At 42.3% G+C, this 288358-nt stretch overlaps 3 protein-coding genes, 1 long non-coding RNA gene, 2 other non-coding genes and 3 pseudogenes across 13 annotated transcripts; 3 read left to right on the forward strand and 6 right to left on the reverse strand.

Annotated features, from left to right (window-relative positions):
• Nucleotides 1–2321: 2321 nt before the first annotated feature.
• GCM1 (glial cells missing transcription factor 1) lies at nt 2322–24189 on the reverse strand. The gene is made up of 6 exons (XM_004044212.5): nt 24102–24189; nt 20902–21112; nt 9411–9663; nt 7365–7477; nt 6161–6289; nt 2322–4305 (listed from the first exon to the last, which is right to left on the reverse strand). The coding sequence occupies exons 2-6, from the start codon at nt 20974–20976 to the stop codon at nt 3565–3567; spliced, it is 1311 nt and encodes a 436-aa protein (XP_004044260.1). The 5' UTR covers nt 20977–21112; nt 24102–24189; the 3' UTR covers nt 2322–3564.
• Nucleotides 23176–23276, reverse strand: LOC115935048 (uncharacterized; annotated as a pseudogene).
• Nucleotides 24190–29152: 4963 nt separating the features above from the next.
• LOC115935094 (U6 spliceosomal RNA) lies at nt 29153–29256 on the reverse strand. The gene has a single exon (XR_004070805.1). It is a non-coding gene; the product is annotated as a U6 spliceosomal RNA (small nuclear RNA).
• A 54578-nt stretch (nt 29257–83834) lies between these two features.
• Nucleotides 83835–138319, reverse strand: LOC129534350 (uncharacterized). 3 transcript variants are annotated; one of them, XR_010134268.1, is made up of 6 exons: nt 136727–138319; nt 120663–120734; nt 119400–119560; nt 106915–107162; nt 105776–105825; nt 83835–84211 (listed from the first exon to the last, which is right to left on the reverse strand). It is a non-coding gene; the product is annotated as an uncharacterized lncRNA (long non-coding RNA). The 3 variants fall into 3 exon arrangements; XR_010134266.1 differs by lacking the exon at nt 106915–107162; XR_010134267.1 differs by lacking the exons at nt 106915–107162; nt 120663–120734.
• On the forward strand, nt 94358–94521 carry LOC115935204 (U1 spliceosomal RNA). The gene has a single exon (XR_004070895.1). It is a non-coding gene; the product is annotated as a U1 spliceosomal RNA (small nuclear RNA).
• LOC101127259 (high mobility group protein B1-like) lies at nt 110727–111350 on the reverse strand (annotated as a pseudogene).
• Nucleotides 138320–142439: 4120 nt separating the features above from the next.
• Nucleotides 142440–223095, reverse strand: ELOVL5 (ELOVL fatty acid elongase 5). 6 transcript variants are annotated; one of them, XM_004044216.5, is made up of 9 exons: nt 222288–222628; nt 171007–171072; nt 167136–167323; nt 163221–163301; nt 151555–151632; nt 150466–150637; nt 148292–148416; nt 145637–145771; nt 142440–144304 (listed from the first exon to the last, which is right to left on the reverse strand). In XM_004044216.5, exons 2-9 carry the CDS (start codon nt 171062–171064, stop codon nt 144161–144163), a joined length of 981 nt encoding a protein of 326 aa, XP_004044264.1. In that variant the 5' UTR covers nt 171065–171072; nt 222288–222628; the 3' UTR covers nt 142440–144160. The 6 variants fall into 6 exon arrangements, with proteins under 6 accessions (XP_004044264.1, XP_055247087.1, XP_055247086.1 ...); XM_055391112.2 differs by lacking the exon at nt 222288–222628 and adding an exon at nt 221809–222185; XM_055391111.2 differs by lacking the exon at nt 222288–222628 and adding an exon at nt 206780–206960.
• LOC101127632 (large ribosomal subunit protein eL31-like) lies at nt 222278–228547 on the forward strand. The gene is made up of 2 exons (XM_055391593.2): nt 222278–222564; nt 228136–228547. Exons 1-2 carry the CDS (start codon nt 222278–222280, stop codon nt 228545–228547), a joined length of 699 nt encoding a protein of 232 aa, XP_055247568.1.
• Nucleotides 228548–251990: 23443 nt separating this feature from the next.
• On the forward strand, nt 251991–252396 carry LOC101127990 (replication protein A 14 kDa subunit-like; annotated as a pseudogene).
• The last annotated feature ends 35962 nt before the right edge of the window (nt 252397–288358 follow it).

The raw sequence follows: 288358 nt of genomic DNA on the forward strand, positions 1-288358 counted from the left end.
CCCAGCCTGGAGCGCAATGGCGCAATCTCGGCTCACCGCAACCTCCACCTCCCCTGTTCAAGTGATTCTCCTGCCTCAGCCTCCTGAGTAGCTGGGATTACAGGCATGTGCCAGCACGTCCAGCTAATTTTGTATTTTTAGTAGAGACGGGGTTTCTCCATGTTGGTCAGGCTGGTCTCAAACTGCCAACCTCAGGTGATCCGCCCATCTCAGCCTCCCAAAGTGCTGGGATTACAGGCATAAGCCACTGTGCCTGGCCGAGTTGAGTTTTATTGTATGTAAGCTGTACTTCAATACAACTGATCTTTGTAATTTGCTGGAAGAATGCATGATCTAGGCGGAGAGTGGTGCATATGTCCTAAATCCTAATCTATAGTCAGAAAACAATAGACATATAAAACTAAAAGATGTGTAAGCACATTCTCTAGTAATACAGAGGTAACTACTAGAAATAACTCAAGGAGTTAAAAAGCGGAAACCTCTTGGAGGGGTGGGAATAGGACTTGGGAGCAGAGACAGCTGTTGTTCATAGTAAGCTTTGTGATGTCAGCTGACCTTTAAGCTACGTACATGTTCTTACTTTGATAAATAGCAATATAATAGTTTTTTGGATTTTATTTAATTATTTTTATTTTTTTGAGACAGGATCTGGCTCTGTCACGCAGACTGGAGTGCAGTGGCACAATCATGGCTCACTGCAGCCTCGACCTCTTGGGCTATAGCAATCCTCTTGCTTCAGCCTCCCGAGTAGCTGGGACTACAGGTGCACACCACCACACCCAGCTAATTTTTAAAATATTTTTTAGAGTCTTGCTATGTTACCCAGGCTGGTCTCAAACTCCTAGGCTCAAGCGATCCTCACACCTTGGCCTCCCAAGGTGCTGGAATTACAGGCATGAGCCATCATGCCTGGCTAAGATTATAGTTTTTGAAAGTGAGAAAAGGTTTGGAATAACAGGATGCCTAGTCTGGTGGAGGTAAAATGTTTGCAATACCCAGAAAGCTTTGGACCAACAGAAGCTAAAGTTTCGTTCAGACAGTTACTGTTTATTTAGCTCTTTCATTTCATTTAGAGTGAGAATAAAGAAATGTATTAGAGCAATGAAAATAACAAATTACAGCTACCCTCTTATGGATACAATGTTGAGCAGAAAAGGCAAGATCATAAAAAAATGTACACTAACTAGATGATAGCTAGACTGGTGTGTTCTTATGACAATTGAGCTCTATGCTATGAGCTGTGCACTCTTCTATATGTACATTACACTTCAATTAATTCTTTAAAGTATACCATATGATTCTATTTGTTAGGCTCCCCAAAAAGACCAAATGAAACTATAGTTTAGGGATACACACAAAGGTAGTAAAAATGTAAAGAGCCAGTCTAGTGATCACCTTTGGGATACAGGGAGAGGGTTGTGGATGGGATTGAAATCCACAGTAAGGGGAACTTCTGCAGTGCCAGTAGATCCTATTTCTTGGTCCAGATAGTGTTTACACAAGTATTCACTTTACAATTCTGCTAAACTGAATATATAAGGTTTTTATTGATTGATTGATTGAGACTCTGTCATCCAGGCTGGAATGCAGTGGCACAATCATGACTCACTGATTTGATAAGCATCGACCTCCCTGACTCAAGTGATCCTCCTGCCTCCCAAGTAGCTGAGACTACAGGTATGCATGATGACATCCAGCTAATTTTTAATTTTTGATAGAGACGGGGTCCCGCTATGTTGCCCAGGCTGGTCTCGAACTCCTGGGCTCAAGCGATCCACCCGCCTTTGCCTCCAAAAGTGCTGGGGTTACACGTGTGAGCCACCATGCCTGGCCAATATATAAGTTTTATATATAGTCTTGTCACTTAGACAAATGAATTTAGAAGATTTGAACAAATCTAAATGTTTATCAATAGGGACTATTTAATTATAATAGTCATGTAATGCATAATGCATCATTAAAAATGAAGCAGCTGTGATCCTATATGCTTATAAGAACTTAATGCTCAAATTGGCTCCTAAAACGACAAAAACCATGTTAGAAATGAATCTGATATGATACCACTTATGTCGTCTCTCTCTTATATATATATATAAATATATTTTATATATAAAAGATATGTGTGTATTTTATGTAATGTATTTCATACACATTACATATAATTATATATATGCAGAGAACATCTCTAATATCTGGAATAATAGACAAGAAACTAGTCAGTGTTGCAGAGGGGAGACTAGAACTAGGAGACTTCTTTTTTTTCAGTTTTGAATTTTGTATCATGTGCATCTGTTACTATTCTAATAAAGGAGAAGGAATAATTTATTTCAAAAATACTTGTTTATTGCATGGTTCTCTCCAGATTTTATGTCTAGGCTTACTTTTATCATAAAGTACTTCAGCAAAGAAGAGAAACTGGCATTCAAACATGGCCGGCCAATCATTGCCAGGCTAATTGCACAAGAGCTTCTCCAAGCAAATATTTCTCACCTATTACAAACCCCACATTGATATAGGTGCCACAAATAATAAATGGGACAAAACAGAAGCCCCTGTGCAAGGGGAAGTCAGTGAGGAAGAGGGAAGGAAACGAGAGGCAAGGAGACCACGCACATCACTGGTATTTCTCTTCATATGGCAATTTAACATTGCTGTTCTTTGTCTTTATGAAAAATGGGGTTAGGTCAGGTTCCTTGTCATCACAAGTCTTAGAAATCATCTAGAAAACATATATTTTACACACTAATCTCACAACTAGACAACATATTCAGTACTTCAGCGGTAGAATCTTCAGCTTTTCACAGCTTAGGCAGTTCTTCCACCATCTATTTCTGTTTCTTCATTCTCAGTTCCCAAGAAGGCATAGATCAGGTCCTAGATAGGTTAGCATTTCACATGTCTACTCCATTTCATTTGCAACAATGACAATGAAAACCCAGCATGCAATGTGGCTGAGGTGCTGGGAACCCCAAACAATGTGGGGGAAAAAGCAGAGGGCATTTCACATCCCAGACGGGACAGGTTTCCATTCCTTACTAAGGGTGGAAATACTAGAGTGGAGGAGAAGAAGCCAAAAAAATTACTCATGTGAAGAAAAAAGCCTTGTCAGCCGGGCGCAATGGCTCACGCCTGTAATCCCAGCACTTTGGGATGGTGAGGTGGGCAGATCACTTGAGATCAGGAGTTCGAGAGCAGCCTGACCAACATGGCAAAACCCTGTCTCTACTAAAAATAGAAAAATTAGCCAGGCGCCGTGGCAGGTGCCTGTAATCCCAGCTACTCAGGAGGCTGAGGCAGGAGAATCACTCAAACCCGGGAGGCAGAGGTTGCAGTGAGCCGAGATGGCGCCACTGCATTCCCGTCTGGGCAAAAGAGCAAGACTCTGTCTCAAAAAAAAAAAAAAAAAAAAAAAGGAGGAAAAAAGAAAAAGAAAAAAGCCTTGTCTACTGCTTATCATGATTCTCATTTATCTGTGGTTATGTTTTAAAAATTATTTCCTAAGGAAATTCTTTCAGCCCTTTCCCATTTTTGAGGGGCTGGGGTGCACATAGTGAAAGATTTGGGTCATCTCAAAGGACACAGGTTCAGAAGCATATCATTGTTGCAGTGATCCAAACCCAAGTATGTCATTTCTTCCTCAAAATCCCATTTGCTGCTCTTGCTTGGCAGTGAATATTGCTGATGAGGATGAGAGGCGTAGGTGAAGAGAAACGGGTCTTCTTGAGGTGAATGGTATGCAGGAGACTGGACGTAGCTGTTAAAATCCACATGTACTTTCTCTTCATAAAGATTACCCGCTGGATTTGGCCATAATGGGGGACAGCCAGTTTTGGCTGCAGGTGGCTCCAATGGAAGCTGCTGGTAAAAGGGTTCTGAAGAGTTTTGGGAAGGAGAGAAGCTGCAAGGCCAGCTGGTCAGAGGAAAAGGATAATTGGAATAACAGTTGTCAGTAAGATGATTTCTCCCCAAAGCAGCATTTTTACTCCACGCTTGTAGATCGCCATGATCAGAGTAGACTCCGGAGGCAGAAGGAGGAAGCAGGTCTCCACTACTGTAGGTTCTGCTACTGGACAATTTGCGCTTTTCATAGAGCTTCGTGGGGTCCACAGTGGAAGTCTGGTCAGTCAGATCTGTGATTCCTCCCAGACCATAACTCTTGGAGAAGGAAAAGCAATCATTTAGTGAGTTCTGCTGAGGAGTGTTAGCTATTAAATGTCCACTGTAACTACCAGGCAATTGGACGCCTTCCTGGAAAGACCAAGTTAAAGGTAAACTCCCCTGACTTTGTGTTTCACCTGGAAGAGACTGGAAAGGAAAGTGAAATGCTCGTGTTAATAAGTTAAGCAAATCAAAACCACTGCCATAGGCACCCATGAGTTACTCTGTACAAATAAGAGCTCCATCAGATTTTCCTCGTTCCTTACACATTAATACTTGACGCACAAACACATGCAGCGGCTTGACCACAACCACGAAACACTTGAAAAAAGCAAAGGCTGCCTCTGTTTCCATGTTAAAGCTTGCTAACCAGTAAGAGCCAAATTTCCCTACATTCAGTAGAGACATGAGTGTGTTTAAGATGTTTCACACTCAAACACAAATCTGATATCCTAATTGCTTTTTATTTATTCTTTTTTTTTTTTTTTGAGATGGAGTCTCGCTCTGTTGCCCAGCCAGGCTGGAGCGCAGTGGCACGATCTTGGCTCACTGCAACCTCTGCCTCCCGGGTTCAAGCAATTCTCATGTCTCAGCCTCTCAATAGCTGGGATTACAGGCGCCTGCCACCACGCCCAGCTAATTTTAGTATTTTCAGTAGAGATGGGGTTTCGCCATGTTGGCCAGGCTGGTCTTGAACTCCTGACCTCAAGTGACCCACCTGCCTTGGCCTCCCAAAGTGCTGGGATTAGAGGCATAAGCCACAGTGGCTGGCCTCTAATTGCCTTTTTGAGAAACTTATAAGGAACTATTTACAAAATATCAAAGTATAACTTCAAAGATTTATATTATACTCAGCACAACTCCCAGGGTCTCTGTCTCTCAACATTTCCTCCCTTGACTATTCTATTTCTTAGTGCTGGTTGGAGTGTGAGAGACCATGGTTGCTATTGTTTTTTAGTTTTTCCTTTCCTCAAGAGATTTTTCTCTGAATTCGTGGGAATTTTGTTGAACCATAAATCAGACCTCCAGAACACGAGTGGTACATTCATTTATTTTTCTAAATGGAGGAGGTATATTGTTCTTTAGTTAATCATTAAAAAAAGGATCTGGTTGAGAATTAAGTTATGCTCTTGTTTAGGTAAAACTACTAGCTGTTAAGGGGATACTTTCAGGGGGTAGAGAAAAAGGGCTGTGACCAGGTAGATTGGATGAGAGACTGAAATGCCACTTGACTTGTCCCATGGCTGGGAGAAAGGATGAGGAAATAGCCATTTGGGTTTGGGGGGCTTGCATTTCCCTACAACAGATCCACATTACAATTTTTTTAAATAAAGTACATTTACAGCCTCTAGGGATGGACCAGCTCCATCTCTGTTCTCCCAAAAAGAAATGTGCACCTTTGAACAGTAGAAAAAGTATAGGAACTACTATCAATATTAAACAGACAAATGCAAAAAAACCTATGATCTGCTGCCCATAAAGCAGTGGACTTCACATCACAGTTTGTCTATAGGGAGTAGCCTCCACTCCACTATTGCCACCCTGGGACAGCTATCATTTTCGGAAACTGCTTGCTTATTTCATCTTGGTAGAGTGTGCTAAGAAAACAATCTGTTTGGGGACGTATGGAAATTCAGGAGGGCGGGGAGGGGGCAGGCGGTGAAATGCATAAGGCTACTATTTTGTGGAGATTGTTTCAATTGTTTTTGGTTCTTGCCAAATATAAGTTAAGTGCTAATTCAAGTTTCTCTTTGTAATTGTAGTAGGGAAGATGATTCTCCAATTACATGGACTTTATGGTTCCCAGCATGCTACAAAGATGGTAGAAAGTAAGAGTAAAGCCTCAGATTTAATTTCTTTAGCAGATGCTTGTTTGTAGATGAGTCTGATAATCCATGATTTCTGGCTTTCCTGCGTCAGCAAGGGACCCAGGAAATCTACCGCCCCCAGCACAGGCGTGGCAAGCTACTGCATGTATTGAACATACATAATGAAGGATTACCCTGGTCTCTGTGCTCCCCTTCAGGCTCAATGAGACGGAGGAAGGTGCTGTGTTCACTTTCTTCATGGCTCTTCTTGCCTCAGCTTCTAACTTGGTTTCTGGTTTTGGATGATCATGCTCTCCCTTTGACTGAAATGAGACAAGGAAGTAGAAAGGAAATGATATAACACTAACTAGACTGTGCTTCATGGTGTATCAGTTTTTATTTACTGTGTGTCCTGCCCCGGGGGTGGTGTTGCAGTTGCCTGTGGTAACCAGACTGGATGAACCTCTGAAGGCGCTCCCAAGCCCACCATGCTCCTGCCTGCCTGCCTGTCACCCACCCAGCAAAGCCATAATCACAGTGCTAAGTAACACTTACTAAATGCTTCCTGTGGTATGTGCCAGACACAAATACACACCCTGTGTGCCTTATATCTCATTTCATCTTCAGCACAACCATTGAGGTACACACCATTATTATCACCCCCAGTTTACAGAACAGGAAACTGAGGCATGGAGTGATTACGCCAGCTGGGTAACCTCCTCTAGAAGTGAGGAACCTAGGATTCCCCTACCTGGAGCTGGCCAAAGCTGAGAGTCAATAGTTAAACATTCAGGAATTTTGTAGGCTGATTGTTAAAAATGACTGTTGGCTTGAAATCAGCCACGGTCAGAATATTTCCATTACAGAAGTTGGCAAATGCTACAAATCAGGACATTTTCTTTTTGGAGAGCTGGTTTACCAGCATCCCACTAATTCAAACCCAGGCAGTCTGAGTCAGGGTCCATTCTTCACCACTGTTGGTGCCACTGCCCCATTAGTACTCTTACACATTCTACAGAAAACTGGGACGTGGAAGAGGAAAGTCACCTGCTCAGGTTTAAAGAGCGAGTAAAAAGTCAGAGCTGGTGTTCAAACTCAGATTTGCTGAAGGCTACCAGCAGCATGCAGCATGCGGCATGCTTAGAAGCACTGTGCTAACCTCAGTGTGACTAGATTAGCTGCCACTTCTCCTGAGGAGTAGAAGCAGAGACAGGCAGCTCCCCTTCTAGAGCTCCCCAGCACTTCAAACATCTATTAGAAGTGCAGGGGACAGATACTTGCTCTCTTAGAGTGTGAGCCCTCGGGGATGGTGCAGGATCTCATTCACAGGTGCATCTCTAGCCTCTGGTGAAACTCCTCAGTAATGAAACTCTCATGTAACTAACTCAAAAATCCAACCTGGAAAAATATAAAGCGTCCGTCGTGCCTCCAGAAGTTGGTGACCGGGAAGCCCCCATGACCTCGGCAAGGGATGAGCTTCAGAGGCCCGTCACAGTTGGGACAGCGTTTCCCTACAAAAGAGCAGAGGGAAATGACCACACCTGGCTGAACCATGTCGGTTGTTGACTCCTGTGCAGTCTTGAAGATTTTAGCCCTGACTCAAGGACGGCAGAGGATAAATCTGGGCAGAGTTTCATGGGCTGAAATCCACTAGATATTACCCCTGACCCTCAGAAGCTTGGCCACGAAAATGGCCCAGATGGGTCTCACACATGGATAGGGGAAGTGGTTGCCTACCAAGTAGGATATTTCACAGGTCAAGGCAGAGCTTTTCTGAGCAGAAAACCCCTCCCTACTTATTTAGTGATATTTGAAATTCTGACCAGGCACAGTGGCTCACACCCATAATCCCAGCACTTTGGGAAGCCAAGGCAGGCGGATCCACTTGAGGCTAGAAGCTCGAGACTAGCCTGGCCAATATGGTGAAATCCCATCTCTACTAAAAATACAAAAATTAGCTGGGCGTGGTGGTGCACACCTGTAGTCCCAGCTACTAGGGAGGCTGAGGCAGGAGAATCGCTTGAACCTGGGAGGTGGAGGTTGCAGTGAGCCGAGATGGCACCAATGCACGCCAGCTTGGGTGACAGAGTGAGAGTCTGTCTCAAAAATAAAAAAGAGAAGTTCTTTCACCTCACAATTAGAACAAAGGGTCAAGGGGCCAAGCTACATGGGAGAGTGAATGCAGCTACTACATTTTCACAGAGGTGTAAATGACTGATACCAGGTCCTGACCTAAGAGCAAGTTTTTAAAACAAACTACTGGGAAAAATATAAAGTAACTTGAGGTTTGAAGTGGGCAAGGTACAGGGCATGCTGAATGTATCTATTTCATAATCCAGTGAATGTGTTTTAGAAAATGAACAAATATCTCAGCACGTGATTATGATGTGAACCTAAATGAATGGAATTGAGTCTAACCTTTCACAGCTGCCACTCCACGTTAATGCACACATTGAGATCACTTAGGGACCCATAAGAGGTCCAGTGGCAAGTCCAATAAACTACTTTCTTCTAAATTTTACATGGGTCATTGATGAATTAACATTAACCCCTTAAGGGATACATTTTTCCTTTTATTTTTGGATGGAGTCTGTCACCCAGGCTGGAGTGCAGTGGCACAACATTGGCCCACTGCAACCTCCACCTTCTGGGTTCGAGTGATTCTCCTGCCTCAGCCTCCCAAGTAGCTGGGATTACAGGCACATGCCACCACACCCGGCAAATGTGTGTGTGTGTGTGTTTTAGTAGAGATGGGTCTTCACCGTGTTGGGCAGGCTGGTCTTGAACTCCTGACCTCAGGTGATCTGCCTACCTCAGCCTCCCAAAGTGCTGGGATTGTAGGCATGAGCCACAGTGCCCGGCCATTTTTCCTTTTTTTTTTGGAGACAGGATCTCACTCTATTGTGCAGCCTGGAGTGCAGTGGCTCCATTATGGCTCACTGCAGCCTTGACTTTCCAGGCTGAAGCAATCCTTCTGCCTCAGCCTCTGGAGTAGCTGTGACCACAGGCATGTGCAACCACACCCGACTAATTTTTAAATTTTTTTGTAGGGGTTGGGGTCTTCTTATGTTGCCCCGGCTGGTCTGGAACACCTGGGCTCAATTTATCCTCTCATCTTGGCCTCCCAAAGTGCTGAGATTACAGGTGTGAGCCACCACACCTGCCATCTTCCCTTTAACAGGAGCCTTCAGTCCAGTGCCTTAACCCAAGGAGGCATTTTTGATGGTGGGTGCTCTGGGTATGGCAGATATGTGAGGTCCTTGCTGGAGCACAAGGGGTCTGGTTGGTTCCCCTCCATATGCTCCATGTCAGAACAGCCTTGGCTGCCACTACACTCCAGGGTGACGGTTTTGCCCTTGGGCGGTGCTGGGACACAGTGACCCATCTGGCAGGGGCATCTGAGGGATGCCAGCTTTTTTGCTGGTGCCACTGAGCTCTACTCACGCTGCTGCTTCTGCCGGGCCTTGTCACAGATGGCAGGTCTCAGGTAGATCTTGCGCCCCTCCTCTGCGAGACAGTCGCGGCCGCACACCACCACACCCAGGCAGGACTTCTTGAGGATGCGGGAGTTGTGGTTGTTGGTATTGCGCATGGCCCAGCTGCTCAGGTGCCGCTGCGCATTCTTGTCCTCCGAGCTGTAGATGTGTTTGGCATAGGAATCTGGCCACTCCTGGAACCAGTCGGTTTTTTTCACGTTCTGATAGAAACACGAAAGATACGACTATAGTTTAAGCTAGAAAACACAGCTGTCACCCACTGTGGAGTGAGTAGATGGGAAGGATGTTTCGGCATTCAGGAGCTGGGCAAGAAATCTTTGGCAAAAGCCTCCCTACATTTAATTCTGACAGTGGGATCAGCGAGCCCAGCACAACAGTGGCAACTGAGTGCTGTGTCTGTCAGGCATTCAGCCGCTGGACCAAAATAAATGATAGCCCCTGTGAGTTCCATCTGACTGACACTTCCCTAGCCCTCAGTGACACAAGAAATGACCATTTCTCAGTAGGAATTTTTGAAGGTTAAGTAATGCTATGCTCTTACACAATAACTATAGAAAACAGGGCCCAGTGTGGTGGGGTGTGCCTGCAGTCCTAGCAACTCAGGAGGCTGAGGTGGGAGGATGGCTTGAGGCCAGGGGTTCAAGACCAGCCTGGGAAACACAGCAAGACCCCTTCTCTAAAAACTCAAAATAAACTCTGGAAAACATTGTGGCGGGATAGTGAGATAATGTCTCATACCACGCTGTGGTTACCTTACTGGGAGTCACACAGGTTTATGCAATGTCGCCAGAGATAAGCAGTGGGAGGGGTGAAAAGCCCTGGTTCACAGAGATCAAAGAGCCACTTTCTTCCCCAGAGATTTTCTTCTTTTATCTTTAACCCTACATTCACGTGCCTCAAACATGACAAGGGAGTAAGAAAGAGCTTGTTTTGACTGAAAGTGTCTCTGTTATTGCCCAGGATTGGCGCTATGCCCTGTGTATGAACATTTGACTAAACTCTCCTTTAAAACATCACAGACAAGGAGAGTTGTCATTCAACGGACAAAGTTTCCATTTGCAAGATGAAAAGGTTCTAGAGCTCCTTTGCACTACAGTGTACATATAGTTACCACGACTGTACTATGCACTTAAGCATGGTTAAGATGGTAAATTTTAAGTTGTGTTTTTGACCAAAATAAAATAATAATTAAAGAAAGGCCGGGGACACTGGACACTCAGTCCTTATAGCATACATTATTTTGCTCTCTGTGCCTCTGTTTCTTCATCTGTAATGTAGGGATAATGAGACCTGCCTACCTGAAGAGTTGTTATGAAGATTAAATATGATTATATATATTAAATACTTAGCACAGCACCTAGCATGCTGTAAGCTCTAAATGATTGTTAGTCACTGATGCTGTGGCTCATATTCCTAGGCCCTACATTGGTGCACAGATGCTGCATTTGACAGACCCTTCCTTGTTCTTAGAATGAGAAACAGCAAGCAGTGTCAGCACTCAAACTTAGGCTGTGCCCATGCCCTACAGCTTTCAGAGACTTAGCATGGTGTAAGAACATTTTTCACCTAGACGGTTCTAGAAGGTCAAAATAGAAGATTCTAGAAGGTCCAGAAGAAGAGACTAGGCTGCTTCTTCTTTGCTTTCCCAACCAGAAAGCACAGCCCACAGCATTAAAAAAAGACAAATTTTGGAAGAAAAAAGTAAATGTCAGTGTCAGGATTGACGGGCATTTACTGAGTTAGAATTCAAATTTAGAACGTGCCAAAGAACTTTGTAACTTGAGACTCTGGGCAAGTAACTTTGTCTTTAAAGCCTGTTTTGCTCTTCTCTAAAACTGAAACATTGATTAAAACTGCCTCACAAAAGTGCTGTGAAGAGCAGATGTGTTGTAAACTATAGATTCCATGTAACGATACTTGTTGAATGGAATGTCATGGGGCCTGAGGTGGTCTGAAGAAATATAAATGAGAGGTTTTAGGTACATGCAGGGTAGTACTGTTTAGTGGTTAAGAGCTGCAGTGTGCAAACTAGGGCCCATGGGCCAAATCCTGCCCATTGCCTGCTTTTGTAAATAAAGTTTTATAGGAACACATCTATGTTCATTAACTTAAGTGTTGTCTATGGATGTTTTTACACCACCGCAGCAGAGACTGTATGGCCCACAAAGACTACAATATTTACTATCTGACTCTTCACAAAGAGTCTGAGATTCCTGGCTGCAAGCTTGGACTCTGGAGGTACACTGTCTTTCTGGATATGAGTCTTGAGGAAGTTCTTTTCTTCTCAGTACCTCTGTTTCCTGCTCTGTAAAATGGGGTAACAGGAGTACCCCACAGGGAGGTTTTGAGGACTTACTGAATTAACATACACAATGCACTTAAAATAGTGCCTCACACGCAGCAGGTTCCACCTCAATGTTAACTGTTATTCTACCAGATCTGGAACTGCCCTCAGCCAATGTGGTTGTAAGAGTCACTGGCTTTTGGGAGAGAGAAGACCCAGTAGAGGTCACTTCATGCTTCATACCTTGCCAAGCCAAATGCAAGATAAGAGTCCAAGTCCCAGCTGGGCACTGGGGCTCACACCTGTAATCCCAGCACGTTGGGAGGCTGAGGCAGGTGGATCAACTGAGGTCAGGAGTTCAAGACCAGCCTGCCCAACATGGTGAAACCCCGTCTTTACTGAAAATACAAAAAATTATCCAGGTGTGGTGGCGGGCGCCAGTAATCCTTGCTTCTTGGGAGGCCGAGACAGGAGAATCTCTTGAACCTGGGAGGTGGAGGTTGCAGTGAGCCAAGATCATGCCACTGCACTCCAGCCTGGGCAACAAGAGTGAAACTCTGTTTCAATTAAAAAAAAAAAGAAAAAAGAGTCCAAGTCCCTATAAAATAAAAGCTTAATTGGTGCACCTCTTGTTCCACAACCTTCCTTCTCAGGGCATGACAGTGGCTAGCCCTTTGTGTGCTATGCTGTAACTACTGTGGTTTGGGAAGGGGGAAGGGTATAAATAATAGGAGGGTGGCATCTGGAAAAGTTCCCTGTGGTCCATCAGGCAGCTGCAGCAGAGATTCCCGGATGGCCAGGCCAGGATGCTGGTTGGACCATTTGCTTTTTCCAGACTGTCCCCTCTCCTCCCCAATTCTCTGGTAATTTTGGGCTTGCTGAGACTCAATGCCCGGGGTGAGAGCAGCTCCCCAGGCAGCATGCCTCCTGCTCTCTCCACCCACCTTCTCTTCCCTTCCTTCCTTCCTTCTTCTGACCCAAAGCTGCAAACAATGCTGTCTTGTTTTCTGTCACAGAAATGCCATAGAAAGCATAATAGAGTATTTTATCTTTTGAAATAATAATGTAGGTTAAAACATTAAAATGTCTACTTTTGGCCAGGAATAGTGGCTCACACCTGTAATCCCAGCACTTTGGGAGGCCAAGGCTGGAGGACTGCTTGAGCCCAGGAGTTCAAGACCAGCCTGGGCAACACAGTGAGACCACGTCTCTACTAAAAAAACAAAACAAAACAAAATTTGAGTGTACTTTCCTCTAATATTGGACTGTAAAAAACTACTGGTGCCCTTGAATTATTCCAATATAAAACACAGTTGTCAGGATAGCAGAGATTAGGGCAAGGTGGACTTAGAGGAGAGCTGAGATTTTCATGCTTTAAAGGTGAGTGGCCACTTTAGGCTGGTCAGAGCCATAGATCCCATGAACCAGAAGGAGTGGAATGTATTTGTGAGAACATCTCAGATGTTCTGATTAAAGCAAAGACTCCTTGCCTGTAGAGGAAGAAATGATCTTTATCATCCTTTAAGCTTTTTTCTGACAGTCCCTCCACTGGTACCTTAGTTTTCCAGTTCTATTAATAATGCAGTAATGGCCAGGTGCAGTGGCTCACCCCTGTAATCCCAGCACTTTGGGAGGCCAAGGTGGGTGGATCACTTGAAGCCAGGAGTTCAAGACCAGACTAGCTAACATGGCGAAACCCCATCTCTATCAAAAATACAAAAATTAGCCAGGCATGGTGGCACATGCCTGTTATCCCAGTTACTCAGGAGGCTGAGGCAAAAGAATCACTTGAACCTGGGAGGCAGAGATTGCAGTGAGCCGAGATCATGCCACTGCACTCCAGCTTGGGTGACAGAGTGCTTTGTCTCAAAAAAAAAAAAAAAAAAAAAAAAAAAAGTAATAATTTGGACAACGTTTGGACTGAGAACATTACTAGGAGTAAATATACTCACATCAAGCTAGTCTCTGGGCCATTTATTCATGCCTAGTCTTTGACCTGGACATTTAGTGGGGTCTTTGATGTCTTTTTACACTGAAATTAAGAGAAAACCCAGATCTCAATAATGCAGAGGAACCCAAGTGTCAGATGGATGACTGTGATTTCTGAAACCTGTTAAACCAAGACCTCAGAGAAGTAAAATTTAATAAGAAACAATAATCATTTCTTCATCATGTTTAGCGAATCCCCACAAAATACTTTCTTCTTTTTAGATCTTTTGTTTGTTTTAATTTCTAACTTTTCATGAGTAACTCTTTGTTTTTCCTCTTAGTTAAGAAGTTTATAATTGAAAGGGAATATTTCTGAGGTTTCCAACATGTAGACCTAGCTAATTTGTATTTTATTATCTCCTGGGTAACATCACTGGGGGGTTAACTGATATTTCTATGACTTCTGGGTATAATTTTTTACTAACGGATTTAATCCTCTAACTCAATCAAAATCTTTGTAGCTCTATGCACTTCTAGAACGCACTTCATACTCACCTCATTCTAACTTATTCAACTACTTGAAGTTTTCAGAGGGTATCTGAAGAAATGAAGTATGTATTGTTATATAAAACTAATCAATTAAAATACAAATTCTGAAATAAAGTATCAAAAATATCTACATTATCATATGATCATATTATGAAATTGATTTTCTTTTGGAATATAGTCTGCTCTTGCATAAAGTAAATATCTTCCAGGTTTTCATTAATTATATAAATAGCTTATTCATTACTTATAAATAAATATTTCTAAATAGAACAGGAATATCAAACAAACATACTTTAAAGCATATTATATAGAGGTACAAAAATCAGATATGGAAAACAGGAAAAAAAACCTTCAACCAATGTTTTGATTTACATACAACTTTTCAGGAACTTATCTCTTCTGGGCCAACTGGAAATAAAACTCCAAGTGTTACCAAGGAAAAAAATTGAATTCAACAAAATGCTTTTGTGTTTGTTCAAGAATTACTCCTTGGGGCAGGCATGGTGGGGAATGTCTGTAATCCCAGCTACCCAGTAGGCTAAGGCAGAAGGTTGCTTGAGCTCAGGAGTTCAAGACCAGCCTAGGCAAGATAGTAAGACCCCCATCTCAACAACAAAAAAAAAAAAAAAAAAAAAAAAAAAAAAAAAGAGGAATTACTGATTACTCTTCAGACTAATCCTGGTATTTCTTAGTCAAGAGATCAAGACTCAGGACAGGCCAGGCGCAGTGCCTCAGGCCTGTAATCCCGGCACTTTGGGAAGCTGAGGTGGGCAGATCATGAGGTCAGGAGATCAAGAACATCCTGATCTTGAAACCCCATCTCTACTAAAAATACCAAAAATTAGCCAGGCATGGTGGCACATGCCTGTAGTCCCAGCTACATGGGAGGCTGAGGCAGGAGAATCGCTTGAACCCGGGAGGCAGAGGTTGCAGTGAGCTGGGATCACACCATTGCACTCCAGCCTGGGCAACAGAGTGAGACTCCGTATAAAAAAAAAAATAAATAAATAAAATAAGACTCAGGACAAAGTTCCTTATTTACTCTGAAAACACTAAGTTATGCCAAGTTACCCCAGCTTTCAAACCCCATCTGTCTTCTCTTTTCGCTTCCCTTTTCCCTCCACCCAGCTAAGCAAGGGATCTGCTGCAGGGTACCAGCAGATGCAATAATGCTCCTATCTGTATCACACCAGAAGCACAGAGTGGCAGAAGAATTCTGTTCCAAATAGCAGAGGCCCCAGTGATCATGGGAGCCCATATAGGTAGAGCTCTCAGGGAAGTTCAAATGACCCTTGAGGTCAAGGAGAATGTCTGGCAAAGGGCGCAAAGTCACAGGAATCCCCATCAGAACAATGACAACGTGACCTGCTCATACAGGGGATAATAATTGACAAGAAATCCACAATCTGGTTTACCTGTTAGCTCCCTAGCACCAAGACACATCTGAGTACTACAACTGGCTTGTTCTGATTACATGTGGCCACATGGATTCACAGAGAGAGCTCAAATATTCATGTTTGATCACAATTTGGGGCTTATCTTTTGCAGAGACAAAGGAAGTTTGGCTGGCTAAAATCATAGTCCAGGAATGAACTAATCAGAACTGTGGCCCCTTTGCAGTTGACTTTACTATTCTATACTAGAGAATGTTCTCTCTACAAAAAAAAAAAAAAAAAAAGTACTTAAACCTTGTAATTTTGTGAGTTAATGGCTTGGGGTGGCTTTGGCCATGGGTTTAATTTGCAAACTGCTCAGTGTGTAGGAACAAAATGATCCAGGGTGTTTGCTGGCTGTGGTGCTATTGGCACAACCTGCACTGAGAGAAACTGGCTGGTATTTGAAACAGTGGATGTTCTTCTCTCGCTAGTGAAATGGGTACTATTTAAGAGAAAAAGGAACTGAATTTCTTCCCAATTTTCAACCAGAAGAAAATAATTCTTAGAGATTCAAAGTTCTCTCAAGTATTACAAACAGTACTAATGAGAGTGTGACACTCTCCAGGACCATGTAATCCACATTTTAAATCAAGACTAAATCAACACCAGACATTTGCTGCTTGGATCAAGCAAACCTTAAAGCAATTAGATTTGACCTTTCTAGGTACAAATAATGACATAAATAATAGATGATTGATCTAATTTTTTTTTCCTCTAACCTTACACAAACTCTTCTGGCCTTGCTCCCCATGCCAGAGTCATGTTGAATTACACACTCCTTCTTTCAAACTCCTCTAGCATTTTTCTACATGGCATTGATTCTCTATTTAAGCAGTAATCTTGTTCCACTAGCCCAGAAGATCATGAGCATTTCCACAGAAGTTAACATAGCTTAATGGCCCCAGTATCCCTGAGCCTACTACAGTGTCTCCTGCATTTCAGTTTCTCAAAAATGTCTGATATCTTAGTAAGGACATCACTGCTCACTGTTGTCAAAATTAACCCATAAACCTTAATGTATCTGAACTATTTAAAGACACATGGAGTTTCTCAGACCAGAAGATGCAACTGGTATTTGGGTAATCATTTTGAAACTTGAAGGGCCGGGCACGGTGGCTTACACCTGTAATCCCAGCACTTTGGGAGGCCAAGCCGGGTGGATCACGAGGTCAGGAGATCGAGACCATCCTGGCTAACATGGTGAAACCCTGTCTCTACTAAAAATACAAAAAATTAGCTGGACACGGTGGCGGGTGCAAGTAGTCCCAGCTACTCAGGAGGCTGAGGCAGGAGAACGGTGTGAACCCGGGAGGTGGAGCTTGCAGTGAGCCGAGATAGTGCTACTGCACTCCAGCCTGGGCAACAGAGCGAGACTCTGTCTGAAAAAAAAAAAAAAGAAGAAAGAAAGAAACTTGAAGCCCGGGTGCAATGGTTCATGCCTGTGATCCTAGTATTTTGGGAGGCCAAGGTGGGCAGAACTCTTGAGTCCTGGGGTTCGAGACCAGCCTGGGCAACATGGCAAAACCCCATCTCTACTAAAAAGACAAATAATTAGTTGGGTGTGGGGTGCACGCCTGTAGTCCCCACTATTCTAGAGGCTGGGTTGGGAGAATCACCTAAGCCCGGGAATTCAAGGCTGTGGTGAGCTATGATTGCACCACTGCGCTCCAGCTTGGGTAATGAGAGTGAGACCCTGAAAAAAAAAAAACAAAACAGAAAGAAAAAGAAAGAAAGAAGGAAGGAAGGAAAGAGAGAGAAAGAAACTTGAAACTTGAAGCATGTGAAAGGATAAACAGAAAAGGAATTTTCGTACGTGTTGTATAACTAATAATTCTGGCAAGAATATAAAATTATGAAATATAAATGATAAATGATCTAGATCGACGGGACAGAGAGTGAAATTACAGAAATTTATAATCATAACAAGCCATTGCATTTGATCCTTTAAACCACATTTGTTAAATGCCAAAAAGGTAGTCTGGGGAACATCAACCCCTGAAGGGCTTCAGGAAAAAAGTTTCATGGTCAAAAATAAGTTGGGGTAATACTGCCTAATACAGCCCCTTCAGAGAACCACCAATGCACAGGATGGTGAAAAAGACTCCAAGCCTGCAGTCAAGAAATCTGTTTAACCTTGTTGAACTTCGTATTGCTTTTTTTCTTTCTTCACAGTACCTATTAAAATTCCACGTAACTTGTACTCCACAGAATATATTTAGGGAACACTATTCTAAACATCTTAGAGACTGAGGCAGGATATGTGGAGAATTCCTATTTTCATTCTACAGGAGGTAACTAAGACTTAAGAAAATCAATTTCTCCAGGCTCACACAGATTCTAAACAATGGAGCCATTCATTAATGAATTCCATATTCAACATTTGTTGTTTCATACACGTCAGGCACTGTGCTAGGCACAAGGCTGACATTTCTAGAATTCTAGACTATTAGAACTAATAGGTACATACCAGACCATTTGGCGCAACCCCCTCATTTTCAGAGAGGAAAGGAAGTTTCAGAAAAGGTAAACAACTCAAGGCTCTCCGAAAAAAAAAAAAAAAAAAAAAAAAGGAGATGGAACTAGAATTCAAATCTAGGGCATTTTTCTCCAAGTCCTGTACTTTTCATAATACACCCCTCTGTCTCTGGATATGCTCACACAATATAAACAATATAAAATCTAATGTCTGGAAATCTTTCCAAGAGCTCAAGTATTTCTTGGTCTGATGACAAAGCTAGCATTAAACCCAGACGAGGATGGTATTCTCTCTACTCAGAAAATACTAAGGAATATTTGCATTTTAAATCATTTCCCCGACATATTTAACAAATTGGAAGACAGCTATTTCCGTGAGCAATCTTAGTACTTTTTAATGAACTATAAATACTTTTCTAAAACCAAATGTGCATTTTTTGGTATACATTTCTCAGTTTAATGTCATGGGCAGCTGCAAACACTTTCATTTTTGGAAATTCATGTTGGAACATGAACTTTTATGAGCCTCAAGTTTCCCTATAGGAAAGAGGTCTTCACCTCTTGTTTATGGATCTGATGAAGAATCCTGTCCCAGAAAAAAATGCCTGTTAAGACACAGTGTCACCCACCATTTCATGGGGTTCTCAAACTCACTAAAACTCTTGCTCTAGAATGTGACATTGTAAAGTCTTCTACATATCTGTTTACTTCAACTCTTGATTTCGTGTCTGTCCAACTTCTATTTGGGTGTTGCAATCATGAAGTTAGAAAAAGGTGAAAATATGGGTCCTGGAGCCAAGAGAAATTAAAGTTTACTTTAAAGTTTCCCTACAACAGTGACAATAATTGTAATACTAATTAAGAGCAACAACAAACACAAATCCCTAAAATCGATATTTGCATGATTTAACCGTGGTTTCTAGAACCATTTGGAAATGGGTGGAAAGTGGGGCACACTTTCTGTTCTCCAGCTCTGTCCCAAGATCTACGAAGAGAGGATACAGATGTGGGGTCGGGGGTGGTGGGAGGGGTAGACGGGGTGGGGTTGGAAGTTAAGGAAAAGCATAAAGAGAAACAAAAGGAAGTCTTCGTTAGAAATTCTGGAACAGTTACAAAGATAGAGGAATCTCTATTCCCTCTCCCCTGCTTCTGATAACTCAAATTCCTTATTACCCAGAATCAGGCAGACTGGATTGACTTTTTCATGACTTGGTACTGGTGGTGTCCAGTCCTAGCCTTCTAGTCACCTTTTCAAACAACTTCTAGTGAGAGCATCTTAAATGTTAACAAAGGAAGTCAAGGAAGTAAACAGTGATACATGTCGAAAATCAGTATTCAACAACCAATGTGTGCCTATAATTCCAGCTACTTGAGAAGGTGAGACGGAAGGGTTGTTCGAGGCCAGTAGTTTGAGACCAACTTGGGCAACATTGTAAGACCCTCCTCTCAAAAACATTTTTTTTTTCAATTAGCCAGGAGTGGTGGCACATGCCTGTGGTCTCAGCTTCTAAGGAGGCTGAGGCAGGAGGATCACTTGAGCCCAGGTAATTGAAACTGCAGTGAGCTATGATGGTATCACTGCACTCTGGCCCAGGAGACCAGGCAAACCCCATCTTAAAAAAAAAAAAAAAAAAAAAAAAGTCAATTGCCAAAGAAAATGTGAAATGAAGTCACTATTTCAGTGCATGTATGGTATTTCCAAAATAGGAGGAGAAGAGGCCAGGCTGTTTATGCCTGTAATCCCAGCACTTTGGGAGGCAGAAGCGAGTGGATTGCTTGAGCCCAGGAGTTCAGGACCAGCCTGGGCAACATAGCAAAGCCCTGACTCTACACACACACACACAAGTACAAAAATTAGCTGGGTGTGCCTGTGGTCCCAGGTAGGCAGGGAGATCACTTGAGCCCAGGAGTTCAAGACCAGCCCGGGCAACATGGCAAAACCCCATCTCTACAAAAAATACAAAAATTAGCTGGGCGTGTTGGCATGTGCCTATGGTCCCAGCTACTTGGGAGGTTGAGGTGAGAGAATCACTTGAACTCGGGAGGCTGAGGCTGTAGTGAGCTGAGATAGCACTACTGCACTCCAACCTAGTTGACAGAGCCAGACCCTACCTCAAAAAAAAAAAAACAAAAAGTAGAGGAAGAAGAAAGAAAAGAAAAGAAAGAAAGAAAAGAAAAGAGAGAGAGAAAGAAAGAAAAAAAGAAAGAAAGAAAGAAAAAGAAAGAAAGAAAAAAGGAAGAAGGCAGGAAGGCAAGGCAAGGCGAAGGAAAGGGAAGAAAGAAAGAAGAGGAAAAAGGAAAAAGAGCATGCTGTATTCCACAAGAGAACAATATCATCTGGATTCCAGCACATTCCAGTTAGACATGAATCTGAGTTAAAACTATCACTACAGCAAATAAGGTTGTATGAGGACTTGTGCATAACAAAGAGTCAATTTATGGCCAAATAAATCATCACGGATTTTATCATACTGTCTAGCCAGAGTGAGTGCAACCTGAGTTACGCCAACTTTGAAAGAGAAGGGAAGTAGAAATTTCTTTGCATCAGTCTCTAAGTGTGGGAGTCTGGTAAATAAAGACACACTCAAATCATAGGTCTTGCCATCTCTTCTTAAAATCCCTCAGTCGGCTGTCTAGCTGAAACTCTAGGGGAGAGGAATTTACCCAGCTGGAATCCTCACCAATTTCCTTCCAGGTCTCCGCATGTTAATAGTCAAGACTTCACAGCCCAATGTTGAAGGCAGATTTTTATAGCAAGTACATACCTGTGGCAGTTTCACATCATTAATATCCCAGCTTAATATCTCTTTGTCTTCAGAATCAAAGTCGTCAGGTTCCATGATAAGGTCAGGCCAGCCAAGGTTTTCACCTATTCGACTCCCCTCAGAAATGCTTGAGAATTTTGTTCTCAAAGGTTCTTGATATAGCTGGATCGGCCCACTCAAGCACCTTGGACCAAGAGATTGTTTTCTAGGGCTAAAAAATAAGTTATACTAGTATTGGCCATTAAAGAGATTTTTTAAAAAACCCAATGCTCCTCTGCCAGAAAAACCTGTTTCACTGACATTTTTGCAAGTACCAACATACTAGTAAAAAACAAAACGTAGGAGCCATAAGTAATTTTACTTAAAACTAAACTTGGCCATCGGGAATTAGAAGCGTGTGATCACTGCTTTCACCCTTGGATTTGGGCTTGCTTTCTCATTGCAAGATCCAGGTTGTGAAGGCCTTAGCAGAGACAGTTGTCATCTGTAACCAATGGCTAGGACTTTTCCTGCTAGGGCAGGAGGATACTGGCTTGGAGTTGTTTCCATAGAAATGCCTTTATAAATTAGCTGATGTGTGGTTGAAGCTGCAAGAGGGGAACATCACACTGAATTTATCTAGGAAAATACATATATGTTTTATATATATATATATATATATATATATATATTTTTTTTTTTTTTTTTTTTGAGACGGAGTCTCACTTCTTCACCCAGGCTGGAGTGCAATGGCGTGATCTTGGCTCACTGCAACCTCTGCCTCTTGGGTTCAAGCAACTCTCCTGCCTCAGCCTCCCCAGTAGCTGGGATTACAGGCATGTGCCACCACGCACAGCTGATTTTTGTATTTTTAGTAGAGATGGGGTTTCACTCTGTTGGCCAGCCTGGTCTTGAACTCCTGACCTCAAGTGATCTACCCGCCTCGGACTCCCAAAGTGTTGGGATTACAAGCGTGAGCCACCGCACCCGGCCAGAAAAAAAATACATTTGAAAATCCAAATCACTGTAAGGATTAGGTTTGGTCTCTGGAATAAATCCTGTGTGCACGATATATCTTCAAATATTATCAACTAATATGCTTATATCTGATTCATCTGAAACTGGGTTTCTTAACTTTGGCACTATTGACATTTTGGACCAGATAATTCTTTGTTGTGGGGAGCTTTTTCCAGGTTGTAGACTGTTTGGCAGCATCCCTGGTCTCTACCCATTAGGTGCTAGCAGCCCGTAATCCCAATACTTGGGGAGGCCAAGACAGATGTATCACTTAAGTCTATGAGTTCAAGACCAGCCTGGGAAACATGCAGAAACCGTGTTTATACAAGAAGTACAAAACACTAGCTGGGCATGGTGGTGCACGCCTGTAGTCCCAGCTACTTTGGGAGGCTGAGGTGGGAGGATTACCCGAGCCCAGGAGGTTGAGGCTGCAGTGAGCCAAGATTGTGTCACTGCACGCCAGCCTGGGTGACAGAGTGAGACCTTGTCTCGAAAAATAAATAAATGAATGAATGAATGAATAAATAAATGAATGAATAAATAAAAGTTTGTTCAAATGGCATTTCTTCCCTCATGATTAATACTGCTCTAATTTCTAACTATAATTGGTTAAAGGAGGTTTACCAACAAAAAAAGAAAGAAAATTTGATCTACCCTGAGGAAAAAAATGAATAATTTTGCAGGTGAAAGCTACTTGTTAGTACGATATGAAGTGAAACATGTTCACATGTATAACATTTCATTTATTGGTACTCTTATAAAAACAAGAGACATAATGATGTTATGTAGAGCTATTTAATAGTGAACTCAAACTATAAGGTAGATTAATAGTCTAAGCTTTGGCGAGACCCATGAACTCTTTTCTTTAGTTTTTATTTTTACTTATTTGTTTTTTTAAATGGAGTCTTACTCTTATCACCCAGGCTGGAGTGCAGTGGCGCGATCTCAGCTCACCATAGCCTCCACCTCTGGGGCCCCAGTGATTCTTTTATCTCAGCCTCCCAAGTAGCTGGGATTACAGGCGTGCACCACCACACCCAGCTAATTTTTGTATTTTTAGTAGAGATGGGGTTTCACCATGTCGACCAGGCCGGTCTTGAACTCCTTTCCTCAGGTGATCCACACGTCTCTGTCTCCCAAAGTGCTGGGATTACAGGCATGAGCCACCATGCCCGGCCTGTTTTTTAGTTATTTAGTGTTATATAATCCTAATACTTGTCAATCACTGAACTCTACCAAGGGAAATTGTATGTATATAAAAGACAGTTGACCTGAACGTAAGAATGAGGTTCCTTTTTTCTTTTTTGTGTGTGCTATAGATGTCCAGAGAAATTTCTCTAGTAACAAACTATAGAAATGATCCCTGAAAGTATAGTCTTTATAAATAAAGTTCTTGACCATTAAATGACAAGCTAATGAGAGTCTCTTCCTGTCTGTTCCACATACCCATACTGAGCTACAACCTAGTGGTTGCAGAGCACGAAGTTTCTGTTCCCCAACTGAATGTTGATTTTCAAGACTAAATCCTCATGGATTTTAAGTAAAATTCTATGTTTAGGAAACAAACATTGTGTTACTGAAGAAATGATGCCGCAAATTGACTCTAATTCAAAGGACTTAAATAACAGGTATAGAAGATGCAGATACAAAGCAGCAGTTCCGTGTACTTACCCCGAACAGTAACGATATCGTCTCTGATGGTGCAAATTTTGTTATAACTAATTGGAATAGATCTACTTTTTAAAAACCTTGGCAAATAAGATTCATATTTTCAAAAATCAAAAACATTGTTATAAAGCCTAGGCAATATAGACATAATTATTTTGTTTTTAAATTAAGGGAAGAATAATAAAGAAAATTTTATTACAGAACAACTATGTTACATTTTAGATTTTTCTCTCGATATTAACATTTGCTAAGCGAATGAGCATTAATTTAATATTTCCCTAAAAGTTAAGAACAAAACATAGAAAAGAAGAAAAAACCATTTTACAGCCCTTAAGTAAACTCTGTTTTCCTCTTCTAGGATTGAAAAACTACACTTGTCAAGACTCCTTTTTTTTAAAGCAACTTGCGCAAAGTATATTCAATTTTCATCATTTCTACAGAAAAATGAACTAGAACAAATGAAACCCTGTAGGAATAGAGTGGTCGTTGCCGCATCCCTTACATTTGCCTCTCCACGGGATTTCTGGCTTTCTTACCTTCTAACTTCTTACGGAGAAGCAGACAGCACTGTGTCGTGAAAATCTTACTGCTGGTTCAAGTCCCAGCAGGCTCTGGTCATTTTCTGAGCAGACGCTGTTCCCTATTCCAGGTCAGGGTACACTATGCTAATGAGTTCTGGCAATGGTCCAATCAAAATCTAGATGCTTTAGGCTCTGGATAGGTAAGAGTAGCCTGGGAGTCACTTAACTAGCCTGATTCTTCCCAGAATGCCAGCAATGTGATGAATATTCTATGATGTGTCTCTGAACTTCCTCCTCCCTTTATGTTATGAGGACATTTGAACTAAAATGGACATTGAAAAGAACCTCATAAGGAAGTACAGATGTTTTTCTTCTTGTGATGTTACAGGTTGGGCCCCACCCAGGCAGACGATTCACAGTAGGTCCTAATTCTCCCACTATTTACCCGGCAGGTAATAGTTCTCTCTCGTGTGTGCAAGAGAGAGAATACAGACAGACAGAGATAGAGAGATATTATGGTGAGGAAATTTACTGGAATAGACAGTGGATAGCCAACATCCTCTATACCAGAAATACTGAAATGCTATCTTAACCCTAGCAATAATGTCCCACTAATTCTAAGTGTTCTGATCCCCTAAAAATATACAATTCTTGGCCGGGCGTGGTGGCTCACGCCTGTAATCCTAGCACTTTGGGAGGCCGATGTGGGCGGATCACAAGGTTAGGAGTTCAAAACCAGCCTGGCCAAGATGGTGAAACCCCGTCTCTACTAGAAATACAAAAATTAGCCGGGTGTGGTGGCGAGCACCTGTAATCCCAGCTATTTGGGAGACTGAGGCAGAGAATTGCTTGAACCCGGGAAGCAGAGTTTGCGTGAGCTGAGATTGCGTCACTGCACTCAAGCCTGGGTGACAGAGCGAGGCTCCATCTCAAAAAAACAAAAACAAAACAAAACAAAACAACAAAAAAACGAACAAACAAAAACCAATTATTTCTTCTAGAGATACCCTCAGTGCTATTCTTCCTTTTACAGACATCCGCAGTACAGCCTAAAGCAGTTCAGTTCATATGTTTTGTTCTAGGTAGTCTGCCAGGCCTTGGCAACACAAGAGAGAATGAAAGCCATTAAGAAGTTCATTCTAGTAGAAAAGATGATTAAAGCTACTAAATAAGGCCGATTTAATTTGATATGTAGAATAAAAGTAATATAAATGAGAAGGCTATTAAGCTGGAGGGAGGAGAACCAAAGGAAACCCACTAAAATAATGCTCGATGAGCCTTTTGAAGGACAAATAGATATTTATCAAGGCGTGAAGGACTGGAAGAGGGTGTTTCGGGGAGTGACAATATCCTGGACAACATGACGAGGGATCAGTACCTGTCAGGAAGGTCCAGACTTTCAAGGATGAGGCTTAGGAGGCAGAGATGAGAAGGCTAGAAGGCAAAAGGCTTGGAAAGCCTCATAGTTGCATTCGGCAGCCCCTAATAGATTTCTCATTCGTCTTTCAGTTCATGAACAAATTCCTTTCCTGCCTGAAGTTTAAGACCCTGCTTCATCTTTTTTTTTTTTTTGAAACGGAGTTTTGCTCTTGTTGCCCAGGCTGGAGTGTAATTGCACTATCTCGGCTCACCACAACCTCTGCCTCCCGAGTTCAGGTGATTCTCCTGCCTCAGCCTCCTGAGTAGCTGGGATTACAGGCGCACACCACCACGCTCGGCTAATTTTGTATTTTTAGTAGAGATGGGGTTTCTCCATGTTGGTCAGGCTAGTCTTGAATTCCCGAACTCAGGTGATCCACCCGCCTCGGCCTCCCAAAGTGCTGGGATTACAGGCGTTAGCCACCACGCCTGGCCAACCCTGCTTGATCTTATTGTACTTTATCTGGCCAGTCTTGGTCTCCTCTCTGTAATCCCTTTGTTGGTCAGGAGGACATTTCTCCATCCATCAGATACATTGTATCAGGACAAAGCCTAAAATTATGCCAGCTGGTGAAAGAGGATGTCTACAGGGTCTAGCTCCAGAATCACAAAGCGGAGTAAAGAGTGGATTTAGTGTCGACAGGCAATAAGTCAATCACTGGCACACCTGTCATGCTTATTCACTTACTTAGGTCTATTCTCTAGTGTATTTTTCACATCCATATATCTGAACCCTGTCTACCCTTCAGGATCCCCAAAATGCCACCTCCTTATGAGAGCTTCCCACACTATTCAAGAACACATGATTCCTCATTTCTGTGATGCTCTTTTGTTTCTTCTTTGAAACAAGGTCTCACTCTGTCACCCAGGCTGGAGTGCAGTGGTGTGATTATGGCTCACTATGGTCTCGCTTTCCTGGGCTCAAGTGATCCTCCTGCCTCAGCATCCCAAGTAGCTGGGGCTACAGGTGCTCACCACCACGTCCTGCTAATTTTTGTATTTTTTGTAAAGATGGGACTTCACCATGTTGTCTAGGCTGGTCTTGAATTCCTGGGCTCAAGAAATCGCCTGCCTTGGCCTCCCAAAGTGCCGGAACTACAGGTATAAGCCACGGTGCCTGGCCATGTTGAACTCTTAACTGTGAATTATATGCTGTCTTGTATCACTTGGATCTAACAGTGTTTTTAAATTACAAAATAAATTCATGATTTTTAAAAAAGTCATATTCTCATCTCCCATAGGTTTCCACTGTTAACATGTCAGGCGTGTCCTTTCAAACTTTTGTTTTCCCATATCTTTTTGTTCCCATATAGAACAAAAAGATATTATTTTTATTTGCAATCCTATTTTACGTGCTATTGCCTTTAGTTGTTTTGTTTTGTTTGTTTGGTTGATTGGTTTTGTTTTGCTTTTTTTGGAGATAGGGTTTCCCTGTGTGGTCCAGGGTAGACTCAAACTCCTAGGTTCAAGTCATTCTCCCCACTGAGCCTCCCAAGCAGCTGGGACTCCAGGTGCCCGCCACCACATCAGGCTATTGCTTTTCATCGTTGATGAGTGTTGGTTCTGGCTCCCCAGTGAGGCTGCTAGTTCTTTCACGGCCAAGTTGGGATCTTCTACTTTCCCTCTCCTCATAGAAAGACTTGCTGAGTTTCCAGCTGCAGCATCACAGCCATCCTTGTCCCAAGCACCAACCCTACTCGGACACAGGAGGGCGCTGAGAAGCTCTGCCTCCACACTCTGATAGAGGTGTGACATGATGTCCAGACTAGTAAGGGTATTTTTGCTTTCTTAAGGCCAAGGTCCCAACTTATTACCCAAATTCTCCTAATTGTTTTTGTTTTGTTTTGTTTTTTGACACAGGGTATTGCTCTGTCGCCCAGACTGGAGTGCAGTGGCGCAATCTCAGCTCACTGCAGCCTCCTCCTCCCAGGCTCAACCTATCCTCCCACCTCAGCCTCCCAAGTAGCTGGGACCACAGGCACATGCTACCACACTCAGCTAATTTTAAAAACTTTTTGTAGAGACAGGGTCTCACTGTGTTGCCAGGCTGGGCTCGAACTCCTGGGATCCAGTGATCCACTGCCTCAGCCTCCCAAAGTGCTGAGATTATAGGCGTGAGCCACCTTGCCTGGCCAAACTCTCCTAATTGGATCTCTGTCATTGTTATTAATAACAATAATCATAGTAGCTTCCCTTGACTGCACACTTACAATGAATCAGGCGCCATGCTTAATCACCTGTCTGTATTATCACCCTTGATCCATACAGCATCCCTATCAGATAGGTACTATTTTTATTATGCTTCCTTTGTGGAGAAGGAGATCAAGGCTCAGACAAATAGCTTTACACAGAAATGTAAGTAGCAGAGCTGGGGTAGAACTCAGAGACATGCCTGTTGACCACGGTACTGCATGAAGAGCCCTATGTGTTCGGCATCTGGAGTCTTTGTCTCCACTCCTATAAAATCTGAGTTCTACGTCACTCTTTCCACCCTGTGCCTCCTCCCCTAGAGACAGGAATCCTGCCTTAAGCCAGGTGGCTAGAGGCCCTATTACTTGGTAACTGACCTCAACCACTAATGATTGGATTTCTCAGTATCTCTACTCTTGCATTCCCTGACACTCTGAGGCCTGCCTATTGAGATCATTCTGGTTTTTTTTTCATCAATAGTGATGCTTTAGGCATTTTAAGCAGGATAATTATTTGGGTCAGACTGTCCCATGCACAGAATTCCCAGACGCAAGATGCCAGCAACATCCCAGTCACAATATCAACCATAACCCACACCTTCATATTTCTACATGTTCGGGAACCAGGGAGGGAGCAGTATTGTGCTGCCTTTGGTTTGGGGTGACCATGCCAGACTCTCAGGGCTGACAAGTTTGCCTAGACTATTGCCTGCGGTTTCCAATTCACAGCCTACAAGATACCTTGTTCTACCTAATGGATGAACTTCTACACTTACAGTTCTATCCTTCTAGTATCTACCCTATCTAGTTTCAGCCATTTGCCCAGTCCTTCTACTGTGGACTTTTTTTTTTTTTTTTTTTTCAAGACAGAGTCTTGCTCTGTCACTCAGGCTGGAGTGCAGTGGCGCAATCTCGGCTCACTGCAACCTCCGTCTCCTGGGTTCAAGCGATTCTTGTGCCTCAGCCTCCTGAGTAGCTGGGGCTACAGGCGCACGCCACCACGCCCAGCTAATTTTTGTATGTTTAGTAGAGATGGGGATTCGTCATGTTGTCCAGGCTGGTCTCGAACTCCTGACCTCAGGTGATCCACCCACCTCAGCCTCCCAAAGTGCTGGGATTACAAGCGTGAGCCACTGTGCCTAGCCGTTCTATTGTGGACTTTTATTTATTATTTATTGTGTATCCGGCATTTTCCCAAACATTTAGTTCTCACAGCCACTTCATGAAATTAATATAAATTTTTAGTTGTTGTACATATTTGTTGGGTACATATGATATTTTGGCTACATGCATAGAATGTGTAATGATCAAGTCAGAGAATTTGGGGCGTCCCTCACCTTGAGTATTTACTGTTTCACATGTTGGGAGTATTTCAAGTCCTCTCTTCTAGCTATTTTGCAACATACAATACATTGTTATTAACTGTAGTCATCATACTCTGCTACTGAATATATTAAGAAATATATGGAATGCTTCACTGACTCGCATGCCATCCTTGTACAGAAGCCATGCTAACCTTCTCCATATGATTCCAATTTTAGCGTATGTGCTAAAGGGAGTACTGGTATTATTAAGCTATATAAGTATGAAATTAGTATAAGGAAACCGAGGCACAGAGAGGTAAAGTAGCTTGATGTTTACAAGGTGGTGTAACCAAACTTTTGGCATCAGCAAATTGACATAGGTCAAAGGAAAAATATGAACTGGAGAAGAATGATGTTAAAAGTCATTTCCTTCGTGGGAGAGTATGTCTATCTAACATTCTGATCCCTTCTGGTATCAACATTCCCCTGCCTCCTTACCTCACCATTTTTTAGGAAATTGCCTTTCCCCCAAGGCTGTCCATTAGAACGTTCTGTCCCTTCTGACATAGAGCCTGACCTATTCAGTCTTTCCCTGGAATTTTCCAAATTAGAGGTGGAGGAATTGCTCTTTCATCTCAGATGCCAAATTGTAAGCCTGACCTCAGTCTTGCTGATGGTCATCTCTGCTGCACATGGCAGAATCTGAGAGAATGGCAACAAGAGATGAGCGATGGAAAAAGGAAGGAAGGAGGGAGCACTGAACATAGCCAAGCCCGAGGCCAGCTCCAATCCTCTCTGTTCCAGTTATGTGACCCAACAAATATCTTTTATGCTTTCATTCCTTGGAATTGGGTATCTCCAACTTACCCCTATGAGAGATCTACTAACACACTTCCCACCCTCCTAATCTAGGTAAGCCTGCATCTCGCCCAGATTTCAAAGTAAAACACTCTCCTTTTCATTGATACTTCAATGAAAGTGAAGTGGGCATCAAAAGTGACTTCTCTGACACTGCTTAAAATTGGAAAATTTTCTGTCGTGTCTCACTGGAATCAATGTGCAGGACACAGGGAATAGTCATTGTAGGCCTCAGTTTACACCTACCCAGCATGCGCAGTTGCTAAAGCAGGTAATCAAATCACTTTTCTGTGTTGTGTAAAACTGAACTTTGAATTTTTCCTTTAGGGTTTCTCAATTTGGAAGCCATTCGTGGCTCTCATGTGGAGTTTCTACAAGTTCTGTATAATTTACTTCAGTGCTCAAGACCAAATTGCATCATCTTAAATTGGATTCGGAGCTGTATCTGTTCTGAGAAACAAGAAGTGTTCTCTTTCTAAATCTCTGGGCAGACAAGACAAGCCTGGATGACTGTTAAAATCCCTAGATGATTGTGGGAATGTTCCTGGATGTCATGGTCCTCTTTGGAAAATATTGTGAAACTTTAAAATACGTAATTATAAGACTTGAAAACTGTTTTACCAATAGAAACTATGACTAACATATGTATATGCAATATCAGAATCATGAACCATGAACCCAAGAGTCAACCCCAAAAAAGGAAAACATAAAAAACAAGCTCCCAAATTCACAGCGGTAGATTATTTCCAATTTCTTGTAAATACTTGGCTGTCCTTTTGTTTTGTGCTAAAAGGCAAAAAATGGGGTGTCCTATAAGTTAATAAAAATGCAGCTAAAAGCAGAATTGATTCCATTTCTTAAATAATTTTACAAACTGGGAAATCAACAACAACTTTTTAAAACTTAAAAACCATGACCAAAGAAAGCTGGAATGTGATCCTACCATTTCCATGAGGCAGTAAGCTACCCCACCCTGGCTATTTTTCATACAAATATTATTTATGCTAAAATATAATGGGTTGAGCTGGGCGCAGTGGCTCACACCTATAATCCCAGCACTTTGGGAGGCCAAGGTGGGTGGATCACCTGAGGTTGGCAGTTCGAGACCAGCCTGACCAACATGGAGAAACCCCATCTCTACTAAAAATACAAAATTAGCTGAGCATGGTGGCACGTGCCTGTAATATCAGCTACTCGGGAAGCTGAGGCAGGAGAATCGCTTAAGCCCAGGCGGCGGAGTTTGCAGTGAGCCGAGATTGCGCCATTGCACTCCAGCCTGTGCAATAAGAGTGAAACTCCATCTCAAAAAACAAAACAAAACAAAACAAAACAAAAGCAATATATATACATATATGCATATATATATATAATGGGTTGTTACTCTTACTTCAGGTAAATTAATATTTCAAATTATTTTTTTCTAATTTCTAACATGCTAAACATAGAGATAGCCATATAAGTAAAAGCCTTTTGAGGTCCACATGAATTTTTAATAGTAAAAACTGGTCCTGAGACCAAAAAAGGAAAAGTTTGAGAACTGGTGCTATAAAGTACTAAGTACTAAATTTTTTTTTTTTTAGACAGAATCTCACTCTGTTGCCGAGGCTGGAGTGCAGTGGTGCGATCTTGGCTCACTGCAACCTCTACCTCCTGGGTTCAAACAATTCTCCTGCCTCAGCCTCCCAAGTAGCTGGGATTACAGGCAACTGCCACCATGTCCAGCTAATTTTTTTTTAATTTTTAGTAGAGATGAGGTTTCACCATGTTGGCCAGGCTGGTTTCAAACTCCTGACCTCAAATGATCAGGTCACCCTTGTCGGCCACCCAAAGTGCCAGGATTACAGACGTGAGCCACTGCACCCAGCTCTAAGTACTAAAATATTAAGCCCTGATCATCAAAGGAGAGGGCTGTTTCTGATGATATTCAGTGCTCTGAGTGCAAACTGCCCCATCTCCTGCCTTCCATGGGCTCCTATCTCCGGACTAGAAAGACACAAGAATCAAAGGGAGGAAGACAAGGAAATAGAGATGTTTTCAGTGAAACTGCACACTATCAATACCTATATGACAAAACTTCTATCAATGGGAGGGAGGCCCTGCCCACAGCAAGGCTTTGGGACACCCAAGACTGATTCCAATAGACATAGCACCCCATCATTCCCATAGTCCAAGCTCCTACCTATCATCAGTGGAGGTGCCCAGCACAGCCCATAGGAGATGGCATCACCAAGGGCAACCGAGGTATCTCCTTTGGCAGGCCATTGAGACCTTAGCAACCAACATCACCAAAGAGGGCTACAACAGTAGAAGAAAAGGGTGGATGCTATGTGGTAACTGAGAAGGCTCATTGACGAGCACATAGGAGATATCCACTGAAGACAAAATTTAAAATACATGGAACAGAGATGAGGTCCTGAAGGTAGATCCTAGAGCCAGCAAAATACAGTCTAAAACTCCTAATGTCACCCCAATTTAAACTCTGAAGCCTGGTTAAATTACAGGTTAGGTGTTTACAATTAAAGAATACTAAGAAAAATGCTTTAAAAATGGCATATTGGCCGGGCATGGTGGCTCATGCCTATAATCTCAGCACTTTGGGAGGCCAACGTGGGCAGATCACTTGAGGTCAGGAGTTCGAGACCAGCCTGGCCAACACAGCAAAACCCTGTCTCTACTAAAAATACAAAATTAGCTGGGTGTGGTGACATGCACCTGTAATCCCAGCTACTTGGGAAGCCTAGGGAAGAGAATTGCTTGAACCCAGGAGGCAGAGGTTGCAGTGAACCGAGATCACACCACTGCACTCCAGCCTGGGCAACAGAGTAAGACTCCATCTAAAAAAAAACAAAAACAAAAGTATCTTGTTATTTGCATGATGGGATTACAGATAAAAATGTTTATTTCCTTTTTTATATTTCTCTGTAATTTTCTAAATTTTCTATAAGAAGCATGCACCCTTTTTAATAATGTGATACTTTTTAAAAAATCAATGGTACAAAGTAAAAATATGTACTACTTATATGGTACCTTATAGCAGCAGTGCTTAATTTTTTTGGTCTCAAGATCAGTTTACACTCTTAAAAGGCTTTGAGAGCCTCAAAGAACTTTGCCTATGTGGTTATATCTGACAATATGTACCATATCAAAAATTAGAATTAAAAAAAGTTTTAGGCCGGGTGCAGTGGCTCACGCCTGTAATCCCAGCACTCTGGGAGGCAGAGATGGGTGGATCACCTAAGGAAAGGAGTTCAAGACCAGCCTGACTGACATGGTGAAACCCTGTCTCTACTAAAAATACAAAAATTAGCCAGGCGTGGGTGGTGTACGCCTGTAATTCCAGCTACTTCGGAGGCTGAGGCAGAGAATTGCTTGAACCCTGGGAGGTAGAGTTTGCAGTGAGCTGAGATTGCACCACTGCACTCCAGCCTGGGTGACAGAGTGAGACTCTGTCTCAAAAAAAAAAAAAAAAAAAAAAAAAAAGAAAAGAAAAGAAAAGAAAAAAGAAAAGAAAAAATTTTAACAGATTTTAGATTATTAATTAATTAAAACAATAGTAACAACACATTACATTTTAACATAGATAACATTTTTCTGGAAAATATTTTATCTCCAAAAGAATTAATGAGAAGAGTAACAATGTTTAACATATTTGCAAAATCTCTTGAATGTCTGACCTATTAGAAGACAGTTGGATATCTTCCATCTCCTTCTGCATTCAATCTGTTACAAATATCACATGTCCCATAGCTTCTGGAAACTCCATTGCATACTTGTGAAGAAAGGCAAATAGGCCAGGTGTGGTGGCTCACACCTATAATCCCAGCACTTCAGGAGGCTGAGGCAGGAAGATCACTTGAGTCCAGCAGTTGAGACCAGACTGGGCAACATAGCAAGACCCCATCTCTATAAAAACTACAAAAAGTTAGCTGGGTGTGGTGGCACGTGCCTGTGGTACCAGCTACTTGGGAGGCTGAGGTGGGAGGATCACATGAGCCTAGGAGGTTGGGGCTGCAAGGAGCCATGATCATGCTATTGCACACCGGTTTAGGCAACAGAGTGAGACTCTGTCTCAAAAAATAATAATAATAAAATAAAAAGAAAGGAAAATAACATCTTAATATGATCATAAAAGTAGTTTTGATCTTGTGGCCAGGTGCAGTGGCTTACACCTGTAATCCCAGCACTTGAAGGCCCAGGCAGGATTGCTTGAGCCCAGGAGTTCAAGACCAGCCTAGGCAACATGACAAGACCCTGTCTCTGCAAAACATACAAAAGTTAGCCGAGTCTGGTGGTGCACACCTGTAGTCCCAGCTACTTAGGAGGCTGAGATGGGAGAATCACCTGAGCCTGGGAAAGTCAAGGCTGCAGTGAGTTGTGATCACACCACTGTACTCCAGCTGGGGTGACAGAGAGAGACCCTGTCTCCAAAAAGAAAAAAAAAAATAGCCAGGCATGGTGGCTCATGCCTGTAATCCCAGCACTTTAGGAGGCCAAGACGGGTGGATCACTTGAGGTCAGGAGTTCAAGACCAGCCTGGCCAACATGGTGAAACCCCGACTCTACTAAAAATACAAAAAATTAGCCAGGCATGGTGGCGCATGCCTGTAACCTCAGCTACTTGGGAGGCTGAGGCAGGAGAATCCCTTGAACCCGGGAGGTGGAGGTTGCTGTGAGCCGAGATTGCGCCACTGCACTCCAGCCTGGGCGACAGAGCGAGATTCCATCTTAAAAAAAAAAAAAAAAAAAGTTTTGATCTCGGAAACCTCCTGCAAGGGTCTGGGGAGCCCCAAGACTCCCTGGACCACACCACTGCTTTATGCTTTACAAAATACAAATACATTCACAAATTTCATTCAACGCTCCCAAAAATATTTTAGTTGGGCATGTTTTGAAACAGATGAAGAACCTGAGATTTAGAAAGATTAACCAGTTCATCCAGATCACATGCTCAGATTTCTGTGTTTATACTCTGAATCTAGGACTGGATTCCAGATAACTACGACATCTCCCCTGTAAAAGCTTTTTGATCACTCACCTTTACCTAGATAAGCAACTGCCTGGGACACTCAAAGAATTTTTACACAATGATTAGAATAGCTAATATTTTAACTCTAGAATGTGGTAGAAAAATAGAGATCCAAAGAAGTTACATAAAACAGAGCATGACAACAGAAAAAAAGCACAAGTCTTGGGAGGCAGTAGCCCTGAAGTCTGGATGCCAGTCCCTCACTTGCTGTGTGACTTGAGACAGGTGGCTTTACCTCTCTGGGCACTAGGATTGCTTAATCTGAAAAATGAGCTGATGATCTCTTACCAGCCTGAAGGCATGGGCTGGATCGGATGATTGCCCAAGATCCCTCCTAGTGGAAGGGCTGTCATTTACGAAAAAATCCCAGTCATTTAGAAGGCTAGGAATATAATTCAACTGAGATGGACTCTCCTCTTGAAAGTGTAGTCCCTATGATTTTGCCATTTTCTCTAATGTAATATTTGGAATTTAGGATTTATTGAAAGAAATTTTAGTCACCTTTTCTTTAACTCCTTCAAATTTTGTCCAGAAAACTCAGGCTTGAGAATAATTTCAGCCTTGAAATCACTTGAAAAACTGGTATGTAGGAATCCAGTGCAATTCAACACATCCCACAAGTGTACTGAGTGTTTACTGTTGTGTAGCAGATGTCATGCACACTTCATTTTCTTTCCTTCTCTTTCTTTCCTTCTTTCTTTCTTTCTTTTCTTTTTTTTTTTTTTTCTGGAGCCTCGCTCTGTTGCCCAGACAAATACACTGGCGTGATCTTGGCTCACTGCAACCTCCGTCTCCTGGGTTCAAGCAATTCTCCTACCTCAGCCTCATGAGTAGCTGGGATTACAGGCGCATGACACCACACCCAGATAATTTTTGTATTTTTAGTAGAGACGGGGTTTCGCCATGTTGGCCAGGCTGGTCTCAAACTCCTGACCTCAGATGATGCACCCACCTCGGCCTCCCAAAGTGTTAGGATTACAGTCATGAGCCACTGCGTCCAGCCACTTGATTTTATTTCTAAGCTTTTTCTTCATTTTTTTATTATGGTAAAATATACACAACATAAAATTTACTCTTTTAAACGTTTCTAAGTGGCAGTTCAGTGGCGGTAATTACACTCACATTGATGTACAACCATCATCACCATCCATCTCCAGAACTTTTTTATCAGCCCAAACTGAAACTCTGTACGCATTAATAATAACTCTCAATCTCTCACTTCCCCCTTGTCCCCAGCCCCTGGGAACCACTATTCTACTTGCTGTCTCTATGAATTTGCCTATTCTAGGTATCTCGTATAAGTGGATTATATAATATGTGATCTTTTGCGTCTGGCTTATTTCACTGAGCAGAATATATTTAAAGCTCACCCATGTTGTAGCATGTATCAGTACTTCATTCTTTTTTTTTAAGTGGCAAAATAAAAATCACATAAAACTTACTATGTTAAACATTTTTAAGTTCGGTAACAATGAGCACATTCACACTGCTGTGCAACTATCAACACCGTCTATCTCCAGAACTCTTTTCATCTGTAAAACTGAAATTCTGTCCACTAAATATTAACTCCCCTTTCCTCCCAGCCCCTGACAACCATCATTCTACTTTATGTCTGTAGGTACCTCATATAATCGGAATCATATAGTATTTGTGTTTTTGTGACTGGCTTATTTCACTTAACATAATGCCCTTGAGGTCCATCCATGCTTGTAGCATGTATCGGAATTTTCTTCCTTATTAAGGTCGAATAACATCCCGTTGTAGGTATATACCACACTTAGTTTATCCAGTCACCCATGGATGAACATTTGGGTTGTTTGTACTGCATTTCATTTTTTTAAGCCTTCATTTGCAGATTAGAGCAACTCCTGAAAACTGTTGGAAGTACAATCTAGTACTAACATAATGTGCTGTACAGAGGTAAAGGAAGTACAATCTAGTACTAATATAATGTGCTGTACACAGGTAAAGAAAAAAACAAAATAGAGTTAATGGCAGTAGGCATGAATCAGAGAAGTATGCACTGAGTTATTTCAAGTTTGAAAAGGAAATTCCAGCGTTAAAAAAAAAATGAAGCCAGATTTTTGTCTGTTGTTTTTCTCTCTAAAGGGATGTTACTAAATTGTAAGTTTCATAAGGTCAGAGACTGTACAACTTTTAACTGCGCATTCCATATTACACCTTGCAAAGTTCCTGGAAAACACCATTAACTTATCTATAAATACACCAGCATAGCGTACAATTAAGAAATATCTTCATCTAAATTACCACATTTGATTTTACGACAACCTGACAAAATGGGCAGGGCAAGTATTTGTGCAATCTTATGGACAAAGAAGCTGAGGATCTCAGCCATTAGCTCATTTCCAGGCAATGTGAGAGCAGGGACACCAACAGAAGTTTGTAATGCCATTCCCAGCTCTGTCCCTCTGTTTTCCCATCTCTCAGCAGTGGTGAATGAGCATGTGAAGTCACTTCCTAAGTATAATTTCATTTTAAGACACAGAAATATAAGCTAGACAACATCTTAAGGTCCTTCTGATCATGAAATTTTTTTGTGTGTGTGACAGAGTCTCACTCTGTTACCCAGGCTGGAGTGTAGTGGTGTGATCTCGGCTCACTGCAACCACTGCCTCCTGGGTTCAAGCGATTCTCCTGCCTCAGCCTCCTGAGTAGCTGGGATTACAGGCATGTGCCACCACGCCCAGCTAATTTTTGTATTTTCAGTAGAGATGGTGTTTCATCATTGTTGGCCAGGCTGGTCTTGAACTCCCGACCTCAAGTGATCCACCCACCTTGGCCTCCCAAAGTGCTGGAATTACAGAGGTGAGCCTCTGCACGCAGTGATCATACAATTTTATGTGACAGTTTCCTTGAGAGCAAATACTTATTTTTGAATATGAAGGTATGTCTATGTGAGATCAGGCCTACTAACATATATTTAGAAAATAATAAAGTGACCTCAACTTCTGTGAAAGACCCTGCAAAATGAGAGAAAACCAACAAAAAGGGACAAGGAAAGGAGGGGGTTATATAGGTTTGATAGGAAGAACATTGATTGCTCTTTGATTCTTGTGCTTAGTTTAGAAAAGGTAGGTATTAAATTGATTATAGGAACGATGATTGGTTCAAGCAGGATTACCTAGAACAAAATTACGAGTGCTCCTTGAGTGCTCCAGCCTTCTTGGGTTTCCTCTCTGCAGATCCTTGGAAGGCACCTTTCTCAGCTCTACCCAGGGGCTCTATAGTTTCAAGCTGCCCAGCATGCCCAGCCCTCTGATGCACCATCTGAGCCCTCTTCCCAGATAAAGCCCCACCCTCTGTTTCCTCATGAAAACTTGCCTACTTAGAACTTCTGGTTAAAAATGACAGATTGTTCACACACCTTTATTTCCCCTCCTTCCCAAAACCCTGCTAGAGTAACTGTAAAACAGTGTAAAATAGTGTTAGGCATCACACTGATCAGGCAAAAGTTAGAGGTACTCCCCCTAAGAACTGGAACAAGATAAGGATGCCCACTGTCACCATTCCTATTCAACATAGTACTTGAAGTCCTAGCCAGAGCAGTCAGGCAAGAGAAAAAAATAAAAGGAATCCACATTGGAAAAGAGGAAGTCAAACTATCTCTCTCCACTGGTTATATAATTTGATACCCAGAAAGCCCTAAAGACTCCGCCAAAAGACTCCTAGACATGAAAAACAACTTTAGTAAAGCCTCAGAATACAAAATTAACATACAAAAATCAGCAGCATTTCTATACACCAATAACATTCAAGCTGAGAACCAAATCAAGAAAGCAATCCCTTTTACAATAGCAACAATAAAATAAAATAAAATAAAATAAAATAAAATAAAATAAACACTTCAGGATACATCTAACCAAGGAGGTGAAAGATCTCTACAAGAACTAGAAAACATTGCTGAAAGAAATCAGAGACAACACAAATGAATGGAAAAACCATTCCATGTTCATGGATTGGAAGAATCAATATTGTTAAAATGTCCATATCCCCAAAGCAATCTACAGATTCAACATTATTCCAATCACATTACCAACATAAGTTTTTTTGAGACAGACTTGCTCTGTTGCCCAGACCAGAGTGCAGTAGCGTGATCATAACTCACTGCAGCCTCGACCTCCCTTGCTCAAGCAATCTTCTCTCCTCAGCCTCCTGAGTAGCTAGGACTAAGGTGCATGCCACCGCACCCAACTAATTTAACAATTTTTTTTTTTTTGAGATGGAGTCTTGGTTTGTTGCCCAGGCTGGAGTGCAATGGCACGATCTCGGCTCACTGTAACCTCTGCCTCCTGGGTTCAAGCAATTCTCCTGTCTCAGCCTCCCAAGTAGCTGGGATTACAGGCATCTGCCACTACACCCGGCTAATTTTGGTATTTTTAGTAGAAATGGGGTTTCCATGTTGGCCAGGCTGGTCTCGAACTCCTGACCTTGTGATCCGCCCACCTCGGCCTCCCAAAGTGCTGGGATTACAGGCGTGAGCCATCGCACCTGGCCAACAGTTTTTTTTTGTTGTTGTTGTTGTAGAGACGAAGTCTCTACAAAATGTTGCCCAGCTGGTCTTGTACTCTTAGGGTCAAGTGGTTCTTTCACCCCAGCCACTCAAAGTGCTGGGATTACAGGTGTTTGCCACCAGGGTCAACCACGGCTTTTCACAGAATTAGAAAAAAAATAATAAAACTCATATGGAACTAAAAAAAGAACATGAATAGTCAAAGCCATCCAAAGCAAAAAGAGCAAAGCTGGAGGCATCACATTACTTGACTTCAAACTATGCTACAAGGCCATAGTAACCAAAACTGCATGGTACAAAAATAGACACACAAACCAATGGAACAGAAAAGAGAACACAGAAAAAAAGCCACACACCCACAACCAATCGATCTTTGATGAAGTCAACAAAAATAATCACTAAGGGAAAGGATACCCTATTCAATAAATGGTGCTGGGAAAACTGGCTAACCATAGGAAGAAGAATGAAACTGAACTTTTACCTATCACCATATACACAAATTAACTCAAGATGGATTAAAGACTTAAATGCAAGACCTCAAACTATAAAAATCCCAGAATAAAACCTAGGAAATACTCTTCTGGAGATTGGCCTAGACAAAGAATTTATGACTAAGCTCTCAACAGCAAATGCAATAAAAACAAAAATTGATAATTATGACCTAATTAAACTTCTGCACAGAAAAAAAAATTAACAGAGCAAACAGATAACCTACAGAATGGGAGAAAATATTTGCAAACTATTCATCTAATGACAAATATCCAGAATCTAGGAACTTAAACCAATAAGAGAAAACCAAAATAACCCCATTAAAGAGTGGGCAAAGAACATAAACAGACACTTCTCAAAAGAAGACATACAGGCCGGGCATGGTGGCTCATGCCTGTAACCTCAGCACTTTGGGAGGCTGAAGTGGTGGATCACTTGAGGTTAGGAGTTCAAGACCAGCCCGGCCAACATGGTGAAACCCCGTCTCTACTAAAAATACAAAAATTAGCCAGGCGTGGTGGCACATGCCTGTAATGCCAGCTACTTGGGAAGCTGAGGCAGGAGAATTGCTTGAACCTGGGAGGTGGAGGTTGCAGTGAGCCGATATCACTCCAGCCTGGGTGACAGAGCAAGACTCCATCTGAAAAAAAAAAAAAAAAAAAAAAAGACATACAAGTGGCCAACAAACATGAAAAAATGCTTGACATCTTTCACTAATCGAGAGTTACAAATCAAAACCACAATGAGGCCTGGCACGGTGGCTCACGCCTGCAGTCCCAGCACTTTGGGAGGCCGAGGCGGGTCGATCACTTGAGGCCAGGAGTTCGAGACCAGCCTGGTCAACATAGTGAAATCCAATCTCTACAAAGCAAAAGTCAACAAAGAAAACCCACAATGAGATACCATCTCACACCAGTCAGAATGGCTATTATTAAAATGTCAGAAAATAACAGATGTTGGCAAGGTTGCAGAGAAAAGGGAATGTTTATATACGGTTGAGAGGAATGTAAATTAGTTTAGCCCTTGTAGAAAGCAGTTTGGAGACTTCTTAAAGAACTAAAAATAGAATTACCATTTGACTCAGCAGCCTCATTACTGGGTATATAACCAAAGGAAAATAAATTGTTCTACCAAAAAGGAACCTGCACTCATATGTTTATGGCAGCACTATTCACAGTAGCAAAGACATGGCATCAACCCAAGTGCCCATCAATGGTGGGTTGTATTTTTTAAAAAGTGGTACATATACACCATAGAATAATACACAGCCATAAAAAACAATGAAATTATATTCTTTGCAGCCACATGGATGCAGCTGGAGGCTATTATTATAAATGAATTAATGCAGAAACAGAAACCAAATACTGCATATTCTCACTTATAAGTGGAAGCTAAACATTGAGTACACATGGACACCAAGATGACAGCAATAGGCTGGTGCAGTGGCTCACTCCTATAATCCCAGCACTTTGGGAGGCCAAGGCAGGTGGATCACCTGAGATTAGGAGTTCAAGACCAGCCTGACCAATATGGGGAAATCCCACCTCTACTAAAAAAACAAAAATTAGCCAGAAATCACTTGAACCCGGGAGGCGGAGGTTGTAGTGAGCCGAGATCGCACCACTGCACTCCAGCCTGGGTGACAGAGTGAGACTCCATCTCAAAAAAAAAAAAAAAAAAAATGACAGCAATAGATACTGAGGACTCCAAAAGAGGGGAGGGTGGGAGGAGAGAAAGGGCTGAAAAACTACCTATCAGGTACTATGTTCACTACCTGGGTGATGGGATCAACAGAGGCCCAAACTGCAGCATCATGCAATGTAACTGCACATGTAACAAACCTGCACATGTGCCCCTTGAATCTAATTTCTAAAAAAATAGTGTTAAGCACCCCCCCAAAAGAGGCTAGAGGATCACAGTGGAAGAAAGATTTCAATGAATTTTTGAAAGACAAAGTAGACACCAGAGGAACCAACTTAACAAGGGAGAATGTTACAACATAAACAGAGGTAGATATGGAAGAGAAGAAAGCCAGTTGGCTCACAGACTTAGTGCCTGGATTTCCCAAGTACCACGAAGGAAAGACTTACATGAAACTAAAGCACTGGCTGAATGTTGAACGGCTGAGCAGTTGGGTCATTCTCCTGTATCCACTCATAAGGCAATAGCCCTCCCTGACCCGTAAGAGATCTGAGGATTGTTCTCTTGGGAAACTGAATAACCAAAGCTTTGGATTTGGAAAAGTTCTGAATTTAGGGACATAAAGAACAGGGAAGGCCAGGCATGGTGGCTCATGCGTGTAATCCCAGCACTTTGGGAGGCCAAGGCAGGCAGATCATGAGGTCAGGAGTTCGAGACCAGCCTGGCCAACTTAGTGAAACCCTGTCTTTACTAAAAATTTACAAAAATTAACTGGGCATGGTGGCGGGTGCCTGTAATCCCAGCTACTCGGGAGGCTGAGGCAGGAGAATCGTTTGAACCCGGGAGGCGGAGATTGCAGTGAGCCGAGATCGCGCCACTGCACTCCAGCCCAGGCAACAGAGCGAGATGCCATCCCCACCCCACTCCCATAAAAGAGAAGGTTGGGAAGAGCACCAGACTGAATTCAGCGTGATGAAAGTCTCCTAATAAACTGTGGGGACCACAGTTCTTTTCCCCATCCCGTCCTCAGAAGATCAGAGGTAAAGCCTGCCCTGGACACCACTGCTGGCTGTAGGAAATGAATGATCCTTCTTTTCTGCAAAAATGGAATGGCCTTAGAAATAAGAAGTACAAATAGCTTAGGGCTCCCCCACGAAAAGGGTGGCTCACAGATTGATTCCCTAATAGGGAACCCACTAACTCGTCAGTAAGTCCCACATAGAACTTCAAATCTGCTTATTAAAAGATGACCTCACTGTCTTAAACAGGAACAGACAGTCAAGGAAGACTACACATTGGGGAAAAGTCTCCAACATAAAAGAGATTTAAAATCAACCAACTAACTAAGCCTTGGAAGAAAGAGAAATATTGCAAGAAGATGCAGCAACGATGCCATTAAGGTCCTTGAGAATGGAGCAACTGAGATACAACAGGGGAAAAAAACCCACAAAACATCAGAAACCAAGAAAGGGTTCTGGGAAACTGAAACTGTAAATATAACAGTGTAAATAAAAAATTCATAGAAAGTAGGAAAATTAAATCAGGGAATTCCACCAACCAGAAGATTAAATAAAAAGTCAAAGGGGGCTGGGCGCGGTGGCTCACGCCTGTAATCCCAGCACTTTGGGAGGCCAAGGCAGGCAGATCATGAGGTCAGGAGCTCGAGACCAGCCTGGCCATCATGGTGAAACCCCATCTCTAATAAAAACACAAAAATTAGCTAGGCATGGTGGCAGGAGCCTGTAATCCCAGCTACTTGGGATGCTGAGGGAGGAGAACTGCTTGAACCCAGGAGGTGGAGATTGCAGTGAGCCGAAATCACACCACTGCACTCCAGCCTGGGAGACAGAGCAAGATTCCATCTCAAAAAAAAAAAAAAAAAAAAAAGTCAGAGGGAAGAAACACAGAAAACAAATTTAGAGGATCAAGGCAGAAAGTCCACTCAGCTAAAATTAAAAGCTGCCAGAAAACGAAATCATTGAAAGTGGAAAAAAGAAATGAATGAAGTGATACAAGACATTTTCTTGATGGACATGAGACTCCAGAATGAAAGTTCTACTGAGTGCTCAACACAGTAAGTGAAAAAAGACCTGCCCTGGACATGCCACTGTGAAAGTTCAGGACACTGGGAATCAAGAGAAAACATTCTTAAACTCCCAGAGAGAAAAAGGAAATTATAAGCAAAAGGTGGGAAATCAGAATTTCACTGGATTGTTCAAAAGCATCAACTTCAGAAAATGAGAAGAAAATGACGTAATACTTCCAAAATTCCAAGGGAAAAGTATGTTCAACCCAGAGCTGCTAGAGTGAGCCACGATTCTGGAGTGACCCATGTCAGTTAAGTGTGAGGGAAGAATAAAAACATTTTGAAACATACAATGGCTTTGAAAATTCACTTTCTGTGCACTGGAAGCTACTGGAGGATATGTTCCACCAAAATGGGGGCAAGTGAATGAAAAGAAAGCATTCCAGAGAGCAAGGAAGAAAAGCTCAGGATGTTCCAGCAGGGCAGGAATGCAGAAGGCCATATTCATGAACAAAGAATCTGGGAGAGAGGTCATGATGGTTAATTTTTTTTAAGCTATGATGATTAATTTTATGTGTCAACTTGGCTAGGCCATGATACCTAGATATTTGGTCAAACACCAGTCTAGACATTGCTGTGAAGGTATTTTTAGATGAGAGTAACATTTAAATCAGTAGACCATCACGTGGTCTCATTCAATCAGTTGAAGGCCCTAAGAGCCTTCAGAGACTGACGACCCTCAAAGAAACAGAAATTCTGCCTCTAGACTGCCTTTGGAATGAAGCTGCAGCAGCCACTCTTCCCTGGGTCTCCAGCCTGCTAGGCTGCCCTGCAGATTTTGGACTTGCCAGTCTGCACAATCGTGTGAGCCAATTCTTCAAACTGAATTCCCCTCTCTCTCCACCACCCCCACACACCCTCACACTGCTCCCCCTTCCCACAACACATACTCCCTTAGTTCTGTTTCCCTGGAGAACTCTGACCAGTACAGAAGTACTTATAGGAAAAAAATGGAAAGCAAAGCTTTGTGAATATAGAAAATATTATTGCTGGGCATTGTGGCTCATGCCTGTAATCATAGCACTGTGGGAGGGTGCGGCTGGTGGATTGCTTGACCCCAGGAGTTTGAGACCAGCCTGTGCAACATAGTGACACCCTGTCTCTACAAAAAATACAAAACTTGGCTAGGTGCAGTGGCTCATGCCTGTAATCCCAGCACTTTGGGAGGCCGAGGCGGGTGGATCACCTGAGATGAGGAGTTCGAGACCAGCATGGACAACATGGAAAAACTCCGTCTCTACTAAAAATACAAAAATTAGCTGGGCATGGTGGTGCATGCCTGTAATCCCAGCACTTCGGGAGGCCGAGGCTGGTGGATCACCTGAGGTCAGTTCAAGACCAGTGTGGCCAACATGGCAAAACCCTGTCTCTACTAAAAAATACAAAAGTTAGCCGGGTGTGGAGGCGGATGCCTGTAATCCCAGCTACTCGGGAGGCTGAGGCAGGAAGAATTGCTTGAACCCACAAGGCGGAGGTTGCAGTGAGCTGAGATTGCACCACTGCACTCCAGCCTAGGCAACAGAGTGAGACTCCATTAAAAAAAAACAAAAACAAAAACAGAAAAAGATACAAAACAGTGTAGGGCATGGTGATGCACGCCTGTAGTCCCAGCTACTTGGGAGACTGGGGTGGGAGGATCACCTGAGCCTAGGATGTTGTGCCTGGGCAACAGAGTAAGACTCTATCTCACAAAAAAAAAAAAAAAAAAAAAAAAAAAAAGAGAGAGAAAGAAGAAAAGAAAGGAAGGAGGGAAGGAAGATCATTGCTCAATGTGTGTCAGAGAGTCACAAAATTAAATTAATTATGGATACATTGAAAAGCAGGTAAATGAAAAAATGAGGCAATTATTAATTCCAGGAAAAACAAAGAATCATATCTTAGCAATGAACAATATTTGTCAAAGTAGTGTAAATGCCAACCACTAACTAAAGAAAATATTTATGTAATTACCTTGGGAGGGGCAAATGAATCAGTAAAGTCTAAAACTAACAAATTGAGAAACACAACATGAGCATATTATTCAGAAACACGGAGATAAATGCTTAGGGAAATTCCTAAAAGAGATAAGGATAATTTTCTGTGGGTGTAGGGCTATGAGATAAGAAAAGGCAGTTAGCTGGCCAGGCATGGTGGCTTATGCCTGTAATCCCAGCACTTTGGGAGGCCGAGGCGGGAGGATCACCTGAGGTCAGGAGTTCGAGACCAGCCTGGTCAACATGGTGAAACCTCATCTCTACTAAAAATACAAAAAATAGCTGGGCGTGGTGGTGCATGCCTGTAATCCCAGCTACTCGGGAGGCTGAGGCAAGAGAATCACTTGAGCCTGGGAGGCAGAGATTGCAGTGAGCCAAGATCACACCATTGTACTCCAGCCTGGGCAAGAAGAGTGAAACTCCATCTCAAAAAAAAAAAAAAAAAAAAAGAAAAAGAAAAAAAAAGAAAAGGCAGTTAGCTATCTGCAGTTTTTCATGACAAGCCTTTTTCACTACTCGAATTTACATGCAGGTATTGCTTTGATAAAAGTAAAAAATAACTGAAAAATATTTGCCCACTTGCAGCTCTGTCTCTTTTGGGCTGTAGTGTCAGGTAACTAATTTGATATATTAGCAAAATAAAGCCTGATATATTGTCTAGCCCTATCAGATAATTTACTTAATTTTTCTTTTCTTTTTCTTTTTTCTTTTTGAAACGGAGTCTCACTCTGTCGCCCAGGCTGGAGTGCAAAGGCACGATCTCGGCACACTGCAACCTCTGCCTCCCGAGTTCAAGCAACTCTCCTGCCTCAGCCTCCTGAGTAGCTGGGATTACAGGGGCCTCCTACTATGCCTGGCTAAGTTTTGTATTTTTGGTAGAGACAGGGTTTTACCATGTTAGTCAGGCTGGTCTCGAACTCCTGACCTCAGGTGATCCGCCCACCTCCGCTTCCTAAAGTGCTGGGATTACAGGCGTGAGCCACTGCGCCCGGCCAATTTACTTAATTTTTCAAGGGCTCCAATACTTCTATGCTAAAACGACTAATAGTAAAAATTTTAATCAACACAGGAAATTAGTGTGAAGAGTGGGGAATATTTGACGTTTCCGAAACCAAATCACTGGGCAATGCATACATTATCCAGAGCCTAGAGCATCATGGATTCTCAATTAACATCTAATGGGATGTGTGACAGAAGAGCACAAAACTCATTACCCTGAGTGTGGTACCCTATCTACGGGGTAGGATATTGGGGGCAGTGTGGACCCTTGCATCTAAAATATTTCCTGCATTTGTATTCCACAGATGCTTGAAATTCAATGATAATTTCATTTCATTGGTTCTCAAGGGTTTTTTGATATTTAGAGTTGTCTGCTAAGATGGGAAATTTCTCAGGAAAGGAACACCCCTTAGTAGGGGGTAATTTGCTTGTTACTGAGAATAAGAAGGGAACCAGGTATGGCAGCTGTGCCCATAATCCAAGTCACTTGGGAAACTGAAGCGGGAGGATAGCTTGAGCTCAAGAGTTTAAGTCCAGCCTAGGCAACATGGCAAGGCCCCCGTCTCTAAAAAAATAAAATAAGAGAAAAGAAATTTCTATTAAAAACTTATTTTAAAAATAAGTAAAATAGAATAAGAATGGAAAAGTGAAGGGTAGGCAAGGGCAGAGGTAATGGCCACACAGGACTAGCCTTCGGCTGGGTCATCTTTTCTACCAGTCACCAATCCAGGGCACTGAGAAAGTCCAGCAGCGCCTGTGAGCCTGCTGTACTTGCAGTAGCAGGGACTGGCCGGAAGATGACAGCCCTGTCCCAGGTCGGGTGGTGCCTCAGCCGCAGTTCCTGTCACGGCCATCGGGAGGCAGTGCAGGAACACGCACTGATGTGCAGCAACTCAGCCTAAAAAGCAGTTTTACATTGCTGCTGTGATAAGCACTCAGCAAATATTTGTTTGAGTGAGTTGACTCTATGTCAGTCATTAAGATCACTCTCTTGAATGCACCCTCAACACCTTTGCAGGTACCACAATCCTGGGTCATCACTTTAAACCCATGTCCGTGAAATGTTACCCTGTATCCCCGCCGTCCGTTCATTCTCACACTGTTTCACACTTGCAACTCACTCAGCTAAGCTCCGACACCTCACTCTGCTCATGGCCTTGCTTTCCAGTTCACTGAGAAAACGAAGCAGACAGACGGAACTTCACAGTGCCCTACCACGACCACAGGTCGGCCTTCCTGCCAGCGAAGGTAGGTGAACTGTCCTGGCTCCTAAGGGCAACCCTTCCCGTGCCCTAGGTAAAATCCCTTCTCACTTCCACGGAAACATGACTCCAGAAAATTTTCACGACCTTTTCCCCCACGTCATCAATTTTCCTTTCTCTACTAGATTATTCCTATTAGCACAGAAACCTGCTGTTATCTATCCCATCATTATTTATCATTCCTCTTGGGCCCCAATTTTCTATCAGCTATGACCCTATTTCTGTTCTTTTTTCCAGTAATTCCTGGGGTTTTCCATACTTACTGATATTCACCAACTCCAAAGCCTTCCCTGCTATTCTCGGCTACACCCACTGTAATCAGCTTTTGCTCAGACCGTTCCAAAGGAACTTCTCTTGACCTCTGCATCACTTACATCCATTAGTCAACCCTGTCCTCATCTTCACTTTATCTATAAACAGCACTTGATTGCTAGCTCCTCACTTCATCGATCCTCAGGGCACCATCAACTGGCTTCTCCTCCCCTCTTAGTTCTTTGTGCAGTCTGCCTTTTCTCCCCAATCTATCCTTACCAAGTTGTCTAAGGCATGGTCCTTGCACTTATTTATACCTCTAGCTCAGACTTCTCCCCTGAGCTCCATACTCTGACACCTAACTGTTCAACTTCTCTACATGACCATTTAATCGGCCCCCATACTGTTATCTTCATATTCCCCTGCTCTGCCCACAGTCTTCCTGTCTCAGTTAATGGCTACCCATCCTTCCATGCTGTCAGGCCAAAATCACTGCAGGCATCAGTGACCACTTTATTTCTCTCACACTCCGTATCAGCTCCCTCAGGAAATCCTGCTGGCTGTACCTTTAAAATATATTGGGATTCAAGCCGGGTGTGGTGGCTCACGCCTGTAATCCCAGCACTTTGGGAGGCTGAAACAGGTGGATCACTTGAGGTCAGGAGTTTGAGACCTGCCTGACCAATATGGTGAATCCCTGTCTCTGCTAAAAATACAAAAATTAGGCCGGGCATCGTGGCTCATGCCTGTAATCCCAGCATTTGGGGAGGGTGAGGTGGGTGGATCACCTGAGGTCAGGAGTTTGAGACCAGCTCGACCAATATGATGAAACCCCGTCTCTACTAAAAATACAAAAATTAGCCAGGTGTGGTGGCATGCACTTGTAGTCTCAGCTACTCAGGAGGCCGAGACAGGAGAATTGCTTGAACCCAGGATGCAGAGGTTGCAGTGAGCTGAGATCACGCTTCTGCACTCCAGCCTGGGTGACAGAGCGAGATTCCATCTCAAAAAAAAAAAAAAAAAAAAAAAAGAAAAGAAAAGAAAAGAAAAAAAATATATATATATATATGGATTCTTACCATGTCTCACCACCTCCACCCACTACCACTCTGAGATAAGCCATCAATATGTCTCCCCTGGATTACTCAATAGCCTCCTAGGTGGTCTTCCTACATCTCCTCCAATTTGTTGTCAATTGAGCACCCAGAGTGACCTCTTTTAAAAAGGCCAGACCATGTCACTCCTTTGCTCAAGACTATCTATGGGCTCCCCACATTAGTCAGAATAAAAGCCAAAATCCTTGAAAGGCATGCAAGATTCTAGACCAACAAAGTCCAATCAAAACAGGGCATTTTACATTTCCCAGGAGTCACAATGGAAAAGTAAAAATAAACAGATGAAATGAATTTTAATAATATATTCATTTAACCCAATATCACTAAAACATTATTTTGACATGGAATCAAAATTAAAATTGAGAAAAATTACAACTAATTATCATTCAAAGTCTTTGAAACATGCTGTATTATTTAATCATGCAGCCAGGCTAGGCGCAGTGGCTCACACCTGTAATCTTAGCACTTTGGGAGGCGGATGTGGGTGGATCACCTGAGGTCAGGAGTTCGATACCAGCCTGGCCAACATGGTGAAACCCCATCTCTATTAAAAATACAAAAATTAGCTGGGTGTGGTGACATGTGCCTGTAGTCCCAGCTACTTGGGAGGCCAAGGCAGGAGAACTGCTTTAACCTGGGAGGTGGAGGTTGCAATGAGCCGAGATCATGCCACTACTGCACTCCAGCCTGGGTGACAGAGAGAGACTCCATCTCAAAAAAAAAACAAAAAGCCATGCAGCCCATGTCAATTTGGACTAGCCACATTTCAAGTGCTGAGAGCCATCTGTGGCCAGAGATGACCATATCGGGCTATACAGCCAGAGACCACATTTCTCAGATCATCTGTCTGATCATGCCTTCAGCTACCCTCTGCCTGGCTCACTCTGCTCCAGCCAGGGGGCATGCCTGACACTCTGCACTGCCTGTTCCCTCTGTCTCCACTGCTCTTTCCCCCAATATCCATAGAGCTGCCTTCTTCACATCTTGTCATCTTTGCTCACATGGTCAACCTGTTTAAAGGATAGCCACCACACGTCCCCTTCTGACACTCCTAATTCCTCTTACACACCCTATTTCTCCCTCTAGCATTTAGTACCTTCTAAAAGACTGTATATTCATGACGTGATCTCTGTTTTCTCACACTAGAAGATAAGCTCTGCAAGGGAAGGTGTCTATTTTGTTTGGCAATATGGGCCCGACACTTACAACAGTGCCTGGTACATAGTTGGGCACTCAATAAACACTTCTTGACTGAACAAAGTAATGAGAGACTAAATCAATCTTCCCAGAGGGTTTTCAGGTCAGGGCTCAGAGCCAGCATCTCACATAGCACAATAGCAGCAGTGACCTTGGCGTGATTGAAATGGAAGCTATTTTGTTTGTTAGTAATCACTGCAAGAAAGGGCAAAGCTAGATTCGATGCAGCAAGCATTTTCTGAGTGTCCACTGTGTGCAAGGCTGTAACTTTCATACATGTCTGCAGGAGCCATCACTAGGACATAGCCTCACCTTCGGGCTGGTACTAGGTTTCCTCTGTGCAGCTCCGGAGAGCAGCCCCAGTGTCAAAAGCATGAAATTGATAGAAACTGATTTCAATTTTTTTGGAAAGAAGAACTTTTGAGTAACCAGCTCCATTCAAAATGAATTGGACTGTCTTAAGAGGTGCAACTATTGTCCCAAATCTAGAAATAAATATTACTTAGAAGATATGGGCACTGAGAGGGAGGTTAAATTAAACCTCATAAGCCAACTCTAACTTTAATATTCTAAGATATTAGCCTACATTTTGATATAGTAGAAATAGTATGTGTTTTAGTATCAGGCAGTCTGGGTTTGAAATCCTCTTCCATCCATCACTTAGCCTGCTTCTGGTTAGCCTTTTCTTTTTCTTTTTTTCTTTTTTTAGACAGAGTCTTGCTCTGTCACCAGGCTGGAGTGCAGTGGCATGATCTCGGCTTACTGCAACTTCCACCTCCCGGGTTCAAGTGATTGTTGTGCCTCAGCCTCCCGAGTAGCTGGGACTACAGGCACATGCCACCACGCTCGGCTAATTTTAGTATTTTTAGTAGAGACAGGGTTTCACCATGTTGGCCAGGATGGTCTCGATCTCCTGACCTCATGATCCTCCTGCCTCGGCCTCACAAAGTGCTGGGATTACAGGCATGAGCCACCGCGCCTGGCCCTGGTTAGCCTTTTGCATATGTTACATTTTTTTAGAATGGTGCCTATCCCCAAGGATTTTTTTCTAATATCAGATGAGATAATGTTATAAAACTGGCTTCCATATGAGTTGACATATAATAGAAAATAAATAATAAACTTTACTTGGAAAATTTTCTCCTAGGTTCCAAGATTTCCAAAATTTTTCAAGGTTTTCCTTTAAAAAAAAAAAAATTCTGATTTCCAATGGCAGGACCTGGGGAACGGGTGATAGGTGCCATGTCCGGCCTCGAAGGCGGGAAGAAGAAGCCCCTGAAACAACCAAAGAAGCAAGCCAAGGAGATGGACGAGGAACAAGAGGCCTCCAAACGGGAAAAAAAAGGAGAAGCAGAAGAAACCCAGGAGGTAAAAGTGAAGGCCAAGGCTGTAGGGAAGGGCCCTCTCCCTGAACATGGGTGAAATCTGGCAATCTCCATCTCTTTTCCTATCAGTAACAAGAACAATCACTACTCATAAGTGTTAGGTGCTGTGTCATTTAATCTTTGCAAAAGGCCAAGAGATGTTGGCCCAAATTAGTCTCATTCACATGAGGAAACTGAGGTTCAGAGATGCTAATTAACTTGCCCAAGGCCAATATCTGGGTAAATGGCCAAAGCTAGCCTAGGAGATTCCTAAGGTAGTCTTTCACGATTTTGTACTAATTAATTCACTCAAAAAGTGTTTATTAGCCAGGCATGGTGGCTCATGCCTGTAATCCCAGCACTTTGAGAGGCAGAGGTGAGAGGATTGCTGAAGCCCAGGAGTTTGAGACCAGCCTGGACAACATAGGGAGGGCCCTATATCTATAAAGATTTAAAGATTAGCTAGGGCATGGGGGTGTGCTCCTGTAGTCCCAGCTACTTGGGAGGCTGAGTCAGGTGGATCACTTAAGCCCAGAAGGTCAAGGCTGCAGTGAGCTGAGATCATGCCACTGCACTCCTGCTTGGATGACAAAGTGAGACCCTGTCTCAAAAAAAAAAAAAAAAAAAAATATATATATATATATATACACACACACATACATATATATATACACACATACATATATATATATAAAACATATATTACATATAGATAGATAGCCCTCCTAACTGTGCCAGGAGCTCTGTGCAATTGAAGACACAGTTGTGCACAAACGTCTTCTCTGCCCTCTGGGAACTTAGTCCCTAGGGTTAGGCTGGAGAGTTCTTGACAGTCACTTGTTCCCTTTCAAGAAGGCTTTGCTTCCCCTCCAGTCTCCATAAGAATGTCTGTAGATACTTTGGTTTTCTGCTCCTCTGGTAAGTCTGTAGCATTTTCCTGAAATTATTTTATCGTATAATTATGCAAATAACTTATGGAAATAAGTTGGAAAGATAATTTTCCATTTGTGATTGGATGCCAATGGATATTACTTTTTCCTTTTTTTCAGATAGAGTCTTGCTTTGTTGCCCAGGCTGGAGTGCAATGGAGCAATCTTGGCTCACTGCAACCTCTGCCTCCCTAGTTCAAGCGATTCTCTTGCCTCAGACTCCGGAGTAGCTGGGATTACAGGCACGCATCACGCCTGGCTAATTTTTGTATTTTCAGTAGAGTGTTTCATCATTTTGGCCAGGCTGGTCTCGAACTCCTGACCTCAGATGATCCGCCCGCCTCAGCTGCCCAAAGGGCTGGGATTACAGGCATGAGCCACCGTGCCCGGCCTACTTTTTCTTTTTTTGTTTTTTCTTTTTCTTTTCTTTTTTTTTTTTGAGACAGAGTCTCTCTCTGTTGCCCAAGCTGGAGTGCAGTGGTGTGATCTTGGCTCACTGCAAGCTCCGCCTCCCGGGTTCACGCCATTCTCCTGCCTCAGCCTCCCGAGTAGCTGGCACTACAGGCGCCCGCCACCACGCCTGGCTAATTTTTTTGTATTTTTAGTAAAGACGGGGTTTACTAAATTTTAGTAAAGACGGGATTTACCTGTGTTAGCCAGGATGGTCTCAATCTCCTGACCTGGTGATCCACCTACCTCGGCCTCCCAAAGTGCTGGGATTACAGGTGTGAGCCACCGCGCCCGGCCCTACTTTTTCTTAAGTGGCCGCACATCACAGCCTAACATCTTGCAGAGCAAACTGTAATTTGGAAACCTAACTTCTCTAAAGCCCCCTCCATGTCCTCCCTTGACTTCCAGTTTGTTTCAAAATCCCAGTCACATCCTGTATATACGATGTGGAAGGGGAACGTGTGCACACTTCAGCAGTGCAGAGTTCTTAATTAGTAAAAAATGTTGGCTTGCTCCTTCCGTCTCCTGAGGGGCCTGAACCTACACCTCTCCCTGTTCAGGTCACTGACCAAGGGCTTGCTGACCTATCCCTCAGCCCTCCTTAGAACAACCTTACAGTACCAACCACACCTATCCAATGCATATTTTAAGGGCTCAACCTTCCCCTTTTCATTCAGTCTGATTTTACTCATTTGTTTTAGAAACAAGCAAAAAAGCCTGGGCGTGGTGGCTCATACCTGTAATCCCAACACTTTGGAAGGCCAAGGTGGGAGGATAACAGGAGTTGAAGACCAGCCTGGGCAACACAGTGAGACGCAGTCTCTACAAATAATTTTTTTTTTTAATTAGCTGGGTGTGGTGGCGTGTACCCGTGGTCACAGCTATGCTAGGGAGGCTGAGGCAGGAGGATCGCTTGAGTATCAGGAGGTCAAGGCTGCAGTGAGCTGTGATGTGTCACTCACTGCACTCCAGTCTGAGTGACAGTTTGAGACCCTGTCTCGATAAATAAATAAATAGGAGGAAAAGCAGAAAACACGTCCTATTTTCTTAAAAAAAATTAAAAAGCAACCAGAAGACTAAGAAGGCCTGGAAAAAAACTCACTGCAATTTTTCTAATCCCAATTCATATGATTCTATAACACACATAAAACAGAGATACAGTTAATGCTCCAAACCCCTGTAGCTACATTACACGGCAATAAAACCACGAACCATGCACTTGGAATGTCTTACTTTTAACTTTGGAATAAAAAGGCTCAGGGACTAAGAGAAATGTGTTTTAAGTATTTAAAACACTCATATTCAGGTATGCCAAATGAGATGGAGATGTACTGATTTAATTGATTTTGCTATTTTCTTTACAGGAAGAGGGGGGCGCTATTAAACTAGTGGTACTAAATTTCTTAGCATAGCGTTCAAAGGCCTCCCTAATCTAGAGGACTTTGCCAGCCTCTGTGGGTCCATAGATCACCCTAGATTGGAATACTCTTGATAATAATCTTTATTTTGTGTTCCTACACAGTCCTGGTCATATGATAAGCATGCAGTTATTTCAGTCATTTTATGGTATTATCAATACACTATCCATGTAGACGAACCTCTGAACCCTCAGTTCCTTAAATTCCTTACCTCCAATGATCTTGTCCACCGCCCAATGCCTCACACTCACCCCCATGGTTGGAACCTAAACCTTATCAAGACCAGTAACTGCAACTGGTCATAATCTCAAAGTCAAGCGTTCGATCCATGCCTCCCACCTTCTATCATTTCAGATCAGCCTTTCCAGTAGCCTGGTAGCCCTCTTCAAAAATCTTTCCCCAACTAGAACCTCAAATCTATTGATCCTCTAACTCGTAACACTCCCTCACCTGCTTCATGTTCTTTCCCTTCTAACCATGGGACACTAATTTTTATACCAAAAAATTATTGTTTGTCTGAAATTCACATTTAAGTAAGCATTATGTTGTGTTTTGTTTTGAGAGACAGGGTCTATGATGCCCAGGCTGAACTTGAACTCATGGGCTCAAGCAATCCTCCTGCCTCAGCCTCCTGAATAGTTAGGGCTACAGGTGCATGCCACCGTGAGCAACTAGTCTGTATTTTTATCTGCTACATCTGGCAACCCTGCAATCATTATAATCACTCCCTTACATTAACCCCCAGCCTCCTTGGCTCCCTCTGACTTGAAACTCCCTCAGCAAAAGCACAGCTGAGGTTAAAGCCCAGCTTCCTGATCACTCTGTGTCCCCCTCATTGCGGCAGACTGTGGCTGGGGGAAAGCACAACCCCGCTGGGCAGGTCTCACTTTAAATTTACAGCAGCAGCCCTTGAATAGGGCCTTCCTGCTGCCTGGTGAATCGTCCTACTTAGATTCTCCTACTCCATTTACACTGTATTTCATGCCTGTGCCAATTTCCTCAAATCTTCTGTTTATTCTCCCTCGTCCCCATCCTCGGGGTCCTACTTCACTGAAAAAACCGAAGCACTCAGGAGAATTTCCTGATTCCCCTCACCACATCCGTCCAACTTGTTTGTACCCATCTATGTTAACTTCTTGTCCATGACATAGATCAGGGTAGGCAAACTATTGGCCCTGAGCCAAATCCAGCCCATTGCCTGTGTTTGTACAGCTGGCTAGCTAAGGATGGTTTTTACATTTTTAAATAGAGGAGAATTTTATTTTTTCTTTTTGAGACAGGTTCTCAGCCTGTCTCCCAAACTGGAGTGCGGCGGTGCAATCTTGGCTCACTGCAACCTCCACCTCCCAGGCTCAAGCCATTCTCCTGCCTCAGCCTCCCGGGTAGCTGGGATTACAGGCATGCACCACTACCACCCAGGTAATTTTTTAATTTTTGGTAGAGACGGGGTCTCACCATGTTGGCCAAGCTGGTCTCGAACTCCTGACCTCAAATTCAAATGATCCACCTGCCTCGGCCTCTCAAGGTGCTGGGATTATAGGTGTGAGCTACCACACCCAGCCTGAGGCGAATATATTTTATGACATGTGAAAATTATAAGAAATTAAAATTTCAGCAATCCTAAATAAACTTTTATTGGAACACAGCCATGTCCATTCATTTTGTATTGCCTATGTATTGCTTTAGAGCTGGGACAGTAAAGTGGTTTCAATAGAAACTGTATGACTCACAAATACTAAATCATTTACTATTTGGTTCTTTATAGAAAAAGTTAGTGGGCATGGAGGCGCATGCCTATAATCCCAGCACTTTGGAAGGCCTAGGCAGGAGGCTGTCTTGAGCCCAGGAGTTTGAGACTAGCCTGGGAACATAGGGAGACCCCATCTCTATAAAAAATTTAAAAATTAGCTGGGCATGGTGGTGCATACCTGTAGTCCCAGCTACTCAGGAAGCTGAGATGAGGATCGCTTGAGCCCCAGAGGTTGAGGCTCTAGTGAGCCTTGATTGTCATGCCACTGCACTCCAACCTGGGCAACAGAGCAAGATCCTGTCTAAAAAAGAAAAATGGAAAAGTTTGCTGATCCTGCCATAGACTATATGCTCCAATCCAAGGCCAATAATTCGCATCCCTCTCCACTATTCAAGGATATTGCCCTACTAATTCTACCTTATCCTGTGTCATCATTTTTCATTAGCAAACCAAAAGGCTGTTATTTCTCCAGTCTTTTTTTTTTTTTTTGAGACAGAGTCTTGCTTTGTTGCCCAGGCTGGAGGGCAGTGGTGCAATCTCAGCTCACTGCAACCTCCACCTCCTGGGTTCAAGCGATTCTCCCACCTCAGCTTCCCAAGTAGCTGGGACAACAGGTGTGCACCACCATGTCTGGCTAATTTTTGGATTTTTAGTAGAGACAGGGTTTCACCATGTTGGCCAATCTGGTCTCGAACTCCTGACCTGAAGTGATCCAGCCGCCTCGGCCTCCCAAAGTGCTGGGATTACAGGCGTGAGCCACTACGCCCGACCTATTTCTCCAATCTTTAAACAAAACAAACTCTTCCTTGGCTTGCCCCTGCCACCATCAGTGAGTGCCCTTTTTGGCAGCAAAAAAATCCCTAAAGAATAAACTGTACTCGAGGTCCACAATTCTCCAAATTTCTCTGAAAACATCCTCCATCACTACCGAAACTGCTCACTAAGTTACCAATGACCCCCACATGCTAAATCCCGCAGCCATTCTTGGTCTCCTCTCATCTTACCTGATCGTTGGGCAGGCAGCGTGTGACACGGTGGCTCACTCTTTGTGCTTCCAAGCACTTTCTTCGTGCTGCTTCCGAGACACCACACCCTCTTGATTTTTCTCCTTGCTCCTGGATGCTTCCTTGTCGTCTCCTTTCCTTGTTCCTCTTTTTCCGCTCTTATCACGGGAGGGCTCCAGGACCTCTTGCCAGACTCTTCTTGCTTTCCCCTTCATAGACTCTTTCTGTCTCACCCTTTAAATTATCTCTGTCATGCTGATGACTCCCAAATATATGCCTGCAGCCCAGACCTCACTCCTGAGCTCCCTGCTTCACTGTTGAGCCCCCTACCTGTCGTCAACACATGAGCATCTGTGTTGCTCATGTGTTGAGCCCGTGTGTTGACAACTCAAAATCGCCATTCCAGGAACAACCGGGGCATCTGCACTTGATTACCACTCTCTACTTTCACCCCCGACACTGTAGCCCCTGTCCCCTCAAAGGATCACTGCCCCTAAGGAAAGTATTTCAACACTGTGATGTGATTTTTTTTTTTTTTTTTTGAGATGGAGTCTCACTCTGTCGCCCAGGCTGGAGTGCAGCGGCGTGATCTTGGCTCACTGCAACCTCTGCCTCCTGGGTTCAAACGATTCTCCTGCCTCAGCCTCCTGAATAGCTGGTATTACAGGCACCCTCCACCAAGCCCAGCTAATTTTTGTATTTTTGGTAGAGACGGGGTTTCACCATGTTGGCCAGGCTGGTCTCAAACTCCTGACCTCAGGTGATCCATCTGCCTCGGCCTCTCAAAGTGCTGGGATTACAGGCTTGAGCCACTGCGCCCGGCCTGTGATGTGATTTTTAAGATTTCCTTTCATAGGCAATTTCCAAGCAAAGCTTAATTGGACCATCACACGAGAGATCACACTGCAGATTTTCCATGTTAACATTGTGGATGATTTTTAATCAATAAACGCTGGAGATTTCTTCTCACCTGTCTCACCACTTGCCCAAGCTGCCAAAAACCTGTGGTTCTGTGTGCCAGGCCTTCACTTTGCAGTAAAGGATGGAGTAAGGGAACTCTGTGGGCCTCAGAAGGTGGGTGCCAGAGAGGGGGCTGCAGGGCTTACCAGTAGACAGCCCCACCTGGTCCAGGGGAGCTGGAGGCAGAAGCAGGGTCTCTGTCCTCATGACTCTCCGGCTGACTTCAGGCCCTGAGGGGCGTGTGCAGAGCTCAGGGCTCCTGTGTGAGGGAGGACATTCTTGACTCTGAGCCAGGTGAAGCCAGTGTGGGGGTGCTTACAAATTCGAGCAGTAAGAGAGGAGGTTCTGGGAGCTTCCAGCCCAGGATAGAAGCCTCCGTGGCTTCTGGCAACTGGGTGTCCAGACCCAGGTAGTAGGGTAATTTTGGTGACAACAGTGTGCCCGTCCCATTGAGTGTTACACCCCTGAATGGGTGAAAGACTCAGGGCTAAATCTATGTGACCTGATGTGAAATTTCTGTCAAATAACAAAATTTTTAAATGGTTTGCTAGGATTATTTCTATATTGAAAATTTCTGGCTGGGCGAGGGGGCTCTCGCCTATAATCCCAGCACTTTGGGAGTCCAAGGCCAGTGGATCATTTGAGCCCAGGAATTCAAGACCAGCCTGGACAACATAGTAAGACCCTGTCTCTACAAGAAATAAAAAAATTAGCCGGGTGTGGTGGTGTGTGCCTGTAGTTCCAGCTACTCAGGAGGCTGAGGTGGGGGGATCACCTAAGGTTGAGGCTGCAGTGAGCTGAGATCACGCCACTGCACTGCAACTTGGGTGACAGAGTGAGACCCTGTCTCAAAAAAAAAAAACAACCTTCTAATTATACTTTAAAAACTACTAAAGGTTCAAATTGCCCCCCAAAAGACAAAACAATATTCTAGTCCAACATTGAAGTCCACCTTCCTCTCATCCCCAACCTGTCTTCCTTCCCTCAAATACTGGCAACCTGTCCTTCCTTCCTCACAGTCCTACATCCTTGCAATCATCTTTGGTCACTCTTTCTCTCAAGCTCCACCTAGCATCTGTGAGGACATTGTGTTGACTTTGCATTCACAATGAATCCAGCACCTGACATTTCTCACCCAATCTTGCCTCACCTCATCAGTCTGAGCTAGATGACTACAATCCTTCCTAATAGTTCTCCCTGCCCCCTCCCTTGTCTGATAGTCTCCTCCCCACCAGAATAATCCTTTCAAAAGGACATCAGATCCACACCCTGCAGTGGCTCCCCATTTCCCTCAGAGCCAACGCCCAAGTCCCTTAGACCGCTTCCAAAGCCCTGCTTGATCTGGCAGGCAGCCCCACCAGCCCTCACCTCTTCTGCCCTGTCTCCTGTCATTCTCCCTAACTCACTCAGCACAACACATTGGCCTCCCTGCTGCCCAGGAGACAGGCCTGTCTCCACCTGGAGACCTTTGTGCTGGCTGTTCCATCTACCTGGAATGCTTTTCCCTAGATAGCTGCTAGGCTCACCTCTTCATCACCTTACAGTCTACTCAGATGTCACATATCAGTGTGACCTACCCTAGCCTTCTGACCCCTCAGCCATACCCACTGTCTGACATCACTCTATCAACTTGCAATATATTATACAGCATACTTACTTATTATGCAGTTTAATAGAGCATTATCTTTACAAGGCAACATGTTTTTATCTATTTTGTTCATTTTGATTATTTTGATCCAAGTGCTTGGAACTAAAAAGCATTCAATAAATATTTGTGGAATGAATGAATTGAATATCTACTTGTTAAACGACTTCACCTTCATGTTTTTACTTAATTTTTCAGTCACCTTGAGAGTTATGTGTTACTCCATTTTACCTATAAAGACAGCAACCTTTAAAAAGTTTAAGTAACTTACACAAATCACAAGTTACTAAGTTGAAAAGTGAAATTGGGGACCAAGATGTTCTTTTTCACCTCATAACTAGTGTCGTTTCCAGGCTCTCCATGTGGCTGCGTCCCACTTTGGTATTTGTGAGAATCAAAGGAAAGTCAAGTTCATTCACACCAAATTTCTTTCTTTTTTTTTTTTTGAGATGGAGTCTCCGTCTGTTGCCCAGGCTGGAGTGCAGTGACAGAATCTGTGCTAACTGCAAGCTCCACCTCCCAGGTTCACACCATTCTCCTGCCTCAACCTCCCAAATAGCTGGGACTACAGGTGCCCACCACCATGCCCAGCTAATTTTTTGTATTTTTTAGTAGAGACAGGGTTTCACCGTGTTAGCCAGGATGGTCTCGATCTCCTGACCTCGTGATCCGCCCGCCTCGGCCTCCCAAAGTGCTGGGATTATAGGCGTGAGCCACCGCGCCTGGACGTTTCACACCAAATTTCTGTAAATCAAGGCTGAACTTCCCAAGATAACCACGAAGGAAAAGTTAGAAGTGGGCACTTACTCATAATTATAAATGCATTTGTTGTTAAAATAATTCACACATTTAAATAACAGAAATTTAAAAGTATTTAAATAGGTAGAAATCATTAAAAAATATATAAAGAAGTAAACATATAACAAATCACTTGCTTTTATCAGGTTTAAATATATCCTTGATGGAGTTGTGGTTAAAAAGAATCAAGATGAACTTCATGGGCTTGGCGCGGTGGCTCACTCCTGTAATCCCAGCACTTTGGGAGGCCGAGGCAGGTGGGATCACCTTAGGTCAGGAGTTCGAGACTAGCCTGACCAATATGATGAAACCCCGTCTCTACTAAAAATACAAAAATTAGCCAGGCATGGTGGCAGGTGTCTATAGTCCCAGCTACTTGGGAGGCTGAGACAGGAGAATTGCTTGAACCTGGGAGGCAGAGGTTACAATGAGCTGAGATCGCACCACTGCACTCTATAGAGCCTGGGTGACAGAGCGAGACTCTAACAACAACAACAAAAAACAACAACTTAATGAAGTCTGATTGGAGGTTTTGGGCCAGGAAAAGTGATGGGTTTTTTTGTTTTTCTTTTTTTTTGTTTTTTTTTTTTTTAAGAGTGAAGGAAGATGAGAAGAATAAACCAAAAAAAGTCATCTAAATAATTTGGACAGATGACATTCCCTAGTCTGCTAGAGGCTGCTGATCTCAGAGAATCGTCCTTTGTTTTAAAAAATCTAAAGACTATTGCCGGGCGTGGTGGCTCACACCTGTAATCCCAGCACTTTGGGAGGCCGAAGTGGGCAGATCACCTGAGGTCAGGAGTTCGAGACCAGTCTGGCCAACATGGTGAAACCCCATCTCTACTAAAAATACAAAAAAATAGCTGGGCGTGGTGGTGGGCACCTGTAATCCCAGCTACTTGAGAGGCTGAGGCAGGGGAATTGCTTGAACCAGGGAGGCAGAGGTTGCAGTGAGCCAAGATCATGCCACTGCCCTCCAGCCTGGGCAACAGAGTGAGACTGTCTCAAAAAAAAAAAAAAAAAAAAAATCTAATGACTATTTAGCCTTTGTCTTTGGGACAACTAAAGGCTATATAGTCCAAATAGAGAATATCTTTACCTAGAATAGAAAACCGGAACAAAATCAGTAGAAAAGCTATTATCTCCTCATCCCAGGGCCTGTCAACCTAAAACCCAAGCTCCTCCCATTCCTGTGCCTGGAAAGCCCTCAGATTTGCATCAGAAACTTTGGAGAAGTTTTCCTTTGGTTCACCTGGCAAACTGAAAAGTGGCTGTGCTAAAGGGTACACTCATCCCACCAATCTGTAGCTATGGCTTTAATTAATTTGCCCCAAGATTAATGGGAAGAGAGGAAGGAGAGAGTTTTTTTGTTTTTCTGTTTTCTTTTCTTTTTTTTTTTTTTTTTGAGACGGAGCCTTGCTCTGTGGCCCAGGCTGGAATGCAGTGGCGCAATCTCAGCTCACTGCAACCGCCACCTCCCAGGTTCAAGCAATTCTCCTGCCTCAGCCTCCCAAGTAGCTAGGATTACAGAAGCCTAGTGCCATGCCTGGCTAATTTTCATATTTTTAGTAGAGACAGGGTTTCACCATGTTGGCCAGGCTGGTCTTGAACTCCTGACCTCAGGAGATCCACCTGCTTGGCCTCCTGGAGTGCTGGGATTACAGGTGTGAGTCACCACACCTGGCCTGAAAAGGACAGTTTTATGTGTCACCATGACTTCCCATTTAAAATCAATATAAAAACTGTAGCATCTCTGCTGGTTAATAATTAAATACAAGAAGCATTACTGGTATAGCAATATTGGTATGATGCATTTTTAAATCACATGCTGCAGATAACTGATTAAGTGCTGTCATTGCTCTAACAATGCAATGTACAAAAGGATAGCCAGGACACTTCGCAGGGCCTCAAGAGCCTCCACCTGTATTTCTTCCTCATTCCTCCCAAGTTTACTTGTTGCAGGTAGAAAAAACAAGAGGTGGCCGAGGGCGGTGGCTCACGCCTGTAATCCCAGCACTTTGGGAGGCCGAGGCAGACAGATCACCTGAGGTCAAGAGTTCAAGACCAGCCTGGCCAACATGGCGAAATCCCGTCTCTACTAAAAATACAAATATTAGCCAGTTGTGGTGGCTCACGCCCGTAATCACAGCTACTTGGGAGGCAGAGGCAGGAGAATCACTTGAACCCGGGAGGTGGAGGTGGCAGTGAGCCGAGATCACGCCATTGCACTCCAGCCTGGGCAACAAGAGTGAAACCCCATCTCAAAAAGAAAAAAAGAAAAAGAAAAAACAAGAGGCAACCACCTAAATAACCCAATGGAATAGGAGGGTGTGGGGTCAGGGCCATTAAGCCTGAACTGCCCCACCTGCCTAAGATAATTGCATTTGAAGGGATCCTTGAAATGGTTAAACACACAAATTTTGAAGAAGAATTTAAGTGATTTCCAACCTGGAACTCTGTAATCCCAGCTACAGGCAGGAGAATCGCTTGAACCCGAGAGGCGGAGGATTCAGTAAGCCAAGATCGCGCCACTGCACTCCAGCCTAGGCGACAAAGCGAGACTCCGTCTAAAAAAAATTAAAAAAATAAGCCGGCCGGGCGCCATGACTCACGCCTGTAATCCCAGCACTTTGGGAGGCTGAGGCGGGCTGATCACGAGGTCAGGAGTTGGAGACTAGCCTGGATAACATGGTGAAACCCCTTCTCTACTCAAAATACAAAAATCAGCCGGGCGTGGTGGCAGGCGCCTGTAATCCCAGCTACCCGGGAGGCTGAGGCTGGAGAATCACTTGAACCCGGGAGGCAGAGGTTGCAGTGAGCTGAGATTGCGCCACTGCACTCCAGCCTGGATGACAGAACAAGACTCTGTCTCGAAAAAAAAAAAAAAAAAAAAAAAAAGCTAAAGAGAAGCCGGAAGTGCTTCCTCTGAATGAAAAGGTGAAAGTTCTCAGCTTAAAAGAAGAGGAAACCATCGTATTTTGAGGTTGCTAAGATCTGCAGTAAGAAGGAATCTTGTATCCCTGAGATCGTGAAGAAAGAAAAAGAAATTCATGCTAGTTTCGTTGTTGCATCTCAAACTGCAAAGCTCACAACAGTGTGTGATAAGTGCTTAGTTAAGGAAAAAAAAAACATTAAAATGTGTGGGTGGAGGTCATAAACAGAACTGTGTTCCACTTGATGGCGATCAGGTTCAGTGCTATGGGCAGTTTCAGGCTCTGAACTTATCCCCTGTGGATAAGGGAGCGGGAGGGCTACTGTCATCCCTGTTCAGGAATCAGTTGCAGAAGAGATGTCTCTAGAACTCCTCCCACCAAGGTGAAGCTCCACCAAAAGCACCAAGAACCATAATACTGTTATGTCTGATCTGGTTTTGTTTTTGTTTTTGTTTTAGAGACAGAATCTCACCTGTGACCCAGGCTGGAGTGCAGTAGCTCACTGCAGCCTGAAACTCCTGGGCTCAAGAGACCCTTCCAGATCTCTTGGGACCGTAGGGTCCCAAGTAGGACCACAGGCATGCACCACCACACCCAGCTAATTTTTTGTATTTTTTGTAGAGACAGGGTCTTGCTTTTGTTACCCAGGCTGTGATCTGTTTATTAAAATATGTCACTAGAGGTTAGAGCTACATCTCCTACTATTCTGCCTTAGTAAGCATAATTAAGTAAAATATTCACTAAGTATAATTAAGTAAGTATTCATTTAGTGAAATAACTGAGTAGGAATCTAAGAACTAGGTTCCAGCCTAATCTATATCCAATGTGTAAGATACTACATGGGATCAGATCCTTAGCAAATGTCTTTATATTGATCCACAGTAGATCAACAGAATATATTTTTTAAAGACCTGTTCAAAGTTTTAGACAACTAGGGCCAGGCGTGGTGGCTCATGCCTGTAATCCCAGCACTTTGGGGGGCCGAGGTCGGTGGATCACAAGGTCAGAAGCTTGAGACCAGCCTGACCAATATGGTGAAACCCCGTCTCTACTAAAAATACAAAAAAAATTAGCCGGGCATGGTGGCACATGCCGGTAATCCCAGCTACTCAAGAGGCTGAGGCAGGAGAATTGCTTGAACCCAGGAGGCAGAAGTTGCGGTGAGCCAAGATAGTGCCACTGCACTCCAGCCTGGGCGACAGAGGGAGACTCTGTCTCCAAAAAAAAAAAAAAAAACAAAACACAAAACTAGATCATACAAAGTTAAAATATAACTTTCTTGAGAGTCATGATTGTATTTAGCAACTTAAATCATTGCCACTGAAAAGCTTGGCTTCAGTTTTAAGCAACTAATCTAAAAGCTATGGCACAGAGCTTGCAAGATGTGGGCTCTAAAGGGTTACATTCCATAGCTAAATCATATAGTTGCTTGGCTGCCTTTATGCTAGACATCAAGTCAGGCAACTGGAATTCAACTCCTGGCAACCCCACTTACTACTTAGCTCTTGGACGAGTCACTTAATCTCCTTGCATTTCATCTGTAAAATAAAAATGATAATACATTCCTGCCTCATTCCACCACTAATGTAGGTGGAATAACATAAGTATGCAATAACTCTAAGACTCTAAGGCTCTGTGAAAATGTTAGTTATTTTTAACATAAACTACAATAATGGTCAAAATGGCCAATATTGGCCAAAGCCACACAGGATCCTTCCCAATCCCTTGAAATCACCTTCTGATAACATTGTATATTATTATATTTTATGTATTTCTAGTAGATGGACACCCATCTTCCACCCTCAAGTATACCCCAGAGCCTGTTGTTCACCTCCTAGTGTCCATGTGTTCTTGATGTGTAGCTCTGGCTTATAACTGAGAACATGCAGTATTTAATTTCCTGTTCCTGTATTAGTTTGCTTACAATAATGATCTCGTTCTTTTTTTTTTTTTTTGAGATGGAGTCTGGCTCCGTTGCCCAGGCTGGAGTGCAGTGGCACGATCTTGGCTCACTGCAAGCTCTGCCTCCCAGGTTCACGCCATTCTCCTGCCTCAGCCTCCCGCGTAGCTGGGACTGCAGGCGCCCATCACCACGCCCGGCTAATTTTTTTTTGTATTTTTAGTAGAGACGGGGTTTCACTGTGTTAGCCAGGATGGTCTCGATCTCCTGACCTCGTGATCCACCCGCCTCAGCCTCCCAAAGTGCTGGGATTACAGGCGTGAGTCACCGCGCCCAGCCAATCTTGTTCTTTTTTATTGGCTGCATAGTATTCCATGGTATATATGTAACCACATTTTCTATCTTTTTTTTTTTTTTTTTTTTTTTTTGGAGACAGAGTCTCACTCTGTTGCCCAGGCCTGGGCGACAAGAGTGAAATATGTCTCAAAAAAAAAAAAATTAGCCAGACATGGTGGAACATGCCTGTAGTTGCAGCTACTAGGGAGGCTGAGGCACAAGAATCATCAGAACCCAGAAGGCAGAAGTTGCAGTGAGCCAAGATGGTGCCACTATACTCCAGCCTGGGCAACAGAGCGAGACTCTGTCTCAAAAAAAAAAAATAGAAAATGTGATTACATATGTACCATGGAATACTATGCTGCCATAAAAAAGAACGAGATCATGTCTTTCACAGCAACATGGATAGAGCCAGGGCCATTATCCTAAGCAAACTAATGCAGGAACAGAAAATTAAATACTGCATGTTCTCAGTTATAAGTGGGAGCTATGCACAAGAACACATGGACACTGGGAGGTGAACAACAGGTGCGCTAGGGCATACTTCAGGGTGGAAGGTGGGAGCAGAGAGGGGATCAGAAAAAATACCTATTGGGTACTATGTTCGTTGCCTGGGGACAAAATTTTCTGTACACCAAACCCCTGTGACACACAATTTACCTATTTAACAAACCTGCACATGTACCATGAACCTAAAATAAAAGTCAAAAAAATGGGATAAAGAGAGAGAAAAGAATCTGGTAAAGCTTTCTTTTTTTTTTTTTTTTTTTTTTTTGAGACAGAGTTTCTCTCGTCGGCCAGGCTGGAGTGCAATGGCACCATCTCAGCTCACTGCAACCTCTGCCTCCTGGGTTCAAGCAATTCTCCCACCTCAGCCTCCTGAGTAGCTGGGATTATAGGCGCCTGCCACCACCATGCCCAGCTAATTTTTTTTTTTTTTTTTTTTGTATTTTTAGTAGAGATGGGGTTTTGCCATGTTGGCCAGGCTGGTCTCAAACTCCTGCCCTCAGCCTCCCAAAGTGCTGGGATTACAGGCGTGAGCCACTGCACCTGGCCTCTAGGTGTATATACTTCGGTAAATAAATATTGATATTCATATGCATTAAAATCCTTGGAAGAATAAAAAAGAAACTTGTTTTAGGAAGGGAATGCTGGGTAGATGGGGGACAAGTGTAGAAAGAAACTTCACTTTGTAATTTTCTCCTAGTTTTTTAGACATAGGAATGAATTACACATTCAAACATTTTTAAAAATAAACAATTTGGCTGGGCGCGGTGGCTCACGCCTGTAATCCCAGAATTTTGGGAGGTCGAGGTGGGTGGATCACCTGATGTTAGGAGTTTGAGACCAGCCTGACTAACATGGTGAAACCCTGTCTCTACTAAAAATACAAAAAAAATTAGCCAGGCATGGTGGCGCATGCTTATAACCCCTGCTACTTGGGAGGCTGAGGTAGGAGAATCAGTTGAACCTGGGAGGTGGAGGTTGCAATGAGCCGAGATCGCGCCACTGCACTCCAGCCTGGGCAACAAGAGTGAAACTCCGTCTCAAAAAAAAAAAAAAACAAAAAACAAAAAAATAATTTAAATATGAAATGAAAGTAACCCTCTTCTAAAATTCTTATAGTGTGGTTTCTTGGTGGCCACCAAAACCCTTGTCACAACTAGCTCTGGGAGTTGAAGATGTATAGGAAGATAAGTGGTTTATTTTGCTATTTAATCAACTTTAAGTCTTTAACAAGTATACTTTGATTTAATGAAAATGGCAACTCAGCAAAGGATTTAGGGCTGTAATTCAGGATGAAACAAACAGGTTGTGATGAGGAAACTCCCCTGCCTGAGGGGTGTCCTGAGAGGGTCAGAGGCTCCAGTCTAGTGAGATAGGAAATGCATTTGCCAAAACGGAATTTAAATTTTTTTTTAACTTTTATTTTAGATTCAGGGGATACATGTAGATTTGTTACATGGGTATATTGTGTGATGCTGAGGATTGGGATACGGATGATCCCATCACCCAAGTAGTGAGCATAATTTTTCAAACCTTGTCCCCTTTCCTGCCTGCATCCAAAATAGAAATTTGAAAATAATTCTCCACACACTGCAGTGGATGCTGGCAAGGGAACACCATTGTTTCCTACTTAACCCTTGCTGGATGTTTTTAAGAGTTCTTACCAGATTGCTGGCAGCAAAAACACTAATGTATTCATTCATTTACTTAGATCAATACAGTCCGATTCTTTGCCAAAACCCCTGTGTTACTGCTTGTCCTGTCTCTTGAACAGGGTGTTCTGGTCAAATCAAGAGGAGATCAAATGTCTAGGCCTTCACTTTCAGCAGTTGGAACTGAGTTGAAAAAGAGAGACTGCCCTCTGAAGCGAAATCACAAAACAAAGGTGAAGGGAGAGGGCCATCAACAAAAGAAAAAGAGAAGCTGAATTTATTATCTTTTTGTTTTTCTCCCTGAGGCAATGGAAACAGATAGCAGAGGCGTGGCTCTCCAGGCGACTTCTGTGCTTGCCTGGTCAGCGCATACAGGGCATTCTTCCTAGCTTCCAGCCTGCTCTGCAGAGTCCTCCCCTCCTTCCTTCCTCCCAACCTCCCTCCCTTGCTCTCTTCCTTAACTCTTGGCTTCATTCTGGTTTTTTTTGTTTGTTTGTTCTAAATTCTGTTTGTTCTTCGTTCTGTTTTTTCGTTTGTCCTAAAAGTCAGATTTATTAAAATATAACTTACATAGAGTGAAATTCACCCTTTTTAGGTGTACAGTTCTATAGTTTTATAACCACCCAGATATAGAGTATTTCCATCAAGACATAGACCATTTCCAACTGGGTATGGTGGCACACATCTGTAGTCCCAGCTACTCGGGAGCCTGAGGTGGGAGGATGGCTTGAGTCCAGGAGTTTGAGGCCTCAGTAAGCTACGATCATGCCACTGCACTCCAGCCTGGGCAACACAGTGAGGCCTCATCTCTCAAAAAAAAAATTTATAATAAAAATAAAATATAACCAATTAAACTTGGCTACAAATAGTTTCGAAACCGCTCTCTGGGAAACAGTTCTCCACCTTTGACATTTAATTTTATAATAAAAAAACATTTCCATCACCCCTCAAAACTCCCTGTGCCTCTTTGTAGTCAGTTTCAACAGATGGTCTCTGTTCAAAGTCATCTCTGCTGCTTATTGATTTTGTACTGTGGACAAATGACTTGGCTTCCCTGTGCCTCCGTTTCTATATTTTTTAAGTGGGGATAATGATACAAACTAGTTCATAGGGCTGTTGTGAAGAGTAAACACTCAAAAATGACTTGTCATCATCGTTATTGTGTGCATAGTTGGTGCTCTATAAACAACAGTTTGTCATGTGGGCAGGCACATGCTGAAACATTGGTATGTTGCATACTTGCTTCATGTTCAAGAGTCTGGCACCAGCATACAGTTGGTTTTCTCTAATTCATAGGATTTTATGATCCCGGAACTGATGGGTACAAGAAATTAACTAGTCCAGTCCCCTGCCTTCCATGACAGGATAAAATATTGTTGTTCTCATCTTAAAGAGGAGCTCACTGGGCCGTCAAAGGCAAATCTGTTCACCTAAGGGGTAGAAAATGGAAGATTTAATGGAAAATGAGAACGATCAGGCAAGGGATACATTGCTCAAGGTAATCATAACAGCTAAGAAGTGCTAAAGGAGGAACAGATTTCAGATTTCCTGCTTCCAAATCTAGAGCTCTTTTGACTACATCGTAGCATTAATAGATGTATCCTTTATAGATCTTTGGTTGTAGTTAGTGACAGTAACTGTAACATTGAGCAAAGACTAACATTAATAGATGTATCTTCTCTAGATCTTTGGTTGTAGTTAGGGACAGGAACTGTAGCATGGAGCAAAGACTAAATTAACATTAATAGATGTATCTTCTCTAGATCTTTGGTTGTAGTTAGTGACAGTAACTGTAACATTGAGCAAAGACTAACATTAATAGGTGTATCTTCTCTAGATCTTTGGTTGTAGTTAATGACAGTAACTGTAGCATGGAGCAAAGACTAAATTAACATTAATAGATGTATCTTCTATAGATCTTTGGTTGTAGTTAGTGACAGTAACTGTAGCAATGAACAAAGACTAAATTAGAAGGGGAAAACTTGCAAGGCCAGTTTGGACAGTTCACTTCTGCAGCAGTTCATTTGCTGTCAGTTTTGTTGTAGTCTTTTTTCCTGCCTTTCCCTAGTAAATATTTCCAGTAGAAAGAGAGAAAATACAGCTTGAGCAACATGGCAAACACTGTCTCTACTAAATATATAAGAAATTAGCTAGGCACAGTGGCGCATGCCTGTAGTCCCAGCTACTTGGGATACAGAGGTGGAAGAATCACTGAGCCCAGGAGGTCGAGGCTGAAGTGAGCCGAGATCATGCTATGGCACTCCAGCCTGGGAAACAGATGTAAGATCCAGAAAGAAAAGAAAGAAAGGGGAAAAAAAAAGAAAGAAAAGAAGGAGGAAGCAAGGAAGGAATATGAGAAAGAAAGGAAAATAAAAGAAAAGAAAGAAGAGAAAAGGAAAACAAATGCAGGAGGTAGGAAGGAAAGGGGAGGAGCAGAGAGGACAGGAGGGGAGGGGAGGGAAAGGAAGGGGAGGGGAGGGGAGGGGAGAGGAGGGGAGGGGAGGGGAGAGGAGGGGAGGGGAGGGGAGGGGTGGCCAGGCGTGGTAGCTCACGCCTGTAATCCTATCACTTTGGAAGGCTGAAGCAGGAGGATCCCTCGAGTCCTGGAGTTCAAGACCAGCCTGGGCAATAGGGAGACCCTGTCTCTATTAAGGAAAAAAGAAAGAGAAAGCATACTTTTTCCTGCTTGAATATCTGTATGAGTAGCTATGGGGCTGTGTTCAGGCCTGGGAATGAGTAGTCTATCACCCACATACCTGAATCTCTACCTGTGGGGCCAGACACTTGAGGATACCGTAGGATGTATTATCTTCAGGAAAACACCACCTGATCACCCAGACCTAACCCTAAGGCATGCGCGCCTTACCTTTCCTGCCCCCACCAGCCCTAGCATCTGAAAAACAACTTTGAGAGAGTTTTTTCCCTTCAGCCAAGCACCCAAATGCTTCATTAAAGTGCAAACAGACCCTAAAAGAGGTATGACAATAATTGTACTAAGTAACAATGACTCAGTGTTCCTCCAGTCATTCTGATTAAATTTAGGAGAAGATCCCTAACACTTGTTAATTATCCTTTTAACAAAAGATCCCACCCTTCAGCAGGCAAAGGTATTAAACTAGATTTAAGAATACTGTTTTATTTCTGTGGTATTTATTTTAAAGTTACTTTCTATTTGTGGCAAATACTTTTCATTTTACGATGTCATATAAATTTTCCTTTTTTTCTTAATTTTTGAGACGGAGTCTCACTGTGTTGCCCAGGCTGGAGTGCAGTGGTGCGATCTTGGCTCACTGGAGCCTCCACCTCCCGGGTTCCAGTGATTCCCCTGCCTCAGCCTCCCCAGTAGCTGGGATTAGAGTCACACGCCACCACACCCAGCTAATTTTCGTATTTTTAGTAGAGATGGGGTTTTACCATGTTGGCCAGGTTGGTCTCGAACTCCTGACCTGAAGTGATCTGCCTGCCTCGGCCTCCCAAAGTGTTGGGATTACAGGCGTGTGCCACTGCGCCGGGCCTGAATTACTCTTTGTCTATTGCAATTCCTCTGTCTTGATGAATCAGCTGTGTCTAGGCAGCAGGCAAGGTGAACCACTTGGGCAGTTACAAGTACAGTATTTAATATTTATCATGTTACATTTTCTTTTTCTCTTTTTTTGAGATGGAGTCTCATTCTGTCACCCAGGCTGGAGTGCAGTGGCTCGATCTCGGCTCACTGCAACCTCTGCCTCGCGGGTTCAAGCGATTCTCCTGCCTCAGCCTCCTGAGTAGCTAGGATTACAGGCTCACGCCACCATGCCTGGCTAATTTTTGTATTTTTAGTAGAGATGGGGTTTCACCGTTTCGGTCGGGCTGGTCTTGAACTCCTGACCTCGTTATCTGCCCACCTTGGCCTCCCAAAGTGCTGGGATTACAGGCGTGAGCCACCGTGCCCAGCCTCACTTTACATTTTCATAGCTAGCAGGATAATGGTGGAGTTATTGGCACTCAGGTCACATTCTAGGGAATGTTTATTGGGCAATCTCAATGACACCACAAGCTAAATGACTTCCAGTGTTTCTCGTCTTTGTGCTTTCTTCATTGCCACCTTTGCCCAAGACATCTGTTTCTTCTGGATCACCCTTGTACAGCCAATGATGGAATGATCTTCTGAAATTGAATCTTCAGTAGACACATTGGCCACACCATCTTTGCCAGCCATCACATTGCCCAGGTCTCCGACATGCCTCTCTTGATCCTTTGGGCCACCGTGTTTTTTGGTTAGAGGATTAAAGTGCAGATCAGCCTTGTGTATTAGCTCCAAACTGATGGACATGGAATCTATGCTGAACTTTAGTCAATCCTATAATGCGTCCCGATACCACAGCTCGCCCATTTTCCTTCTGTTTAAAGTGGATGGTGCCAGCATGAGGCCTTAGGCCTCCAACATGCACACGGCCCTTGTTGTCATGGCTTTTGTGGGGTATGCTCTGGTCCAGGCTCTGAAGGCTGTGATGGAATTTTGGCTTAACTTAAAAAAAATACTTTCTTTCTTTATTTATTTAGAGATGGACTTTCACTCTGTTGCCCAGGCTGGAGTGCAGTGGTGTGATCTCAGCTCACTGCAACCTCTGCCTCCCGGGTTCAAGCCATTCTCCTGCCTCAGCTTCCCAAGTAGCTGGGATTACAGGCACCCCCCCCCCCCCCCCCCCCACCACGTCTGGCTAATTTTTTTGTATTTTTAGTAGAGACAATGTTTCACTGTGTTGGCCAGGCTGGTTTCACACTCCTGACCTCAAGTGATTTGCCCATCTTGGCCTCCCAAAGTGCTAGGATTACAGGTGTGAGCCACCGTACTCGGCTAAAAATCAACTTTAAATTATAAAATAATGTAAGCAATTTACAGAAAGTTTGGGAAAGAGAGAAAGAGAAGGAAGGAAGGAAGGAAAAGAAGGGAAGGAATGAGGGAGGGAGAGAGGGAGCGAGGGAAGGATGGAAGAAAGGAAGGAAGGAAGGTTTGTTACATGGGTATATCATGTGATGCTGAAGTCTGGGATACTAAAGGAAGGAAGGAGGAAGGGAAGGAAGGAAGGGAAGGAAGGAAGAAAGGAAGGAAGGAAAGAAAGAAGGAGGGAAAGAAGCAGAGATGGAGGGAAGGAAGAAAGGAGGGAGGGAAGGAAGGAAGGAAGGAAGGAAGGCAGGCAGGCAGGCAGGAAGGAAGCCATACACCTTCCATACATTCATATCATCTATGATCCTATTCGCATTTGAGGAGAGTTCACTGGGAAGGGTCTTTAAAAGTAAGGCCCCTGGGATATAAGAGCCATGGCAGGTATATCTTATAAGGTAAGAGGGGATAAAACTAGGAGAGAGACATCCTGGAACAGGTCTGCATTGGAAGATGGGAGGAGGAGAGAGAAGTGTAGGAAGGTTGTGATAAGAGGAAAAGAGAGACTGGGGAGGCAGATGGGAGATTGTTAAGGGCACCATTCCCTAAATTAGCCAAACACAGTCATGTCTGGGTGATCCTGGAAGGAATTATTTGAAGAAACATCTGTCATCTAAGTGCCTAATGGCCAGATATGATCTTTCATTTTCAAGGACCAGGGACACTTTCTGGGGAAGATGAGGACTAACCACAATTCATAAGTGGGCAACAGAAATGCTGATTTATGAACTTCCAGTGGAAAACGTAACTCTCAGGTTAAGGCATCATTAGATATCATGCTGCGGTCAATGCCTTCGAAGTCACATCTTAAGCAGAATAATTATTTGTTGGCCTCCTGCAAGAATCCACCCTATACAGGGACCAAAAGTTTTCATAAGTTGCAAATCTCTCCCAATAGATGAAATTAAAATAGAGTTTGAAAGCTCCCCAGTAAATGTAGTATCAGAACACAGAGTTAGAATGTATTGAACATCTATGATGTGGCTAGGCATGGTGGCTCACGTCTGTAATCTCAGCACTTTGGGAGGCTGAGGTGGGTGGATCACCTGAGGTACGGAGTTCAAGACCAGCCTGGCCAACTTAGTGAAACCCCATCTTTACTAAAAATACAAAAATTAGCTGGGTGTGGTGGAGCACCCCTATAATCCTAGCTACTCGGGAGTCTGAGGCACAAGAATTGCTCGAACCAGGGAGGCAGAGGTTGCAGTGAGTGGAGATCACACCGTTGCACTCCAGCCTGGGCGACAGAGTGAGACTCTGACTCAAAAAAATAAAATAAAATAAAATAAAAAATAATAAAATAATAATATATTGAACATCTACAATGTGTCAGGCATTGTAGAAACTAATTATAATGTGGTAAAAGATGGACAAAGTCAAGTAGTTGCAATCTGACGGAAGACAATAAAATAGATGAATAAATAAGACTATTTCAAATCTTCAAATAGACATGACTTCTATAAAAACAGAATGTTGAATAGGATGAGGAGAGAGTCAGAGAAAGTGTGTGTATGCTTGTGTGTGTTTTGCACGCACCTGTGTTATTTCTTTCAATTGGGTGATCAATGAAGGCTTCTTTAAGGAGGTGAAATTTGAGTTAAGACCTGAAGAATCAAAAAGATCCAGAAAAAGGTCTGATGGGTGTGGCAGGAAGCATTCAAAGTACTGGGCAGTGCGGAAGCAGAGGCAGATGGAAGTGAGAGTTTGAGAGGAACCGAGAGAAGGCCTGTGGGTTGGAGGGTAAGAATGCAGGGGAGAGGGAGACTACAGTTAAATGTTTAACGGAAGGTGTTCAGCACGACATTAGACTCTTTCAGTTCAAATCCCCACCCAACCACAAACTAGTTGTGTGACCTTGGACAAGCTAGTTAACTTCTTTATGGATCGATTTCTTCATCTGTAAAGGGGTGAAATCAGAGGTAACTACTTCATGGAGCTCCTCTGAAGATGACGTGAGATAGTCTAAGTTAAAGTGCGGAGCTTAGGCATATGGTTGGTCCTGAATAAGCATTAGATGTTGGCATTAATGTGTCCATCTCCACAACAGACTCTTGTCCACTGAGTAGGATTCCCTCCCCCCAGAAACGTACTTGGATGGGTGCTGCCAGTTTGGCGTCTTTGACTACTTAGTCAAACTTGAGACGTGTCAGAGGTCTGCAAACTATAGCTCCCTGGGCAATTCTGTAAACCTTCAAGTGAAGAAAAATGATTACATATGTAAAGGATTGGAAAAAATCAAAATAAGAATACATGTATTTTCTGCTTTTATTTAAGGTGCAGGGGGTACATGTGCAGGTTTGTTACGTGGGTATATCACGTGATGCTGAAGTTTGGGATACAAATGGTCCCATCACCCAGGTAGTGAGCATAGCACCCAATAGGTAGCTATTCACCCCATGCCCCCTCCCTCCCCCTTTCTTCTAATAGTCCCCAGTGTCTATGGTTCCCATCTTTGAGTATGTGTACCTATAAGTGAGAACATGTGGTATTTGGTTTTCTGTTCCTGCATTAATTTGCTTAGGATAACGGTCTCCAGCTACATCCATGTTGCTGCAAAGGACACAGTTTCATTCTTTTTATGGCTGTGTAATATTCCGTGGTGTATATGTATCACACAAAATCAGAATATTTTGTGTGTGTGACACAAGAAAAATGTATGAAACTCAAACTTCAGTGTCTATAAAGTTTTATCAGAACACAGCCACAGCCTTCACTTATGTCTGTGTATGGCTTCTTTCTTGCTCCAACAGCAGAGGTGGGAAGTTTCAGCAAAGATCTCATGACCCACAAAACCTAACGTATTTACCATCCGACGCTTTACGGAAAAAGTTTGCCATCGTGGTTAGGAGGACAACGGAGTTACCTGGAGCCTGAATTTTCTTCTAAGAAAATGGGTGTAATAACAACGCCCTCAACAGGTTGCTATGCGAATTAAGAACATTTGTCCCGGCCGGGCGCGGTGGCTCACGCCTGTAATCCTAGCACTTTGGAAGGCTGAGGCGGGCGGATCACGAGGTCAGGAGATTGAGACCATCCTGGCTAACACGATGAAACCCTGTCTCTACTAAAAATACAAAAAATTAGCTGGGTGTGGTGGCGGGCACCTGTAGTCCCAGCTACTTGGGAGGCTGAGGCAGGAGAATGGCGTGAACCTGGGAGGCGGAGCTTGCGGTGAGCAGAGATCGTACCACTGCACTCCAGCCTGGGCGACAGAGAGACTCCATCTCAAAAAACAAAACAAAACAAAACATAAAAAAGAACATTTGTCCCATAATCTGAGTTCAACAAATAGTACCCATTGTTTTGTTGTTGTTGTTGTTGTTGCTGTTTGTTTGTTTTTGAGACAGTCTCTGTCTGTTGCCCAGGCTGGCCTGCAGTGCTGTGATCTCAGCTCACTGCAACCTCCACCTCCCCAGTTCAAGCTCAAGTGATTCTCCTGCCTCAGCCTCCTAAGTAGCTGGGATTACAGGCGTGTGCCACCACACCCAGCTAACTTTTGTATTTTTAGTAGAGACAGGGTTTTGCCAGGTTGGCCAGGCTGGTCTCAAATTCTTGGCCTCAAGTGATTTACCTGCCTTGGCCTCTCAATGTGCTTGGATTACAGGTGTGAGCCCTCGCACCTGGTGTAGTACCCGTTGTTTTGAAAATGAAGAAGAGAGTGATGATGATAATCCTATTTCCCTACCTGACAGTCCACTGTCTGGTTGATAGCTTTCATTTTTATGTAGATTTTTCCTATGGAAATGTTGAGGCTTAGAAAGTGATACCTCAAAATGAGACCTCAAAAGCAGCCTGAAGCAAAAGTTTCTCTCTGACCTTCTCCTGCCCCGCTGTCTCTGGCCCTTCATTCTCCCCTGAGGCCAGCCATAGAAACTAGAATCCCTCTTCCCCAAGGCCATAGAAACCAGAACTTCTTTTCCCCCAAACCAGCCACAAAACCTAAAAATACTACTCTAACTTTCCTCCTGCCCCTTCTGTATAAGAACTGGCTATAAAGAAATTATCTGACCCACCTTACATGATTGTAGGTCATAAGACCCCCATTCCAGAGAGGGTCCTGCCCTACACCCAGAAGGAAGGAATGCTGCTCAGAGAGGCCAAGAGGAATCTAAACAGAAGGGCCTTGCTGGGTTTCCCCGCTCAGCCTGTTAGCTTTAGAGCACACCCTTTTTCTCCAGTTATATTTCTACAAGGCTGTTGATACTTTGTTGAACCTAACCATAAGAACGAACAGTTTCCCTTGTATCTTTGTGCCTTCATTCTGAAGGGTCTTGTGTCATATAAAAGTATGAAAAAGTAAATTTGTATGCCTTCTCGCCTATTAATCTGCCTTTAAAAAAACAGAGATGGGGGTCTCCTTATGTTGCCCCGGTTGGAGTGTGCTGGCTATTCACAGGCATGATCACAGTGCATTACAGCCTCAAACTCCTGGCCCCAAGGGATCCTCCCTCCTCAACCTCCTGAGTAGCTGGGACTACAGGTGCATACCACTGTACCTGGCTGTAATCTGCCTTTTGCCAGTTGATTTTCAGTGAACCTTCAGAAGGTGAAGGGGGAGCTTTCCCTTGCCCTGCGGGAAAATAATCTTTCCAATCTGGAAGCCAGTCTTTCTTTTTCAGCTCACTTTGCATATATGTATGCATACTACTAGCTTAACTCCACAAGGGCAATCTTTTCCCTTCACTTATAAGTTCCTTTTTTCGTTGTGTTCATTTTTCAAGAGTCACTGCCATCCAAGAAGAATCCTCCTGGTGCTAATAAACCTTTCCAGTTCCATTGTTCATTGTAAATTTCTACGAGGATGGACATATTCTATATTTGCATGTTCTATATATTTCATTTTTCTTTTCTTTTCTTTTTTTTTTTTTTTTTTGAGATGGAGTTTCACTCTTGTTGCCCAGGCTGGAGTGCAATGGCAAGATCTCGGCTTACCACAACCTCCACTTCCCGGGTTCAAGTGATTCTTCTGTCTCAGCCTCCTGAGTAGCTGGGATTACAGGTGCGTGCCACCACACCCAGCTAACTTTTGTATTTTTAGTAGAGATGGAGTTTCACCACATTGGTCAGTCTAGTCTTGAACTCCTTACTTCAGGTGATCCACCTGTGTTGGCCTCCCAAAGTGTTGGGATTACAGGCATGAACCACCGTGCCCAGCCTTGTTTTTTATATATATATAATTTTTTTTGAGTCAGAGTCTTGCTCTGTTGCCCAGGCTGGAGTGCAATGATGCAGTCTCAGCTCACTGCAACCTCTGCCTCCCGGGTTCAAGTGATTCTCCTGCCTCAGCCTCCTAAGTAGCTGGGATTACAGGCACCTGCCACCATGCCCGGCTAATTTTTGTATTTTGAGTAGAGATGGGGTTTCAACATCTTGGCCAGGCTGGTCTTGAACTCCTGACCTTGTGATCAACCCACCTTGGCCTCCCAAACTGCTGGGATTACAGGTGTGAGCCACTGCGCCCGGCCTTGTTCTATATATTTCTATATTTGTACGGTCCAATACCATGGGCCCTGGTCATATGTGACCACTGAGTACTTGAAATGTGGCTCGTTCAACCAAGGAAGTTTAATTATTAAATAAGTTTAGTTAATTTAAATGTAAATAGCCATGTGCAGCTAGTGACCACTATATTGGACAGGTCAGTCCTATATGATTAGGTTACTTGAGTGCTTATGAAAATTAATATACATAATATACATTAATATACACTAATATACATAAGCTGTCTTCAGAGTTATTGTGCAATTAATCATGTTTATACAAGGATGACAGCTGTTGAAAAGGCAGCTCAGTAAGCCTTTCTAGAGATGTGCTACTTAAAAATCTTGTTTTGGGATTAAGATAGTAAAAGATCCATTTCATTTCTCTTCAATGATGCAACATCACTTTATTTTAAATCCAATGATTCCTGAAACATAAATACCCAAACATAACTTAATCAACTCTTCTCTCCTTCTTGGATTTGTACGGATTTGAAAAGCCCTTTGAACTAGCCACACAGGCACTTTGGGCCTTAACATCACTTACATCATCACCGGACTCCAGGTTCTCAGGCATGGCTTTACTCTGCCCTTCCCCACAGTGCCTGGCAGACAGCAGGTGTTCCCTTAAGCAAGCAGGAAGTGTGAAGAAAACAAACGGCTTGTTTTACAGAGCTCTGAATTTATTCAAAGTATTAAAAGATTTTGCTCTACCCTCCAAAATATTTTACAATTAATAATAATCAAAACTAGGCCAGGCACGGTGGCTCACACCTGTAATCCCAGCACTTTTGGAGGCTGAGGCGGGTGGCTCACCTGAGGTCAGGAGTTGGAGACCAGCCTGACCAACATGGTGAAACCCTGTCTCTACTAAAAAATACAAAAATTAGCCAGGCATGGTGGCGGGTGCCTGTAATCCCAGCTACTTGGGAGGCTGAGACAGGAGAATCGCTGGAACTCAGGAGGCAGAGGTTGCAGTGAGCCGAGATCACGCCATTGCACTCCAGCCTGGGTGACAGAGCAAGACTTTGTCTCAAAATAAAATACAATAGTAAAATAAAATAATCAAAACTGTTGTGTATTTTGTCAGCCACTGTATGAGTTGCCACTTCCTTTTCTCACTCAGCACCAGCCCCTGCCTCTCCAACTCTTTCCCCCCTCTCTCTGCTCTCAGTATTGCTATAAGATTGTTTATAAAACCCTCCTCTTCTCTCTCCGCAAGCCCTGCCCAGAGTGGCTTCTCCTCTAGTTCTAGGCCCAGGGCTGCAGGTGAGGCTGACTGGTGAGATGGATGCCTTAGGGGCAGAGAATGCTTTGACTTCTGGGGGATCGGCTCACTAGCTTTTTTATTGGTTGAGTGGAGAATTATTGTCCTTTTTGTCCTATGGACACCTGCCCAGAGTCAAATATTTGGTTTGGGGTTGTTGGTACTCAGAAAATGATACCCCAAAATATGGAACTAAAGAGGAAGCCTCAGGCTGGGCTTCGTGTCTCGTGCATGTAATCCCAGCACTTTGGGAGGCTGAAACAGGAGGATCACTTTAGGCCAGGAGTTAGAGACCAGCCTGGGCAACATAGTGAGACCCTATATCTACTATTAAAAGAATAAAAAGGCTGGGCGTGGTGGCTCCACGCCTGTAATCCCAGCACTTTGGGAGGCCGAGGCGGGCGGATCACGAGGTCAGGAGACCGAGACCATCCTGCCTAACACGGTGAAACCCCGCCTCTACTAAAAATACAAAAAATTAGCCAGGTGCGGTGGCGGGCGCCTGTAGTCCCAGCTACTCGGGAGGCTGAGGCAGAAGAATGGAGCGAACACGGGAGGCGGAGCTTGCAGTAAGCCGAGATCGCGCCACTGCAACCCGGCCTGGGCGAAAGAGCGAGACTCCGTCTCAAAAAAAAAAAAAAAAAAAAAAAAAAAAGAGTAAAAAAAGAAGCAGCCTCAACATCTCTCTGACCTGCCCCCTTCCTATCTCTCTGATCTTCTGTCTCTCCTCCTAAAGTGCAGGATGAGACCATTCTCTGAAGTTCCCTTATCGTAGAAATTGGGCCCCTGAAGAGGAACATAATTATCTTCAATCCCTTCCCTGAAATTTCTTTTTCTTTTGTTCTTTTTTTTTTTTTTTTTTTTTTTTTGAGACAGGGTCTTGCTCTGACACCCAGGCTAGAGTGCAGTGCTGTGATCACTGCCCACTGCAGCCCCAGCCTCCCAGGCTCAAGTAATCCTCTCACCTTAGCCTCCTGAGTAGCTGGTACTATGGGCACATGCCACCACACCTGGCTAATTTTTAAATTTTTTGTAGAGGCAGGGTTTCACCATGTTCCCCAGGCTGGTCTCAAACTCCTGAGCTCAAGCGATCTGCCCACCTCAGCCTCCCAAAGTGCTGGGATTTCAGGTGTGAGCCACCGCACCTGGTTTGAAATTTCATTAATCAAAGAAGATTAAAACTCATATCACAGAGGAAGAGACTGTGCCACACCTAGAGCCTAGAAAAATTGTCCTAAACTATTGTTTTTTCTCCAGTCCCATTCAATCCCCAAAGAAAACTATTTACTCACCATTCTCTGAGCACTGGGTCCATTCTTTTCCCCTGAAAATCATTTTCTCCTGCACCTCCCATCTCCCCTTCCCCTATGAAGAAGGGCCTATAAGCACCTGCACCCTGTTGGGTCACTGGGCAATCATTCTCTTGTGATTCCCCCATGCTATGCATGTTAAAATAAATTTTGTATGCATTTTTCTCTTATTAATCTGCCTATTGCCAGTTCATTTTCAGCAAACCTTCAGAGGATGAAGTAGGGGCTTTTTCTCTTTTTCACTACAGGGTTGCTCTGCCTCTTCTCTGGTTTCCCTAGGCATGGGTTCATGACAGCTGAGTCTGATGACTGTACCAGGTATCTGCTTGTGGATGTTAGGGACAGCACAAATGGCACACGACTAGAGTGCGGCTTGATCGAGCCCCAGCTCCTCAGAGCATGGACAACAGACCCCCAGGGGTGAAGTAAACTTTTTTTTTTTTTTTTTTTGAGATGGAGTTGAGTCACTCTGCCGCCCAGGCTGGAGTGCAGTGGAGTTATCTTGGCTCTGGTCTCAAACTACTGACCTCAAGTGATCTGCTCACCTCGGTCTCCCAATGTGCTGGGATTACAGGCATGAGACACTGTGCCTGGCCATATTTTGATTTTTTGATAGGCAAAGCCAGAATCAGCCAGGGCCATGAAAGATAGGGACATGGGAGGAAAGGTCTAACCACTTAGCTCTGGGGTGAGCAATGCTCCTTCTGACATCCCCTCTTTCATCCCCTACTTCATCCTACAGGTCCCAGGATGATTCCAGAAAGGAGGAAGACAAAGAAGAAAAGGATTCTGTCATGCTGATGGGAAAAAGACACATGGCAGAGTGCTCAGGGCTAGGGGAGGCCCGCTAGAATTTGTAGCTGTCACTGCTTCCCTGTTCTGTGTGGAAGGGTCCTGGGGCCGTGAACCAGTCGCTCAGAGGCTTCATCAGCTCCACTCCTTGCCCTTGACTAATAGAGGACCACATGGTTCTCCAGCTCTTTGCCTGTCATCTCCAAGCTCCAGGCATCCTCATTCCGCTCTGAGCCTGGCTGGTAGTTGCTGTCCATGTCCCAGGCAAAAACACGTCCATCACTGATCACACTTTACCCTACAGAGGCCCAAAGCCACTGAGGAGAATGAGAAGATGGCACCAGCCTGGAGATGAGGGTGGGCATGTTCTTCTCCTTAGCACCCATGAAGGCCCACCGTCTATATTCAGCCTGGCCCAGGCTGCATGCTTTTCCTTCTGAATCCCCGAAGACTGTATGGTGCTGGCCACCAGAGAAGCCTACCTGGACTTGGTAGAGTTCTTTTTTTTTTTCTTTTTCTTTTTTTTTTTTAGACGGAATCTTGCTCTGTCACCCAAGCTGGAGTGCAGTGGCATGATCTCGGCTCACTGCAAGCTCCGTCTCCCGGGTTAACGCCATTCTCCTGCCTCAGCCTCCCAAGTAGCTGGGACTACAGGTGCCCACCACAACGCCCAGCTAATTTTTTTTTGCATTTTTAGTAGAGACGGGGTTTCACCTTGTTAGCCAGGATGGTCTCAATCTCCTGACCTTGTGATCTGCCCGCCTCAGCCTCCCAAAGTGCTGAGATTACAAGCGTGAGCCACTGTGCCTGGCCTGGACTTGGTAGAGTTCTTGAAGGATCCCAGGTTCTGGGGTATGAAGCAAGATTCTGTGCCTGGGGTTCCAAGCTGATGGTTGTTGAAGAGGCCAAAGCCATATTCTGTGTATGTGCCCTTTATAGGGGATGGAACGGTGAGGCAGGTGCTACAGAAGGGCATCAGGTCCCAGCTTCCCCTGAATTTCAGCATCATATCTGGGGGACCAGGAATCATGCCCTGTCGGCCATCATGGTTGGAACATAATTCAAGCACAAGGCCCAGATGGCCTTGCTCCCACAGCACAAGGTATCTAGGTCACTGTCAGCTGTCAGCATCACCAAGTGGCCATTTCCTGGGGCCACCTTCACCGTGCGCATGTCCAGCTGCACTTGCACAATCATCATGCTCTTCTTTGTGGGATCTAACAGCCTGATCACACTGTAATTGTTCTGGAAGCAGCCTCAGAGGAAGACACAGCCATCTTCTGTGAGGACCACTATGTGACTGTCTCCTGCTGACACCTGTATCAACTTCTCTTGCAGTTCCACTTTCCCGGGGACCATCTCTGAGACCTCCACTGATGCGTCCCTTCCCACGGCACCCTCCTCATTGCAGCCGAAGCACTAGACCTGGCCATTTTGCTTAGACATATTATGGTGTGTCTGTCCCCAGCCTCAGCCTACACAGCATCCTCTTGAACCAGCACCAGCGCTGCCTACTTTTTCTTTTGAATGTTTATTATGCAAATTGGGTCATTCTTGTGATACCCAACTAGATCAAAGAAGAAAGGACAGGTTGGAAAAGCATCAGGGCACATAGCACTGATCCAATAACTGAATTCTCCACAAGCCCAGCTGCTGCAATGGCCTGCTATAGGTAAGATCAGTTTTACCCAGTAGCTGCTGAAATGCCCTGCTGTCACTCTAAGACTAGCTTTACTGACCACTGTCACTCACCAATCAGAGCTTGCCAGCTCCCAAAATCTTCTCCAGTGCCAACGAGCTTTCTTTCAAAACCATATGTAATATTTCCCTTTCTAATAAAACTCCTAACCTTCTCTTTGTCCTTTGGACACACTGAAGACCACCCCATCTGTGTGTGTGTGCACCAAATTGCAATTCTGTGATTCCTAAGGAGAAACGTTACATTTAGAGATTTGTCTTTATATTTTTATTTTGACTTTGACGCTCCCTGTCACACTCTCACCCAGCTCCAGTGAGCCTACATTGCCCTGGCCCACTGTCAGCACCAAGCCTGGTTCAGTTTTATGGGACCTCTGTGAGACTGAGGGATGAAGAAGGCGGCCCCGTCAGGTTTTCTGGTCAGGAGGGCTCAGCAGTGGGGGGAGCTAAAAGCATGGCAGGAGGCAGTGGATCTCACTGTCTGGGTACAAGTGTCCTTCACCTTCTTGCTTTTGGGGATGAAATCTTCTGGGAGTGATCTTCTCTTAGTTATGTACTTGGGTGAAATATTCCTGTCCTCAGCACAGGTTGACCTCAAGGAACACCAGTGCTCACCAGCAGGCCACCAAATACCCAGAACACATCCTCTGCAGGCCTCGTCCCAACCCTGGATGAGATGAGAAAGGGCATTTATAAGTTCTTAAATGTTTTCTTTTCTTTCTTTCTTTTTTTTTTTTTTTTTTTTTTTTTTGAGAGGGAGTCTCATTCTATTGCCCAGGCTGGACTGAAGTGCCACGATCTTGGCTCACTGCAACCTCTGCCTCCCAGGTTCAAGCAATTCTCCTGTCTCAGCCTCCCTAGTAGCTGGGACTACAGGTACCTGCCACCACACCTGGCTAATTTTTGTATTTTTAGTAGAGATGGGATTTCACCTTGCTGGTCAGGCTGGTCTCAAACTCCTGACCTCAGGTGATCCACCTCCCTCAGCCTCCCAAAGTGCTGGGATAACAGGCGTGAGCCACCGTGCCTGGCCTCTTTTCTTTTTTTTTTTTTTTGAGACAGAGTCTTGCTCTGTCACCCAGGCTGGAGTGCAGTGGTGCGATCTTGGCTCACTGCAAGCTCTGCCTCCTGGGTTCACGCCATTCTCCTGCCACAGCCTCCCAAGTAGCTGGGACTACAGGTGCCTGCCCCAACTCCTGGCTAATTTTTTTTTGTATTTTTAGTAGAGTCAGGGTTTCACCATGTTAGCCAGGATGGTCTCGATCTCCTGACCTCGTGATCCACCCACCTCGGCCTCCCAAAGTGCTGGGATTACAGGCGTGAGCCACCACGCCCGGCCCTTTTCTTTCTTTCTTTTTTTTAAATTGAGACAGGGTCTTGCTCTGTCACCCAGGAGAGAGTGCAGTGGCACGAACATGGCTCACTGCAGCCTCAGTCTTCCTGGCTCAAGCAATCCTCCCACCTCAGCCTCCTGAGTAGCTGGAACTACAGACATGCACCACCACACCTGGCTAATTTTTGTATTTTTTGTAAAGATGGGGTCTTACCATGTTGCCCAGGCTGGTCTTGGACTCCTGGGCTCAAAGGATCCTCCTGCCTCAGCCTCCTAAAGTGCTGGGATCACAAGTGGGAGCCACTGTGCCCAGTTCTTAAAGGTTTTCCTACTCAAGCTTTCCAAGTCTTAAAAATGCCTGCGACTACTGAGTACTCTCCCTCTCCTATCCATGCCCAGCTTGGCAAAAGTTAGTTCTACTTAAATAAACACATTTACACTGTTACAGTTTCTTTTTATTTGCTTTTTGAACAAGTTTGGATTGTTGTATGCTATCTGGAGACAAGCTGGCAATATATATCATCAGGGGTCAAATGTTCTCCTAAATTCACTGACTTCTTTTTCCTTTTATTCTTTTCTTAAAGTTAAATTTCTTTTTATTTTCTAAAATTAATTTTTCTAGAGACAGGGTCTCACTGTGTTGCCCTCTTCCCTGACAAGAGGTATCAATAAACAAAGTAGATACAAATCCCTGTCTTCAAGGAGCTTACATTCTAATGCCTCTAAGGGTAACATATATAAGGTCAAGCCTCTCATATGACACCTCATGCTAGTAAGGTTTTGAATTTAAAAACGTTTGACTGCAGAATGCACTGAAACGTAGGGAGAGCTTGAAAGCTTCTCAGGGGTGTTTAGTGCAACCTAGATACCAATGTGAACCACAAGAAACATTGAAGTGGAAGCTGTTACTTTGTGTATAACACGCTATTTTCACCATAAGTGTTTTCTAGAGTTTAAGTTTTTGTTTTTTTTTTTAAAGCATCTTTACGATGATATTATAGGAAGTATATGAGAACAATAGGAATGGCCACCTCTACCCACTGCCCACACACCTCAATCCAATGTGGTTTTTTTGTTTTTGTTTTTTTTTTGAGACAGAGTCTCGCTCTGTGCCCAGGCTGCAGTGCAGTGGTGCAATCTCAGCTCACTGCAACCTCTGCCTCCTGGGCTGAAGCTATTCTCCTGCCTTAGCCTCCTAAGTAGCTGTAACTACAGGTACACGCCACCATGCCTGGCTACTTTTTGTATTTTTAGTGGAGATGGGGTTTCACCATGTTGGCCAGGCTGGTCTTGAATTCCTGACCTCAGGTGATCTGCCCACCTCTGCCTCCCAAAGTGCTGGGATTATAAGCATGAGCCACGGCGCTCGGCCTCAATCCAATTTGGAATCAGGGAAATAGGACTTACTGCCCTGAAGAGTCAAACTCTGTACTGAATAAGGGAGATATGAAAAGTCAGTAGATGCTGCTAAGTAGGCTTTTTAATTGCATGGACACAACTAAAGAATGAATGTGTGAATCAGAAGGAAAGGGACTTTGATCAGCAATGGCAGTGAGGGAAAGAAAAGTGAAAGAAGTAAATGTTTGCTGTTCAGTGGAAGGAGAGGTGCCAGGCACAGTTTCAATCCTCAAGGCAGGTGTTGCCAAGGAAGTTTTAGAACATCCTTTGTGGATTGGCTTTTGGAAATGGTTCAGTACTGAAAAATATTTGCTGCTATTGAAAGATAAACTTAGGTACATTAAAATTTTAGAGAGTTTAGAGTATAAAGTTATAGTTAGTAGGAGGAAGAACAAGTTCTGGGTTCTATTGCACAGTAGGGTAACTACAGTCAATGACAATATACTTCAAAATAGTTGGAAGATGGTCAGGTGCAGTGGCTCACACTTGAAATCCCAGCACTTTGAGAGGCCGAGGTGAGCAGATCACTTGAGGTCAGGAGTTCGAGACCAGCCTGGCCAACATGGTGAAACCTGTCTCTACTAAAAATACAAAAATTAGCTGGGTGTGGTGGCACATGTCTGTAGTCCCAGCTACTCAGGAGGCTGAGACAGGAGAATCGCTTGAGTAGCTGGGACTACAGACAGGGTTTCACCATGTTGGCCAGGCTGGTCTCAAACTCCTGGCCTCAAATGATCCACCCTCCTTGGCCTCCCAAAGTGCTGGGATTACAGGTGTGAGTTATAGTGCCTAGCCAGCTATTTTAAAATATACAAAAAATTATTATTGACTGTAGTTACCCTGCTGTGCTATCAAATACTAGATCTTAGTAATTCTATTATTTTGTACCCATTAATCATCCCCACTTTATCCACCCTTCTCCCCACTACTCTTCCCAGCCTCCAGTAACCATTATTCTACTCTCTCACTCAATGAGTTTGTTTTAATTTTTAACTCCCACATATGTAAAATTTGTCTTTGTGTGCCTGGTTTACTTCACTTAACATGTTGTTGCAAATTACATGATCTCTTTTTTATGGCTGAATAATATTTCATTATGTATATGTACCACATTTTTTTTATCCATTCATCCACTCATGGACACTGAGGCTGATTCATGGGAGTGCAGGTATCTCTTTGATATACTGGTTTTTTTTCTTTGGGATATATACCTAGCAGTGGGATTTCTGGGTCATATGGTAGCTCCATCTTCAGTTTTTTGAGGAAGCTTCATACTGTCCTCCACAGTGGCTGTCCTAATTTCCATTCCCACCAACAGTGTACAAGGGTTCCCTTTTCTCCACATCCTTACCAGCATTTATTATTGCCTGCCTTTTGGATAAGAGCTGTTTCAACTGAAGTGAGATGATACCTCATTGTACTTTTGACTTGCATTTCTCTGATGATAAATGATGAGCATTTTTTATATACCCACTGACTATTTGTAATGTCTTTTGAGAAAGGTCTATTCAGATCTTTTGCTCATTTTAAAATAAGATTATTAGATTTTTTCTGTTGAGTTGTCTGAGCTCCTTATATATTTTGGTTATTAATCCTTTGTCAGACGTGTAGTTTGCAAATATTTTCTCTCATTTGGTGGGTTGTTTAGAAGAGAAGGTTTTGAATATTCTCACCGCAAATGAATGACAAGTGTTTGAAGTAATGAATATGTTATTTATCCTGATTTGATCATTACACAATGTATATATGTATCAAAACATTGCACTGTACCCTATAAATATGTACAATAAAGTGCCAATTAAAAACATTTTTTTTTTTTTTTTTGAGACAGAGTTTCGCTCTTGTCGCCCAGGCTGGAGTGCAATGGCGCAATCTTGGCTCACTGCAGCATCCGCCTCCTGGGTTCAAGCAATTCTCCTGCTTCAGCCTCCCGAATAGCTGGGATTATAGGCGCCCATCACCATGTCTAGCTAATTTTTGTATTTTTAGTGGAGATGGGTTTCACCATGTTGGCCAGGTTGGTCTCGAACTCCTGACCTCAAGTGATCTGCCCACCTTAGCCTCCCAAAGTGCTGGGATTACAGGTGTGAGCCACTGTGCCCAGCCAAAATAAAACTTGTTAAAATTGTTTTTTTGTTTTTTTTTTTATTTTTGAGACAGAATCTCGCTCTGTTGCCCAGGCTGGAGTGCTGTGGCATGATCTTGGCTCACTGCAACCTCCACTCCCAGGTTCACGCCATTCTCCTGCCTCAGCCTCCCAGGTAGCTGGGACTACAGGCACCTGCCACCACGCCCAGCTAATTTTTTTTGTATTTTTAGTAGAGACGGGGTTTCACCATGTTAGCCAGGATGGTCTCAATCTCCTGACCTCGTGATCCACCCACCTTAGCCTCCCAAAGTGGTGGGATTACAGGCGTGAGCCACCACGCCCAGCCCTAAAATTGTTTGAAGATTTTATTTGAGCAGATAGCAATGCATGAATTGGGTAGCACCAGATTGCATGTGGTTCAAAGGTGCCACCAAAGTGGGATCAGGGAGGAAGACTTTTATGAGGTGAAGGCAGAAGCAAGGCAGATAAAACATTTGATTGGCTGAAGTGAACAAGCCTTATTTGGATCATTCTGATGGAAAGTTCCTAAGCTAAAGGCTAGTTGGTAGTTTCTGATTGGTTAAGCTTAAGTTTCATTTTACTATTTATACTGATCAGGATTTCAGTTTGTTTCGTAGGAACCCAGGGTGCTTGAGCCACCTCAGCCTAATGGCCTCCAATTAATAGTTTTAACACCTCCTGTGTGAATAGTCACCAAAATGTCCACCCACAGGGAAGGCTCTTAGTAATGAGGTTGAAAAGATGCCAGACACTGGATTCTAATCCAGATTCTACATTTACCAGCTGTGTGGTCTTGGGCAAATGGATTTAGTAACTCTGTGCTTATGCATCTAAAATGCAGACAATATTAATACCTTCTCATAAGGTGTTAGTGAGGATTATATGAGGAAATAAATATAAAGCCCTTAGAACAGCATCCAATACATGGTTAGTGCTATAAGTATTTGCTATTATTAATAGTAATGTATGTCAGGTACTGTTTAGTGGAGCTTACACTCTCACTGTGAGGGGATGTTGGGAGACAGCCAACAAACAATCATAGTGATTAAATTGTATAGTATGTAAGACTATACATACTTGTATATGTAAAGTATGTAAGGGGACTGGTAAAGGTAAAGGAGACTGGAGTGAGAACTGCTCACAGTTTCCCATCTACATTAACATTCTCTTATCACTGGGCTGTCTTCACTAACATAGCTTTTCTATTCTGTCTTCATCATTATAATTTTACTACTCCAGGAAACTCTTGCCCAAGAGATACAATTGCATGTAACCTTATCATTTCTTCCAGGAACTTCCCAAAATACCCACTTAAATGAATGGTTTGATCAAAGACTGTTGACTCATCTCAAATGCTGGTTCATCTCAAACCTTCAGCTTGCTCTGTCTACGAACTCTAAATTATATCATAATTTTATGCAACCCTAAGCAAGCCCCCACAATGAAAGATCTGCCTTAAACCTGACTCACATACCTCATAAACATCCCAACTTCACCCCCTGTGGGCTCCAAGACTGTCAAGGTAGTGCACCCTCTTTCTGTCTTATTGTAGTATGAATGTAGTCAGCTTTGTCTTATCAATAGGTTGTTTCTGTGATAGTTTTTGAAAGCCAGCATTTGACAGGGATACTTTGCAGTTTTAAATATAATCATCAAAGAAGGCCTTGACAGGGTTCAGGACATGCTACCCCGAAGTTTGACACTTTGGCATTTGAGAAAATAACAGAAGCAGAAAGGTCCCTTTGCCCTCCTCCCACTGTTCTCCCCTGAAACAGTCCATAGAAGAACTGTTTGATCTTCCTCTAAAGCAGGTCATAAGGCCCTCATTCTAGAAGGGTCCTCCCTATACCCAGAGGAAATGAATGAAGACAGAGAGAAAAATCTGAACAAATAGGCCTTGCTAAGTTCCTCCCAGTTAATTACCATATCCCTTTGCTCTCCAATCATACTTCTGCATGACCCTCTGCAAAAATACAGTTTTCCCTGTTTCCCTAAGTCTTTATTTCTGAAGTCTCCCATGCCATGTTAAACTTACATTAAGTATATTTGTATGCTTCCCCTGTTGGTCTGCTTTTGTTATAGGGGTCTTTGTGATGGGAGAACTTTGTGATGGGTGAGAAAATGTTACTTTTTCTCCCTTACAGCCTCCTTAAGAACGTGGTATTTGGACAAAGACTCAAAGATAGTGAATTCACCCTAGGTATTTGTAGGGGAGGGTGTTCCAGGAAGAGAGAATAGCCAGAGCAAAGGCTCAAATGGGGCCAAGGCCTGTCTTGATTGTAGCAGAGTGAACAACGCAAGAGTCATGAGACGAGGTCTGAGCTTCTGTGTGAGCCTGGATGTGTGTATATGTGGAGAAGCTATTCATGTAGGGTCTTGCAGCCAAGAATATGTTTATATATGTTTCCCTAAAATTATGCCTGATAACAATTTTCTCTTTCAGGAGATTACTTAGATCCAAACCATCCTAGTTTTCATTTCTCTTGGCATTTTGTCCAGCTTCCTGCAAGCTGCAGCTCCTGAGAATTTCCCCACCACTACTACTACCTTATTTTCTTCGCACATTTAGCTCAGTCCTGTCTCCAAGAGCATCACAGCTCTGTCATTTGAAAAGCACTTAGTAAGTTTGGTGGAAAACTAGGAATTAATACTATCACAGAAGCTGAAAAGTAGTTTCAATACAAAGAAAATGGTTACAGTCAAGTCCCTTGTAGGGCTGTGTCAGGCAAGCATAGTGTCCTTTGGTTATAGAAGAACTAACAAGTTACATTTCTATTTGACAGGGAGCATTTCATTAACTTTAAAGAAATGAGGGCCTGTGGAGCAAAAGATGGAAACCAGCAAGCCATATTGTCTAGAATTAAATGGTTAGAACAGAGAAAATAACCACGAAATGAAAGAAGACTGGGCATCAATTGAAAAGACAGAAAGTCTAAAGGTTTTTTTAAATAGGTAACTTAAATGTATTTAAATATGGTTAAATATTACATATTAAATATGGAACAGAACAACACTGATGACTGACAGTTTGGCTGGTTCTAATAAAAAGATCTTAGTCTAGTTTAATAATTAAAATCTTATTTTGACTGATATGTTCATTACTGGTTCAGTGAAATTTTAAAAGGGTCACTTTCATCTCCAAATACGCTGACCTGGAACATATCTGATCTGGGTAATATAAGACTCATCCCAGAAAGTTCAATGGTAAGAAGGTTAAAAAACATTCTAGCAATTAACTGTCAGAAAGTTTCACAAAGGCCTCTGGGCAGAAAATCTAATTATATCAGATAAAAATGAAATGCTATCAAGAAGAAAAAAACAATTTTGATGATATAGACTGAATATTTGTCTCCCACCAACGTTCATATGTTGAATTCTAATCCTCAATGTGATGGTACTAGGAGGTGGGGTCTTTGGGAGGTTATGAGGTCATGAGCAGAGTCCTCATGAATGAGATCCTTGTTCTTATTAAAGATACACAAGAGAGATCCCTGCCCCTTCTGCCATGTGAGGACACAGCAAGAAGATGTTTATCTAGAAACCAGGAAGTGGGCCTCACCAGACACCGAATCTGCCAATGCCTTGATCTTAGACTTTCCAGACTCCAGAAATAAATTTCTGTTGTTTAGAAGTCACTCAATCTATGGCACTCTGTTACAGCAGTCCATGTGGACTAAGACACTTGATATATATATCATATCATATGTATCATATAATCTTTGGAAATATAACTAAAGAAATTCCTCTTGTTTCAAAAGAACAGAAAGCAGACAGGTGGTTTATAAATACTGTATAAAACACAAGAACACCGTGAGGAAATGTGATACATCTTAGTAGGGGCCAAACACGGAGGTGGTCTCCTCGAGAAAATATCCCCTGCATGTTCCAGACAGACCGAATGGCCAACCCTGTGTCTCATGGGTGGCCCTCTGGCAGCACAGTCCACATTACACTGACATTACCTATTTATGTGCTTGTGTCCCTAGTCAGAGTGTAAAGTCGAGGTCAGAGCCTGTGTCTTACTCATTTCCCAGCATCTAGCCCAGTGCCGGACCCATGATAGGTATCCTGCAATGGGAGGGGAGCTGAAGTGAGTGATACTGACAGAGGTTAGTTAGGGGAGGTCTTGTACTTCTCTTGAATCTTTAACCTACCTTCTTATTGACCACAAATTAGAAGCATTTATGTAAAAAAGAAACTTCCAACCATTATATTCATGTTTTTCTTTCAGCTCACTTGTGGGCAAGTATTTCTAACGTAGAAACCTAAAAAACTTGAGGCATTCTAATACCTGTTAAACATACAACTACAGACCAACTGATTTGCTATATATTTTTTTGCAGTCTAGTTGAGGTGTCTACATAATGAGCAGAATGGGCTCCCGAACACTGGACAGTAAAATAATTAAGAGCTGGTCTATGGTATGTATATATGTATGTATGTATTTATTCTGAGACAGAGTCTCGCTCTGTCACCCAGGGTGGACAGCAGTGGTGTGGTCTTGGCTCACTGCAACCTCCAACTCCCAGGCTCAAGTAATTTTCACACCTCAGCCTCCCGAATAGCTGGGCCTACAGGTGTGCACTACCACATCCGGTTATTTTTGTAATTTTTGGTAGAGATGGGAGTTTCGCTATGTTGGGCAGGCTGGTCCCGAACTCCTGGCTGCAAGTGATCTGCCCACCTCAGGCTCCCAAGTGCTGGGATTAAGGCATGAGCCATTGCACCCGGCCTATGAGTCTTTACTGAGGGCCTGCTCTGTGCGGTTTTCAGTACTAGGTATAATATGACAAGATAAAGTCCCTGACCTTCATGAACTCACACTCCAGAAAATAAATGAAGAAAATTTCAGATAATACGAGCTGTGAAGAGAAAAAGGAGTGACTTGAAGGAAGAGGTATGACAGGGAAAAACTCTTGAGGAGTTGATGTTTGGCTGCGACCCAAGTGAAGAGGAGGCAGCCACGTGATGACTCGCAGGAAGACCATTCTAAGAAGAAGGCCCAACAATTTGAAAGCTCCTGGAGAATTTGACAGATAGAAGGAGGCCAGTGTTGCTGGAGCCTGGTGGATGAGCAGAAGAGTGTGGGTGAGGACTGAGCAAAGAAGGCAGGGTCAAACCATAAATCATGCTAGGGGCTGGGTTATTACCCAACACATAATTGGAAGCTTTTGGAGGAATAGCAATGTGATTAAGTAAAATTTTTGTTTGTTTCTTTTGAGACAGGGTCTTGCTCTGTCACCCAGGCTGGAGTGCAGTGGCGCGATCATGGCTCACTGCAGTCTCGACCTCCTGGGCTCAAGCAATCCTCCCACCTTGCCCTCCCAAAGTGCTGGGATTATAGGTGTGAGCCACTGTGCCTGGCCTAGCAAATGTTTTTAAAATATCACTCAGACTGCCATCTGAAAAGGGGCTGCTGGGATGGCAAGAATGAAAGCAGGAAGAGAGGACTCCAGGAGGGTGGGTTCCCTGAAGCCTAGAGAAGAAAGGGCTTCCAGAAGGATGGAGTGGTCAACTTGCCAAATCCCACAGAGAGGTAAGGTAAGGACAGAGAATGGACCATTGGCTTTGGCAAGATATAGGTAGGTCACTGATGACCTCAGTAGGAGCTGTTTAGTAGAGGGATGCCATGGAAAGCCTCGTAAGAGTGGACTGAGGATGTGAATAAATCAACTATAGTCAACTCTTTTGAGATGGAGTCCAGTTTCATGCCTAGACTGAAATTCAAGATTCATAATGAAGAATTCACTTTTATCAAGCATTGACAGGAGTTAGACACATCTCAAACCATATTTTAAAATACAGCCAGATTACAATGTTACCTGATTCTGAGACTGCCTGTAACTTGATTCATAATAGTGACAGACAGCACTTGGACTAGGACACTAGAGCTGCTGAGAAGGAAAATTGCACCCAGCTTCTTTGCTTCCTGCAAAGATGCACCAGGATCAGAGAAGAAAAGACCAAGTTCTATACTTACCCGGCAGGGGAGATACCATGAACACGAAGGTGGTTTTCCCAGGGTGAGTCTCATCCATTGCCCTCCGGATGTGCTGACCCCTGTGATTTCCCCAAATGTGGGAAAGTCAACTGCATAATTTGTGTTAATGGGGGACTGTGTTCACGCTTTCCACCGGAAAAAAAAAAGAAGAAAAGAAAAAAAAAAAAAGACAAGACAAGACAAGACCAAGTTCTGAGAGTGCCTGAAGAAGCTGTACTAGGAGAAGACTGCACTGCCCTAAAACCTTTGACCAGAGATTCTGGGAAGGCTTGGACAGTGACAGGCATGCTGGACCCTGCAGCTGTTGACAAGGGAGAAATCTTAATTATATTGGGTGAAATTCTCCTATAGAGAAAAGAAGATAAAACTATATGTTTTTGACCAGAAATGCCCAAGAGAGCTCTGCTACCCTCAAGAATCTATTCTTCCTGAAAATGTGAAGATAATGGCTTAGATCTGGAAACCAAAGATAGTCTCAGATGTGGCTGTGAATTTTAGTGGGTGGGCAATGTGGGGTGGAGTGGGGATAGAGGGCTGTTGTGGAAAAGGCAGCCCAGCCTGCTCAGAGGTGTGTATATAGACCCACATTGCTGGCAAGCAACTCATCTCACTACCACACAATGTTTTTTTGTTTTTTTTAAGACAGAGTCCACTCTGTTGCCCAGGTTGGAGTGCAGTGGCATGATCTCAGCTCAATGCAACCTCTGCCTCCCAGCTTCAAGCAATTCTCATGCCTGAGCCACCTGAGTAGCTGGGATTATAGGTGTGGAGCACCACACCTGGCTAATTTATTTTTTTTGTATTTTTAGTAGAGATGAGGTTTCACCATGTTGGCCAGGCTGGTCTTGAACTCCTGACCTCAAGTAATCCGCCCACCTCAGCCTCCCAAAGTGCTGGGATTACAGGCGTGAGCCACTGTGGCCAGCCACAAGCAATGTTTTTTTGTTTTTGTTTTTGTTTTTCTTTGGAACAGCGTCTCTCTGTTGCTCAGACTGGAGTACAGTGGTGCAAACATGGCTCCCTATAGCCTGAACCTCCTGCACTCAAGTGCTTCACCTGCCTCAGCCTCCTGTGTAGCTGGGACCACAGATATACGCCACCATGCCTGGCTAGCTTTTGATTTTTTTGTAGAGATGAGTTTTCACTTCATTGCCCAGTCTAGTCTTGAACTTTTGGGCTCAAGCAATCCTCCCACTTTGGTCTCCCAAAGTGCTGAGATTACAGGTGGGAGCCATTGTGCCCAGCCTTTCTGCAGCTGGAAAAAGAAGACCAATGAGCTGTAGAGGGAGAAATTCCACAAGGCATAAAAATATACCAGGCTTGTATCATCCAGGGCTGCAGATGAGCCACAGTTGAGGAACCAGGCCATGGAACACAGTGAGGGAATTCGTCCTGCTAAATTAAAGCATCCTTCCTCCAGGATTGTCACCATGAGGGCATGGCCTGGCCAGAGTTGAGACTGTCAAATGGCTCTCAAGATAGTTCTGAGGTCTAATATAGAAGAGGCTAATGAAAGGGAAGTTGCTCATGAATGCTCACCCACTTACTTTAAAGAGGTAAGTCAACAAGAACACTAGGTGGGATGGAGTGGGGGATGGGATAATTGTTGCTGAATAAAAAAAATTTGCAAAATTGTTAAAATAAAGGCTGGAAAATAATCACCTACAATGGATGTATGACTGCTTATTTAGGTATTCCTCTATTGTCAGACACATAGAATGCTTCCAAACCTTGTTGATGCAGCCATTAGCATGGTTATCATGCTGCTACGGCACAGAGAAGCGGATGTCAGGCAGGACCACCTGGACATGCACTCCAATTGCAGAATGTGAAAATCTCATGCAAATCGAGAAAGATCAGAAAGGGACATTGAAAAATGAAAATATTTTCATTAGGATTGTGGGCTTATGTGTATTTTGAAAAGTTTAAATTAAAGTTATTATCTATTTAAATGTTCAGTAAATTTTTTAGGCAACTGTTTTGTTTGTTTGTTTGAGACGAAATGTTGCCCTGTTGCCCAGGCTGGAGTGCAGTGGTGTGATCTCAGCTCACCGCAACCTCTGCCTCCAGGGTTCAAGTGATTCTCCTGCCTCTGCCTCCCTGGTAGCTGGGATTACAGGTACCCAACCCCATTCCCAGCTAATTTTTGTGTTTTTAGTAGAGACGGTATTTGGCCATGTTGACCAGGCTCGTCTTGAACTCCTGACCTCAGGTGATCCGCCTGCCTTGGCCTCCCAAAGTGCTGGGATTACAGGTGTGAGCCAAGGCACCCGGCCCCAGGCAACTGTTTTAATAATAGTTTTGGTAATGGCAATAGATGAAGTTGTGAGCCGCTGGGCACATGGCAGCGTTAACTCATACTGGTTGCCTTTGTCCACATCTCCAATCCAAACACTGCGCTTTTCCTGAGCCCAGAGAATGGTGGGGCCTGGGACCCTCCTCCACAGGAGAAAGCAGGCACAGTTACCTTTCTTACTTGAGTCTGCTGAGGACTGAAGATCAGCCACGGAGAAGCCCTGGGGTGAGAATCAGACCAAACTCTAGATGCTTGAGGTGGGAAGCCCTGTTGATCCCTGGGGGAGGAGCTATGCTTGTCCACTCAATAATTCCTTAGAGGTTGCTCTCCCATGCCAAGGAGTGAGGGAGCTGAGCTCTTTCTACCCGCAAGGCCTACAGCCAGTCAGCTGAGGAGACTGGGAAGAGAGAGGCTTCCTCCTTGTGCTCAGGTGGGCTCTGTCAGCTGGGCAGTGGGTGCACAGATGAACCATGTGGGGAGATAGTAGTGTTCCTTCCACCACTCATGGTACTGTTGCCTGCTATGGTCTGAATGTTTGTATCCCTCCCTGACAAATTTATATGTTGAAACCTAATCCCCAATGCAATTGTTTTAAGAAGTGGGACCTTGGGAGGTGATGGAGCCCTCATGCATGGAATTAGTGCCCTTATAAAAGACGCCAAAGGGAGCTCATTCACCCCTTCTGCCATGTGAAGACACAGATAGAAAATGCCCTCTATTAAGCAGAGAGTGAGCCCTCACCAAACACTGAATCTGTTGACATCTTGATCTTGGAATTCCCAGCCTCTAGAACTATAAGAAATAAACTGTTATAAGCCATCTAGTTTAGGAGAATTTTTTTTTTTTTTTTTTTGAGACGGAGTCTTGCTCTGTCGCCTAGGCTGGAGTGCAGTGGTACAATCGCTACAATCACCTCTCACTGCAGCCCCGACCTCCTAGGCTCAAGTGATCCTCCCACCTCAGCTTCCTGACTAGCTGGGTCTATAGGCATGCTTCACCACGTTTGGCTAATTTTTGTATTTTTTGTAGAGATGGAGTTTTTGCCATGTTGTCCAGGCTGGTCTCCAACTCCTGGGCTCAAGCCATCATCTCACCTTGGCCTCCCAAAGTGCTGGGATTACAGGTGTGAGTCACCATGTCCTGCCAGGATTTTTGTTACAGTAGCCCAAATGGACTAAGATGCTACCACTGTTAAGTTCTCCCCAGGCCTCAGTGAGCCACTGAGGGAAAATAGCAAAGAATACCTAAGGGACCCAATAGCCAGAGAAATGGCAAACTAGCAGAAAGTCGGCAGTCCCCACAAAAGTGGAACTGTTAGAGAAAATAAATGACAACCTGAACCAAAAAATGATAAGAGCATTTACAGGAACTCTAGCAGCCCCCATGTGGGGACAAGACTGACTTTATTTTAACTGCTAATCTGCCTGACTAAGCCTGAGTCCAGGAATGCCTCCAAAATATGTAGTTGATGTATTACTCCTTACGTAGGAACACCTATTCATTGTACATTTCTTCCAAAATAAACTTCATTGCAGAAATCATATGCTGTGACCCCCAAAGTCACCTACATGTTCTTTCCAGGGTACTTATGCTTTTTTCCCATGATATAAGCCCTGGGTCTGAGGCCCTGTGGGGTAGAGCTCTACCTGTTTCTTGGCTGCCCAAGACCACACTTCTCTCTGTAAGTTCCCTTCATAAATCACCCAATGCTGAGAAACTGAATTTGTCTGCCTCATCCTTTGGTTTCTTGGCTCCTTCAACATTGGGGTTCACTTCACATATATGGCCCCTTTCATGGAATACCCCCGATCCCCACACAAAAATTTCTGGGAACAAAAATCTTGATTTGTGAGCTAGAAGCATTAGTAAATAATCTAAAAGGGAGGATGATCATTGTTGAGATCTGAAATGGTGGCCTGGAAGTCTAAAAGTGGTAGAAATATATCACAACCCAGAGCAAAAATATAAAAAAAATAAAAATCATGAAGAAAATGATAAAGGACTCAGATCTAAGAAACTTCCCATGCAAATAATAGGAGTTGCAGAAAAATCAAAAAGAAATATCAAGAAGGGGAAAGAAGACACACTGAGTTCCAGGCAGATTGATTAAAAATAATTTCTGAACTGGAAAAATAAAGAGGAAATCTTACATATTTCTAGGCAGAAAGAAAAAGAAGCAAATGGTTGGATGCAGTGGCTCATGCCTATAATCTTAGCACTTTGGGAGGTCAAGGCGAGTGGATTGCCCGAGCTCAGGAGTTCAAGACCAGCCTGGGCAACACAGTGAAACCCCGTCTCTACTAAAATACAAAAACTTAGGCCGGGCGTGGTGGCTCATGCCTGTAATCCCAGCACTTTGGGAGGCCGAGGCGGGCGGATCACAAAGTCAGGAGATCAAGACCATCCTGGCAAACACGGTGAAACCCTGTCTCTACTAAAAATACAAAAACAAAATTAGCCAGTGTGATGGCAGGTGCCTGTAGTCCCAGCTACTCAGGAGGCTGAGGCAGGAGAATGGCGTGAACCCGTGAGGCAGAGCTTGCAGTGAGCCGAGATCGTGCCACTGCACTCCAGCCTGGGCAACAGAGCAAGATTCTGTCTCAAAAAATAAAATAAAATAAAATTAGCCAGGTGTGGTGGTGTGCGCCTGTAATCCCAGCTACTTGGGAGACTGACACAGGAGAATCCCTTGAACCCAGGAGGCAGAGGTTGCAGTGAGCAGAGACTGCACCATTGCACTCCAGACTGGGCAACAGAGCGAGACTCCATCTCAAACAAACAAACAAACAAAAAACAAAAGAAACAAACTAGTATGTGACTGCAATACTGGAAGGAAAAATACCTTCATGTAACATCCTCAGACTACTGAGAGAAAGTGACTGCAACTCAAGGCTTTAACATTCAACCAAAATATTATTCACCTGCCAGGGTAAAAGAAAGATATTTGCCGACAAACAAGAATTCATAGACTCTCTCACTTGCATATGCCACTAAGAGCTCTTGCCAAACAACAAGGTTATTGGAACAGAGATTTAATATGTGGCAGAAGACTTATTTCACATTGACATGTGGTTAAAAGGATAATGATAGAGTACCTAGGAAAGTATAATTTAAACATTAAATAAAATGTCTTGAAAAACAAAAGATGCAATTCATTAGAGGGAAAACCTGCTAATGGCCAGGAACACAAAGGACTAAACTATCTCTTCAAAATGGAGGAGCTGGCCTGGCATGGTGGCACACTCCTGTAATCCCAGCACTTTGGGAGGCTGAGGCAGGCAGATCACCTGAGGTCAGGAGTTCAAGACCAGCCTGGCCAACACAGCAAAACTCCATCTCTACTAAAAGTACAAACATTAGCCAGAGGTGGTGGTGCATGCCTGTAATCCCAGCTATTCGGGAGGCTGAGATAGGAGAATCGCTTGAACCCAGGAGGTGGAAGTTGCAGTGAGCCAAGATTTCACCACTGCACTCCAGCCTGGGCGACAGAGCGAGACTCTGTCACACACACACACACAAAACAACAACAACCTAGGAGTTGAGGTATGTTGGATAGATGGGGGAAAGTAAAAGTGATCTAATATTTGCACTTAAGTGGGGAGCTAAGAGGATTCTGAGGGTCTTTAGGGAAAGAGAATAAACAGTGGGAGAATTAAGCATTTTCCATAAGAGAAAAAGGGTGCTCTCTTGCTCTCTTGTTTCCATATAACATTATACTAAAGAAATATATAACTGTAGGGAAAATAAAAGGTAATCAATGGTGGAATAAAAAATTACAATAAAACCTTCAAGTTAGTGAAGGGAGAAAAGAGAATGAAGAGCAACTTGTCAAAACCATAAAAGCAAAGACAAAGAAAAGAGAAAAATTAAATAAATAGTAAATATGATGACAAAAAGAATAAAACTAAAAGGTCAATTTTACTAAAAATGAGGTAAATTAATTTTTCTATTAACAAATTCTAAAATATTATAACAGAAAACAACCCCCATCTCTATATTATTTATGAGAAAGACATTTAAAATGGGGTAAAAAAGTTTTAAAAACAAAGTGATACACTGAAGTAATACAAATAAAACAACAGAAAGATGGACATTATGTTAGTGTATGACTTACAACATATAAAGGTATTACTACATCATAAACCTGTATGTACCAAACAACATGGAGCTAAATTTAAGGAAAGGAAAGGTGATAAAATATAATGACTTTTAAAATTGTTATCGGGAGATTTTATTTTATGGAAGATTTTCATATACATCTTTCAGAATCAGAGAAACTTAATAGTCTAAAAGTAATTAAAGGCTGGGCATGGTGGCGCATGCCTATAATCCCAACACTTTGGTACGCAAAGGCAGTTGAATCACTTGAGGTCAGGAGTTCCAGACCAGTCTGGTCAACATGGTAAAACCTTGTCTCTACTAAAAATACAAAAATTAGCTGGCATAGTGGCACAGGCCTTTAATCCCAGCTGCTCGGGAGGTTGAGGCAGGAAAATCGATTGAACCCAGGAGACAGAGGTTGCACTCAGCTGAGATCAAGCCACTGCACTCCAGCCTGGACTACAAAGCAAGACTCCATCTTAAAAGAAAATAAAAGTAAGTAAAGACACTGGGAAATTGAATGATATAGTCAAAAATTTCAAGTTAGTAGATATGGTCTTTGTATCTTTTAAGTAAGGATATGTGTGTGTGTGTGTGTGTGTGTGTGTATTATATATTTTTTATATATATTATATATCATATATATTATATATCTTATATCTTATATATTATATCTTATATCTTATATATATTATATATTATATGTATTATATATATTATATATTTTATATATATGTATATTTCTTCCCATATGTCCATGGATTATTTATAAAAATTGTTTGGTAATTGGTCTTAAAGAAAAACTTCTAACAAAATTTTAAAATTTTCACAAAGTTTGCAGGACTTAAAGAAAATCTCATGCCAAATGTTTAAAAAGCTTAGAGTATAACACAATAAAATTAGAAATAAGTGTAAAAAAGATACACAAAAAGACTCAATTACCTGTAAATTAACACATTTCTAGGCCAGATGTGATGGCTCATGCCTGTAATTCCAGCATTTCGCCAGGCTGTAGCAGGTGAATTGCTTGAGGCTGGGAGTTTTTAATCAGCCTGAGCAACATAGTGAGACCCTGTCTCTATAAATTTTTTTTTTTTTTAATTAGCCAGGCATGGTGGTGCCTCCCTGTAGTCCTAGCTACTTGGGAGGCTGAGATGGGAGGATCACTTGAGAACAGGAGTTCAAGGTTACAGTGAGCTATAATCATGCCAGCTTGGGTGACAGAGCAAGACTTTTTCTCAAAAAAAAATAAAATAAAATAAAACAAAGAAGAAAAGAAAAAAGGAAACATTTCTAAAAATCTTGGATTAGTGAGAAAATCAAAACAGATTAGACACATGGAATGCAATAAAAAGGAAAATATGCAAAATGGAGGGAATGGAATACAGTAAAAGCTGCATTCTGAAGGAATTCTATTAGTCTTTTTTTTTTTTTTTTTGAGACGGAGTTTTGCTCTTATTGCCCAGGCTAGAGTGCAGTGGCGCAATCTTGGCTCACTGCAACCTCTGCCTTCCAGTTTCAAGTGATTCTCCCGCCTCAGCCCCCCAAGTCACTGGGGTTACAGGTGCCTGCCAACCACGCCCAGCTAATTTTTTTGTATTTTTAGTAGAGACGAGGTTTCACCACGTTGGTCAGGCTGGTCTCGAACTGCTGGCCTTGTGATCCACCTACCTCAGCCTCCCAAAGTGCTGGGATTACAGGCATGAGCCACCGCGCCTGGCTGGAATTCTATTAATATTATTAATATTATCAATTCTCATTAATTTCCAAAGAAGAAAGACTATAATAAAAAACAAACCTGATAGTAATCTTAATAAATTAGAAAAATTCATAAGATATTCTTTTAAAAAGTATGAAGGGGGAATAATAAAAATAAAAGCTGAAAATAATGACATGTAAGTAGAAAAAATAATAAAAAGAAAAATTTTAAAGTTGATTCTTTGAAAAAATAGTAAGAGAGATAAACTTTTCCCAAGCCAGATTAATTTTTTTAAAAAGGAGAGAAGGAAACAAAAATACAGAATTAAGATGAAAAAGGAGATAATCACAGACTCTTCACTGATGAATGAAATTATAAGCAACTGTAACATTTAATATCATAGAAACTAATGAGAAAACCTAAAGGAAATCACCAGTTAGAAAAATATGTTTCAAATTTGTCCCAAGGAAACATAAAATAACTCGAATAAACTGTCAGAGAAGAGACTGAAAAGGTATTCAGAGATCTATCATGTAATAAACTTTTAGGCCAAGCACAGTGGCTTATACCTGTAATCCCAGCACTTTGGGAAGCTGAGGCCAGAAGACTGCGTGAGCCCAGGAATTTGAGACCAGCCTGGGCAACATAGCCAGACCCCATCTCTACCAAAAAATTAGCTGGTTGTGGTAATGTGCGCCTGTAGCCCCAGCTACTCAGGAGGCTGAGGTGGGAGGATTGCTTGAGCCCAGGAGGTCAAGGCTACAGTAAGCCATGGTCATGCCACTGCACTCCAACTTTGGGTGAGAGAGAGATACCCTGTCTCAAAAAATAAAAGGCACTTGGTAAATGCAGCTGGCAGATATAAAAAAAAAAAAAAAAAAGTAAACCAGAACATGCTTGGGGAATCCTCCTTGGCACTCTTGGAGCTAGGGTACAGGTACCAACCCTGTGATATTCATCCCACTTGGGTAAGATATAATTCACAAAAGCAGGGGCCCAAGGGGGATTTCCTAGTAGGACAATATAAGGGCACTACTTTGATAAATTTCAAGGATAGCAGTAGGAAAAAAAAAGTCAAGGTTTTAGATATAGGCAGAAATTTCAAGGCAGTATTTTTCTGGAGAAGCACTTTTAAGACAGGCAGTGCCAGCTTCTAAAACATACAATCTGTGCACTCACACAGGGACCTGCGTTTTCATTTTGTACTCAGCTCTGCATGAGATTGATCCTGAGTATAGGTTAGCACTCATCTTCAAGGCGGGTGTTTTGCTGCCACATACAGATCAATTTTGACACACTTTAAATGTCCTCAGGTGAATTAAAGAAGCTAATACAAATATGTTGGTGGTCATATTCAAGAATGAGGCTACCTAGTGTGGATGGGTAGACAGGTTTAATGTTTCTAGGCATTGTCATTCTTAGGTATCCTTAGAATAGATGCCCTTAATTTCACAATTAAAAATTTAAAAATAGTTTAAAAATATAGTTACTTCTGAATATTATTTAACCTTAAAAAGAAAGGAAATCTTGTGACATGCTATAACATGCATGAACCTTGAAGACATTATGCTAAGTCAAATAAGCCAGTCACACACAAAGTACTGTATTATTCCACTTAAATGGCATATTGAAAGTGAGCAAATTTATAAACAAAAAGTAGAATGGTGGTTGCCAGGTACTGGGGAGAGGGGATAATAGGAAGTTATTGTTCAATGTTACAGACCTTCAGTTTTGTGAGATGAAATAGTTCTGAAGATTGGTTGCACGGCAATGTAAACGTACTTAACACTACCAAACTGCACATTTAAAAACGGTTAAGAGGCCAGGTGTGGTGGCTTATGCCTGTAATCCCAACACCTTGGGAGGCTGAGGCGGGTGGATTGCTTGAGGCTAGGAGTTTGAGACCAGCTTGGGCAACATGGCAAAACGTCTCTACAAAAAACAAAAAAATTAGCTGGCTGTGGTGTGGTGCATGCCTGTAGTTCCAGCTACTCAGGAGGCTGAGGTAGGAGGATCACTTGAGCCCAGGAGGCCAAGGTGGCAGTGAGCTGAGATGGTGCCACTGACTGCACTTCAGCCTGGGAGACAGAATGAGACACTGTCTCAAAAACAAACAAACAAACAAACAAACAAAACACACACCCACAAAATGGTTAAGATGGTAAATTCATGTTATGTGTATTATACCACAATTAAAAAACGGACAGATAGAAACTTCTGAACAGTATAGTGGGGTGCTTAGGCAGAACATATGAGGTGCTTTCCTCCATAGTAGACGAGACAGAAAGTATGAGATTTCCAGATGCTTAATGAGAGATTTGGTATCAAGAAAGATTATTTATTTACTTATTTTGAGACGAGTCTCACTCTGTGGCCCAGGCTGGAGTGCAGTAGCGCAATCTTGGCTCACTGCAACCTCTGCCTCCTGGGTTCAAGCAATTCTCCTGCCTCAGCCTCCCAAGTAGCTGGGATTACAGGCGCCTGCTACCATGCCTGGCTAATTTTTAAATTTTCAGTAGAGACAGGTTTCACCATGTTGGCCAGGCTGGTCTGGAACTCCTGACCTCAAGTCGTCTGTCCGCCTCAGCCTCCCAAAGTGCTGGGATTATAGGTGTGAGCCACCAGGCCTGGCCTCAAGAATGATTTCAAAGGTTTGGTTTACTATCCCATCTTTTCACCTCCAAAGAACTATACAATGTGAACTATGTTATTCTGACTCCCCCTGAGTGAGAATGGGACTGGACTTCCCCCAGTCCTCTGATTATCCTAGTCCCAAACATTTTTTTCCAGAGCCTACAACGCCCGAGGCACTGGCCTAGGCACTGGGGACACAGTGTCAAATCTCAATAGATTCACCTCATTCCCTGACCTCATTGGAGATAAGGTTCTTGTGAGGAAGACAGCTTATCACACAACTAACTCGTGATAAATGTTGTGAAGCAGACATTAAAGAGGCAACGAGAGAAGTGATCTTCAGCTGAAGTAGAGGTGATATTGAGCTTTAGTGATCTTCAGCTGAAGTGGAGGTGATATTGAGCTTTAGTGATCTTCAGCTGAAGTGGAGGTGATATTGAGCTTTAGTGATCTTCAGCTGAAGTGGAGGTGATATTGAGCTTTAGCATGTGAACAAGGTTCCCAACATTGCGTCATGGCAGTGGTTTTCAAGTTGTACTTTCTAGAAGCATTTTTTGGACCTCTAAGGAAGAGTGGGGAAAGGGGAAGAGGCCTGACAGCTCAAAGTAGGGTAGGGTTGAGAGGCAATAGATTTAGTTACCCAAGCAATGGAGACTTACTTTCTCTGAGTATCATAGCTGCAGCGGGAGGTGGGATGAATTTGCAACATCTGAAAGCAAAAAGATTTGAGAGTTGCTCATAAGGGAATAAATAAATACAACCCGATATTCCCTGGTTTCATGTCACCAGCTTATCTATAAACTTACAAACGTCTTATGATTCCTGGAACCTCTCCTGGTCTCTGGCACCCACAGCTTCAACTCCAATTTCCCGGGGTTGCTGGGTGCTTACCCCCAAAAGCCCAGCTGCATCAGGACACTCTGTCGTATCGAAATGGAAGAATGTCCTGGTAGAGCTGAAGCTCTGCTTCTACTGTCTCATGCCGCAACAGCTGCAAGTCCTGCTCCCTCCAGAGAGCCATGCTTGCTAGTTAGGTCTTCTTTCTCCACCTCTCTCAGGAAGGGGGTTTAAAACAAGAGGAGATGCTAGACAGTCTCTTTGTTAATAACAACCACTGCTATTTATTGCATGCTTACTGTGTCCCAGTATTTTATTTTTAATATCACAACAATCCCATGAGGAAAGGAATATTAGCTCTGGGTCCTAGATGTGAAACCCGAGGTTCAGAAAAGTTATGAATCTTGCCCAAATTTATACTGCTCGTAAGTGACAGTGCCAGGTGTGAGCCCTTTGTGTGTGCTCCAAACCATTCAGTGAAAAAAGCAAGAAGTCAGCCGGGCGTGGTGGCTTACACCTCTAATCCCAGCACTTTGAGAGGCTGTGGCGGGCAGATCATGAGGTCAGGAGTTCGAGACCAGCCTGGTCAACATAGCGAAACCCTGCCTCTATTAAAAATACAAAAATTAGCCAGGCATGGTGGCACATGACTGCAGTCCCAGCTACTCAGGAGGCTGAGGCAGGAGAATCGCTTGAACCTGGGAGGCAGAGGTTGCAGTGAGCCGAGATCATGCCACTGCACTCCAGCCTGGGTGACAGAGCAAGACTCCATCTCAAAAAAAAAAAAAAAAAAAAGGCAAGAAGTCTTAGATCACCTCTCTAGTGGTAGGCACAGAGTCATTCAGATAAGGCCATTCAAAAAGAAGGTGGAAGGGGAAGATGAGTTAGTACTTGAAATTCTGCTGTCTTGACACAAATAGCCTATCCCGAAATGATACATGTATTTGTTAATGGAATTTACCCATTTTATACATCGCACATGTTTTGTATGTGGTGTTGAGCATAGAGGTCTTCATTATGAGTCAGGAAATGTAAGTTCCACTTCCAATATGAGCTGCGTCTCTGTCACAAATGGCTTTATTATTCAAAATTTTCAGACCAGTTTCTGTCTTCACTTGACTGAGAATAATTCAACGACAGAGAATGTTCTAGTCTCCTTTGTGTCTCCAGTATCTAGTACAGGCCCCAAAATGTTTCAGGGTGGAATGACTAGGGAAGGAGGAGAATAAAGGAGGAAGAGATTTATCTTGTAACATCTGTCCTGGTGTTAGCAATATTAATTAAAACAGTTTGCAGGTTTTGTTGAAAAGGTCTGTTGTCCATCTTGGTGGCAAACTAGGAGGAAATGGTATCTAGCAAGGGCCTCTTTGGCGTAAAGGGCACAGAATGTGAAACTGACATGTACACACAATGGAATGCCTTCCTTTGGCCACCTTTCGTTTCCCCTTGTTCTTTCCGAAGCAACTGACACCACAAAATGAGAAAAGGTGGAACGGGAGAATGGCTCGCAACAATGACTTACCTGGCTGCTTCCTTTTCAGTTACCTTTGTGGACAGACACAAGAATGCAGAGGTCAGAGTTGCCCTAACACAATGTGGAATTGTGAGCTAGTTTTGTGCCACTAAACTCACCTGATATATATTCTTCAGTGTCCTCAATTCTTTTTACCTTTGCAGAGCTAACTCTTATTTTAGGGTTGTGCCAGGATTTAAACTGGGAGCATCAGCTGCAGAGGGCAAAGGAGTCAAGCTAATAAGCTCTCCAATTCTGCTTCTTGCAGACTGCTTCAGTTTTGAAGGAGAAGTCGTTATTTTTAGAATTCTTACTTGTGTTCACCCTGCACCCTGAATGATTAACTCCTAGTGTGTCCCTCAAGTTTAACCCATATTCCCCCTCTGCTCCTAGGAATGTGAGCACGCTTTCCACTCAGTGACCGGGATTTTAAAAAACTATTTTCAATCTGCCTCCTCTTCCTCTACCCATTTCCCCAATTGCAGCCCTTACCCTCCACCCCTCTCCTATTAAACTCATGTCCATTCAATCTCCAGACTTGTTGGGGGAAGTGGCAGCATTGTAAGATAAACCTTAAGTAATTATTATTATTTATTTATTTATTTTGAGACTGAGTCTCTCTGTCGCTCAGGCTGGAGTGCAGTGGCGTGATCTTGGCTCACTGCAAGCTCCGCCTCCCGGGTTCAAACGATTTTTCTGCCTCAGCCTCCCAAGTAGCTAGGACTACAGGCGCACGCCACCATGCCTAGCTAATTTTTGTAGTTTTAGTAGAGATGGGATTTCATCATATTGGCCAGGCTGGTCTCGAACTCCTGACCTCATGATCTGCCCACCTCGGCCTCCCAAGGTGCTGGGATTACAAGCGTGAGCCACTGCACCCGGCCTATTTTTTTCTTTATCTTAAGTTCCAGGGTACATGTGCAGGATGTGCAGGTTTGTTACATAGGTACACATATGCTATGGTGGTTTGCTGCACCTATCAACCCATCGCCTAGGTATTAAGCCCCACATGCACTAGCTATTTTTCCTGGTGCTCTCCCTCCTCCGACACCCCAGCCTGAAGTTATTATTAAAGTTCAGTTTAACTCTTGTGGTGTCTACAAAGCGTGACTTTGTCGAGTCTTCAACAGATCGTAGCATTACTCACCTCATGTCATTAAACTGGAGAGGCTGGGGTGATAGGATAAGGGAAGCACACAGCTCAGCATGTGGGGAGTTTATTTAAAACTTGTGGTCTTTCATTGACTAGGCAGATGAAGTCATTGCTGACATATAAATCAACAAAATACTTTTAAAATGTAACTTTCTTTTGTGGTTTGTTATAATAAATTACCCTTGACTACTCTTTAAAAAAATCACAAAGAGAAAATTATAATTTTCCTTCATCGAGTTCAATACTTGTGAGCGTCTTTCAGGTAAATTAAGATGAAAAATACATACAAATAGTTACATTTTGGAAATATTTGCACCTAAAACAACAGAATATGTTCTATGGGAGTAATAAGTAGTTCCTAATGTTGATTTATCTAAATGTATTATTTCTTTTTTTTTATAATGTGACTATGATGACCAGGAAAGGAGCCAAAAAAAAAAAAAAAAGGTTTGAAAATAAATGCAAAACCTTAAGTGGTGCACACCTGTAATCCCAGCAATTGGGGGCGGGGGAGGTGGGGCAGTGGCCGAGGCTGGAGAATGGCTTGAGCCTAGGAGTTTGAGACCAACCTGAGCAACATAGTAAGATCCTGTCTCTTTAAAAAAGAAATAAATCGGCCAGACATGGTGGTTCATACCTGTAATTCCAGCACTTTGGGAGGCCAAGGTGGGCAGACCACCTGAGGTCAGGAGTTTAAGACCAGCCTGGCCAACATGGTGAAATCCTGTGTCTACTAAAAATACCAAAATTAGCTGGGCGTGGTGGCGGGCACCTGTATTCCCAGCTACTGGGGAGGCTGAGGCAGGAGAATCGCTTGAACCCAGGAGGCAGAGGTTGCAGTGAGCTGAAATCACACCACTGCACTCCAGCCTGGGTGACAGAGCAAGACTCCATCTCAAACAAACAAAAATAAAAGAGAAATAAATAAATAAGGAAAAAAGGAAAAAGAAGAACTTGTGAACTTGCAAAGAAAAATGGGTGCATTTGGTAACACTGCCCAAATTGGGTGATTTTTTTTTAATTTTATTTTTTAACTTTTTACCAGCAAGAGAGATTCTCTGGCATGAACTGAAGGTGCCCTCTCTTCTGGGTGATGTGTATTAACATCGTACTGAGTCTGGTTAGGGTGGCTCTTGACAGGATAATACTTCCTTTTTTATTAAAAATAATTGTATTTAGGCCGAGTGCGGTGTCTCACGCCTGTAATCCCAGCACTTTGGGAGGCTGAGACAGATGGATCACCTGAGTTCAGGAGTTCAAGACCAGCCTGACCAATATGGAGAAACCCTGTCTCTACTAAAAATACAAAATTAGCTGGGTGTGGTGGTGCATGCCTGTAATCCCAGCTACTGAGGAGGCTGAGGCAGGAGAATCACTTGAAACTGGGAGGCAGAGGTTGTGGTGAGCCGAGATCGCACCATTGCACTCCAGCCTGGGCAACAAGAGCAAACCTCAGTCTCAAAAAAAAAAAAAAGGAAAAAAATTTGTATTTATTTAGAAGCATTCAGAATGTCAACAAAATGTCAACAAAACAGCTGCAACTTTTTTTTTTCAATTATAGAGTGGTATTCAGTTAATGGAACAACAATTATTTGGTATAAGCTGCATCAGAGACAACTGAAGATGAAAAAAACTACCATCACCATGTATAACTAATTTGTGCTGTGCACCAAAAAGAACCTGTTTGAAATTTCCATGCCAATTTACAACCCCCATACTTTATCAGGCAAGGTTAGTGGTTATTGAAAATACTAGCAGGGCATGGTGGCGTGCGCCTGTAATCCCAGCTACTCAGGAGGCCGAAGCAGGGAAATCGCTTGAACCAAGGAGGCAGAGGGTGGAGTGAGCCAAGATGGTGCCATTGCACTCCAGCCTGGGTGACAGAGGAGACTCAGTCTCAAAATATAAAAAGAAAAAAATACCACCAAGACATCGCTATCTAAAGAAACATTTCGGTAATGTGTTAATTATACAAAAAAATACAATGTATGGTTTAAAAACAAATTTTACACAGCCTTACATTTCATTTTTTTTCTTTAAAAGGAGTGAGTTGTGTACAGGCGGGCTAAATGCTTTACAGACAAGAAAAAAAAAAACTAGAACCAACTTATTCATTATCATTGTCTTCTTCATCTTCATCTCTTCATCTTCCCCCTCCTTACCCTCTTCATTTTCCTCAGCTTCCTCCTCTTTTTCTTGCTTTTTTTCAGCCTTGACAACTCCCTTTTTTTGCTGCGTCAGGCTTTCCTTTAGCTCGATATGCAGCAAGACCCTTTTCGCATTTTTCCTTCAGCTTTGCAGCCTTCTTCTCCTAAGGCTGCTTGTCACCTGCAGCAGTGTCATTCCACATCTCTCCCAGTTTCTTCGCAGCATCACCAATGGACAGGCCAGGATGTTTTGGGCAATACTCAGAACAGAATAGAAAAAAAGGCTGAAGGAGGCCTCTTGGGTGCCTCGGGATCCTTGAACTTCTTTCTTGTCTCCCCTTTAGAAGGGATATAGGTTTTCATTTCTCTTTCATTATGGGCCTTGTCCGCCTTTGCCGTATCTTCAAATTTTCCTTTCTCTTTAGCAGACATGGTCTTCCACCTCTCTGAGCACTTCTTAGAAAACTCTGAGAAGTTGATCTAAGCATCTGGATGCTTCTTCTTATGCTCCTCCTGAGAAATTTGCACAAAAATGCGTATGGTGACATTTCGCCTCTTGGCTTCTTAGGATCTCCTTTGCTCATGTTGAGTAATTTTTCCTCAGTGAGGCACAGAGTCGCCCAGTGCCTGTCTGGCTCTCACTTGCCCTGGTGCTGTCTCTATCGAGAGGATAATAATTTAAAAGTTTTAAATAAACGTGTCTTATCCTTCAGTTCTCTAAAGCAGGTTTTGTATGAAATCTGAATCTGACTGAGAATGTTCACTGTTCATTCTTTTCAAAGTTCCAAGTAGACAAGCCACAAAAGCAATTTCTCAGTTTCTTTGGTATGGCTCATGCAAATAAAAACTGGTGGCTAAGACCTAAAGAACACAGTTTTAATCTCTGAAATACCGATGACTTCAGGCAGAAGAACAGATGGGTAGGAAGAGGGAGGCAAGGGGAGAGATTTCTCTCCCATGATCACGTTGTCCCAAAAAGGGTCCTTGTGTACAGTTTATAAGGTCACATGTTGACACAACGGTTGTTAAGACCTTGATGAAAAGAGTCAGAGGAAGCCAGTGTGAAATACTCAATGACATATCAGTGGTGAGGCCTTGAGGCATATAAAGAAGGTCATCAAAGTTTGCCATCTCTTTTATCTGCTCTTGCCCACCTCTGCCTAGATGTTACAAATGAAGGAAATATTTGTTGAGAATATATTTATCTGAATGCACTACATGAATAATGAGAATGTCGGAAGAATGTATGACAGTATATATTGGCTCTTTCAATATTAAGGACCTCGTATAGTCCTTCACTAAGCTTAAGGCTTGTCCAAAAAAGATTAAACAAATACACAAAAACAGCCTCCTCCCTCCTACAGTAAACCCAAATAAATCTGATCAGCTTGAAATGATTTCTACAATAGCTCTCACGGCTATCAGGATTTAGTCTGATCTCCTGGCAAAGCCAACCCAGCCCCGCATGAGCCCCCGACCTTCTGCCTCCATCCTTCTCACTCCCTAACTCCCCGCTGACCCCACCCCCGCCACCCGCCATGTTAACTGTGAGGTCCTTGACATGCACGCTCCCTCCTCACACCTCCAAGCCTTTCTTTCTCCTGTTCCCTTTACCTCCATGTCTGTCTACTCTCACCTGTCCTTCCACATTTAGTTCCGACATCACCTCCTCCTGAAGGCTTTCCTGCACTGTCTCCTTGCTCACACCAAGACTGGTGCCTCGCCAGTGTGTGCCCATGCATGCTGTCCAGGCCTCCACCACAGGGTTCTACTGAATGGAAACCTTTTTTCTTTTCCTGTTTACTGTTTCTTGTTGTTGTTGTTGTTGAGACAGAGTCTCACTCTGTCACCCGGGCTGGAGTGCAGTGGTGCGATCTCAGCTCACTGCAGCCTCCATCTCCCTGGTTCAACCGATTCTCCTGCCTCAGCCTCCCAAGTAGCTGGGATTACAGGCATGTGCCACCACACCCGGCTAATTTTTGTATTTTTAGTAGAGATAGGGTTTCACCATGTTGGTCAGGCTGGTCTCGAACTCCTGACCTTAGGTGATCCACCCACCTTGGCCTCCCAAAGTACTGGGATTACAGGTGCGAGTGACTGCACCCAGCCTCCTGTTTACTGTTTCTTTTCTCATAATACAAAACCTGTCGGATAGTAAGTGTTTAATGTACATTTGATGAATGAATGGTTTAATCAGAGTTTGTTTCTAATCTTGTTTCCAGCCCACATCAGCTTATTCACCTGTGTGCAAAAGTGGATGAGGACAAATAATTGTTAAATCGTTTGCTTGACTAAGAATGTTTTACTGATAGCAAGTTGGCAATCTGAAAATTAGTGGGAGAAGTAGTGATGGGTACTGAACAGACCGCCAACTTAGATTATGATTATCTGCTGTGAATCATTTCTTTAACCTTTGAAAGCTTTTAAAATTATTTTTCTGGGTATAATAATAATGTGGCTAACTAAAAATAATGAAGATCATGTTTATTGTAGATGTGTGCTAAACATTCATGTTTTCATCCAAGTGCTACAATTGCAACCCCCACATTACCTCCTTTCCCCACTCTGCCTACTCCTAGCATACATGCGGGCATGCGTGCATGCACACACACACCACACACACACACACACACACACACACACACACCCCTAGACTAAACCTTACCAGATTTAGTCTTTAATAGAGTCCTATAAGACACATTTCACCACATTTCCAAAGTTATAATGGATCTTGGAAGGGAAAGCTATGGAAAACAGTGATAGAAACATACTTATCACACAGCGATAGAGCTCCCTTTTGATCTCTTCAAACAAGACAAGAAACAAAGAGCGAAAATCATCTGAGAATTCAAAACTGCTGGACTATTCCCATTGCACCGAGTCATGTGGATCTGTGTCAAGTACACAATCAGTTGCAAGTCAGCTGATAGACAGAAAAGAGTTACTTCAGAAAGACAATCTCAGGGAGCTTATTATACTCCCTTTGAAGTAATGAGTCCAGTGAACTTGAACTGGATACTTGAAGTCTCTGATTTCTGCTGTCACTGGAAAGGAATCACTTTTTTTTTTATTTGAGACAGAGTCTCACTTTGTTGCACAGGCTGGAGTGCAGTGGCGCAATCTTGGCTCACTGCAACCTATGCCTCCTGGGTTCAAGTGATTCTCCTGCCTCAGCCTCCTTAGTAGCTGGGATTACAGGCGCACACCACCACGCCCGGCTAATTTTTTGTTTGTTTGTTTGTATTTTTAGTAGAGACGGGGTATCACCATGTTGGTCAGGCTGGTCCCAAACTCCTGACCTCGTGATCCGCCTGCCTCGGCCTCCCAAAGTGCTGAGATTACAGGTGTGAACCACCATGACCGGCCAGGAATTACTCTTGACAATTTTCTATGTAATTTATTGGAGAATGACGACAGTGGTTGAAAATATTATTAGCTGGAATCTTGGCCTGTTTTGGTAAACAACAGATAAAAAGTTTTAAGGGTGGAACTTGCAAGTCTAATTACACAACATTAAAAATAAGTCTCCATATCAAACATAATTAGTAGATTCCAGATGAACTTGAGGAACTATTAGAACAACTTACCTAAAGCAGTTTTGTTTCTCAGAAAAATGGCGTTATAGATCCGGCCTAGAATTTAGCATAGAAACTCTTCCTACAAGGTATAATGAGAAAGAGAATCAAAGCAAGAGTCTTAAGACTCAGTCTCAGTTCTAGTTTGGTCTTTGTGATCCTGGCCAAGTCACTTCAACATGAACTTGGTTTTCTATCTCTACAAAATAAAAGGGTTGGGCTACTATCGCTGCGTACTACTGATCTATTTGTGCTGGATTATTCTATATCCAGATAAATGAGGCCAAGTGTTTCTGGCATCACCAACCACCATTTAAACAAATAGCATCCCCTCCATAGGGGAGGAGGCTGCACACATCTGCTGCTCTCCACCCTGAGAATGTGGATGAATTCCAATCAGCAGCCACCACCTGACTGATTTGCCCACAGCCTGCTCTGGGTCCATTGGCTGGGAGGCTTCTGGAGGCAGCTGGGTCATGTCATTCCAACCCAAACTGGTGATGTGAAGGAACAGTCACATGTGTGAGCAGGTGCATAACCCATTCTCAGGAGGGAGAATGGAGTGAAGGAACAGTGGTTTAGGTAGTGACTCATTCAGGTTATTCATTCTGTGTGTAAAGCCCAAGGCCCTCCAACTGGCCCTGACCTACCTGCCCCGACTCTTCTACTTTCCCGACACCTTCTCTGGGCCTCTATTGCCCTTCTCGCTAGTGCAGCTGGCCCCTTGATGGCTTATATGGAAGATAATGTACCTAAGTCATTCATCACCCCAACCCTTGTGCATAGGTTTTCCTTGTTGCCAGAACCTGGATTTTGTTCAAGGGTGTCCCCAGCCCTATGTGATCAAGTGAAGAACTCCTAAGCTTCATCCCCAAAGGAAAACTGATCACTATGCTCCCATTGGTTATTGGCCTAAGCCAATCACTGCACTCCCATTGATAATCAGTCTAAACCAATAACTGCACTCCCATTGGTCTAAACCAATAACAGCGCTCAACTGCGCTGTCTGTATGAGATGCTTGCAATGATGCTGCCATCTTTTGAAAAAGAGAACGATCAGCTGACAGGCTGAGTGAGCAAAGAAATGAAGAGAATCATCTGGGGCCTGAGTGAGATCACTGGGCTGCTTTGTTAATCTACCCTGGATGCTCTCTACATCTTGAATTCTTGTTATGTGAAATTACAATTTTTTTCTTACTGTTTGAGTCAGAAGCCCAAGGTATCTTGCTATTTTTCACACTGGCACACTGGAGAGGCAACAAGAAACCCCAAGTGGGGTTAGTGGAGGAATCAGTTCCTCCACTTAGAAGCCATTAGTGAGGAACAAATTACTTCAAAATTTAGTGGCTTGAAATAACAATAAGCATGTATTGTCTCTGTTTCTGTAGGTTGCAAATTTTGGATCTTTTTGAATGGGAAGTCTGGCTTAGATTCTCTCCTCTCATGAGACTGCAGATGGGTGTGTGCTGGGGCTGCCCTAATCTGAAGGTTCAACTGGGGCTGGTGGGTCTGCTTCCAAGGAGGCTCACTCACTTGGCTGGCCAATGGGGGCTGGCTGTGGTGGGAGGCCTCAGTTCCTCTCCATATGGGCTTCACCACATGGTACTTGAGTGTTCTCTGTTTTAAAATATAGGTTTTATTAATATTTAGGTATGGCAAAGCCATCGGATCAGGAATGACTGCTAATAAAAAGATAGTTTGTTATGCTCACAGATCTCAAGAGGAAGGGGTGTGTCACACCAGCCACATGGGGAAGTACCAAGATCAGTCAGGAGGCAGAGGGAGCAGAGTGAAAACAGGGGCACAAATTTTTTTTTTTTTGAGATGGAGTCTCGCTCTATCGCCATGCTGGAGTGCAGTGGTAAGATCTTGGCTCACTGCAACCTCTGCCTCCCAAGTTCAAGCGATTCTCCTGCCTCAACTTCCCGAGTAGCTGGGACTACAGGTGTGTGCCACCATACCCAGCTAATTTTTTGTAGTTTTAGTAGAAACGGGGTTTCACTGTGTTAGCCAGGATAGTCTCATTCTCCTGACCTTGTGATCTGCCTGCCCTGGCCTCCCAAAGTGCTGGGATTACAGGCGTGAGCCACCGCGCCTGGCCAGGGGCACAAACTTTTATTGTGGTTTCTGTGGGAAGGAATGAGTGAGGGAGGGTGATTGGGCTTTGGATTGAATAGTTTGAATCATTTCAGCAGGCTCTGGGCCATACGGGCTATCCCTAGTTGTCTAGTTCCTACTCCTGGGTGATTAGGGCAGGTGGATAGTGGCCTGGAGGGTGAGAGCCCATAATGGAGGTGGCAGTGTGTGGGCTCTGGATTGATTGGTTTACATTTGTGACGCACCCTCATGGTTGTTTGCTATTTCTAAAAACTGGCTAGTCCTGGGACAGGCATAAAAATACAAAAATAAAATACATGGTAAATACATTCTCACAGCATGGTCCTGGCTTTGCCCAGAGTAAGCAATCCAAGAGAGCAAGACAGATGCTGCAAAGTCCTTTATGCTCTCAATTCAGAAGTCACATATTATCCCTGCTGAGCTCTACACAGACCAGTCCTAATTCAACATGGGAGTAGACTATGCAAATAAATACCTGAGAGGTGAAGATCACTGGGGGCCACATTGGAGGCTGGGTATTACGCATCTGGCAAGTTCCTTGACCTCCAAATGTCAGTGTCTTCACTTAAAAAAGATGGCAATAATATTATGTTACTTTGACTTCTAAGTTGAAAGCGAACAGAAAGTGACTCTGGCTTGCTTAGGCAAAAGAGGAATTTATTGAATCAGTTTTGGACAATTCACACAATAGAAGGGAAGGCTATAGAACCAGGCTTAGCAGAACCTAAGGGAGCTCAGGGAGCCGGGAAAGTCATGCAGGGCAAAGCCTCAGGGTTGGTCTGGTTGGGAAACTGATGTTGACATCAACTGCACTGGCCACCGGATATTGTGGCCAGAGCTAAACGCTCAGCACCACTGCTGCTGAGCAACTCTCAATCGCCTCTGTGCCCTGAAGCTTCCGCAGTGTGGGGAGAGTGGAGAAAGGAGGACCAGGTCCCTTCTGCTTCTGGGATTACAGCACATGTCCGCTACAAATATGGGCTTCATGGGATTCACCAAAAATATATGAGCACCTTCCTTGGAAAATCGAGAGTGCTCAGTAATGGTTGGTTGCTTAATAGAAGGGAGAAAGCAGATACCGTGGAACGGAATAGAGTGAGTTTGGAGATCTCAAGTTGAGAGTGAGAATAAAGCATGCTCATTACATTTCCAGCCACACTGAGCATCTCTAATCGCACTCTTACCTTGTCTGCACTCATATGCACATTTGCAAATTCTTAAATTGCTGAGATTTGTACAAATCCTATCTATATATTCTAATTATCCGGTGAACCAAGTTGGAGGCAAGGGAACAGTATGTTATTAAGAAAAGGTAAAGTGAAAGCCTCCTGTGAAAATTGCAATACTGGCTGGGAGCAGTGGCTCATGATTGTAATCCCAGCACTTTGGGAGAATGAGGTGGGCAGATTAATTGAGGTCAGGAGTTCAAGACTCCTGCTTAGGCAACATAGTGAAACCATGTCTCTACTAAAAATACAAAAACTAGCCAGGTGTGGTGGCGCACGCCTGTAATCCCAGCTACTCAGGAGACTGAGGCAGGAGAATCGCTTGAGTCCAGGTGGCAAAGGTTGCAGTGAGCTGAGATCACACCACCGCACTCCAGCCTGGGCAGCCGAGTGAGACTCCATCTCAAAGCAAAGTGTAGAGAAAAGAAAATTGCAACACTAGCCTCTTGGTACCTTGACATGAACCACAATTAACCACACTCTTTAAGTGGTGGTAGCTTCCATTTCTGTCACCGTTACCTTCATAGTACTTTTTTTTTTTTTTTTGAGACAGAGTTGCTCCTTCTGCTCACTGCAACCTCCACCTCCTGGGTTCAAGCAATTCTCCTGCCTCAGCCTCCCGAGTAGCTGGGACTACAGGCACATGCCACCATGCCTGGTTAATTTTTTGTATTTTTAGTAGAGACGGGGTTTCACCGTGTTAACCAGGATGGTCTCGATCTCCTGACCTCGTGATCTGCCCACCTCGGCCTCCCAAAGTGCTGGGATTACAGGCATGAGCCACCACACCTGGCCCCTTTATAGTACTTCTATCTCAGTTTGAATTTCCATGGCAAAGCCAGACACCTTTTCTCACAAAGCCTGTGCTCTGTTGTTAGGTGTGGGCATGAGTCTTGCTGTTCAGACTCAACTATTTCATTCAAAGTGACCTTTCTTGGGTTTACAAATTCATTGAGGTTGAATGTATAACTAAATTCTAAAATGTTAGTTCTAAACTAAGTTCTAAAATGGTTCTAAAATGTTCGTATGTAAGGAGCACCAGGAGGGCTTGCTGAAACACCAGTTGCTGGGCCCCACCCCTGGAGTCTCAGGTTCAGCAGGTCTAGGGCGAGGTCGGAGGATGTGCACTTCTAATACGTTCCCAGGTGGTGCTGAGGCTGCTGGTCTGGGGGCCACATTGAGAAACACTGACTTGAATGACTTGATGCTGTTGCTGGCCTGCTTTGTAAACTTCTTAGACCCTACCCAGTAATTGCCTTTCTTTTCTTTTCTTTTCTCTTTTCTTTTTTTTTTTTTTGAGACAGAGTTTCACTCTTGTTGCCCAGGCTGGAGTGCAATGGTGATATCTTGGCTCACTGCAACTTCCACCTCCTGGGTTCAAGTGATTCTCCTACCTCAGCCTCCAAAGCAGCTGCGATTACAGGCATGTGCCACCACACCTGGCTAATTTTTTTTGTATTTTTAGTAGAGACAGGGTTTCACCACGTTGGCCAGGCTGGTCTCGAACTCCTGACCTCAAGTGATCCACCCACCTCAGCCACGGCACCCAGCCAGTAATTGCCATTCATAAAGAAAGCCAAGATGACACCTACAGAGCAAAATTATGTGATATTCAGGAATAAACATTGAAACATTACTTTGATTAGAATAATAGCTGCACGGAACAGAAACTTAGCTATAAGAGCTTAAGCAAATAACAGTTTGTTTTTCTTACATTCCCAAGAAGACTAGAAGCTGTGCTAGGCTGGTGAAATGACTTCACCTCATCAGGGGTCAAGGCTCTTGCTAACTTTCTCTTCTGTCATCCTTGGTAAATGATCTTTGTCCTCATGATCACAAGACGGCTGCTGCATCTCCATGTATTGCCTCTGCACTCTAGGCAGGAAAATGAATGATGAAGAAAAATGCATGTATGAGCTTTTCTGAAAGTCCCTCTAGAGACTTCTGTTCCCATCTCATGGGTTAGAACTATGTAACATGGCCACACCAAGCTTCAAGGGAGCCTCAGCACTCATTGACCCACATAAAATGGGGTTCCGTCAATGAGAAAGGGAGGAAGAATGGGTGGTAACCAGCAGGCTCTGGGATGCACTCACCTGCTTGACTCCCAAAGGGTCACATTGCATACTCAGGCCAGAGCCACCTACAGTGCTAAACGCAACAAGTGAAAGGGACAGAGAAAAGACATGAAGCCACTTCTGTACTAGCATTTCTTGCCTCCTGCTAATGGGTGTTATATGAAAAGGGAAAACTGAACTAGAACTTCTTTACTATAGACTTCTGAGAAGTTTTATTAAGCTTATGTATGTGATGACATTCCAAGGCAGGAACAAACATACTGCATTTTCCAAGCTTATTTGACCACAGAGGCTTTTTAAAAATTTTTCTGGAGCATCTCCCTGAACTACATTCCATGGAAATTTTTGCCAGAAAACCTTGATATATACAGTGTCAACTATCAGTGTGTTTTTTAAGACTCCTTATGAGAAAAAAAGCCAAGTATGTTCTTCTTACATCAGTGAGATAGTTCTACTTTTTTTAAGGGGAAGGAAATGAAAATAGGAACAGTTTGTGAGTCAGGGCGGGGGGGTGTGATGCCAGCCTGCCACCTGAGAACCATGCAACCTTGACAGGCCTGGTGGCCTCCCTAGAGTCTCCTGTGTTTTTTTTTTTTTTTTTTTTTTGTGAGACAGAGTCACCCAGGCTGGAGTGCAGCGGTGCGATCTCGGCTTACTGCAACCTCTGCCTCCTGGGTTCAAGTGATTCTCCTGTCTCAGCCTCCAGACTAGCTGGGATTACAGGTGCGTGCTACCACACCTGGCTGATTTTTGTAATTTTAGTAGAGATGGGGTTTCGCCATGTTGGCCAGGCTTGTCTTAAATTCCTGACCTCAGGTGATCCACCCCACCTTGGCCTCCCAAAGTGCTGGGATTACAGACGTAATCTACCACGCCTGGCCAGAGTCTTCTGTTCTTACTTGCAAAACAAGATCTGTAGGCAAGCACCAGGATGCATCCCAATAAATCAAAATTCTGCAACTTCACAGCTCCTAGAAAGATCAAGAAGGGATGCCTGAATCAATCTTTGGTAATGGGAGATAGAGGATATATGCCCTCCTGTTGGGCGACAGAGTGAAACCTCATCTCAAACACTGGAGATGGACTCTCGGGGTTTCGACGTATTGGCCAGGCTGGTCTTGAACTCCTGACCTCAGGTGATCTGCCTGCCTTGGCCTCCCAAAGTGCTGGGAGCACAGGTGTGAGCCACCACACCAGGCCTGGTTCTCCCCTTTTAAGGGCTCATGCATTCTATTAAGCTCACCCAGATAATTTAGGATAATCCCCCCATCTCATCACATCTGCAAAGTCCCCTTTGCCATATAAGGTAACATATCTACAAGTTCTAGGAATTAGGACATGGACATCTTGGGACTCATGGGCATTCTGTCTACCATGCAGATGAAATCTATTGTTTAAATAAGTATAAACAGTGTTGGGAAACTAAAGACTATAACAAAAAATTCAAATTAGGCTTAATAGTATGTGAGACAAGCAGTACAAAAGGTAGAGAAGGTTTATGTGAGAAAAGAAAAGAAAAAAAAAACCCAAGAAAGGAGATCAGTTACAGTACAAGCGAAAGTAGGACAACGCTAGTTATGAGCTGGAAGCACGTGAATCCTTTAAGAGCCCGAGCAAAGGGCAAAGGTTTAGTATGGGATTGTTGGAGTTTCTTTCTATTATATATTGTACCTTCACCAATAGAACTAAAAGTCTAAAATCACACTATTTAAAAACCGAGAATGTATCGGCATTAACCAGATCGATCCTACAGGCGCTGCTTGACTTTCAGGTGTGGAGGTGGTAGGAAGAGCCACAGAATGGCCTGAAATAATTGCTGAGCTCCAGTGTTTGAAGAATGTATAGGAACCTGGTGAGGTGAAGGCACCCTTGCCTTTGCTTAGTGGCTTCAGGATGTGGAATAAAAAGGAACATGACATCTACATCCAGGTGAGAATTAGGCTTGGGACAAAGGGTGGTGAAGTATTAGTCCAAAGGTCAATAAAAGAGTAAGAATCACATGCAAGTAAAAGGATCCAGGCAGAGGGCGTGCAATAAGAATTTCTCAGTCCTGGTCCTATTGACACTGTGAACCACATAATTATTTGTTGTGTGGGTGTCCCGTGCATTGTAGGCAGGTTAGCAGCATCCCTGGACTCCACCCATCTGATGCAGTGGCACCCTTCCCCAGGATGTGACAACAAAAAATGTCTCCAGGCCTTGTCAAATGTCCCCAGGGGGAGGAGACAAAAATCACCCCAGTTGGGAACCACTGGTATAGACTGAAAGAATAGGTAAGGGGACACAACACACCAAAAAGGGGGAGCCTGCAAGCCTGGAGAGAGTCTTTGAGGCTGCAAGGACACAAAAACCGAGGGAACCTTGTAAGGGGCCTGTTGCTGGAGCTGGTGGGCTGGCTGGGAGCCACCAAGAGCATCCAGCTGGTTTGCATACTGGCCTGTAACTTGGCCAGGGCAGGATCCAGGTCAGAAGAGCTCAAGTCTAATTCGTTCAGGGGTTGCACTCTGGTTGTTTTCCATTAGTTATGCAAGCACAGGTTGCAAAAGGCAATTCACCTGGGCAGGGGATATGCTTGCTTGCAATATAAACAGCTTGGAACCTATTATCTTACATGGTTGTTTCACTTCATCTAGGTTCACTGTCTGTCCTCCTGACCCCTGATTTGTAGAGGAAGGAGGAAACGAGGATGGTGGAGAGACTTGGATGCAAGTAGTGCCACCTCCAGCCTTTACAAGTGCCTTTAGGAGAATTAGAAAAGGTGCATCTCTGGCTGGATGAATTAGGAAAGAATGTCCCCTCAGGGAGGATCAGGAGTGGGGCTAGGCTAGGAGAGTGGGTGGCACCTTATCTCCAACCCTAGCTGGGAGTGCAGAGCTGCGTGTCAGCGCCCCCATAGTGAGTACCTGCAGAGTTCCTATGGGAGCAAGCCTCCACCATGCACACTACATCTTACATAGCCTGTGAGGCAGAGGCTTACTCATGTAAACCTTGGGGGGCAGACATGACATATGGGGCCCCCGAGCTCTGAGGGGTACTAAACTTTCTTACCAGCAGGATTAGAATTTTAGTATGACACATGGTGAGAAACAAAGGCAATTGATTCTGTAGGAATGAGTGTAAGGTGGCTGAAGAATATTCCAAAGGAGAAAAAAGCAAAATGGACAGCTAGGAGAGACTGTGCAAGGTCGCTTCTGTGCATCTGGCCTGATGAGCCTATTCATTGATAAATTTAGGACCTAGGTGATCAACAAGAGCACTGCACTTTTGCAAGTGAGGGCAGACCTCTAAAATTCCTTCTAAGGTTCAAACACTAATGGCCCAAGGCTATTAACTGCATCTAGTTCAGGGGATGTGTTCTATAAAGTAAATCATGATCTGCTGCATAAATTCCTATGCACCGGATGTTGTAGAAAAATCTTCCTTTGATGACCTTGGAAGACTAGACATGTTAGCCCTCTTTCTACAAGGGCAAGGAAGGTATCATGCAGCCAAAGGACAGAGAAAGATTCTAAGTCAAGAAAACGCCCATTAAGTGCAGATGTGTCCACGTTATAGATGGAGACCTTGAACCATAGGGTCAGACTAACCCTAACATTGCAGAGTTGCAGAGGGTGAGAGAGTGAATGGAGACCTACACAACAACTGTCTAATTTTGTTTCTTTTGAGACAGGGTCTTGCTCTGTCACCCAGGCTGGAGTGCAGCGGCGCAATCACAGCTCACTGCAGCCTCAACCTCTTGGGTTCCAACAATCCTCTCATCTTGGCCTCCCAAAATGCTGGGATTACAAGGATTAGCCACCACGCCCAGCAAATGTCTAATATTTAAATAAACTTTCTTCCATCTTTGTACTTTGTCAAATATACTTTCATAGCAAGAAAATGGGGGAAAAGTGAAATTTACGGTTTTTATATGACTGAAAGTTGGCAAAAACAAGAAGAAATAACTGGACTTCATTATTACATGTCTGTGGATGTTCTGTTAATGGGCTGACATGTGTGAATGCATGCTAAAGACATATACAGTTCATGCATTATATATTTATCCATAAAATTAACGTTTCTTGCTTTCATTTCGGGAAAATTACAATTATGTTGTTATAATCAATATTTTCACATAACTTGTGTTCTATTGACAGTAATACCTAATTAGATTACCTTTCTTGAATCCTAGTTTTTCTTTTTATTTTTTCAAGTTTCCGTTTAGAGAAACTGCTCGGCAGAGGCAGTAGCAATTGCAATTGTCATTAAAATTCTTAAAGCAACCCTTCCATTTGGAAATGAATCATGAATTTTATGTCAGTCATTATAATCGGGTTGCATATGGTATATTGCCATTATCACAGGGACTATCACAAAATAGTTTAATTTCATCCCATAAATTACTATCACTTACATAATGATTTTCAAAATTTCTTATAATAATGTCTTAAAAATCTATACCTATATAGTTTTGTGAAGGGTTGCTATCACGTTTCATGCTTACATGTGCAGACCTACATATACACACCTTTAAGACTAACATGAAGGCTGGGCGCGGTGGCTCACGCCTGTAATCCCAGCACTTTGGGAGGCGGATCATGAGGTCAGGAGTTTGAGACCAGCCTGGCCAATGTAGTGAAACCCCGTCTCTACTAAAAATACAAAAATTAGCCAGGCATGGTGGCACGCACCTGTGGTCCCAGCTACTCAGGAGGCTGAGGCTGGAGAATCACTTGAACCCAGGAGGTGGAGGTTGCAGCGAGCCGAGATCGTGCCATTGTACTCCAGCCTGGGTGACAGAGTGAGACTCTGTCTCAAAAAAAAAAAAAAAAAAAAAAAGACTAAAGACTAACATGAACTGTTGCGAATATTGTGCTAATTGATGAGTCACTCCAGAATCTTAAATTGGAACATGAAGGGAAACAAGACTCTTGCATTCAGGCTGAGAGGAAGATTTTGGAGAGCTAACTGTCTTTCCTCTTACCAAGGAGCTCCTGTTACCCCAGCTCTCCTCACTCCCCAAGGCAGTGTCTGTGTCTGATGCCAGCAGAAGTACAACCTACAAACCGTCACAGCTCTGGATGTCATTACCTTTTGTTCGGAGAACACGGGGCAGAAGATTTAGAGCTCTCCTGGCACCTAAATGATGTTAGTCATGGCTGGTGTTCAGGGTTACAAGTTGCACTGAGCCAATGGTGAATGTGAAGTGACCGAGGACCTTCTAAAGTGAGGGTCCAGGACCCCCTACCCTAGTCCTTGAAGGCCAATGCCGCACCCCTTGCTAAATAACCATACAAATATTACTGTAGTGGATCGAATGGTGTCTCCCATTAGAATGCACACATTCGAATCCCTGGAACTTATAAATACAACCTTTTTTTGGAAAAAGAGTCTTTACAGATGTGTTAAATTAGGAATCTTGAGATAAGCTCACGTCGGATTATCTGTGTGGGCCCTAAATTCAATGACAAGTGATTTTATAAGAGACAGAGGGGAGTCGGAGAAGAGGAGAAGGCCATATGATTACAGGGGCAGAGACTGGAGTGATGCAGCCACAGGCCGAGAATGAGAGTCAAGTTATAGCCTTCAGAGGGAATAGGCCCTGCCCATAGCTTGATATTGGATTTCTGGCCTCTGGGACTGTGAAATAATAGATATCTGTTGTTTTAAGCACCAAGTTTGTGGCAATTTGTTACTGCAGCCACAGGCAACTAGGGCTGATGATAACAATGACTAATAACCATGAGCATTTACCATGTCATTTAACAGTGACTAATAACCATGTGCCAGGCCCTCTGTGAAGCCCCTTTTACAGGCATTATCTCATTTGAATCTCACAACAGCCTCATAAGATTGGCGTGATTATTTACCCCAATTTACAGATGAGGAAATTGAGGTTCAAACGGAGCAAGCAGCTTGCCTGAGGCCACATGGCTAGCAAGTGGCTGAGCTGGGATCTGAACCTAGATCTGTGTGACGGTAAGACGTACTTGAAGCACAGGCTGAAGCCTCGCTGCCTGGTCTCATATGGAGCTGTTACAGACAAGCCCTATTCTTGGGGGTTCCGGGTTGATAGTTCTGTGTTCTTTGGCCCCCTACTTAAACGGTGGTTCAAATATTTTAGCACTTGCCCCCTCAACCTTCAGCTCTGTACCACCCCTCAGAAGTGATACATAAATTATAATCAACCATTTATCTAACTCAGAAGACCAAGGGAAAACTTTCCTTGCTATAAAGAAACATTTTAGCCATGCTTAGTCACAGATGGCTCTTTGCAGCTATTTCGCCTCTGGGTCATTTGGGTTTATTTGCAGATGTTGCCAAATGAATCAGAAATCTTGGGAAACGGTCTTTGGAGAAGGACAGCCATCAGAATGATTTTTTGTTAGTTTCTTCTCCCAGGAGAAACCTTTAGTCAGAAATAAGTTTGTTTTCTTAAGACTTAAAATATGTTCTCTGAGCTCATTAAACTATCAGAACACGAAGTCTGGACTCTGGTAATAGTATGACTTAGACAGGATTTCTTTCCTTGTCTATCTTTGTCCAGTCTACTGGGGACTAGAAGAGATTGTTCTCTATCTGCTGGCCAGCCCAAAGACTGTGTGTGTGTTTTTGTGTAAGTGTGTGTGTATGGGGGTTCTGGATGAGGTGGTTACTTTTATTTTGTTATCCTTTATTTCTTTTCTTTCAAACTAAATCTATACCCCATTTTACAGGTGGAAACACTGAGTGTTTTGGTGACTGTAAACAATTTTCTCCATGGCGACTCAACTTTGCAGGCTTGTTACAAATGCTGTGCTTGTCTTCTCAAGAAATCATTCCATTTAGTGAAAACGAGAGCTGTTATACAATGAGTTTTGAGGCTAATTTTAAAGCAAGTCATGTGTCCCTCCCATTGCTCTGACCCAAATATGAGACAGGGATTCAAAGTTGCACACAAAGAAAACCAAAATCAATCAGGAGGCTCTATATGAACAATTTAGTGGGTTACAGGAATGCAAGCTTCATTTTTCAGCCACTGCAATGCTTTATCACTTGAAATTTATTTAGTGTTCTAGTTAGTGCCTGGGAGACTGTTGGGAAGGAACCTTGAGTCCCAAGCTGGAACCTGAGACTGACCTTGGGTCACTTGTTCTCTCTGCACCTGGGTAGTAAAGAGCAGTAAAGAGATGCTATTCTAACCTCTCTTGCAAAGATGCCTCTGTAGTGTGCTAACCAACCACTGCGAATAGAGGTTTGAAGCCATGAAGCATTCTCTTGAAGGCCGATGGTGAAGGGAAAGGATAGAGACAGGGTTGCAGATAATCCTTAATGCTGCCAGGGCTGAAGAGAGTTGGTGCAGACTGAAAGTGCCAGCGTAGACAAAATGGAAGTTCACCTCTAATTTCATTTGTCTGAACCCTTTCTTTCTGTCCAAAGTTAACTTTATGCAATCACTGGGCCCTGGGGAGCTTTCCTCCTCTCTTATTTCTCCAAACCAAAACCTGCTCCCAGGAAATAATCTGATAAATTCAGTTGCATCACGGAGAATGGACAAACTGTTATCTTCTGCAAGCCCTCACATTGAAAGTCTTAAAGCAGAAGTAGTGTGTCAGTGTGCAATTCCAGGCAACAAAGAAGATGGGGAAGAGAGGTGAAACCTGTGGTAGGGCAGGGAGTGTTGAGGAAAGTGTCAGGAAAGTTAGGGTCCCAGCAGGACAGGCATTGCCAGAAAGGCAGGCAGAAGTCATTAGCAAGGTATCCAGCGCCTGATGAAGCAGACCATGAAGCTAAGGAGATGAAGAGCAGAAAACCTTGAACAAAAGCTCATATGGAAAGCTATTTGCTTTTTCCCTCAAGCAAAAGATTCAAGAAAAGCAAATGTGTGTATAAAACTCATTCACTCATTCATTCGTTCATTCACTCATTCATTCGTTCATTCATTCATTCATTCATATAAAATTGTATTTACTATGTTCCAGGTATCAAAGAGCCAGGAAAAAGAGAAAATCTCTGTCTGCATGGACCTTTCTCTCAGGCTAGTAGGTGAGGCTAACAATGAACAAATAATTTCAGGAGGTTGTAAGTGTTTTGAAAAAAAGTAAAACAGGGAAAGGAGATGAGAGGGTAATGGAGCTGGATGAGGGGTTAGGAAAGGTTCTTATGTATGGCTGCCTGAGATAGCAAATAAAAATACAGGACACCAGGTAACTTTGGGTTTTAGATAGATGACAAATGCTTTTTCTTTCTTTTTCTTTTCTTTATTTCAATAGGTTTTGGGGAACAGGTGGTGGTTGGTTACATGGGTAAGTTCTTTAGTGGTGATTTCTGAGATTTTGGTGCACCCATCACCCAAGCAGTGTACGTTGTACCCAATGTGTAGTCTTTTATCCCTCACCCCCTCCCACCCTTCCCCCAGGGTCCCCAAAGTCCATTGTATCATCCTTATGCCTTTACCTCCTCATAGATTAGTTCCCACTTATAAGTGAGAATGTACGATGTTTGGTTTTCCATTCCTGAGGTACTTCACTTAGACTAATGGTCTCCAATTCCATCCAGGTTGCTGTGAATGACATTATTCCATTCCTTTTTATTGCTGAATAGTATTCCATGGTGTATGTATATATATATATATCAACGTTTTCTTTTTTTTCTTTTTTTTTGAGATGGAGTCTTGCTCTGTTGCCCAGGCTGGAGTAAGTACAGTGGCACCATCTCGGCTCACTGCAACCTCTGCCTGCTGGGTTCAAGCCATTCTTCTGCCTCAGCCTCCTGAGTAGCTGGGACTACAGGCGCCTGCCACCAGGCCGGCTAATTTTTGTATTTTTAGTAGAGATGGGGTTTCACCATGTTGGCCAGGCTGGTCTTGAACTCCTGACCTCAAGTGATCCACCTGCCTTGGCCTCCCAAAGTGCTGGGATTACAGGGTTGAGCCACTGCACCCGGCCCCCTATATACCACATTTTCTTTATCCACTCATTGATTGATGGGCATTTGGGCTGGTTCCATATTTTTGCAATTGCGAATTTTGCTACTATAAACATGCGTGTACAAGTGTCTTTTTTGTATAATGATTTCTTTTCCTCTGGGATACCTAGTAGTGGGACTGCTGGATCAAATGGTAGTTCTACTTTTGGTTCTTTAAGGAATCTTCACACTGTTTTCCATAGTGGTTGTACTAGTTTACATTCTCACCAACAGTGTAAAAGTGTTCCCTTTATACCACATCCATGCCAATGTCTATTATTTTTTGATTTTTTGTTTATGGCCATTCTTGTAGGAGTAAGGTAGTATTCCATTGTGGTTTTGACTTGTATTTCCCTGATAATTAGTGATGTTGAGCATTTTTTCATGTTTGTTGGCCACGACAATTTTTTTTTTTAGTATCAATATGTCCCATGCAATATTTGGGACATACATGTGCAAAAATATTACTCATTTATCTGAAATTCAAATTTAACTAGACGTCTTGAATTTTATCACATGACTCTCTCTACTCCCATGAGGCCCCCATGAATGAGGTGAGGTTGTATCCCAGGAGATAACAGTAAGTGCAAAGTTTTCCAGGCAGAAATGATCCTAGTTTGCTCAGGAAGAAACCCTGTGTGGCTGAAATAGAGGGAATGGGGACGGGGAAAGGTGGGGGTTTGGGGGTGGTAAAGATGACCCAGTGGAGGTGGGCAGGGGCCAGATATTGTGGGGCTCCAGGCAAGTGCGAAGAGTTTGCATTTTATTCTGATCTTTGGAGTTTTAAAGAAAGCTCTCTCAGTACTACAAAGTATTCATTTCCATGAATATTCCAATATAGTACTTTATTTCCCAAAGCAGTCTCCACTGACATTAAGAACAGACTTTATGATAGGAGAGAGTAGGTGCCCCTGCCCTGGGAGAAAAAGAGTGATATCCCCTCTAACTCCACCTGACCTCCCTTCTCTCCCTCCACCCCATTCACATTTTCTTCAGTTTTCCTAACACCATTTCACAAAACCTTAATAAATGAGCTTAAAATGTTACTGGGAGAAAAGACTTAGGTACTCAAATTCTTACTAGAAGGTAAGTGACTACTAGACTGCATATAGTATAGATTAGGTGAAGATGAGAAAATAATGAAAAAGGGTAATTTGACAGTGCTGGCCAAGTGCTGGCAGCTTGGCTAGTTTGCCTACCTGTGACCCTGAGAGTGAGAAGTGTTTGCTGAGTAGAAATGAAATCCAATTCTCCCATTCTCTGTGGTGAGATGGCTAAGAAGCTCTCATGGAAGGGAATTCATTGGGAACCAGGCTGGCTGGGAACTGATACTGCCAGATGGCAGAGTAGTCAAAACAGTTAGCTATAAAGCCCACACTGTTTTGGAAAAGGCTGAACTTGCATCCCTGCTGCAGACCTCAGTGGGCTCCCATCTAATGTTTCCTGCCTCCTCTGCCTTTTGCCTCAGTTGATCATGGGTGACTCAGTGCTCATCTCTGGCAATTCACTCTTTGCAGGGATTTATCTTTGTGAACCAGCCTCCTCTCTGGCCTTCTATTAAAATATATTCTATGTCAACAGAAGAGTCTTGACTGTATTTCTATGGGAGAGTTTCTCTACCTTACTTTTCATGCAATGTGGGATTTTTCATACCTAATAATAATTTTTTTTTTTTTTGAGACAGGGTCTCACTCTGTAGTCCAGGCTGGAAGTGCAGTGGTGGATCTTGGCTCACTGCAACCTCCGCCTCTCAGGCTCAGGTGATCCTCCCACCTCAGCCTCCCAAGTACCTGGGACCACAGGCAAGTGCTATCACACCTGGCTAATTTTTGTGTTTTTTTGTAGAGACAGGGTTTCGCCATGTTGCCCAGGCTGGTCTTAAATTCCTGATCTCAAGTAATCCACCTACTTCGGCCTCCCAAAGTGCTGGGATTACAGGCATGAGCCACTGTGCCCAGACCTGATAATAATCTTTTAGCTAAACAGAAGAGTGACCATGCTCTCCATCTTACAGATAGGGGAAGTGACTGAGAGAACTGACTTGCCTCAGGTTTCCAGAGTAGTAAGTGGCAGAGCATAAATTTGGACCTCTTATTTGTCTTTTCTAACACACTAGGGGTTGTTAATTTGTTTGAAAAATATTTAATGATTTGAGCAAGATTGCACGGCTTCATGCCTCCCTCTAAAATCAAAATATTCTTTTTCTATAGAAACCAAGAGCAGTATCTACAGTAGAAAGAGCTTTGCTCTCATTTTTTAATTTAAAAAAGTGTTTATTTCAAATAGATTGAATCACTAGGTGATGGGCTGATTCTTTCAAAAAAATTTGATGACCTCCCCATTATACAAACAATAAATATTTATTGCAGTAACTTTAAAAAAGTTAGAAAGCCACAAAGGGAAAAATAAAAATCACCTATAATTCACCCACCCAGATATAATTGCTGTTGACATTTTGATACGTATTCCTCCAACCTTTTTCATACACATGTAAATGTAGTTTAACAAATTGGAAGAAATGTGCTATAAAATGGTTGATAACTTACTTTATTTAATGATATTTCCATGACCATTTTCTAACGTTGTTAAATTTTTTTCCAAAATGTTTGATCAGAGCATACTGTCTAACCTATGAATGATACATCTACTGCACATAACCTATTGGTACTTTGAGATTATTACCCATTTTTTTATTATTATAAATAACACTACAGGCTGGGTACGGTGGCTCACACCTGTAATCCCAGCACTTTGGGAGGCTTGAGATGGGCAGATCACTTGAGGTTGGGAGCTTGAGACCGGCCTGGCCAACATGGTGAAACCCCATCTCTACTAAAAATACAAAAATTAGCCAGGCATGGTGGCACACGCCTGTAATTCCAGCTACTCAGGAGGCTGAGGCAGGAGAATCACTTGAACCTGGGAGACGGAGGTTGCAGTGAGCTGAGATTGTACTACTGCACTCCAGCCTGGGCCACAGAGCAAGACTCCATCTCAAAACAAAAACCAACAAACAAAACAAAGAAAAAAAAAAACAACCAAAGAACCACCCTGCAATGACCATCCTCAGTCTTATAAAAACTTAGTGTTATTTCCACTCAGTGATTTGTCTAGATCTTGCTTGGAGAAAAATAAAAACTGGGTAAAAAACAGAGATAGTTAATAGACATTAGTTTGATTTTTGTCTGTTGGAGAAGGGAAAAGAACAAGGCCACTGATTTCAAATGTCTCTTCTGTAAAGGTCATTTGCTCCCCCGTACTCTTAGTTCTATTTCCGCTAACTTGGCTCTTGCACTATCATCCCTGTAGCCCCAGCTTTCCATCCTGCCACTGCCTTCAGCTGCAATTCTTTGTTTTTGCCCTACTCATCACCTTGGAACCTACCTCCCAGGTCTCACCAGCTGCTGATGGATGTTTTCTGTCTCTGCTCAGAGCCTGAAAACTTATTTCTCAGGGCAGTCGATGAGGGATCCTTATCACAGTATCTGGAGTCATGCCCATAAAGCTCTTTGGCAAATCATTGCACTGTGTTACCTGTGGGTACATCCCCACAACCCGGCTAGCGCTGACCTCGTGGGGAGGGTAATAAGCTTAGGGATTATTCCCAGTATTGTGACTTATGGATTTCTTTCATTTCTTCACTGGACTGAGCTACTATCTCTCCATTCCCTTCTTATTAGGAGCTGTTTGTTAGTTCTAATAACAACTAGAAAAACTGTGGTGATTATTAGTCCCAAGCTATAATCTGAGGAACAGTTAAGAGAGGTCATAAAATCAAATAAGGTTAGACTGAGTGCCTTTAAAAAAAATCTCAGTTGTTGCAGGGTTCTAAAAATAGTTTCCAACGCCATCCTTCACCTTCACAATTATTTTTGTCTTCAGTTCTAAATGTGAAAGGTACAGAGCAGCAAATTTATACATTAACTTCATAGGAGAACAGAAAGCTCATTAATTCTTAACATTGGTGGGATTCGATGGTTCACCATCATATGCGCTGTTCCGAAATATGTCTGGGTCCACTTTTCTGAGATGATTAAGATGTCCTATTGACAACCTCAGGGCTATTAAAAACACAGTGCCCTTCCTATGTGAGATAAGGTTACAGCTCCCACAAGGGAGGGTTTGGGCAACATCAACGTTAATCATCTCATGTTCATTCATTCACAAATTCATTTATTCTTAATATTTGAGACTCTCCTACGTGGCAGGCAAAAGAAAAAGCCCTTGATTTCAAGGGAGACAAATAAATATAGGTACAACACAATGGAAATATTACAGAGAAAAATAAAGCCAAGTCAAAGAGAGGTGTGTGTGAGGAGGGATGTGAGGAATGATATTTTAGATCTGGTAGTTGGGGAGGCCTCTCTGGGAAGGTGGCATTTAAGTGCAGGGACAAGCCATGCAAATAAACATCTGGAGGTGAGAACAAAGGCCTTGAGATGGAAGTGGCTCCTCTAGAGAACCAGGCAAGAGGTGAGGGCAGCTGAATGTGGTGAGCAAGGAAGAGGATGGGACATGTGAGAGGGGTCAGGGCCAGCTCCAGGAGCCTGTAGGCCATGGAGAGGCATAGGATTTTATTCTCCGTGAAGCAACTGCCTAGAGGTGGCTCCCAGACACAGGCAAGCTAGCGACCTCAAGGGGGCCTTGGTCCTGCTCCATCCGAAGAGCTGATTATTAGACTTTTGCAGTCCCTGATCCCAGCAGCTACAACCTTAGATTGCCAGGGAACCGGAAGCATTTAATTAGGGATTCTGGGGAGAAGCTGTGGGTCCTGTGATAAGGTCCCTGTGGCCGCAAGACCCACCCTCCTGGAGGCTTCATGATTCAGATGAGCTGTTCTGGCACTCTGGGTCCACTAGAAGCTGATGGGATTTTTAACAGAATGTTATTCCCACTGTGCCACCAGCAGGTTTTTATGGCCTCATGTGACCATTAACTGTTGCGTGGGGATCATAATTCTAAGAGACCCCCCTGGAGACCATATGGTCTGTATCTATTTTCTTGAATCCTAGAACCATGCTGAGGTTTAGGAGGTTAGGTAACTTAACAAGGGCACATGGTTATTGAGTGATGGCAGGATTTCATCTCTGATCTAATTGGCTGGTGATATGGTTTGGCTCTGTGTTCCCACCAGAATCTCATCTTGAATTGTAATCCCCATAATCCCCCATGTGTTGAGGGTGGGACCTCGTGGGAGGTGATTGGATCATGGGGTTGGTTTCCTCCATGCTGTTCTCATGATAGTAACTTCTCACGAGATCTGATGGTTTCATAAGAGGCCCTTCCCCCTTCACTTCCTTCACACGCTCTCGTCTGCTGCCATGTAAGACATGCCTACTTCCCCTTCTGCCACGATTGTAAGCTTCCTGAGGCCTCCACAGCCATGCAGAACTGTGAGTCAATTAAACCTCTTTTGTTTATAAATTACCCAGTCTTGCGTAGTATCTTTACAGCAGTGTGCAAATGGACTGATACAGCTGGAAAGCTTGTTTTCCCCGTTATGCACCACACTAATATTTCCCAAATACTTCCATTCATTCATCAAAACATTTATTGAACATCTGCTATGTATTCAGTGCTGGGCACACTCCAGGGATGCAGAGACAAATGAGACAATTTCTGCCCTCAAGTATCTTGGAATCAAGTGGGTTGTTTAGAATATACACTCTATCTTCCAGGATGAAGTGAGATTATAACACACAGCCCCACTTTTAGACTTTCTGAATGGAGATTTGTCTTATCCTTATAAAGGAACTTTGCCAGCTGCCAGGCAGGACATGAGGTACTTGTTCATACCTGTCATTGTGCATCTGCCATTGTCACGCATGAAAATCATCCGTTGATCCATCTGTCCTCAGTTACCGTTGGCATGTACTACCATTCTGTGCATTTCACTCACATTTGGATCCTTGTAACTTTCAAAGAGATCACACTGCGATTCAGGACTAAACTGAAAAGTCTTCAGTTGCCCATCACACAGGGACAATGCAGCTAAAGGCAGTGGGAATTGCTAAGTCTCTGAGTGCTCACAGAATTGTTAGGGCCAAGCGTAGGCCTGACTCATGAATGGCGGACTATCATTTAGGTGGAGAACAGAAGCTTCAGATAATCAGAAGCTTCCAGATAATTTTTTAGAGATGTGAAACTTCCAGGAATATCTTATTTGGTTGAGACAATAGGAACTACCCATTTAACCACATAGGTAAAACTCCAGTATCTTTTGACGTGCCTCCAAATTATCTTTACAAGCACCTAAGAGATTATTCTCACATCAGAATTCTCATTGTTGCCGTCAGCATACTTCCTATAATTTGTAATTGTCTTCGTCCTTCACCCAAAATGAGGTTATCTTTTCATTTGTTGTTTCCCCAGCACTGGCAAGATGCCTGGAGCTGCGTAGGCCCTCGGTGAATGCTGCAGGATTGCAAGCAGGGGTTGGGGAGAGCAGCATGCTTCTGAGATTCTGTAGACCTAACCATGGCCAAAATGATTTCGAACTGTCTTTAATGTCTGGCAGGAGCTTAATCTCAGAAGCTTCACTGTATTATTTAAAAAGTGCTACACAGTTGTATAAACATGATACTACTCAGTTTTTAAATACAGAATTACAAACATGTAATGTGTTATCTCAAAAAAGTTTATTATTATTTTTTTTAGATGACGTCTCACTTTGTCACCCAGGCCGGAGTGCGGTGGCGCCATCTCGGCTCATTGCAACCTCTGCCTCCCAGGTTCAAGCAATTCTCTTGCATCAGCCTCCCAAGTAGCTGGGATTACAGGCTCCCGTCACCACGCCCAGCTAATTTTTGTATTTTTAGTAGAGGCGGGGTTTCACCACGTTGGTCAGGCTGGTCTTGAACTCCTGACCTCAGGTGATTCACCTGCCCTGGCCTCCTAAAGTGCTGGGATTACAGGTGTGAGCCACTGTGCCTGGCCAAGTTTATTAGATTTATGGGTATTACTTGGTAATTATTTTTATGACTTGGCAGTTTCTTTTGCTCAATGGCATCACAGAATGAATGAAATAGTATTTGAAGGATTTTCCCTATGTCTCTTCGCTAATCCATGAGCGGAACATCCTCACTAGATAATGTGGACTTTATAAATAATTTACAATCACATTGATGTCACCATAGACAGACTATTGTCCTGGTTAGAAATGTCACATTGTCCTGGTTAGCCAGGACAATGTGAGTCCCTGTAGCTGTAATTGTGTCTAGAAGGGCGGGTCTGAGGGACCGCTTTCTGTACTGTCTCCCTGCCTAGTGAGCTCCAATGCCTGGCATCAGCTTTGGACCAGGAAAGCCCATTTGAACTCTGGTGTCAAACTTACCTTGGGCAGGTCATTTATCCTCTCTGGATTTCAACTTTCTCATCTGCAAAACGGGGAAGAGAGCTGCCAATACCTAGACACTGGGAGGAAGGCACCTTGGCGTCTCACGCTTGAGAGGTGCTCTGCATCTGACTTCTTTCTAAAACACCTTCTGGAAACTGCTTTCTAGAACACCTTCTGAGCCAGCAGTGAATCCCTGGTGAGCCTGCTAGTGAGTCTCAGTAATTTGGAAGGCCACTGAGGACACCATGCTATTTAATTCAGATCATGAGAAAAACTGCTATCTCTAGAAAAGTACTCCTTCTCTGGTACAGTTATTTCATCAACCTTTCATTTTTTCCCTTCTAACCGAATTTTATACTTTCATCTACTCTATTCCTACCTCAACTTCTTCAGAAACTTCAAGTCCCACCACAGGTCCTGGGACACAGTCTATTCTCACTTGGATCCTGGGCCAGTGTGGACACTTGGGAGGCTGTTTAATACCTTGATCTCATTCCATAAAGAAACACATTTAAATCACCTCCCATCAATTTTCTCCCCAATTGAGGTAAATGTAAAATGAGTTGTAAAAAAATATGTAACATTCTTTCTCAAATGTATTCTCCAAACATTAGGAAATAATGCAAAAGAGGCCAAATGAAAGTGTGATATAGTGAATACGGTTGCAGAGAGTCTCGCTTAATTTCACATTCACTTATTCACCTGCAGGCAGCTTTCCCGAGCAGTGCTGCGGTCCACACAGGAAGGTCTTACCGGCCGCAGTCCTAGACAGAAGTTCACTGTGTGCAGGCCTCCTTGCATTGACTGTACACTGTGTGTAACATTTAACCTTTAAGACGTATTGGAAGCAAGTTCTACTCTATGTCAATGTCCTGAAAAGGAAAGGAACTAGAAGTAAATCAGGGCTATGCTGGAGTGCTACTTTGGAATCACAGAATGTTCAAGATGGAAGGAACCAGGGCACTCCCACAACCCCCTCGTTTGTAGAGGAGACCCAGAGTCATGATGTGCCTCACCAGAATCACATGCCAGTTAGTGCCAGAACAGATAATTTTTGTTCTTGAGTGACAACTTATGACTAGACAATTCTCATATTAAAACCATTTTGTAAGTCAACTGAATTGAAGAAATCCAATTTGTCCATTTTTTTGGAGAAATTTGAGTTATCTTATTGAATGCTAGTATTAACTGAGTTTTAACCAAGGATACTTTAGTGAAAATAATGTGTTGGGTAATAATTTTTAAATCTCATGCCAAATTGATTAACACACATCTTCCTTGCTTAGTTACCTACCTGGTAATAAACCACTCTTAACAGAAAGTGCCTGTTAGGGTAAAGCCCTGTGCTAAAAGCTTTGTTTCATTTCTGCATTCAATTCCAGCAATATTAGCTAAGCATCCGTATCTCTTTTTTATAGTTGAGGAAACTGAGGTTCAGAAAAGAGATAACTTGCTTGTGGTCCCACAGTAGTAAATAGCAAAGCCTTTCTAACAGGTATGCTATGCCACCTCCAAACACACATAGAATTCTTCTAGCATGGACAGAGGTGTCCCATCTGTGCCCTAGGATATGTATCCTTCTATACTCAGTTCTAAAGTAAAGGTGTAATTTAGGTTCTAGCTTGGGGCCATCACAATTTCCCTCTCCCATTGCCCTTAAGAAAGTAGCTTTGTGTGCTTAGGATTTGGATTCTGACTGTTCCCTTGTAAGATCATGGGGTGACATTTGGCCTTGTTGTTGTTGTTTTTTTGAGACAGAGTCTTGCTCTGTCGCTCAGGCAGGCTGGAGTGCAGTGGCGTGATTTCAGTTCACTGCAACCTCCTCTTCCTGGGTTCAAGCGATTCTCCTGCTTCAGCCTCCCGAGTAGCTGGGATTACAGGTGTGCACCACCATACCCAGCTAATTTTTGTATTTTTAGTAGAGACGGGGTTTCACCATGTTGGCCAGTCTGGCTTCGAACTCGTGACCTCAAGTGATCCACCTGCCTCGGCCTCCCAAACTGTTGGGATTACAGGCATGAGCCACCATACCCAGCCCTGGCCTTGGTTTTAAAATACACTTAACCCAGTACTCCTAGACGGCTGGAGCTCTGCAGGAATGGCACAGGCAGCAGGCAGGTGGGACTTGGTCAACCCCTAACCATGTAGCCTTCCTGGAGGACTGAGAGCCACAGCAATTAATAAGGGAGCAGGGTGCTGGGCGCAGTGGCTCACACCTGTAATCCCAGCACTTTGGGAGGCCGAGGCGGGCGGATCACGAGGTCAGGAGATTGAGACCATCCTGGCAAACATGGTGAAACCCTGTCTCTACTAAAAATACAAAAAAAAAAAAAAAAAAAAAAAAAATTAGCTGGGTGTGGTGGCAGGTGCCTGTAGTCTCAGCTACTCGGGAGGCTGAGGCAGGAGAATAGCGTGAACCCGGGAGGTGGAGCTTGCAGTGAGCCGAGATTGGGCCACTGCACTCCAACCTGGGTGACAGAGTGAGACTCCATCTTAAAAAAAAAAAAAAAAAGGGAGCAGGGAAGGGCACAAGGTTGTTGGAACCTGGTGCTGATGCTTTCCTACAAACAGGCACCTGTTTCACTGGGAACACTGTCAAGGGGAAAGTACACAATTTGCTGAAAAGTGGTAGCTTGGTTAAAACATTGTCAAATTCATCCAAGGGAAACCTGCATCTATGCCCATTATTTGAACAAAGAACACCAGTAGGAATGTGTGGACATAATCACTTAAGAAATATTTGTTTATGAGCCAATGTGGGATTTCAATCCCGACTCATCCCATCAGGGGTCCCGTTTTCAGATTTCAAATGCCATCTCTTTGGTGAGCAGCAATTTTCTGGCAAAGGTCTGAGGTACCCTTTGAACCTGCCCTATCTGACAGAAGACTCCATCAGCTTATAACTGAGACTAATGTGAGTCCTGGTTCTTGTTATCATCATGTTCTGGCTCCTCCCTGGCACTGCTGGTGATGGGAGCAGGAGGGCTAGGGCACAGGCCAGTGACAGGAGGCTCTGCTCAGAATGGTTCCTTTACACATAATCACTACTTCCTCTGGGAGCTCTGAACAACATTCTACACATTTCATAAAGGAGAACACCCAGACAAATTCCACTCTCTTCCCACTTGACCTCATTTTTAAAACAAGCAGTTTCACCCACAGATCCACTCCAGTGCAATGTGTCATCTCCCTCTGGGCCTTCTATGCATTTGCTCATACTGGTTCCTGTATGTGGAATGCTGTCTTCCCAGCACCTTCAGGCTCCAACTACTGAAACCCAGATGGTCTTTGAATGCTCAGATTAAAAGCCAACTCCTTTACAGTGCTTTTCTTACCCACCCTTGCTAGAAGGGTTCTCCCTCCCTGGACTCTCATGGTAGCTGGTTTATACCAATTTACAGCAGTCACCACAACCATTTTACACAGAAGGCACACGTGTGTATGTCTGATCCCAATTCAGTAGAGGCTCCTGCGAGGGCCGGTTGTTTTCTCACAGATCCCTGTTTGCTCAATACACCTAGCTCAGTCCTCTGTATCAAGCACTCTCCCAGTGAACAAGGTCACATTCTGCAAAGGCCTGGCCAACAGAGTAACATAAATGGGGCAACAGACAGGGTGGTAGGTACTGTTCAGGAGAGTCCTGATTATGTGAGAAAGGGAAGCATTACAACTGGGTCTCTGTCACCACTACATTAGCCATTCACTGGATCCTGCACTGCTTGTTCCTACAATTTCCACCCCAGAAGTCTTCCTTGATCTGATCAAGAGTCGAATCCAGACATCCTCTGCAAACTATAGCAAAAACTGGCCCAGGAACTTTCTTTTCATGAGCCATAAACATACCGAAGAAAGAAGATAAGGACTACAAAAATGTCAAGGAGAACAAAAGCAGGTTTTAAATCTATGCCTGGAGTAAGAACTAATGGCCAATGAAGCAATGCTGAAGAGCAGAGCAAAAAACTGACAGCAACCACTATTTGGCTCCATCTGCTCCACTGAGGACAATCATTTCCAAATTAAAGAGTGTAAAGAAAAACCTGGTTAGGATTTGAAGTCCAAGAGTGATAAGGGGATAGCAGGAGACACCTGTTTTAAACGAGTTCTCATGAAAGACATGTCAGTCGCTGAAACAACCTGTGGATATGACTGCAGAATTGTTGTCAGAACTCCAGAGAAATAATGAACGAAGCCCAGATACTGATAATCACTGCCCTATTTTCCAAAGTAGATTCTAAAAACTCCAGAATGGTGAACTTAATGTAAAACTCTGGCAAAATCAGGAATAATATAGACGGTGAACATTTGACTCCTAAGAATTGCTGATTTCTTTTCAACACTGATTTAACAAAGAAAATGTCATACGAAGTAACTTCCCTTTTTTTGGATAGGATTACTAGAGTAGCCAACCAGGGAAATAACAGTGAAACAATAGCTTACAGCTGAAAGAGACCAGTGGGGTGAGTTGAGATTACAATCCTGAAGGTAAGTTATCACTTATACTTTACTCTGAGCTAGATGGGGTTCCAAAGGCTTTATATATACAGTATCATTAGTCATTTATTTAATCCTTACAAAGACCCTGTAACATAGAAACTAACATTACTCCTATTTGGCAGAAGAGAAAACTAAGGCAAAGTTTTCTTGCCAAAAGGTCACACAGGTAGGATTTCAACCCAGCCAATGTGGTCTCCAAGTTGTACTTCTCATATTAGTCTACAATGCCCTTCACATGATCAGCAAGGCTGCCAAAAATAGAGGGAGAAATGGGAATCCTCCCTTTTCCATACAAGAAAAAGGACAGCAGAACACATCTGCCCTCTCTCTTGCCTCTTATCCACTCACTTCTCTGACAGGAGGAGGGAAGACTTTGATTGCTGCTTGGGAGGTGCAGCTAAGCACACTTTCTTGGCATGGTAAGGTCATCAGTGTAGAATCTGCCACAAGGGGAGTTTACAATTTAAGGTAGGTAAATTCCAGGACTGATATTTAATATATTTTAATAACCACTTTATCACCAGACCAACCCTCAGAGCAACCACTGGTGTGCTACTGAGCCCTGGTAAGTTAGGTTAATAGAGTTATTAGCAAGGGTTAATTAGAGAGCCACACTGTGGTCTTAGTTTCACCAATCCAGCCTTCTTAGTAAGACACATGCTATTTTGATTCCTACTGGTCTAATTTCCAGTATTTTTTCAATTTGTTCTGAACTTAGAGGGGAAAGACAGGGATATAATTTATTCCCATCAACTCCCCAACAATCCTCTTACACCTTCTGGATAATATCCCAAGTACTAAATGCAGTTTTAGGTGACATTTCTCTGGAGTTCTGACAACTCTGCAGTCACATCCGCAGGTAATTTCAGCAACTAACATGACTTTCATGGGCACTCATTTAAAACGGTATAGGCTCAGTCTTGGCTCTTAGGTGCTTTCTAGTTTAGTACCTAAGAGCCTATACTGGGGACCATATGGTATGAAGTAGATGGAAGGAAGATGGACCAGCCATGTCATCTCTCCTGTTGTAGACATGAATGTACCTGTAAATTCAAAATAAGTAGGGTACGCTGGGAAGGGCCACAATCTGGGACATAAAATGATCTTTGGCAAATAAAATGATTGAGCTTTAGGTCCAAGGGGAGGGGACCTCATTACTCTAGAGTAGAGGTCAGCAAACTATAGGCACAGGCCTTCTGTTTTGTAAATTTTTTTTTTTTAAAGAGATGGGGTCTCACTCTGTTGCCCAGGCTGGAGTGCAGTCACATGACCCTAGCTCACCGTAACCTCAAACTCATGGGTTCAAGTGATCTTTGGCCTCATCCTCCTGAGTAGCTGGGACTGCTGGTATGTACCACCATGCCCAGTTAATTTTTAAAAATTTTTTGTAGAGATGAGGTCTTGCTATGTTTTCCAAGCTTGTAAATAAAATTTTATTAGAACACAGCCATGCCCATTCATTTACATATTGTCTATGGCTGTTTTTGTGCTCCACGATGGCACAGTCAAGTGGCTGCAACAGGGACTGTATGTCCTGCAAAGCCTGAAATATTTTCCAACTCGTTCTTTCCAGAAAAAAATTTTGCAGAAGACCTATGGTCTAGACCTAGGAAAGTAATTCTAACACTCTCAGGGTAAGGGGAGAGATTGGGGCCAATGGGAGGAAGGACAAAGGAGCATATTTAGAGCTGGAACCTTTAGTGGGATTACCTGGAGGAGGCAGAGAGGACAGCATTACGGTGGAACCACCACTATGCCTTATTATGCAGGGTCCTTCCTCATTGAGAACTAAGCAATAATATGGCCTTCCTAACTGAATTATTTACATCTATTTGTGTAAGTTCCTAGACAGTGAATTAAGTGGATTTTTCTCCAGTTCTTCAGAATTGCCAGCACAAAAAATGTAAAATGCAGGCACAGGTAATCAAAAATGTTTTAATGATTACTGTTTAGACATTTAACAATGTGGGTATATCCAGGTGAGCTAAGCACACTTTGACAGCACACTATTGAATGTTATAGTTTCTGTATTGAAATATGTAAAGACATCTGCAAATTAGTACCTAGCAATGAAGACATACATTTATAAATATACACATTCTAGGTTTGATAAGGTAAATGTAAACAGATGCCATGACTCCTTTTCAAACAGAAAACCCACAAGACTAATAGAGAACCAATAGGCTCCCTATAGTATGAATGTGCAAAATTAAAGCATGATAAACTGATATTTACATAAATATCAAACCAACAATTAGTTTATACATTGTCAATGACCTTCTAAGATATGTCATGAGTGGTTCCAAGAATATCTTTCCCCCAATGGAGAAGGTATTCAGAGGCTAAATTCCAACACTTTAAAATGACACACATCATAGGCTTTACCTGTTTGACCACTGCCTCAAATGTGTGAGATGTGATTTTATGATAAGCAGTCTATTATTTTTAAACAAGAGGTTCTAAACACATCTTTAGATTCTAAGCAGAAAGAAATTACAAGTACTATTAGATTTACATTAAACAAGTTACCTCTATCAAATTTCTTGATTCTCTTATGTTGTAGCTATATTTGATTTTACCTTAAAAAGTTTTAAGGTCCTTTCCCCCCCTTTGTTAATTTTGGTAAACTAGGCACATTTTACAAGGAAATCTGTGTCAAAACAGATAACAGTGCATAAATCAATCCAAATTTAGACCCTGGCAACCAGTTCCCCATTGCTCATCTACGGGACTCTGTCAAATGGTAAATAAGCAATCATCTCTCTTGAAAAGTATACATCCTCTCTCGCACTGGTGGAAAGCAAAATTGACTTTTTGTTTGCTGTATAAAAACACTCAGCACTTCAGAAATTAAAAATGGCCTACTCACCCTACACCCTTCCTAAAATCTCAAGGACAAAGAATATATATTTAAGTTTCATCAAGACTGCTGTAGAGCCCCCCCCTTTTACATTAATAGTGGCACTCAAAATAAAAAAATAAGATCTGTTAAAAAGTTAAACTGACTGTTCCACTAGATTTGAGCCTGCTTGATTCAAAGCCAATAGTACAAAACTGAAGGTGCCGTGTCTGATTTCACATCAACAAGTCACTGGAAATTATGTCACATTAGTTTCATAAATCATGGTCTTTGATTTTTTCTAAACAGAGCTATTACAAATTAATACAAACTTGAAACATACCCTAATTTAAACTAATAAGCTTTGGGCCCTGCTTTTTAAATTTTAAGGCATGTGTGTTTCTCTACCATAACAACATTGTACAAATTTACATTTACAATCACATGCATGATCTACAGTTAAAAAAAAAGTTTGGATTACAGTGTTTTTAAATTGTGAATCACAATTCAGCACCTATCATGTTATAACTAATAAGGCAACAGCAGTGTTGTATACTACAATAATACTCCCTTTCCACAGTCTAGCGCAGGGGTCAGAGAGCCCAGAAATGTTAGAAATCTTATCCCTACTTATATAATCTGTATACGTTTTCTAGGGGTTTTGAATTGATGAAAGAAGTCCTACATGAATCACACTATTGTAGGCCAGACTAGTTACAGCAGCTGTTAACGAGCATCGGGGCACAACTCATATTGTGCTTACAATCAGATGACATGGTTTGGAGGGTTTCAATTCTTTGACTTCAATCCTTCCGCAGCTTCCTTGGCTTCACATTGTTTTCCAGGGGTGAAAAGCTGTTGGTGTGTCCATTCACAGCAGCCATGGACCCATTCTGGTGGTCCTTCAGGTGGTCTTTCCTTCGGGAGGCCCCTTTCTTGTTGTAGGTCTAAAATGTGTAAGGGCAGATGAGAACCAAATGACCACAGACAGTTTTCTTTATAGGGAACTTTACTGAGAATTGCATCCCTAACACTAGGCCTAGTTTCCTTTTAAGATCAAATCTTATCAAGGAGAAACTCCTGAGGTCAAGTCCTCATGACTAAATCTTTTGTCACTGGTTTCAATCATTCTTCCTTTTTTTTTCTGAGGCTTAGCCTGAGGTAAGTTAACTGAATCACAGGCTGCAACAGAAATACTATTTAAAATGTCACACAGAAAATTCAATTTACACTTTGCTTTGCCTTTTAGTATCTGGATGGCAGATGACAGGGGTTATGTGGCCAAATTGGTCTTTCCCACCTGGCAGCAGCTCTCTTGACACCCACATCCCTTGTTCGTCTTCAAAAGTTCCTCACTGCCTCGGCGACTATCTCAGCCTTCATGAACAAAGTGCTATGCTGCTATAAGTAGTTAGAATAAATGTGATTTCAGCTTCATCAGGTCCTATCCTTTCACCTTCCTTGTACCCAGTGTATGTCCCACAGTGCAGCCATAAACTATGAAGCCCAGAAGTATATGACTTCCACTCAAACTCAACATGCCACACACAGGTGCCTGTGGGCACAGAAGAGGAAAGGACAAATGTCTGAGCCTCGGGACTTGCAGCCTCTGCCCTTGCTCCTGACCTCCGTGTTTTGCCCAGATCAGCAGGCCTTATGGCTACCAGGCACTGGCAACAAAGGCAGGACACATGTCATCTGGGGGGTGACGCATGGCAGGAGAATCAGCAGTGGCTGCAACGTGGTCAGGCTCCACTGGAAATTATCTGCCCTAAATGGACCTTTCTGTGAGCAAAGACCTACGTCACCACATCATATGCTTAGGAATGAACCGAATCCTCACACCTGAGGACTGAATGTATAAGAAAGCTGGGACAAAAAAGCGGATCTCCATATCTGAGGACTGTGATAAAAATCTCTTCTGAAATTTCATTTGGCCATGACGTTCAGGGTAGTGAACTGAGAGATTTCTGACTGAAATCACCTCTCATGTCTCTGAGGCAGGTCAGAGGGAAGCAACATAGGGTCCTGCTGCACTGTTTTCCATTTCCCAGGGGAATCCCAAGACTTCCTCACCCAGGCTCTAGAACAGGGTTCTAGAGTGTCTTCCAGTGAGCTGTGAGCCCCCCAGAGGCAGGGGCTGCTCTTGTCGTAGTGACTCCATTAGAGGCCAGAGCCTGTCACCCAGCAAGGGCTCCACATGCCCATTAAGTAAACAGATGAGGGCCTTTGTTGGTAAAGGCCCCAGATTCCAAGTCCCAGAGAAGGGTGAGATTTACCTGAATGTAGAAGTTTGTGAAGAGAGCAATCAGGGAAATCATGTATCCAATCTGGAAATACAACCAACCAAGAGGGAATGTGCACGGCCAGATGACCCCGCAGCTGGTCTGGATGATTGTCAGCACAAACTGAAGCTAGGGGAACAGAGGGGATGCAGCTGAACAGGGACAGTGCATGGACGAGGCCCCACACCAGGCAGACTTTTTAACCAGCATCACCTAAATTTCTGAATTAACACTTACTACCCTTGCTGCAGGTACAGCAGTCACTTCATGAACACAACACATACACTATACTTATCCTAAACTCTAGGTGTGTTTGTCTTATACATATTCTTCCTCTGCCCTCCAAGCTATTTAAACTACCTTCTCCAAATTTCAAGGATACACTATAGAGACGTCCAAGACTTTTTTTTATTTTTTGAGAAGGAAGAGCAAGTGTGTATGTTGAAAGGGCACTGATAACATCACTGCAGGATGTGCCACCTGGCTGGACATCCTTCCAACTCCTTATCCATGGACGCTTCTGGTTTGGTGAAGGCTGATGAGTAGATTTAAACCTTTACTGGCAAACAACACTAAGTGCATTGATTAATTTTGATGAATAAACCTTGAAACGCACGTGAACTGGTTAGAGAAATGGTGGAAAGATGTTTTAAAAAGGGCTAGGCTCAGGCCGGGCGCGGTGGCTCACGCCTGTAATTCCAGCACTTTGGGAGGCCGAGGCTGGCGGATCACAAGGTCAAGAGATCAACACCATCCTGGCCAAAATGGTGAAACCCTGTCTCTACTAAAAATACAAAAATTAGCCGGGTATGGTGGCACACGCCGGTAGTCCCAGTTACTTGGGAGGCTGAGATAGGAGAATTGCTTGAACCCAGGAGGCAGAGGTTGCAGTGAACCGAGATCGCGCCACTGCACTCCAGCCTGGTGACAGAGCGAGACTCCAGCTCAACCCCTGCCCCTCCCCCCAAAAAAAGGGCTAGGCTCTGCACACTGTATTTCTAGCAGCTCCAATGTTTCTATGTAGAGTTTTTTGTTTTTAATTTTTAAGACAGGGTCTATGTTGCCCAGGGTGGCCTCAAACTCTCAGGTTCAAGAGATCCTTCTACCTCAGCCTCCCGAGTGACCGGGACTCCAAGCCATGACCCACTGTGCCTGGCTGTTTGCCTTCTCTTTTTTAAGGTTAGTACTGCAGACTGAGGAATAACTAGGAGTGGTGCTTAAAATAAATCCTGACAACCTGGGTAGGTTTAATCTTCCACCTCAAAGTACAGAGCCTAATGGGAGACCAACTTTGCCAGTCTGTTCTTTTAAATTCTGCTTCCGCCAGACCCAAAAATGTGGTATAAATCAATTTCTGCATCATTTCTCCTCAAGTATAACAAGGAGGTTAATCAACAATTTTCCTTTTTCACAGGTGGGTGAGAAAAAATTAACAAGGACCATATAGCAGCTGGCAGAGAGGTGAAAATGAAACATCAAACACTTCGGTCTCTAAGATTTTCTCAGACTTTTTTTTCAGATTGTTATTTTTAAATATTGAAAAATCATAATTGACTTGAAGGGATCTGAATCAGCTTGGTGTGTTTAGAAAAATGTGTTAATAATGCAAGGACAGGGCAAAGGGTTTAATGTCCACACCCCTCAGTCAGCTAGCTTTGGCCTATTGACTCAGTGTCATCTATAAAATAGGGACAATAATATGTGTTTTTCTTTTTGGTAGGGACAGGGCCTCACTATGTTCCCCAGGCTGGTCTTAAACTCCTGGCCTCAAGTGATCCTCCTGCCTCGACCTCCCAAAATGCTGTGATTACAGGCGTGAGCCACTGTGCCTGGCTTGGGGACAATAATATGAAATCAGGCTACTGGAACAATCTATGTAGAATCATGTACTTAGTATGAGTACCCAACATGTGCTAAACACTTAGGAAATGTCAGTGTTTAATATGAGCAGTAGTAGTATTAATTAGTTCATAGACGAATTCATGAGAGGAGAGAAAGAGGTTACCTATAATATACTGATGAATGCAGAAGGCTTAATCAAGGATGGTGAGAAGTATCAGGTGAAGTGGCCTGGCCCTGGCAGTAAACCAGGGGAGGAGCTGTTAACTGAAGCAAACAGCTGCCATCCTCACCAACAGGTGCTCCACTGCATGGGGGCTGAGGGGTCATCCATACCTGCCAGACAAATATCCTTGCTGCCTAGTAATGGGCTACACATACCCTGGACTCCATACTACTCTCCAGCTCCTTCTAAAACCCCTGGAAACACACAATTTTCATTTTGGATTTTGGACTATAATTAAGAAAACACACACACACACATACACACACACACACACACATACACACACACACACATACATGCATATGTGCTTATGTGCAAAAACTCAGAAGAGCTGAACTTGAAGTTGGCAAATTAGATTCTAGACCTCTTTCTACAATTCAACTAGCTGTATGCCCATGGTCACAGTTCACTATCAGTTCAAAACAAGAAAATTCCCTAATGTACCCACTTCAAGGAATTTAATTACATCAAATGAAAAAGGGTGGAGAAGGGGCATCTTAGATGCTATTACATAACACCAAAGCCAGGAAGAGGTCTGTATCCACCAAGATGTAAGTCCTGGGGAAAGAGGCCAAGTCACTCACCAGCTGCCCCTGAGTGATGTACTTCTTCCACCAGAGGTATGGACGCATGGAAGGGACCGACGACAAACCATAGTAAGAGTACATGAGGACGTGGATGAAGCTATTAAGTGTGGCACCAAAATAAGCTGCAGGAACAGAGGGATTTGGGAAGGAGAATGTATTAGTGTTTTAAACAGAACAGGTGGTAAAAAAAAAAAACATACAAGATTCTTTTTGAATCAGAAAGAGAGATGACTTCCAACAGGGCTGACAAACACTGCAACAGCAAGCAATGCATGAATGTGTAACGAGAATTCAATTACCACTTGGGCAGCCAGCCACCAGGAGGCTCCGAGCCCAGGGGTCAGCTGTAGCTGCTAGAGGGGCATCTGACACTGAAGCCACGACGCCATCCCGGCACCTACAGGCTTTGCTGCAGATGCCCACCAACTCTCAGAGACAGCTGTTTTTCTTTACATGCACAACTGCCTCAAATATGCTCTCTGAAGGCTGTGGAAGACAGCTGATGGGCAATATGCTCAAAAATGGTTGTTTCTATACATTTGCTGGGGTGTGGAGAGGTCTCTGAAGCCACCTTCTAATTATTTCCCAGGACTGCCGTGCTGAGGTCATACATTTTTATTAATAATAGAGTCAAGAGTATAGCTCCTTAGAGATAAAAGAGCCATCTTATCACATCATTTTCAATGTTCAGTAGGACCACTAGTTCTTTTTCCAGACTCTGTCCTCCTCCCCAACAGTCAGCAACCAAACCAAGCCATCTGGCTTTTCCCTGTGCAGTTGCAGGTACACAGCCTGGTGTTAGGGAAGTTTCTACTCCTGGCTATGATAGGAACTGGCTTTTGACTTTGGACACATCACATCCATTCCCTGGTTCAGTTTCTCATGGCCCAAGTGCAGCTGATTAAATCTGTCCTCCTGAAAGTTCTCTGAAAATTTAAAGCACTCTTCAAATGTAGGGAGGGGCTGTTTCTATTAGAAAGTTAGGTCAGTTAATCCGCCATCATGAGCTCTGACAGTGGGAGGAAGAAGGAGCAGAAAGCCCCAACTCTACCCACCTTTCTGTGGTCTTAGTTTCCTCCCAAACCCAAAGGATCTGTATTTGGAAAGCTTTTTTTTTTTTTCCTAGCTCTGGAATTCCATGACACTGTGAATCTTAGCAGGCTCAGGTAATCAAGGGCAGTGCTATCCCAGAGAAAAAAATATCCATAAATAGACCCATAGGTTCTCAGTTAAATTCTTCAGTGTTTGGATGACAGGACTTTTGACTGAGACATTTGCTAAAACTCCCAGGCTGAATCTGAAGGTGGCAATCTCTGAAAATTATAAGAAACTTTGGACTACAAGCTTTCCAAAAACCAAGTACAACCTTAGAAAATTTATATCAAGTTTTGGTGCTTGTTATAGAAGACACCTTGATCACCATGCTTCAGGGAATATGAGGGTTGTTAGAACACGTGGAGACTTCCTAATGCATGACAGCTAAAGCTGTATTTCAAAATGAGCCTTGCTCCCTGGTACTCATGCAACAGTGTGATCCTATTTTCCTCACCTGCCCGTCTCAAACCTTCCACACCATACAGAAGGACCAGAAAGAACCTGGAAAGTTGCCCTCTAAGTCAGAGAATATTGTACCTATTCCTTAATATGTCCCCAGTGGTACCTCCCTCATCTCACCCAATCAGCACAGAAAGTTCACTTAACTAAAAAAGGGTTTTAGGCCGGGCGCGGTGGCTCACGCCTGTAATCCCAGCACTTTGGGAGGCCGAGGCAGGTGGATCACGAGGTCAGGAGATCGAGACCATCCTGGCTAACACGGTGAAACCCCGTCTCTACTAAAAATACTAAAAATTAGCCGGGCGTGGTGGCGGGCGCCTGTAGTCCCAGCTACTCGGGAGGCTGAGGCAGGAGAATGGCGTGAACCCAGGAGGCGGAGCTTGCAGTGAGCCGAGATCGCGCCACTGCACTCCAGCCTGGGCGACAGAGCGAGACTCCGTCTCAAAAAAAAGGGTTTTGTGTGCATAGGTACATAAACTATCATTAAAAGCAACTTGAACACAAAGCTGAAAGTCTGACCTAGACATTTACAGAAACAGCACCTTTTCTGAAAGCCTTAGTTTCAACTCTCCTCCCTGCTCACACCTGTTCCCCATGTCCCCGTCTCTAATACTTACAGTGGCCGCAGGGGACCCAGTTCATCACAAACCACCAGATGTTCAGCATCGAGGCATGGTGGTAGACGTGCAGGACCGTGATCTGGTGGTTGTTCTTGCGCAGGATGAAGAAGAAAGTGTCCATAAATTCTATGAGTTTAGAGAAGTAGTACCACCAGAGAACACGGATAATCTAAGAGGAAAGGGTCAAAGATTTAAGGCTTATCCTCACGGCTTCTCTGGAATATCACCTCTGACATGTTTCACTAATATCCAAAAATCTGATGTCAACTCGGAGAAGCCCAAGTGCCCCAAGAGCTCTTAATGTCCATCAGTGGCTGGGAGCTATGGTCACTCTCCAAGTACCTTTAACCAAAGAACATGATTGGGTTGGGACAGCTGGAGGGGCTTGAAATGACTACAGGGAATATTTTTGAAAGGGTCCCTGACACTCTTTGAGACTAACAAAAACATGAGGCTCAAGGTTCAAAACCTTGAAGTCTGCCTATTCCCTCTGGAAGCAGCCTGCACAGCCATTAGCAAAGGAAAACCATCTGAAAAACGCTATTGATTTCAGGGACTAGCATGGAGCAGCCGACCTGATAAGTGACACAGAAGAAAAGGAATCAGAACGTGCAGTGTCAGGTCTCTGCCCAATTAAACATGTCAAACAAGTGCTCTAAGGAGATGACTGCCCATGCTGAGCTGCGACTGTTGACCTGTGATTTAAAAGAAACCTCATGAGTGGAAGTCAGATTTTATTTTTAACACCACTACTCGGAAAAAAGTACTTGGATGAATGATTTTAAAAATTTAAGACACTGCTCTTATGATCCTGATTGTGTAAACATAACACACTGACTGCATGTGATTTTTCCTGCCAATTGTTAGCCGGAGTTATTTTTACAGAGGGGGATGCTTTAGGTTTTATTTTATACCTTTCACGTTCAAATTTTAATTCGATGTGTATATATTGCCTTTTTTATTCTTTTAAAAATATCAACAGGGATTGCCTGGGCAGTGAGGTTATGGGCCATTTTGTATTTTATACAATTTATTTTAAAAAACTCAACACTTATAATAATAAAGTTTCTGAAAAAGAGACAGTACCTTCATATCTGATTCTCCTGCGGTGCGTGTGCCCTGACAGAAGAAGTTGTATTTGCCTTCCCATACTCCTGTTACTAACTAAAAAAGAAGAAAGAGCCAGTCACCAACAGCATCTGAGCCATGTAAAGTCCTCATTGAACTTTATTAGTTGCAGAATCTGTGATAATTTACCTTGGGCTGTGCTGAGCCAAGTTTGCTCTGAGAAAAAACAATTGTAGGGAAGTGTAAACAAAAGGAAAGCTTTAATGACTTGAGCCTCAATTTCCTAAGGGGTGGGCTTAAAAGTCACTCCCAGGCTGCTGCCCTCAGAGACCTTCCTTTACCACGCTGCTTCTCTGCAGAACGCTCAGCCCGTCACCCCCTTGGTCCTAGCACTAGTGCCCAGACCAAGCCAATCACAGGCTCCCTGCTCTGCCCCACAGAAGCCTCTGGCTGCTTTCCCTAAGCCAGTGCTCCTCAAACTTGAGTGTGCAGCACCAGAATTACCTGAGGGGTGAGTTAGTAAAACATAGGTCCCTGGGGGTGTTTCTGTTCCAGTAGGTCTGGGGGCCTAGAATTTGTATGTCTAACAAGGTCCAGGTGATACTGATGCTGCTGATGTGGAAACCATACTTTGAGAACCACTGCTGTAGGCTCAGGGATAATGCAGTCTAACTTTATCTTCATTATTTCCTGTTGTTGTATGTACAATCGTCTGGATCCATGAATTAGGCTTCACAAACTGAAGAAATTGTGCCCATGCCTCAGAATCACTTGCAGCACAGTAGGCACTATGCTGTCACAGAGAGGACCCCAGAACTGGGGTACAGGCTCTACATCACAGCCCAGCAGTTATCACGGGCCCCTCCCCTCAATGGGCCCGTGGTAACTGCAGGGCTATGATGTAGAGTCTGCACCCCAATTCTTGTGTTCTCTGTCCTTGAACACAAGAGTTTAGCTTGGCGAGCAACACAGATTCCCCCCAGGGAACAAGAGGTGATTACAAGGATCTGAAGACACCTTGTGATATTTCCACCTGGTCTGACATCAGAAATAAATGGCAAAAATGGGTGCAGCCGCTGCACTCACGCTGGGTATCCTGCCTTCTATCTGATTTTTCTTTGGCTATCTTTCTTCTTGCCATTTTCCTTCTGCTTTGTCACCTTCTACACATAAAAAAGCACTGAGAGTTAACAGGCTTTTCATGGCCAAAGAAGAGCACAAGGATTTAGCATGGGAGAAGCATCAGTTCATGATGAAGAGCCATGGAATTAGGAGGAAGGCTTGAGTGCCAGGCCCAGCACCTGGCGCAAGCCAGCTAATTCCTGTGGGCTTTTGTTGTTTTTACTGTAAAACCATGAGGTTGGACTAAATTATCTCTAAAGGGTCTGTTCCAAATTTCTGTAGCTTCATGTTAACAAACTTTAAAAACAGACCACACAACAAACTATTCTATACTATCTTTGAAAGACCACTACCCACATGGTAATTCATTAGAAGGTGTATTAACTTTTCCGTCTTCTACTACTCTCTAAAGTCATGGCCAGTCAAGCAGGATCCATGCAGGCTGATCAGAAGTCCTAAGAAGCAAGACACAAAGTCTGAATCCAAAGTGCGTTGGAGGTCGGGGGAGGAAGCTGGCATGCACTCTTGACACCTGGGGTGGAGAGGGAAGGGCCAGCTTAGCACAGTGCTCTTTTTGCTGCCCTTCTTTCTACCCCAGGAGGGAACCAAGGAACTACCTCCTGTGGCTTGAGGGTACAGACAGGAAACTGGTGCTTCTTGATGAAATGTTTGTGGGACAACCGCGAATAAGAAAAATAAGGACAACGCAGTAAGGTTTTCATGAAGATAAATTCGTGCAATGTAAAAGATCCTCTTTTTTAAAACAGCAGCCTCTCTTGGCAAAATTAAAAACGTACTAACATATGACTGTCTTCATCAGAAATATTTTTGGAAATGTTACCATTTTATGAATCTTAAATCTGGAACCTACCATCACTGTTTTTTCCAGCGACTATTTTGGTTTATGGTGTCCTGAGACATCCTGGGTTGGTTTTGCTTTTGTCTGTTTTAAAATAGGATGGCTGGTGTGTGTGCACTTGTGGAGGTGTGGATGACTGCATTCATGAATGTCTACGTTGGCAGGGGTGGGGAAAATCAAGGTAGCTCTCTGGAGAAGAGGAGGACAAATCCTCTCTTGTAATTCTGCAGGCGCCTCAATCCCAAAGATGAGAACGGGTTGAAGGGGTCTTGTTACCTCAGCAGAAGGGACTCTTGGACACAGGCTTCCTTTTTAAGAAGGGATCCAGGTGGGATTGCCTTGACTCTTTAAACTAGTTAACCTAAAATTCCATTTGCCCTCTCCCCACCCATAAATGGGGCAGGGGAATCCATGTATAAAACACCTGTTGTCTCTGGAGTTTAGTTAAAGAACTCAAACCTCAGTATTGGGTGGTGAACTTTTTTCACTCCTGAAGCATAAACCAGGTATACACACAAGAAGCTGCTCACTCGGTGCCACTCCACTTGACCTAGGCCCACCATTCCTCTTCCACCTGTTGAGGTTCCCCGTAGGAGCTCTGTCATGCTTCAATGCAACACTCCCTCCACTGCTACTCACACCTACCACACTTCTACTGGGGCTGCTGTGCCCCTCAAACCACTGAATTCCATATTTCCATATTTAAAACCCTCCAGTGAGTCATCGTTGCCTTCAGAATGAAACCCTGAATCCTAGGTGCAGTGTCCAGGTATTTAGTCTTCCACAACGTGGTCCCAAGCTTATCTTTCACTTCTCCCCTACGTGCACACAAATTGGACCTCTTCCCATTCTCCAAACATGCCCTTCCTTAACTGCTACACAGTAGCCAAGGGGAAAGAGCATGGGTTTGGGCATTAGCCCATTAAACCCTAGCTTTTTCACGTTTTGCTAGGTGACCTTAGCTAAGGTATTCCAACATTTTAAACTTCAGTTTTCTCAGTCCTCAAATGGGATAAACATAAGGCTCCCACCATGAAGTACATAATGCCTGTCTCACCCAATGTGGTTCATAGGATTAAACATAAGTGTTGGCAGTGACCACTGTTTTATTCTTTTCAACTAGAATGCCCTCTGCACCCATGTACCCCATCTCCAGCTCTCAAAATCCTGTCTATCCTTCAAAGTTCAGTTAAAATTCTATTTTCTTCATGATTACTCCCTTGAGCACTAGAGCCTGAGGTCTATTCTCCTTCCTCTACCCTCACCTTGCAGTGACCTGTAGCTGTTTGCTCACATGCTCCCTTTGTTAATGGGCCTGTTGTGTGCTCTTCTGTAAGATTTCAAAGGGTGGTGACTGTGGCTCCTGCATCCGCATCAACATATTCCAGCACAGGGATTAGCGTACCAGAGATGTCAAACAAATATTTGCTAAACAAATGACAAAGAGTTCAAGACTGCCAATTCTTTCCCCTAAATCTAGGCCTAATGTTTCATGTGCAGCAATAAAGAGAGCTTCATAGTATTTTAAACGAGGCTTGACTTTGTGATCATATTCATCTGAACTCTGTTCACAAGATGAAAACTCTTCATCATCAATTTCATAATGGGGTAATGGAAATTCTCAAATCTCCCTGGCTTCAGAAAGGATAGAATAATTTAACAAACCAAGACCAAGGACCTGAGTTGAAGCTTATTCACCTAAGACCCTCATCAAACCTCCATAAAATGGGCTAGCAGTAGAGGGCTCTGCTCCCTCCATCCCCCTCAGAGGATAGCAATGTGTCCATGGGTAGTGGACTACAGAGGTGCTCAAAGCAAAGGACTGACCCCTGTAGCCCCACTAGGAGCACATCACAGGAGACAATCCTCAAGTCAAAGTCACATCAGCCACCTTTCCCTTTGGGACTGAGGCCTAGCTTCTTTCCAAAGAGCTGTTTTGGTCAATTTCCCAGAAATTCTTCAAGTTGCGTGTTAAGTAGACTCCACAGGGTGAGAGGACCCAGTAGGCTGGAGAAGGTGAAGTACTGAAAATAAGGGCAGGTGTCTGTCTACCTTGGGCTTCTGAGAATCAGATTAAAAGAGGACAGGACTACACTATAATGAAAAGGCAGGCCATCACAAACAGCTAACCACTACCTAATGAAATTTTCCATACCACTGCCAACTCCAAGAACCACCCAGGGGCATTATTTGCAGGCTTTTTTTCTGAGGAACTGAGATACAAACAGTACCACTGCAAAGCTTTATACACTTCCTCCTTCCTTGGAGTAAAGCAAACTTTAATTAGGACAAGAGGATGTGCAGAGCTATAATTAAAACCTAGCTACAAGCTCTTTTCTCCATATGAGATAAAGTCAATAACCCTGATGGTTCATGCACCTTTTCAATGAAAGAAAAAAATGTAGGTGAGTTTCACACCTGGTTCTGGATGACATAATTCATGGAGTGAATCTTTTTGAGACAGGGCCTGGCTGTGTTGCTCAGGTTGGTGTGCAGTGGCACAATCTCAGCTCACTGCAACCTCCACTTCCTGGGCTTAAGCCATCCTCCTACCTCAGCCTCCCAAGTAGCTGAGACTACAGGTGCACGCTGTCATGCCCAGCTAATTTTTATATTTTTGTTGTAAAGATGGGGTTTCACCATGTTGCGCAGGCTGGTCTTAAACTCCTGAGCTCCAGTGATCTGCTTGCCTTGGCCACCCAAAGTGCTGGGATTCCAGGTGTGAGCCCCCGCACCCAGCCAGGAGTGAATCATTTTTAACGGTGAGTTGACTTTTCCCATCTAATAACACATTTAACCACAAACAACTTGTAACCTTTAGCATAATAACCATTTCCATGGCACTTTCTGGAATGCTACTGAAACATCTCAGGAAACAAGGTCACTGGAAACAAAGAAAAAGTAGGAAAACATCATCTTGGGTGGCCCTTATCAGCCATTAACATCAGCATCCCAAGATGTCAGAGCAACAAGATAACCCCTTTCCAAAGAAGACTGGCTGCTTCTGGTGATAAGAGCTTTATGAAGCTGCATGTTTACTACCTCCTATGCAGAAATGGGGTAAAAAGTAATGAAAAATAGACTATCCATACTCAAGTTCAACTACATCACAGGACCTAAGGTGCTTTTCTAAGCAAAATCTCCAAGAATACGTAGGGTTGACCCTTTTCATAGCTTTGTTTCTGTGTGAGTCCTCAAGTGTGTATTTTTTAGATCTGGTATAAGCTCATATTTTTAATGAGAAAACAGGGAATGAGAAGTGATAAGGATGGCCCAGGTCTTGGTACCACTGGGATTAGCACAAAGGAATCCTGACTCTCAGTCCAAATGCACCTCAAACAGCAGTTCCAAGCATCTTTGCCCTTCTTCATCTGTTTTTGAATTCTTAGTAAGAACATGGTAGGGATACTCTGTCCATGAAGAATTCTGTGGAAAAGCAGACCTTTAGCTGCATCTTTTTCTTCCGCAGATGTTTGGTTTAAAATTAACCATGAACTACTCAAAACTGAAAGTACCTATTTCCTCTAGGGTTTAGTTGGCCAATTTTCGCAGTGCTATTAGGGAATGCCAGGTCAAAGCATGTGGTTTTTAAATTTCACATCTTTCATGTCCAGAGCATAAGGATGCCCATTAAGATAATTTCACACCCATGACCTCCACAGGTGTTTTTTTTTTTTTTTCCTTCTCCTTGTGAACAGGAACACCCCTGGGTTATAGCTGAACGTAACACTCCTGGCTAAGTTAAAAAAGACAGGTTCTGTACACTTGAGAAGTCTTTAAAACAAAGCACAAAGAAACAGCCTGTCCTCAATCCAAACTGAAACAGGTATGTCTGGCATTTTCCCTGAATCCTCAAGCCCTGCCCTCTTATGCTAGCAGTTCTCCCTGTTCAGGCCTCCCAGAACTTTCCCTCTGTAGAAAGCAGATGGTAAGAGTGCAATAAGCATTAGATTAGTTAGCCCAATACCTGACATAAGGTAGGCACTATCTGTCTTTGCTATGATCTTAGGCAAATGTTAAGTACTTTTGCTTCCAACTAGGGCTAAGGTGGTGCTGGATGTCCCAGCCAAAGTATAATTTGTGTCATTTAAAGGAAGGTCTCCAGCCTACCCACTGACGCCTGCTTTGCAGAGTTAAGTCCACTTTAGTTGAGGATCTGTAGAGTGATGTGCTCCTAGCTACACCAGCTGCAGAGCCAAGCTCTCCAGGTGTTGCAGGGGCAAGTTTAGAGGAGTGAGGCCTGGCTCTGGACAAACCAGAAGGCTTCCTCTCTGTAGAAAGTATTCCCTTCCCCTCCCCGGGTGTGGGTGAGGAATGAAGGATGTTTGAGCTGCATCCTTCTCTCCATTTTCCCTACCATGAGGCATTCTCTCAGGGCAGTGTCAGATACACTAGGGACAACTAACTGTTTCCTTTCAGGCCCTGAGAGAAGTTTCTTTCTCAGCAAGGAATTTTAGTTCTAAGGAAACTAAGAGTGAAAAGTATTTTAGGCAATGATCAGGCATTTCTTGTAAGTACTAATTTCACCAGATGTTTCAACTGCTCTATACCTCTGCTAAATGGGAAAAAGAACAGCAAATAGCCTTTTCAAAGTATTTTGGTAAACAAAGTAATTTTTCAAATAAAATTCAATAATCAATTGCCAGGTTGCTTAAGTGTTTTTCCAAATCCTATTTTCCCACAATAACGTATCTATTTTAGGAAAGCCTGAAGGGAAAGAAAAACAACGAGACAGTTTAGAATATTATGTTTCCAAAGCAACTGCTCTGTGGTTCCATCAGATGGCCTTCAAACCCAGAGCCTGGGGAGATGCTTTCACAGCCCACAATTACAGAGGTTAGAAAGCACAAACAAAGCATTCAGTCACCAAATGCTCAACTTCTTTCATCTTTCCAATAAAAAAGCATCACAAATTTTCAAAAGAAATTCAAAGGAAAAAAAACTGACTTCTGGTTCTAGCAACGTGGCAAACTGAACAAAAGCAGAACCAACTCTCACTATAAACACAGGTAGAAATGTGGTATAAAACACAGCAGAAACTCCAACACAATCAATTCTTACCTATAATGTGAGGTCCCCACAACAAATTATTCTTTAGAAAAAGAGAAGTCAGCTTAAATTCAACTCCTTCCAAAATCTTTATGTGGAAAAGGCATGTTTACCTGAGATGACCCCCAACAATACTAGTTTGGGATGCTTACACAGAACACTAGGCAAACCTTTATTTCTGTTTTAGGAGGTAAAGAAATTTAACACAGACAATAATTTTCCCAGAGGCATTACCTCACAGATATATCTGTAAGCAAACTTTTAATAGAATACTTAAAAAGGCATCACAGCAAATGGTTAAATTTGGAGATCACTGTCATCTAATCTATATCACTGGGGGGGACAATACTTCCATGTTACGGAATAAAAAAAGAGCAAGCAGTGAACTTTCAGAAGTAAAAGATACATAGCCATTTAAACTAAAAACACAATAGATGGATGAAACAGATTAAAAACAAATGAAGGAAGTAGGAGTGAATGGAAGAATGCAAAATTTTCAAAGTGCCTAGAAAGAAAAAAGATTACCCTACAAATGAGCAAAAGTGGGACCACAGCAGACTTCTCCGGAATAAATCTTCAAAGTGCTGAGGAAAAATAACTGTTAATCTAGAATTCTATGCCTTGATAAAATATTATTCAAGTGTAAAGGCAAATAACATGACACTCAGACTAAGATATTGCCCTTCATAGAAAGAACTACTTAGGAAAAAAATTGAATCAAAAAGGAAAGAATAAATTTCACAGGGCAAAGAAAACCAGTAAACACTGATGGCAATAATGGTGATTATTTAGGACCTTAAAAAAAAAAAAAAGTGAGGCCAGATGTGGTGGCTCATGCCTGTAATCCTAGTGCTTTGGGAGGCCAGGGTGGGAGGACTGCCAGAGCCCAGGAATTTGAGACCAGCTTGGGCAACAAAGTGAGACTCTATCTCTACAAAAAATAAAAATATTAGCTGGGCACAGTGGCATGCTCCTGCAGTCCCAGCTGCCTGGGAGGCTGAGGCAGGAAGATCACTTGTGCCCAGGAGTTTGAGGTTACAATGAGCTATGACCATGTCACTGCACTTCAGCCTGGGCAACAGAGCAAGACCATCTTTTTTAAAAAAAAAAAAAAAAAAAAACGAAGAAATAACTCCTGACAACAGTAACATGAAAGATGAGGGGTCAGAGCTAGAATCCTCTAAGGTCCCTGGTATTGTTTAGGAGAATAGAAATACTGACTCAACTGAAACTGTCATAAGTTAAAAATGCATGGTAAACACCTATGGGTAATCACTTAACAGAATAAATAACTTTTGAATAAGTACAATAAAAAATAATGGTTACAAAAATTCTACAAAGCAGTAAAGGAGAAAAGAAGGCCAAAGAAAACATATATACACAAAAAAGGTGACAGAAAGTACAGGCATACCTCATCTTTGCTTTATTGCACTTTGTATATATTACAGGTTTTCTTAACTGAGGTCTGTGGCAACTCTGCATTAAGCAACTCTATTGGTACCATTTTTACAACAGCACGTGTTCACTATGTGTTACTGTGTCACATTTTTGTAATTCTCACAATTATAAAATATTTCTCAAAATATTTCAAATTTTTTCACTATTATTATATCTGTTGTGGCGATCTGTGTGTGGTTACTGAACTTTGATGTTACCATTGTAATTGTTTTGAGGTGCCATGAACCACACCTATATAAGACAGCAAACTCAACAAATATTGTCTGTATTTTAGCTGCTCCACAGACTTGCTGTTCCCCCTAACCATCTCTTTCTTCTCTGGCCTCCTTATTTCCTGAGATACAACAATATTGAAATTGGGTTAATAATCCTACAATGGCCTCTAAGTGCTGAAGTGAAAGGAAGAGTAGCATGTCTCTCACTTTACATCAAAAGCTAGAAATGATTAAGCTTAGTGAGGAAGGCAGGTGGAAAGCTGAGACAGGACGAAAGCTGGGCCTCTCGTACCAGGTTAGCCACGTTGTGAATGCAAAGGAAAAGTTACTGAAGGAAATTAAAAGTGCTACTCATATGAACATAAAAATGATGAGAAAGCATTAGTAGCCTTATTGCTGAAAGTTTGAGTGGTCTAGGTAGAAGATCAAACCAGCCATAACATTCCCTTAAGCCAAAATCTAATCCAGAGCAAGCCACTAACTCACTTCAATTCTGTGAAGCCTGGGAGAGGTGATGAAGCTGCAGAAGAAAAGCTTGAAAATAGCAGAGGATAGCTCATAAGGTTTAAGGGAAGAAGTCATCTCCATAACACAAAAGGGCAAGGTGTAGCAGCAAGTGCTGCTATAGAAGCTGCAGCCAGTTATCTGGAAGATTTAACTAAGATCACTGACGAACACGGCTACACTAAACTGTAGCACATACCACTGCACCTGGGAGCATTTTTATTTTTAATTTATCTTTTTTTTCTTATAAATAGGGTTTTACTCTGTCACCCAGGCTGGAGTGCAGTGGTGTGGTCATAGCTCACTGGAACCTTGAGCTCCTGGGCACAAGCCATCCTCCCACCTCGGCCTCCCAAGTAGCTAGGACAACAAGCTCGAGCCATGCCAGGCTAGTTATAAAATTTTTTGTAGAGAGAGGATCTTGCTATGTTGCCCAGGCTGGTCTCAAACTCCTGGCCTCAAGCAATTCTCCCACCTCGGCCTCTCAAAGTGCTAGGATTACAGGTGTACACCACTGTGCCTGGCCAGCATTTTTAAATTTAGGTATGTCTACTGTTTTTTTTAAGATTTAATGTGATTGCACACTTAATAGACTATAATGTAAACATAACTTTTATATGCACTGGGAAACCAAAAATGGTATGACTTACTTTATTGCAATACTCATTTTATTGCAGTGATCTGCAACTAATGCTGAAATATCTGAGGTATAAAATAACTATTAACATGCTAAATGAAAATGAATTAAATTTCCCCATTAAAGACAAGAGACTGTCGGATTCAGTCATTAAACCCCTATGCATTTATCTGGTCAAAAAACTTACCATATTTGCATAAGGAGATATGTCTAAGAAGATTCTTGGCACACTGTTAATTGAACAACTTGCAAAAACCCACATAGCTGGGCACAGTGGCTCACACCTGTAATCCTAGCACTTTGGGAGGCTGATGTGGGAGGATCACTTTGAGTCCAGGAGTTTGAGATCAGTCCAGGCAACACCGTGAGACAATGTTTCTACCAAAAATAAAAAAATTAGCCAGGCATGGTGGCACATGCCTGTAGTCCCAGCTACTCAGGAGGCTGAGGTGGGAGGATCGCTTAAGGCCAGGCGTTCTAGGCTGCAGTGGGTGAGGTATGATTGTGCCACTGAACTCCAGCCCGGGTAACAGAGCTGGACTCTGTCGCAAAAAAACAACAACAAAAAACAATCTAACAACATACATATTCATCCAAAGAAACACTTATAAAATGGTGTAATAAATTCCAACACTGAAATAATACAAAGCAGCTAAAATGAATTTCTAATTAACTATAATTAACATAATTATAATTAATGAATTACATCTATACGACTCAAGATGAATTGGTCAAAAATATACTGACTGAAAAAAATCTATTTGAAAAAGAGTTTAATTAGTATACCATTCACGTATGGTTTTTAAAAACTATCTTAGAACGTACTATGTATTGTCATGTATACATACATATGTAGTAAAAATACATCCAGAGAAAAACTGTACAAACTTCCGAAGAAGTCTGCAAAGGGACTGTACTTTAGATGCATTTTTGTAATGTTTTCTTATTTAAACAAACAAAAATCAAGCATTTGTTAGGTGCACAGATATCATCTATATAATTTTATTTTAAATATTTTCAAATAGTTCCAAAATTACAATTTAAAATAAAAATTGAAAAGGGGAAGAAAGATAAGTTTGGATTTATGCCAAGCCAGATGCATCCATCCAGCTTTTTCAAAATTACAAATTTTTTTTTTCAAAATTACATTTTAAATGTTCTGAATATTTTAACGCGCATTCTCTCACACTATTCACAACATATAGTTCTAACTGCAAGGGAGGAAACATACACAGATACTCAAAAAATAATCTTGTCTGTAACCCATGATTTATCTTTGACTACCAAATAACTTGAAAATGTGGTTCCGACATTTGCTTATTTTTGTATTCTAACACTCAGGATCCATTTGGTGGAGTAATCAGGTATAGTAACAGTGGGATGAAGAAGGTGGGGAAAACACTGTTTCATTCTAGCCTAAGCCAGTGAGTGTCAGTGGGGCAAGGATGGGATGCTAAGGGGCACATCATGAGAGTACTTTGAAAGGAATGCATCATAGTCCGTGGGAACAATGGGATAGCCAAAGAGGCTGGGAGAAAAAAAAATTTACTCTCTAGAGTTGAGTCCTCTTCCTTAGTACGCTCATGGCTTCACAGAGGAATTGGATCCTTCCACACAGTCCTCAAAAGTGAGAGGGAGACTGCCAGGCAGAAGTGGGAGTTTTAAGGGGTAGAGCCCAGAAGAATGAAAGAGCCTGGTGTTGCTGGGGTTTGAGTAGAGCTGCGGATAACAGATCAGCTAAGAAAGGCCAGAGTGCCTCCTTCTGAGGAAAGGAGCCAGCTATCCTTTCAACACAGTGTTCCTGGGGAATTCAAAGCCATGTGCAAAGCGCAACACTGACCCTGTTTTCTGGCAGCTGCTGCTGAGTCGAAGGATCAGTTCGTGAGGCACAGGCAGATCGACGTGGTTGCTCCCTTTTGGACTGTAACAAACACAATTAGATCCTCCCTGCTTAGGGTCTAAGAGGTCAGAGGCACAGCAGGAGAAGAGTAGACACATTAAATGGCTTCACATGAGGACAGAGCAGCTGCCTAAGAGGGAAACCACCTGTAACACTCTAACAAAGGAGTTAAAAGTGGCTTTGATAGCTCACTGGGTGGGTCAGGGGAAACCTGATCCAACCAGGTAGATAAGGCAGTGAGGGAAAGCCATCGTTTGGCACCATGTATGAAGAGGTTCTCAATTTTGGGACTGGAGACAAGAGAAAAGACACATGGATAGTGCAAAAAATCAGGCTTCTCTTCAGAGGACAAATGCCCTGAATCTCGGGTGGCTAAAAGGCGCACAAGATTTTTAAGTTTGCTGTAAGGGCATCGTTTTACAAAGCTAAGTAACTAATGCAAACTAAGTTGTTTCTCTTCTATAACCTGGAATTTCATTTCCGAGTCTTCACCATGGACTGTGATATTAGACAACCCCTAATAAGCAAAAGCAAAAAGGATTGCTATAAAGTCCAATACTTTCAAATTAAAACATACCACTAATTCAAATATGCTCCAAATCAGGGATCTATGACCTTTTTCCTGGAAATAAACACTAAAGTTAATGAGATATAGAAGTAATACCTCTTCTCTCCTTTTAATTTTGTTTCTACCAAGTACACAAACTATGAGCAAGTCTATATTCCTTCTACATTTTAAACTTGGTTTCACAGTTTTAAAACTGGGATTTAGTTATTTTCCTTCTAGTAAATTTAAAGTTTCAGTGACTTCCTTTCATTTCCTTCTGATCGTCTCCCTTCTTTCAAGACTTCTTCCTATTGGCCAGATGTAGTGGCTCATGTCTGTAATCCCAGCACTTTGGGAGGCAGAGGTGGGTGGATTGCTTGAGCCTAAGAGTTCAAGACTAGCCTGGACAACATGATGAAACCTTGTCTTTACGAAAAATACAAAAATTAGCTAGACGTGGTGGCATGCTCCTGTAGTCCCAGCCACTTGGGAGGTTGAGGCGGGAGATCACTTGAGCCCAGGAGGCGAGAAGCAGTGAGCACCACTGCACTCCAGCCTGGGCAACAGAGTGAGACTCTGTTTCAAACAAACAAAAAAACCCCGTTTCTTCCTGTCTCCTTTAAGTGACAGTTAATTTTATTTTTATTAATCTAGAACTTGCTAAAGCAGCTGTGAATTTATGCCAAAGAATTAAATAAACAAAAATACCAAAGACTACTTATTTAAAAAATTCTTTACAGCCCCAAATATGCAGATAAGCAGGAAGGTAAATAAAAACTAAAATAATGACCATTACAGGTGTGTGACCACAGAAAAATGGCTCTAACTCCTGGGACATTTCTCTAAAATGAGGGGCCCCATGGGGCTTCATGATCTCCTCAGTTCATTCCATTGTAAAACTCCATGACTGCTCTTCTGTGTCTTAGCATTCAATGGAGTAGAAATGCTAAGTATAAAAAGAAAAATGGCCGGGTGCAGTGGCTCACGCCTGTAATCCCTGCACTTTGGGAGGCCAAGGCAGGTGGATCACCTGAGGTCAGGAGTTCAAGACCAGCCTGGCCAACATGGTGAAACCCTGTCTCTACTAAAAACACAAAAAATTAGACAGGAGTGGTGGCACATGCCTGTAGTTCCAGCTACTAGGGAGACTGAGGCAAGAGAATCGCTTGAACCTGGGAAGCGGAGGTTGCAGTGAGCCGAGATGGCGCCACTGCACTCCAGCCTGGGCGACAAGAGTGAAATTCTGTCTCAAAACAAACAAACAGAAAAACGTGTAGCTAAAATGATATTTGAAGTTTGAAAAAGGACACATGACAATGGAATTATTGATGGGTTTTACATATGTACAGGAGAAAACTCGGACAAAAACCAAATGTGAATACCATCAACTTGGAGCACTAGGGCTTATTTTCAACTTGGGTATATCTGACCTGGATAGCTTTTTGTAAACTTGATTTAATTTAAGGAAACATTGCCTCTTTGTCTATTACCTCTCTATGTACTCTAAACTGTGAGTTAAAAATGTAGTTTCCCTATTCTGTATATTTCTTAAATTTCTGTATTCAGTGCTTAGTCACTGCTCAAAGTCTTCTCTTCTCACCAAGCTATCAGAGGAAAATCTGTACCTTCTATTACAATGTGTTCAGAACCCCCCACATCCACTCAGATGCACACAGCTGTACTTTATACAGTGTTTTTCTTCTCCTCTTTACCAGGGAATCATCTGTTTAAGAGAGGATAAATAATGAAATTATAGCTATATTTCTAGGGCTTAAGAAACATTTAAGGTAAATGCTTAAGTTCTCTAAAAATCACATGAAATATTTTTCTCTATTAATATTGCCATGTATAATAACAAACTCTGTAAGAGTTCTCTTAAAGACATGGCTGTATTATCTATCAATTATGGAAAAGTAAGCAGTTCACTCAGAAACCTGACAGCTTGCTGTGGTTTTGTCCCTTGAACACAGAAATGTGCATAGTGCTGGGGCCAGGAGTCACTCCTGTGCACTTCCCCTGGCTCCAGTCCTGAACTCTCCATCTTGGAGGCTAATTAAACTGACTTCATTCTAGAACAGGACAGACAAAAAAGCAAAAAGAGTTGTAGGCATTTCTTGGCATGTCAAGCATAATAGTAATGCTAGGAGCATCTACCATTCTAGTCAGAATATCTGTACCTTGGCTTATGAAACATACATGGGAGAACAAGACACAGATATCCCACAGCTGCAACACCTCTGATAATCAAATATGCCTGCACACGCCCACACTCCTGCACACCACCACACGTGGACAGGGAGACACCATCATGGCCTGAGGCTGATGGAGAATTCATTTTGACCCCTGAACACTAATTTTAAGATTCATGTTTCTATCTCTCCTCTTCCTCCCACCTCTACCTTCTTCTTTACTACTCCTTGAAGAACTAAAACCAAAATGAAACACTGAAAACCTATACAGGAGTGCCTAAATGTTTGTTTTATCCAGGGCTTAATTCTCCAGAAGAGTTAGAAATAGGTTTGTGCTGTAAGAAAGAAAAGTGTGTAGGCTTTCCTGGAAAAATGTACACAAACTGCTTACCACCAGAGGGAAGCTTTCCTCCCCCTTTTAGCTTTAAAGGCTGTAGTGTTACCCCTTCAAAATAGGGAGAAGAGAAGGGTTGATTCTGATTTTTCTTTCATTTTTAAGCTATAACATTTGCCTTTGATATCATCAAATGTGATTTTCAACATTGCAGTGATATAAAATAACTGGGCCTGAACTCAGACAGACAATTCAAAACCTAAATGCAGATCTCACCAGTCACACTCCTCTTAGCTTTTAAAAAACAACTGAGATTTGACAAGTTATCCAATCAGAGAGGGTGATGTGCCACAAAACATACCAAACACAAGTACCACCCACTTCCTTCCTCCCCTACCTTTAAACAAGAAGCAGGCACTTATTAGATGCTTAATAATAAAATGCTTTCACATGTGTTTTTCACATTTTGTTCATTTTCCACTCTGTATTTTGCTTGCATGAGAGTATTTCTGAAAATACTTTAATTTTGAATATCATACGAAACATAATAGAAGAATCAATAACAAAAGCTTCTATTTTAGATATTCTAGAAGGCATACTTGTACAAACAACTCTGACATTTTGAAAAATTGATTTTAAAACACACTCAAAACGCATTAAGATACTTGCTTGCCCAGTTGTCTCTACACCCCAAGCGGCCACCTTTCCTCATTTAGGAATACAATTTAGGACAGCAATATGAGTGCATTTATGTGAAAGGAAGACTGTGTTAACCTTTGACTTACCTCACAGAACATATACAGAGACAGCAGTGTGAGTCCAAGGTTATACACCACTAAAATCCCCCGGCAAGAGAATGGCTGTTTATTCCTCATGTATTTTGGTCCCAGCCATACAATTAGTAAATATATGACAGAGCAGATAAATGTGGGTATATAATTGTCCAGAAGAAACCATCCTTTTACTCTAGTATCTGAAAAATTAAAAAAAATTAATGATATATAAAAACATTCACAACTTTTCAAACGTTGAAAAAATTTCTCTAACCATGATGATATAAAAGTCACCTGGTATTCATGTTCTTAATTCCAATAAAGCAATCAGGAGAGGAGGCATGGATTTTCAATACATATCAAACAAGGTGAAGCTCCTTGTTACATGCTCTGAATAACAATGTATTATTCATGATTTTTGCTAAGTAAAATAATAATAAGAATATTCTTTCCAAAGAACTTAAGAAGAAAACAAGGAGAAGGCTACATTTCCCATTAATTGGATTTATTAACCAGGTATACCAGATTACACACAGGGTGATAAAACCCAAGAAATGGCAGTCATTGAACTCTGAAGTCCTCCATCTCAGCTGTGTGTCAGTCGGCAAGTGTGGCCAGCACATGCAGACTCAGAAAACGTGCTGCTTAGCCAGGTTAGTGAAACTGGCACTAATTAGAAAAGCAGCCTTTGCTATGAGTGTAATGGTCAACAGCAGAGAGGACAATGATTTAAAAACAAAACAAGGGCTGGGTGTGGTGGCTCATGCCTGTAATCCCAGCACTTTGGGATGCCAAGGCGGGTGGATCACCTGAAGTCAGGAGTTCAAGACCAGCCTGGCCAACATGGCAAAACACTATCTCTACTAAAAATATAAAAATTGGCCAGGCATGGTGCTGCACACCTGTAATCCCAGCTACTTGGGAGGCTGAGGTGGGAGAATCGCTTGAAATTGGGAGGCAGAGGCTGCAGTGAGCTGAGATCGTACCACTGCACCCCAGCCTGGGCAACAGAGTGAGACTCCATCTCAAAAATGAAAATAAAAACAAAACAAAACATGAAGGTGAAGCACCAATGATCAGATAAATGCCTATTTAAAAGGCAGTATTTAACAAACTGAGGAGTAGTAGCATGAGAGCGAAGACCTAGGCGGATCCAGAGGAGATACTGGTATAGGAAGGGCCTCTCCTGCCCCTATTCCTTTTCTTAGGCAGGGAGGAGGGAGAGGGAAACAGGTCAGCCGCCAGCAGCAAACTGACAACCTCTTCTTGGATGGCGGGAAACTCCTCGGCAGCCAGAGCCCCTAAGTGTTATGTGTCCCCTGAAAGATTCAGCTTCATACTCTGGCTAAACCCCAGGAAGCTACCTCTGAAAAGCATGCTCCCCTTTGAACCCTGCTATGATGTTCCCCGAAAACCTGTGGCTCCTCAATCTTAACTACCCGCCAAGGCTCACAACTCCAGAACTTGAGGCACATGCAGCATTCACCTACTGCGTCTTCAGAGAAGCAGCAGTTGGGAGGACAGCCTCTGCCATTTAATTTTTTTATTATTCATTTATTTATTTATTCTGAGACGGAGTCTCACTCTGTCGCCCAGGCTGAAGTGCAGTGGCGTGATCTTGCCTCACTGCAACCTCTGCCTCTAGGGTCCAAGCGATTCTCCTGCCTTAGCCTCCAGAGTAGCTGGGACTATAGGCACACACCACCACACCCCGCTAATTTTTGTAATTTTAGTAGAGACCGGGTTTCACCATATTGGTCAGGCTGGTCTCGAACTCCTGACCTCAGGGGACCCACCTGCCTTGGCCTCCCAAAGTACTGGGATTACAGGAGTGAGCCACCACACCCGGCTCTGCCCTTTCTTTGACCCCTCCCAGACTGGACCATCTTGCTACTCTCTCCAGTCGTTTTCACCTTGATTTCACAGAACTAGAACAGGCTCAATAAAGCATATGTCCACGTGGGGAACTGTCAGTCAGTATTCCTTTCTTGCACTGTACACACTAAACTTTCCCAGCATTTCTCTCATGGCTGGCTTGCTTTGGCTTCAGAGGGACATGCCCTCCACACCATCCCCACTAGTTATGCTATGGTCATGGAGGGTGTTACTGTCAGTCCAGCAGAACTGGTTGTGCTTAGAAGTCATTCAGGGAAATGGCTGGCCCCAGGGACTTTAAGGGGATGCTTAACACCTTTTGTTCTCAGCTTTGGGCCTTGGCTGTCAATTTTAAGAAAACCAGTTCCCACTTAGCAACTAACATCAGACTGTTATTTTGTATGAACATATATATCACAAACAATAAATACACACAAATCTCCCTCTTTTTTTTTAACTTAAACCTCTGATTTACACTTTGCTTTATTCATTTTCCCACAAATATTCATCTTTCCAAATTGGCACATATTCATCCTCCCACACCACACAGTGCTTCCCGGGCACCTGACCCGAACTCCAGCCCTAGGAAGAGAATCCTTAGGATCTAGTCAATCTGTGGTGGTCCTAACCCCCTCTCTGGTGGCTGGTTCAGGCACGGGCATGTGAAGCAATTGTGGCCAGTGAGTTTTGAGGGATGACAGCTGGCAAAGAGCTCTGGGAAACAACTTCCTTATGCTTAAAACCACACAAATGAAACATTTTTTCTTCTTCCTCTGAATGTGCTGCTTGGAGCTGCTGTAGCCATCCTACAACTGTGTGAAGTGGGGGACCCATTCTGAGGACAGTGCTGCTGATACCTGGGAGTGGCAAAGTAGAAAATGACAAGAACAAGGATCCTTGGTTACATCATACAGTCCCTGAAATAACTATGGAATTGCTCCACCTGGTAATGCAAGCTAATAATAATTATTATTATTTTAGCCATTTAGAGTTGGATTTTTTGTCCCTTACAGCTAAAGTAAGGCACTATCCCAACCCAAGCACATACAGATGGATCTAACTTATTCTTTTTTGTTCTTTTCAATGGGCCATACACTAATTTATAGAACCTCTCCCCTACTGACAGGCATCCAGATGATTCCTTGAAAAACAATGCTGTAATGAGCATCCTGATATGTATCATTGCATAACTAATCAAGGCTAGCCACAGGATAAAGTATTAGGAGTAGAATGGCTAGGTAAAAGGGCATGTGCATTTTAATTCCAACAGAAGGCAAAACAGCCTTTCAGAGAGGTTGTACTCTTTCTCCACGCCTTCACTATTATCACTATTATCATAGGTGACATGAAACCTATTATTTCATCTCTGCCATGCTAATAGACTAAGTCCTTTTGTTATTTCTTTTGTATTTTAAAAATCATGAGAAACTGAGATTCTTTTTGTCTGTTTAAAAGCCATTTCTAGTTTTTCTGTGAGCCTAAGAAGTTCTTTATAGAAAAAGACTTTAAAAGACTTTTACAGATGACATCAAAAGAAGGCAATATGGAGCTGATTTACTTTCTAAAAGATACAGCAAGTAAGGTTCAGGTGCATATTTACCAGTGAGTTAACATGATACAAAACGAAAAGACCTTAAAAAGCCCTTAAAATTGTAAAAGGGGAAAAGTTTTAAACTCCTATTGCAACACTGCATTTTGGAAACTAGTTTTTCTTAAAGACTGCCAAGAATTGAGAAAAAAATGCCACTGATAATGGTGAAATCTATAGTATTCTCAGGCTACAAGATTTACAGCATATTTTTAAACTCCAGTTAAAGTCAACGGAGGACCACCCACAGCAGGTGTCTCTGTCAGAGACTTCTCCAAATTCCTTATTATCCAGGATAAAGTTTTAGACTTATCATAGAAAATGCTAACATCTTCTACTATCTCCTCATGCAATATTTACAAGTGACTATAGGCAGGGAGTGATGCTGCAGAAGGTAAGCAAAACCAAAAACCACCTTACCTCGGGGGCCTAGCAATGCCTTGAAATAGGTACTAAGTGATGCATCAAAATGTTCCATTTGAAAACCTATTAAGAAAAAAAAGATACTGATTAATCTCTACTCAAAATGTTTTTTATACAGTATTTTTTCATAAAAGAATAAATTCTTTTCAAAGAATATGCTACAGACAAGGTTAAGTTCAGTTCCTTAGGTTAAAAGAATTTTTTTAATTCACAGAAGTGACTTCTGTGCTAGATCTAACTTGAAGATCAAAAGGAAAGACACAATTCTGTGAGTTCACTTTATAAATGAAGTGCCAGTTTTCTGAACTTCTTTTCTCAGTTCCATAAAAACTCTTTCCGTGAAGCTGAAATCTCAGTGGGGAAAAAAGTGGAACTAACTGGAATGAGAGGTGGCAGACAGGAAGAGATCCTGTCTGGGCAACAACTGAGGACTTGAGGTAAGACAAGGAAGAGCCGTATCAGGGAACAGAATGCCACAGTGACAAGACAGTTTTTTCCGCTTGTTACTTTTATCAATTATTATTTTACAGTACTTCATATTTACAGTAAAAAAAATTCAAGTATTAAAAATTAAAAAAAGGGGCAAAAATCTCATTACTTCCCTCAACCGCAATCCCCAAGCCACGCATCACAAGGAACCTAATGGTAACATTTCTTCAATATACTTCCAGAGATTTCTCCTCTTTTGAGCACAAAGAGGTCATGCTAAATGGATGTTTTCACAATTGTGGGTGAAATCTACCTTTAGTAGATGATCATGTCAACTTAGCATTAAAAATAATAATTGATCATAATAGAGAATCAGAATGCTTTGCTCTCAGTGAGAATGAATATAGTTTTATAAAACTTTAGTTTTATTATATCATATTTATAAGTATAATGTACTTAGCTGTGATGTAAAATATATTCTTACTGTGGGGATCACAGTTAAAAAAACTAAAAAAACACTATTATATATAGAAGTGTGTATATATTACTTGCTTATTTTCACTTAATAAAACATCTTGAGATACCAGTTAAAGATTTACCTCCATCTTCTAAGATTCTATAGCTCCCTACCTTCCCCAATTTAAGATTTACATTTAGAGGGTAGCTAATCAACTTTTCATATGCATACTGACTAGATTTTCCAACTTTCCTGGCCATTCTTCTTACAGGAATAATCATCAATATTATAACATCCAAGGGCAAAGGCAGAACTGATTTTATTAACTAAGCTGTTAATCATTTAGCAATACTTCTCTTCCTTGGCTTGCCACACTGAAGCGTTATGTATTCTCTGGCTAATTTTAAGATAAACTACTTTATCCACGAAATCATCTAATGGTTGTAATAGTTACAATTAAGTCAATCCAGATGAGATGGGACATAGAGATAAGAGGAGCCGTCAATGACACTTTCAAAGTAGTTAACAGGGTTCTGTCCTGACGGCTTTCCTGCCCAAGGGGGATTGGGGAGGCTGCTGACACCAATTCATGGCTGGAAACGAAGGCACCAGGTCCCCGAAGGCACCAGCTCCCCATACCCATCTGCCAATAACCAGGTCAGCCACCTTTGCCCCTCAATAGTTATACAACCTTAGCACAAGGTCACTTCTGCAATCCAACAATTAAGATTTTAACATACAGTAGTCCCCTCTTAATCCACAGTTTTGCTTTCTGAGATTTCAATTACCTGAAATCAACCACAGTCTGAAAATACGAGGTGGGAAATTCCAGAAATAAACAATTCATAAGTTGTAGATTGCACACGGTTCTGAGTAGCGTGATACGCAGTCCCACTCCATCCTGCCTGGGATGGGAATCATCTCTTTGTCCAGCGTATCCTCACCGTAGACACTTCTTCACCCTTGAGTCACTTTGTAACCTTCTGGGTTATCAGATCAACTGCCTCAGGATCGAAGTGCTCATGTTCAGATAACTTTTATTTTACTTAATTGTTCGATTTAATTATTAGTTATTGTTGTTAATCTTACTTTGCCTAATTTATAAAGTACACTTTATTATAGGTATGTATGCATAGGAAAAAAACCCACTATATATAATATAGTGTTTGGTACTATCTGCAGATTTAGGCTTCCATTCTAGGGGCCTTAGAATGTACTCCCTGACGATGAGGGGGTACTAATGTACTATATTCCTAAGAAAGGCCATTTTGGTCCTAAGCCACTTTCCTGCCCTAGATTGAACCACTTCAGGAGAGACAAGAAATTCTAGAAAATCCTGGTGCTGAAGAGAATAGGTTTAGCCTTATGTTTCGTAAAGAAAATTCCTCTTTAAAACACAGTTAAATAAGAAATGTTTTATCTATTAAAGGCTATTAAAAGTTCTGCCCAAGGTGGGTTCAGGAAGAGCACTGGCTAAAAGACAATTTGGCTGTGTCTATTTTTTCAACATCTACTGAAAGTCATCTAGAAAATCCAAGTTTTGAAAGACAACCATCATGATTTTGTGACACTGAAATCACACTAACACAATTTAATTTCATCTATGATGTATGGTGGGCCATGTATATGGAAGTCACAGGGTTCCCTGCTCCCCACTAGGCTGCATCCCAAACAGCCAAATGAAAGGAAATAAGGAGGAACGAGGTCATAAAGGCTATGACTAATGGACTGAATAACTGATGGACAAGCTGCTCACTGGGGACAGACACCTTCCTCCAAGGCATTTTAAAACCTAGATTCTATTACCTAATGGGTAATATTAACTTACTTACTTATGGGTCACATTAAATGTACAATAATCAGGTATTAAGCATGAACGGACTTTTGCTAGATTATAAGAAACTAGGGTTTGAAACCCCCATTTTTTTTCACTTATTAGCAATGTGACCTTGGACAAGTTATTTAATCTTTCTGAAAAATGGGGAAAAGACCAAAGTAACTGCCTTTAAGAAGATTAAATAAGGTAATATAAATAAGGCCCTTAGAGCAGTGTCTGGCATGTAGGAAGCCCCCAATAGATGTTTCTGAATGTATGTCTGCCACAGGACTGGCTCCATGATGAAAACTGTCAACCACCCACGGCTGTCTCTGCTTCTCAGCAGGGGCACTGCTGGCATTACAGTGGAAACAATCAATGTCCTGTGCATTGTGGATCATTAATTGTCCTTGGTCCCTGTCCACTAAATGCCATCAGTGAGCTCCAATCATTCTGACAACCCACAATGTCCACTTGTAAGCCCTAACACACCCCTAGAGAGACAGCAAGAGAAGGTGGGGGCAAGGCGGGGGGGGGGGGAGTTGATAATATATCAGGAGAGGAACTTGTCAGAAACAGATATTACCCAAACATGAAAGACAAAACTAAAAGGAATGTACTAATTAAATACACAAATATCTAGCACCTACTGTATATTAATACAAAGGATTGCCAAAATAGGGATAAACATAAAGGAGCATACCTGGTGACCTAGAAAAAATGAGACATTCATAATGGGGAAAAGGATCCAGATATAGTAAAGCAAAAACAAAATCCAGTTTGCAAATGAGCAGACAGTAGAATGATGATATGAATATAAGCTGAATATATGTTCAAAACCATGCTGTAACAAAATTCAAACAACAGTATTCTGAGATCAAACAGGAGGAATATGTCTAACAAAAATAAGGGAATCAATCATTTCACTTTTTAATTAGATCTTTCAGAGGGCTGTAGTCAGGGTCAGTTTCTATGTAAGGAGGAAATAAAGAAGCTGGAAACAAGAGTGAAGAAATGTTTCAAAGTGAAAATACAGATTGGTTGGGCAGGAGTGGAGAGGGTAACAGTAGTGGCCCCGGAAAAATATGAAGCCCAGGAATTGCGATAAGTGACCTATTACTATAAGGACAAATGCCTAGGACATAGTCCAATTTGAGAATCTAGGCTAACATCACGGCAACAGAAAAGCAGCTTGATTAAACATAAGGTAAAATTTCAGTCCAAGAGTACTGAACCAGCAGCAGGCTACCAAAAGAGACTGTGGAATTTAGTATTTGGAGATATTGAAGAATCCTGTTACAAGCCATCTGTCCCAAATAATCTGAGTCTAAACCATCTTGAAGAGGCCCTGTGGAAGCTGGCAGGCACAGGAGCACTCTTTCATCTTTATAAAATGAAATGTGTTCTCTACAAAAGCACACGCAAGAAACGATTTTTGTCAAAAACGGTACATCTGTTCTTAGACTGCATTTCTTCTCGGCTTGAGAATTTTTCTCCTAGGTTTGCAGAACTTTTCACAATCAAACTTAGGAATATACTGAAAGAGCCAGCAAAACATTCTCTAAAAGAACAGATACATGGGGGGAAATGATAATAATTTTCAAATTATTGTTCCTGCTTATTGTTTCTGAAATGACTACAGTGAAAAGGGAGAAGGGGCAGGTAGAGGTAGGCCCTGGACAACAGGCCCTAATCAGGAGAGTCCTGATCTGTGGATCCCAAGCTTGATTCTGGGCTGGACTCTGGCATGTTCAGTATTTCACCCAAACTCTCCCCTACCACACCCACAATTGGATATATACTGTAATCTTCTCAGGCAAGGCTGTTTGTTTCTGCACAGGTTACTAAGAGACACCTTCACCAAAAGCTTCATCATTTACTCAATACAACCTCATGTTTGTCAAGGCAGCCCCATAACTAGTGTCCCTCAATACCATGTACTCATTTTTCATTCATACCACACACCGAGTGCCTACCACATGCTAGGCACGGAGACCTGAAGGCCCTGGGATTGCAGGCTGGTGAGAAAGACCATAAACATATATTAATTACAGACAGAAACACACGTACAATACGATATGCAAAATAACTGTTAGCAAAAAAAATAAAGCAGAATAAAGGGGCTGGAATCATGGAGTGGGAATTTATTTTGGAAAACATAGAGAAGGCAGCCTGAGAAGGTGGCAACAGAGCAGAGCCTGAATGGTGACAGCAAGCCACACATCTACCAAGGGAAAGGGTATTCCATTTAGAGGCACAAATGAGCACAATGGCCCTGGGGTCAGGGCTAGGCTGGCATGCACAAGGACCAGAAGCCATGACAGGAGTGGGCAGCAAAATGGGAGGCCTTCTGTCCTCCACTCCGTCTGGTGCCCAGGCCTTGCTCAGCAGTAGACAGAGGTCAGTCATGAGAGCTTTCATGAGACCTTTCAGAGAGCTTCTGGCCAACGGGCTAGGAACAGAAGAGGGTGCCAATCCTTATCTGCTCACACTGCTACCATCTCCTGACCCTCCTTCCTGCAGCCCTCCTGCCAGCAATGTGCCCTTTTCATTCCCATCTTCCTTGCTGAGCCTCATCTGCTATGCCACATGAACAGTACAAAGGTCTCAGCAAATGAATTCTTCATCACCAGGCTAGGCTGGCCTGCCCTGTTAAGTAAATTGGCCACTTGCTGAGTGGTCTGTGGGCTGAGCTATACTCTTTTGTACTAAAGGAATGGGAGGCACAGGGCTATGCAAAAGTCTTGACACTTTGCCTAGTAATCTGGATTTATGGGAACGGCATGACCTACTTTGCACAAGATGCCCAATCACACTGCCAGGTCTGTGGTTGGCCTCACTGGTGCGGTTTCCTATCTTCTGAGCTACGGTGGGCCAATGACATAACTTCTCAATAACCCGAATCACACTACAGGCAGCCTGGGGGAGCTGGGTCAAGTGGGAACACAGCTGCTCTGTACAATTGTACTAGCAGGGACCAAGCCCAGGCACTAGGCTCCATGGAAAAGGAGCTTTAGTCCTACATGCAGCAAAAGAATAAGCTATTCTTTGATCTGGCTGGTTCCCCACACACTGACAGGAAAATGGACAGGGCTGGGAGTGGCCAGCACTTCCCAGGAAAAAGACCACGCTGACACCAAGCCAAAGCATCGATTCCCATCCTCTTTAACCAGGAGTCTCTAACCTGCACTCAACCTAGGGGGCTTCCCAGAATTACAGGTTACAACAGGGAGTAGTAACAGGGCCCAGTGAAAAAAAGTCCCAATGAAAACAGTCTCCCAAAGCTATTCACTAGTTCAAGAGCCACACACAGAAAATAATGACAGTAAAAATGGATTACGGGCAGGTAAATTAGAACCAATTTTAAAGAATTCCTTTTTAATGCACATTTTCCAAAAGACACTCCTAATTTAAAAAGCCGCTTCCCATTATAAAATTCTGGAGTGTTTTTGGTAACCATGCAACTATATTATAATTGTGTCTCATTTTAAGTATCTCACTACAAAAAACTGACTGGAGCTGATCATTCTCTTTATAAACTACCCTATATTTAAAGATACAGCTGAAAGGAGCAAGAGAGTGTGAGGGAGTTCAGCACACCTTCGTCTGACTCACCCCCACCACCGTGGATCAGTTCTGCGCTCCTGGCTAGTTCCCTCCCCATGTACTATACTAAGTGTTGTAGAATTTTAGGATCCTTGGGCCTGAATTCGAGAGAAAGACTGGAACTACCACAGCCTGGAATACAAAAACCTGGAAATACTAACACGAGCAGAACAAAGAACAAAACCCAAAGCCCTAAAGAGAGTCCTGCTCATGTGGAAAATCCATCTGTCCACTGTTCAACTCCCTCCAGGGGCAAGTATATGCCCAGGTGAATCATGTGTGGGAGGTTAAGTCAACATCAGTGCTCACTTTGAACTAATAATCAAACTAGTTGCTAGAAGCATGTTTGAAAAAAGACACTACAATAAGCTTTACAGCAAATCAGTCCCCCTCCTCCTCCTTTCTACTTGGCTCCCAAGGACAACAGAACATGAGGGGATCGGGGTAGGTGGCAACAACGGAAGGAGGTGGTTGGGGTTAATGAGGAGAAGGCACAGTCACGATTCTCAAGATGAAGTACATCTCAAGGATCTTGGCCATTTCTACCTGGAGTAGGAGAGAGTGACAAAGCTGCCCAGCAAAGGAAAAGTACTGGGATCTTAAGGCAAATCTGTTTTAAAAGGTATCAAGATTTTTAAAAATATACATTATAGTAAAGAGTTGGTATAAGAATTATATTAAAGAAAAGTTTATTTCCTAAACCCACAACCAGGCTGTTTGCTGACTCTAAAACAGTAAAGATATTTTTAGGGCCAAGTCTTGGTTTGTCTGGCTTCTAAGGCAGCAGTCAGCTTGCTTTGAAAGCTCCCTTTCCTGTGGTATCAGTCAAGTCACATTCCTTTTGATTTAAAAACGTTTAGCTATTGTCTAGCTTAACTTCATCATATCCTGCTTTACTTTTTTTTAACGGTTATTGTTCACCTAAAAATGAGTCAGCTGAGTTTACAAACCCATGTGCTGCAAGGGATCAGACTGAGATTTCCTTGCATTTTCTCTTCTCTCATTCCCATCCATCACTTTTATCAGTCAACTCGTGTTAGGCAGGCATGGGAACATTCTTCAAGTTGGCTGCCAGTTACACAGAATGAAAAATTAAATGGTGCTTTAATTTGGTAGTCACAACTCTGATTCTAGAATTTAAAAAGATTTTTCTAGGTTGGGAAAATCATTTCCCAAATAAAACCACACCTTGCTGAGGAATGTTAAAATTCAAAATGTCGTGAAGACCATAAAGGAAAGAAGATCCAAGTACTAACAAGCTTTAGAAATGAAAGTAACTTGACGACAGAATTCATGTTAAAGTGTTGGCATTTAAATAAATGATAACTCTGGATTAAATCTTGGCTCAAAAATATCTACCGCACCAACAGTGGTACATCTGATTGTGTACTGTCATCCTAACAGAATCTATGCTTATTCTCTTTCTTCCCCCTGCAGAATTCCTATACTTTCTAACCTCCATTCTAAGGAAGTAACAAACTCTTGTAATTCTCTGATAAAGTCATTTTTCCTGCCATATATCATACATGAAGGCAAAAAACATAGCTCTATTTGGGGTTTTAGATGAGTAACTGCAAAACTGGGGCACTGATAGGTTCTACAAAGCACTGCCACAGGTTAGCTCCACAGCTGAAGAAGGCAGAACAACCTCATTCTGGTATAATGGATAATTGGAGGGGAAATTTTTAAATGTTGCAACAATCAAATTGTTGTACAAAAATACGTTTAGGGTCAACACAGAAGCCTCCACTTCCTGCTCCTTGGCTGCTACTAGTTAATTAAAAAGCACTTTTTAACCATCGCTGGAGAAGGACATCCTTCTAACACCTTCTAACATCCTTCTAACAAGTGGAGAGTCACAGCAGTGCCTGTTATCTGTGGTCCTTCCTCCCTGTCCTCTTGCCTTCATTTCCAACCCTTTCTCCAAGGCCCAGATTAGGTGTTACAAAGCCTACTTCCACTCCACTGCCCCTCTTGTTGCTGTCTAGACAACTCATTTAGTATACAGCAACTTCAACTTTTACATGAGCTAGATACTTCTGTGTTCATGTATTATGGGAACAAACTCTGCAACTCCTTAGAGTCCAAACTCTTTAACGGCAAGTACTCCAATCTGTCCTATGAGTATAATAATTATCTATTGGTGATACTATAAATGAGGAGATACACCTGTTATTACAAAATAAAAAGAAAAGAAAATGGCACACCTGACTCCACAATGGCAGCATCCTAAAACACGGACTAAATCCTAGTTACAGATGGCATTTCCTCGGGGAAAACTTTCTCAGTGCTAGTTATCTGGAACTCTAACAGAGATGCTCTCTTCTCTTCTACTACATGATCAGTAAAGACACTTTGTAAAGTGTGAGCCCATAAAAAACAAAAACAAAAAATGCATGTACACACACAAACACACACACCTCTTAAACATTCAAGGGAATTTCTTCCCCACTTGGAGACAAAGATGTATTCTAGTCTTGAAAGGCAATACACAAATACACTTGATCTTAAAAAACTCAGATATAGAACATTTTTTCAGCAGTTGGTAGCGGGAGGGTAACATGATTTTAGAACTTTATTCTAGGGGAATTCTTATTCACAGCTAAAGACTGAATGTACAGTCAAGTTCAAAGTTCTTCCCCCAGTTCTCAGCAGAGTCAAGACAAGGACCATTTACAACAATCCACACAACAAATGAGCATTCAGAAAAGGGTTCACCACTGTAGAAAATTACTCTTGTAGAGTTTTATCATCTTAAAGCTGCCAACTTAATTTTCTTTTGAAACTAGAAGAAGAAGTGGTGATAACTTTTAATTGAGTGAAGCACACTGTTATTTGGAAAAAGACAACGATAATTCACACACAGAATGCTCCCTGCTGGTGGGTGAAGGCCAGATTGCTGCAGTTGGACTTAGAACTCCACTTTCACATAGAACTTCGCTGACAGTAACTAATTAATGCCCACAAGGCTGCAGCGAAGCAAGGTAAAAAATCCATCAGGTGCAGGAGTTAGTCATCCTCCTGACTGGTTTTATTTCTGTGTGTCCAATGATTCTCAGAATGACTGCTTTTCAGGCTACCAGCCATTTGAAAGGCAGTTGACTCACTGAGTTAAAAACTATTTAATGTCTACTTTGTGTCAAGCAGTATTGCTTGTGAGGAACAGGAAAGTGACAGAGACAGACATGACCTCTGACACAGTACAAATTAGTAAGCAGTGTGCAAAGACATCTGTGGCTCAACCACTTTTGGGTGGTAGTGGTTAGGAACACACACTTTGGAGCCAGAGAGCCTGGGTTCAAATCCCTGCTTCACCACTTACTAGCTGTGTAACCTTGGGCAAATTACTTAACATTCTGTGCCTTAGTTTATTAGACTGTAAAATGAGGGTAATTACATTAACTTCCTCATGTGATTAAATGAGTTAAGATATGTGAAATGCTTAGAATAGTGTGTGGCACAGCAAGTACCATAAAAATGTTTCTATTATTATCATCATTACAGAGACCTTTGACAATGATCAATTTCATATTCAATGTTTATGGAAAAGTTTTGCTAAGGCATAAACTGGAGTTCCCTGCAAGGTCCATGGCAGTGAAACGTGCTCACATCCATACCTCACAGCTCTGTTATTTTCTATTTGGCATGGACTCACAAATGATACTTGTGAATCTGGGGATTTATAAAAGACTCTAGATAAATTCCTCTGAAATGTCAAGGAGATGCTGGTCACTGACTTCTCTGTGAGTAGAAGAGCAGGCCAGTGTCTATCCCAACCTTAGTACAGAGCAGAAATAAATCTGCATCTGATAAGCCTTTTTTTTTTTGTACTCCTGGCAACTAGCATATAATAGATGACCAATAAACTTATTCATTTACCATAACTGAACAGGGGGCTGAGTTGCCAAAGTCACAGAGGTTGGTGGAGCCAGAATTTGAACCACGTCTCCAACTCTATTGCCTATCATTCTTAAAATACCCCATGCAGTCTCTCAAGAGGACATCTTCATGTATTTACATAAAAGACGGTGACAACATGTGTTAGTATTGCCTGAATTCATATAGTTTTATGAGAAAAAGATACAGAACTATGTAGTTTTAAAATAACATTATCAAGTTAAAAAAAAAAGTTGTTTGGAAGAAGATGTTTCGTAACAGAGTTCTTTAAGATCTCTGTAATTAAGACCTAGATGGGAAGTAAAGGGGCAGCAATCCTCCCTGACCTCATTTCCATACTCTTCATCATCACTTCTACTGTATCTCAATCAGTGATAAAATTACAGGCTTATTTTTTAAGTGCTGTGATTATCAGTTATACTGTAATTATCTGTTTATCTGTCCACATCCTATTAGGCTCTAAGCTCTTCAACGGCAGAACCTCTGGTGTTCCCATTTTATCACTAGAGTGTCTGGATCTGTGCCTGACCAATTATTGATGCTCATTGAAACTAAGAGTGAATGAATGAATAATGAGTGGATCAATGAATGAATGACTTTCTAGAGTTTCATATCAATGGGCTCTCAAATCTGGCTGCATCTTAAAATCACCTAACAGCTTTAAAATCAGGTTTTTGGGATCCACTCCTAGAAATTCTAATTCAATAGATGCTAGGAAATATCTTTTTGAAAAGATCCTTAGGTAATTCTGGGAAACAGCCTGCTTTGGGAACCACTGCTATATATATAAATTAAGCTTTTGGACTCTTACTAAAATCCCCTGCCACCCTTTAATTTTTATCACCCAGATGGTATCCATACACTGTATTACAGAGACAGAGCCTAGACTAGGATGATGGTCTCAAGGACAAGTTATTTTTTATTCCAACAAATTCTGCAGCAATTCCCTGTTTCCTCTAATTCCACCAGCTGGGGGGAGCGGATGCGCAGGTGGGGCCGGCGGGGAGGTAATCATATTTTTTCAAACCATCTCTCAAGCTGAAATAAAACCTCGTATCAAGATAGAGATCAGTTCTCATATTTTTCAAACACTGTGTGACATGGTACACATCACACATAACAAGCATGCATTAATCCATCCTGCACCTGATGGATTTTTTACCGGTAAGCTCTTTTTTGGGGGATGCTGTTGCAGAAATATTACTATCAGTAGAGGAGATCCATAACACCATTACTACCAGGAGTCAACAGTGGCCAAGTCTATAAAGCTCTGTGAGAACAAGGAACATATCTGTCTTGCTCCTTGTAATTCCTAGTAGCTGTTCTTGGGACACAGAAAGGAATTTAGTAACTCCCTGTTTCATCATATTGAACTGGGGCAGTATGGAACACTGCTGACAGGCTGCTGCTGCTGCTGCCAAATCAAATGTTTGGCCAAGGACAATTCCATACATTCCTTGGAAGGAGGCAAGATGGGTGATAGGAAGAATCTGAACACTGGTTGAGAAATGTGGGCTCTGGCTCTATTATCATCAATCCTAAACTGAGCTACGTCCTATTATATTTGTTTCATTACCTAGACTACAGGACCTCAAGCTTTCTTCAAGTAAATACGGTATCTATGGGAGGCAGAGTCTAAGATGCCCCCAAAGATCCTGGTACACCTGATACTCACACCCTTATGTAGTGCCCTTCCCTGATGAACCAGGGTTGTGTGTGTGACCAACAGAATAAAGCAAAAGGGATGGTATGTCACTTCTGGGATTAGGTGATAACAGATGTTGTGGCTTCTATCTTGGTCAGCTGGCATGTTTCTGTCTGTGTTTCTAGGACCACTAGCTCTGGGGGAAGCCAGCTGCTATGCTGCGAACAGTCCTAGGGAGAGGACAATGTGGCAGGAAATAGGCCGCCTGCCAACAGCCACCTGAATGAGCTCAGAAGCAGATCTTCTGGCCTGGTCAGCTTCAGATGAATGCAGCCTCATGAAAGACCCTGAGACAAAACCACCCAGCTAGGCCTTGCTGGGACTTCTGACCCTCAGAAAACGTGTGTGACAGTAAATGTTTCTGCATTTTAAGGTGGCAAATTTGGGGGTAATTTGTTAACAATAGATAAAAGCCTTAGAAATTAACAAGGTCAGTGGGGCTGGAAGAAGAGGTTCTTACAAGACAACTCTACTTCCCCTTGCTAGCCTTCCTTTTGGTTACCACACATAATTAAGGCACCAATTATAAGCACGGCCTAATAAAATATAAACCCTCCCCCTTGATTTAACTGGAACTGGGAAGAGAAGTGAAAAGGCTTATTATCTAAAGTATAGAATTTGGTTAGGAAAACAATACAACACTTTTGTTACTAGCCTGAGACAAGGGATCTAACATTTACTAAGAGCCTACTACGTAGCCGGCTTTTCAAAGACTCACTAAGGAAATATCCCTATTTTCTAGAAGAGGAAACTAAAGTTCAGAGATCTTAAGTAGTTAACTCTAGGTTTATATGGCTTAGGGTAGGCAACTGTCCTGTTTTTCTTGGGGGATTTCCCGGGATGTAAGGCTTTCAGTGCTAAAATCAAAAAATTTTCGGGCACACCGGGAAGACTTAATCACATTACTTACTGTTAAGTAGCTCACAAGGTTAAGTTACTTAAATTTGTAGTTGGTCCAAAACTTGTGCTCTTTACAATTATCACAAGTTGATTTTTTTGTTGATGTTGTTAATTTGGAGACAGGGTCTCGCTCTGTTCCCAGGCTGGTCTGGTTTTCAACTCCAGGGCTCAACCAATCTGCCTGCCTTGGCCTCCCAAAGTGCTAGGATTATGGCAGTGAGCCACTGAACCCAGCCAATCACACAGTTGATTTTTAAAAGTACATCTTAAAGCTATTATTTGGCAGCTTATGATCTGCAACGAATTTCGAACTGTTACCTACTAAAAAGAAAACCACAAACCCCTCCAGACTTTATCTCACAATACACACAGAAAAGACTGTTGGGTTTTTTCTGTGAAAGGGTAAATAATTGCTATTCATATGATACATACTAGCATGGAAATTTTTCAGCTTAAAGGATTCTGCAAATTTCTGTTCCAAAATAGCAACTGAGTCCACAAATGACACTGGTAACTGCCCTCTGTACCTCAACAGACTCTCCAGTGTGGCTAAATGAGCTGACAGGTGACTGGGTGGGCTCTTCACAGAACTTCACATCAAGTCTGGTGCTCTGGCAGGAGAGGTAGGCAGTTACACAATTTTCTCTTCCACAAAAGCCTAGAGACAGCCAACTGACACCACTGGATACTTCAACATAAACAGCGCTCCTGTGGCTGTCCTACCTGGTAGGTAAGCAAGGCAGTGTTGCCAAAACAGCTCTTTTTAAAAAAAGACCCATGGAATAACCACTGGGGTGGCTATAATCATAAAAACAGAAAATAACAAATACTGGCAAGTAGATGGAGAAAGTGAAATACTCAGGCGCTTGCTGTTGGCGGGACTGTCAAATGGTACATCTGCTGTGGAAAATAGTTTGGCAAGTCTTCAAAAAGTGAAACACAGAATTACCATATGACCCAGCAATTCCACTCCTAGGTATATACCCAAAGAAATGAAAACATACATTCACTCTAAAACCTGTACACAAATATTCATAGTAACATTATTTATAATAGTCAAAAAGTAAAAACAACCCAAAAGTCGATCAACTGATTAATTAATAAACAAAATGTGGTACATTCATACCATGGAATGTTATTTGGCCATTAAAAGGAAGACAGTACTGACATTTGCTATATCATGAATGAATCTGGAAAACATTATGCAAAGTGGAAGATGCCAGACACAAAAGGCCACAGATGATTCAATTTATATGAAATGTCCAGAATAGGCAGATCCATCAGTGGTTGCCAGGGGCTGGGGAAACGAAGGAATGGGAAGTGACCGATACTGTTTATGATGTTTCTTTCTAAGGTAATGACATTGCTCTGCAATTAGATATACTTAAAAATTAAAAATAACTTTAAGAAAAGGAGAGGTACTTTTAAAAAAGGTTTAATATTTTATACACTCAAGCCCACTTCTAGCAATCTACACTAAGGAAATAAAAGCAGATGTGCACTAAGATTGACTTATGATTGTCATCAGTGATATTTGTAACAAAAACTGAAAGGTGGTTAGCCTTCAAGTATCCATCTAGAAGAAACCTTCTAGATGAAACCTTCCGTAACCTAGAAGTAACCTTCTGCTACAGAAATTATAGTATAGGAATATAATTAAATATCATGCCATAATTCAAATGAAGCTATTGGGCATTTATTTTAGAGAAATGAAAACTTTATGTTCACATAAAAACCTGTACACGAATGTTCACAGCAGCTTTATTCTAGCTAAAAACTAGAAACAAACAAGATACTCTCCAACAGATGAATTGTTAAAACAAACCATGGTATATCCACACCACGGAACGTTACTCAGCAATAAAGAACAAACCTGATACATTCAACAACCTGAATGAATCTCTAAAGAATTAAGCTAAGTGAAAAGGGCCATCCATTTATAAAACACTTTTGAAATGATAGAACTATAAAGATAGAAGAGATTAACAAATTGCCTGGGGTTACAAAGGGTGTGAAGGCAGGATGGAAGAGGATGTGGTTATGAAGGCCACATGTGCTGACAGCAATGTTGTGTATCTGGATCGTACTAATGTCAGTATGCTGGTTGTGATATTGCGCTGCAGTCCTGTACAATGTTACCACTGGGGGAAACAGGGTAGAGAGTACTTGGGATCTCTGTATTATTTCTTACAACTGCGTATGAATCTACAATTCTCTCAAAAAGTTCAATTTTTAAAAAAAATCTACGACCATGAGAAAAACAAACAAGGCTGAGCATTTGATTTTCTAAAAATTCAATCAACTTCCCCAACCCAATCACATGTGGTGGTGACTTTTTTGGCACCTGTAACTGTAAAGGAAGGTTTATGTTGGAAAGGAATAGTCTGAACTATGACTCCATTCACAAAAGTTTAAGACTTTACCTAAATGCAGGTGTTTCAAATACTCATTTTCACAGTGGTCTGATGAAGCTTCCCAGTAAACACTTTCTTATTCAGACTACTCAGGTGATGGGGATACTGTTTTGATCAACCCAATGATCTAATTAACTTCGAGGAATCATACATCTCACAAAGAGGCCCGCTGTCAAACAGTAAGAAAATCATGAAAGATACCAAATAAAATCCTCCTGATTAAAATGTAATCTTTGATGATTCAGAGGCATTTTGTGATCCTGAGGTATCTCAGAGTCAGAATTATAAATGCCAAATCTCACTTTACAGTACTGTAGATGAGCAGGCACAGATAATTGGGATAAAAGTTTATAAATTTATTATGACTCTACTGCTTTATATAAGTTCCTGCAATTAGTTTCCTTGCCATTTTCCTTTTAATACATGGTACACAGAACACTTAGTTTTATTTCATTTCTAAGATATGACATCACTCTGTCTCCCAGGCTAGAGTGCAGTGGCACAATGATGGCTCACTGCAGCCTCGACCTCCCGGGCTCTTGCAATCCTCCCACCTCAGTCTCCTGAGTAGCTTGGGACTACAGGCATGTGCCACCACTCCCAGCTAATTAAAAAAAAAAATGCAGAGAAAGAGTCTCGGTGTGTTGCCCAGGCTGGTCTTGAACTCCTGGGCTCAAGCAATCCTCTCGCCTCAGCCTCCCAAAGTGCTGGGATTACAGGCATGAGCCACCATGCCTGGCTAAAAACTTAGTTTTAGACTGTCAGATTCCAGATGTTTTTGAAAATGAAAAATAATAAAAGTTTACCATATTATAAAAACAAAAAAACTGTGCTTGCTTCCATCTTTTGGATCATTTTCTTATCAACGCACTGAGAAGCAAAAAAGGGTTAAGCAGCACTTTTACAATGTGCAGTCACTATGTGACTATAGTTTACTGAAGAGTGATGCCACCATGCTTGTGCTCTGCTCTGGGCTTTTTGCTGCCTGCCATCAGCAAAGAGCTGTTCAACCCCCACAGCTCTTCAGAGCACAGTGGATGTTTCCCAGAAAAGGCTGAGGTGACGTCTTCTGTAACCCTCCTTGGAAATTATCCAGCAAGATTAGATCTCTTCTTGGCAATGCTTTTCTTCTTTTCACCAAATGCTACATTCAACAAATAAGCCACTGTGTTTAAAACCTCCTTGATAATCACTAAAGGTGAAATACTGAGAATTGGGTCCTAAGGTGATTACATTTTAGTGGAACTGCAAGGATTTTAGCAAGTCATGTTAATGTAACGGAATATTCCGACTGGCTAATATGATTTTTCCTTCATTTCAATTCTCTGCAAGTACCAAAATTCAACTCTAGGCTGTCATAGAGCCATTTAGCTGTAACAAAATGAAGGAAAGCCAGTGATCAAATTAACATGAAGTCAGTTAGGTGCCCACCTACAGCCAGAACACCAAGGGAGAGACACCAACAGGTTCCAAAATGAAAATTAAGGACAGAGTGAAGGAGAAACAAATACCTATTCCTGTACAGAAATTATAGAAATGCATTCCTGGAGAAGTCAATCATGTGAAAATTTTAGGAAAAGAACTGAGATTGTAAAATGGCATATATAATCGTTTAACAATATGCCTTTACTGAGCACCAAATGTGTAAGGCACTATGGCAAGTGGTAGGGACAGAGAACCTGGTCCTTTCCCTTCAGCTCAGAAATCTAGCTATTCCTCCAGTCATGACCCATATTTTCAGTTCACTTCAAAACACAGAAATTGATGTCTTATGTCATAATTTGAGTGAAAAAAATAAAATTAAAAAGAAAAAAAATCAGCACAAACTAACAACAGCTTAACACACACCCACCCTTGAAAGGCAAGAACACTTTACTGGTCAGGAGCTAGGGGATGGATATAAAATAGTACATAACATCCTACTTTGATTTGGAAAAGCTATCACATATTTCCTATGCAAAATCCAATGAAAACAATTATTTGAAGAAAATTAATGTAACTACAGAAGCAGTGACATGTTTAAAATGTATTATGTTTTTCTCCAATGATTTTTTTCACATACATGAACAATTTAATAAATTGCAACTGGGTTGGAGAAGAAGAGGAGAGGGTCTTGGCCAGCTTGTGCTGCTATAAAGAAAATAGCACATGCTGCTAGATTAAACAACATTTACTTCTCAGGGTTCTGGAGGCTAGGAAGTCCATGATCAAGGTGCCAGCAAATTAGGCTCCTGGTAAGGGTCCTCTTCCTGGCTTCAGATGGCTGTATCCTCCTGGGGACTTGGGGACATGGGGATGGGTAGAGAGAGTACTGGTCCCTCTTCCTCCTATAAAAATACTGATCCCATCATAGGGACTCCACCCTCATGACCTCATCTAAACTTAATTACCTCCTAAAGGCCCCACCCTTCTAATAGCATCACTTTGGGGGTTAGGGTTTCAAAATATGAATTGAGAGTGGGGGGACACAAACCCTCGGTCCATAACAGAGAAGCAGTTTTCCATTTAAGAGATAAACGAATGAATGTTTACAGAGTCTAAAGAAAATTGACACTTTTAAAAAACCTCGTCTCTAAGATGAATCATTTTCATTCATACAGTCAAGTTATCAAAACACATAATCTCCACTTTATGAAAGGGCTGTACTACTGTAAATTAGTCATCTGGCCTTTGGAAAATAATTTTTTGGAGAAATGTTGTATTAGTTGTTCTTAAATTTCCGGGGGTTCCATATCAATTGTGAAAATCTGATTAAAGCAAAAGGGAAATTCTCTCCATCTCAAAATGACAGAGAGTTTGGATTAAACTGACTGACATTTATAGGGTCGCCCAAATCCCAGTAGTCCCCAAGTTAAAAACCCTAGCTGTCAGTGGTGGACAGATCTCCAGAACAGCCCTAAAATACTTTACTTAACTCATAATGAAGTGGCAGCAATAGGACTAGATTCTCACCATTTCTATGAGAAAGATGTAATCTGTAATATGCATAATTTCAGTTAGAGTTCTCTAGGCTCTGAAACTATACTGTAATAGCATACACTGTAATATTACCTTGGGCAAGCTGCTAAAACTATACAGACCTCAGTTTCCCAACTCATAAACATGGGGACAATAATGCTTATACCTCATGGAGTTGCTGTGAGGATTAAATGAGATAATAAAATTGTATGAAGTACTTGGCATAATGCACAAACACCTCAATTCGTGGCAGCTATTTTTATCATCATCAGAAGCACACATTCATCAAACATACATTTAACACACTGTCACAGGCACTGGAGACACAGAAATCCACAAGACCACAAATCTGCCTTCAGAGAGGTCAAAAGTCTCTAGCAAGGGAAGGAGAAACAGTAAATAACTGTAATAAAGTGATCTATGTGCCATGACAAGGTATGTACAGGAGAAAAGGATGGGTAGGGGTGGAGGGATTAATACAGAGCAGTCAATTCTGTATGGGGACCAGTGGGTCAGGTGAAGCTCTGCAAAGAGAGTAATATTTAAGGCTTGCTAGTGGGGATCAGACAGAAGGCAGAGATGAAAAAGTGAAAAACGATGTTGGAGAAGGAGGTAAAAGCTCCAGAGTTTGTTTTTAAACTGGGGGGTTGGTAAAGAAGGGGTGACAGTTGGGGCAAGAGGCTGAAAAGAGGGTGAGATCAGCATTAAGTTGGTTAAAAAAACGACTGCAAGAGTCCAGATGAGAGATGGGGGCCCTCCAAAGGCACAGCAGGAGAGGGAATGCAGGAGTCACATGGGAGAGATGTCCAGGGTGGGGAAGGTGAGGGAGAGGGGGGAGTCCAAGCTCTTGGCTTCTCACACTGGAGGGGGGTGCCATGTAGTGAGTGAGGAAGCATGGGGGCTGCGGGTGTGTGGAGGGGTGGCAAGCAGACTGCAGGAGGAGAATACGGAAAGTTCTGTTCACCTAGAACTTCACTTTACTAATTTTATTAATAAATTGATTATAGTCTCATGTGTATGTTTCATAACCTGTTCGATTAGGAGGCATGTCATATAGTTTGAATTAGTGGAGTGCAAGTTAGTGGAAATTCACTGTACTGACATGTTCTCTTACAGGGAAAAATAAGAAAGATAAATTGTACATTAAGTTCATAGTATTAAATGTAAGAAGTTCATCCTTAAGCTAGGACCTAACCCACACATTTGTTTAGGGACTCATGTATTCCTGCTGTCCTAAGAAAACATTAAGCCAGCTATGCTCAAACACGAATTACACACTTCAGTAGGTTGAATTATTTAGCAAATTGCTATTTCCTTCACTAAATGGTCTGCTAATGACTGAATGCTTATAAGGAAGCTTTCCAAAGTGATTTCTCTCATCCCATTAACGTCTCTCCAAGAGAACCAGATAACCATTTAAAAACCTAATCCAGTTATAAATCATGCTGCTGTAAAGACACATGCACATGTATGTTTATTGTGGCACTATTCACAATAGCAAAGACTTGGAACCAACCCAAATGTCCAACAACGATAGACTGGATTAAGAAAATGTGGCACATATACACCACGGAATACTATGCAGCCATAAAAATGATGAGTTCATGTCCTTTGTAGGGCCATAGATGAAACTGGAAACCATCATTCTCAGCAAACTATCTCAAGGACAAAAAACCAAACACTGCATGTTCTCACTCATGGGTGGGAATTGAACAATGAGAACACATGGACATAGGAAGGGGAGCGTCACACCACGGGGACTGTTGTGGGGTCGGGGGAGGGGGAGGGATAGCATTAGGAGATATGCCTGATGCTAGATGATGGGTTAATGGGTGCAGCATACCAGCATGGCACGTGTATACATATGTAACAAGCCTGCACATTGTGCACATGTACCCTAAAACTTAAAGTATAATAATAAAATTTTTAAAAAAAGGATGAGAACAACAACAAAAAAAATTAAAAAAATAAAATAAAATAAAATAAAAACCTAATCCCGCCCACTATTTCAAATGATGGATTTTTTTCCCCCTTATTTTCAAGTCCTTTTCTTTGCAGAATAATGATAATAGCAACTAATACTCACTCCATCCTTACTATGTGCCAGTCTTTCTGCTGTATATTTACAAGGATAATCTCAGTCCTCATGCCAGCCCTCTCACAGATGAGTACACCCAGGCAGACAGCCACTGTCACTTGTCCAAGGTTACACTGAGAGGAGGCCAACTGACTCCAGAGCCTACTCTTTGAACCACTACATTCTACTGCCTCCCCACGTTACAATAAATTTTTTTCTATAGTAAAATGATGTTTACTATAGAAAATATGGAAAGTAGAGAAAAAATATTTGTTTCATTTTGAAGTAAAAACAAAAAGCTACCAAGAGTATAGCTGAATCCACGTTAACCCTTCTACCATATATGATTAAGTGGAGTGATCTTGGGCGAGTACATGTCTGAAAACCTCAGTCTCCTCACCTGGAATATTCTCTTCAAATGGGAATAACATGAATACCTAATCAGATGAGATGGTTCATGTACAGCATTTAGCATGGAGCTTTGCTATTAGCATATATAAATTTACATAAATATATTTACATAAGTAAACATAATTTTATTTCTTCTACCTTTTTCTATGCTTTAAAAAAGTACATACTTCCAGCCTGGGCAAAACGGTGAGACCCCGCCCCATCTCTACAAAAACTACAAAAAATTAGCTGGGAGTGGTGGTGCACACCTGTGGCTGCAGCTACTCAGGAGGCTGAGGTGAGAGGATGGCTTGAGCCCAGGCGGTGTTGACTGCAGTGAGCTGTGACTGCGCTACTGCACTCCAGCCTGGGCAAAAAATTGAGACCCTGTCTCAAAAAGATAAAAATAAAATAAAACAAAAAAGCACATACTCGTAAGCTTAAATTTCAACACTAAAGCAGTCATTTTCCTTTTTTTCAACTTTAATAGTATATTTGATTTAACCCAATATATCTAAAATATTATCATTTCAACATGTAGGCAACATAAACATAACTTTATATTCCTTTTGTACTATGTCTTTAAAATCTAATATTTTACATTTATAGTCCACTCATGTGGACACTCAATTTTCATTGGAAATACCTGATCTGCAGGCCGGGCGCAGTGGCTCACGCCTGTAATCCCAGCACTTTGGGAGGCAGAGGCGGGCGGATCACAAGGTCAAGAGATCGAGACCACGGTGAAACCCCGTCTCTACTAAAAATACAAAAAATTAGCTGGGCGCAGTGGCGGGCGCCTGTAGTCCCAGCTACTCGGTAGGCTGAGGCAGGAGAATGGCGTGAACCCGGAAGGCGGAGCTTGCAGTGAGCCGAGATCCCGCCACTGCACTCCAGCCTGGGCGACAGAGCGAGACTCCATCTCAAAAAAAAAAAAAAAAGAAAGAAAGAAAAAGGAAATATCCGATCTGCATTTAGAGCTCATAAGATTTGCAACTGTGAAAGTGGATTCACATACTCAAGTTGTTTCAAACACTTAAAAGTTTTCTAATAGTTGAAAATCAATAAAAAATTAGAAACTTTCTCAGTCATTCTAGCCACATTTCAAGTGCTCAGGAGCAACATGTGGCTACTAGGTACCATAACTGAGAGTGCAGCTCTAAAATGCTCTCCTCCCTAGGGTTACTTTAGACATTCAGTTTTAAAAAATGTATATGGATGTTGGCTTTATTTCTCATTTAGAATATAATTAATATTCTCTATTTCCTTCTTGATTGGTCCCAAATTCCTTTCTTCCATCCAACTTCCTTTTCTTTCCACAACATGCCTGTTCATTTGGTTCATCTGGAGTTCTCATTTAGTTCACTGCACTGTGCTGGTTCGGTATAATGAGATCAGTTCAGGGCTAGGGCCCTCTCTTGAACTTATATTTCAGTATATTACTCAAACCCTGCTCTCCTCTATTTTAATTGTGTGCAGCCCTTTGTCATCTTTGTAAACACTTTATGTTTTCAGAGTACTCTCATATTATCTGGTTTGATCCTTGGAAATGTGTAAGTAAGACGAAGGTTTGGTTTTAATCCTATGTATCTACCAGGTTTATATATTTGCCCAAGTCACATAGAGATGAAGCTGGATTGATTATAACTCATATTTCTGGCCAGGTGCAGTGGCTCATGCCTGTAATCCCACCACTTTGGGAGGCTGAGGCAGTCTGAATCCCTTGAGCCCAGAAGTTTGAGACCAGCCTGGCCAACGTGGCAAAACCCTGTCTCTACTAAAAATAAAAAAAAATTAGCTGGGTGTGGTGGTGCACACCTGTAATTCCTGCTACTGGGAAGCCTGAGGCACAAGAATCACCTGAACCCAGGAGGCAGAGGTTGCAGTGAGCCAAGATCGCGCCACTGCACTCCGGCCTGGGTGACAGAATGAGTCCCTGTCTCAAAAACAAAACAAAACAACCCCACATTTCTTTTTTTTCTTTTTTTGAGACATAGTTGTGCTCTGTCGCCCAGGCTGGAGTGCAGTGGCGCGATCTCGGCTCACTGCAAGCTCCTCCCCCTGAGTTCACGCCATTCTCCTGCCTCAGCCTCCGAGTAGCTGGGACTACAAGCTACTCAGCTTGGCTAATTTTTTGTATTTTTAGTAGAGATGGGGTTTCACCATGGTCTCGATCTCCTGACCTCGTGATCCACCCACCTCGGCCTCCCAAAGTGCTGGGATTACAGGCGTGAGCCACCACACCCAGCCAAAACCCCACATTTCTTAACTTTTGTTCTAGTGTCTTTTCTACTATGCTAGGACATAGCATAGTAGAAAAGGCTTCCTTCCACAGAATATCAGGCCCCACCTCTTACTAGTCCCACCCAATCATATATTGAATTGCAGGCAGCCTTAAAAAGTTCTTAGGACTGAAAAAACAAACCATCTCTAGTATTCGCTGTAATTACCAGAAATTAACTCCTTAGAAACCGGCTTATTATCCCAATGTTTTTTTTTTTTTTTAAATGACTGAAAATATTCACTTTAAAAACAGGATTCTTGAATTCATTTAAACTACTTTCTTGCAGTAAGGTGGCCAGAAGGATCACCTCTCCTTATTTATGTATATGGAGACCCATGAGAAAAATAGGGAAAGAGCAACTACAATGGCAACAGCCAACTGAATCCTTCCACCAACTGGATTCTTTGATGAACTGCTGCAGAAGCTCATCCATGCTTGTGATAATCACCAGACAGGAGATCCCTGCCTTCTTCCTTACATAAGATGTTCTGTTGGGTATGAAGCAAGAGGTCATACTCGGAATTGACAGTCCATGCCATACCAAAGAGTATGTGTACTGCAGAGACATTTCCAAATAACGTTACCTGTGACAAGAGGGTTAAATCCCACAAGCAGGGTCAGTCCTGCAGACATCATGCGCATCACCATCCACGGTTCTGCATTTAGATCATTTACCTGCATGAAGGCTGCCAGCAATCATTTTCATGAACCTAATTTGACTTCTGAAGCAACATTTATATAAACACTTTTATTTATTCCTCCAATATTAGACATTTAATGTTTCCAAGTTTTCACTATTTTCAAATAATATTGCAAAAAACATCTTTACACATACAACTTTAGCTGTATATTAAAGTATTTCCATGGGTGAGACTCCCAGAAATTGGCCAATTAGGTCGAAGAGTCCTAATTCCTTTTCGCAACATTTTTATGTATTAATGTTCCCACTTGCAAGGTCTATGTAAACAGCCTTTATAACTGCAACCATTGCCATAACTGGACAATCTCATGAAGAAAAAAATTCTTCATTAATTTAGTCTAATGTAAAACACTATATTAGTATGTCAGAAATATAAATCATACAGAAATTCCAACAGCTGAATAAATAAACACTAAATATATACACTGAAAATTTGTGTAAAGAGCCATTTCGGCTAACACTGGTAAGAGAAAAGTGAAATGGCAAATGCTGTGTATGCTCTGCTTGCCTAAGGATTAATTTGTGAACATAAGCTGGTATTTGTTAACAGGTCACCTATGTTAGGAGCCTTTCTTTCTCTCAGGTTATTAGTACACAGTAAATAGAACTGTCTGCATTCCACAAAAACTCCCCCTCAAACCAAGGAGCTAAGTCTAGTTACCAATTTTTAAAACCTCTAAGAAGTATTATGCTTCACATAAACAACAGCAATCCTTGAGAACAAGTATGGATTTTAAAAAGCACAGTTCAAGCATTTGTTAAATATCTATTCTGTCTGGGGACATGGACTGTCATTTAAAAAACTGAATCTACAAACCCATCCACAGCTTTACAGGAACCCCGTAAACAAGGGAAAATTCACTTCTGGTGAGAGAGGCACAAAACTACCTTTAAAAAAGCCAAATTTTTAAAGTATTTAAGAACTTGAAGTAAGAAGACTCTTCCAGTTGTTTTTTTAATTATTTATACAACGTTTCGCAGAAGACATGCTATTTTTGCTAATCAGTAGCTGAGTCAGCCAAATTTGGTTTATGTTATTAGTATTACTGTCAATAAAGCAGTATAAAACAGCTTGATTTTTCCAATCCCATGTGGAGGCACTAAGTGAGCAGTTGGAAAAATATTTTTACTTGCTCACAGAGAGATTTCACACTCATGTCACAGGACACAAATGAGAAACCCCAAAGACTCCTCTTGCCTGCACTTTTCGGCTCAATCACCACACCTAGAATAAACAAACTGCATAAAACACAACAGCTTCCATTTAGAATCAACCAACTCTCACCTGGGCATTAAAATCCTCATGAGGACAACCAGCCCACTATCTGGGAATTATGTCACACTGAAAAAGAAGACTCCACCAGCAAAACATTGGTCAAGTACTAAGATAAGCTATCCAAGGTTTAACAGGAAACGGCATTAACTCTGGCCTAATTTGTTACAGCATCAAACAAAGCTTGCATCATTACAGATTGCAATGCTTCACTAATGAGTTAAGAGGATTTCATTATGAAACCATAATATTCTTCCTTTATTGAGTCCCTTGCTTCAGGATCATAACACCATTAAAAACAGAAAACACACCAAGGATAATAATCATAGTAGCTAACATTGAACACTTAATGTGTGCTAAGCATCGTACCACGCACGTCACATGCACTATTTAATTTAATCTTCTCAGTAAGCTCAGTTACCGAGCCTGCACTCGTTGGAAAATGGGATTCAAACCCTGGATGTTGGCTCCACAACCTGCACTTTTAACTGTCAATCATATTGAGATTAAATTTAACTGTTAGGAAAATAGAAAAATGCATCAAACTAGCAACTACAGATACCTGTAACACACTACTGGGTCCCAAGTAGTAGTCTAAGATTTAGGTGAGGAACAGTTTATGTCCAAGACAATCTAGCACCAAGACAATGGTGTAAAATATAGAATGTCAGTGAGTCAATGGTTACATTAATTACAATGTTTATGTGACACTTAATTTGGTTTTTCTTCCCCATTCAAATGAATCATCAGATTTTGGCATCCTAGAAACAGGATAAACGAGGTCATGTTAATTCTCAGGTAAGTAGGCCTGCCTAGACATGACATAAAAGCAAATACAGTGATAACATGATCTCAGTGAAGCTATGACTAAAAAAAGTCTCAAATAGAAACTTCATGGAATGAGAAATGGCTCTACCATGTCCAATACTAGCCAGCATTTTTTTTTTTTTTTTTTGAGACGGAGTTTTGCTCTTGTTGCCCAGGCTGAAATGTAGTGGCATGATCTCGGCTCACCGCAACCTCCGCCTCCCGAGTTCAAGCGATTCTCCTGCCTCAGCCTCCCGAGTAGCTGGGATTACAGGTGTCCATCACCACACCTGGTTAATTTTTGTATTTTTAGTAGAGACAGGGTTTCTCCATGTTGGTCAGGCTGCTCTCGAACTCCTGACCTCAGGCAATCCACCCACCTCAGCCTCCCAAAGTACTGGGATTACAGGCATGGGCCACCGCACCCGGCCCAATATTAGTCAGTTTCTAAAGCCAGGATAAGTAACAAGCTTTTCCCATATCCCTTTTAAAATATGGATATGCAGAATTTAAGAAAATCAGTTACGGGTCGGGTGCAGTGGCTCATGCCTGTTGATCCTAGCACTTTGGGAGACTGAGGCAGGCTGATCAATTGAGGTCAGGAGTTCAAGACCAGCCTGGTCAACATAGTGAAACCATGTCTCTATTAAAAATACAAAAACTAGCCCAGCATGGTGGCACACGCTTGTAATCCCAGCTACTCAGGAGGCTAAGCAGGAGAAGTGCTTTAACTTGGAAGGCGGAGGTTGCAGTGAGCTGAGATTCTGCTACTGCACTCCAGCCTGGGAGACAGAACGAGACTCTACCTCAAAAAAAAAAAAAAAGAAAAACAGTTACAGATCTCTATCTATGGATATTGATTACGTAAGTTTATATAACTAAAAGTAACATTTAAAAACATGGATTAAGTAGAGTTAAAAGAATTGGGGACCAGGCACAGTGGCTCACAGCTGTAATCCCAACACTTTGGGAGGCCAAGACAGGCAGATCGTTTGAGCCCAGGAGTTTGAGACCAGCCTGGGCAACATGGAGAAACCCCACCTCTACAAAAAATAGGAAAATTAGCTGGGTGTGGTGGTGTGTGCCTGTGGTCCCAGCTACTCTGGAGGCTGAGGCAGGAGGATGGCTTGAGCCCATGAGGTGAGGTTGCAGTGAGCCAAGATGGCACCACTGCATTCCAGCCTGGTGACAAGAGGGAGATCCTGTCTCAAAAAAAAAAAAAAGGAAAAGAAATAGAATCAGGAAGGAGGGCAGAATACTGGTCTATAGCAACGACTCTGGGATAACTACTTAGTCTTAGTTTGGAGAGAAAGCAGAGGAATGGGCTATCATACCAAAAAAAAAATCAGAATTTCTTCATCTCCGAAGTGTATCATAAAGGAAAAGAATTAGCTTGAGGTTTGACAGAAGAAACTTGTAGAGAGATGATATGCAAACACTAGAAAAGGCCTAGGGTGATATTGTATAAATAAGTACCCCACTCGCTTCAATGGCTGGGGAGGACAGATTAACCCGAAGCCAAAGACTTTTTTTCTGGACACTGATAACCCTGTTCCATCTAGACCGAAACAAGGTAGAAAAGCACTGTGCTAAAAGTCACCTGGTCTCCCTGACTCTGCCCAACACCCTAGGTCCACTCGCTAACATGAATGTCCTATCCTACTGGTAAGTTTTCAGGGAGGTTGCTTCACAATTTATTCTCCAAAATGCCATGTTTCACACTCAATTTACTAATGACCACTTCACAAGTGTCTAGATGTCCTATCCAAGGACATGGATAAATACAGCCAAAGAGAATCATGTATGATTCTTCAATCTAAAACACAACTTCTAGGCTTAAGATACCCATTACTGTGTCGTAAGCCAAATATCTGATACTTATGTCCAAATGTCGTTTTTTTAAAAAGTGCCCGTATCTTACCTATCATTTATGGAACACCATGAAGGTGATGTGATACTGCACCCTGCAGATATTTATGCCTGTCAAGTATTCATAAGCACTCTTCTGGATGGAGTGAGCCTGAGAGAGTTTCTGAACGACCGAAGCAACTAGACTCACATGAAAAGTTAATTTCCCACTAGCACCCAGTCAGAGACAGAGAGTCACAGGGCTGAGGGCTTTGCTCAGGAGGAATATCCAGGCTTGGGACAAAGGGAGAGGCTTCACCAGAGGAAGGGGACTTCCACTGTCACTTAAAAGACTGGTAGGTTTGGGCAGGCCAAGGAGCAGGGGAAAGAAATAAGGAAATTGCTACTCAAGAAGTGGAGGCAGGAGTGGGCTGCCACAATCTGGGAAGAATTGTGACACTTGGTAGGCCGGAAAAGTGTCTCAAATTTTACCTCGACTTTAAGCAGCCATGTTAATTGGCTGGCATGTGTTAAACATTCCACTCGACCAGAAAACCAAGTCAGCAATGATTTAAGGCACATTAAAACATGAATGCTCCATAAATATTTGTTAAATGAATTAACTCTGGACAGAGCATCAGGGCAGACTTCATGCAAGTGGCATTTGGCCAGGTTATTAAGGACTTTGCAGGGTGGAAGGCCTAGGAGGCAGAATGGTTGGTGGATAATTCAAGCGAAGGCACAGCATGAAGGGATATAGAGGTGTGAAAGGACACAGTAGACAGAAAGGGTAGGGTATCAGAATAACTCAGTCATCTCTTATCCTGTTGAAGCCATCGTCTTGAGCATCTTATAAATATCCACGTCTTCCTAGCTGCACCACCAAGGCCCATTTTCTTTCCTGTGGACTCCCAGCTGGCTTTCAGACACTCATTCTTGCTTCCTTCTATCCACCTCCACGTTGCACCTGAGTTCTTTTTAACCACCAAAATCAGTGGGGCCACTCTTACCTGAAGCTTTTTGTCACCTTGCTCTCTGGATACAGCCTACAATCCCTCACTTGGCTTAGAGGCCCTTTCACACCCAGGCCCACACCTGCTTTCCCTAGCCCAACTTCTGCCGTCCCCTCTTGCTCACTGCCCCCAACCCCACCCGTTCCCTTTTCACGTTCTGCAGTGTGTCCTTGACTCCGGCAGCTCCCAAGCAGAGAAAGCTCCCTTACCCGCCTGTCCCACTTCCCCTCTATCTGTGCACACCAGAGAAATCTTCCGATTCCTCCAGCAGAGCCCCAGACTAGGTTAGGTCCCTCTCTGTACATTCTAATCATACCCCAAATACAAATTATTTAACCTGTGGTTAACATCTAAGTCCTTGAGGCGTTATGTATCTGTGGGATGACTGTGAGGCTGGAAAGCAGCCTGGAAAGCAGTTTTGCCCTAGGCACCAGCAAGTACGGTGACTCAGCCATACTGGCCTTCACGAGAAAGCAGAAAAAACCCAAGGTCTGCTTTCCCTCACCTTGCTTCCAGCAGAGCAGGAGGCACTCACAACAGGCGCTCGGCACCATTACCCAGCAGGGCAAGATTACAGAACTTTTCACCTTGCTTGCAACCTTAGAAACTGTGTGTCCACCACTAGTGCAGCAGACAGTTATGGGTGATGCTGACCTACAAACAGATGAGATGACCCTACTTTAGATAAGCTCATGTTTCCACATGCATTCTCTAACTTAGGACCCCAAATGGACCCAAATCCTTTGAAACAGGATATTCTGCTCCCTTTTCTGACAAGTTTCTATCCACTCACTCCTCCTGTCTGCCTTCCCTAGCAGGCAATCTGCCATCACCAAAGCAGATCTTTGTCCCCACCCTCCTTACTCAGGCTGGAAGCTACAGTCACAAATACTCCTGAAGCCCAACCTACCCCTGTGGTGCCTCACTGCTAGGTAAATCCAACAAGCAGAATTGATGGTTTTGCTGAGATCTGGACAGTCCCTATGAATCCCTTAAAAGTCCTCCTCCTTCAATGGTCACTCTTCACACGCTACAGCAGGGGTGGATGAAACTTGAAAACATTATGCTAAGTGAGAGAAGCCAGATACAAGAGGTCACATATTGTATGATTCCATTTATAGGAAATATTCAGAATAGGCAAACCTACAGAGACAGAAAGCAGATGGGTGGTTGTCAGGGGCTCAGGAGAGGGGAGAATGGCAAGTGGCTGCTAACTGGCAGTGGTCTCCTTTGGGGATGTGAAAATGTTTTGGAATTAGAGGTGACTGTGGCAAACAACACTGTGGATGTACTAAATGCCACTGAGTTGAATATTTAAAAATGGCTTATATAATGTAAATTACACTTCAGTTGAAAAATTTCAAATAACTTTTTTAAAAGTCCCTCTTCACCCTTCCAATTCATATAGTATCTTTCCATCGTTCTGCTTATACTCTGGATCTTTTCCCGTTTCTTTCAAGAATTTATTCATCTCCCACCTGCCTTTTACCTTCCATTTCCTCTCTTGACTGGATGCTTTTTTTCTGCTGACAAATCAGCTCCAGTGTTCAACCTAAAAGTCCTTCCCTGAATTTTATTTTCCCCTCAAATCTCATCTACAATGATCCCAAGACCCCATAAAAGTCAGCCAATTATCAATAGCCTCCACTTTTCCACCTCCTGTATCCCTCTAGTTCCGTTTCCAGCAATAAGACAACCACAGATAGTAAAAAACCTACCGGCTACCACACATATAAAAAAACACTCTTGTTAAAATGAATGAATGAACCTACAAATTTAAAAAGAAACTGCCAGATACCTTTGGCATTGCACTGCCCAATGAGACAGACAAGGGCACAAATAGCTATTTAAGTAAACTGAAATGAAACTGTTTCTTAGTTGTATTAACCACATTTCAAATGCTCAAAAACTAGTAGTAGTTAGTGACTACTATATTAGATAGTGCAAAATATATCCCATTAAAAAAAATCTGAGCATCTGGAAATACAGTAGCTCAAGTGTACTGGTACCTGATTCAGGTATCAAAGAATCTGAGGTTATAAAAATCTTAAAAGAATTCCTTAGAGTAAAATTAAGAGGAGGCTAATGCTCTATTTACAGTCCCCAAAGTAGAGCTCTAGTTGATCTGACATTATACAAAAAAGGCCAGAGGAAATCTTTTTGTAACACATAGACTTAAAGGTTAAATGGTTACATAAAACAAGATGGAGATGTGGGACATGATGCAGCAATTTTTTATTAAAACAAAGGCATTATCCAAAATCAACAGTTAAAAAAAGGTCAAGCAATATCTATCCAAGAGACAGGAACAAAAAAGAAATCAGCTATTTTAAAACTATTCCAAAAGGTTGCTAGTCTGGAAGCCTAAATACTGTAATGTATAGATAGCAAAGAGAAAGGGATGAATTAAAAAAATAAAATGAACATCTAAAAAGCTATTAACGCTACACTGAGACCTTAATCTCTTCGTTTACTCCTTGTTGTTTTGGGTTTTTATTTTAAAAACTGACCACTACAGCCTTACCACAGAGCACTAAAGCAAGCAACCAGTGTTAAGTGGACATAAGCTTGCTTTTAAATACTCCTGTCTACAAAAAGTACCTTACAGATATGTTCATTTGATAAAAAGACCAAAACCAGCCCACCTGGTGAAGTTCACATGTGAAGGTGACACACATAGAGCCTGTGGCATAAAACACAGAATTTATTTAGGCAGAAGGAAACAGGAGGCAATGGCTGCTGAAGCAAGAAGGAAAAATGTTTTTATAACTAAGTAGAAGGGTGGTCCTTTAAAAATGCAATAAATGGCCAGGCGCAGTGGCTCATGCCTGTAATCCCAGCACTTTGGGAGGCCAAGGCAGGCAGATCATGAGGTCAGGAGATCGAGACCATCCTGGTTAACATGGTGAAACCCCATCTCTACTAAAAAAATACAAAAAAATTAGCTGGGCGTGGTGGCGGGCACCTGTAGTCCCAGCTACTCTGGAGGCTGAGGCCAGAGAATGGCGTGAACCTGGGAGACAGAGCTTGCAGGGAGCCAAGATCACGCCACTGCACACCAGCCTGGGTGACAGAGTGAGACTCTATCTCAAAAAAAAAAAAAAAAAAAGCAATAAACAGGACCTATTACATGGATTCCCAAAGAGTAGTCCAAACATCCCTGAAAGTCCCCAGGCCCTTTCCAGGAGTTCTGTAAGATGGAAACTATTTTCATACTACTACTGCTACTGCTACTGCTACTGCTACTACTACTACTACTAAGAGATTACTTTTTCACTGTCACCAAAAGTTTTGAAAAATACGTTTTTATATTTTGAAATATATTTTGAAAAATATATACTTTATTATCATACAGTAGGTTAGTTATTTTTAAATGTTTTCATAATTGTTTTAAACCTATATTTTAAAACAATTTAAAATTGATTTCTAATAAGATAAATACTAATAGATATAATCCACATAAACAAAAGCTCTTTGAGTTTCTCAGTAACATTTAATAGCGCAAATCTTATCTTTTTTTTCCTTTTGCTTTTTTAAATGTTTTTCTCTCAAGCCACTTTGTCTAAGAATACTATGTCGGTCAGGTGCAGTGGCTCATGCCTGTAATCCCAGGACTTTGGGAGGCTGAGGCGGGTGGATCACCTGAGGTCAGGAGTTCGAGACCAGCCTGGCCAACACGGTGAAACCCCGTCTCTACTAAAAATAGAAAAATTAGCCGGGCGTGGTAGTAGGCACCTGTAATCCCAGCTACTCGGGAGGCTGAGGCAGGAGAATTGCTGGAACCCAGAAGGCAGAGGTTGCAGTGAGTCGAAATCATGCCATCGCACTCAGCCTGGGGGACAAGAGCAAGACTTCGTCTCAGAAAAAAATAAGAAATAAAAAAGAGAGAATAGCATGTCTTCAGACCAAAAAGTTTGAGAGCTGTTGTATTAAAAACTGCACGTAGAATTTTCCTCTTCTGTAAGATTTTATTTCTAAAAAGACATTATATATTTAGCTTCTTATCTTAATTGGAAATAACCCAAATACACTTTAAAAATAAAGAGCTTCTACAGACGCATCACTTAACAATGGCAATACATTCTTAGAAATATGTCACTGGGCGATTTCATCATGAGAACATCATAGAGTGTATTTACACAAACCTAGATGTACGGCCTACTACACATGCAGGCTATATGGTACAACCTATTGCTCCTAGGCTACAATTAACCTGTTTGGCATGTTACTATACTGAATAATGTAGGCAACCATAACACAGTGGCAAGTATTTCTATAGCTCAACAAAGAAAAGGTATAATAAAAATAGAATATAAAAAATAAAAACCGATACACCTGTACAGGGCACTTACCATGAATAGACGTTGCTCTGGATGAGTCAATGAGTGGTGAATGACTGTGAAGGCCTAGGACATTACTGCACACTGTAGACATTATAAATACTACGCTGAGGCTAAACACTATGCTGAGGCTACACTAAATTTATTTTAAAATTTTTTCTTCCTCAATAAATTAACCTTAGTTTATGGTAACATTTTTTTCTTTATAAACTTTTTTTTTTTTTTTTTTTTTAGGGACAGAGTCTATGTTGCCCAGTGGGGCTATCCACAGGTGTAATCATAGCTCACTGCAGCCTCGAACTCCTGACCTCAAGTGATCCTGCCTCTTCAGCCTCCCGAGTAGCTGGGACTACAGGTGCATGCCACTGTTCATGAGTTTTACAGACTTTTACATTTTAACTTTTGACTCTTTTGTAATAACACAACACAAATACATTGTACAGCTGCACAAAAATTATTTTCTTTATACTCATTCTGTAAGCTTTTTTCTATTAATTTTTCTTTTAAAACTTTTTTTTTCCTTAAACACTAAGACAGAAACACACACATTAGCCTAGTCCTACTCAGGATCTTCAATATCACTGTCTTCCCTTCTACATCTTGTCCCACTGGAAGGCCTTCAGGGGCAATAACATGTGATAACAATGTTTTCTTCAGGAATACCTCCTGAAAGACCTGCCGGAAGCTGTTTCACAATTAACTTTATTTTTTGGTAAGTAGGAGTACTCTTTAAAATAATGACAGGCAGTGGCTCATGCCTGTAATACCAACATTTTGGGAGACCGAGGTGGAAGGACTGCTGGAGCCCAGGAGTTGAAGATCTGCCTGGGCAACACAGTGGGACCCCATCTCAACAAAAAATTTAAAAAGTCAGGCACGGTGGTACATACCTGTGGTCCCAGCTACTTGGAAGCTGAGGTGGGAGGACTGCTTGAGCCCAGGAAATCAAGCCTGCAGTGAGCTGTGATTACACCACTGCACTCCAGCATGAATGACAGAGCGAGACCCCATTTCCAAAATAAATAAATAAAAATTTTTTAAATGATAAAAAGTACAGTAAATACATAAACCAGTAACGTAGTTGTTTATTATCCCTATCAAGCACTGTATATGGTACGTAATTGTATGTGTGACACTTTTATAGAATTAGCAGTGCAGTAGGTTTACACCAACATCTCCACAAACACATGAGTAATACACTGCCCTAGGACATTAAGATGACCCCCACTTCACCAGGCAAGAGGAATTTTTCAGTTCCATTATAATCTTATGGGACCACCATTATATAGGCAGTTCATCACTGACCAAAATATGGTTATGCAGTGTATGACTAAACTTGTCCTTTAGCAGTTAGATGAAACTTGGAGTACACCGAGTTTAAAAATCTAATACTCAAATATTTGAAGTTTGTTAAAATGGTCATTTTGGAAATAAGCTAATTATAATGAATAAATCTTACACTAAATATATTGTAACTGTATTAGTCCGTTTGGTGTTGCTATAAAGGAATATCTGAGACAGGGTAATTTATAAAGAGGTTTATTTTAGCGCACAGTTCTGCAGACTGCACAAGCAGCACAGTGCCAGCATCTGCTTCTGGTGGGGCCTCAGGAAGCTTTTACTCACTGTGAAAGGTGAAGGGGGACCAAGAGTGTCACATGGTGAGAGAGGAAGCAAGACAAAGAAGAGCAAGAGAGAGATGCCAGGCTCTTTTACACAACCAGATCTCACATGAACTCTTTACCATGAGATGGCACCAAGTCACTCATGAGGGATTCGTCTCCATGACCCAAACAACTCCGAGTAGGCCCCACCTCAAACACTGGGGATGAAATTTTCACATGAGATCTGGAGGGGACAAACACCCAAACTACATCAATAACTAGAAATACTCTGTGAAATAAGTTGTTACCAGTTCCCTACTAACTCGTCAAGTTACATTCAGTATGGTATTAAGAGAAATTCAACCCAATCAGCCAAACAGGAGTGAGGTGATTTTCACATTATTGGTAGGCATAAAAACTGAGTTTCTTTAGCCACAGCATGATACTAACTCTCCTTCCAAATGATGACGCTCCTCATGGAGACTTAATTACCAAAAACTAAAATTTAAAATCATAAATAATGAGAGAAGCAAGTTTCCTGTGGTTAAATCACATTAGGTAGTACTGCAAATAGAATGTATTCAATTATCAACCACTACATAAATGCTGAAGTGTTGTTATACATACAAACATATACACAGAACGGAGCAGGAGGGAAAAGAGGCGGAGAGAGAATGGAGAGGGAGTGAAATGGAGAGGACAAGGAGAGAAAGAGAAAGGGGAGTGCGTAGAGGAGTGATCACTCAGAATCAAAGTCAAAAATTCATTTTTCTGACTTCAACTTGCCACAACACACACTTTTTGGAAACCAAACTTTCCATTTGCCTACCATGTCCATCAGTTTTCATCAGGTACTAGTTTCTTCGGCTCTGTCTGCTAATCAGTTCAAACTGTACCATGTAAGAGGTTCTTCAAAACTTTACAAAAACACGAAAGCCACCCTCCCCAAAAGGGTACAGCTACAGGGTGGCTTGGGCCACTATGTGCCCCCAGCATCAGTGGCTGAAGCTCAGCTGACTCCTTAAAGTGAAGACCTGGCTGAAGGAAGAAAAGCAGGTCAGCAAGGGGGAGAGGGGAGAGAATGAATAAATAAGGTAGGGAGAAAATTACATGACACTCCCTTCTTTAAAATAAGAATCTGGGAGTGACATTCCACCTCTCCAAGCATGCCTTTCAGGGTTGGGAAGAGTATCCCTTTGCAAGAGAACGGTGTTAAAGAGAGTGTTAATCCTGTGTGAACCTCAACACTTACCTGCTATAAAGGTGGATTACATATCCTCATGGGTCATGAAGAAACTCAGTGCTTTTAAACTAGACCTCTGAAAGATCATTAGTTCACAGCCACAGGATCATTAGTTCACAGCCACAGAACAGACACTTGCAGATTTCTCCCAACAAAATGCTTGCTGTTTGCTTTCTTCGTTTGGAAAACATTACAGAGAAATGCCTATAAAACCAAGTAGACTGTCTCATTAGAGGAAACTGACTTGATCTGAAGAACGGGGAAAAAAATCATGACTGTTTATAGTGGACAGTACAACTGAGACGTTAGTAATGAGCAGGGCACCAAGAACAGGACCAAGACTGTCTCCTCCCTCTCTGTTTTAAATCGTGCTACACTCAGTTTATGTTTTCAGGGGCTTTGTCTTATAGGGATACTGATTAATGTAAATGAATACTCACAATTTAGCACACAAAAATCTTATTTTTATCAAATCAAAGGACAAAGGGAAGGGAGAACAATAAATTTAACTGGTCAACTTAGAATGAATGGGCTCTCTTGTTTTAACCTTATTTCCCTTTCTGGAGAATAAAAGTAATGATAATTATAATTAAAGCAGTTTTCATGTGTGGTTTATGGAAGTCATTACTCTATTAGTCATGCCCCATATCTATATAGGATTTAAAATTTTTAAATTATACTTGGTGCAGTATTCATTGAAAGTCTTTTTCACCTGTAAGCTCAAATTCCACGGTGAAACAACATTAGGTAGAAGGACAGTGACCAGGGAGAGATAAAACAACTATGATACCACGTTGCCTGTCTATTGACCTCCCTGTCTATGGTATCCTAGAAAACAATCTCTAATGTCAATATGGTCTATAGTGGCTCTGAAATTGTTTCTCTCCCATTTCCCAGGAAATAGGCTATACTTTAATCACTGCAACCAAGTTAATTGTGAAGGACAAAAAACTTCTGAAACCAAAAACTTTAAGGATGTAAACATGTCTAAAAAAGTGTTTGATGCCAAATTGACATTTTAAAAACAGAATTTAACACGTTGTAGCAAGTAGAACCCACTTCCCCTTTTCCAGCACAAGCCATCAAGTTCTGCTTGGGGCTTCAGCCTCCCAAACTCAGTTGGAGAAATCTTACAGTATGAAAACCCAGGAGACAGAGGCCACAGCCTGGACCAAGAGACCAACCAGAGCCAGAGAGGCTCCTGAGAAGACCTGCAGCACAGGGTAAAATATGCAAGGGAGGGCCATATAACTTTCATCTTTACTTAATTTATTTTAATTTACTAATTTTTAAGTATTAACCTATTTTATTTTTATTAAACCTCTGTGGTTGCACAGAATTCAAATTGCAGCAAAAATCATTCAGGGCTAAACACTGGAAAAATCTCTTAATTCTAAGGTACGTGACACAATGGACTCAAAAACAGTTGCTGAGTCCCTTTCACTGGAGAAATTTAAAGAAAGGGTATAGAAAAGTTTTGACCAATTCCACCCAATCCTGCATCCCCAATTCCAATCTCAAGGACCAGTTTCCATCTGATCTCTCTCCACCTACAGATGGTGGTCCTGAATCTCAAAATCAACAAACCAAAAACTGAATCCATCATCTTCTCACACCTGGTTTTTCCTTCCAACTCCCTCATTTCTGTGACCCGCCCCATAACCTTACCAGGAATCCAGCCCCCAAAGCAGGGTGGACTCCTCCCTCTGCAATGGACACCAGGATTCAGGTCCTGTTGCTGGCTCCAAAATGCCCACAATGCCCTGTTCTCCCAAATCAGCACATTCAACAGTGACATAAAGGAAAGAGTTAGATAGAGAAATGATATCTGGTGCTGCTCCACAGCTAGCTGTGTGATTCTGGGCAAGCCATTTAAATTCTCATTCTTGGTTTCATCATCTATTATGTGAAAAGGCCAAATTATTTCTAAATTCCAAGCTCTATGGGATTTACAGGATTTGCATCCACTTCTCTTGATCCCCAAAGCCACTATGTAGCTGAAGCCACCATCATTTCCCAACCAGATTAGTACACTCTCTCCCAGTGGATATTTCCTGCCTCTAGTCTTGTGCTGCTCCTCACCCCCTGAAAGCACCTGTCTAGGTTACTCACCTCCAGAAACCAGTTAAAGGCTCCGGGGAAAATGACCAAACCCGTCCCTGTGGCCCCAGGGCCCATGTGATCAGAACCCTGTCTCCCTCTGGCTTCCCTGGTCTACTTTCTGTTCCTCATATGCTCCTCCATCACCCAACTACCTGCCCCCTTTGCCTCCGAGTCTTTGCTTCAATACTCTGCCCATTTCCTCAGTCCAGAGAGATTCTTGCTTAGTCTCCAGGCAACGTTTCCTCATCCCCTCCCCCACCCCACCAGTCTGATCTAGGTGTCCTTCCTGTTTACTCGCAGGGCACACCTTCGCAGACCTGTCAGAGGCCTTGTCACTGTAAGTATCTGTTTATTTCGTCACTATCCTTCCCCAGACTCTCAGTTCCAAGTGAGTGGGGACTGCTGGTCTCGTCTACCACCCATGGCACAGACAGCCGGTTCTTGCCCAAACTCTATAAACAGTAGCAGTACTTTTAGCTGCACATGGCCACCCAGAATAAAGATGAGATTTTCCAGCCACCTGCAGCCACGGGGTGATGTTCTAGCCAATGAGATGTAAGCAAAGTTATCTGGAGGCTGTTTCTGGGAACTTCCCGTAAAAGAAAGCACCATCCACGCTTCTACTTTCTGTTTCTTCTTCCATCCTGCTGCTCGGAAGACTGAGGCCACACTAAGCCTGACAGACGTATGATGAGCAAGGAATTTACGCAGGGTCACACTAGCCCTGAACCATCCACCCTGCCTTTCATAAGAGATACACACTTCTACTTTGTTTTGGGATACCATTATTCAAACCACTATTATTTTGGCATGTCCATCACTGCAGCTGAACCTAACTGCAACATACACAGCCATACCCGTAGTATAATAATAAACTACCTGTTGATTCGAGTATATACCTCATAATTCCTACTGAGTCTTTTTACTGGTAACTGTATTATCACGTGTAGGGTCCACATTCCTTAGCAGAGGCTAACACAGACAAATGACCAACACTGAGTGGGTTTAAGTGATCAACAAATACTGACCAAGTGGCTACTGAGGCAGATAAGCTCTGTCCGACATGTATGGTGTACTTTAGCCTGGGCTCAATGTTGCTGCCAACCAAAACAAGGTTAAATAAGAGGGCCAGGCCAGGCACAATGGCTCACACCTGTAATCTCAGGATTTTGGGAGGCTGAAGCAGGCAGACTGCTTGAGCCTAGGAATTCAAGACCAGCCTGGGCAACATGGTGAAACCTTGCCTCTACCAAAAATATAAAAAATTAGCTGGGCATGGTGGTGCTTGCCTGTAGTCCCAGCTATTCAGGAGGCTGAGGTAGGAGGGACACCTGGGCCTGGGAAATTTGAGGCTGCAATGATGGTGCCACTGCACTCCATCCTGGGCAATGGGAGTAAGACTGCCAGTTTCCACGATCATTTTATTATGGAGTATTTGAGTGCCTAGACATCAAAGTTCACCCTATTCCGTCCTTGGGAACAGTGCCACCAGACTGGTCTATCATTGGTATATTCTACCTGAAAGCCCTAACAGGTAATATGCAGGTAAGCAAGGCCCTTTAAAATAACAGCACATGTCATCTCTGCTTCTAGGGCAGCTGGGATGTCTAGCAATTTTTTTTAACCTTAAAGACCTTCAACCATTGTTTACTATAAAGGTAAACCTTGATCTTTGTGATGGGCTTACTGCTATGATTTCTGGTAGTGAGCACAGGCACCAGGGCCTGCAAATTTCTTGGATTCATAGCAACAGGGGTGAACCACCAGCAAGGTCTCGTGAGGGTGTCTTTGATCTCCTCGGAAGCCTCATCTACATATTTTGGGTAACAGGGCACCAGGGCTTTGGAGATGTACTGAAGGACAGCATAAATCTGAACCACATGACCGCTACCCTTCGCACGAACATGGATGTCCATTCCAGCAAGCTGTTCCTTGTCCAGAAGCAGACCTAATTCCAGTAGCTTGTATTGCAGTGTGAGCAGCTTGATCATCTCCAGGGGCCCCTTGTTCATCCTGATGAAGCCACTGCCACATCTGCAGAGCACCACAGCTATGGCCATCTCCTTGTATCTGAAGATCTGCACAGACTGCAGCCAATGAGTCCTTAGATGGCATGTCTCCAGGCATAGGTAAGAGCTCCTCATTGCACCATGCCACAACAGGAAAAGGTGTCTAGCAATTTGTGTGGTCTGAGAGCTGTTGGTGTTCTACTCCTTCAGCTGGAAGCAAGGCAACTGGCCTTCTAAAGTCTCCTGCCCAGGTAAGCTCTTCATTTGTGAAACATTATGTATTCTCAGGCTATCAAGGCATACTCAGCTTCACACAGCCATTAGCACATATTATAGGACTGGTTATATTTGAAAGGTACATATGTATTTAGAGAAACATTCAGGCACGTAATTGCTAGATACCTACACTATGTGCCAGATAAACATGGCAGACACTATGCAAAGCACTAAACAGGTACAACCTCATCTAATTTTTAGGAATCAAGAAAACAGAGGCAAGGAGCCAAGGAGAAATTGTAGTTGTCCAGGAAGGATCTGACATGCTATGGAAGGCTGGGGCAATGTGGGGAAGGGGAATAAGCTTAGAAGGACAGAGAGTATGAATGAGTAATACTTGGTGACCGACAGTTGAGCAAAGTTTAGTAAGAGCATGGTTGATGAGAGAGGAGAACACAAGCATTGCTTCCAGCTTAATGGCTTGGGCAAGCTGGCGGAGGATGGTGCTCCTGACTACGTTGGCCAACAGGGGAGGTATGTAGGGCACCCAACGATGAAAAGTTAGGAGTCTGGAGCTCAAAAGAAATAGACGGGCTAGAAATAAATATCTAAGGGTGGATGGTGGGTGGGTGGATGGATATTTGAATCCATGGGGCAAGCAGATCATGCAATGAGATTTGGTCTTCTGACAGTACTTTGCAACTGTTTGCCTACATTTTAAATTTAATACGCCAGTCCCATTTCTTAAAAAGATGGTAAGTTCAAGCCTGAACTCTGTACCAGGGGGTCAATGAAAAGTACTTACCTTACTGTCACTAGTCACATGCAACTTCCCTTGGGTCACACTGAGCCTATTCTAAGCCCTTGCAAAGGGAACAAAGGAAACAAAAAGAAGCTGCTTTTGTTCCTACTCCTTGCAAAAGGAAGAAAAGACAGCTGCTCTGAAAATGAAACCATCACAATATTTATCACATTCTCCTAGAAACATGAGGTCCCGGGATAATGTCTTTATGGGTCTCTCTGGAGAAGCTCAAAGGGCACCTGTTTCAAAGGGCAACTTCCTTCTTGGATGAAGCATCTTGTAGAGAAGACAATCAATGGCCAAGGTAGGTAACAGACACCAAGATACTACACACGCCTCTAACGGTTCCCTTAAAGCCTGAGCTTAAGCAGTCTGGGCTCTACTTCAATCATATTCTAAACATCTAAACCAAAAGATTGCAATTGCCAATAACAGGGAGACAAATATTCAAAAGGCTTTTAAGCAACATTTTCTGCTACGGGCAACTGCTGATGATTCTTATCTGAGTGCAGTCTCTTAACTGATGTGATTACTTGAATATTCAAAATAAATTATCATTTGAGGAAATTATCAATTGAGTTCTCCAACCTAATTCGTGCAAAGTATACAAAGGCAGTGATACCTTAAGCTGAAATTAAAAGACGGTGGAGAAACATAATAAAGATTAGTTATGCAACCCCCCAAACGAAAATGTCTTAAAAGATTTTAATTCAAGCCTGTGTAACATAAATAAGGCATATAACACAAAAAGACATTTCTTTTTTAAAACTCAATCTACACGCCCACATTTTATAACTGTTGTTTGGGTGTGAGGGTGAGTGAGGAGAGGGAGAAGCAAAGTTAAATGTGTAAAAAATGGGGGAAAATCCTGCTACAATACAGCATTTTTCAAAGGGACACACAGTCTAGCAATTGTGTATTCATCTCCTCTATAGCATGTCTCTGAAACCAACAGTTGTTTTATCACCTGTTCAGATTCCATGTGAATATGTAAGCCACCCCATGAATTTTGTGATTCTCTTATTTTAGGAATGCTGATACTTATAGCCATTACAATGTTGCCAAACCTAGTGTCCCACACCCAGAAAGAAAACTCAGTTCTGAAAGAGTCTAAGGATCCTAAGAGAACTGAAGGTGGTGGCAGACTTGTCTATAGCCTGAACACCATGGCCCAGCACAGTGGCCCTTAATGGGGCCTTGTATCAAAATGACTTAATGTCATTCTCTATCAGAATGTTTTCAAAATATAGTCACGTATCGCATAATGACCTTTAAATCAACAATGGACCACATATACAATGATACTCCTGTAAGATTATAATGGAGCTGAAAAATTCCTATTGCCTAGTGACATCACAGCACAATAAAACATTTGTGGTGATGCTGGTATAAATAAACCTACTGCATAGCTACACCTGTAAGAGTATCACACATAAAATTATGGACAGTACATAATGCTTGATGCTGATGATAAACAACTATGTCATTGGTTTATGTATTTGGTATACTATACTTTTTTATCATTAATTTAGAGTGTACACCTTCTAATTACATATTTTAAAAAGTTAACTATGAAACAGCTTCAGATAGGTCCTTCAGGAGGTATTCCAGAAGAAGGCATTGTTGTCATAGGAAATGACAGCTCCATGTGTGTTACTGCCCCTACAGACCTTTCAGTGGGACAAGATGTGGAGATGGAAGATGGTGACATTGATGATCCTGCCCCTGTACAGGCCTAGGCTAATGTGTATGTTTGTTTTAGTTTTTAACAAAAAAGTTTAAAAAACTTCAAAAGGAGAAAAAAAGCTTGAAGAATAAGGATACGAAGAAAGAAAATATTTTTTGTGCAGCCATACAGCCTGTGTTTTAAGCTAAGTATTATTACAAAAGAGTCAAAAAGTTTAAAAAATTTATAAAATAGAAATGTTACAATAAGCTACAGTTTATGTATTAAGGAAGAAAAATATATATTAAAATAATACATATTTTTTAAAAAACTTTTATTATAAATAAGTAGAGATGGGGTCTTGTGATATTGCCCAGGCTGGTCTTAAATGCCTGGTCCCACCTCAACCTCACAAAGTGCTGAGATTACAGACATGAGCCACCACACCTAATCAAAAAATATTTTTTATAAACCTAATGTAGCCTAAGTATACAGTGTTTATAAAGTCTGGAGTGTACAGTAAAGTCCTAGGCCTTCACATTCACTCCCCACTCACTGACTTACCCAGAGCAACTTCCAGTCCTGTAAGCTCCATTCATGGCAAGTGCCCTACATAGTTGTATCATTTTTTATCTTTTATATTTTTACTATATCTTTTCTTCATTTAGATATACAGATACTTGCCATTGTGTTACAGCTAGCTACAGTATTCAGTACAGTAACTTGCTGTACAGGTTTGTAGCCTAGGAGCAGTGTGGTATATCATATGCCCTATGTATGTGGTAACCATCTAGGTTTGTCTAAGTACACTCTATGATGACCACACAACAACAAAATTGCCTAAGAGTACATTTCTCAAAAAGTATTCCCATTGTCAAGCTATACATGACTTGTAGGACTTGTACACCTGACTTACATTTTCACCCAAGGAAGATCAGGCAATCTGGAGATAAAGGCTCCCTAAAGAATTTGAGTGTCTTTCCCTCCCGTCTGCATTTCTCTGAGCGTATATACCTTGTAAATCAAACCAGATGGGGCTAAGACCGGGTAAGGAAACCAATGCTGGATGCCCTTGACCAGTCATACTAATCCAGCCACACTAGACCAGTCAGGCTAGTGAACACTGATTCAACTGGCCTTTTGAACACTGATTTCTTACACTAACAATTGTAAGCTATTCAGTGTGTATGCTTCTGATTTTCCCCAAAAAAGAGGTTTAAGTTCAAAATATCTAAAATAAGGAGTAATGGAAGAAACAAACGGTCACCCTTTCAAGTATTGATCATAAATGTTATTCCCTATTAGCTTTCTTTATCTAAACCTTTATTTAGTTACTGTCAACAGAAGCTATATGTTGATCATACTGTCAGCCTCCCGGAATGTAACGATGAATAAGAAACTCAACCTTGTTTCCTCTCATGTATCTAAAGCTGCAAATACAAAGATCACTACTTAAGTCTGACAGGTGTACAGCATAGCAGGGTGGCCAAGATTAGAGTCTTTAAGCCAATCTGCCTGGGTTTGAATCCTGCCTCTGCCACCTACTAGCTGTGGATATTTGGACAAGTGACTTAACCTTTATCTTAGTTTCCTCATCTGTAAAATTGGGGTCCCTACCTCGTGGGCTTTTGTGAAGCCACAATGAATTAATATATGTTGAACACTTCAGAAAAGTGCCTATTATGTGGTACCAAGCAGCTATATTCAGTACCCATAGAACAGCTTTGTTCTCTTTAAAATTTGCAGAATATTCCGTTGCCCAGCTGTAGCATGATTTATTCTTTTCAAGGACATTTAGTCTACTAACTCTTCCAATCTTTTGCTATTAGAAACAATGCTTCAATAAACATCCTATATAACAGAGAGATGTTTTTACTATGCTAATTAAATTAAGTCAGTGCCCCACCTAACTTTCATGTACAATACTGATAGTTTTAATACCCTCCAAAGTAGGCACAGGATTATCACCTTCCAAGTTCTACATAGATTCTAGGGTCTCAAGGAGGTAGCGTGACTTACCTGCTGAAGCCCACACAGCTGTTAAGTGGCAGAGGTGGAACCCCGCATAGGTGCATGGCTGCCAACCCAATCTGCTTCCTACAGCTGTCCTTACTTAAAAGAAGTACAGGAGGTATTCTTTTAAATGCACCTCAGATCCATCACAGAGATTAATATGCAGAAGTTCGGACAGAAGCAAACTCAAATTTTCAGACAGATGCTTCTAACAAATATAGCTGATGGAGGCGTCAACAACTTCTGTAAATATTGAAGTATTATTTCTTCTGCCAAAGACTGAAGCAGAAGTACCCTGAATACTACCCCTAGGGAGATACACCACATTTTCAAACTCCCCTGGAAGCAAATGAATAATTACTGAATTTGGTATCATGAGAACTATTCTTCAGGGAAGGAGAAATTCATAACACTCACTTTGTTGTAGCATTTGCTGTGCCAAGACCAAAGAGGAACAAGTACTACTCTGGGGTTCAGAAACTCATAAAACACAGACCTGAGTGGCCAATTCGCCAGCATGGCTTCAATTAGGTCTGTTCAGCATGGGCTTATAAGAGATTAATTCTGACAGGATGAAATTGTTGACATGAGGAAAAGGATGGGGTAAATGTGGAACTTAACAAGAGATGGAACCTGTGCTCGCTAGAGGGTGCCTACCTAATATAACCATAAAGATTACAGTTTAAAATCACAGGTATATTTCAATAAAATTGTTATTCTCCCAATTAGAGAAAGCATGCCAGTATCAGCACTAAAAATCTTAAAATAAATCAGAAATTTTTCCCTAAATCCCAGTCAGCCAGCAGACATCAAATAAAAGGTAAAAAAGTCCAATCTAATAATAAGGAATACTAAGACATACTCATGCCTGAATGCAATTACAACTGTACTTCACACAGAACTGGCAGAAGAGGATGGAGGAGCAAGAGTGGGAATTTAGTCTTTCTAAAAGGTCACCAAGTATGAATATTTTAAATCCAGAGACTACACAATTCTAAAAGTGAATGCCTACAAGTCCACTAAAAATGTTACCATGGAGCAAACATGCCAGTGGGAACCAAAAAGGCTGGTAATAACATTTACGGGTTGAAATTGGGGTTCGCGGTGAGGGTTCCTATTGCAGAAACTGAAAATCAGGTCAGGATAGGCCAGAACATCTCCAGCAGTGATGTTTTAATCTCATAAAGAGAAAGCCAGCAGCTTGCTGCTGCTGCTGCAATCTCCATCACCTGTTCTGACATTTTCCCTCCCTCCCTCCCTCCTTTCCTTCTTTCTTTCTTTATTTTGGGACAGAGTCTGGCTCTGTCACCCAGGCTGGAGTGCAGTGGTGTAATCACAGCTCACTGTAACCTCCGCCTCCTGGACTGAAGTCATCCTCCCACCTCAGCCTCCCAAGGAGCTGGGACTACAGGCATGTACCACCACATCCAGCTAATTTTTGTATTTTTTGTACAGATGGGGTCTTGCCATATTGCCCAGGCTAGCTGCAAACTCCTGAGCTCAAATGATCTGCCCACCATGGCTTCCCAAAGTGCTGGAATTACAGGTGTGAGCCACCATGCCCAGCCAACATCTACCTTTCTAAGATCTAAATGATCTCACTTTCATTCTCTATCCCTGGCCAAACAGAAACAAAACAAAAATAAAAAATAAAATTTGCTCTAGGCAAAAATGAAAATAAAATTTAATCTTTCATTTTAAAGGAAAAGAGACCAATGCTTAGAGTTGATTTTCTTCAAGTTAGGACAAGAAACCAAGGCAGCCAGATTCTATACAAGAATGAGGCACCCTACTTAAACAATCATGCCTTCCAATCTTCTCAAATTACTTCAGTTTTAATAAACACACAAACATGTATGTACTTTACTATAAACCTGTAACATGAAGCTACATGTGTTTTAATAACTATCATGGGAGCAGAGGTAACCCAGCTGGTGAAAGAAGCCCAGAAGCCTGGCTCTGCCAGCATCTGGCTGCACCACCTTTGGTAACATTGGGGCTTTCCTTTTCTCACCAGGGAAAAGTGTAGGAGGCATCCCAATTCTGTAATATTAAAATGTGGAAAGTTACCTGCAGTGATTTTAAGATGCCACTGATTATAAGCTCCATCTCTACCCAGATGTGAAATGTGAAAAGCTGACAACAGATGAAATGTGGTAGAAACATGTTCTTGCAGAAAGGCAACCAAAAAAATAGCTAAGACAAAGGTTGGCCGTGAAGAGGAGGAATTGGAAGAAACAGCTAGTCTGGATATCTATCTAGGCTGTGGGGCTATTTCCATCTGATCACAAAGCTCCCTCTTCTCTTTGGAAGAGTATCCCTCCTCTTGCTGGCCCTCAAATCCAACTGGTCTTCAAGTCTTATCCTGGACACAGTCTCTCACAATTACCTCTCTCAAGTCTGTGCTCATGGCTGTGGCTTCAGGTCAGGCCTTTTCACTGCCCTGGCCATCTCTAACAAACCCACAACAATCCACCCTACACTCTAACAAGACTGTCTTTCTGGAGCACAGCACTCATAATGTCCTCACTCTTATTCAAAAGCTTATTGGTGGTATTCTACCAAACACCTTAGGAGACGGAGCAGGCCAGGGTGTCAAGGTGATCTGAGCTGGAATGCTTTGTGACCTCAAATCAAGTGTCTAAACTCTGGGCCTTTTTCCACCTGTAAAATGGGAATGCTGTAGCATCCATTAATAATAGAAATAAGTCCTTGTGAGGGGCTCAGTGCAAGGTCTGACATACAATAGCTCAGTAAAATTAGCCATTATTATTACATCAATAACTTGCCTTTCTCACCTTTTCTTCCACTCCTGCCTTCTAAACCAGCTTCTGCCAATTGTGCTATTTGCTTTTTGCCCAATGATTCCACACTCGCTTACTCTCCAAACTCCCTCTTGCCTAGAACGCATGTCCTCCTATTCCTGCCTATCAACTAAGAGAGTCCTTTACGAAATGTAAGGCTAAATTCTAATTTTAATTCAAGTCAATTTAGTTTAATCCAATCATCCATTCGGTCCTAAAACAGACACTGTAGCTGACTTCCTGTGTTCTGCAGGCCCTTCTTAAAGGTGAAGGAGCTAGCTGAGGAGATTTAACTCCACTTCCCTGGTTCTGGGATGGGCCCCCAGCTTATCAAACGTCCACTGTTCCAGTTATTGCTTCAAGTAACCAAGGCCTAAGTCAATCACCTTAAGGTAAAGGACTCTTTGGAGGGTGGCAGGAAGTCAGGGAATCCCCATGTGAGATTATGGTGGCAGCTGCTGTCAGTCATCTTGGAAAATCAGCCTAGGACATAACAGACATCTGAGGGGACTTCAGAGAAATGGAGCAAAAGTCCTGCCCTCAGGACTTTTCAGGTCAGATGCACAGGTAGGTCTCAGTTGGGTTTTCTGTTTCTTGCACCAAAAGCATCCTGACCAATTCAGGAGTGCTAGGCCCTGATACTTAGGTCTAACATGGATAGCTCTGCCATAAAGCTTTCTCAGATATAAAGATACAAGTGTCCCAGAAATCTGCTTCTTACTCTCTTTTGGTCCAAGGTGTAGATTAAGTATGTGTATACAGGCTTAAAGTATATACTAAATCAGGAAACCCTCTGGAATCAGGAACTGTTGTAATTCATCTTTGTATCCAGCCCCTCACACCCAAAATCAGTAACTGAGAAGTCAGTGAATTAATTTAAAAAATGAATCAAGTGTGGGCTACAAGGAAGGGAACAGATTTTAAACAGATTTAAGAGACAATAAATTGTTAGTCTTGGATGGATTAACAAGAACCTTTAAACACAAGGTTAGATTTTTAAGTTACGGAGTAACAGTGTTACATAATGGCACAGAGCCCACTGGGCAAATAATCCTGGCAGCACAGGGATATATGAAGGAGCAGAGATGTTGCAGGAGACAGAGCTATAGGAATTTGGACAAGTCACTTGTCATCTCTAGGCCTTAATCCTAGAGATTCTTTTTTATTTTTCTTCCACTTTAAGTTATGCGATACATGTGCTGAACGTGCATGTTTGTTACATAGGTATACATGTGCCATGGTGGTTTCCTGCACCTATCAACCCATCATCTAGGTTTTAAGCCCTGCGTGCATTAGGTATTTGTCCTAATGCTCTCCCTCCCCTTGCCCCCCACCACCCGATAGGCACGGGTGTGTGATGTTTCCCTCCCTGTGTCCATGTGTTCTCACTGTTCGACTCCCACTTATGAGTGAGAACATGCAGTGTTTGGTTTCTGTTCCTGTGTTAGTCTGCTGAGGATGATGCTTTCCAGCTTCATCCATGTCCCTGCAAAAGACACGAACTCATCTTTTTTATGGCTGCATAGTATTCCATGGTGTATATGTGCCACATTTTCTTTATCCAGTCTATCATTGATGGGCATTTGAGTTGGTTCCAAGTCTTTGCTATTGTAAATGGTGCTGCAATAAACATACGTGTGCATGTGTCTTCATAGTGCTCCTCAATTCTTAAAAAACAACTGGGGTATAAAACCTCACAGAGGTGTTATAAGAATTACATGTGGAAAGCAACCGTTTATGTACATGTGCGTATTAATAAGTACCTGACACAGAAAGCATTCAAGGAAAGACTTATTTACAGGTAACTGAGAGGATTATCCTTTTGATAACAGAAGAGCTGGTAGGCAAAGAGGAGGAATTAAAAAAAAAAATTACAAAATGTTTTAGGAGAGAAGAATGTAGCCAGGAAAGCAAGAGGTAAAACTCTCTCTTCACACTAACTACCCACCTAGGCACCAAAGTTACCCTCAAGAAAAGTAAACAGTTTTGCTTTGATTTGTGTAATTCAAGCTGGAAATAAGACACCCAAGGATGGATACTCACCTCTAGAAGCAGGAAGACAAGCAACAATTATGCAGGGAGCAAAAGAAGAGGTAGTGGAAAAAAAGATTCTTGCAAACAGAACATCCAAAAATTAAGGTCTGTAACCAAGAAGAAGCTGTTGATTTCAGGGAATGAGAAGGAAACATTTTCAAACCACCATTTGGCAGACTCAATGCTGGGCTCTCATTTGCAGTATCTCTTGAAATCCACAATGATCCTGCCACATAAAATCCCCATTTATAGACAAGGAAATTGAGTCAAGGAGGTGAGGTCAATATCTGAAGTTACAAGATATTTTTCTTGAAAAACATCAAATTTTAGTAAACCTACTGTCGCTTTTCAGCAAAGTTCTGTACTACATTCTGTAACATTACCTATCTGTAACTATCAATAAAAATTTCCCCTTTGTCTTCAATTAGAAATAGAAACGAAAATGCAAAAAGAGAAACAGTACAGAAAAAGTTCCTGGCAATAAGAAGTTAGAATCTAGGGTAAAAATCTAAAAGGAAAATGAGTAACATTTCCCTTTCAAGTGCAGAGCTTTCCTGGAGAATACCAGGCAGTGTCTGAGCTACCAGAAAAGTAACCCACTTGTCCCCAATCACAGATGGAAGGCTAAAATGTTTGTCCACGGCCATCTAATGCAAAACCGCCTGTTTCTATCTGTAGATTCTGCACGAAATGCTTTTGGCTGAGACGTGCAAGCAAAACAAGTGCAGACCAACAGGTTATCTGCCAAGCGGTTAGGAGAATGAGTTACAAAACCTGACAAGCAACATCGGCTCTTCCGTACAATTCTATGAAGCACTTCCTGCCACGGGTCCCGCTATTTAAAACAAATTAGGCTGCTCGCTCCCCACAAATCCCGTCTAGCACCTCTCGGTTCCTCAGTCTAGCTAATAAACCATGCACTGGATTCTTCCGAAAGAGACCCCCCGCCCCCGACCCCGCCACCTCCGCCACTTTGCATAACTGGCCAAATGCATTCTCCAAATTTGCAATCAAGGAGCTTAATTCACAATTGTGGATGGGGCGGGGGGAACCGCCAAGTGCAAGAACACGGAACGGTTGCAAGACGCAGTTCAGCAAGAACAACTCTTGCTCTAGGCATTGTCCCAGAAAGGGCCGCCCCGGTCGCCCCCGAGTCCCCGCCCTCTCGCTTTCCCACCAGCCTCATCCCTCACTGAGTACCGAGGGCTGCCGTTGTCTGGTTTCAATAAAAACTGAAGTGGTCCCGAGCTAGCAGGCTTCCCTCCGAGGGGCGGACGGAAGGTCCGCAGGGTTAACGGAGGCGGAGAGAACAGGAGAAAAAGAAAGGGCCGGAGGGTCCCCCCAGCGGCGCCCGGTGCCCGCAGACCCTCGCACAGGCTCTTCGAACTCACCCGGGTTTCGCCGACTCCAAAGAAAGCGCGCTCCCTCCGAGAGCGCTCTCCCGGCTCTCCCGCCGCGCGCTCCGGCCCGCAGGGCGGGAGGACCCAGGCGGACAGATCCATCCCTCCGCGTCTGGTCTGGGCACGGTGTCGTGCCCCGCGGCGCCTGTCAGCGCGCACAGGTGGGACCGCAGCACACAGAACGCTCCCGAGCGCCCTGCCTCAGCCTCGGCGTGGGACGAGCCGCCCGCGCCCGCACCCGCACCCGCACCCGCACGCCTTTCCCCGCGCCCGAGGAGCCGGGCTGTACCCCGGAGCCGGCGGAGCTGGAGGCCGCGGGCGGAGCGCGGGTTGCCCCGGCAGCTCTTTCTCGGCACCAGGTCCGAGACCTAACGGCAGTTCTCTCTGACCGCTTCCCGGCCGCGCGCTCGGGCGGGTGTCATGGCCGAGCGGCGGCCCCCGGCGAAGTTTCCCGGAGCTGATGGCTTTACCTTTTAGCCCAAGAGGCGGCAGCAGCTTTGAGCAGCAGCAAGGCGGCGGCGGCGGAGGGAGCGCGGATGGCAGCCGGCGCAGAGGAGGATGTAGAACGAGACACCGGTGGCTAGGACACGCCGCGATGGGAAGAGGAAGGCGCCGGCTGTCTACAATCAGAACGTGGGCTGACCGTGACGTCACAATGGCGCGGCCAGCCAATCGGGACCCGAAGGATGAATCAAGCGCTATGATGTCATGCGGCCCGGGAGCCAATCGCGGGACAATAGAACTTTCGTGATTATAAATTCCAGAATCCGATGCGGTGGAGAGCCTAGGCCGGGGTTGGCCCCCTCGGTTTCACGTGTCTCTGTGAAATTTTTTTCCCCTTTCTTCCTAATAAGCCTGCGTGGAACGCAGAGCCTGCGCAATAGCCCCGGTGAAGTTGTCGATGCCCTGAACTCTGGTTTTTTTACTGCCAGGCGTGGCAGGAGTCTGTGGCCGCATTTGGGTGGCAGAAGCCCATCCTCGTTACGGTCTCTTCTATGAGTTATGTCATGCTGAAGGGGATCCACTTCATCGTTAAAGCTGAAAGGGTTAAATGCCCACGGAGACCGCCGGAGTGAAGGTCTGCAGTTGAACAAGATAAAGCAACAAGAACAAAACGACTCAAAACTGTTGTAACCATAACTCCCTTGCAAAGGATTTACCGTGTATTTTTCTTAGGGATTCTGTTTTTTCTTTGGAAGCCACTATCAACTCCATTTCTACTCTAGAAATTATTCTAAAGGATTGTTAAATGAGGAAAGATGGAATCAGTGTCTTTTCAGCTAAGCATATTTAAGCACTTAAGACAAAGGGGGTTCAGGGCATAAACGGAAGATCCTTGCTGTTTTTCACTGATATTCGGATAATTAAAGTCTTTCATTAGCTTTGTATCCTACTGTTTCCCCATTCAAACCCCAGAGATTTAGCCTTTCTTCGTGTGCCCCTCTTGCTGTATTCTTACTCCTCTATGTCCATCCATCTAACAGTCGGCTATTTAATGTAGGCAAATTTATTCTTTTTTTTCTTTTTTTTTCTTTTTTGAGACAGAGTCTCGCTCTGTTGCCCAGGCTGGAGTGCAGTGGCACGATCTCAGCTCACTGCAACCTCCACCTTCCAGGTTCAAGCGATTCTCCTGCCTCAGCCTCCCAAGTAGCTGGAATTACAGGCACGCGCCACCACACCCGACTAATTTTTGTATTTTTAGTAGAGATGAGGTTTCGCCATGTTGGCCAGGCTGGTCTCGAACTCCTGACCTCAGGTAATCCGCTTGCCTCAGCTTGCCAAAGTGCTGTGATTACAGACGTGAGCCACCGAGCCTGGCCGGCAAATTTATTCTTTTACATATTTACAATGTAATGTTTATCACGTGCCAGCTGTGTTCCAGGCAGTGGGCCATTGCAATAGGAATGCAAGTATACAAACCATGTACAAATTAAGTAAATTAAACATATACAAATAATCGAGATTGTCAGTTGCCATTGAGCTCCACAAACACTGAATGACTTCAATTTGCTAGATACTATGTTAGGTATTCAAAATTTAAAATCTTCAAGGACTTCTTGGGCCTGGAAAATGATACAGTCAGGAAGCAACTACAATGCAGAGTGGTAAATGCTGCTATGGCCATCAATGGACATGCGAAAAGCATATGCTGGTGGCATAGACTATTTTTTTGAGATATCTCCTTCATTCTTCACGCTTCTGCCAGTAGTCCAAGGCCAGGGTTCATCTCTGTCATCCCATCTAAGTTTTGCCTTTCCAGGTTTTAAAAGTTTCTAATTTAACTTGAGATTCCAAAAATCTTAAGTTTTACGCCGCACTTGTTTGAATTGTGCTTACCTATCAATAAAATGTTTTAAGCCCATTTGACCAAAATATCTTTAAGTTCAGGCTTATATAACTGTCAAGCTATGCATTAAATATCAAGTGATTTTTCTTATTGTATGATTAAATATGACGTTTTGCTGTTTTTTCCCATCCCCCAAAGGCTGCGTTTTTACATAGTTCTTTGTTGATGTGTGTATCTTGGTTTCCATTATAGCATCACCACCCTGTATTGTAGTTGCTTTCTGATGGCATCATCTCACTCAATCCTTGGGGTATATGTACCCCACTTTAAAGACCACTGCTTTAGGTAGTATACTCCGTTGAAGGGGAAAACATGTTGAATTTTGCTCCTTATTGATCTGTAGATCTTAGTACAATCCCTGGCATATAAGGGCTCAATAAATACGTGTTAGATAAGTGAATCTGTGAACCGTTACTCCCCCTCACCATCACCATCACTTTTCAGCTCCAGAGTTCCAATCCTCTGTCAGATAGTCACATCCCAGGATTATTAGATTATTAACTCATCTCAAACGTGTTGGTAAGGTCATGTTCTCATTAGTTCTCCAGCCAGAGACTTAGAGTTCTCAGAACATATATATATGCAAATGCATTATTTTACATATTACAATGTAATGTTTATCATGTGTCATATATCTCTGGGGGAAACTTCCTCCCACCCTAACAATTACTTCGTATTTCTGCATCATTGCACTCATGAGTAAGGCTGTAAGAAAAACAGTGGAGCCGAAACGACTCCCCAACTTAACTGTGGGATTTTTTCCAAATAAATCAAAAGAATACCTAGGATCCAATGCCAGGCTTACTAAATAACAGGGCTCAAGGAACCTGTTTTAGGTAGCATCAGAATCAGATTCCTGGCCAGCTGGGTTCTGGAAACTGTGCTGAAGCCATCCTTGCCCTTCTAACCCACCTATCCAACAATGTGAGCCCAGATAAGGTACAGTTAACAAAACCTTGTAACTATTACCTGTTTGTTCATAGCATCCACATGGTAGTCCCCCAACAAATGATTGTTGAATTATCTTCATTCAATAGCTAACTATTAATATTTTCTTCTTTCTCCTTCATTTATTTATTTATTTATTTATTTATTTATTTATTTATTTTTGAGATGGAGTTTCGCTCTTGTTGCTCAGGCTGGGGTGCAATGGCGCGATCTTGGCTCATTGCAACCTCCACCTCCCAGGTTCAAGCAATTCTCCTGCCTCAGCCTCCCAAGTAGCTGGGAGCGCCCGCCACCACACCTGGCTAATTTTTTTGTATTTTTAGTAGAGATGGAGTTTCGCCATGTTGGCCAGGCTGGTCTTGAACCCCCGACCTCAGGTGATCCACCCACCTCGGCCTCTCAAAGTGCTGGGATTACAGGCTTGAGCCACTGTGCCTGGCCTTCTATTTGTTTTTAAATTCTGGTAATATTTTTCCTTTTGCTCTTAGTTTTCATCATTGAGCTCAAATCTCCTCAAACCACACACTTCTAAGTGTATTAGAAGGTTGCTTCAGTATTGCTTTTGAAAAAGAAAGTACTTAACATCCTAGGCAATTTGTTTTATTGTTATAGCAGCTGCAGTTGAATTAAAAAATACAATTGGAACTTTCATTAGAATACAATTCTGATTAGTGAAACTTGTTTCATTAGGAAGTATTTGCATGACATAATGAAACACATCCTTCCAGAAAAGATATAAGCCAATGTTTGCCTCTGGACATATCAAAGTTGACTAAAATATAGGTCAAGTAGCAGCTATTTTATGCTAAAGATGACACTGCAGTCTCTGTTGGTTCCTACGTTCTCCGCCTCCCCCCCAACAATCCTTTTTTCTTCTGTTCTAATTTGTGTTTTCTATTATCTTGCTGCCCAGAATTCCCACAGGCCTGGCTTGCTTGTCTTTGTCGGAGGCAGAGGTAGATTAAAGGCAGTTTCTTGTCCTCCTCAGACCTTGGAGTCAGTTCCATACTTCAATTGTTACTTTGCTATTCCTTTTCTTCATTGCTGTTCAACAATATGTACTGCAGTTTATCTCTATCCTTGTCCTTGAGTGTTCATCTTGATGAACATGAACTACTTGAAGACACTGCCCATGCCTGGTCTGCTATATTGTTTTCTTAATGACTAGCAGAATTTCTGGCAAATCACAAATGTTCATAAATATTCGATTAATGAATGAACAATTTGTACAATTTCTGGAGTCTCTAGATTTTCTTCTCCACTTCCTTTTACACTCTTTACTACTCTCTCCAGAAGTGACTGGGCAATGAAAGAGATCTGCATCCCAGTCTTCTGTATCCACATTTGCTTTGCGGGTGATATCATCCCCTTTCATGTGTTTGGATTTCATCTATGGTCTGCTGACTTCCAAGTGTATTTCTCCAGCCCACACATTTTCCCTGATTTCCAGACTTACGTACTTAACTACTTATTAATGACTTCTCTAGATGAGATATATTCATAAATGAGATATCCAAAAGACATCTCAAATTAAGCATAACAAAAAATGAACTCTTAACTGGCCTTCAAACCTGATCTTCCACAGTAGTCCCCAGATTTGTAAATGACAATTCTATGGACCCCGTTTCTCAGATCAGACACCTTGGAGTTACCTTTAGCTCCTCTTTTTTTCTCACCTACTACATCCAGTGCATCAGCAACACTCTACTACTTGACCTTTGAAACATATCCAGAATGTGTTTGCTTTTTACCATCTCCAACATGACCACCTGGTTTAAGTCACTATCAACCATTGCCTAGAATGTTGTAATGGTCTTCTAACCAGACCTCTACTTCTGTCTTTGCTGCCTACAGTCTATTCCCAAACCAGGTGCCAGAGTGATCCTTTTAAAACCAAAGCCAAATCACGTCACATGTCTGCTCAATGTCATCTAGTAACTTCTCATCTCCCTGAGAGTAAAAGTCAAAATCTTTACAATGGCCTATAAGATCCTTCATGATTTTGCAACTTGCCATTTCTCTGACTTTAAACAGCTACTCTGTCTTCCACCCACAATGGCCACAAGAAATATCTTGAGCACACCAAGTACTAGACTGCGTCAGGGCCTTTGCATTTACTCTTTACCTCATGCCTAGAATAATCTAACCCAGAAATCTCCAAGACTTACATCCTTGCTTCATGCTGGTTGCTACATCACTGTCATTTCCTTAGGGAGTTCCCCTGGATCACTCCCTTTAAATTTGCAACACCTCCCTCCCTGCCTTTCACACTCTGGAACACTTTATGTTTCTCCTTAGCACTTAACATTCTGGCATAGTATAGATTTACTTTTTAATATTTGTGTATTATCCGCACAGCCCCATAAGCTCATTGAGGACACAGACTTTGTTCTCTTCACCACTGTTTCCCCAGCACTTCGAACACTACCTGGCACTTGGTAGGAGCTCAACAAATATTTATTGAATTGGTAAAGGAACAAATGAATTAATGTAAAATTGAAATGCAACTCAATAATATATGTTTTTACTAGGTATCATTTGACTAAAAATTAAGTCAAAGAGAAAGAAAACACTAACTACAATAGTTTAAAAAATATTATCTGAGTATAATTTTTCTGTTCCCTGTTACAGTAGATACAACAAATTTCTCCTTTTGCCTTTCTGAAATTTTAAAATCTGAAAAATTAACATGCTCCAAAGGAATATTTAACATTTTTAAAGTGCTATTAAAAAGACTGTAACTATACTTTTAATGAAAACAAAACATTATTTAGTCTGAAATTGCTATGAATTTGGGATACCTTACCCTTTCTATGCATGCATCAGTTATCTTGAATATCAAGCACTTTCTCTTGACATAAAAACTGTTATATTTATTTCAGTGATGAATCCAGGTTCATAACAATTCTTTCCCTTATGCTTTCAACGTTATAATGAGACAAACAAATTGAGCCACAGAAGAGTTAAGTGACATGACCAAGGCTGCACAGCCAGTTAGTGCAGAATTAGAATTTAAATTCAAGTATCAGTTCTCCCTTTCCAACTTGGACGCGGCAGAACGGCTCCTGCAAAGAAGGGTGGCGAGAAGCAAAGGGTCATTCTGCCATCAATGAGGTGGTGATCCAAGAATACACCATCAACATTCACAAGCGCATCCATGGAGTGCGCTTCAAGAAGCGTGCCCCTCGGGCACTCAAAGAGATTCCAAAATTTGCCATGAAAGAGGTGGAAACTCTAGATGTGCGCATTGATAGCAGGTTCAACAAAGCTCTCTGCGCCAAAGGAATAAGGAATGTCCCGTACCGAATCCGTGTGCGGTTGTCCAGAAAACGTAATGAGGATGAAGATTCACCAAATAAGCGCTATACTTTGGTTACCTATGTGCCTGTTAGCACTTTCAAAAATGTACAGACAGTCCATGTGGATGAGAACTAATTGCTGATCCTCAAATACATCAAATAAAGTTATAAAACTGCAAAAAAAAAGAAGTCTCGGTTCTCAACTTCTTCATATGCTAAGATAGGCTGAAGATAAGATTTTAATCTAAGATAGATGGTCAATGTGTCTTTACTTTGCTGGTTATTAAAAGATACATTTCATAATTGATTTATTTTATTCTGTAACATATTAAATAGCTAAAGATTTCCAGGATGTAAACAAAAGCATAAGATAAATAAACTTTTAGCCAAAAAACTACCTGTGAACAAGTGACCAAGAACAGCGATGTGGTTTCTATTGTTAAGGAGTATGTTCTTGTTAAGCAGTATGTTCTGAAAGTGCTCTATGAGATTTTTTGGAGCCGGTGATACAGTACAGAATATGCTTTGTGCTAATTCTATCTTTTGTAAAACAAAAGTTTTTTAAAACTTAGCCATAAGTGAATTAGTCATTCCAAGTTGTGCGATGTTTTAGTTCTCAGTATAATGTGTCATAAAAGGCCATGCTTTTGTCCACCTGCAATATTAGACATGATTTTGCATGTCAAAAACTGGTAGTATAATTTATTTTCACAGTCTCAAATTCACTTTTTGCCAAGAGTGAATGTGGGATGTTAAGACTCAAATGAAATTCTACAAGTTTGTGTTGCAGTTTAATTATTTTTGAAAACTATTTCTTGGCCTTTGATTGTAAAGCACTTTTTTCTTCCCAAATTCATATACCCCTTTGTGTCAAGTTCACTCAGTCAATTCTCTTTTGAGTTAAATAGCATTGCAGTGTTGCCTTCTAATCTGAATGGTTAAATGACATGCTTTGACTGTTACAGTCTTCTCTATACGATGTATTTCAATAGAATGAATTAGGGTATAAAATGTAAAAGTTTTCAAATACCCTATGAGCATAAAATTGGGACAATTTTAGATGGTTTAAAGTCTAGAAAATACAGAATACAATATGTTAATACTTTTGCATCTTATTGATGCGTAAGATTAACTACCTTTTTTTTTTTTTTCTGAGACAGGTTGTCATTCTGTCATCCAGACTGTGGTGCAGTGGCACCATTTTGGCTCACTATAGCCTCCACCCTCCAGGCTCAAGTGATTCTCCCACCTCAGCCTCTTGTAGAGCTGGCACCACAGGTGTATTCCACTGTGCCCAACTTTTTTTTTTTTTTTTGTATTTCTAGTAGAAAACGTTGGCAAGGCTGGTCTCAAACTCCTGAGGTCAAGGGATCCACCTGCCTTATCCTCCCAAAGTGCTGGGATTACAGGCCTAGCTATGACGCCTGGCCAACTTCTACTGAGTTTTTTTGTTGTCGTTGTTTGTTTGTTTGTTTGGAGACCGAGTCTCACTCTGTTGCCCAGGCTGGAGTGCAATGGTGTGATCTCAGCTCACTGCAACCCACACCTGCCGGGTTCAAGTGGTTCTTGTGCCTCAGCCTCCCGAGTAGCTGGGGCTACAGATGTGAGCTACCACGCCTGGCTAATTTTTGTATTTCTGGTAAAGATGGGGTTTCACCACGTTGGCCAGGCTGGTCTTGAACTCCTGACCTCAGGTAATCTGCCAGCCTCGGCCTCCAAAAGTGCTGGGATTACAGACATAAGCCACCTTACCTGGCCTTTACTGAGTCCTAATCTAAACATAATCTTTTTATTTTTCTCTTCACCTCCCCTGACCTCTTTTACTTCCTGGAATGTGACTTAGAACAATATGTTCCTTCCTTCTTTCCCCATGACCAAAGCATTCTGTGCAGGCTTTTTATCATTTATAATATTAATATTGTAATTGTTTGCTTATTACCTGTCCTCCCCAAGTCAAGTGAAGAATATGTGTCATTCATCTTTGCACCTCAAGCATGCTGTGACAGGTACATAGTAGGCATTCAATAAATGTTTATTGAGCTAGACTCTCAGAAAACCATTTACTTTCCTCATGATAAAGATAGCAAATAAGACACAGGCTGTTTCAGGATGTGCGAGAAAAAAATGTTGGAGCCCCCAATTCATATCACAGTTTATTGTACTTTAATGACAAGATAGGCAGATTCTGACGTGGCTCCAATAATCTTTGCCGCCTGATATTCATGCTGGTGGGTTGGACCTAGTAAATTGTTCCTAACAGAACATGGCAAAAATGATGGAATGTTGCCTCCTAGATTGTTAGAAAAGAAGATGTGACCTCTATCTTATTGGCACTCCCTCTGTAACTTCTTGGCTTTGTGTACTTTGATGAAGGAAGGTGCTATGGAACTGTCTACATGTCAAGGAACTAAGGTTGGTCTCCTGTCCACAGGGAGCTGGGAACTGAGGTTCTGAATCTAACAGCCCTTGAGGAACTAATCCTGCCAATCACCACATGAGTGAACTTGGAAGTGGATGCTTCCCCAGAAAAGTCTTGCAATTACTCCGGGCCCAGTGGATATCTTGACTGCAGTCTGTGAGAAACCCTGAGGTAGAGAACCCTGCTAAGGCAAACAATGCCCCAATTCCTCATCTGCAGAAACTTTGAGGCAAAAAATGTTGTTCCAAACCACTAGATTTTGGAATAATCTGTAATGTAGGAATAGTTAATACTTTTTAAAACAGAATCAGACACAGACTAATTGAAATAAAGTTTATTTACTTTGCTTATCAAAACAATCAAGGTATGCCTAGTGTTTGATAACTATGTCAATATACCGGTCACAAGAATTTACCTTTCCCAAAATGGTTTTCTCATATCATGAAAAACATATACACATACGGGTATAGGTTGCCCAATTTCAAAAAGAAGAGGTCAAGGCAAGCGACTTTGAAAACAAATTAAGCTGCTGCTTCATTGATTAGGGAATTTACTGGTAAGGAACCCACATTCCTCAACCCATGTCCCCCAAATATCAGTAAACATTTTCTCAACTCGGGGGTAGTGAAGTGCCTCAATTTCTCACTTCATTTATTATTTTGAATTAAGGTATTGCAGCTTACTATAACACAAACCAAAACACAGACATTATATGGGGAGGATAACGCATTGAACTTTCGTTCACTAATGAGTAGACCCAATTAGTTTATTAGATCAGCCAAGCAAGGAGTAACTAGACTGTGAAAGTCTGAAAGCCCGGAAAATTGTGTTGTGGTTAAGAAAAATTCCCACGGAGTAGGGATAAAGGGGGGCACAGTGGATGCATAGAACAGGCATAAAAAGACAGAATTACTTTTCAGAAAACATTCATTCATGAATGAATTCACTTGTTAAATTATCCTCCTCACATAGCAAGAAATCTGGAAGTCAGTGGATGCTGAGTACATATTTACTGACTATTCTTTGGGAACTTGGTATGTGCTAGGAATTGGGGTGATAAAACTTTTTACCAATATATGGCAAAAAGCGATGTGCCTTAGGAAGTGCAAAAAAAGTGCTATGGGAATCCACATGTCAAAGAGGATGAGGAAAGGGCATTGTAGCAGTAGGGCCTTTGCAAAGGCTGTATACCCTCTCCTTAAAAATGCTCACCTCTCCTCTTCCCAGGTCTCAATTGAGAAGTCATCGTTTTAAAACGACAGGGCTTTCCCATACCTGGCTAAAATCAGTTTCTCCTCTACTTCCTCTTCCTCAGCCACTACTTTACTTTGTCCACAGCACTTAGCACAATCTGTAGTTGTTTTGTTTACTCATTTTTACCTCCTACCTTCCCTGTTACACTTCAGGATGGCAGAAACAAGTCTACCTTGTTACTGGGGTGTGCCGGGCATAAAGTGTGCGCACATTTTTTTTCTTCCTGTTTTTCGAGATAGGGTCTCGCTCTGTCGCCCAGGCTGGAGCGCAGTGGCGCGATCGCCGCTCACTGCAGCCTCGAAGTCCTGGGCTCAAGCGATTCTCCTCCTTGGCCTCCCAAAGCGCTGGAATCAGGGGTGTGAGCCACCTGGCCTGAGTGACTGAATTTAAAATATGGAGTCAAAAAGGGGTATTGGTGTAGGGACAGAAAAAAACTGGGTGTCCAGACATGAATTCCAATCAAAGGAGCCGGGCCTTCTTGGCACGTCGCGCTCCAAGAACCCGGGAGGGATCCAGAGAGGCGGGGACGCCCTTTGTCGCCGGCCTGAGGGGCGGGCGTGGCTTCCCTTTGCAACCCCTTCCCCCAGTCTTGACCGCAGGCCCTTGAGGGCCACCATCACTTCTGGGTTCCCGGAACGCGGTGGGCACACTCGCTCCAGGCGCAGGTACCAGGGCCTGCCTGGGGCCCCCTCCTCCACTCGCGCGGCGTGGACACCGTTAACTGCCTGTGGCTCAGGGCGGTGCCGCCGCCACCCCCGCGGCACTCGGCTCCTCTCACCAGCCCTGCGCCACTCGGCTCCTTTCGCCCGCCCCGCGCCCTCGGCGGCCCCGCCCCGCTCCCCCGCGGCGGTCACCCCATTCATCCCGCGGCTGCACCCACCAATCACCGCTCACCAACAGGGCCGCATCTGGCGATGGGGCGGGGCCTCGCGAGGAGCGCGCTCGCGCCCTCCCCGCCTTGAGCTCGCTCCCGGGCCGGGTAATTCCCGGGCAATGACCAGACCTCGTCCCCGCGCTGACCCTTCCTGGGGACATCGGGTGGGGGCGGAGGAGGCGCTGAGCTAGGGAGAGGAGGGTTGTGCGGCGTGGACCACGCAACCTTGGGATCGGAGGGTGGTTGAGGCCTTGAGGGAAGAATGGAAGGCGGCCTTGACTTTTGCTGCTTCCACGCCCTTCAGATCCAGAGCCCAGAGCGTCCAGGCTGGAATTTAGGACGTTCATCGGAGTCCTGAGACGCGCGAGTGGGTGGAACCGCGTGGGGCGGGAGAAGAGGGGGAGATTAGGCAGCAAGAAAACGGTCCCCGTGGGCAGTTCAGCCTAAACCTGGAGCTGGGCAGGGCCTCTGGAGAGAAGCCTTAAATCGTTACTCATCTTTCACAGTCTTATAATCGTGAATAAGCCCTCCGTTGTAGACTGTTAATGCGTGTCCAGGATGCCCGAGAGTGGGGGTAAAACAATAAAAGACTCCTCCTGTTGTGATTAAAATTATATTTGCGTTTTGTATCCTCCTAAGTTCCATGATATTGAAAATGTGTCTTGTTATATTTCATAAATGAGCTTTTAAAAACCTTCTGAGATATCTTCCAAAAAGTATCACTCACCAGGGAAGAAAAGAAGAGGAAACCTAGTGGCTTTTCTGTTGACGCCAAAGGTTACTCCCTCTGCCTCACCTTAAAAAAAAAAAAAAAAAAAAACACCTAAAAAAAACAAAAAACCATAAAACCCCTTAAAGGCACAGAAAGCAGTTTGGCTTGCTTGTAAAGTCTTGGTAGATATTTCTGCTTATCATTTAATCCTTTTAACAAGTCTGTAGGAATAGATGGGTATTACCACCAGTTGTAGATGTTGAAACAGGCTGAGATTCATCTGGCCAAGGTCATACATAGTTTGTAAGTGACAAAGTGTGGGCCTGTCACCGGTAGAAGGTCGTGACTGCAATTGTCCAGGTTCTTGACATTTTGAACAAAGAATTGAACAAAACGCCCAGCAAAGCAAAGAAAGAATGAAGCAACGAAAGAACGAAAGCAGGGATTTATTGAAAACGAAAATACACTCCACAGTGTAGGAGCTACCAGGGCAGCGGCTCAGGGACCCGGATACAGAATCTGCCTGGGTTCAAATACCCTCTAGAGGTTTGTTTCCCTTTGGCCACTTCATGCTCACCTCATGTAAATGAAGTGGTAGCCCGCAATCAGTCTGATTGGTTGTAGACAACCATTCAGAGGTTGGAGTGAAATTACAAAGTTGCAAAGGAAGACTGGACCCGCAATCGGTCTGATTTGTTGCTAACTCCCCATTTTCCAACTGCCTGGCAGAAAATGTCAAGGGGAGTAGCCTCTGATCCTTTTGTTACTTCAGGGTGGAAAGTTAGGGTTTTCTTTTCTTTTCTTTTCTTTTTTTTTTTGACGAAAGTCTTGCTCTGTCACCCAAGCTGGAGTGCAGTGGTGCAATCCCGGCTCACTGCAACCTCCGCCTCCCAGGTTCCAGTGATTCTCCTGCATCAGCCTCCCGAGCAGCTGGGACTACAGGCGCGCGCCACCACGCCATGCTAATTTTTGTATTTTCAGTAGAGCCGGGGTTTCACTATGTTGGCCAGGATGGTCTCGAACTCCTGCCCTCGTGATGCACCCGCCTTGGCCTCCCAAAGTGCTGGGATTACAGGCGTGATCCACTGCGCTCCGCCTCCTAATTTAGTTTTAGGAAGTTGGTGTGAAACAGCTTTAGGTTCCCTGCCTCCAGATCCTATTCTCCTGCCTCAGGCCCTTTCCATACTTCTCTCCCTTACATCATGAAATTTCAATCCACAATAAATGGAAGGTGAAAAGGAATCTGATGATTTTGGAGTCCTTAGCTAAAAACTGCATCTAGCCAAGTACTAGCACCTCTTGGAGATGGGTTGTGTTTTTTGAGAACTCTGTTAAGTACATAGTTTTCGTGCCAGTATTATGAAAGGTAGAAGGAGAGTTCCTTGAAATTCTGAAGTGCCTGGCAGGTCACGTGAGTTGATGACTTTTGTAACCCTGGGCTGACCTGAAACAAAACAAGACCTCTTTCGGTTGCTAGGTATTGCCTGCTAGGATGCTGGAGGGCTGCCCAGGTCTTGTTCAGGGACTTCAGTCTTTGTGGCAAGCAGAGTACAGAGCCGTTGGATTAAAGACCGAGTTAATTAGGTCACAGGATGCTCTTTGATGGGGGGAAAGCAGCAAACTATGATGGGACTTTTAGCTCAATCTGGTTTAACAGATTAGCCAAGTGTATCTGCTCCGTGCTGTAGGCACACAACAATGACTGAGAAATCTTTTCTGCCCACAGGAAAAGGTTGCAGTTGGGGTAGGGTGCATCAGTGAGTCAAGTCTATGAATAACTAGTAAAGGAAGGCAGCACATAAAGTAACAATGCAAGTAAATACAAAGCAAGAATTATGGTGTATGCAATGAGTTTTGACAGAGCAATTGAGGTCAAAATTAAAAGCAAAGAAAGGAGATCCCTTTAGGCTGCAAGTTGAGAATTTAGAACTTTTCTGCATCAAGCTGCCAGAGTGGCCTTTAAAAAGAAATGCCAATCCCAAATCCTTAAACAACCTTTAATAGCTTTCCCATTGCACTTGGTACAAAATCCCAAATCATCGCTATGGCCGAAAGACCTGCCTGAGGTGGGTCCTTGCTTACCTGCCCAGCCTCACTGGCACCACTCTCTACACTTGCACCATACTGTTCCTCTCTGTGAGTTTCTCTCATCTAGGCCTTTTACCCGTGCTGTTCCCTCTGCCCACTTTACCACCCTGCCCCACTTTTGTACCCCTTTATCCAGTTTATCTGTCCCTCCCATCTTGCCTTCAAATTACTTCCTCTTGTGTCCGCAATTGGTGGGTTCTTGGTCTCCCTGACTTCAAGAATGAAGCCGCGGACCCTCAAGGTGAGTGTTAGAGTTCTTAAAGATGCCGTGTCTGGAGTTTGTGCCTTCAGATGTTCAGATGCATCTGGAGTTTCTTCCTTCTGGTGGGTTCGTGGTCTCGCTGACTTCAGGAGTGAAGCTGCAGACCTTCCCAGTGAGTGTTACAGCTCTTAAAGGCCGCACGTCCGGAGTTGTTCGTCCCATCTGGTGGGTTCGTGTTCTCGCTGGCTTCAGGAGTGAAGCTGCAGACCTTCGCGGTGAGTGTTACCGCTCATAAAGGCTGCTCAGACCCAAAGACTGAGCAGCTCCAAGATATATCCCGAAGAGAGAAAGAACAAAGCTTCCACAGCCTGTAAGGGGACCTATCTGACCCCACACACATCTTGCTGATTGGTCCATTTTACAGAGAGCTGATTGGCCCATTTTGACAGGGTGCTGATTGGTGCGTTTAGGAACCTTGAGCTAGACACAGAAGTTCTCCAAGTCCCCATTAGATTAGCTAGACACAGAGCACTGATTAGTGCATTTACAAACCTAATTTAGCAAGACATAGAGTGCTGATTGGTGCATTTACAATCCCTGAGCTAGACACTGAATGCTGATTGGTGCATTTGCAATTCTCTAGCTAGACATAAAAGTTCTCCAAGTCCCCACCAGATTAGCTAGATACAGAGTGCTGATTGGTGCATTTACAATCCTCTAGCTAGACATAAAAGTTCTCCAAGTCCCCACCAGATTAGCTAGACACAGAGTGCTGATTGGTGCATCCACAAACCCCGGAGCTAGACACAGAGTGCTGATTGGCATATACAGAATCCTCCAGCTAGACATAAAAGTTCTCCAAGTCTCTACCCGACTCAGGAACCCAGCTGGCTTCCCCAGTGGATCCTGTGCCAGGGCCACGGGCAGAGCTGCCTGCCGGCCCTTTGCGGGGCGCCTGCACTCCTCAGCCCTTGGGTGGTCGATGGGACCGGGCACCACGGAGCAGGGGGCAGCGCTCATCAGGGAGGCTCAGGCCTGGCGGGAGCCCAGCAGGCGGGCGGGGGGGCGTGGCTCGGCCATGGCGGGCTGCAGATCCCCAACCCTGCCCCATGGGGAGGTGGCTGAGGCCTGGTGAGAATTCGAGCGCGGTGCCGGCGGGCCGGCAGTGCTGGGGGACATGGTGCCCCTGCCGCAGCTGCTGGCCCAGGTGCTAAGCCCCTCACTGCCGGGGCCGGCGGTGGCCGGCCGCTCCCAGTGTGGGGCGCACCCAGCCTGCGCCCACCGGGAACTCGCACTGGCCTGCGAGCGCTGTGCGCAGCCCTGGTTCCCGCCTGTGCCTCTCCCTCCACACCTCCCGGCAAGCAGAGGGAGTCGGCTCCGGGCTTGGCCGGCCTAGAGAGGGGCTCCCACAGTGCAGTGGCAGGCTGAAGGGCTCCTAAAGCATGGCCAGCGCTGACGCCAAGGCCGAGGAGGTGCTGAGAGCAAGCAAGGGCTGCTAGCACGTTGTCACCTCTCACTCTGAGAAGCTTCCCTTGGAAATAAGGTCCACTATCATCAGATCCTTTACTTTGTTCCCCATGTACTTATCGAAATTTTTAAGATACTGTTATTTGCGTGATTGTTGATTACCTCTTTAAATCCACCTGTTCCATAATGACACTCTTTCCCCATAGGGCATATAACAATTTGTAATATATATTTATTTATACTGTTATCTGTGTTTATGTCTGCTGGCCCCACCTGTTTTTAGGCTCTATGCAGACATCATTTCATTTCCCATTATATCCAATGTTTAGCACAATGCTTGGCATATGGTCAATGCTTGATAAATACTTGTCAAATTAATGTTCCAGAACAGTCGGTCTAAGACACATGCTGAGGAATAGTGGGAAACAGGCTGGGTAAAGTAGGATGGAGTCAGATTGTGAGGGGCCAGAGGCTTTTCTTTTTCATTCTTTTGGGTTTTTTTTTGTTTGTTTTTTTTGTTTGTTTGTTTGTTTTTGTAGGTATGGGGTCTCACCATGTTGCGTAGGCTAATCTCAAACTTCTTTTGGGCTCAAAATGTTCTCCTGCCTCAGCCTCTCAAAGGGCTGGGGTTACAGGCGTAAGCCACTACACCTGGCTCAGAGGATTTTCTACCCAATTGGTTAGACCTGTGCTGTTCATACAGAAGCCACTGGCCCCACATGCAGCTATTGAGCACTTGAAATGTAGCTAAGGACTGAGGAATGGAATTTTACATTTTATTTAATTTTAATTAATTTACATGTTCTAACTTGGGTAAGTGAATCTACTTTTTCAACTATAATTTTATGAAATCTAACTACAGATCAAGTGTTTCTGGTGAAAATTTAGTGTCTGAATTGAGAAGTACTACAAATACACTGGAATTTGAGAACTTAGAAAAGAATGTAAAACATCTTGTAATTGTTTCCTTTAATTATATGTTGACATGGTAATAGTTTTGATATATTTGGTTAAGTACAATATATTTTTAGATTAATTTTACTTATTCTAGGTGTATACCCAAAAGAGTAGAGAGCAGGGACTCAAACAAATACTGTTACAGTAATGTTCATAGTAGCATTTTTCATAATATCCCAAAGGTGGTAATACTTAAATGTCCATTAATAGCTGAACAGATGTATTAGTCCATTTTCACACTGCTATAAAGAACTGCCTGAGACAGGGTAATCTGTAAAGGAAACAGGTTTAATTAACTCACAGTTCTGCATGGCTGCAGAGGCCTCAGGATACTTACAATCATGGCAGAAGGCAAAGAAGAAGCAAGGCACGTCTCACATGGCAGCAAGAGAGAGAGAGAGAGCAAAGGAGGGGAAGTGCCACACTTTAAAATCATCATATCTCATGAGAACTCACTATTGTGAGAACAGCATGGGAGAAACTGCCCCCATGATACAATCACCTTCCATCAGGTCCCTCCCTTGACATATGGGGACTACAATTTGAGATGAGATTTGAGTGGAGACACAGAGCCAAACCATGTTATTCCATCCCTGGAATAACATCCCCTCCCAAATGTTATGTACTTTTCACATTTCAAAACCAATTATACCTTCCCAACAGCCCCTCAAAGTCTTAACTCATTCCAGCATTAACTCAAAAGTCCAAGTCCAAAGTCTCATCTGAGACAAGACAAGTGCCTTCTGCTTATGAGCCTGTGAAATTAAAAGCAAGTTAGTTACTTCCAAGATACAATAGGGGGTACAGGCATTGGGTAAATGTTCCCATTCCAAATGGGAAAAAATTGGCAAAAACAAAGGGGCCACAGGCCCCATACAAGTCTGAAACCCAGCAGGACATTCATTAAATCTTAAAGTTCCAAAATAATCTCTTTTGACTCCATGACTTAGATCCAGGGCATGCTGATGCAAGGGGTGGGCACCCAAGGCCTTGGGCAACTCCACTCCTGTGGCTCTGCATGGTACAGCCCTCCTTCTGACTGCTCTTACAGGCTGGCATTGAGTGCCTGTGGCTTTTCCAAGCACACAGTGCAGGCTACTGGTGGATCTACCATTCTGGGTTATGGAAGGTGGTGGCCCTTTTCTTACAGCTCCACTAGGCAGTGCCCCAGTGGAAACTGTGTGTGAGGTCTCCAACCCCACATTTCCTTTCTGCATTACCCTAGTAGAGGTTCTCCAAGAGGGCTCTGCCCCTGCAACAGACTTCCACCTAGACATCCAGGCATTTCCATACATCCCCGGAAATCTAGGCGGAGGCCTCTAAAGCTCAATTCTTATCTTCTGCATGCCAGCAGGCCCACCCAACTTCATGTGGAAGCTGCCAAGTCTTGGGACTTGCACCCTCTGAAGCAATGGCCCAAGCTGTACCTTGGCCCCTTGTAGTGATGGCTAGAGCTGGAGTAGCTGGGATGCAGAGCACCAAGTCCTGGGGCTGTACAGAGTGCGGAGTCCTGGGCTTGGCCCATGAAACCATTTTTCCCTCCTAGACCTCTGGGCCTGTGATGGGAGGGGCTGCTGCAAAGATCTCTGACATGCCCTGGACACATTTTCTACATTGTCTTAGCTATTCACATTCAGCTCCTTGTTACTTATGCAAATTCTGCAGCTTGTTTGAATTTCTCCCCAGAAAATGGGTTTTTGTTTTCTACTGCATGGTAAGGCTGCAAATTTCCAAACTTTTATGCTCTGCTTCCCTCTTTTTTTTTTTGAGATGGAGTTTCACTCTTGTTGCCCAAGCTGGAGTGCAGTGGCGCAATCTCGGCTCACTGCAACCTCCACCTACCAGGTTCAAGCAATTTTCCTGCCTCAGCCTCCCAAGCAGGTGGGATTACAGGTGTGCACCACCACATCTGGCTAATTTTTTGTATTTTTAGTAGAAACGGGGTTTCACCATGTTAGCCAGGCAGGTCTCAAACTCCTGACCTCAGGTGATCTGCCTACCTCAGCCTCCCAAAGTGCTGGGATTACAGGCGTGAGCCACTGTGTCTGGCCCCTGCTTCCCTTTTAAACAGAAGTTTCAGTTTCAGACAATCTCTTTGTGAATGTGTATGACTGAATGCTTTCAGAATCAGCCAGGTCACCTCTTGAATGCTTTGCTTAAAAATTTCTCCTGCCAGATACCCTAAATCATCTCTCTCAAGTTTAAAGTTCCACAGATCTCTAGGGCAGGAGCAAAATGCTACCAGTCTCTTTACTAAAGCATAGCAAGAGTGATCTTTACTCTAATTCCCAATCAGTTCCTAATCTCTATCTGAGACCACCTCAGCCTGGACTTCATTGTCCATATCAGTATCAGCATTTTGGTCAAAACCATTCAAAAAGTCTCCAAAAAGTTTCAAACTTTTCTCCATATTCCTGTCTTCTTTTGAGCCCTCCAAACTGTCCCAACCTCTGACCATTACCCAGTTCCAAAGTCACTTCCACATTTTGAGATATCTTTATAGCAGTACTCCACTCCTGAATCAAATTTTCCATATTAGTCTATTTTCTTTTCTTTTTTTTCTTTTTTCTTTCTTTTTGAGACAGAGTCTTGCTCTGTCACCCAGGCTGGAGTGCAGTGGCGTGATCTTGGCTCACTGCAAGCTCCACCTCCCTGGTTCATGCCATTCTCCTGCCTCAGCCTCCCGAGTAGCTGGGACTACAGGCACCCGCCACCACACCTGGCTAATTTTTTGTATTTTTGGTAGAGACAGGGTTTCACCACGTTAGTCAGGATGGTCTTGATCTCCTGACCTCGTGATCTGCCCACCTTGACCTCCCAAAGTGCTGGGATTACAGGCGTGAGCCACCGTGCCTGGCCTGTATTAGTCTATTTTCATACTGCTATAAAGAACTGCCTGAGACTGGGTAATTTATGAAGGAAAGAGGCTTAATTGACTCATAGTTCTGCATGGCTGGGGAGCCCTCAGGAAACTTAAAATCATGGCAAAAGGTGAATAGGAAGCAAGGCACATCTTACATGGCAGCAGGAGTGAGAGAGAGAGAGAGAGAGAGAGAGTAAAGGGGGGACGTGCCACACTTTTAAACCATCAGATCTCATGAGAACTTACTCACTATTACAAGAAAGGCATGGGGGGAACCACCCCCATGATCCAATCACCTCCTACTAGGTCCCTCCCTTGACACGTGGGGATTCGATATGAGATTTGGGTAGCGACACAGAGCCAAACCATATCAGTGGATAAACAAAATGGGTAAATATACAATGGAATATTATTCAGTCTTAAAAAGGAATGCAATTCTGACACATGCTGCAACATGATGAACCTTGAAAACATTGTTAAGTGAAATAAGCCAGATGCTAAAGATCACATATTGTGATTCCACTTACATGAAGAACCTAGAAAAGCAAATTTATAGAACCAGAAAGTATAGTGGTTACCAGGGGCTGGAGGGAGGAGGGAATGGGTAGTTATTGTTTAATGAGTATAGAATTTCTGTTAGGATGATGATAAAGTTCTGGAAATGAATAGTGGTGACAGTTGCATAACATTGTGAATGTAGTTAGTCCACTGAATTATACATTTTAAAATGGTTAAAATGGTAAATTTTATGTTATATACATTTTACCACAATGAACAAATTTTTTAATTAGTTTATTTCTTTTTATTTTTAGAAACTATAGCCACTGCCAAGGTACAGCTTGGGCCATTGCTTCAGAGGGTGCAAAATTTAAATTACATATGTGGCTTTCTACCTTGGGCCTGACAGGTAGCAAGAAGAAGAAGATCCATTCTACCATCAATGAGGTGGTGACCCAAGAACACATCATCAACATTCACAAAGGCGCCTGTGGAGTGAACTTCAAAAAGCATGTGCCTCTAGAACTCAGAGAAATCTGGAAATTTGCCATGAAGCAGGTGAGAACTCCAAATGTGCATATTAGTATCAGGCTCCACAAAGCTGTCTGGCCCAAAAGATTAAGGAATGTCCCATACCGTATCCATGTTCAGTTGTCCACAAAAAAGTAATGAGGATGAAGAATCACCAAATAAGCTCTGTATTTTGGTAGCTATGTACCTGTCACAACCTTTAAAAAATCTGCAGTCAATATGGATGAGAACTAACTGCTGATTGTCAAATAAAGTAGCACTGCAAAAATGAATAAATGAGCAATATGGCTCTCACGTTGTATTCTTTCTCTTTCTTCTTTTCTCTTTCTTTCCTTCTTTCTTTTCCTTCTTTCCTTCCTCTCTCTTTTCTTTCTTCTTTCTTTCTTTCCTTTCTTTCTTTCTTTTTCTTTCTTTCTCCCTCTTTCTTTCTTTCTTTTCTTTCTTTCCTTCTTTTTTTTCTCTCTCTCCCTCCCTCCCTCTCTCCTTCTCCCTCTTTCTCTCTTTCTTTCTTTTTTTTCTTTCTTTCTTGACAGAGTCTCGCTGTGTCACCCAGGCTGGAGTGCAATGGCACCATCTCAGCTCACTGCAACCTCTGCCTCCCAGGTTCAAGGGATTTTCCTGTCTCAGCCTCCCAAGTAGTTGGGACTATGTGGGTGTGCCACCACGCTCCGCTAATTTTTGTATTTTTTTGTAGAGATGGGATTTTGCCATGTTGTCCAGGCTGGTCTTGAACTCCTGAGCTTAAGTGATTGGCCTGCCTCAGCCTCCCAAAATGCTGGGATTATAGGTGTGAGCCACTGCGCCCCGCCTTCTCATTGTATTTCTATTGGCAGCACTGGGTTAGACAATGGGGAACTCTGGGAGAGGATGAGGAAATTTCTCTGATGAAGTTTTTCACTAATGTCTGTGGCACCAGGAGGGCAAGAAGGCAGAAGATAATTCTTGTAAGGAGGGCAAGAAGGCAGAAGATAATTCTTGTAAGGAGGGCAAGAAGGCAGAAGATAATTCTTGTAAGGAGGGCAAGAAGGCAGAAGATAATGATAAACCCAAGAATTTAGGATTTGGTAAAATATGTCATGTATAAAAATGAACATGTGGAAAAATCTGGTGGGAAGGGGAAACACAGTAGGATTTCATCTGGGAAGGACTTTCCTTGTAGCTGTAATTAAAACCTTCTAGAGATAATGTTTTCTCTGCTGTAATGGGGTAACTTGGCAATAAGCCCAGTGCGATGTCCCTTATTTGTTGTGGGATCAAATGCGTTAATATGTGTGAAAGGGCTCTTTAATCTGAGCTGAGAGGTAGAGATAAGGTGTCAGGTAAGGTTAATCACAAGTACGAGATTTCTTCGGTGTTTTCATAGTGATTCGTCCTGTCTGCTCTGGATTTTGCAGAGAAACCTTAGCTTTTGGGGGATTTTCTGCCAGTGACATGTTTTCTATTTTATATAAAACTGTTTGAAGGATTATCCATTATGACTGCATGTTACCTCAACTCCTCCAAAATTGCACCATCAACTATGTTAAGAATGTTGCCCTTGGAGAATGATTATCTTTGCATGTTCGACATTGTCCTGCTATTTGTGAGATTTTCAACCACCCAGAAGCCAGGTAAGTACTGACCCAAACTCACAAATGTGCTCTGGGTCCAGGGACCGGCTGTGGGAGAAGGTGGATGGGCAATGATTGGACACAAATTTGATTGTTCAACTTAGTCTGATGCTCAGCGAAGCCAGTGTGATACATGACCCAGGACTGTTACAGGGCTGATCTTGTGGGTTCTCAGAGGTTTGAACCACATTGGACCCTTGGCCCTGGCCCCTAAACATCCTTACAATCCTCCACACAGTTGAGGAAACAGTCCAGCTCTTCAGGCCTGCCCAGATTAAGGATGGCTTATGGTCAGAATGACTTATGCCTCTTCAGAATTAAAATTTCACTTGAGTAGGCTGAAACTGGCTCTTACTCTGGGAGTATCAGGGAAAAAAGTTTGCTGGAGAAAAATGATAACATAAGTTTAATACTCTACAAAATCATGCGGGGGTGTTCTCTGCCTAAATGAAATCGGGAGCATAGGAAGTGCTGAAAAGTTTGCACCAAATAGGTTTTTATTTATCTTGATTGATCTATCATTTATCTATTTAGATATTTACATTTATTACTGGTTTTGATTAATTTAGTGTAGCTTAGTTCTTTTTAAAGATCCCAGGCCAGGCGCAGTGGCTCACGCCTGTAATTCCAGCACTTTGGGAGGCCAAGGTGGGTGGATCACTTGATGTCAGGAGTTCGAGACCAGCCTGACCAACATGGTGAAACCCCATCTCTACTAAAAATACAAAATTAGCTGAACGTGGTGGTGCACACCTGTAATCCCAGCTACTCCGGAGGCTGAGGCAGGAGAATAGCTTGAACCCAGGAGGCAGAGGTTGCAGTGAGCCAAGATCATGCCATTGCACTCCAGCCTGGGGGACAAGAGCAAAACTCCATCTCAAAAAAAAAAAAAAAAAAAAAAATCCTTGTAAGGCCCAAGATTGTGTCCTGGCCTTAGCACTCTAGTAATTATCAAAAGTTTGTTCCTGCACTCATGTCTTTATAGCGTTGCTGCTGGTCTGGGATGAGGGATGTATATTTTTAAAACCATCTAAATTCCTACATCCTATCCCTGGATAGTTCAGTAGTGTCTCTGATGAGACTTTCTCTGTAGCTTCCACTGTGATGGCCTGATCATGGCGAGGACTTTGCATTATGTTCCTAGATATCACAGGTAATGGAGTTACTAGAGTAAATTATTCCTTTTTATTAGACTGAGAAGAAAGCGATTTCTGTGCTCCACTATATCTAAGGCATTCTGTGGCTATGTTTTTTCTTGACAAAGTAGGAATTAGAGATGGTTATCTACAAAAAAGGAGAAGGTCCATTTTGGCCTGAGTCTCTTAAGTAACCATTGGTTTAACTTAACCTGGTAATGATTCTAGCATCTGCCATCCTCTTCAATGAGAAATATGAGCATTACACAATTTCCCAGGGAAATGAATGAGGCGTGGGGAAGAGGTGCTCACCCCTTAAACGCTTTAATTGTCTGAAAATAACTATTACAATTTGGCTTCTGCCAGCCACGGTGGCATTCACCTGTAATCCCAGCTACTTGAGAGGCTGAGGCTGGAGGATCCCTTGAACCCAGGAGTTTGAGGCCAGCCTGGGCAATGTAGTGAGGTCCTGTCTCAAAAAAAAAAAAAAAAGATTTGGCTGGGCACAGTGGCTCACACCTGTAATCCCAGCACTTTGGGAGGCCGAGGCAGGCGGATCACGAGGTCAGCAGTTCGAGACCAGCCTGGCCAACATGGTGAAACCCAGTCTCTACTGAAAACACAAAAATTAGCCTGGTGTGGTGGCAGGCACCTGTAAACCCAGCTACTCGGGAGGCTGAGGCAGGAGAATCCCTTGAACCTGGGAGGTGGAGGTTGTGGTGAGCTGAGACTGCGCCATTGCACTCCAGCCTGGGTGACGGAGCAAGACTCTGTCTCAAAAAAAAAAAAAAAAAAAAAAAAAATTTGCCTGCCAGCAGACTATTGCTAGTCACTATTTTATAGGTTAGCAAGCTTGTTGATTCATTTTTTTCCTATGTGATGCCAGAGAATACATTTCAGCTAAAGTTGTTAAGGGATTAAAAGGTACCTAAATCTTTAATCTAGGAATATCTATTTTTCAATAGGTGTCAAAGCTCTTTATTCTTTTGGATTGTTCTAGGGGAGCCACAGCGGTATTTTATGTATGTGGCTGTAATGTCTGCACCCTAAATTGTCATGGTGTAAACATTTCTGGTTCTAAATTTGTGGTAGCAGTTGCTATAGTTGTTGGTTTGTTTTTTTCTGACAGAGTTAAATTATGATTGTGAATTGTGTCCCACCTCCTTGTCTATTGGACAATATAAGGTATTTTCGTAAAGCCAAGTATTAATATTTACTCACTAACATTAAATGAATTATAGGAGGGGCAGAAACCACACTGTTGGCTGTTTCTTTTTTCTAAAGTGTGCATAAAATCCCAAATCCACCTACTGCTTGGTCTGAATGAATGCAGATTTCAAAATCATCTAAGCAACGTTATAGCATTTAGTTCTCAAAATGAAAGGAAGGCAATTGACTCTAAGTATTCTAGATTAATAATTCAAACTGTTTTAAAAAATATATCCCATACATTTCTTGCCTACTTGAATATACATCTTTTCTGTGCTTGTGTAATTTTGTTTCTGCTTTTTTAACTTAATAGTTAATTATAATATTTTTCCATGTTGCTATATTATCTTTTAAAAATGTCCACTAAATAATTATATTACAGCCATTGCTTTAACCATTGGTGTTCAATTCAAGTTTCTAGGCCTTGAATCAAACCTATTGAATCAAAAATACTGAGAGTAGACCCAAGAACCTCCATTAAATAAATTCTTCTGTTTTATCAGAGGTAAAGCCTGAGATTCAGGGATAGGAGTGGCCTTAGGAGTGCCTGTACTGCTGAATAGGAAAGTCATCATTTCCACCATTGTAAATAATATTGCAATGAATATTGTTGTGAACATATCTTCTTCCTTCTTTGAATAATGTCCTTTTTTGGGCTATGCCATATTTCTTCCTAAATAGGAAGAACCATAAGTATGCAGAATTTTAATCTACTTTTCCTGACTTTCTTATATTCTTTTCCCTGATTAATTGATCAACAAATATCTCCAACAATGGTAAATCTGATTTTAGCTACATTTTAAACTGTAAATATGAGACAGTCAATAGTTTAAATTTGACAAAGTTAACAGAAAAGATCAAATTCTTCCATACTTTACCTAGCAGACTAACCAGAACAGGAAAGAAGGCAGCGAAGGTGCAGTGGATCTGCAGCCACTGGTGAGGAACTGATAAGTGGTCGTACTGTAGCTCTAACTAATGTTCGTGAATGTTCTTTATACTTAGAGAGCCATTTCACATTCATTACCTGATAAGGTTCTCCCCACTCTGCGAGTAGGTATGATTATTCCCTTTGTGTTTATGAGGAAACCAAGGCTCATGATTGCTCAACAATTTGCCCTGAACAACTAGTAATTGTTTGAATGTGGAAGATTTTCTGCCTCACATCATACTCAAGTAGCTGTTTATTGGGGATGCCCTTTTCTTAATATAATATCCAGAGAGCTTTTCTTCTTTATATCTAATTTTACTGTTGTTTTAAAAATTAGGCAATTACAGTTCCATCAGCTCAATTCAAAACCTAGATAATAAGCAACATTTAGTTGCAAGGTACTCTAGGGAATACAAAAATGAGAGGGCACAGCCCTGGGCTTTTGGGAACTTTGATCTGGGAATTGTAAACAGCATGTTTAAAACAAGACAGAACCAAGGACTGTAGAGGATTTTCTAATTTCTTCCTCTACAGTTGAGGAAACAGGTCTGGCATCAAGGATTCCCCACTTGAGTTACTACAAATAATCCTTCGGTGCTGGTCTCCTGCTCCAGGCTGCAAGGTCCTCTAGGACAGAGCATGGCTTCCTTACGCCCATTGCTACACCCTGGTGTTTGTGCATGGGCAGGTACAGAGTGGGCACACATTTGATGCATCTTCACCTCAATTTCTTCCAAATGGAATATGCCTCCTGATATTTTTCTTTATGCAACAGGTATTTTCTTAGTTTCCATTATGTGGCATGCACTTTTTAGGCACTTGGGAGACCAGGGAACAAAACAGAAAATACTCCCTGCTCTTCTGGAGTCAAAAGGTATAATCAAACTTTTGCCTTGCAGGAGTTTGCTACCTATGGGATATACTATATCATAGGAGTAATGGTCAGAGTGTCTCTGCTTCTAGCTTTAGTTCTATACACTTAGTGCTAAAGAGGCACATGACTTCTGACAGCTGAAGAAGTTTCAGGAATATATCCTTTACCTCCTTCTCTTAATCTCAACTCTACATAAATCTGAGCTTCATGTAAAATTTTTGAAATTTTAGGGAGCTATCAAGGCAAAGACATAGAGTGGTGAAAGTGTGTAAAATGTTCGGAGCTGGTAAATGAACCACGTGGCCAGAGTGTAGGGCTCATAGAGCCCTTAGTTGGAGATGAGGTTGGAGAGTTAGCTTGACACTACAGTAGAGGGTCTTGGAAGAAGCCATTTAGATTTTGGGTAACTGAGAGTGTTTTGAGGTTTTTGATAAAGAAAACAAATACAAACTTACCTGTGTTTAGGAAGGTTACTGTGGCAGGGGTGAGAAGGATGCACCAGGTAGGGCAAGACAAATTAGGAGGGTTTTACACAAGCGTGTTATGAGATAATGGAGTTATAGCAAGACAATAGGAAGGACAGGAGAGATGAGAGACTGCAGAAGTAGAAACGACATGAGTTCATGATGGCTGATGGGCTAGAGGAGAAAATTCTTGAAGGTGATAGAGAAGTTGTTGATGATAGAGAGGTTGTCGATGACATCAACCATTAAAAATGTAAGGCAATGAGGAGGTTTTTGATTGATGGGTGTGAGTGATACTATAAATGCAATTTGGATATCTTGTACCAACTATCCAGGACAGCATAATTTATATCATTTGTATCAAGTAATTCAATTCAACTCAACACATATTTCTGATGTCCTTACCACCTGCTAAGTGGTAGAAATGATTTAAGTATGAAAAGAGAAATCCTGCTGTAAATGGCCTTTGGTATAATGAAGGAAGTAAATATAAGCATGATCAATAACAAAAGGTGAAATACCGTATGATATGTTATGAGAGGTATAAGAGCCATTGAGACCTGAAGAAGGAGAAGAATATAGTTATTTAGGGGCAAGCTGTAATGTTTAGAACAGGATAGGGTAGAAAATACATTTTTTAAAATTGAAAAGCAATATTTTCAATAAACATATAATAAATATATTTTTAAAAAATCTATTAAAATATCAAATTCAGAGAAATCAAATAAAAGTGGACTCAGTGTGCAACCAAATGTAATGGATATACTGTGATAATCTTAGTGAATTCCTTCTAAGGGGCTGGTACAAGATGTGCAAGTGAAAATCTATGCCTATAAACAGCTAAGAAAAAGAGATAAGCAAAGATGATTTGGGATATTTTAACTTACTGTAGATTATCATTATAGACTTGAGCTCTACACACTTTGACAATCTGTTGATTCTATGCCTGAACACTTTGAAATACCACAGCCTAGGATTTTGATGGGCTGGTCAGTTCCCAGGCAACTTGGCTAATGAGAGCAACTTCTGTGGCACTGCAGTAGACCTTGTAAGCATAAGCAGCTGGACAAACCTCTTTGTGAGATTGTGAAACTCATGATTTTTTCAGCACTACTTTCCTGAGTTGATTTGATAATAACTGTTCTTCCAAACCATCAGTAGTAAGTTCTTTTAGTTAAGTGATAAATCATAGCCAGATTGTACTGCAAACTGGTTGATGTCTAACTTCTTCAGCATTCATAGATGTCTCTGAAAATTCATGTTTGGTTAGGTCCAGTATAGCATAAATTATTTTTCCTTAAAATTTCCAACCATTGCCTCAAAAGAGACAAACACTTTGGCCTGAGCATCAAGTATCATATTCGCCCCTGTTTTTTCTGACCAGGAAAATGTTTCAATCTATGTGTCTTCACTTCTCATTCATTTTTGTAAGTTTCCCCTTTTCTTTGCATAAGTAGTTGCTTCCTGTCTTCCAGCTGGGCAAAAATTTCTAGTATCAGAAGTTAGGAGTATTGTACATGATTATATTGGCTCTTTTGCTTTGTTGTAAACAATACACTTAGTTTTATCATACTATTTGTGAGGTTTTATTGAATAATTGTGAGGCTGGTTTCCAAAGGCACATTGATTATTGACTGCAGATTGAGATAGATCAGGAGGTTCAGTTCTGTGTCCTCTTAATAGAGTTGACAAATCACCATTTTCAATTTGAATGACATCTGACCACCAAACAGGAACACCTTGTACTCTCCTGCCTTTTGTCTCAGGATTAGGAGGGCAATTGGAACCACCAGCCAAAGCAGACGTCTCAGCATCTCTTAGCCTTTGCCCCATTCCAGACAGGATGCTAGAGGTAGATTCAGCTAAGAATTATTATCTGGTCTCCTTAGCAGAGGGTGTTGATTTTAAGTATGATGGTTTTTTTTTTGGAAACAGAGTTTTGCTCTGACGCCCAGGCAGGAGTGAAGTGGCGTGATCTTGGCTCACTGCAACCTCTGCCTCCTGGGTTCAAGAGGTTCTTATTCCACAGCCTTCTGAGTAGCTGGGACTACAGGCACGTGTCACCACACCTAGCAATTTTAAGTATACCTTAAAGTATGCTCTGATTCCAGATGTTTGCACTGAGAGTCTGTTAGTTTTTTTAAAAACCTATTTTTTTGTGTTTCAGTTTTATGAAAGTAATACAATTTGTAGAAAATTTGAAAATACCAAAGTTTGAAGAAAATAGCCCATCATATCACAACTCACTCACTGTTAATGTTTTATTGCCATCTTGTCTTAGTAAAACACAATTTATAGATATATCTTAGTTATTATACATATATAAACATTATATATGTATATTCCTAGTTTTTTACTTTAATTTTGCTAGCAAATTTTGTGTGTTTTATGTTTGAACAACAAATCACTTTGCACTCTAGTAACCTCTGGACTTGTCTTGTTTCTCTCTGTTACACATTTACTTGACAAAAAGTACCTTTGTGTCAGGTCAGCATGGGACCTTTGGTTATATTTCATTTATACTGCAGATGTCCAGGAAGGGGGATTATACCATGTTTCCAGTATGTACGAGGTTAGAATATCCTAGGGGATATGTTTTCATTTTAAGAGCCTAATGTATAATCTGATTACTGTTATTCAAGATAGGATAGAAAGTAGCAATTCTAATTTGTGCCAGAGGCTGTGAGTTTCTTAAAAGACCTGAACCTGATCTGGGGTCATTCCATTAAAGATACTCATAGAATGGTCTATATGCAGTCCTTAAACATGATTTTCAGAGAATTTATGATCATTTGGTCAAATGCTCAGAATCCCCCATTGATGTGGCCATATTTATATAAATCGATGGCCTGGTGGTCTTTAGGGCTTTAGGGTTGGCTGCAGTTATGGGTGGAGACTAGTTCATTCAGGGAGCTGGCAGTTAGGAGAATCAGCCACCATCTCCTCCACATTCTTTCCTGTTTTGGAACTTTGCTCATGTCTGCGTCAGTGGAGCCTAGACCTGGAATCTCAATTGTGTGATTTTGTTTCCAGAAATAAGTAAGTGGGCACTAGAGTAAGTTGTTATCAGGCTAAGCTGGAAAGAAATAAATAACATTTCTGAGCCTCACTGATTTAAATGGAATTCACTAGAATTCCAAGGTTTGTCAGTAATTAAAGATAACTCTGAAAATTCAGAGAAGATTCTATTTTTGTCTCAGTCGCTTAAAGAATAGTCAGGTTAGCAGAAACTGACTGTGATGTCAGCTACCACTATTGCCAAATTCATACCTCATGTCAATTAAATTGCCACTTACAGGTATTATGTACTTTCACAGTTTGTAAGACATTTCATGTTTCAATGATTTTTGTCTGACTGCATAGTCTTGGATTAAAGACTTTTGACAGACGAAGGCACTGTAATAGAGCACAGCAGATACAGACACCCATGTGACGCATACTTTCAGTCATCAAGTCAGTTTCTCCACAGCAGCAGTCTTGGACTGTAGTCATGGTGGACATAATGGAGTTGCCCAGGTCGTGCATCAACGCCGGCATGCTACTTGTTTCATCGACCAGCCCATCTGCTTCATAGGGAGGCTGGAAAAGACTCATCCCACTGGAAAAATGTTTATTCTTTCAGATGAAGAAGGAAAAAATGGAATCATTGAGTTAATGGAGCCCCTTCATGAAGAAATCTCTGGAATCTTGGAAGTGTTGGAAGAGTAAGCACCAAGGCAACCATCATGTGTGCATCTTATGTCCAGTTTAAAGAAGATAACCATCCTTTTGATCTTGGACTTTACAATGAAGCTGTGAAAATTATCCATGAGTTCCCTCAGTTTTATCCTTTAGGGATTGTGCAACATGATTTGATCTTGATGAATTTTCATATGATTGCAAATGAGCTACATTAAATACTATTAGAGGAGACCCTTCTTGTTTGAGGGAGATATTTCTGTGCTTTCTCATATTTAATTTTTTTGGTTTTTTTTTTTTGAGACAGTGTCTCACTCTATTGCCCAGGTTGGAGTGCAGTGGCTGAATCTTGGCTCACTGCAACCTCCATCTCCTGGGTTCAAGCGATTCTCATGCCTCAGCCTCCCAAGTAGCTGGAATTACAGGCACCTGCCCGCATGTCTGGCTAATTTTTGTATTTTCAGTAGAGACAGGGTTTCGCCATGTTGGCCAGGCTGGTTTCAAACTCCTGGCCTCAAGCGATCCACCCACCTTGGCCTCCCAAAGGGCTGGGATTACAGGTGTGAGCCACTGCGCCTGATCAATTTGCTCTTTTTAAAATTTTATTTGTCTGGCTTTAGATATTCCAATCTACAGTTTTTGGCCAAACTGATGTATTGACAGCTCTCACCTAAGTCCCGTTACAAAGAATTGCTTCTACAATATATGGTCAGATTAGATGCAAGAATAAAGCAGTTGTCTGAGTTTAGGTTTCTATTTTATTAGTAAAAACTAAAATAGTACACACTAAAAAATACAGCATAGTAAATATCAACATTCTCTAAATTTATAAACTTTAAAATCAGAACCTTTTACCGAAGTTGTGATGCACTGCTCAAAATATTGTTTACCAAGGTGGGTCAGAGGATGAGGGCATTTTCAGTTTAGGAGCAGCTACAGCATAGGGACTTCAGAGCCCTTTACCTTAACTTTAGAAGGTCTAAGAGAAGAGTGGCAATAATAAACAGTAATCATAGCTAAATTGATTAAACATGGCCAACATACTGGGTACTGTGTTGACCACTTTAACGTGTTGTTGTCTTTCATCTTCATCACAACCTTACAAGGTAGTTAGAGTGATAATTCTCATTTTGTAGAACACAGAGAGGTTAGAGGCTTTTCCGAGGTTATGGAGCTACTAATGCCAGAGCCAAAACTTGAACTCAGGTCCGCTCAAATACAAACACATGCTCTTCAAACACATGCTCTTAAACTGTAAGCTTTGTGCATTTCTTGTTGGTGATTAGCCCTTACATCTTGGCAAATCAAAGGCAAGGCCATTTTACCATGCTCAGATTCACTGACGTTCTCATAAAGCAACAGAAGTCAAAATTTAAAGTAGAGAGTGTGAGCCTTCTCCTGCTATTATTCTTGTTTTCTTTTCAATTCAGTATTCTGTAGGCACAAAAACACAAAATGATATACCTTTTAGTCACAGGGTGTGCATGTTTTTCTGATCATTTAAATAATTTTAAAACACTACAGACAAGTCTCACTTATGCTTAAATCCTGAATAAAATATTAGCAAATAAAATAAAGGAATACATTAAAATGGGATTTGAAATATTGGTAAATGGAATCTAGCAGCACATTTCAACAAAACAAGTTTTTTTTGTAGAAAAGCAAAAATATCTTTGAAATGAGATTAGTAATATGTAGTCAGCCAAACAAATAGATTTAAAAACCCATTTTCATCCTAATAAATGGTAAAAAGGTATTTGACAAAATTCAACATCAATTTTTAAAAAAGTTCTCATAGTAAAAGAGGCCTAGATTAATATTCTTCACTTGATAAAAAATATGTATGTTTCAAAGCAAATACTAGTATCCCTTTTTTTAAAATTTATTTTTATTTTTTGCGACAGAGTCTCACTCTTTTGCCCAGGCTGGAGTGCAGTGCTGCAATCTTAGCTAAACATAACCTCTGCCTCTCGGGTTCGAGCAATTCTCTTGCTTCAGCCTCTTGAGTAGCTGGGATTACAGGTGTGCACCACCAGGCTTTCCTAATTTTTGTATTTTTAGTAGAGACAGGGTTTCACCATAATGGCCAGGCTGGTCTCAAACTCCTGATCTCAAGTGATCCTCCCGCCTTGGCCTCTTAAAGTGTTGGGATTACAGCTGTGAGCCATTGTGCCAGGCCTTAGTATTGCATTTAATAATGAAACACTGCCGGGTGAACGCCTGTAATCCCATCACTTGGGGAGGCCACGGCGGGCAGATCACCTGAGGGTGGGAGTTTGAGACCAGCCTGACCAACATGGAGAAACCCTGTCTCTACTAAAAACACAAAATTAGCCGGGCATGGTGCATGCCTGTAATTCCAGCTCCTCAGGAGGCTGAGGCAGGAGAATTGCTTGAACCTGGGAAGTGGAGGTTGCAGTGAGCTGAGATCGAATCATTGTACTCCAGCATGGGCAACAAGAGCAAAACTCCATCTCAAAAAAAAAATGATAATAATGAAACACAATAACACTAGTTTTTCTATAAAAATTAGGCAAGAAAGACAAAGATGTGTATTATTGCACTGTACAGAGAACACAGTTCTCAATATAGTATTCAAATTTCTTAGATTTAGGGCTTAGCAAAGTGCCTGGCACACAATAGAAACTCAATTATTTGTTAAATGAATTAGTGACATTGAAACAAGAGGAATAAATTCTGGAATAGTGGAGGCATAATTATTATTTGCAGATAATATAGTTTTGTTTCAATAGAATTAACTAAAAAATGACTAGAAATAATAGGAACATTCAGAATAGTGGCTAGGTTCAAAATTAATATACCACCACCTGCTCCACCTCTGTGGCCTCCTGGACCACCTATGGGTCTTCCTCCTGGACCACCCCCAGGAGTTCCTCCAGGCATTCCTGAGACCACCTGGAATGCCAGGCCTCTGAGGGCTTTCACCCCAACATTTACCTCCAGGATCACCAGTAGGCTGACTCCCGGGCCCTCTCCCAGGCCCTCTCCCACCTCCAGGTCTTTCTCCTGGGAACAACCACCAAAGCGACCTCCCCCTGCACCTTCAGGTATCCCTCTTTCTCATCCTGGCATGATGATCCACCTTTGGTGCCTCCACATAGACTTGCCTCTATCCACCCTTGGTTTTTTCCACCAGCTCCCTTGCTAAACCCTGCGATTTTCAGTGCACCACCCAACTTGATTTGGCAACCCAAGGTGGATGATATGAGTGCGGCCACCATTGAGAAGAAAGCCACAACAACCACCAGTGCCAAGCCACAGATCACTGCTAATTCCAAGGCAGAGCTTACTTGATTTTTGCCCACGGCATTGAGAGTAGATCGGGAAAATGAAAGGGCTACTGCCACTCCTCCAAGAAAAGTCAGTGGATGATTCTGCTGTGCCTCTTGCCAAAGCAGCTCCCAAATCTGGTTCTTCCATTCCTGTCTCAGTACAGACCAAGGATGACGTTTTGGGACTTTCATGAAAGCTGGAAGGGTTACTGTGACACCTTATTTCAGTTCAAGGGCTATCCTAAAGTTTAGCCTTGTTCAGAATTTACTACATATAAGAGAGAGTATCTCATTAAGAATCAATTGGCTATTGAAACAGTGCTGCCACATCCATTCCTTTTCATACCACCATTTTCATCCTGTTTCTTCCCCTTTTCCAGTTCTTTGGAGATTTGTGATCAAGGATCTCAGTTACTTATTTGTTTTGACTCTCTTCTTGTGTGCTGTGGGCACTGGAACAGAGATTTCTGAAAAACCAGTTTATTTTACCTTGCCTTTTGTTTTTGAGTTATTTTTTTGATATTTTCCTATAAATATTTTGTAATATTCTACTTGTAGTGAAATGAATCACAATGTCATTTCCTGATACAAAGCAGGATCTGTGGGAAGAAAACATACAGTTCTCTGATTAAAATTATTTCCCAAGCAGAGCCTGAGGCAAGAACAAAGTGCTGATACTATCTTTGGGCTAAACTTTGAGTGTTTTATGGGAAAAATAAGTAAACGTTCTAAATCAACACAAAAAAGAAGATGGCCAAATAGGAGCAGCTCCGGTCTGCAGCTCCCAGTGTGATTGACGCAGAAGACAGGTGATTTCTGCATTTCCAACTGAGGTACCTGGTTCATCTCACTGGGACTGGTTGGACAGTGGGTGCAGCCCATGGAGGGCGAGCCAAAGCAGTGTTGGGCATCGCCTCACCTGAGAAGCACAAGGTGTCAGGGGATTTTCCTTTCCTAGCCAAGGGAAGCCGTGACAGACTGTACCAGGAAAATTGGGACACTGCCACCTACATACTGGGCTTTTCCAATGGTATTAGCAAACAGCACACCAGGAGATTATATCCTATGCCTGGCTCAGCAGTTCCCACACGCACGGGGCCTTGCTCACTGCTAGTGCAGCAGTCCGAGATCGAACTGCAAGGGGGCAAGCCTGGCTGGGGGAGGGGCATCTGCCATTGCTGAGGGTTGAATAGGTAAACAAAGCGGCCGGGGAAGCTCGAAACGGGTGGAGCCCACCGCAGCTCAACAAGGCCTGCCTGCCTCTGTAGACTCCACCTCTGGGGGCAGGGCATAGATGAACAAAAGGCAGCACAAATTTCTTCAGACTTAAACGTCCCTGTCTGACAACTCTGAAGAGAGCAGTGGTTCTCCCAGCACGGTGTTTGGGCTCTGAGAACAGACAGACTGCCTCCTCAAGTGGGTCCCTGACCCCCATGTAGCCTGACTTGGAGACATCTCCCAGTAGGGGCCGACTGACACTTCACACAGCTGGGTGCCCCTCTGAGATGAAGCTTCCAGAGGAAGGATAAGGCAGCAATATTTGCTGTTCTGCAACATTTGGTGTTCTGCAGCCTCCGCTGGTGATACCCAGGCAAACAGGGTCTGTAGTGGATCTCCAGCAAACTCCAACAGACCTGCAGCTGAGGGATCTGACTGTTAGAAGGAAAACTAACAAACAGAAAGGAATAGCATCAACATCAACAAAAAGGACATTCACACCAAAACCCCATCTGTAGGTCACCATCATCAAAGACCGAAGGTAGATAAAACCACAAAGACGGGGAGAAACAAGAGCAGAAAAGCTGAAAATTCTAAAAACCAGAGTGCCCCTTCTCCTCCAAAGGATCACAGCTCCTCTCCAGCAATGGAACAAAGCTGGACAGAGAATGACTTTGACGAGTTCACAGAAGTAGGCTTCAGAACGTCAGTAATAAACTTCTCCGTGCTAAAGGAGCATGTTCGAACCCATTGCAAGGAAGCTAAAAACCTTGAAAAGAGATTAGACAAATGGCTAACTAGAATAAACAGTGTAGAGAAGACCTTAAATGACCTGATGGAGCCGAAAACCATGGTGAGAACTACGTGACACATGCACAAGCTTCAGTAGCCGATTCGATCAAGTGGAAGAAAGGGTATCAGTGATTGAAGATCAAATTAATGAAATGAAGCGAGAAGAGAAGTTTAGAGAAAAAAGAGTGAAAAGAAATGAACAAAGCCTCCAAGAAATATGGGACTATGTGAAAAGACCAAATCTACGTTTGATTGGTGTACCTGAAAGTGACGGGGAGAATGGAACCAAGTCGGAAAACACTCTGCAGGATATCATCCGGGAGAACTTCCCCAATCTAGCAAGGCAGGCCAACATTCAGATTCAGGAAATACAGAGAACGCCACAAAGATACTCCTCGAGAAGAGCAACCCCAAGACATATAACTGTCAGATTCACCAAGGTTGAAATGAAGGAAAGAATGTCAAGGGCAGCCAGAGAGAAAGGTCAGGTTACCCACAAAGGGAAGCCCGTCAGACTAACAGCAGATCTCTTGGCAGAAACTCTACAAGCCAGAGAGTGGGGGCCAATATTCAACATTGTTAAAGAAAAGAATTTTCAACCCAGAATTTCTATCCAGCCAAACTAAGCTTCATAAGTCAAGGGAAATAAAATCCTTTATAGACAAGCAAACGCTGAAAGATTTTGTCACCACCAGGCCTGCCTTACAAGAGGTCCTGAAGGAAGTACGAAACATGGAAAGGAACAACTGGCACCAGCCACTGCAAAAACATGCCAAATTGCAAAGACCATCGATGCTAGGAAAAAACTGCATCAACTAACGGGCAAAATAACCAGCTAACATCATAATGACAGGATCAAATTCACACATAACAATATTAACCTTAAATGTAAATGGACTAAATGCTCCAATTAAAAGACATAGACTGGCAAATTGGGTAGAGTCAAGACCCATCAGTGTGCTGTGTTTAGGAGACCCATCTCACGTGCAGAGACACATATAGGCTCAAAATAGAGGGATGGAGGAAGATCTACAAAGCAAATGGAAAACAAAAAAATAGCAAAGGTTGCAATCCTAGTCTCTGATAAAACAGACTTTAAACCAACAAAGATCAAAAGAGACTAAGAAGGCCATTACATAATGGTAAAGGGATCAATTCAACAAGAAGAGCTAACTATTCTAAATATATATGCACCCAATACAGGAGCACCCAGATTCATAAGGCAAGTCCTCAGAGACCTACAAAGAGACTTAGACACCCACACAATAATAACGGGAGACTTTAACACCCCACTATCAACATTAGACAGATCAACAAGACAGAAGGTTAACAAAGATATCCAGGACTTGAACTCAGCTCTGCACCAAGCAGACCTAATAGACATCTACAGAACTCTCCACCTCAAATAAACAGAATATACATTCTTCTCAGCAGCATATCCCACTTATTCCAAAATTGACCACATAGTTGGAAGTAAAGCACCCCTCAGCAAATGTAAAAGAACAGAAATCACAACAAACTATGTCTCAGACCACAGTGCAATCAAATTAGAACTCAGGATTAAGAAACTCACTCAAAACCGCTCAACTACATGGAAACTGAACAACCTGCTCCTGAATGACTACTGGGTAAATAACGAAATAAAGGCAGAAGTAAAGATGTTCTTTGAAACCAACGAGAACAAAGACACAACATACCGGGATCTCTGGGACACATTTTTTTTTTTTTTTTTGATACGGAGTCTCGCTCTGTCACCCAGGCTGGAGTGCAGTGGCATGATCTTGGCTCACTGCAACCTCTGCCTCCCAGGTTCACACCATTCCCCTGCCTCAGCCTCCGAAGTAGCTGGGACTACAGGCACCTGCCACCACGCCCGGCTAATTGCTTGTATTTTTAGTACAGACGGGGTTTCACCATGTTAGCCAGGATGGTCTCGATCTCCTGACCTCGTGATCCACCCGCCTTGGCCTCCCAAAGTGCTGGGATTACAGGCATGAGCCACCGTGCCCGGCCATCTCTGAGACACATTTAAAGCAGTGTGTAGAGGGAAATTTATAGCACTAAATGCCCACAAGAGAAAGCAGGAAAGATCTAAAATTGACACCCTAACATCACAATTAAAAGTACTAGAGAAGCAAGAGCAAACAAATTCAAAAGCTAGCAGAAGGCAAGAAATAACTAAGAGCAGAACTGAAGGAAATAGAAACACAAAAAACCCTTCAAAAAATCAATGAATCCAGGAGCTGGTTTTTTGAAAAGATCAACAAAATTGATAGACCACTAACAAGACTAATAAAGAAGAAAAGAGAGAAGAATCAAATAGATTCAATAAAAAATGATAAAGGGGATATCACCACTGATCCCATAGAAATACAAACTACCATCACAGAATACTACAAACCTCTATGCAAATAAACTAGAAAATCTAGAAGAAATGGATAAATTCCTCGACACATACACCCTCCCAAGACTAAACCAGGAAGAAGTTTAATCAATGAACAGAACAATAATAGGCTCTGAGATTGAGGCAATAATTAATAGCCTACCAACCAAAAAAAGTCCAGGACTAGACAGATTCACAGCTGAATTCCACCAGAGGTACAAGGAGGAGCTAGTAACATTCCTTCTGAAACTATTCCAATCAATAGAAAAAGAGGGAATCCTCCCTAACTCATTTTATGAGACCAGGATCATCCTGATACCAAAGCCTGGCAGAGACGCAACGAAAAAAGAGAATTTTAGACCAATATCCCTGATGAATATCGAAGAGAAAATCCTCAATAAAATACTGGAAAACCGAATCCAGCAGCACATCAAAAAGCTTATCCACCACGATCAAGTTGGCTTCATCCCTGGGATGCAAGGCTGGTTCAACATATGCAAATCAATAAAGGTAATCCCTCACATAAACAGAACCAAAGACAAAAACCACATGATTATCTCAATAGATGCAGAAATGGCCTTTGACAAAATTCAACAGCACTTCATGCTAAAAACTCTCAATAAACTAGGTATTGATGGAACATATTTCAAAATAATAAGAACCATTTATGACAAGCCCACAGCCAGTATCATACGGAATGCGCAAAAACTGGAAGCATTCCCTTAGAAAACTGGCACAAGACAGGGATGCCCTCTCTCACCACTCCTATTCAACATAGTGTTGGAAGTTCTGGCCAGGGCAATCAGGCAGGAGAAAGAAATAAAGGGTATTCAATTAGGAAAAGAGGAAGTCAAATTGCCCCTGTTTGCAGATGACATGATTGTATATTTAGAAAACCCCATCATCGCAGCCCAAAATCTCCTTAAGTGATAAGCAACTTCAGCAAAGTCTCAGGACATAAAATCAACGTGCAAAAATCACAAGCATTCTTATACACCAATAACAGACAGAGAGCCAAATCATGAGTGAATTCCCATTCACAATTGCTACAAAGAGAATAAAATACCTAGGAATCCAACTTACAAGGGACGTGAAGGACCTCTTCAAGGAGAATTACAAACCATTTCTGCTCAATGAAATAAAAGAGGACACAAACAAATGGAAGAACATTCCACGCTTATGGATAGGAAGAATCAATATCGTGAAAATGGCCATACTGCCCAAGGTAATTTATCGATTCAATGCCATCCCCATCAAGCTGCCAATGACTTTCTTCACAGAACTGGAAAAAACTACTTTAAAGTTCATATGGAACCAAAAAAGAGCCTGCATTGCCAAGACAATCCTAAGCAAAAAGAACAAAGCTGGAGGCATCACACTACCTGATTTCAAACTATACTACAAGGCTATGGTAACCAAAACAGCATGGTACTGGTACCAAAACAGAGATATAGACCAATGGAATAGAGGCTCAGAAATAACACCACACATCTACAACCATCTGATCTTTGACAAATCTGACAAAAACAAGAAATGGGGAAAGGATTCCCTATTTAATAAATGGTGCTGGGAAAACTGGCCAGCCATATGTAGAAAGCTGAAACTGAATCCCCTTCTTACACCTTATACAAAAATTAATTCAAGATGGATTAAAGACTTAAATGTTAGACCTAAAACCATAAAAACCCCAGAAGAAAACCTAGGCAATACCATTCAGGACATAGGCATGGGCAAGGACTTCATGACTAAAACACCAAAAGCAATGGCAACAAAAGCCAAAATCGACAAATGGGATCTAATTAAACTAAAGAGCTTCTGCACAGCAAAAGAAACTACCATCAGAGTGAACAGGCAACCTACAGAATGGGAGAAAATTTTTGCAATCTACCCATCTGACAAAGGGCTAATATCCAGAATCCACAAAGAGCTTCAACAAATGTACAAGAAAAAAATCAAACAGCCCCATTAAAAAGTGGGCAAAGGATATGAACAGACACTATTCAAAAGAAGACATTTATGCAGCCAACAGACACATGAAAAAATGCTCATCGTCACTGGTCATCAGAGAAATGCAAATCAAAACCACAATGAGATACCATCTCATGCCGGTTAGAATGGCGATCATTAAAAATTCATGAAACAACAGATGCTGGAGAGGATGTGGAGAAATAGGAACACTTTTACGCTGTTGGTGGGACTGTAAACTAGTTCAACCATTGTGGAAGACAACGTGGTGATTCCTCAAGGATCTAGAACTAGAAATACCATTTCACCCAGCGATCCCATTACTGGGTATATACCTAAAGGATTATAAATCATGCTACTGTAAAGACACAAGCACATGTATGTTTATTATGGCTCTATTCACAATAGCAAAGACTTGGAACCAAGCCAAATGTCCAACAATGATAGACTGGATTAAGAAAATGTGGCACATATACACCATGGAATACTATGCAACCATAAAAAAGGATGAGTTCATATCCTTTGTAGGGATATGGATGAAGCTAGAAACCATCATTCTGAGCAAACTATCGCAAGGACAGAAAAACAAACACCACCTGTTCTCACTCATATGTGGGAATTGAACAATGAGAACACTTGGACACAGGATGGGGAACATCACACACCAGGGCCTGTTGTGGGGTGGGGGGATGGGGGAGGGATAGCATTAGGAGAAATACCTAATGTAAATGACGAGTTAATGGGTGCAGCAAACCAATACGGCACATGTATACATATGTAACAAACCTGCATGTTGTGCACATGTACCCTAGAACTTAAAGTATAATTAAAAAAATAGAAAAAAAAAAACCTAGACAGTGTAATGGAAGAAATGATCCCTTTTTTCTAACCACGGAACTAACTGCAATAGTAAGAAATACACCTGCCTTATATGAAGAAAACCTGAAAATTCTGCCAAAGATATCCAAACGCGCACCCTCTGTCCTTTGCAATTGTTACAACGTCAGTTCTAAACCTACACATTAATAGATGCTAATAGAAATGCCAATAGGAAATTTCAAAACCACCCAACTGATTAAAAAGTTTAATAAGGGATTCGGGAACCATGCCCTCTGTGGCAAAAGGTTAATTATGTGAAAAATTTAAAGGCCAATTTGGCAATACCTATCAAAATAAAATTGACCTCATATTTTCACTTTTAGAAATTCATCTTCCAGATAATTCTCTAAGTGTGCAAATTTAAATAGGTATATAACTACACATATACATTCATAAGATAATGTATATATGTATGTACAAGGGGTTATTTTTGTAGCATTGATTTTTTTATTGCTTGAACGATCATGAATGGCATTTATTAGGGTTTTTGTTTATTTGTTTGTTCGTTTGTTTTTAGACAGGGTTTTATTCCCGTCACCCAGGCTGCAATGGTGTGATCTAGGCTCACTGCAACCTCTGCCTCCTGGGCTCAATGACTCTCCTGCCTCAGCCTTCAGAGTAGCTGGGACCACAGGAGTGCACTACTACACCTGGCTGATTTTTGTATTTTTAGTAGAGACAGGGTTTCACCATGTTGCACAGGCTGGTGATCTGCCTGCCTCAGGCTTCAAAAGTGCTGGGATTACAGGCATGAGCCACCGCGCCCAGCCTCATTTATTACATTTTAATGAAAAAAAGGCATAAAAATCTGTCACAAACACACACACATACACATACACATACACATACACATATACAAGACTTTCTCTATTTCTGAGCATTCTTCCTAAGAAACAACTTACAGGGCAGTTTTTTGTTTTTAAAGACAGGCTGGAGTGCACTGGCTATTCACAGGCTCAAGTGGTCCTCCTTCCTTAGCTCCCCAAGTAGTTGGGACTGCAGGTGCACATCATCGCACCTGGTATTTTTCCTGTTAAAGTATGTCTGAACCCAGGTTTTCTAGAAGGCAGAGCCTGAGGCAAGAACCAAGTGCTAATACTTTCTTTGGAATGTCCAAGTCTAAGGATTTGAGGGTGAGCAATGAAAAGAAATAAGGCAAAAAAAATTGTGACGCAATGCAGTGTTTCCTCACTGGCTACTGTTTTACGACAAAATGCAGAGACTCAGCAGGTGCCTGGGCAAGCACTTTCACCCAGCATGCAAGATTTCTCTGAAGGAGTTAGAAGGAAGAATTGCATCTCCAAGTAGTCCACAAAAGAGAGAAAATCAGGAATTTTCTCCCAAATTTTCAAGAATTTTCAAAATCCAAGAGAATTTCCTTCCCAGCTGTCCTTTGTCTCTCATTTCTCATTTCTCATCGGTGAAGGTTTACTCTGCCAGGACTCCCCCACACTTCTGGTTTGTGTCATCCGGCTCTTCAGTGGCTCCTCAAGAAGCCAAATCCCATGCCCCAGGGTGTGACTTTTCAAGTCTGAAAGTGGAGGCCAACCTGGTGGTTGGTTTCAACCTAGAGAAAGAAGGAGGCTATTAAGAGGCTCCAAGAAGGCAAACGAGGTCTGTTTCCGATGCAGGCTAGAATACACCTGTCTTGGGCATGCACGTGTTGCTCCTGAAAATAGCGAACCCTCTGGCCTGTCTCAGAAATGGCTCTGTAGCTGAAGGGCTCTGAGAAATAATCTGTCTCTTTTTATTTTTTTGAGATGGAGTCTCACTCTGTCACCCAGACTGGAGTGCAAAGGCGTGATCTCAGCTCACTGCAACCTCTGCCTTCCAGGTTCAAGTGATTCTCCTTCTCAGCCTCCTGAGTAGCTGGGATCACTGGCATGCACCACCAGGCCCGGCTAATTTTTTAATTTTTAGTAGAGATGGAGTTTCACCATGTTGCTCAGGCTGGTCTAGAACTCCTGACCTCAGGTGATTCACCCGCCTCAGCCTCCTAAAGTGCTGGGATTACAGGCATGAACCACTGTGCCTGGCCTGAGAAATAATCTCTTAACCTAGAAATCAGTGGAGAAGCCAAGCTATAAAGACACTTTCAGTTAGGAGTATTTGGCCTCAGTGAATGTAGGTCAGCATGCAGCTAATGAACTGGTTTCCTTTCTGATGTCCAGCACATCCGCCAACTCTGCTGGCTGTAGAGAGGCTTGTAGAGCTGCTGTTTGCAGCCCTGTTTGCAATAGCAAAAAGTTGGAAACAATCTTTTTAAATCAATTATAGAATATCCAAACAAGAACATTCTACCTAGTGGTTGAAAAAGAATGAGGTATTTATGTTCTGACACAGGAATATAGTTGTCTTTTAAAGATACATTTAAAAAAATCAGATTACGTAATGATTCTAATTGTGGAGGGAAAAGATAATATTATATATGCTTGTACATGCATTAAAAAATTATCTAAGGGTACAGAAAAACATGTTGGAAAATATCATTAGCATGAAAGGTCTGAGAAAACCAGGGGACAAGGGTAGAGGAGATCTTTTTACCTTATGGACATCTATACAATTTGAGTTATTTTTAATGCACATATTATTTTAAAAATGAAAATAAGCAAAATGAAAAAGTATAACGGAAACATACTTAAAATAGAAACTCTTAAAATATTTTTAAAAGTCTAAGGGGGAGAATAAAATCCACCTGAGATTCTACTAACTAGAGACGATTGTTAATATTTTGTGATGTTCTCCATTGAAGATACACAAATGGCTAACAGGTATATGAAAAGACGTTCAGCATCAACAATCATTAGGAAAATGCAAATCAAAACCACAATGAGATATCACCTCACACTTGTTAGGGTGGCTACAGTAAAAAAAAAAAAGACACAAAAGATAGCAAGTGTTGGTGAGGCTATGGAGAAATTGAAACCCTATGCATTATTGGTGGGGGTGTAAAATGGTGCAGCTAATGCGGAAAACAGTATGGAAGTTTATTTGTGGAAAAACCAACTCAAACTGTGTATTTTTCTGTTCTTATACCACAACAATCAACACAGAAGACTTCTATGACCAAATACATGGGGGTTTATTCCCAGACACCAGGCAAGCAATCAATTCTGCAGCAGACACCAGCTGGGTGTCCTCCAATTCAATCCTGACACTACCTACCTGGAGATAACATCAGATCCTGCAGGTGGATGGCTCCATCCCCAAGGTTCCCTCCCCTTCAGACACCAGTCGCAAGTATGTGCCTCCAGAACTTCTGACTGACTGGCTTCAAGTTGGGGCTCCCAGGACTTCCTCTCTGGGTTTTATTAATTTGCTAGAGTGGCTTACAGAACTCAGGGAAACACATAGATTTGCTGGCTTATTATAAAGGATATTACAAAGGATACAGATAAAGAGATGTGTAGGGCAAGGTATGAGGAAAGGGCGTGGAGCTTCCATGCCCTCCCTGGGTGCACCACTCTCCACAAACCTCCACGTGTTCAGCTATCCAGAATTTCTCCAAACCCTATCCTCTTGAGCCTTTAATGGAGACTTAATTGGATATGCATAATTGAAGCATGGACAATGGTGCCAAAATGTGACTGGAAAAAAGGATGTGATCTGGTGTTAGTTTGAGTGAGGAAACCCAGCAAGGCCTGTCTGTTTAGATTCTTCTTGGCTTCTTTGCAGCATTTTTTTCCACCAGGGTAGGGGGCAGGATCCCTTCTGGAATGAGGTTATTATGATTCACGATCAGAAAGGCAGTGAAGATTAGAGTCCTGCTTTGGGCAGGTAAAGGAGGTTCTGGAGCAATTCAGAGACAGAGACAGAGAGAGAGAGAGAGAGAGAGAGATTCTGTTTTCTGAGGCCTAAAGCACTCTGACATTATAATAAGGGCTGTGAAAGTTATGAGCTGGGAACTATGGATGAAAACCTCTCTCTCTCTCTCTCTCTCTCTCTCTCTCTCTCTCTCTCATAAAATCACAGTGTTCCTCAAAAAATTAAAAATTGAATTTCCTTTTGGTCCAGCAATCCCACTTCTGGATATATATCCAAAAGAACTGAAATCAGGATTTCAAAGCAACATTTGCATTCCCATAGTCATTGAAGCATTACTCACAATAGTCAAAATATGGAAACACACAAATGTCCATCAATGGATGGATAAAGAAAATATGGCACATACATACAATGGAATATTGTTCAGCATTTAAAAAGAAAGAAATCTTACTATTTGTGACAACATGAATGGAACTGGAAGACATTATGGTAAGTGAAGTAAACCAGGCAGAGGAGGACAAATACTGCATGAGTCCTCTTATTAAAGCATCTGAAAGAGTCAAATCTAAAGAAACAGACAATAGAATAGTGATTACCAGGGGATGTGAGGAGGGGGATATGTGGAGTTGTTGTTCATTGTGTATAAAGTTATAGATATACAAGATGAGTAAGTTCCAGGGATCTACTGTGTAACTTAGTGCCTACAGTTAACAACACAATATTGTGCAAATTTGTTAAGAGGGTAGATCTCATGTTAAATCTTAACACACACACCCCAAACAAACAAATAAAAGCCAAAAACTATATATATATATAAAGGAAACTTTTGGAGGTGATGGGCATATTTATTACCTTGATTTTGGTAATGGTAACTTAAGTGTATACATATGTCCAAACACGAAAACTTTAATTATGTTCCTTGTTTTGTGTATGCCAATTATACCTCAGTAAAACTGGGAAAAATAAGAAAGCCTGGCCGGGTGCAGTGGCTCATGCCTGTAATCCTAGTACTTTGGGAGGCCGAGGTGGGCGGATCACTTGAGGTCAGGAGTTTGAGACCAGCCTGACCAGCATGGTGAAACCCCGTCTCTACTAAAAATATAAAAAAATTAGCCAGGCATGGTGGCACGTGCCTGTAATCCCAGCTACTGGGGAAGCTGAGGCAGAAGAATTGCTTGAAGCCAGGAGGTGGACACTGCAGTGAGAAGAGATCATGGCATTGCACTCCAGCCTGTGTGAAGGAGCGAGACTCCATCTCAAAAAAAAAAAAAAGAAAGCTTAAAAATGTTTCATGATGTTCCCTCTAGTGTACTTTTTGTACACATAAAGATATAATTTAAATTTAGGTGAGATCATATACATGTATAGTTTGTCACTCAATATTTTATTGAGTCAGCATTTTCCCATTTTGGTGGGGGCAGCAGCTAACTCTTATAATCCCAGCACTTTGGGAGGCTGAGGTGGGACAATTGCTTGAGGCCAGGAGTTGGAGACCAGCCTAGGCAACACAGTGAGACCCCATCTCTACAAAAAGTTTTTAAAACTAGCTGGACATGGTGGGTAGCCCTAGCTAATTGGGAGGCTGAGGTGGCAGAATCCCTGCAGACCCAGGACTTTGGAGTTACAGTGAGCTACGATCACACCACTGCATTCCAGTCTGGGTGACAGAGCAGGACCTTGTCTCTAGATAAAAACAAGAGCAAAATAAAATATCATTTTTGGTGACTACATAACATTCTATTCTGTAGCTATATCATAATTTGTTTGCACATTTATCTATTTCTTTTGCTTATCTTCTGAAGCTCTTTTCCTTCATTGGTTAATCAAGCATACTGTCCTTGGCAAAACACTGGGCTCTGATGTCTTCCTAAGATCATGATGAGGATGACCTTGGAGACTGCCTGGCAGGCAGCTGTACCTGCCATGGTAGTATCCCTTTAGTGTGACCTCCCCCTGATGGCTATTTCTAAAATAGCATTGCCCTTCATTACTCTAGCTCTTTACTCAGCTTTGTATTATTCTTGCTACTGTTGTTAATAGTAGCAGTGGCAATGTAGTCATTGTCTTCTACACTGGTTTACCTGATCATGCCGTCTACGTCTTCATTTACCATCTGTCTTCCCACCTGGATTGTAAGCTCCATGACAGCAGGGCCGTGGTGTGATTTTGTTCTCTACTGTATACCCGGTGCCTAGATCAGTGTCGAGTTCACAGTAGATTGTCAATAAATATGAGCATAAAGGATGGAGGATCTTCATTGCTTCTATTCCGCTTTTCTATTAAAAAAGGGAATTGCTACTCAATTCCTAAGTCTAAATACTGTTTAAGCAGCCCTTGTGAAACCAGTATGAAGTATTTCTTGGGTCCCAGCTGTTTGCTGTTAGACTTACCAAATGGTAGACCTAGATATGGGACCCAGTAGGTGATCTAATCCAGCCTTTTACAGATGCTATGACAATTTAGGCTCAGCACAATAGTGATGGTTGCAGAAACGAGGGTAGGGAAGAATAAAAGTATTTAACTCCTCAAGAAATTGACAACCTAGATGGAAAGAGAAGATTAAAACACTTGAGAAAATGATAATTTGAGGCCACATATCTCTGTGTCAAATTGTGTGTGTGACTCTATTTCTACCTTCAAAAATTTTACAATCTTGTAAAATACTATTTAAACAAAAGATATATTTACAAAGTTAAATAAAGACAGAAGCAATAAAAATTACTATAAAGGGAGAATTGCAAAGCCAAGGGATTTGGGAACAGACCAGAGGAATCTCATTTTGTCTGGAGGACTTGAGATGGTTTCATGGAGGAAGGGACATTTAAGCTGGTGTCGAGGAGTCTGTAAACAGTGCTGGTTAGAGGTAGGGGTGTGAGGATGAAGGCGTTAAAGGCAGAGGGAACTATGAAAGTAAAGGCATGGCCAATGAAAATATTTGGCATTTTTGAAAAATGGCAACTGTCCTGCACCTAGAAGACAGGGGGTGAGGGATATAGGGGGTGTGAAAGGATGAGGAGGGCTGGCCAGAGAAGCAAGGAGGTGTTGGGCCAGATTATAACTGTGCTGATGGTTTGGACTGTATCAGCTGAGTAACAGGGAGACACTGAAGGTGTTTTATTAGGGATGTGACAAGATCAGATCTGTGTCTTAGATGATTCTGACAGCAAGGTGAATGACATATTGGGATGGAGTGGGAGGACAGCTAGAAAGAGTGAAATGCTTAGGAAACCTCTGCAATTGATGGGTACAGAGTGAGCTAGTGAAGATCTAAATTAGAGAGCTCCCTGAAAATGAAGAGATGGTTGTAGAGATAATTCAGAAGTAAACTGATTGGAAGAACTTGGGGACTAGTGAAAGTGCTAGGAATGTTTTCAAGTAAGATGAGTACTAACTATGCCATCAGGTCACAAGAATCCCTAACACATTTCTAGGACCCCAAAACAAAAGCTGCACTTTGAAATGCCCAGATCTGCTAATTTATTTTTTCCTGAACTCCCTTGTCCTCATCCCCTGGCTCCCTTCTCAGAATTTACTTGAAAAGTCTCTGCCTGAATCCAAAAGGCCTTTCCCAGTTTGCACATAATCCTCCAGTGGACTGGACAAAGACTTTTCATGGCCATGTTGGGAAAGAGGCCGTTGCAGTTCAGGATGGCAATCCTTAAGGGATGTTCTGGCATTCCCTGGGTTACAGACTTTCTCACAGCCTTGGGTGCGCTCCCACTATTCCCTCTTTTCTTTATAGCTGTCACCCTGTCACTCTCACTAAACTTGTCTGCTGCTCAAACCATACCTACGCACACCATTGGTTTCCATTGCTGATAAGGCTGAGACTAGTTGGATGTGACCTTTTGCTCTTTTCTAAACTGTATGTGCCCTCTTGTTGTTTTCTCAAAATTTCTCCTTTCCAAAAGACTTTCAAAATCTCTTGCCTACCTCTTGTTTGTATGCTGTAGTAGGTGTTTATATTTATTGTGTGTGTGCCCTGTGATTTGATTGTAAGCCTCTTGCAGGCTCCGCTCTGCTCAATTCCTTTTTGGTGACTACCAAATGTGTCAAAGATAAACAAAGCTAAATACTAGTTAAAGTGGTAAAGACAGATTTTAATCAGTAATATACTATTGCAATAGGAATGACAGTACAGTGTGAATTGAACTCAACTTTGATTTGTCCAGAGGTGACTGGGTAATTTAAATGGAGAATAAGGAAATAGGGAATGAGTGAACAGGGGGTCAGTAGAATGTGGGAAATGGAGAAACTTACAAAAAGTGGGAAAGGGAGGTTGTCCATGTGAAATTCATCTGGGTTTTCTAACTGGTGCTGACTGAAGTTAGGTTCCTACCCTCCCACAATGACTGGTGGACAGAGGCCCTATCTTCAGGTGTTGACTGGAACAAACAGTAGATTTTTCGCAAATCTTGAGTTTTCTCAGCAGGCACTTTAAGGAAAGCTGGAGCTGTTAGAAGCTATGTTAGTGTTTGTTCAAGTCTTTATAGGTCAAAGTTGGGCCTTAGTCAAGAGGAAGGCTCAAAGGATCCTGGCTCAAGTTTGAGCAAGAAGAGAATCCATGCCACAGTGGGTTATGAAAATCAAGAACAACTGGGAAAATATCCACTGTGGTCTCAATAGAAGATCCTGATAAAAGGAAAGGAACATTACAAGGAAACGAGTTAAGGAATACTTTTAAATACTCTGACCACTGACAAGGCTGCTAAATTCCATCCACCAAAAACTAGGTGCATCTTCCATGCTATATGCTGCTAAAATCTAAACAAAAAACTATGTACCTTATACATATGTGGTCTCTCAGGATAAACAAAAATTGATGTTGTACATTGAATTTTTGTTTAAATATCTTGTACATTATTAACTGGCTCCTAATGAAGCATAGAAGTAGTGATTCAGATTGACTTGTCATTTAATACATTGTTTCCTTAGAATGAAAAAAAGAGACTTTCTTCCAAATATTTAGCTTTATCATTTAAAAATAGCTAAATAATAGTCCATTAGCCTTTATTATTTGCACTTCATAAATGTAGTAGGTTCCCTTTTGATTTTCTGCCTCTTTCTATTTGAAATTGGTCATTTGACTTATTTACTTAGTATTCTGGTTGGCTGTTATTTATGACTAGTGACATAGTGACCCTCTTTTCTCATACGATGTTCATCGTTAACTCTTTCCATGGTCCAAAAGGCCAAAAGAGGAGGTAGATAAGTATGGGATAAACTTCAAGCCTTAATGTACTTTTTAATGAAAACATAAGGATAAGAGAAGTAGATAATGTGTGATATTGTGGTTTGTAGGAAATGAGTTTTTTTAAAAAAGAATTAAGATATAATTTAAAGACAGTGAAATAAAGAGATCTTAGGTGTGTAGTTAAACCAGTGTTAACAAATGCACATGTCCATACAGCTCACACCCCTATCAAGATACAGATGTATTTCATCAACTAAGAAGTTCTCTCATGCCCTTCCCAGTTAATTCCTGTCACTTCTGGAAGCCACCACTGTTCTGATTTCATCATGAAGTTTTTTTTCTGCTATAGAACTTCATATATCTGAAATCACACAGTATTACTGTTTTGTATTTGACTTTTTTCACTCAGTATAAAATTTCTGAGATTCATTCAGATTTTTACATGTATCAGTAGTTTGTCTCTTTTCATTATTGAATAGTATTGCATTGTATGAAAATACCACAGTTTATTCTATTCATGGACACCTGGGCTGTTTCTAGTCTTTGGCTCTGATGAATAAGACTGCTATGAGCGTTCTCATGCAGAGTTTATTTGGACAAATGTTTTCATGTCTTTTGAAATGAATGAATGTTTTCATTTCTTTGGAAACTAGGATTAGAATTGTTGGGTCATAGGACAGATATACCTTTAACTCTTTAAGAATGTGCCAAACAGTTTACATTTCCACCAGTAATAACAAAACTTCTGTTTGCTCCACATCCTCCTTAACATTGGTGTTTTTAATCTTTTATGTTTTAACCGTTCTAGTGAGTTTGCAATAACATCTTACTGCAGTTTTAATTTACCTTTCCCTAGTGACTAATACTCTTAAGCACTTTTCCATGTGCTCACTGGTTTTCATGTATCTTCTTTTGTGAAGTGCCCTTTCAAATATTTGCTCATTTAAAAGCTGAGCTGTCTTTTTATTGTTGCATTATAGGGGTTCTTTATATATTCCAGTCAAAAGTCCTTAGTCAGATTTATATGTTGTAAATACTTTCTCCTGAACTTTGACTTGTCTATTAATCTTAATAGTGTCTTTTGATGAATAAAAGTTTTAAATTTTGATGAAGTCACAATTTATTATTTCCCTTTATGGTTAATACTTGCATCCTCTCTAAAGAAACCATTGCCTACACAAGGTTGTGAAGATTTTTAAAATATTATCTTCTAGAAGCTTTATAGTTTTAGCTCTTATATTTATGTTTATGATACATCCAGAATTAATTTTTGCATGTGGCTTAATATAGAGGTAAAGTTCTCCCCCCGACAGCCACCAGGGCCCTAATTTTGATACTTATTTCAGTACCATATATTGAAAAGATTTTCCTTTCTCCATTGAGTGGCTTAATATCTTTTTAAAAATCATTCGACTCTGGCATACGTGTAGCTCTACATCTAGGCTCTATTCTGTCCTATTGGATGTACTGTTTATCCCTTTGCCAATAATATACTAACTGTAGCTTTGTGGTAAGTCTTAAAGTCAGGTAGTGCAATTCATTTAACTTGATTTTGTTTTGGCTATTCTAGGTCCTTTGCATTTCTGTATAACTTTTAGACTCAGTTTATCAATATCTACAAAAAAGCATGAAGTCTTGATAGACTTCAAAGCAACAATTCACCCTCCTTGGAAATATTTAAAGACTTCTATATTAAGCTGTTGGGAAAACAGATGGGGAAAAGATTGTGGAAGTACAGAATGAAGCAGCTGATGAGCACTGAACTTCTTTTAGGGGATGAGAGTGTTTTGTGGGCTCAATCTCCCGGTTCCTGCTTTTTCTTTTCTTTTTTTTTTTTAATTATACTTTAAGTTTTAGGGTACATGTGCATAACGTGCAGGTTTGTTACATATGTATACATGTGCCATGTTGGTGTGCTGCACCCATTAGCTCATCATTTAGCATTAGGTATATCTCCTAATGCTATCCCTCCCCCTCCCCCCCACCCCACAACAGTCCCCGGTGTGTGATGTTCCCCTTCTTGTGTCCATGTGTTCTCATTGTTCAATTCCCACCTACAACTGAGAACATGCGGTGTTTGGTTTTTTGTCCTTGCGATAGTTTGCTGAGAATGATGGTTCCCAGCTTCATCCATGTCCCTACAAAGGACATGGACTCATCCTTTTTTATGGCTGCATAGTATTCCATGGTCTATATGTGCCACATTTTCTTAATCCAGTCTATCATTGTTGGACATTTTGGTTGGTTCCAAGTCTTTGCTATTGTGAATAGTGCTGCAATAAACATATGTGTGCATGTGTCTTTACAGCACCATGATTTATAATCCTTTGGGTATATACCCAGTAATGGGATCGCTGGGTGAAATGGTATTTCTAGTTCTAGATCCTTGAGGAATCGCCACAGTGACATCGACAATGGTTGAACTAGTTTACAGTCCCACCAACAGTGTAAAAGTGTTCCTATTTCTCCACATCCTCTCCAGCACCTGTTGTTTCCTGACTTTTTAATGATTGCCATTCTGACTGGTGTGAGATGGTATCTCATTGTGGTTTTGATTTGCATTTCTCTGATGGCCAGTGATGATGAGCAATTTTTCATGTGTCTTTTGGCTGCATAAATGTCTTCTTTTGAGAAGTGTCTGTTCATGTCCTTCGCCCACTTTTTGATGGGGTTATTTTTTTCTTGTAAATTTGTTTGAGTTCATTGTAGATTCTGGATATTAGCCCTTTGTCAGATGAGTAGGTTGCAAAAATTTTCTCCCATTTTGTAGGTTGCCTGTTCACTCTGATGGTAGTTTCTTTTGCTGTGCAGAAGCTCTTTAGTTTAATTAGATCCCATTTGTCAATTTTGGCTTTTGTTGCCATTGCTTTTGGTGTTTTAGACATGAAGTCCTTGCCCATGCCTATGTCCTGAATGGTATTGCCTAGGTTTTCTTCTAGGGTTTTTATGGTTTTAGGTCTAACGTTTAAGTCGTTAATCCATCTTGAATTAATTTTTGTATAAGGTGTAAGGAAGGGATCCAGTTTCAGCTTTCTACATATGGCTAGCCAGCTTTCCCAGCACCATTTATTCAATAGGGAATCCTTTCCCCATTTCTTGTTTTTGTCAGGTTTGTCAAAGATCAGATAGTTGTAGATATGTGGCATTATTTCTGAGGGCTCTGTTCTGTTCCATTGGTCTATATCTCTGTTTTGGTACCAGTACCATGCTGTTTTGGTTACTGTAGCCTTGTAGTATAGTTTGAAGTCAGGTAGCATGATGCCTCCAGCTTTGTTCTTTTGGCTTAGGATTGACTTGGTGATGTGGGCTCTTTTTTGGTTCCGTATGAACTTTAAAGTAGTTTTTTCCAATTCTGTGAAGAAAGTCATTGGTAGCTTGATGGGGATGGCATTGAATCTATAAATTACTTTGGGCAGTATGGCCGTTTTCATGATATTGATTCTTCCTACCCATGAGCATGGAATGTTCTTCCATTTGTTTGTATCCTCTTTTATTTCATTGAGCAGTGGTTTGTAGTTCTCCTTGAAGAGGTCCTTCACGTCCCTTGTAAGTTGGATTCCTAGGTATTTTATTCTCTTTGAAGCAATTGTGAGTGGGAGTTCACTCATGATTTGGCTCTCTGTTTGTCTGTTATTGGTGTATAAGAATGCTTGTGATTTTTGTACATTGATTTTGTATCCTGAGACTTTGCTGAAGTTGCTTACCAGCTTAAGGAGATTTTGGGCTGAGACAATGGGGTTTTCTAAATATACAATCATGTCATCTGCAAACAGGGACAATTTGACTTCCTCTTTTCCTAATTGAATACCCTTTATTTCCTTCTCCTGCCTGATTGCCCTGGCCAGAATTTCCAACACTATGTTGAATAGGAGTGGTGAGAGAGGGCATCCCTGTCTTGTGCCAGTTTTCAAAGGGAATGCTTCCAGTTTTTGCACATTCAGTATGATATTTGCTGTGGGTTTGTCATAGATAGCTCTTACTATTTTGAGATACGTCCCATCTATACCTAATTTATTGAGAGTTTTTAGCATGAAGGGCTGTTGAATTTTGTCAAAGGCCTTTTCTGGAACTATTGAGATTTTTGTGGTTTTGTGGTTTTTGCCTTTGGTTCTGTTTATATGCTGGATTACGTTTTTTGATTTGTGTATGTTGAACCAGCCATGCATCCCAGGGATGAAGCCCACTTGATCATGGTGGATAAGCCTTTTGATGTGCTGCTGGATTCGGTTTCCCAGTATTTTATAGAGGATTTTTGCATCAATGTTCATCAGGGATATTGGTCTACTGGTCTAAAATTCTCTTTTTTTGTTGTGTCTCTGCCAGGCTTTGGTGTAAAGATGATGCTGGCCTCATGAAATGAGTTTGGGAGGATCCTCTCTTTTTCTGCTGATTGGAATAGTTTCAGAAGGAATGGTACCAGCTCCTCCTTCTACCTTTGGTAGAATTCAGCTGGAATCCGTCTGGTCCTGGGCTTTTTTTGGTTGGTAGGATATTAATTATTGCCTCAATTTCCGAGCCTGTAATTGGTCTATTCAGGGTTTCAACTTCTTCCTGGTTTAGTCTTGGGAGGGTGTATGTGTTCAGGAATTTATCCATTTCTTCTAGATTTTCTAGTTTATTTGCATAGAGGTGTTTATAGTATTCTCTGATGGTAGTTTCTGTTTTTGTGGGATCGGTGGTGATATCCCCTTTATCATTTTTTATTGCATCTATTTGATTCTTCCCTCTTTTCTTCTTTATTAGTCTTGCTAGTGGTCTATCAATTTTGTTGATCTTCTCAAACAACGAGCTGCTGGATTCATTGATTTTTTGAAGGGGTTTTTGTGCCTCTATCTCCTTCAGTTCTGTTCTGCTCTTAGTTATTTCTTGCCTTCTGCTAGCTTTTGAATGTGTTTGCTCTTGCTTCTCTAGATCTTTTAATTGTGATGTTAGGGTGCCAATTTTAGATGTTTCCTGCTTTCTCTTGTGGGCATTTAGTGCTATAAATTTCCCTCTACACACTGCTTTAAGTGTGTCTCAGAGATTCTGGTATGATGTGTCTTTGTTCTCATTGGTTTCAAAGAACATCTTTATTTCTGCCTTCATTTCGTTATGTACCCAGTAGTCATTCAGGAGCAGGTTGTTCAGTTTCCATGTAGTTGAGCAGTTTTGAGTGAGTTTCTTAATCCTGAGTTCTAGTTTGATTGCACTGTGGTCTCAGAGACAGTTTGTTATAATTTCTGATCTTTTACATTTGCTGAGGAGAGCTTTACTTCCAACTATGTGGTCAATTTTGGAATAGGTGTGGTGTGGTGCTGAAAAAAATGTATATTCTGTTGATTTGGGCTGGAGAGTTCTGTAGATGTCTATTAGGTCTGCTTGGTGCAGAGCTGAGTTCAATTCCTGGGTATCCTTGTTAACTTTCTGTCTCATTGATCTGTCTAATGTTGACAGTGGGGTGTTAAAGTCTCCCATTATTATTGTGTGGGAGTCTAAGTCTCTTTGTAGGTCACTCAGGACTTGCTTTATGAATCTGGGTGCTCCTTTATTGGGTGCATATATATTTAGGATAGTTAGCTGTTCTTGTTGAATTGATCCCTTTACCATTATGTAATGGCTTTCTTTGTCTCTTTTGATCTTTGTTGGTTTAAAGTCTGTTTTATCAGAGACTAGGATTGCAGCCCCTACCTTTTTTTGTTTTCCATTTGCTTTGTAGATCTTCCTCCATCCTTTTATTTTGAGCCTATGTGTGTCTCTACACGTGAGATGGGTTTCCTGAATACAGCACACTGATGGGTCTTGACTCTTTATCCAATTTTCCAGTCTGTGTCTTTTAATTGGAGCATTTAGTCCATTTACATTTAAAGTTAATATTGTTATGTGTGAATTTGATCCTGTCATTATGATGTTAACTGGTTATTTTGCTCGTTAGTTGATGCAGTTTCTTCCTAGTCTTGATGGACTTTACAATTTGGCATGATTTTGCAGTGGCTGGTACCGGTTGTTCCTTTCCATGTTTAGTGCTTCCTTCAGGAGCTCTTGTAGGGCAGGCCTGGTGGTGACAAAATCTCTCAGCATTTGCTTGTCTGTAAAGTATTTTATTTCTCCTTCACTTATGAAGCTTAGTTTGACTGGATAGGAAATTCTGGGTTGAAAATTCTTTTCTTTAAGAATGTTGAATATTGGCCCCCATTCTCTTCTGGCTTGTAGAGTTTCTGCAGAGAGATCAGCTGTTAGTCTGATGGGCTTCCCTTTGAGGGTAACCCGACCTTTCTCTCTGCCTGCCCTTAACATTTTTTCCTCCATTTCAACTTTGGTGAATCTGACAATTATGTGTCTTGGAGTTGCTCTTCTCGAGGAGTATCTTTGTGGCATTCTCCGTATTTCCTGAATCTGAATGTTGGCCTGCCTTGCTAGACTGGGGAAGTTCTCTTGGATAGTATCCTGCAGAGTGTTTTCCAACTTGGTTCCATTCTCCCTGTCACTTTCAGGTACACCAATCAGACGTAGATTTGGTCTTTTCACATAGTCCCATATTTCTTGGAGGCTTTGTTCATTTCTTTTTATTCTTTTTTCTCTAAACTTCCCTTCTCGCTTCATTTCATTCATTTCATCTTCCATCACTGATATCCTTTCTTCCAGTTGATCGCATCGGCTCCTGAGGCTTCTGCATTCTTCACGTAGTTCTCGAGCCTTGGCTTTCAGCTCCATCAGCTCCTTTAAGCACTTCTCTGTATTGGTTATTCTAGTTATACATTCTTCTAAATTTTTTTCAAAGTTTTCAACTTCTTTGCCTTTGGTTTGACTTTCCTCCTGTAGCTTGGAGTAGTTTGATCATCTGAAGCCTTCTTCTCTCAACTCGTCAAAGTCATTCTCCATCCAGCTTTGTTCCGTTGCTGGTGAGGAGCTGCGTTCCTTTGGAGGAGGAGGGGCGCTCTGCTTTTTAGAGCTTCCAGTTTTTCTGCTCTGTTTTTTCCCCATCTTTGTGGTTTTATCTACTTTTGGTCTTTGATGATGGTGATGTACAGATGGGTTTTTGGTGTGGATGTCCTTTCTGTTTGTTAGTTTTCCTTCTAACAGACAGGACCCTCAGCTGCAGGTCTGTTGGGGTTTGCTAGAGGTCCACTCCAGACCCTGTTTGCCTGGGTACCAGCAGCGGTGGCTGCAGAACAGCGGATTTTCGTGAACCGCGAATGCTGCTGTCTGATCGTTCCTCTGGAAGTTTTGTCTCAGAGGAGTACCCGGCCGTGTGAGGTGTCAGTCTGCCCCTACTGGGGGGTGCCTCCCAGTTAGGCTGCTCGGGGGTCAGGCGTCAGGGACCCACTAGAGGAGGCAGTCTGCCCATTCTCAGATCTCCAGCTGCGTGCTGGGAGAACCACTGCTCTCTTCAAAGCTGTCAGACAGGGACATTTAAGTCTGCAGAGGTTACTGCTGTCTTTTTGTTTGTCTGTGCCCTGCCCCCAGAGGTGGAGCCTACAGAGGCAGGCAGGCCTCCTTGAGCTGTGGTGGGCTCCACCCAGTTGGAGCTTCTGGGCTGCTTTGTTTACCTAAGCAAGCCTGGGCAATGGTGGGCTCCCCTACCCCAGCCTCGCTGCCACCTTGCAGTTTGATCTCAGACTGCTGTGCTAGCAATCAGGGAGACTCCGTGGGCGTAGGACCCTCCGAGCCAGGTGTGGGATATAATCTCCTAGTATGCTGTTTTTTAAGCCCGTCGGAAAAGGGCAGTATTGGGGTGGGAGTGACCCGATTTTCCAGGTGCCATCTGTCACCCCTTTCTTTGACTAGGAAAGGGAACTCCCTGACCCCTTGCGCTTCCCGAGTGAGGCAATGCCTCGCCCTGCTTCGGCTCGTGCACAGTGCGCTGCACCCACTGGCCGGCACTCCCTAGTGAGATGAACCCAGTATCTCAGATGGAAATGCAGAAATCACCCATCTTCTGCGTCGCTCACACTGGGAGCTGTAGACTGGAGCTGTTCCTATTCGGCCTTCTTGGCTCCTGTCCCCGAATAATTATTTTTTTAATTTCAGGACTCTTAATATCAGCCATCCAAGAAAATGTCTGTAAAGGACTACCTGTCTTCCTTTGCAAACACAGAGTTCTGCCGTCTGATCTCATTCTTGATACATTTGTCTCAGGAGATGTCCCTTGTTAAACTATCCCTGGTGAATACAGATAGGCAAATCACACTGAATTCTTCTTCCTTCTAGTACACATCAGTTTTGGTACAAATGAAATCAGATTAAAATGAATATCAAGGAGAACATTAAAAGTGGGGAGAACAGAAGATTTAAAATGAAGATCAGAAACAACTGATGGTCTTTTTCCTCAGTCTTTATACTTTTTCTGGGCAAACTAATTCATGTTCATGGCTTCAATACCATTCAATATTGACAACTCCCATCTCTCAGACTAGCTGTTTCTCAGATATCTCAGATTAAACATGTTCAAAACAGAGCTCACTGTTTTGTCCCCACTCCCCCAAAATCCATCTCTTTCCGTATTTCCATCTCCCCAGCCACCAATGAAAGACACCATTTGATCTCTTCCTCTGCTACAGAGTCTATTGAGTTGATTCCTAAATTCACCTAGTCTTTTCTCTTTGTCTCCTTTCCTGTTTCTCCTGCATTAATCCAGGGTTTCATCATTCAGTTGCAATACTTTCCTCACTGGCATGCATACTTTGCCCTAATCCTACCCACCTTCATTCATTCAGAACAAAAATATGTGGTGCTTGTTGGATGCCAAGAAGTGGGGCAGGCCCTGGAGATAACAGGAGCACTAAGACACAGCCCTGGCCCTCAAAGGGCTCCTCATCTAATGCAAAGGGTAGATGTACAAACAAATGACTGGAGAATCAATTGAATTATCATAATTGCAGTGATAGAAATATGCCCAGCGTATTATGGAAACATCTGGAAGGACACAGGACCCAGCTTGGGTGATATATATGTATATCTATGTGTGTGTGTTCTGATGAGCAAAGACTTTCTATAAGGTGGCTGGGCTGGGATTTACGGGAGGAGGAAGGTGTGGGTGAGGTCATGAAGATTGAGGAGAGGAAGAGAGATCAGAGGGGAAGGACATTATAGGCTGAGGAACCATTCTATCAAAACCACAAGAGCAAGGAACAACATGATGTGTATGAGGATCTTCAAATATTTTTATATTCTGGCATGTAAAGTGCCTAGTAGAAGTGGTGAGAGATGAGACTGTATAAGTAGGCAAAGACCAGATCACAGAGGGCCTTGCATTAAGAAGTTTATACTTAATCTGGAGAATACAGGAGTTCCACTGAAGGATCTATGCAAGGAAGTAACACGGACACGTTATCATTTTAGGTAGATTATTCTGGTAATAAAGTGGAGGACAGATTTGCAGAAACATCTGCAAATAGATGTAGAATAAAACCTGAACTAAAATAGAAGTGGGCATGGAGTTGGGAAATATACAGGCAATAAAACCAGCAGGACCTGGCAATTGATTCAATGTCTTGTTTTGAGGAAGGGAGAGGAGTGAGGGTAACATGGTTTTCTGGGTTGGGTGTGTGGAGGTGCCATCTTAGAGCCAGATAATGTGAGAAGATGTGCAGATTTGGTGGAAAAAATGATGAAGTCACTTTTGGATGAGTCTGAAATGGTTGTGGGATGTCCAGCAGGCAGCTGGAAAAAAAAATATCTGAAAAGGAAGGGACCTGGCTTCAGATGTCCCTGCCAGCAGTCATTAGTTGCCTGCATCTGGCTGTCCCCCTAAGGTGCCAAGTGGTGGCAGATGCAGCCCTGGATGGACAGGTGCAAAGTGATAGAAATGCCAGTTCTCCGGAAAGGCTTCTGTGGGTTTAAAGCCTAGCTCCATAATTCTTGCTCTTCAGTCTACTCCTGCAAAAATGACAGATCTGTTGGCTAGTTAACAGTGAATTTCGTTGATGATTCTGGTACCTTGGACTCTAGGAAGACAGTAAGTTAAAAATAGAAAAGATGTCTTAAGACCTCTTTTCATATAACAGACTTATTTCTGATGCTTTTTGTCCCTGAAACTTGTTTATTATAATTTATCCAGCCTGTCTGGAGGGTGAATAAAGTGGACCTAAAATAAAGACAATTTCTCCCTTGATTGAAGGGGGAGATTGGGCAGCACAGAGAGAGGGGAGAGAAGCTGGTGCAGAGGGCCTTCAGGCAGGCCACAGATTCTCAATTTGTTTAACCTGGTCTTCATTTGAGGCCATAATTTTTCTTCAGTCTTTTTCTCATTGTCCTGGAGTTCTGTCCTTACAATTTCATTAAACATTCAACTTTACTGGGACATTACTATGTGCCTAGTACTGTTGAATGTGCTTGAGATGTAAAAATGACCAAGATACAGCTCTTGGTCTTAAGAAATTCAGCTTGGAATAGCAGTTCTCAATGCCAGCTGCACTCTAGAATCACCTGGAACTTTAAAAACATCCTAGTGCCTGGGCCCCACGCTAGCCCTATTAAATCCAAATCCCTGGAGTAGAGTTTCAACACTAGAAGTTTTTAAAAACCTTTTTACTAAAATTCAAGTGTATATAAAGATAAAACAGTATAATGATGGCCTCTCCCCCATGTACATGTCACCCAGATTAAACAATTATCAAATCATGACCAATCTTATTTCTTTTATAACTTCCCTCCCTCACTCCAACTATTAAATTATTTTATGGAATAAAATAATTTAAAAAGTATGTAATCTCATTTTTTATTACTTTGATATATAGCTTTAGAAATTGTTTTCAAAACACAATATCTTGATCATACCTAAAACAATAAATAAAATTGCTTACATCATCAATAACCTGCCAGTTGTCAAATTTCCTCAACTGTCTTTTTTTTTTTTTTTTTTTGAGACCAAGTCTTGCTCTGTGGCCCAGCTGGAGTGCAGTGGTGTGATCTCTGCTCATTGCAACCTCTGCCTCCTGGGTTCAAGTGATTTTCCTGCCTCAGCCTCCTGAGTAGCTGGGATTACAGGGGTGTGCCATCACACCTGGCTAATTTTTGTATTTTTAGTAGAGACGGAGTTTCACTATGTTGACCAGGCTGGTCTCCAACTCCTGACCTCAAATGATCCGCCTGCCTCAGCCTCCCAAAGTGTTGGGATTACAGGTGTGAGCCACCGTACCCAGACTTCAATTATCTTATAAAAACTTTTTGCTGTCGTTTTATTTGAATTAGGTCTAAGTAGTATCCATACACTGCATTTTGTTAACATGCCTCTTACATTTCTTTTAATCTATAGATTCCTCCTTTCTCATTTTTCCCTTCTTCATAAGTTTTTTTTTTTTTTTAAAGAAAACCTGGCCATCCAGGCTTTCTTTAATGATGAGAAGAAATGGAAGTATTTGCCTGTTCACATTCTTGAATGCTATAGGGTTCTCCAAGTTGTAGATTAGAAAATGCTTTAATTTGAACTCTGAAACATTTCCAGGCAAAAGCAGCATTACATGGTCTTTGTATGCCTTGAATCTTGGCATTGTCTTGGATGTGTGATGAATGTATGTATGCCCCAGCATACAAACATTCTGTTTCTGAAACAAACTTCAGAAAAAGTTTGTTTCATTGGCATTAAACATTTGTTCTGGTAAATATTTCTCATCCACAATTATCCTATGCAGCTCTTTTTTTCTTTTCTTTTTTTTTTTTTTTAAAGCTTTAAGACATTCAATATGACATTTGCTGCCTCACTGCTGATCTTCACATTATGAAAATTATGAGCCATTTGAAGCACTGGAACAGCCCATGACTTGCTATAAATATTTGCATATAGGTGGGATCATCAGAATTTTTTTAGTGTATAAAAAAGAGTAGAGGCCGGGTGCGGTGGCTCACACCTGTAATCCCAGCACTTTGGGAGGTTGAGACGGGTGGATCGCGAGGTCAGGAGATCGAGACCATCCTGGCTAAAATGGTGAAACCCCGTCTCTGCTAAAAATACAAAAATTAGCTGGGCATGTTGGTGGGCACCTGTAATCCTAGCTACTCGGGAGGCTGAGGCAGGAGAATGGCTTGAACCTGGGAGGCAGAGGTTACAGCGAGCTGAGATCGCGCCACTTCACTCCAGCCTGGTGACAGAGCAAGACTCTGTCTCAAAAAAATAAATAAATAAATAAAAGAATTCTTGCCTTAGCCTGGATTGTCTGCGGTTTAAGTGGTACTTAAACTATATCTGGTACTTCTGTATCTGGTCTTCCATCCATGTGACAAGTATTTTTTCATATCATCAGTTGGCCCAGCTCTTTTCTTCCTAACAACAGTGAATTTAACAAATATGGATGATTTCACTGCATCACTGATTCACTTCTTATCCTTTGAGATGGTTGAGATTGTGGATGTGAAAGTCCTAATTCAAATGCAGTGGCTATTACTGGCTTGTCACGTTCATGCTGGGCAATTACTCTTGAGTTTTATCTTGAGAAACTTAGAAGTAATTTGCCTTCCTCTTCTTATCAGAAGCAGGAGAACACGGATGGGCATTTTGTAGACACGGTAAGATGTGGAAACACAAGACTCAATATTCAAAAAATGCTGGCAACACAGTAGTACACTGTAGAGTATCGGCTGTTTACCCCTGTGACCATGTGGTTGGCTGGGAGCTGTGGCTCACTGCCGCCACCCAGCATTGCGAGTGAGAATTGTACTACATATCGCTCGCAGGAAAAAGATCAAAATTCAAAATTCAAAGACAGTTCCTACTGAATGCGTATAGCATTTGCACCATTGTACAGCTGAGAACCAAGTCGGGGACTATCTGCATTTTCTCCTCTAGAAAAATTCATATTTCTTAACTGTTCACAGAAAAGGCTTATACAAAATAATCAATTTGGGAGCAATGGCACCTTTAAGCCCAGACTGTAGTCTCTAAACATTGCTTCTCACTAAAAAAATCCCCAAGCTCCTTGGAGAAATGAACAGTCCAAGTCTGGAACAGGAAAGGAGATAAGCCTAGAATTTCTCTGTCTTTCTTGTATGAACTGTACCTGAAGATATACAAGGAGTGGATGAAGAAAAGTTCTTTATAGAAAAATTCTAACTAATAAATGAAAAAGGAATAAAATAATTCGATTATAGCCATTTTGTAACTTTTAATGAGATAATGGATCTAAGTAAAATATGTTTAGCTTCGTTTGTTTCATCTTACCTAATTTACAATTTTATTCTAAAAGTAGTAAAACTTTTGGGACCTGCCTTATCTCAGTCTTTAGGATGTTCTTTGCCTGCCCCTAACATTCCTGTATCTTGAGTAGTAAGTGGTCAGGCTGAAGTGAAAATTCTTTAGTCATCACAAGGAGGTTGTACTGTTATCATGGGTGCTGGTTCAGCCTTCTCGTCAATGAAGCTACCCCTTCCTGGGAATCTCCTGCCAGGTCATTAATAACAACAAAGGAATTCTATTTCAGGGGGCCTTACTCCCTGGGTCTCTTGCTGCTGAAGACTTTATGGGATTTCCATGAGCAATTAGTGATTAACTATCCCAACAGCTGGCCATGTTGCTCCAAGAGGATTTGTCCTACTACCTAGTTGGACTTTGATCCCTGATCTGTTGATTACTACTTTAATCCATTTTGTGCTGCTCTATTAGGATACTGAGACTGGATAACTTATAAAGAACAGAGGTTTATTTCTTTCTTATAGTTGTGGAGGCTGGAATGTCCAAGATAGAGAAGACTGCAATTGGCCAGGGCCTTCTTGTTGTATCATCCTATGGTGGAAGGCAGAAAGGTGAGAGGGAGAGAAGGAAGAGGGGAAGGGGAGCTGAATTTATTCTTTTATTAGGAACCCTCTCCCACAATAACAATAGTCCGTTCATGAGGGTAGAGCCCTCATGACCCTAATAACCTCTTAAAGCTCCCACCTCTCAACACTGTTGCATTGGGGATTAAGTTTCCAAAACACAAACTTTGCAGGGGACACATTCAAATTGTAGCGATTTCCTTCCAGAAACGTATGGTGGCTGCTTGGCCAGATGCCCAGCTCACTGCACTAGTTGAGTGCAAAAATGGATAAATTGGCCACGCAGAGTTATGTCAGGCTTACTAGCACAAGATCCATGAGAAAACATTCATGGACACAGGGTTGGTGTCCCATTGTCCATCCTAGACAGAACTAAACACAAGACACCCTCATCCTTGTGTTGTGAGGCATTTAAGATGAAGTATTGGTCCATCCCCCATGATCACACCTGGGTGCTACAGCAATGTGGGGTGGTATCACCTGGTCTCTGGTCCTATCCTGTCAGATCAGTTTCCAGGTTGGGAGAATCACCACCCCCTCTCATAGTGCAATCAGAGGGCTGGCGTCCAAGCCTAAAAATTTCAGCTCTTTTATTAGGTAGCATATGAGCGGCAAGATTTTCCATGTGCATTTTCAGGACTGAAGGACTTCCAGTCCCAGCACTAGCATCATGGGGGTGAGGGAGATTCTGGAATCTAAGTCAACCAGAATTGATTGTCTTAAGCATAGGGTCACAGTGGTTTCCAGGGAGCTTCATAGGAGGCCCTTTCCTTTTCTGGGAGACTAGCCTGCAGAGGGTTTGTCTTGGGCAAATTAATTCTTTCCTCTCTGGATACTTGGGTTGTTTCTGGGCATTTACTGTTGGAAATAGCACAGCAATAAATAGCCTTGTGCTCACTTCCCTTGGGAAATGTACCATCGTATCTCTGATATTGAGTTCTGGAAGTGGGATTGCTAGGTCAAAAGTCTTGTGCAAATTTTCTAGATATTGCCCAATCCCCTGTGTTGGGGTTGTGCTATTTCATCTGAATTTTAAAAAGTTCTCTATGTAAATCCAACATGCAGCCAATATTGAGAAACGCTTTTCTAGAATAGATTTTCAAACATTTCTTATATCACTTGAAAACTACTTGGGCTGTTTGGTTTCTTGGTAAATCTCTGATTAGGTCTTCAGTTAAAACAATTCCCTCTAAGGCATGAGCACTGACATTATAGGCCCTTAAACCCTGTCTGAATTTAACAGCAATGCCCTCCATTCATATAGCAGTTTCACCAATGCCATCTCCTTTCATCTTCACAGAATTTCAATGACATAAAGAAAACTGATCTTATTCTCTCCGTGTTGTGGTTTTGGTGCATAGAGGGGAGCCAATGAACTATACTGCAGAGCTTATTATTCTGGGATGCTTGGACAGGGTTTGGACGGGGACCTCTGAGCCCCGTGGAATTATGTGCAGTATGCTTGTGAGTATATTGTGGTGGTAGTGGTAACGGGTGGAGGATTTATTTATAGTTTTCATCAGGTTCTCACAGGGGGCTATTGTTCAAAACAGGATAAGTGGAAAGAACAAGTGATTTGGAATCAGAGCAAAAATTATCCACATATTTTCTGGCTATGTGATTTGTGGTGAGGGCGACTTGGCAGGGACACATGTTGCCTGGGGTGCTCAGCCAAGTTGATGAAGCTGACTTGGCTTTCACTGGTCTAGGACTTCGACTCCTTGCAAGGGTTGGGGACAGGTAACCTAAGACCAGGCTGACAAACTCCTGCTCAAGGTCAAAAACAACACAGGCCCTCACTTTGTTGTCTTTTGTAGTGTTGACACATTTCGAATTTAAATAATTTTAGTGGGATGCACTCTCTAGTTCTCTGGAGGCTCCATTATTCCCTATTGTCTCATGACCATGATTCACAATTATTATCAGGCCAATTTCCCCTGTGATTCCTTCTTCCTGGAGAACTCTTCTCTCAGATCTTCTTATGGTTAACATCCATCTCATCATTCAGGTCTCAACTCAAATGTCACCTCTTCTGAGAAGCTCTCCTTGCTCACCCTAGATAAGTGCCACCCAAAAACCATATCATATGAATCACAAATGTGAGCCACTATGAAGGTTTAAATTTTCTGGTAGCCACATTAAGAAAAGGCAAAAGGAAACATGAAAAATTGTTTTTATTTATCCATTTTATTTAATCCATTATGTCTAAAATGTTATTTCAACACGTAATAAAAAAGTTATACTTGGGATATCTCACATTCTTGTTTTTGTATACTAAATCTTGAAAAATCTTCAAAATCCAACATGGTTTTTTTTGTTTGTTTGTTTTGTTTTGTTTTTTTGAGATGGAGTTTCACTGTATCACTCAGGCTTGGGTGCAGTGGTGCAATCTCAGCTCACTGCAACCTCCACCTCCTGGGTTCAAGTAATTCTCCTGTCTCAGCCTCCTGAGTAGCTGGGAATACAGGTGCATGCCAACACACCCAGATAATTTTTGTATTTTTAGTAGAGACAGGGTTTCACCATATTTGTCAGGCTGGTCTTGAACTCCTGACCTTAGGTGATCCACCCACCTTGACCTCCCAAAGTGCTGGGATTACAGGCCACCACGCCTGGCCTCCAACATGTATTTTATGCTTAACAACACATCTTCTCTTGGACCGGCCACATTTCAAATGCTCCATAGACAGATGTAGGTGAATGGCTACCATGCTGGACAACCCTCAAGCAAGGCAGCCCCCTTCTCTACTCAGAAGGCCTGTTTGATTGCTTTCAGAGCACTTATCACAATCTAAAATTATCTTATCTATTTCTTCCTTATGCACTTACTGTTTGTCTTCCTTTCTGGAATGTAAACTCCACGAGTGCAAAGAGATTTTATTCCATTCACTGTTGTGTCCCTAGCCATCAATAAATACCTTTTAGATGGATGAATGAATTAATGCTTAATTGTTGAATAGATAAAT

This window comes from Gorilla gorilla, chromosome 5 (genome assembly GCF_029281585.2).
Source record: "Gorilla gorilla gorilla isolate KB3781 chromosome 5, NHGRI_mGorGor1-v2.1_pri, whole genome shotgun sequence".
Taxonomy (NCBI): Eukaryota; Metazoa; Chordata; class Mammalia; order Primates; family Hominidae; genus Gorilla; species Gorilla gorilla.

What these genes read in the sequence shown, in the direction of transcription:
- GCM1 (XM_004044212.5), bottom strand. Translation starts at nt 20,976, where the DNA reads ATGGAACCTGACGACTTTGATTCTGAAGACAAAGAGATATTAAGCTGG. An exon ending in ATGATGTGAAACTGCCACAG is followed by an intron (nt 9,664 to 20,901) that starts GTATGTACTTGC and finishes TGTTTCTATCAG; the next exon opens with AACGTGAAAAAAACCGACTG. An exon ending in AGGGGAGCACAGAGACCAGG is followed by an intron (nt 4,306 to 6,160) that starts GTAATCCTTCAT and finishes TTTCCTTTCCAG; the next exon opens with TCTCTTCCAGGTGAAACACA.
- LOC101127632 (XM_055391593.2), top strand. Translation starts at nt 222,278, where the DNA reads ATGGCTTTACCTTTTAGCCCAAGAGGCGGCAGCAGCTTTGAGCAGCAG. An exon ending in CGCGGGACAATAGAACTTTC is followed by an intron (nt 222,565 to 228,135) that starts GTGATTATAAAT and finishes TTTAAATTCAAG; the next exon opens with TATCAGTTCTCCCTTTCCAA.
- ELOVL5 (XM_004044216.5), bottom strand. Translation starts at nt 171,064, where the DNA reads ATGGAACATTTTGATGCATCACTTAGTACCTATTTCAAGGCATTGCTA. An exon ending in CTCTGTATATGTTCTGTGAG is followed by an intron (nt 163,302 to 167,135) that starts GTAAGTCAAAGG and finishes TGTTTGTTACAG; the next exon opens with TCCAAAAGGGAGCAACCACG. An exon ending in CAGGAGAATCAGATATGAAG is followed by an intron (nt 150,638 to 151,554) that starts GTACTGTCTCTT and finishes CTTTCCTCTTAG; the next exon opens with ATTATCCGTGTTCTCTGGTG.